Genomic DNA, 288358 nt, shown 5'->3' on the forward strand with positions numbered 1-288358 from the left:
TTGAATGTAAAAACACAATCGTACCGAGATTTTCAAATCAAGATTTGAAATAACTTCGGGTGGTTGGGGAATATTTTATTCTAAAAAGATTAAAACAAATAATTTCCGTTCTTATAAAATGTTATTATGAACCACTACTTGATATTACGCAGTAGAGTTGTACGCTGTAATTATATAAAGATCGCTTCTTATAAGTTATAAGTAGTCATCGAATTTTTGCATATTTCTGAAATTTCAACCAATTGTAACCACGTTATTATATAGAATTATATCGTTATATATATAAATTCGATGTCATATGGAAAATAATAGATACATAATAAGTACATAGCTCCAGCTTCTATTGTTTAATGAACGAATTATGTATTTGCATTATAATTTTCAAAAATATGCAAAAATCCGATGTCTGGTTATAACCCATCAATTTGAATGGTCTAATTTTAATTCTTTATAGACGAGTTGAAGGGGGTCTTAATGAGGGAGACTGAAGAGAATCCTTAAAGACGAGTTTGAAGAGTATTTATAGACGAGCTGAAAGAAGTTTTTTATGGGCAAGGCTCCGGGAATATTGGCATAAAACATAACTGACTCAAAAAAAAAAAAAAAAAAAAAACTCAAAATGACCCAACTAATATATGGGTAACAACAACACTAAATTGGGGTAACTTTTCACCGTTTTATATATTTTTGCATTATTTTAAGGCATAATTGCACTGTCGCAATACCTGAAAATGCAACATCGCACCAAATTCGAAGTTCCTTTTAGTTTGAGGTCAATGTTCTTAACTAAAATATCATAATAAGTATCCTTTTCTGTCCACGATTTTAGGTAGAGAATATTTCGATCACAGATATGCCAAATGCCTTAATTAGGCCATAAAATGTATTTAAAAATGCCTTCAATCGGGCGGTTCCTTTTATATGGGCACTATATCAAAGTGTGGACCTACAGTGCCCGCAATAAAGATAGGTTCACATGCAAATTTATAATTTTTTCATAATTCTGATGACTCTTATTGCAATGTATAATTTTGTATTATAGAGTTATACACTCTCAATATATAAATTGTAAAATTTTTACATTTTTTTTTTCTTATTTTGGATGCGAAATACTGATAGAATCAGTGAAATTTTGGGGGATTTACGCTAATAAATTTGGGGAAAACATTTTACAAATCGTCGTCTTTTTGTGTGTGTGTGTCCGTCCGTCCACTAAAAATTGTAATCAAACTCCAGGCCGCAATTATGAACCAATCGTAACAAAATGTTGTATGGAGGTCGGGTTCAGACCAGAATAGACCCCTATAGTTTTTGGTGATAATCGCAAAATATTAAGGGGATGAAATGGATCACAATTTTTATACGATTTTGTAGCGGCTCTGTAGGTCGCAATAATTGCCGTAAAAGGTAAGGTTTGAGTTTGCGACAAGGAAGGAGCTTGCAATTTACCACGAAGATCAGATAATGTTTAGCGGGTTAAATTAACTAACACTTTTGTGTGAAATTTGGTAAAATTGTTAATACGAGGGCAGTTCGGAAACTTCTTAGCCTAGCACAAAAAGCGCGGTATAAAAAGAAAAAAGTTAAGTGTTTTGGAAACTTCCATCTCTGTTATGAACACATGTTAAATTTTGTTTCGATCTGGCAACTCCTTCATATAGAAACAGGTGTTCAAAAAAGACGCATCCGCAATTTTTTTACAATAGAAAAATTAGAAATGCGTGCTGTCATTAAATATTTACATAAAAAAGGTTTATCGAAACAAGAAATTCATAATGATATGGTGAATGTGTTAGGTGAAAGTGTTCCTTCATATGCAACAGTAAAGAATTGGGTTGCTGAATTTAAACGTGGTCGTACAAGCATTGAAGATAAACCACGTAGTGGACGTCCAAAAACAGCAACAACAACAGAAATTGTAGCCAAAATGCATGATATGGTACTAATTGATCGACGAATAAAAGTGCGTGAAATTGCTAATATCATGGGCATCTCAAATGATCGAGTCCATTTAATTTTGCATGAAGAACTACAGATGAAAAAGCTTTCTGCAAGATGGGTGCCCCATTTGTTAACAGTCCATCAAAAACGCATAAGAATTAACATTTCTCAAGCTTGTTTGGATCGTTTTAAGCGAAACAAAACGGATTTTAAGCGTCGTTTCATAACTGTTGATGAGACATGGATCCACCACTATACTCCAGAGACAAAAGAACAATCGAAACAATGGACTGAAGCTGGAGGAAGTGCCCCAAAGAAGGCAAAAACAATTCAATCGGCTGGTAAGATTATGGCAACGGTTTTTTGGGACTCCAAAGGTATTTTATTGATTGCCTATCTGCAAAAGGGTAAAACAATAAATTCAGAGTACTATTGCAACCTTTTGGATCAATTAAATGTACAAATTCGAGAAAAACGTCCTGACTTACAACACAAAAAATAATTTTTCATCAAGACATCGCACCAGCGCACAAGAGTGTTTTAACAATGGCTAAAATCAACGAATTAAAGTACGAGTTGATTGACCACCCACCTTATTCTCCTGATTTAGCTCCCAGTGACTTTTACTTGTTCCCAAATCTAAAAAAAATTCCTTGCTGGCAAGCGTTTTACCTCAAATGAAGATGCAATTACAGTTGTAAACCACTATTTTGAAGACCTTGAGGAAAACTATTTTAATCAAGGGATAGAATTGCTAGAAAAGCGTTGGACTAAGTGTATTGAAGTTTCAGGAGATTATATTGAAAATAAAAATATTTTTGAAAAACTAACTATTCTCTTTCATTGATAGGCTAAGAAGTTTCCGAACCGCCCTCGTATAATGACTATATCCTTATTCCTGGAAGAAACATTTTACTCACGTAAATTATATTTGGAAAAGGGATTCTTAACCTTTCCATTGGTGTCCATCATATTGATGTACGTTGTCAGATAACAGAGTTACAGACTAATATTTATCACGAATATTGTCAATTATTTCATATTCCATTTCAGAAATAAAGGATAAATTTTTTTTGCGCTACATCAACGATTTTTGATATGTAGGTTAAGAAAAAAATTCCAAGTACGAATCTGGGAGCGAGCCAATTTTTGGTTGCTGCGGACAAAAGTTATGGCGCTTTTATTTCGCTTTCTAAGAAAGAAAATATTATAAAAACGCTTATTATTTTAATGAGCACAATTGTTACAAAAAAGTGCTCTCGAAGTGACTTCAGCGAGTAGATTGCATAATACCTGCAAAATGTTACACAGAATTCGCGGAATGTACATAAAATTGATAAATTATTGAATATAAGTCAACTTTTTTCAAAATTAAGGCCCATTTAGTGGTCATAAAATTACATCTAGACATTTTTTGTGGATCAAAACTTCACGGCGAATCAAATGAGACTACAATCATACAGATTGGTGTTACAGTTTCGATGTTACAGCCAAAATAAGCAAATATTTTGGTCAAAAAAAAGTTTTTGTTTGAAAAAATATTTTTTCACATGCATTATGTAGTAGAATATATTGTAAAAATCTATAGGAATACTTCCTTCATATTGCTTAAATCTCAAAATAAAATAGACGGATTTTGCTTTATTGACATTCGTCATTCGCGATAAAATACGCGATATTTTCAAAACCAATTTTAGGTGATTTTTCTACTTTGGAATTTCTCGTAATTCGCGTTTTAGTAGATGGATTTTCACGGGGAAAGATTTATTATATCCGGAACGTGAAAAACTAAAATGTGCAATAGCGTACGAGGCAATCGAATGACAGTTGCAAATATTAGACCCGAAAATATGATTTTTAGAAAAATGTTCGCACAAAATTTCCGCATTTGGATGCAGATTTCTATGAATCTGTGCAGACTACATTCACAATATACGTATCAAATACCTCAGAATCGCAAGTACTACAATCCTATATATGATTTTTCGAAAAACCTGTTTGCGGAATGAAATTAAAAGAAAATTTCAAAAAACACTGTAAATCTGGCTTCAAAATGTCAGCATCATTTAATGGTAGAAGCAGTTCAAATTTTGAAAAGTAATACATTAGTGAGATGATCCTTATTTAGTTTGCTTCTACTTTTACTTTGACAGGAAAATCGAGAGAAGTGTGGTTTACTCACAAATCGAGAGAAAACAAAAAAAGACATGTTGGCTTCAACCCATTTTTACCCATTTTTTAACATAAATATAGTCACAGCTTCCACGCAAATCTTTCTTTTAAGGCCAATATCTTTTGCCACGTCCAAAAACATTTAATTTTATCCAAAAATATTTAATTTGTATAATATACAATCACAAGTCGCGTGTTCTGAAAGGGTAAACCTTGGCTTCAGCTATGTTAAATTTTCAAAAATATTGGTGATATATATAGGGAGCCCATAATTTGAATTCTGTGTAATGTAACCATAATCACGTAAGAGATGACAGTTATAGTTCAATACAGACAAAATTTTGCACGAGGTAAGAGTTTTGGTTAAGGAAGATCCAAATAATTTTCGGTAATGATCGCATAGTATCTTACCATAACATTTGTGGAAGAAATTTATAAATTTAATTGTTGATCCATATTTTAAATTCTGTGAGACATATTCCGGCAAATTACGAAAACCAAACTTGAAAACCACCTCTTGACCTCTCTCTTAAAGAAAATTACATCAATGTAGAGGTAAGATAATGGAACATAAATCGTGAACATATCGACAATTAAGAGGTTCGGTTATATTGGCGTTGGGTGACGTAAGGGATGCAAGATACCAAGGAACGGTCCTGACCGGCTTTAACATGGAAAACCCAGGATTTATCTTTCATCTCAAGTGGACACTGACCTACCCGTGGTGTCACCTGGGGAACTGCCTTTAACACCTGTTAAAGGTAGTGAGCTAACATGCGCCGCGCGTTCACCCATAAGAACGTTAAAAACTTGGGTTTGGGCGTCGGGTTAGTAACCCTCCCCTAGAAAAAACAGCCTACTATGAAAAATCGAAAGAAAAGAAAAACAAACCCCTCTAAACTTGACGAACCCCGCAAGCGTTTTAAGGACCATGATCTGCGAATCTGCACCTGGAATGTTCGCACTCTTTATAGAGAAGGTGCAGTCTTCGCATTGGCAGACGTACTTGAAAAGTACAAGGCCGATATTACTGCCATACAGGAAATACGATGGATTGGGAAAGGCGTCACAACAACACCTAAAGGTGACGCACTGTATTATAGCTGCCATGACGTAAAGCATGAGTTTGGTTGCGGATTTGTAGTTAGTCGGAGACTAAAACATATGGTATCCAGCTTAACCCCAGTGAATGAAAGACTCGCTGCAATTCGATTAAAAGCAAAATTCTTTAACATCAGCTTTATTTACGCTCATGCTTATGACCGTTGCCCTGCCCATAACATTAAATTATTCTAGGCGATTTTAATGCCAAAATTGGATAGGAGAATATCCTTGGCCCAACAGTCGGGAAATTCAGTCTCCACACTGAAACATCTGACAATGGTATGAGGCTGATAGACTTTGCAGCTGCAAGAAACATGGTAGTTAGCAGTACCAGATTTAAGCATCTCGATATTCATAAGAACACCTGGCTGTCGCCAGATCAAAGAACAAGAAATCAAATTGATCACGTTGTGATAGATGGAAGACATCCATCAAGCGTGTTGGATGTACGATCATTCCGAAGTGCAAATATAGACTCGGACCACTACCTTGTTGCAGCAAAGGTACGTACCAGATTAAACGTAGCAAATAAAGTGCGAACAGACACAACACGGAAGTTGGACATCGGTAAGCTGCAATCACAACAGATAGCCACAGCATATTCCACTCATCTGGCCCAAATGCTTAATCAAAGCACTCCTCGTCCCGATAACATATCAGGACAATGGCAAAACATTGCCCACTTCAGGCAAACAGCCGCAAAATCTGTACTTGGATACCAGAGACCTCCACCAAGGAATCCATAATATGACCAGGAGTGTCGTGCTACTACCGAAGATAAAAATGCGGCATATAGGGCTAATTTACAATCATTAGCAAAGCGTAGCGCACGAGAGAGATACAGGGAGAAAAGGAGAGAGGAGAAACGTCTTTTCCGCAGGAAACAGGGAGATATGGAGAAGCGGGAGTGTGAATAAATCGAGATGTACAGGAGACAGAATGAATTCCGAAAATTCTACCAAAGACTGAAACATCAAACTGATGGCTTTGGAACTGGCACATCCTCCTGTAGAGACCAGCAAGGTAATCTGGTAACTGATACAGATAGTGTGCTAAGGATATGGAAAGAACATTTTTCCAAACCGTTGGTATCCAATAGTAGCGAAGTCGTCGAAGATACCACAGATCCAATCCCAGAAGATGGTATTGAATGTATACCACCTGGTCAAGATGAGGTAAAGACAGCAATAAACCGGCTGAAGAATAATAAGGCAGCGGGAGCTGATGGCCTACCAGCCGAGCTGTTTAAAACCGGAGGCGACACGCTGATAAGGTGTATGCATCGGCTAGTTAGCTCCATCTGGCAGGAAGAGCGCATACCCAGGGACGTAGCCAGGATTTCATTTCGGGGGGGCCCACCTGACCAAAATTTTGAAAGTTTATGTTAGCGAAAATGTCTTATTTATCATAGATATAAATCTTATTTTAAACTTATTTTACTGATGAAATAATTTTCATTCTTCTTCTTCTTTATTTGCATATCCGTTATCCGGATGTTAAGCGATCATACAATATTACATTTTATTACATTGTTCTTGCAAATATATAGTTTATGTGGAAAGCGATAATTGTCGGTTTTTAGCCGCTGTTAGAAGACTGAGTTCATCGCGGTATCCGGTCCAGTCTTGAATATTTTTTAGCCAGGACAATTCTCTTCGACCTCTACCACGTCTTCCTTCAACTTGGGATTTGAGAATGATCTGCAGGATCTTATATTTGTTGTTCCTCATCAAATGTCCCAAATAGGAAACTTTCCGGGTTTTGATGGTTTTAATTAGCTGCCGTTGTACATTCATTCTTCGCAGAAAATTCGGTCCATGGAATTTTGAGCACACGTCGGTATGCCCACATTTCAAATGCTTCCAATTTCTTCTCGTCTGCTGATTTTACAGTCCATGTTTCAGCCCCGTACAATAGAACAGACCATACATAGCACAATTTTCATTACTATTTTTTAATACAAATGGCGTAAGACCTCTTGGCAAATTTTATCTTGTTTTTAGAACTTTTTGACAATATGTAAGAGTTAATGTGGTCACAACAGTGAATATGTTAATAATCCCATATATTTTGGGCGTATCAATTATCAAATAATTCACAACTACAGTGAATGTTATGAAATTCAGTGATATCACTTCGGTAAGACCAAAAGAAAGAGAATACAATCGAAAAACCTTAGAAATATCATAACATTGAATTTTCAAATATCTTGTTATAATTTTCAAAAATATGCAAAAATCCGATGTCTACTTATCACAAAGAATTTCTGAAGGCCGAGAACTAATGATAGTTAGTCTATCCCTCAAGAAATTCTAGCACCTAATCACGGTTATGTAAATGACAAATTCTGTCGCCAAATCGTGCATCTGTCAATAGACAGCCTTTAGCCAAAATGTGCCTCATCGAAATAATGGTTTTAGGGCCAAAGTGTGTTTGGAAGAAATCTGTTTCAGTTGGAGTCGTCTTAGCTCTGTCCGTTCGTTTGGGTAGCTGCCTGGAGAGCACGATAATTCATTCTCAAACAGATCAACCGATTCGGTCCAAAATTTGGCATTCGTTATATTTTGTCCAAATTTTGATCAACTTCGAAGATGGGTCATATCGATCTACTCTTTCGGGAAGCTTCCGCAGAGTATTTCAAAAATTTTCAGCGAAGTGCAGTTTAAGACATCTCTGGATAAGCTGTGTAAGCTTAAGACCTCAATAATCATGGCTTATTTATGCTAATAATTTAGTTATAAGTAGACAGCGGAATTTTATGCAACCCCTATTTTTGGTCCGATTCATGTCAAATTTTGGGACTGGGCATATTTTTGGCTTCTGATTACATTGCAATCGAAACATATGACATATGCAAAATGCATACATTTTTGCATATGCAAAATTTATGCATTTTACATATTTTCTTATGCAACAAATATTTCAATAAAAGGTACAAAAATGTTTGTGTATACAATTTTTCTGTTTAAAATTCTCTTCAGACAAGTCAATAAAATAGAGAAATGTATAACCACAGCCACAACCTTCAAAATGCCGCAAATTGGGAGGTATCGTTCTATGGGGGCTATATGAAGGCCTGATCCTAAACCGACAAATTTTAGGTGTAAAGTTTTTTACCCACAACGAAGACAAAATGTCAAATTTCAGTCATTTCGGTTGGATATTGAGGCCATAACCTTCAAAATACCGAAAATCGGGAGGTACCAATCTATGGGGCTATATCGACACCTCCAAATAATAGTATGCTAAGTCTAAAAAATGAGTTTTGCAGGAGAAGCTCTCAAAGTTTGGAATTTTTTTTGAACTTCAGTACTATGCTAAGTCAATATTTGTTTATAACTTCTGTTCGGATTGACCGATCATTATCAAAATTAGACAGAATTTAAGTTAAAGGACGTTCGACACCTCCAAATAATAGTTTGCTAATTCTGAAAAGCGAGTTTTGCAGGACAAGCTCTTAAAGTTTGGAAATTTCTTTGACCTTCAGTACTATGCTATGGAAATATTTGTTTATAACTTCTGTTCGGATTGTCCGATCATTACCAAAATTTGACAGAATTTAAGTAAAAGGACGTTAAATATAAAAATGTAAAGAACTTGAAAACATGCTAAGTCGACTTAGAATACTATTGTTTGGAGGCGTCGATATGAAGACGTGGACCTAAACCGATAATTTCGGAGGGATATTGAGGGCACAACCTTCAAAATACCAGAAATCCGAAGGTACCAATCTATTGGGGCTATATGAAGACGTGGACCTATGCGGACAGATTTCAGTTGTAAAGTTGCATACCCCTAATGAAGACTTAATACCAAATTTCAGCCATTTCGGTTGGATATTTAGACCACAAATCCTTGAATATATGCATTTGCATAGGTTTTGCATATGCTCATTTTATGCATATATGTACAAATATGTCAAAATATGCACGATATGCAAAAATTTCTGGGCCTAATTCGAGTTTCTGTCTAATCAAATTTACTCTACGACCATCCTAACCATATATGCATTTGCATAGGATTCCGCTGTCTAGTTATAAGTAAAAATATGAAATAAATAAATTAATAAATAAAAAGAACTCTCTAGAAACCCTTTGCTGTTTTGCAACAAGTGATTTCGGGGCCCCTATTACTACAGTACAAGTTTTTCAGAGGCAAGTCTATACTTTCAGAGAAAATGGCCCGAAAGCTGTAAAGATCATATGTAGTGGCTAGTGCGCATGACAACTTTCGAACCGGATACTGCGTTGGTCCAAACTTTGTTTCTCGCAATATTTCAGCGAGCCTCAAATTTCAACAATTTTAGCTAAAGTGGTATCGGCGAATTTTCTTGAACGGAGCAACAGATTTGGTCCAAACTTTGGATTTAGTAATATTTTTTCCAAATTTAGTTTTTGCCCGAAAATGTGCCATACTGGGGTACCTCCCGCACAAACCTTCAAAATAGTTGTTTAAGTGCAGTATAAGGTATATTTAAGGATATTTAAAAAATTTTACTGAAGGTAATCCATATGTGTAGAGCGGTATTATGTCTTTCGTGTGCAAGTCCATATTTCCTGACATAAGGATCCAAAAGGTGATAATTATACTGTGGCGAACTGAAATGACTGGTGGGCGCAATATCTTTTAAAAGGAATGACTCCCAAAATAAGATCTACTCCCAAAATGAACTATGTCGGTACGGTCCATTTCTCCATACCTCCTCCCCAACATTTGTGATCAATGATACAAATCCATATTTTGTTTGCCATTTCATACGTCCGAAAATGGCTACAAATTTCTGAACATCTCCTAATACCTAGTTTTTGGGTTAAAGGATTTAGGCTGTGTAGCCGCTATTCGAACTGTCCACAGATGAAAGTTTCAATTCACACAGGCTCAGGGTATATTCCTGTTCGCAAAGCCGAGTGGTACTTGCTGAGATTTTGACGAAGAAGAACCTGTTTCCGATCAGTTTTTAGATTTCGTTTGTCTTCACAAAGTCCTTTACCGAAGGAGGAAAAATTAAAATTTCTAGAAATGTGCATCCATTGAAAGTACGTTTTCTTCTGGTTTTATTCAAAGAGTAATCGATAGAAAAATCCCTGAACATGAAATTCATTGTAATTTTGAAATATTGGAAATAATATGTGATAATTAAAATATAAACATTGACCTCAAGCTCAATAATCTTTATTTTATTAACATTCGAAAGGTCGAAGAAAACATAAAAATTCAACAGAAAAATCCTTTTGTCCAATAGACATTTACTAATTTGTAGCAAGATACCAGTTTCAAATAATTTCAACTGACGGCACTTCGGTGGAACAGAAATTATATCATAAAAAAGGGTTGATGTAGTTTTTATTGCAAATTTCAAACATAATAAAGAATTTGTAATTGTTATTAATTTCAAAATAGCTCATTATAAAAACGTGTTAGAGGAAATTTACAAACACTTAAAACCACAAAGATTAAGCAACGATTTTATCTTTTATTGTTGAATTTCTCTAATAAAAAATTTCAAAAACAAAATATCATATAATACTTCCAACTTCCAACTACTTTACATATTTCTTGAACAATTTAAAACAGTTTAAAATTTTACTCAAAAATTAAAAAATGTGTAACATAAGCTAATATCCTATCGGAACTAAAATCATTTCGGGGGGGGGGGGGGGCCGGGCCCCCCGGGCCCCCCCCTGGCTACGTCGGTGCGCATACCCGACGATTGGAACCTGAGCATACTGTGTCCCGTCCATTAGAAAGGAGATAAGACTTTATGCTCCAACTATAGGAGCATAAGTCTTCTCACTATCGCCTACAAGATAGTGTCAGGGATATTGTGCGAACGACTAAAGTCCATGGTCAACGAAATAATTGGACCATACCAATGCGGCTTTAGACCTGGCAAGTCCACCATTGACCAGATATTTACTCTGCGGCAAATCCTGGAGAAGACCCAAGAGATGCAGATCGACACCTACTACCTTTTTGTCGATTATAAAGCAGCCTTCGACAGCCCGCTACGTTCAAAGGTATTCCAAGCAATGTCTGAATTTGGTTTCCCCGCAAAGCTCATTCGGCTTTGTAAAATGACTCTAACTGGCAGAAGATCTTGAGTTAAAATAGGAAAGAATCCCTCCGAAGAGTTTTGTACCAAAAGAGCCTGAAACCTCAAGGAGACAGCCTTTCGTGTGATCTTTTCAACATCCTGCTAGAAAAGGTTATAGGAGAGGCAAACGTCAATAGAAGTGGCTCAATATACACCAATAGCCACATGTTACTTGCTTATGCTGATGATATAGACATCATGGGACGATCAGTAAAAGATGTAACCGATACCTTTATGAAGGTCGAAGGAGAATCTGCTAACGTGGGTCTGGCGGTAAACGGCGAGAAGACCAAGCTGATGGTGTCGACGCGCAATGCGTCCATTGAGATCGGACCAACTGTTGAAGTTGGTTCCTATAATTTTGAGGTAGTAAAATACTTCGTATACCTCGGCACCGCCGTAAACACAACAAACGACATCAGTTGTGAAATAAAAAGAAGAATTGTATTGGCCAACAGATGCTACTTTGGCTTAAGTAAGCACTTTAAAAACAAAGACACAACTCGTCAAACAAAAATAACGATTTACAAAACACTGATACTACCCGTGCTGGTGTATGGTTCCTTGGCGTGTTTGAGGGAAAAATTCTTCGAAAATTCTATTGACTGATCTGATAATTTGGCAAGGTTGTTTCTAGGCCAAATACCAAAATCGCCCGAAAACATGTAGGGGAGCTATTTCTAAATCTAAACCGATTTCAATATAACTTGACAAGCTTGTTTCTGGGCTAAATTACATCACACATCTTAAATTTCATCAAAATTTGACCCACATAGCGTGATTGATAAAAATCGCGCGAAAATATATGGGACCTATATCTAAATCTGAACCGATTGTTATCAAAATAAATAGCGTTCGTCCTTTGCCCGAAAGATAATCTTCCCCAATTTTGATTTGCATTGGATAATAAATGCGGCCTGTACTTTGATTTCCAAAATACAGAATGTGATGATATGTCGATCGTCAAAAGTAACCATGGGTCTATCTCGTTTCCTTTTGTATGTTACATACAGAGGCACAAAGACAATACCCCTTACCACAGTGTGGTGTAGGTTATAAACGCGTTAATATCGATTAAAATCGATTGTATGAAATGATCGATATCCGCAATATCGATTGTTTGTCATAAGACCTACTTACGAGCCCATATCAATGCCGTTTTAGCCGTAGTTATTCCAAAAATACGCAGATCTTTATCTTGCGTCAAATTTTGGAGATGGCTCAAAAGAAGCTATAAAGTATACATAGTCTTGATCCGCATAAAAAGCTAAGTCTAAGTATTTCGAAGTTTTTTATCACATCATCGGACGGAAATTGCGGTAATTTAATATTCCGGTTCTTAAGTCCACTTTGGAAAGCTGTAAAGATATATAGGCCCATGATTGATAGGCATGTGGCTGAGGAGCTTAGTAATATTATGATAAACGAAAAGAAACTAACTATTCAATTTTACTTCAATTACAATTTACAAATCGTGCTTATCGCCGTTTTTACTTGTTGTCGAATATAATGCCACCTTCAGACCGTGGTGCAATGGTTAGAATACCCACTTTGCACGTTATGGACTCGATTCCCTGGCTAAACAACTTTACAAATTTTTAACGTGCTACACAATAATTGAGATATAACACTAAATTTTTGCATTCGAATGTCTTTTTTCAATAGGAAGGTCAAGTTCAAAGATGGTCCAACTTTTGGTATAGCCCCCATATAACGGTACCACCCGATTTAACATATTTTGAGGAGCTTAATTTTTTACCAAACTAGCTGAAATTTTACATTTGAAATTCCCAATGGCCAAGAAATTTCTCCACTAAAAATTTTCAAGATAGGTCAAGATATAAGGGTACCTCCCGATTTAAGGTATTTATACCCTACACCACTATGTGGGGAGGGTACTATAAGTTGGTTTTGGGCAAAAAGTTTGTAACGCATCGAAATAATGGTCGTAGACCCATACTTATGTATACCAAAATGAATGTCTCGACGAGCTGAGTCGATCTGGCTATGTGTGTCCGTCCGTCCGTCCATCTAAACCTTGTAATCACGCTACAGGTAGCAATTTTGATCGGATCGTCACCAAATTTTGGGTTTTGATTAGGGTCCCGGAGGGCAAGAAGCCTATTGAGTTTTTCTTATGGTCGGATAATATTCATTATTTGGAGAAAAAGTCAACGTTTTATTTCAAAGGGAATATCTCCGCATCTATTAGGGGTATGCAAAAGCAAAACCTGCTAATGAAAGTAGAAAATATCACATTTACAAGTAGGTTGTCGTAGGTGGTCAAACAACGAAAATATCGCAATAGTCGCTAATACAACCCAACTTTTCATTTTTGCGATTTTAATTATAATGACGAATATCACAGCTTTGGTTGAGGAGCTTCCAAAAGCAAAGCGTGACTATGAAAGTAGAATATCCCACCTTTACAATGATGCAAAGTAGGTTGTCGAAATCGCGCTACAGGTCGCAATTTTGATCGGATCGTCACCAAATTTTGGGTTTTGATGAGGGTCCCAGAGGGCAGGAGGCCTATTGAGTTTTTCTTATGGTCGGATAATATTCATTATTTGGAGAAAAAGTAAACGTTTTATTTCAAAGGGAATATCTCCGCATCTATTAGAGGTATGCAAGAGCAAAACCTGCTAATGAAAGTAGAAAATATCACATTTACAACGATGTATAGTAGTAGGTTGTCGTAGGTGGTCAAACAACGAAAATATCGCAATAGTCGCTAATACAACCCAACTTTTCATTTTTGCGTTTTTAATTATAATGACGAATATCACAGCTTTGGTTGAGGAGCGTGACTATGAAAGTAGAATATCCCAGTAGTAAAACGTGACTATGAAAGTAGAATATCCCACCTTTACAATGATGCAAAGTAGGTTGTCGAAATCGCGCTACAGGTCGCAATTTAGATCGGATCGTCACGAAATTTTGGGGGTTAATGGGGGTCCCACAGAGAAAGAAGCCTATTGATTTTGATTATGTTCGGATATAATTCAGGGGTCGGAATGGGCAAGAACTTATGTGGAGAAAAGATCAACGTTTTATTTCAAAGCCAATATCTCTGTTTCTTTAAGAGTTATATAAAAACCAAAACCTGACAAGAAAAGTAGAAAATATCACCTTTACAAGGATATAAAGTAGGTTGTCGTTGGTGGTTAAACAACAAAGATATCGCAATAATCGGTAATGCATCCCATTTTCCTTTTTTTTTTTTTTGTAACTACAGGTCGCAATTTTGATCAGATCTTCACGAATTTTTTGGGAGTTGATGCGGGTCCCACAGTGGAAAAAGCCTATTAAGTTTGGTGATGGTCGGATAATATTCAGGAGTCGGAATAAGCAAAAAGCTAATATGGAGAAAAGTCTACGTTTTTTCTTCTGTGAAAGTCTCCGCTTCTGGTAGGAGCATTCCAAAAGGAAATTCCGTCAATGGAAGAAGAAAAGATCTTTATATTGATGCAAAGTATGTTGGCGTAAGTGGGCAAACAGCCGAGATATCGTAAAAGTGAGTAACATTTCCAATTTTTCCATTTTGAGTAATCACGCTACATATTGGAATTTCGATCGGATAGTCACGAAATTTTGATGGGGTCCCCACAGAAGAAGAAGCCTTCTGTTAATGGGGTCTCACAGAGGAAGAAGCCTATTGATTTTGGTGAAAGTCGGATAATATTTAGGTGTCGGAATGGGGAAAAACTCATGTGGAGACAAATATGTCGGCTTCTAGTAGGGGTATTCCAACGGCAAAGAAAATATAACCTTTACATTGGTGCAAATTAGGTTGGCGAAGGTGGTCGAACAAGGGAGATACCACAATAGTCGTTAATGCATCCAATTCTTCCTTTTTTTGCAATCACGCTACATGTCGCAATTTTGATCGGAAATTTTGGTTGCTTATGGTGGTCCCAGACATAAAGAGACATATTATTTTTGGTGGTAGTCGGATTATATTCCCTAAAAGAAATGTTTACCAGTGAAAAGCTTATGCACAGGGGTATTGGTGTAGGGTATACCATGGTCGGCCCGTCCCGACTATAGCCATTGCTCACTTGTTTCAAGTTTTTAGCTACATTTGCTGACCGAATTAGCTGAAATTTGACATTTGATTTCCCAATGACCAGAAAACCTCACTAATAAACGTTACCAATGTAGGTCCACATTTTGGTATAGCCCCAATATAAAGGTACTTCCCGATTTTCTGTATTTTGAGGATTTTAGCTAAAATTTTAAACCGAACTAGCTGTAATATGACATTTGAGGTTCCCAATGACCACAAAACTTCTCCACTAAAAATTACCAAGATAGGTCCACGTTTAGGTATAGCCCCCATATAACGGTTCCTACCGATTTAAGGTATTTTCAAGCTTTTAGCTACATTTTTTGACCGAATTAACTGAAACTTGTCATTTGATGTTACCACTGACCAGAAAATTTTTCCGCTGAATATTACTAAGAGTGGTCCACATGTTGGTATAGCCTCAATTTAACGGTACCTCCGGATTTTCGGTATTTTGAGGTTTTAAGCTACAATTTTTAACCCAACTAGCTGTAATTTGACACTTGAAGTTTTCAGTGGTCACGAAACTTCTACACCAAAAATCGTTGACATAGGTCCATGTTTTGGAATAGCCCATATATAACGGTACCCCCGATTTTCGATATTTTAAGGATTTTAAGTACAATTTTTAACCGAACTTGCTGCAATTTGGCACTTAAGGTTTTTAGTGGTCACGAAAGTTCTATATCAAAAATCTTTAACATAGATCCATGTTTTGGAATAGCCCCCATATAACGGTACCCCCGATTTTGAGTATTTTGAGGATTTTAGTTGCAATTTTTGACCGAACTAGCTTAAAATTGGCATTTAAGGTTCTCAACTTCTCCATAAAAATCGTCCACATAGGTTCATTTTTTGTATAGCCCCTATAAAACGGTACCACGCAAATTTCGGTATTTTGAGGATTCTAGATACATTTTTTAACCAAACTTGCTGTAATTTGACAGTTGAAGTTCTCAGAGGTCCTGAAACTCCTCCACCATATAAAGCTACCAACAGATCGAACAAATTTTAGATACATTTTTTGTCCCAATTTAGTCAATTTTTGAACCTAATAGAAAACTTATCATTCCATTTTAGTTCAGAATATTTTATGTTGCCGAACTTAATGTTTTTTATTTGTTATACACTACTCCACAATGTGGGAAGGGTATTATATGTTCGTCGTAGACCCTCAATATTATATACCATTTTTCATATATCGACAAGATAAAGCGATGTAGCGATATGTGTCCGTCCGTCCGTCTGTGTGTCTGTCACGAAATTTGTTATAGAGGTCGGTTTCACATCGGAATAGATTGCTATTGTTATTGGTGATGATCGTGAAATATTTAGGCGGTGAAATGGACCAAAAACAACATTTCTAACCGAATTTGTATCTGCTCTGTAGGTCGCAATCAATGTTCGATCAGCGCGAAATTGTAAATAAGGTGTGAGCTTATGACAGCAAAGAAGCTTGCAATTTTACATGATGATCAGATAGTATTTACCGGGTGAAATTGACCAAAACTTTTGTGTGAAAATTGAACAAAAATAATATATATCAAATATCTTTATTCCTGGTAGACATATTTCGCCCATAGATGCCATAGATACCTTTTCATAGATGCCAATAATGTTGATGTACGTGCTCAGATAACAGAGTTACAGCATAGTATATACTGCAATTCTACAGTTTTAATAGTGTGTATAGTAAGTTATAGTTTAATACTGACACATTTTTACACGAGTTAAGAATTTTGGTCAAGGAAGATGCCAACAATTTTGGATAAATTAAATTGTTGGTCTATATTTTTTTCTAGGAAACATTTTACGGCAATCTACGAAAATAATCTTGAAAACCAACATGAATATAGCGGTTAGATAACTGAACTACTGCCTAACATATACGTGTTTTTTTTATTATTGTGATCTTCTTGCATAGAACTACATTTACATTCCATGTTACAAAATGTCGCAATCATGATAGAAAAGTTTCAAAATCATGATAGAAAGATTCCCAGGTTTTTAAATTGTTACAAATTACAGTGCTGTACGGGGTCTTGCAGTTTTTGTGATACTTTTGGTAAAAAGTACTGTAATAGTTCCTCGAAATATTGGTATTTTTTCATTGATCGATTCGATAAAAATCACCGAAAACAATATCTAAAATTATTTTAAATAATGATTTAAGACCCCAAGTATGTTTCGACGAAATCCATTTCAGACAATTTGGAGTCGATTTACCCATGTCCGTCCGTCCGTCCGTCTCCCTGGCTGGCTGGTGCGCACGATAACTCTCGAAGAATCAACCTATTTGGTTCAAATTGTAGGTCTCGTGAATTTTGTCCAAACTTAGTTTAAGTTGCATGCATATTTCAGGTTCGAATGTGGTCTATAACGGCCCACAACTTTGGGAAAACTATAGTATAACACCTCTACTCGACGTGTTTTGAATTTGTTTGAAACATGTTCGCCTTGCGGCCCCATTTACGGCGGACAATTTTTTTTGTGGCAAGTCCATACTTCCTTAGACGATGCCAACTACACTGACTAGTGCCTAAGATAACCCTCGAAGGGAGAAGCCGGTTTGGTCTTAATTTTGTACATCGTATTATTTCTTAGAGACTTGGATTACGTCCGAATATGGACTACATCGAAACACTCCTTCAGGTGCCTCCTACACAAATTTTGGAAAGAGTGCCGTTTAAGGCCTTTTTGTCTTTGTGGTCCTTGTTGCGACAGTACAACATTTTTAGGGGTCAAAGTCCATTCTTCTTGGGAAATTGGCCCAAAATTAAAAAAATCATAGATATGTTATAAGCATTGAGTTTACTTATTTTATTCGTTACCGAGCTTGAGGGTATATCACCGTCGGCACAGCTGACTGATACTTTCGAACTTATTTTCATATATGCGGCGAAAAATCCCCGTTTAGTCATTATAAAATACGGAAAATAATACCTTACGTTTCCAGTAATGATGGCGTATAGGTAAGGTTAGGCTATGTTTATCAACTTATGTGTATAAACTTATGTATGTATGACCGGACGGCTAAAATATGCCGCAATCATATAAAATAAATTCCTTGGAAAATGGTGCCCAGGTGTAGTGGAGTAGGGTGTCACATGGTCGGCCCGTCCGACTATAGCCCACTCTTACTTGTTATACCCTATACCACAATGTGGAAAAGGGTATTATAAGTTTGTTTTGGTAAAAATTCATGTAACACCGCGAAATATTCGTCGGAGACCCCCAATGTGGTATACCAATCTTCATATCTCGACGAGATAAAGCGATTTTGAGATGTGTGTCCGTCCGTCCGTCCGTCCGTCCGTCTGTCCATTATAAATTGTAAACACGCTCCAGGCCGCAATTATGGACCGATCGTCACGAAATTTTGTATAGAGGTCGGGTTTAGATCAGCATAGATCCCTATTCTTATTGGTGATTATCGTGAAATATTTAGCGGGTGAAATGGACCAAAAACATAATATTTATCCAATTTTCTAGCGGCTCTGTAGGTCTCAATAATAGTCCGATCAACGCGTAATTTTAAATAAGGTAAGAGTATATCACAAAGGAGAAGCTTGCAATTTGAGATGGCGATCGGATAATATTTAGAGGGTTAAATGGACCAAAACTTTTGTGTGAAAAATGTGAAAATTTTTATTATACATCTTATATCTTAATTCCTGGAAGTGACATTCCGGACAAGTGAGATATACTTGAAAGTGGAACGCTTGACCTTTCAATTGATGCCAATTATGTTGGTGTGCATGATCAGATAACAGAGTTACAGCCTAATATATTCCGTTATTTGTTTGTAGTGTAATAATAAACTCGCTAGAAGTCGCAATTATACATCAATAGTCACGAAATTTTACACCGGGTAAGAGTATAGGTCGAAAAAGATGTCTACAATTTTGAATAATGATGGGATATTCTTTAGCGGGTGAAATGGACCATTACTTTTGTATGAAAAATATAAAAATTTTATTTTTGGTCGATAATTTAATTCCTTGAGGACATATATATTTCGCAAAGTAGCCTACATATGGAAAAAAACTACTGACCTTTCCTCTGATGTAAATTGCAATAAAGTGTTTGCTAGATAACGGGCCTACTACCTAATATATAATGGGTTCTGTGTAGAGCAGGGTCGAGCTTCTTTGCTTAGATCGTATAGTGAGGGCGCCCACTGAGTTGTTTTTGCATTTGCTTCTCTCTCTCACGTACAGTGTAAATTAATGAAAACAAACAAAAACATAATGTGGTTGTTGCTTTTTTCACTCATACGTTCATACATGTCTTCGCTTTGGTTGTATTTCTGTGGTCGTCGCTGGTGTAGAGAACCACATTTTTATCCCATGCTACATATTGTCTCTCCAAAAGTTTATGTAACACCACGAAATATTCGTCCTAGACCCCTTATTTGGTATGCCAAAATTCATATCTCGACGAGATAAATCGATTTAGCGATGTGTGTTCGTCCATTAAAATTTGTAAACAAGCTTAAGGCCGCAGTTATGGACCGATTGTAACGAATTTTTTAAGGAGGTTGAGTTCGGGCCAGAATAGAAATGATTAGTTTTTGGTGATGATCGTGAAATGTTCAGGAGATGAAATGGACCAAAAACAAAATTTTAACCAATTTTGTAGCGGCTCTGTAGGTCAAAATAATAACCCGCAAAATTTTAAACAAAGTTTGAGTTTATAATGAACAAGAAGAAGCGTACAAACCAACGTGAAGATCAGATAATACATAGCGGGTTAAATGGACTGAAACTTTTGTGTGAAATTGATAAAAATTTCAATAACGTAGCGGTTAAACAACGGAGGTAGTAGTACTACATAAGTGGGTTTCATTACATTTTAGTTTGTGTGAACTAAATTTTTCTTTCCTGCTACAAAAATGTCTTTGTCATCCTAGATAACTTTTTAGTTTTGGTCATAATTATTATACATTACATCTCTGATATTTGATAATTAAATGTTCACAATCATTGAAAAGAAGTTTCGTGGAGAGCTATTGTCCAGGGATAGTGGTATAGGGTATCCCATGGTCGGCTCCGTCCGACTATAGACTTTTCTTACTTGTTTTTATTATACCCTATACCACAATGTGGAAAAGGGTATTATAAGTTTGTTTTGGTAAAAATTCATGTAACACCGCGAAATATTCGTCGGAGACCCCCAATTTGGTATACCAATCTTCATATCTCGACGAGATAAAGCTATTTTGAGATGTGTGTCCGTCCGTCAGTCCGTCCGTCCGTCCGTCTGTCCTTTATAAATTGTAAACACGCTCCAGGCCGCAATTATGGACCGATCATCACGAAATGTTGTATGGAGGTCGGGTTCAGATCAGAATAGATCTCTATTCTTATTGGTGATGATCGTGAAATATTTAGCGGGTGAAATGGACCAAAAACATAATATTTATCCAATTTTCTAGCGGCTCTGTAGGTCTCAATAATAGTCCGATGAACGCGTAATTTTAAATAAGGTAAGAGTATATCACAAAGGAGAAGCTTGCAATTTGAGATGGCGACAGGATAATATTTAGAGGGTTAAATGGACCAAAACTTTTGTGTGAAAATTGTGAAAATTTTAAATATACAGCTTATATCTTAATTCCTGGAAGTGACATTCCGGACAAGTGACATATACTTGAAAGTGGAACTCTTGACCTTTCAATTGATGCCAATTATATTGGTGTGCATGATCAGATAACAGAGTTACAGCCTAATATATTCCGTTATTTGTTTGTAGTGTAATAATAAACTCGCTAGAAGTCGCAATTATACATCAATAGTCACGAAATTTTGCACCGGCTAATAGTATAGGTCGAAAAAGATGCCTACAATTTTGAATGATGATCTGATATTCTTTAGCGGGTGAAATGGACCATTACTTTTGTAAGAAATATAAAAATTTTATTTTTGGTCGATATTTTAATTCCTTGAGGACATATATATTTCGCAAAGTAGCCTACATATGGGAAAAAACTACTGACCTATCCTCTGATGTAAATTGCAATAAAGTGTTTGCTAGATAACGGGCCTACTGCCTAATATATAATGGGTTCTGTGTAGAGAACCACATTTTTATCCCATGCTACATATTGTCTCTCCAAAAGTTTATGTAACAACACGAAATATTCGTCCTAGACCCCATATTTGGTATGCCAAAATTCATACCTCGACGAGATAAAGCGATTTAGAGATGTGTGTCCGTCCATTAAAAATTGTAAACAAACTTAAGGCCGCAATTATGGACCGATTGTAACGAATTTTTTAAGGAGGTTGGGTTCGGGCCAGAATAGAAATGATTAGTTTTTGGTGATGATCGTGAAATGTTCAGGGGATGAAATGGACCAAAAACAAAATTTTAACCAATTTTGTAGCGGCTCTGTAGGTCAAAATAGTAACCCGCAAAATTTTGAACAAAGTTTGAGTCTATGATGAAGAAGAAGCGTACAAACAACGTGAAGATCAGAGAATACTTAGCGGGTTAAATGGACTGAAACTTTTGTGTGAAATTGGTAAAAATTTCAATAACGTAGCGGTTAAACAACGGAAGTAGTAGTACTACATAAGTGGGTTTCATTACATTTTAGTTTGTGTGAACTAAATTTTCCTTTCCTGCTACAAAAATGTCTTTGTCATGCTAGATAATTTTTTGGTTTTGGTCATAAGTATTATACATTACATCTCTGATATTTCATAATTAAATTTTCACAATCATTGAAAAGAAGTTCCGTGGAGAGCGATTGTCCAGGGATAGTGGTATAGGATATCCCATGGTCGGCTCCGTCCGACTATAGACTTTTCTTACTTGTTTGTATTTATATTAATTTATTAGTCCGCCTTTGGTGACACCCAGTACACGGTGCTCTTGAATAAAATTTAAATGGAAGGTGCTTACACCTGGGAAGTTTTTCCGGATTCTGAAACTACAATGTTCATAGAAGAGAAAAATCAAAAAACAAAAAAAATCGCCTGAGCGCTTTTTAAATAAATCGCGATTCAAGTTGACATTTTTAGGGGTTGTTTAGGTTTTTGCGTTTTTGCTTAGAAACCGCAAGTCCTATCAAAATGGGAATAAAGACAATTTTGTAGCTATCAAAATTCTCTACAAGATTGACCTTATTGATATTTTCGTAGGTTTTACAACTCTTAAGATATAGAAGTTGAAATTGGGACATTTTAAATTCAATTCAATTCTGTATCGTCTCCTTATAAAACAATGTCATGACTGCAATTTCCCAACTTAAACTTATATATCTAAAAAAAATGGTACAACCTAAGAAAAATTACATAAGCCAGTCTTGTAGAGAATTTTCACAGCTATAAGATTTTCTCAGGTCCCATGCCGATAAGACTTGCCGTATTCAAGCAAAATCGCGAAACCCTAACAAAAAAACCTAAAAATGTAAACTGAGCTTCTTTATCTCAAAAATGGTACAGCCTGAGAATAAATCGCAAACGTCAATCCTGTAGAGAATTTTCACAGCTACAACATTTTCTTAAGCTCCATTTTGATTGGACTTGCGGTTTCCAAGCAAAATCGTGAGAACCTAAAAAAAAAACCTAAAAATGTGAATTTTGACAGCGATTTATTTAAAAATCCCTACAGCGATTTTTTTCTTGTTTTTGGATTTTTCTCATCTATGAACATTGCTGTTTCAGAATTCACAATAACTTCCCCTGTGTAAGCGGTTTTCATTAAAAGTTAGTTAAGGCGATACAGTCAGTGCATTGTCCCAATTTGAACTTCAATATCTCCAAAATGGTAAAACCTACGAAAATACCGTAAAGGTCAATCTTGTAGAACATTTTCATAGCTATAACATTTTCTTCAGTCTCATTTTAATAAAACTTGCGGTTTCTAAGCAAAATCGTGAAAACCTAAACAACCCCTAAAAATATCAACTTGAATCGCGATTTATTTAAAAAGCGCTCCGCCGATTTTTTTTTGTTTTTTGATTTTTCTCATCTATGAACATTGTAGTTTCAGAATCCGTAAAAACTTCCCAGGTGTAAGCACCTTCCATTTAAATTTGATTCAAGAGCACCGTGAGTAAAGACCAATTTTCATGAAAGAAAACTACCGAACTTTTTGTTCGAGTTTTGTTTTTCATCTGAAAGAGCCCATCTTAAACTACTTTCTGAATTGTGTTGTTGGAAAATATTACTTAGTTAGGAAAATGACCGTCACCAAAACTCCGTTTTTAATAAAGCGTTTTGCGGTTGGAACTCAAAAACTAATGAACTGGTAGTTATATATTTTTGTGGGCTTATTTAGAACATAAAAATCTAGTCCTTCATTGAACGATTTAAAAACAAAAGTATTAGGGTTGACATAAAAATTAAACATTTCAATTTTTGCTGTAAACATATGGTCATAAAACGGTCAAAACTTTAAAAAATATAAAGGATTATATTACGATGTCCTTGATAAGTCCACAAATATATTCCAATCTGTTCATTAGTTTTCAAGCTAAAGTTGGCACCTATTTCAGAACGTCATTTCGAGAAAAACACGTTTTTATTGTCAATGCTACAACAAAACACAATGCATTTTTCCCTTCCAACGCTTATATCTCAGGAATCTTGTTATGATCGACTTGAAAATGTTACCACATATTCTACGCTATTAATACTTTAAATCAAGCTAACAAAAATTTTTCGATTTATTTGATATAATCGCTGTATACATCCAAATCTATTCCAAGGCATGCCTCAATTAAAATAAGAAAAAAAACCTATCCGAACATTTCTGTACCAAAGAAGTTCACATACAAATAGACAATCTTCCGTGTGATCTTCGAAAAACATTAGTCGACAATTTCTTTGTTACTACTTTTTTCCATCTTAAAAGATTTTAGGGTCATGCATATTAGCTTACAACTTCCGTAATATTTATCAGCCATCAAATTTGATGAAAATAATATTTATATATACATATATGCACTTATATTTTTGATATATTCATGTACTGTTTTTAAACTGTATTATTTACTTGGAAAATATCAAGTGTATGTTTTGTATTAAATAACTTGATTAACATTAAACAACAAATACAACAAAGTCAAGCTGAAGAAGCATAACAATGTGTATACAAATGCCACCCATCAAAGATTAAACAGATTGTAATCCATCAAGGGATGAGAATCCAAACAAAAGACTTAAGAAACGAACATGACATTCTAATATAACACTATGCAATGCTCTTTCGTTTCTAAACTCAGCTGTTCGTTTCAGTCATTCTCCGGCATTTGAAGTTAAGCTCTGAGCTGTGTAGAATACACAGAGAAGTTTTTACCCACAAAAAAGAGTCAATTAAATAATAACTTGCAGAGAGCAGGGAGAACTTATCTAAACAGGTGATTCAATCAAATTAAGAGTCGTTGGTGAAACTTCCACATTATATGTCGTGTTTCTCTTAAAACAAAAGCAACGGTACTTCTCAATCCCATGATTGGAAAGATTTAATATGAAAAAAAAACGAAAACAACAACTGAGATGTAAGAGAATATTTTTTGTGCAATTCCACTGGAAAGCTGTTTGTGTTAAACAGCCGCAGTTGTGTGTCTCTTGACTTGACTTGCTTGGCTAGGCTTTTCCAAACAAAACAAAGTGTTAACGAAACAGTTTAAAACTGATAAGGAAAGGCTTTAAAACGAAAATGAGTTTAACGCTTTAGATTAAAGTTTTTTCGGTACGGTTTGGAGTTTGTTTTTTTGTTTCGGTTAAATTTTTTGTTTTGTTTTTGTTGGATTTTTGGGCTACAAATTTGGTCAAGCAGTTATAACACAGAGATCGCAAAGTCGTTGTACCTTTTCGTTGTACGGTTAGGGGCCAACAAAATGCTCTTAAACTTTTTTTGGTAGTGGAGTGCTATGATGTTTTTGTGTCGATTTTCTTGGGGACCTAAGCCCGCTGTGAGTCTGCTGCTATTCGTGTTGAATGAGAGTTTCTGTGTGTGGCTGACTGGATGGTTGGTGGTTGGCTAGTGCTTTGTGGCTGCGATTGTGCCTCAGCTTCTTGGTGTTGTTTTGGCCAGCAACTTCTTGGACATGATTTGTGATTTAGTTTAATTTCAAGTGTTGTGCGTTACGTGCATGTTAGCGGCTTTTTTAACGGTTTTCCGTACGTGTGTTGCGTCGTATGTATCTCGTTGCTCTCTCGTCTTTACGAGTTTTACCGCCGCTAAAATTGAAAGATTTTTCAGCATATGAACGAACAAGCGGACGATCGTAGAATGAAATGAAAAGTGATTGATTTTCGCTTTCTGTAATGAGAAAATAAATGTTTATTGAATTTATAAATGAAATTATATAAAATTGAAAATTAAAACAAATAAGGAATTTTAAAGAAGTTCTTATAGTGTTAATTTGATTGCGATCTTAAGCGATAACAAGTGAAACAAAGTATTGCTCACATCAAAATAATTTTTTCTGCCCAGTCTGCATAAACGGAAACAATTAATTTTCTTAAATCTATGAAGAGAAGACGAAAGAAAAAACCTTAAAATTTCCAACGGAAGTCATCGTTTGAAATTGTGTATAAAATATGATAACTTACTTTTGGAGTTAAGGCCTCTAAAAGAAATTTGTGTACGCTGTATACATCTACCGCTGAATGTTATATTTTAAATGCCCCATGTTCGTCGGGTGATTTATAAAGTTGAAAATATTTGTGTGAAAATTAAAAAGCCAACAAACAACGGCGAAAAAATCTAAACAGGAAAATAACTTCAACCAACCAAAGACAATTTTCTTTCAGCTAATTAATTCAAAAGGAAAGAAACAGAAGAAAAACATAAAAAAGTCTTATTAATAAAGTTCATAATACAAGCTATAAAAATCTTAGTGCCAAAAACCCAATGGTGTTCAAGTGGATTTCTAAGCAAAAAAAAAAAATAATTTTCTTAAAGATTGAATAGATAACCTTCCTGTGTCGTTGCGTCCGTGCGTGCGTGTGTGTGTCTCACATCCCCCTTACAAACAAATGTTGAGAAAAAAACGCAGGAAAAGCCATTGCCATAGCTGTCAAAATAAAATTAATTTCATTATAGCCGAAGAAAGAAATATAAAAAATAACAAAATAAACACCGCCAAAAAATGAGCTCTCTCACATATAAAGTTTAATTTAGTGCTTGCTTGGTTATACTATTATCTTTAATAAGCGTGAGAATATAAAACGCTGTGGTGTGAAATTTTTTTTTATCAAGAAAAGAGGCTCTTCCCCTAGATGCTTATCCGTGTTACCACAAGAAAAAGGCAAACTAATTTTAATCATTAACAAAACCAAGGTGTGTCACAAATATTTATGAAATTGCTTTAAGAAACAAAAGTGTCGATGTAAATTAAATAAATTATAAAAATCAAAACTTAATTAAATTTGTCAAAACAAAGTTATCAAGACTAAACGAATGAAATTTCCCACAATTAACTTCATCAGATATTTAATGGATAACAGTTTTTATAAAAAGGTAGGTAAGCCCAGTTTTTAAGATATTAAAATATGTTTCAACTCATATAGCGTTGAAAATTATTTTTGCGAGAAAACTTAAAATTTTTAAATGAAGATGACATATTTGAGACGTTGAAGGGGTGACTACCACTTGTAAAGCCCAAGAAGCGCATTTTCAGGATTTTTTCCAAGAAAAATACCTAAATTTGTTGGTAGATTTTTTTCGTCTGAAAGTGCACATCTTAAACTAGTGTATGCATTTTTTGTTGAAAAATATTATGTTAATTTGTGGCAAACCATTTTTTTAAAAGCGTTTTGCGGTGCCAACGCTAGCTCGAAAACTAATTAACCGATAGTCATGTATTTTTGTGGGCTTATTTAGAACATAAAGATCTAGTCCTTCATCGATTGATTGTTCAAAAAATATTAGAGTTTGCTGAAATGGTGGACCAGAATAGCCCATATGAAATTTTATGGGGATGAACATTGGTCGCAAATGTGAATTCTTTGGACAAAAGTCAATGTTTTTACATTTTTCTTTTGAGTTTTTTTCTTCGCAATATTGAAGTAAACACTCCAAAACAACAAAAACAATGATTGTTTATTCCAAATTTGCATTTACCGTTAGACGAGAAGGAGTCAAAGTAGCGATTTGTTTACTGTGTTATTAATCGAGTTGAGTGCGCAGTATTTTGTGATAATTTGTGGGTTATAAAATCGCAATAAGTAAAAGTGTAAAGGTAAAACTCAAATATGGAGAAAAAAGAAGAATGTAAATAGAATCATTTTCCAAAAAGAACAGAAGAAAAATTCGGTCTAAGAACAAAGCTATCCACATATATCTGGAACACTCTTAAATTCTTACATTTTGTTTCAATGGTAAAATTGTTATGGACCGAAATAATTTTGATCGCTAGTGGTCGATGTTAGGAAAAAATCAATAATAATTTGATGTGTATACTTTAATAAAAAAAATCATTTCAAGGTGCGATTCGTTGCGATAAATGATGTACAATTTTTTTAGGCTACATCAAATTCCGAAATATTTCATATTCGGCTGGTACAAAATTAATTCTAAGAAACACAATTTTGAACCGATTTTCCTGAAAACTTGGTATTTTTATTTTGAGAGCCCAGAGAATATTTCAACCAAAAATTGTCGACATAGGTCCACGTTGGGGTATAGCCCCCATATAAGGGTACCCCCAATTTAAGGTAATTTGACAATTTTAGCCATATTTTTAAGCCGATTTAGCTGTAATTTTGCATTTTGATTTCTTAAAAGATATGAACCCTTCGCACCAAAAATGATAAACATAGGTCAAAGTTTTAGTTTAGACCTCATACAATGGGATCATCCTGTTTAATATATTTTAATGTTTTTTTGGAAATTCAGGGTGAAAATAATTCTGAATTAATATTTTGTGACAGTAATTATAAGTAAAACTAAATATTAATAAAAAGGAGCGTACAAATAGTTTTGGCCACAAAAATTGGATTTCGGACCAGTGTGGGATGGAATGAGAGATAACAGGCAATACTATAACAAAATAAAAAAAAAAAAACAAAAATTTGCCAAAATACCCGAGTTTTACGTCATTTTTATACCCTATACCACAATGTGGAAAAGGGTATTATAAGTTTGTTTTGGTAAAAATTCATGTAACACCGCGAAATATTCGTCGGAGACCCCCAATGTGGTATACCAATCTTCATATCTCGACGAGATAAAGCGATTTTGAGATGTGTGTCTGTCCGTCCGTTCGTCTGTCCATTATAAATTGTAAACACGCTCCAGGCCGCAATTATGGACCGATCGTCACGAAATTTTGTATGGAGGTCGGGTTCAGATCAGAATAGAACCCTATTCTTATTGGTGATAATCGTGAAATATTTATCGGGTGAAATGGACCGAAAACATAATATTTATCCAATTTTCTAGCGGCTCTGTAGGTCTCAATAATAGTCCGATCCACGCGTAATTTTAAATAAGGAGAAGCTAGCAATTTGAGATGGCGATCGGATAATATTTAGAGGGTTAAATGGACTAAAACTTTTGTGTGAAAATTGTGAAAATTTTTAATATACAGCTTATATCTTAATTCATGGAAGTGACATTCCGGACAAGTGAGATATACTTGAAAGTGGAACGCTTGTCATTTCAATTGATGCCAATTATGTTGGTGTACATGATCAGATAACAGAGTTACAGCCTAATACATTCCATTATTTGTTTGTAATGTAATAATAAACTCGCTAGAAGTCGCAATTATACATCAATAGCCACGAAATTTTGCACCGGGTAAGAGTATAAGTCGAAAAAGATGCCTACAATTTTGAATGATGATCTGATATTCTTTAGTGGGTGAAATGGACCATTACTTTTGTATGAAAAATATAAACATTTTATTTTTGGTCGATATTTTAATTCCTTGAGGACATATATATTTCGCAAAGTAGCCTACATATGGAAAAAATACTGACCTTTCCTCTGATGTAAATTGCAATAAAGTGTTTGCTAGATAACGGGCCTACTGCCTAATATATAATGGGTTCTGTGTAGAGAACCACATTTTTATCCCATGCTACATATTGTCTCTCCAAAAGTTCGTCCTAGACCCCTTATTTAGTATGCCAAAATTCATATCTCGACGATATAAAGCGATTTAGCGATGTGTCTCCGTCCATTAAAAATTGTAAACAAGCTTAAGGCCGCAATTATGGACCGATTGTAACGAATTTTTTAAGGAGGTTGGGTTCGGGCCAGAATAGAAATGATTAGTTTTTGGTGATGATCGTGAAATGTTCAGGGGATGAAATGGACCAAAAACAAAATTTTAACCAATTTTGTAGCGGCTCTGTAGGTCAAAATAATAAACCGCAAAATTTTAAACAAAGTTATGATGAAGAAGAAGCGTACAAACCAACGTGAAGATCAGATAATACTTAGCGGGTTAAATGGACTGAAACTTTTGTGTGAAATTGATAAAAATTTCAATAACGTAGCGGTTAAACAACGGAAGTAGTAGTACTACATAAGTGGGTTTCAATACATTTTAGTTTGTGTGAACAAAATATTCCTTTCCTGCTACAAAAATGTCTTTGTCATGCTAGATAACTTTTTGGTTTTGGTCATATTATACCTTACATCTCTGATATTTGATAATTCAATTTTCACAATCATTGAAAAGAAGCTCCGTGGAGAGCGATTGTCCATGGATAGTGGTATAGGGTATCCCATGATCGGCTCCGTCCGACTATAGACTTTTCTTACTTGTTAGTAACTACTTTTTGTGGCATTTAAAGGATTTTAAGTGGGTTAAAAAATAGCTCTTTTTTGTCAATGTGCCTCGTTTAAGAGACAAACATTCAAAGCATATTTTGAATTATGAGAAATATAGAAGTTAATTTTATAAAGTCCCTATAAAATTTCATTTTTCCCGAAATTCTGTGAATTTCATAGAACACAAATATTGTGTTTTTATTTTACTCAAAAAATTGGGAGCTTGGAAATGCTAATATGTTAAAGAATCAAAGAGAACTTTACAGATTAGTTTGGGAAACACTTTTTTTTGGTAAAAACATAGAATACCTACAGAAGCAAACAATTTATATCACGACAAAAGCTCAATTTAGAATTAGGGTGATTTAAATTTTTTAAATCGCGTTTAGATTTTCTCGTCGTATCTAAACATTCCTAAAAGTAGTTTTTTCTTTCTCAAGAAACCACATTTTCTAAATTTTGTTTCAATGGTGATGTGCAAAGTTGATGGTGTGGATTTTTTTATCCCATGGTTTCCAAAAGTAATTTCACAATTTAAATGTTGTAATATTCAATAGATCATTTGGATCTCGGCGTTTAGAAATGTTCTACCTATCTTTACCAATAGGAAAATGATTATTAGAAATTAGTTTGGCAGAATACATCCATTATTGTACGAAAGTTTAGTAAAAGGGGGGAGCAACATTTTAATACAAAACCATGAAACATGAAAATTGGGCAAACACTTTTTTTCACTAAAATATTTTTGAAATTTTGCCCTAATTTAAATAAACGACAAATTTCCTCCACTAATAAATTTAACCCATACCATTTTGGAAAAAAACTTACATATATTCCATTAAAAATCCACCAATATACTACCTACAGTATCTAGATTCTGATATATTGGTCGTATTTTTAGTTAAGAAATTTGCTCTAAAAAATAAAATCAGTTGATCAATCAATCAATAGTCTTTCTAAATCATATTGGGTTTGTTTTCTTCTACTGTCAGTCTATTGTTATTGTTTTGTTGTAGTTTACCATTCTGATATTTCAGTATATAAAAACGCATCGTAAAAAAATAGTCAACACTTCAAAAAATATTTCCCAAAACGAAAACACAATATTTGAACATTAAACAACTTATTGATACAAAATCGGACTTTGTAATATAATAATACTAATAATATTAGTAGTACCAAAACTCGATTGGAAAGATAAAAGGGCAGTTTCACTAAGACGATTCGAATTGAAATTCGTTCGATTTACTACCAAACTCCTGTTGTTGTTGAAAATGTTTGTTTGATTGAAAACAAAAATGAATCAAATATTTTTCAAAATCCGACTATATACTACCCTACACCACTGTGAATATGTAAAATATATACCCAGCGAAAAGTTTGCCTCCAAAGAGGCAGTTAAATGATATGTACAAGTGATTTGGAAGTGCATCAAATTATGCATTTTCACTCATGATTTTTACAAGGGAGTGACCCCGGAAAGAGGCACTCCATTGCATCGCATTTTAACTGACCCTTTGGCATTGCATTTTAACTGAACCTTTGGCACTGCATTTTAACTGAACCTTTGGCACTGCATTTTAACTGACCCTTTGGCATTGCATTTTAACTGACCCTTTGGGGTAGAATAGGAGGCAGTCCAGAGCACGTGTTTTGAATAACAAAATAAAATGCATTTATTATTTGTGTAAAACAAAAATTTTAATAACTTTATTAAATTAACATAAATTATAAAAATTCTGTATTGAATTCAATCGCAAACATGTGTGTTTCCTCCGCTCTTCATTTAATCCAAGATTAAGTGCTTTTGCTTCATCTGCTAAATGGGTTTGATATTGTCTTCCCATCGCCAGTTAAGATTTCGACATGTACTCCAACAGCACTCCATTGGGAAATTTTCTTCTCGTGAGTTACCGGAAAATGTTCACAAATTAAATACAATTTAGTTTGTATTAACAAATGTTTGGAAATGTTAACACGATTATCTCTTTTTGGAAATGTATTCCGCTGCCTGTAGAGATGTACAAACTGATTTATGTACATGTAGGGATCTCTAACAACTGCTAATAAAATGTAGTGAACGGAGTGCCTTTTTCACGACTCCGTTTGCACTGCCTCCGGATGTTGTTAAAATTTAACAAATGGATGTGATTCTTTGGATTGCATTCAAATGCGGTTAAAATGTGAGGAATGGAGTGCCTTTTTCACGACTCCGTTTGAACTGCATAAAAACATCCCGTAAAAGAACTAGTCTACATTGCACTACTTCCAATTTATTTGGCTGGGTATGGGAGCTAAATCCAAATCAGAACAGATTTCGATATAATTTTTCACATTTATTTGTTGACCAAATTCAGTCACAAAGTCCAAATTTCATCAAAATTGGACATATATAGCGTGTTTCGTGCGTCAAATACCTCCAATGTGCCTAAAATATATATGAGAGCTATATCCAAATCTGAAGCGATTTCGATATAATTTGGCACAGTTATATCTAGACCAAATACCGTCGCACATTCCAAATTTTATTGACATCGTACATATGTAGCGCGTTCCGTGCATCAAATACCTAAAATCGGCCGAGAATATATATGGGAGCTATATCCAAATTTGAACCGATTTCTATATAATATGGCACACTTATTTCTAGACTAAATACCGTCGCACATTCCACATTTAAATGAAATCGGACATACATAGCGTGTTTCATGCTCCAAATGTCTTAAATCGGGCGAAAATATATATGGGGGCCCCCCCAATTTTCATGCGAATCGGACAATAAATGCGACCTGTACATTGTTTACAAAAATACATGGACAGACAGACATGCGTAAATGGATTCAGAAAGTGATTCTATGTAAATCCCTAAAAGGAACTATGGGTCTATCTCGTTTCCTTTACGAACACAACATTAGTGATTTTTTGTGCATTGGTTTAGGAAAAAGCCTGGCTTAAAATTTTTTGTTGTAATCAGAATTTGACATCTATTCATAGATGCAACAGTATTTTTTAAATGCATTTTGATTTTCTCGGAAAATATATAAACAAATCTGGGAGTAAACTCAAATTAACCTAAATCGGAGCCCTTAAAAATGTCTAAGAAATAAATTAAAAATACGTACAGAATCTAGACAATGCGTAGAAAAACATGAAAACGAAATTATGGCGATTGCAAATTACCACGAAAATATATTTTTTTGTTTTTGATTTACCATCGTTATCTGTGATAACTTATGTGGTTAGGAAATAATGAGTTATATTGAAATTACAATCATTCAAAAAATATGAAAATTAAAATGCCGTATGTTAGCGAATTCGTTTCAATCAGTTTATGGATTTTCCCATTAAATAAGAATACCATTATTAAAAATACTTCATTTTACATATATTTTAAAAAGATTCGTCTAGAACCTGAGTTGTGTCATTAAATAAGAATTTTAAAGAAAATAGGTGGATAAATGTGGGTATTACCATTCTATTTCAGTTGGATACGACATACACTCACAACATATATTTGTTGTTTCCGTAATACAATAAAATATTTTATATTACTAAAATAACTATAACAACCCTATGTTCCAATCGGAATGAAAAAGAAAGTTTGTTGTCTAAGTCTATTGTTCTAAGTATGTAGTTGCAATGACATTTCTAACTCGTATTTGCTAAGCCAATATAATTATAGTCGCAATTTCGAAACCAATGTATTTTTATAAATGTACATCAATTGCTTCAAAACTATATTCATTTAAAGATGAAAGTCCTCTGAAAGTTCTTAATAAGCAATGTAAAGTTGCACAAATTTTAAGTCTAATTGCTCGATATTTAATATTTTCCCCGACGTTTCCAAATGAAATGAGCAACGTTTATACTCTTAAAATGGCCAATAAAAAGTCGATTATAATAAAACTCGAACAAATGGAATATGGGCATAGCTTGATGCCTTTCGCTACATGCTGTATATTTCTCCACAGTCGAAAATCTACTTTGTACTGATTTAAAGTTCTCGATAGAGGCATATATTTTTCATTAAAATAAAAAGAACTCAAAATATTAAAATTACGATAGTTGCAATATCTCTGATATTTGACCATCAACACTGACACATTTGATATAGAATTAAAGCAGATATGGCCTACTTTTAACTGGTTCAGAAGGTCTATTTATACCCTACACCGCACAGTGTTGCCGCTTCCATACAAAAGTGGACAAAAATAGAAGGAGTTGACCTAGGTTGATGAATTTTTGCACAAGTACTTGTAAGGGCATAGGAATGAAAAATTTCAACTTTGGTCCATATCGGTTCAGATTTGGATATAGCCCCCATATATATCTTTCTCCGATTTTGCTATAACTCGGTCAATTTTGATCGAATAGCCTTCAAATTTGATATGTGATGGTAGAGCTACTCTGGGGCCTAAGAAAATATTACATATTAAATTTGAAGGCTATTCGATCAAAATTGACCGAGTTATAGCAAAATCGGCGAAAGATATATATGGGGGCTATATCCAAATCTGAACTGATTTCTTTGAAAATCGGTAGAGCTACTCTGGGGCCTAAGAAAATATTACATATTAAATTTGAAAGTTATTCATCAAAAATTGAGCGAATTATTGCAAAATCGGGGAAAGATATATATAGGGGCTATATCCAAATCTGAACCGATTTTTGCTAAAATCGGTGAAACTACTCAGGAGCCTAAGAAAATAACACATACTAAATTTGAAGGCTATTCGATCAAAATTGAACGAGTTGTAGCAAAATTGGGAAAAGATATATATGGGGGCTATATAAAATCTGAACCGATATATCTCAGAAGGTTGCAAGGATGGGCAGAATGTTTTTACACATTTTGATTTGGAAGATATGTCCAATTAACGGAAAACAGGAGCCAAGGTGGCAATAGGTGGCAATCAAAAGATCTGCTCTACTAAATATTAAGAATTTTGAATTTTTTTATCAAATTTAAATTTTGATTTCTTGATAACGGTACATTGCCCATGTGCAGTTAATGTCAACTTTTTGTACTAAAACGTTATATCTATAGCCCACTCATCAAATCCCCATCCAAAACTTTTAGTATTATCAACAAATTTTTCAGAAAATGTTATTTTAAATGTCGCCTTATTTTCATATGATTATCGCCTTAGATTACCTGGGAAATATTTTTCATATTTAAAGAGCTATAACTTCATTATGGATGCACATATCGACAAAATTCTTTCAGATACCTTGTATCGGATGTGTTTACTGTAAGAAAGAAACATAAACATATGTAAAAGTTAACATCACATTTTTTGATTTTTGTCCACGAGGCAACACTGTGCACAGCACTGTGGTAAGGGGTTTTATGCATTTGCGTATTTGTAACATGCAAAAGGTAACGAGATATACCCGTGGTAACTTTTGACGATCTACATTGCATCACTTTCCATGTATTTTTGTAATCAAAGTTCAGATCGCATTTCTTGTTCGATTTAAATAAAATTTGGGGAAGATCAGTTTTTTGGCCAAAAGGCGAACGCTGTTTATTTTGTAAAGATCAGTACAGATGTGGATGTAGCTTCCATATATATTTTCGTCCGATTTTAGGTATGGTAACATGGGGCGCCTTCGCCACGTTTTTGTTCAAAATGTTCTCATATCGACACCGTTACAGTTTTTTCAAATATTATTTTTGGTAACAATATAAGCATATCTTGGCGAAGGCGCCCCATGTTACCATACCTATTTGGTACACACGGAATTTTTTTACGGAATTTTATCCAAAAATAAATTTGCCAAATTATATTGAATTATGTATTTAGTGGAACAAACGCACGTTCTCTGTCCAATTTTGAGGAACAATTGGTATACGTAACGAAATTTTGTTGATTCACCAAAACACTATGTGTGTTCAGTTTTGGTGAAATTTTGAATCTTTGACGACTTTTTTATTAAATACAGCATATACGCTATGTATGTTTAATATTGATGAAATTTTAAGATGCGTCGTATGTTTTGGAATTTTGGAAAATCTATTGAAATAGATTCAGATTTGGATATAGCTCCCATATACATATATTCTTGCCCGTGTGAATGCGTTAAATATAGCTCCCATTTATATTTTTGCCTGATTTAATGTTATTGATGTGCCAAACACTCTATGTATGACCAATTATTATGAAATTCGGGCAGATATCGGACAAAACCAATACTGACCTTTTAAAATTAGTTATGATTATTAAGATATAAATCAGTTCGATTTCAAGTGTATGTACATTAGGGTGACCCAAAAAAGAAAAAGAAAAACATTGAAGGGCCTACCCCCTATTTTTCCATTTGACCCAAGACCTTTTATATGAAATTTTACGGCGATCTGTTAACGTTAACCCGTGCCACCTGAGCTATCTCTGTTTCAACAGAAATTTGTTTGATTGTTTTTTTTTTGCCACTTACTTAGGCGGCATGCTCTGGGAATCACTGAATAAGGATTATTTTCTTCTTATGCCCTACTCCACAATGTGGGAAGGGTATTTAAGTTTGTTTTGCTAAAAAATCATGTAGCACCACGAAATATTCGTCGTAGACCCCCAATGTTATATACCATTTTTAATATCTCGACAAGATAAAGCGACAAGCGATGTGTGTCCGTCGATCCATTATAAATTGTAATCAAACTACAAGCCGCAATTATGAACCGATCATCATGAAATTTGGTATGAAGGTCGGTTTCACATCAGAATAGATCTTGGGTCAAAATGGAAAAATGTGGTATGAAGGTCGGTTTCACATCAGAATAGATCGCTATTGTTATTGGTGATGATCGTGAAATATTTAGGGGTTGAAATGGACCAAAATTAGCGGGTGAAATTGAACTTTTGGTCAAGGACGATGCCAACAATTTTGGATAATGAGCGGATTGTTCTTAGCGGGTGAACTTTTGTTGGAAAAATATCCATATTCAATTTCTGGTCTATATTTTATTTCTAGGAGACATATTTCGGCAATCTACGAAAACTAAACTAAACAAGTGCCTAACATAAAAGTGGATTTTTATTGTTGTGATCTTCTTGCATAGAACTACATTTACATTCCAAGTTACAATATGTCGTAATCATGATAGAAAAGTTTTTTAATTTTTATAAGTTACAATTCTGTACCGGGTCTTGAAGTTTTTGCGATACCTTTTGGTAAAAAGTAATTTAATAGAACCTCGAAATATTGGTCTTTATTCGTTGATCGATTCGATAAAAATCACCGAAAACTATTTCGAAAATTCTTTTAATATTTGTTTATACCCTCAATACTTAGGCTAACGAGATTATCGATATAATGATTTTAGACCCCAAGTACGTTTGACCGAAAACCATTTCAGACAATTTGGAGTCGATTTAACCATGTCCGTCCATCCGTCTGTCTGTCTAGCTGGTGCGCATTATAACTCTCGAAGAATCAACATATTTCCTTGAACTTTTAGGTCTCGTACATTTTGACCAAATTTAGCTTAAGTACGAAGATTGGCCATATCGGTTTACCCCTTCCGTTACTTACCCCCACAAAAGTTCAAATTTTTTTCGCTAAGATTATTCGCACGATAGCTCCAGAAGGGACTAACCGAATTGTTCGAACAAGGGATGTGGAAATATTACTTCCATGCATATATCAGGTTCAAATATGCACTAAAGCGGCCCACTCTTTGGGAAAAGTATAGCTCAACAGTTCTTCGCGAACTGTTTTGAATTTGTTTGAAACATACTCGTCTTGCGGCCCCTTTTACGATGGGGCAGTTTTTGTTTTTGGGGCAAGTCCATACTTCCTTATACAACGCTAACTAAACTGACTAGTGCCTAAGATAAACCTCGAAGGGACAAACAGGTTTTGTTTTAATTTTGTACATCGTATTATTTCTTGGAGACGTGGATTATGTGCGAATATGGACTACATCGGAACACTCCTTCGGGTGCCTCCCACACAAATTTTGGAAATACTGTTGTTTAAGGACTCCCCTCGGATTGTTTAATTTTTTTGCATTTTTTGTCTTTGTGGCCCATGTTACGATTATACAATTTTTTTGGGGCACAAAGTCCTTTCTTCTTGGGAAATTGGCCCAACATTAAACAAGTAAAAAAGCATTAAGTTCGGCCGGGCCGAACTTTTCATACCCTCCACCATAAAATATTCATTCCTGTCCCCTACTTTAAGTGAGTACGTTAAAATGTCAGATAATGTACATAAAATGCTTCATTCGGGAGGCCCTTTTTTATGGTGCCTATATCTAACTGTTGACAATTTTTGGTGGGCTAGAAATTGGGAGGTACTGTTATATAGGGGTTATAATAAAACATGGGCCTATGTTGACAGTTTTTGATGGGAGCCTTTAATGTCAAATAACTCCTAATTCGGTTAAAAAATTTAGCTAGAATCCATAAAATATCGAAAATCGGTACATAACGTGGGAACTTCAAATGTCATTAACAGCTAGTTCGGAGGTATCTGGGCTATACGAAAATATGAACTTAAATGAACAATTTTTGTTGCAGAATTTTTGTTGACTTTTAAATTTCAAATTACAGAAAGTTCGTCCAAAAAATAAGCTAAGGTACGGAAAATCGGGAGGTTTGTTTTGGGGCTATACAAAAACATGGACCTACGTTCGGTTAAACATTTTAAGTAAAATCCTCAAAGTACCGAAAATAGGGAAGTATCGTTATATTGGGGCTATGTTGAAAATTGTTGATGCAGATGTGTGGTGACCACTACAACCTTCAAATGTCAAATTACAGTTAGTTCTGTTAAAAATTGTAGCTAAAATTGCCAAATTACTGAAAATTGGGAGGTACCGTTACATGGAACTATATCCGAACATGGACCTATGTTGACAATTTTGGTGGAGAAGTGTTGTGACCACTAAGAACTTCAAATGTCAAATTACTGCTTGTTCGGTTTAATATTGTAGCTAAAATCATCAAATTACTGAAAATCGGGAGGTACCGTTATATGGGGGCTTTCTTGACAATTTTTGGTGGAGAGGTGTGGTGACCACTAAGAATTTCAAATGTCAAATGTTCAAATTACAGATAATTCGGTTAAAACTTGTTGGTAAAATTCTCAAAATACCTGAAATCGGGCGGTAACGTTATATGGGGGCTATTCCAAAACATGGACCTATGTCCACTAGTTATATAAGTTTATTGACATTTAAGAACCCTAAATGTCAATTGATAGCTAAATCGGTCTGAAAATGTAGATAAAAACTTCAAAATGCCGTAAATCGGGGGTACCGTTATATGGGGGCTATACCAAAACTTGGACCTATGTCCACAACTTTTGTTATATAAGTTTAGTTACACTTAAGAACCCTAAATGTCAAATTATAGCTATATCGGTCTGAAAATGTAGCTAAAAACGTCAAAATACCGTAAATCGGGGGGTACCGTTATATGGGGGCTATACCAAAACATGGACCTATGTCCACAAGTTTTGTCACATAAGTTTATTGACATTTAAGAACTTCAAATGTCAAATTATAGCTAAATCGGTCTGAAAATGTAGCTAAACCCGTCAAAATACCGTAAATCGGGGGGTACCGTTATATGGGGGCTATACCAAAACGTGGACCTATGTCCACAACTTCTAATTTATAAGTTTATTAACACTTAAGAACCCTAAATGTCAAATTATAGCTACATCGGTCTGATAATGTAGCTAAAAACGTCAAAATACCGTATATCGGGGGGTACCGTTATATGGGGGCTATACCAAAACGTGGACCTATGTCCACAACTTTTGTTATATAAGTTTATTGATACTTAAGAACCCTAAATTTCAAATTATAGCTAAATCGGTCTAAAAATGTAGCTAAAAATGTCAAAATACCGCAAATCGGGGGGTACCGTTATATGGGGGCTATACCAAAACGTGGACCTATGTCCACAAGTTTTGCTATATATGTTTGTTGACACTTAAGAACCCTAAATGTCAAATTATAGCCAAATCGGTCTGAAAATGTAGCTAAAAACGTCAAAATACCGTAAATCGGGGGGTACCGTTATATGGGGGCTATACCAAAACGTGGACCGATATAGCCCATCATCGAACTTGACCTGCCTGCAAACAAAAGACGCATTTTCCCAAAATTTCAGCGTCCTATCTCTATTTTTGTGGATGCTAGAGTGATTACCACAGACGGACGGACGGACGGACGGACGGACGTGCTCAGATCGACTTAGAATTTTATCCTGATCAAGAATATATATACTTTATAGGGTCGCAAATGAGTATTTCAATGCGTTACAAACGGAAAAACAAACTTAATATACCCTCCATACTATGGTGGAGGGTATAAAAAAACATAGAGACGTTATAAGTATTGAGTTTACTTATTTTCTTTGTGTCCGAGGCTGAGGGTATATCTCCGCCGGCACAGTTGCCTGTGACTTTCTAACTTGTTTTATTAATATATAGCGAAAAAGCGCCGATTGGTCATTATAAAATACGGAAAATAATACCTTACGTTTCCAGTAATGACGGCGTATATATGTATATATGTTCTATATCTCTGGTATGTTACCATGTATTTCAACTTATGTATGTATGACCGGACGGCTAAAATATGCAATCATATAAAAGTAATTCCTTGGAATATAGTGCCCAGGTATAGTGAAGTAGGGTATCACATGGTCGGTAGACATTTGTGACATAGACATTTATGTGTGTTGCGCTTTCACATCCCCTGAATTAATTAATTTGTAGCTTCTAAACCGCCTTGCTTACTTATACATCATATGTATAGACTAACTCATCTGAATATAGGCTTAGCATACTTCTTCCAATATTTATTGGTAATTCTTCTACTCCAACAAAAGTATTTCTCACTCAACTACCCCGGAAATTACAACTCAACAAATGCTCCAAATATTTTTTTGCCAAAAAAAACAACTATTGTCCTCATTAGAGCACAAAGTACTTGTGAACATCTTCAAATAATAAAGCGTGTAAATGATTTAACTATAAAATATAAATAAATAAAAAATAAATAAAATAGTCAACATTTTTTTCTTGTTGTTGTTTTTATTCGTTGTTTCTTGGCTTTGCGTGGGAGATTTGTTTCTTCATCAAACTACACTTGACTCTTGTTTATTTTTTTTTTTTTTATCTCAAAATCTGTTTTGTTATGCTTGTTATACTTAAAGATATTTCTATTTAATCTATTTCAATTTATTATTATTATTATCATTGTTGTTGTTGCTGGTGTATTTTTTGTGATTTTATTTTGTGTATGTACGTACCACACGGTGCTATGTATGTAGAATTTGCTGTTGGTGGTGTTGTTGTGTGAATATTTTATAACACTTTATCTTAAGTGTCTCTGATTTTTGGGTCAAACTTAAGCGTACAACATGTCATGCTGGGTGTCTATCGGGCTGTCTGTACATGTGTTTGTGTGTGTGAGTGTTACATTTTTCAAACATCAAAATTTCTCCTTAAATAATTGTTTATTATTTTTTGTTGTATTTTTTGTGTTGCCCTCCTCCTCCAATGTTTGTTATTGCATGATGATTTATCACAAATTTATATTTTTTGGTGAAAAAACATAATAATTTTGTTACATTTTTTATTCGTTCGTCGTCTGTTTCTTCCTCTTTAAAGTTTAGAGTATGGAATGTGTCTATCAAAAGATAGCTTTTGTTGTTTTCTGCTTTTGTTGGGTGTTTGTGCAGTTGACAATTTTTGCTGAGCTATTATTAAAGGGGAGTTTTCTTTTCTACTTTTGTTAAGTCATCTTTGTGGCTGTTGAAGTTGCTTTTTTGTGCTTGATTTTTTTTTGTCACTCTGTTACAGTTATGCTTTATTAAAGAAATTATAAAATCAAATTTATGTCTTTTGTGGTGGTCTGTGATGTCTGCTGTTATATTTTGTTTGTTTTTTGTTTTGCACAAATCAAATTGCCATAATTTTGTTACCAAGAAAGTTTGTTTCTTAAGTCTTTTGTTTTAAAGGTGTGATCTTTCTTCGGCGCTATTGTGAAGATAGTAAATGTGATGATTTTATCTTTTTTATTGAGACAAGAAAGGGTTAAACCCTGTGTTTTGATCGTTGCTTCAAGTGTGAGAAAATAATTATATGAGAATGTGGAATATTTTTTCCAGCAAAATGGAATTTGCGTTTTAAGCAAAAGTAATGAAATTAGATTGGCTTCATAATTATTGAAGAAACTATGTTGTTATATCAATGCCAAAATGAAGTGAAGAAATGGGGAAAACATGAAGAAAAAAATAAAAAATCCAAATACGATTATATTAAGGAAATAATGTTACAAGTAAAGTTAGCTATTAGGCGGAAAGGCATTCTTAGGACTCATTTTGCTTAGCTGATAATCGAATAAGTAAGGCAGCAAAGAAGACAAAAACACTATATAAAATACAAGTTGGTGTACGCATTTCATAGTTGGTCCCATATGAAATGCGTACACCACTACCCACCTTCCAAAGCTTTTCACGAGTAAACATTTATTTATTTTAATGAATACTAAAATTCTTCCCGGGCTTTTAATACCACAGGAACCAAAATAATTAGAGTCACACTATCCAAATCGACAATATCAACACAATCTGTATTAATTTAAACTTGCAATTCCTTAGGAAACTATGACTAATGAGTATAAAGTTTCACGAAATTTAAAGTCCAGTTGTGTAAAGTCTCATTTTCTTTAAATTCGTCAAATAAAGTGTAATTATATTAAGAACCATTAAATAAGCAGGGAATATTAAATCTTTTAAATCTGAAATTCTCATGAAATCCAAGAAAGCATTATTATTCTGTATAGAGATTGAACGGCAGACCACGGTCGCTATAATAAAAACTATTCATATGCCCTTTTTATACCCTCAACCCTTTATAAAGTGTGTATATGGTAAAAATCAAATTTCTTTTACAATTCAATTTGAAAAAAAAAATAAAAAAAAATTTGCGATACGATTTTTGGTATCGAGATAAAGGAAAAAATTTTGGTTTCAAATCTGTTCACGTTCACAAAATTGGCCGATGCGCGCAAAAGTTATAGCGGTTTTTATTATCTTACAAAGAAAAAAATATTTCAAAATTTCTTATTTGTTGTATTGAGAAAATGCATGCAGTAACAGCATTTGATATCCCAAAAAAAATATTTGGGAGTTCTCCAACTATTTCGCTAAAATCCCATACAATTATTAATGAATACTGCTAAAACGTCATCAAGAAATATGGTTTATCATCGCAAAAGCTTAACTGCTTACTGTGATAACTTATAAGGATAGAAAATTAAGAGTAATATTGAAATTACAATCATTCAAAAAATATGAAAATTAAAAAGGCTATTATTCGCGAATTAGTTAAAGTCGGTTGATGCGCATCCGATTTTGGATTCAGTGAATCAATCTCTTTCAATATTTATGCATATTTCGATATTTCATTCAGCGGCCACTGTGTGCCGTCAGTTGCATCTCATAATGGCAAAAACCTTAAAGTGGGTAAAAGTCGCGCAATGTGCATACGATTTTGATGCGCAACACCTATTTCAAATAGATATATGGGATCCCTCCTAAAACACTTCATTTTAAAGAATTTCAGTCATACTATATAGAATATGTTAACAGTTAGCGAATTCTGAATGGGTGATACTCGGATTCATCGATTGTAAAACATTTTTGGTTATTACCATATAAGGTTATGACTTTTCGATATTTTTTCTCAAAAATGATTTCCTGTAGCACGGATGAATGAACTTTGGCCTATCGCTAAAATAACTTTTATTTTATTTTTGAAAAAAAAAATGAAATGTAAAAAATTCTCCAAATTTATTTCCTATTACACGAAAGAGAAAATTTTGATTTTTTTTGAAAAAAATTTATTTTTTTTTGTTTTTTGATAAAAAAGCATATCATTGAAAAGAGCGTTTATGACATTTAAATGATTCTCAGAATTAAAGAAAATTAGTGAGAATCAGTTTGGATGTCTCATGCGGCTCTAAAGTTTTTTTTTTAATTATATCTGCTTACAATGACTTCAAAAAATTGCCCATAGTTCTGATAAATTTAAAATTTAAAATCATTTTGTGCGTGAGGTTTTTTTTACCGAATTACCTTATAACTAAGTTTTATGTAATCTTATATTGAAACTCATCACGCTATGATACAGGGATATGATTTGTGAAAGAGTTATAACCCTAGTGTATATATACACTTTGATACGACCAAAAATGTGCCTAATCGAAAATATGTTTGGACGAAATTCGTTTCAGACAATTTGTAGTCCGTCCGTCTGTCTGTCTGGCTGGCTAGTGGGCATGATAACTCTCGAACGGATCAACCAAGGCGTTCCAAAACTTGATATTGGTAACATTTTTTTTCAAACATAGTTTAAGTTCGAAGATGGGCCATATCGGTCAACACTTCGGCTACCTCCCCCACAAAATTTTAACATTTTTCTGTAAAATGGTGTGAAAGATAACTCTCGAAGGGAGCAATCGATTGGCTCCATACTTTGCACATCGTATTATTCCTTTCAGATAGATAGATCGGGTTCAAATATGGACTATATCGGTCCACTCCTTCGGGAAACTCCCGCACAAAATTCGGAAAAAGTGAAGTTTAAGAGCTCCTCTTGGAATTTTAAGCAGTTTGTCCTTGCGGTCCCCTTTAAGACGGTACAATTTTTTTCGCGGGCTAGTCCATACTTCCGTGATAATGGCGTAAAACCTCTAAGAAACCCTGATGACACCAGTGCCAAATCCGCAAGATAACTCTTGCTCATCGTATTATTTCATCCATCACGTATCAGGTTGGAATGTAAGGTATATCAGTCTAGTCCTTCGGCAACTCCCGAATCTATTTGAAATTTTTACAGAACCTTGTTTTCACAGTCCCTATTAAAACACAATTTTTTTCCACAGTAAGTCCATACTTCCTGAGATAATGGCTCAAAAGCTCCAAAACCCAGCCGGCACCTACGTTTTTTTAAAAATTTCATCCAAATGTAGTTGAACATAATATAATATTTCGAGTAATGTAATATTTTAAACTTTGCTTACTAAAAATGTTTACACTATATGTCAATGATTTGATATAGCCCCACATTACGGCAGATTCCACGTATTTGGAAGCAAACTCGTGATAAAAAAATTAATATACTTTATACACGCCATAATTCTGTGGTTTTCGTATATAACGACATAAGTCTAAAAACCAAAAATCAAAGGAGACCGAAATCAATATTTTTTTGAGTTATTTGCTACATGTCCATGTTTTTGTTTTGTTTTTTTTTTTTACATATTCATATCAAAAACAATAATTATGAATAAAATTTTTTAATTTTTTTTTATAAATGTATTTTTTATTAAATATTTTTAAGAAAATATCTTTGCGCGTGAGTTTTATTTTATTTATTTTGTTTTCCTTGAAAAAGAGCGGAGAACAAAGGAAAACACATGTACAGTTGTGTTGTTTTTCAGTGAAATTCATTTTACAAATTATAATCAAATCTTCATAAAAATATAACTTTGAACAAAATAAAAAACAAACAAAACAAAAATTAAAATTATTTTTTTTTCAAAAATGTTATCAGTTTTCGCAGTTGAAGTTGTCCTACGGACACATTTCACGGTGCTCTTGAATCAAATTTAAATGGAAGGTGCTTACACCTGGGAAGTTTTTGCGGATTCTGAAACTACAATGTTCATAGATGAGAAAAATCAAAAAACAAAAAAAAATCGCCGGAGCGCTTTTTAAATAAATCGCGATTTAAGTTAAAATTTTTAGGGGTTGTTTAGGTTTTTGCGATTTTGCTTGGAAACCTCAAGTCCTATCAAAATGGGAATAAAGAAAATGTTGTAGCTATCAAAATTCTCTACAAGATTGGCCTTAATGATATTTTCGTAGGTTTTACAACTTTTGAGATATAGAAGTTGAAATTGGGACAATTCAAATTCAATTCAATTCTGTATCGTCTCCTTATAAAACAAAGTCATGACAGCAATTTCCCAAATTAAACTTATATATCTAAAAAAAATGGTACAACCTAGGAAAAATTACATGACCCAGTCTTGTGGAGAATTTTCACAGCTATAATATTTTCTCAGGTCCCATGCCGATAAGACTTGTCGTATTTAAGCAAAATCGCGAAACCCTAACAAAAAAACCTAAAAATGTAAACTGAACTTCTTTATCTCAAAAATGGTACAGCCTGAAAACAAATCATAAACGTCCATCCTGTAGAGAATTTTCACAGCTACAACATTTTCTTAAGCTCCATTTCGATTGGACTTGCGGTTTCCAAGCAAAATCGTGAAAACCTAAAAAACACCTAAAAATGTGAATTTTGACCGCGATTTATTTAAAAATCCCTACAGCGATTTTTTCTTGTTTTTGGATTTTTCTCATCAAGGAACATTGCTGTTTCAGAATTCACAAAAACTTCGCCTGTGTAAGCGGTTTTCATTAAAAGTTAGTTAAGGCGCACCCTTCATGACATTATTTTATAAGGGGGCGATACAGTCAGTGCATTGTCCCAATTTGAACTTCAATATCTCAAAAATGGTAAAACCTACGAAAATACCGTGAAGGTCAATCTTATAGGAAATTTTCATAGCTACAACATTTTCTTCAGTCTCATTTTAATAGAACTTGCGGTTTCCAAGCAAAATCGTGAAAACCTAAACAACCCCTAAAAATGTCAACTTGAATCGCGATTTATTTAAAAAGCGCTCCAGCGATTTTTTTTTTTTTGATTTTTCTCATCTATGAACATTGTAGTTTCAGAATCCGCAAAAACTTCCCAGGTGTAAGCACCTTCCATTTAAATTTGACTCAAGAGCACCGTGAAATGTGTCCGTAGGACAACTTCAACTGCGAAAACTGATAACATTTTTGAAAAAAAAAAAAATAATTTTAATTTTTGTTTTGTTTGTTTTTTATTTTGTTCAAAGTTATATTTTTATGAAGATTTGATTATAATTATATCAAAATTTCTAACATAATAATTGTTTCGCTTTATTGCAATTTTCATCAGGGGGAAGATCAGTAGTTCTATATATGCCCTCCAGGATATAAAATATAGACCAAAAATATTTTTTTTTTTGTATTTTTCATACAAAAGTAATGGTCCATTTCACCCGCTAAATAATATCAGATCATCATCCAAAATTATAGGCATCTTCCTCTACCTAACTCCCAACCTTCGTGATTATTGGGGTATAATTGCGACCTCTAGCGTGTTTATCATTACACTACAAACAAATAACAGGGTATATTAGGCTGTAACTCTGTTATCTTATCATGTATACCAACACAATTGACATCAATAGAAAGGTCAAGCGTTCCTCTTCCAAGTATAGCTTACATGCCCGGAATGTCTCTTCCAAGAATAAAGATATAAGCTGCATACTAAAATTTTTCACAATTTTCACACATAAGTTTTGGTCCATTTAACCCTCTAAATATTATCTGATCGCCATCTCAAATTGCAAGCTACTTTTTCGTCATATACTCTTACCTTACTTAAAATTTCGAGGCGACCTGACTATTATTGCGACCTACAGAGCATCTACAAAATCGGATAAACATTATGTTTTTGGTCCATTTCACCCGCTAAATATTTCACGATCATCACCAATTAAAATAGCGATCTATTCTGATGTGAAACCGACCTCCATACCAAATTTCGTGACAATCGGTCCATAATTGCGGCCTGGAGTTTGATTACAATTTATAATGGACAGACGGACACACGGACGGACGGACGGACGGACACACATCTCAAAATCGCTTTATTTCGCCGAGATATGAAGATTGGTATACCACATTGGGGGTCTCCGACGAATATTTCGCGGTGTTACATGAATTTTTACCAAAACAAACTTATAATACCCTTTCCACATAGTGGTGTAGGGTATAAATACAGCACGGTGTATACCAACCATAGTGCAATCAAACCTGCCTATCACAAAATGGTGTAAAACTAACAATTATTTTTAATATAGGAGAGATTGATTGTATACAAATTTAATAACCTAAGGAACTCAAAATATTACTTGGTCGAGGAATAAATGACTTAGTGATACGCTCTTTTGGTCGATCCTTACATAAAGGACTAGTGTAAATTGGCTTAACCTGAGCTCACATCATGTGACAGTCAGAGTGGTAAACAACTCTAATCACTAAAGGTTTTATCTATAAAATCCATTGAATTGCACAATAATTGCTTAATTTATGGAAAAAATCGACATAAGGGCAATAGCCTGTTTTTGGTTACCACCAAAGGATGTTTGTTTTCAAACTAACTTCAAATCTGAATTAATTCTCTATCTATTGAATTTAATACTATCAACTAATATACTACTTCGCTAGAATTAATTTTTCAATACAAATTCCTTAGGCCATGTTAGCTCGATTAATTCAAATAATTAATTTAAAATCTTTCATAAATAATGGCCTTCGTCCTAAAAAGACAATAATAAATACAAAATATTTACAGTTTTGGTCGTAAACTCAACTAAAAAATTTTCCTTTTTCTTCCACACTTCTATTATTTTGAACAAAAAATTTGAAGACGATTTATAGTGTTGGTGTAAACAGTAAATAATTTAAAACATATTACCACATTTCTGTTAATGAATTAACAGTTGGGATGTCAACAATGTTAAACAAATATAAAATAGGTCAAAATGTAGGAGTTTATCCATGATTTTTAAACCATTCCCTATTGTGTATGTGCACTTCTATTATTTTGAACGAAGCTGTATGTTTGTATTTTTTGCTCTAATAAATTCTAACTTCTAAGAAGTCAAAATGTCGAATTACAGCCCAGTCGGTTTAACAGTGTGACTAAAGCCTTTAAAATACTTTAAATTGGCGTGTGAATGTTATTATTTTGCGGGTTTTAAGTTAAATTATTCCGACAACAAATTTGGGTTGAGAAGTTTTCTGGTCATACAAATAGCAAATTTCGCCTGCTAACAGAGAAAAAAAAACAATGGAAAATGGATTTTAATTTTTGTATGTTGATTTTTTCTCCATTTTGTTCACTTGTCTAACATGCTTGATTACAAATAAACTAACAAATGTTATTATCACCAAATATTGCATATTAAAAAATTTATAGGGTAAACAATATTTTAAACAACAAAAACACATGCTTATTGTTGTTTTGAGGGGCTTCACTGATGTCTTAAAAATAACTTTTGGCTAAAGAATTCCCAGTTGTAATCATATCGCTGTTGTGCGATTCAAATCCTTGTTCATTAGTGAATTGGAAGAATAAAGCATTTTCGGCGAAGCATAGAAGCTTCTGGAATTGTCAAACGTTATCTTTTCAAAAATGATCTAAGTCAAAAATTAATATGTGGGACTCCTGAAAATCTCTTAAGTGCAGCTAAAGAATTCCGAGAAAATTATGTATTTAAACTACACTGAACAGTTAGTTAAAAACTGTTGGAGGATGCTGAAAACCATCGACAAGTTTGGTTACTCATTTTTATTAAATCTAACTCTTTAAGAGAAAAAAAATTTCAACATATTTTTATTTAAATATGTCCGATATGTGTTTCCAAATTTAATGCAATCAATCGATCTGTAAATAAGGACAACATATATTTATTTCTCTTTCTTACAGAAAGGAAATAACTCACTTTTCATTATATTAAGTATACGTATACATGTATATAGAACAGTGAAAACTGTGCAAACATACATATATGTAATTAAGATTATTATTATTATTATGGGCATTCATTTACCACTGCAAAAGTAAAAAAAAATTACAACTTCCGTTCTATGGTTAATAAGCAGCCCAAAACCTACTGTGTGGCATAGAAAATAAATTTGATTTCTTCAAGTAATGGAGAAAAAGTGAAATTGTTTATACCGAAGTTCTGGCTGACACCACTATACTTGCTAATGCTTGACCATTTATTAGTCTTGTGTTATTCTTATTCTTGTTCCTAAGCGTTTAAGACTTTGACACAGAAGTTGGTGGTAGCGCATGGTGTTTACAGCCTCAGCGTAATTTGAAGAAAAGTTCATTATGGTTAATAGTTATTTTTGTTGGCAGAAAAAAACGACTATTAAAACTCATTATAAAACTATTTTGCCTAAAAAAAAACACACACACAAGCCAGAAAAAAGGGTTTAACAACTCAAAACAAACACTTCACGCGGTTATGCTGCCAAAATGATGGAAGAGTTTACAACAATTTAACTCTTCTTTAAACATTAATGTTTTCAACAAAACAAAAAATGCTTAATTAAATTAAAGTAAATTTACTTTTTGTTATTTCAGAGATAAAATGGCCAAACGGAAAACATTAACAAAATTAAACAATTGCAACTAACTCCCTTTTTATAACTTTTTTCTTAAAAAAAAAAAAACATTGGGTTTGGCAAATATGTATCAACACCTTTGTATTTTTGGCTTTTTTGGGTTGGCAAATTAAATACTTTTCTGCACATAAATATAAATGCTATTCGGTCAAATGATCTATTAAAGAAGTTTTTATTACACTGGTTTCTTTTGAGAGATTTATAGCTTTCGACAATAGTGACACTCCTTGTGTGTACCGTCATCGTCGTCAGTTTGTCATTAAACAGGCGAATCTAGCTTAAGGCAATTCACCGGTTTTGTATTCGTTTTGTGTTATTTTAGGGAAATACATGGCTCTGCTGTCTTGTCGTGCTACAAAAATCAAATCAATGCAATTTCGAATTTATTGAATGAACAATTAACAAAATTAAATATTTTTATAATTAACCCCAATTTTATACAATGTATGCAATTTATTTTTTTGATGGATATTTTTAACAGTATTTTCTGAAATGTCGACTTAGAAGTCGTGGCCATATGTGACGTCTACAAATATTTCGATTTCAGTTGCTTTAATACCTATGATTTTGTTTTACAAATATTTCATTGACGCATAGAAAAGTTAATGATTTCTATATTTTTATTAATATAATATATTTATTTATATTTGTTGGAAGACATTGACCGTCAAAAGAGGGATGAACGAACCCTAATAATATATAATTAAAATACAAAACTCATTATTTATACACGAAGTGTAATAAAACCTACAATAAGTGAATTTAAGTCACATATTTTTTAGAGCTTTGAACCAAATTAAATCAAATTGCTAATGAGAATTTGCATGTTTTTTAAATTAATATTCAACCGGTTGACAAATAATTTTTGATTAAAAAAAGACAATTAAATGTTTTTTTTACTAAAATCATTGCCAGAAATAACAAATAAGAAGGGGTATAGCGGTATAAGATAGTTGGGGATGGTCCAACTATCTTGACTTCCAATGGGCACACATTTCTTGCAAAATTTCTTTAAAATTTTAAATTTAATAATTCTAGACATAGATAGACTTTTCGGAATATCTCATTAGCATAACAATTTTGAAGATTTTATCTTTATTTGTTCGCATAATACCAAATGGTACACTTTAAGCACATGTAGTAAACTTATGGTTCTATTTTCCAAAACGCTTGAATACAACCATCTTGCACTCGTCGGTGTCCCAATTTTCCGCTCAGAATTCTAGCTCTACTCGTTCGCCTAATACTAAAGGTACAACTTTTTGCGCATTTTAGTACTTTTCGAACACACCTACACTTCAATAGGAACCCTCACTCAGAATTTGATGATTATATATTTTGCCTTTTCGCCTCGACGTTGATTAGCAGTAAGTTACACAAATGGTACAAATTTTAGTACATTTATGTATTTTTCGTAACCCTTCTCCTACAAAGTTTCAAAAACCCAGTTAAATCGACAAACAAAGCCCCAAGACTAACCCTCATCCAAATTATCAAGATCCTGCTTCCACCGTTTTGCCTGGGAAATGATTTTCCGTCAGACATCATTGCTCAGGTATTAAGATACGTGTTTCGAGGCAGTTATGAAAATAGGAGCGAATGAGATACGAGAATATATATTTTATTAATATTTAAGAACCGCGACAACATATTGAAATAATAAGTGGTTACAGTAATAAAATACAAAAATAGCAATCGTATGATATAAAAAAATCAAAATCGCATTTTTAAGATACGAGATTAAGGAAGTAAGGCATCGATATTAAATTTCATGGGAACATTTTATGGTTTATTTCCAATGTTTACCTAGATAGATAAATTTTTTTTGTACTTTTATCTACTTTGATTTGTTGATCTTAGTAGTCAACACAATTTGATTCGCAAGGATTTAAAGGGTCATCCGCACATGTAAAATCGAAAAAAATTGATTGGCTTATTTTAAAATATACGTAGCATAGAATATGTGGTACAAGTTTCAAATCGATCGGCACAATATTCCCTGAGATATGAGCGTTTCTGAAAATGACACTTTGTCGGTGCCAACTCTAGCTCGAAAACTAATGTAGCGATTGTTATTTATATTTGTCGGCTTTTCAAGGACATCAAAATGTAGCCATTTATCGACCGATTTTATTTTTAAAATGTGTTGTGTCCAATTTATGGCCAAAAAGCGTCAGTTTTTTTAAACAAAAAAAAATGAATTGAACATTAGTGGCGTTTTTATTGGGATAGCCGGTCAAAAGCGTCAGTTTTTTTAAACAAAAAATGAATTGAACATTAGTGGCGTTTTTATTGGATAGCTGTTACAATTTTGATTTTTCAAAATAGTCTGGCTTAATCCCACAGTTCGAGCTGACGTATGATGTTAGGAATAAAAAGATTTTGTTGGAGAAGTTATTGAAAAACTCGGTGGACAATATCCACAAAAAAGAAACAAAAGAACTGAAGAGATCCTGTGGCGAGGATCAAAACTAGTCTGCACTGCCTTACCCCTTAGCTACAAAGTCAAACCTTCTCCACTAATAAATTAGTTGTTTTAAAATATTTAAACAACAATAATGAGATTAAGCCAAACTATTTTGAAAATCAAAATTGTAACAGCTATCCCAATAAAACACCACCAATGTTCAATTTGAGAAACACTGGCACGGTTTGATTGGTTGGAATAAGCTACCAACAACATTTGTTATTTTGTTGTAACTCAACGACACATAACAGTGGAAGAAGGTTTGTTTTGTTTTGCAAACACTTTCGTCGGGGTTATGTGAGTTTGCCAAAGAAAAACTTCTCACTGAAGTTTTTTCTTGGTTCACCTTTATATTTGAGCTGACGACTGATGTTTGGGTTAAAAAGTTATTTTTTGAAGAAGTTATTAAAAATAAAAATAATATTCTTATTTGAAAATTTTGCCTATTAGGCGAAGGTCATTTTTTATTAGTTTTTTTTTTAAATTAATTCTCGTTAGAGACGAGCTTACTGACCAAGATGCATTTTGAAAAAGGAAAGCCGACGATACGAACCCACACAATCACCACTGTGTGACATGCATGTTTCGCCTTTGGTTTAGGAAGGCTCCTCAGACACATCGACTGTGGGGCGGCTTCGCTATCCTCTACCTTATTTCCTCTTTCAAATGCAAGTTGTTTTTTTACAAAGTTGAATTTTTTGTTCAAATCTTTGTATGGCTTTCATGACAAACGCTTAGCGTAGCCTTTGAAAGTTATGAGTTCGGTTCTGAACACTAACACGCCGTGACAACACTTTTTTTCCATGTGTTTTTCAAGGACGTGGGTTCGAACCCCAGCCTGGCTCAAGCTGATTTTTATTTTTATTTGAAAATTTGCCTATTAGACGAAGGCCATTTTTTATTAATTTTTTAATTAATTTCTCGTTAGAGACGAGCTTACTGACCAAGATGCATTTTGAAAAAGGAAAGCCGACGATACGAACCCACACAATCACCACTGTGTGACATGCATGTTTCGCCTTTGGTTTAGGAAGGCTCCTCAGACACATCGACTGTGGGGCGGCTTCGCTATCCTCTACCTTATTTCCTCTTTCAAATGCAAGTTGTTTTTTTACAAAGTTGAATTTTTGTTCAAATCTTTGTAAAAAAACAACTTGCATTTGAAAGAGGAAATAAGGTAGAGGATAGCGAAGCCGCCCCACAGTCGATGTGTCTGAGGAGCCTTCCTAAACCAAAGGCGAAACATGCATGTCACACAGTGGTGATTGTGTGGGTTCGTATCGTCGGCTTTCCTTTTTCAAAATGCATCTTGGTCAGTAAGCTCGTCTCTAACGAGAAATTAATTAAAAAAATAATATTCACCAACAAGAAACAAGGGAAGTGATGAGATCCTGTGGCGAGGATCGCAACTAGTCTTCCCTGCCTTACCCTTTGGCGAACAATGCCAAACCTCTCCACTAATAAATTAGTTGTTTTAAAATATTAAAACAACAACAATGGGATTAAGCCAGACTAATTTGAAAAATAAAAAAAATAAATTTTGACCGATGAAGGACAAGATCTTTATGTTCTAAATAAGCCCACAAAAAAACGATAACATTGTTAGTTTTCGAGCTAGGGTTAGCACCGCAATATCCTTTAACAAAAACAATGTTTCGTATACAGTCATTTGCCACAAAACTAAGTAATAATTTTCAACAAAAAAATCAGAAAGTAGATTAAGTTGTGCTATTTTAGATGAAAACAAATCTACCAAAAAATTGTTAAAGTTTTCTTGAAAATTGAGACGTACACGTATGAATATCCAATCTTTAAAAAATTTAAATAATTTTCTCCACGTAATATAGGAATTTTGAAATAACAAAATATATTTAAAGAAACTATATTTATATTAGGTTATTTATATTATGAATCATATTTAAAATACCTCACCCCAGATACCCTTTATAAAAATAAAAATTCGCAATGCATTTTTTTATTAAAAGAAACAGAAACCTTCCAACAAGTTTCCTTTTTTCTGAGGCAAGTTAAAACTGACAGAGTTCCGAAATGCCAACAGCGAGAATAACAACAAATAAAACCCCATTGACCGACGATAACCAATCCAATGTTTTCAATATTGTTACCGCTTTGGTTTGCTTTGCTTTTGTGCGTCGGTTTCTGTACTTGACCGCTAGTGTCATTGCCAAATAAATATAATAAACAGTAAAAATGCAATTTTCAAGAATGCCAATTAAAACTGTATATAAAAGTCGATAATTTCGTTGTTTTTGAGCAAAAAACAAAAACAATCACAGTAACAAAAAGGCCCAACACCGAACAGCAACAACAACAACATGACAATATTGCCGAAAAATGAATTAACAAAACGTAAAAGAGCTGCATTACAAAGAAAACATACAACAGCGTGAAGTATATAACTGTGTGAGAGGCAATTTTACTAAGGCTCTGCGTCACTTTTAAATGTTTACAAAATGATATCGTCGGGTTGTTGCAAAAAAAAAAAAAAAAATTTGCCGAAAAATGCCAAATTTTTTTGTTGGCCAGTCACAGAAACACCAACAAATCGAAATACTCACTTTCAGCAGCATAAGTATCCCAACAGTTCCAACTTCCATGGCAATTATTTAAACAACTTGAAAAGAGTCAATATTGTGGTGGCTATGTAAGACGTTTTCTATATGTATGTACGTATGTAGGTAGGTAGTAAGGTTTGTTTTATGCCGAGCCTGCCTTTACAGTAGTAATGTAGCTGTGTTAACATTTATTTAAAAAAATATTTTTTTGTTTTCGCAAAATTTCTTATGTTTCACACAAGAAAAAAATAAAATTGAAATCCATTACCAAATGTGAATTTCAGAATACAATTTCAATGCATTTCGTTACACTTTTGTGTTTGGTTGGATGGTTGGTCGGCGGTTAAGACGACAGTGTAACACATTTCCTACAAACTGGTAATACACAGATAGCTGTTGTTTTATGCAGCGATTTTTTATTTTTTTTCTTTTTTCGTTTTTTGGCGAAATTGGCGCAGATGTGTCTCAGGTTCCAGCTAGCTCAAACGAAAATGACACATGATAAGCTTGAATAATTATTTTAAAATCAAAATGCATTTTACTTATAATTTGTTATTTTGTTAAGAGACGGAGAGATATTGTTTTAAATGACCCGCAAAATGCGGTTTTAAGTTTTACAAAGAAATTTCAATTCGTTGTGGTGTAATTCACCGAATCACATTGAAATCAAAAATATTTTGTCCTTTAAGTCCATCCAGTTGTGAAAATTTGGTTCTGGGGTATTTTCATCAACGTCCAAATGCCAAAGAATTTGCGAATCTTATCCGCTCCACTTATATTTAATTTGCCACTCCAACATCTTCAGTATGGATGCTATAACTTTTGATTTCCGATATAACCTCCCATTAGCAAATGACTCAAAAGTGTGACGTCTGCCAAAGAAACGTCGTGATAACCCATTCAGTTCAACCGGCCATACAAGTTTAACTCATTAAATTATTATATTTTTTATTATTTCCTAAAAATCAGTTTTTTTTAATTAATTGCATCGGCATGTGGACGCCATATAAATAATATCATTAAAATATTTAGCAATTTAAATTAGGTGAAACAATTCATTAATGCGTTTTATTTTATTAAACTTCATTAAACACCCTTTGTGTAATTATAAATCGAATTGCCATGGTCCAGGTATTCGATGCTGATGTGGTTTAAATTCACTTGCCACAAGAGAATATAACATTTGTGTCAGAGAATAGATAGAGAAAAAAAGGAATCTAATCCTTAAAAATCTATGATAGATTTCATTTTTTAATAATTTCTTATTTGGCTACAAATTCTCAAATAATTTTAAAAACAAAAAACCGAATCTAAGCACTCACAAATCTTTAATATTTTCTTTTCTAGACGATTTTATTTATGTCAACTGTGTGATTTATGGAAAGCCTTGAAGAATTTTGTTGTTATTTTTTGGGGATTATGTTTATAAGCTGTTTATGTTTAAATAACAAAAACAAAAAAAGATTAAGATATTAAGCATCCGTTCCATATACCGAAGGTAAAATATGTGACAACACTATTTTGATAGAATTAAAATATATTATTCAAATCTTGCTTAGAATATTTGGGATGCCAACGTTCAGCACTTTCCTCTTGACATTATATGAAAAGCCGCAAAGAGATTTCTAAGCTTCTGTTGGGTATTGGTTTGTTAAACAGTGTCGAAAGAATTAATTTTAATTTATTAATATACCTGCAGTGAAATAAGTCAAAGGTGGGGGTGTCTCATCGAAATATTGGTTTTATACCAGCACCAGACAAAATGAGTTACATTCGTAATTCGATGTATAAAAAATTCTCAGGAACAACTATAGCCCCCTCTTACTTGTTTTATTTAGGAGGATTTTAGCTACATTTTCTGACCGAATTACCTGTAGTTCTACATTTGATATTCCCAATGACCACAAAACATCTCCACCAAAAATTGTCAACATAGTTCCAGGTTCACGTATATCCCCCATATAACGGTACCTCTCGATTTTCGGCATTTTGAATATCTTAGCTACATTTTTGTAATGACTTACCTGTAATCTAACATCTGATATTTCCACACACAGAAAATATATGTTAGAAATATGTTTGGATCCAAACAAATATTTGTTTGGGGACTGATTGCAAACAAATATATGTTTGGATCCAAACATAATTTGTTTGTGTCCAAACAAATATATATTTGCAACATTTTGTAACATAACTCAATTTGATATGTTTGGGTACCAACATATTTTTTATGTAAGAACATATTTTTTACGGGTGGAGAGGTTTTTTGTCAAAGAGAGTAACAACAGGGCTCTCGCAGCTGCGGAATGCTGGTTTAAAATAAAGAGCTATGTGCATGGTGTAATGCGTAAATACGTGTGTTTCGTGCTTTGTTGTTAACCAACGTAGCAAGCGAAGAGGAAAAGAAAAGAATTGTATTAATTATGTTGGTCTTTTTTCATCAGTGTTCTAGAGAACATCGTTGAGTGAAGACGGTAAAGTGAGTAAATAAATCAGTGTTTTGTCTTTTCTTAAAAAACTTGTGCTTTTTAGTAAATTAAATGTCAAATACATTTTATAATTGAATCAAAAAGGTGAACTGAAATATTTTATTGGACAAGGAAGAAGTCGCATTTAACATTGGTAATTACATCAATACATTTTTTCTTATACATACATATGTATATTTGAAATATGGATGTTCCTATTTATTACATTATATAATCATTTGATTCCAGATGCCGATTTCCCGCTGATGATTTCAACTTTTATGAAAATGTGTTTTATTTGACAACTAAGAAGAAACGTTCAACGATGTTTCTATATATTTTTTTCTTTTTAAAAGTGCGACTTTTTATGATTTATTTCATTCAGTTTTTCTTTTAATAAAATGTGTTATGTATTTCCTTGGAATTTTGTATGTATCTATGTTTCTTTGTTGCTTTGCTTTTTTTCTATGCCCTTCAATAAAAACACCATTTTTAAATGTGTTTACATGTTAGAAATAGCAAGTGAGCGCTTGCTGAGAGCAAGTGAGCATACATTTCAATGTGTTTCACATTGACATTTTCGCTCCCTGGCTCCCAAAAAGCGGCCACTGGTGCATGTGCTTGCTTTTTTGTGTCTTTGGTTTGGTTTGTATTTGTTTGCACCCAAACATATATTTGTTTGCAGGACACAAACATATGTTATGTTTGGGACTGCTTACAAACAAATATATGTTTGCTGCAAAATATGTTTGGGACATATGTTTGAGAGGTCATTTTTTTCTGTGTGCAGTGGTCAAAAAACATCCCCACCAAAAATTATCAACTTAGGTCCAAATTTTGGTATAGCCCCGATATAACGGTAACTCCCGATTTTGGGTATTTTGAGAATTTTAGCTACACTTTTTGACAGATTTACCTGTAATTTAACATTTGATGTTCTCAATGGCTGAAAAACATATCCACCAAAAATTTTCAGAATAGGTCCGGGTTTAGGTATAGCCCCCATATGACGGTACCTCCCGATTTTTGGTATTTTGAGGATTTTAGCTAAATTTTTTAGCCGAACTATCTATAATTTGACATTTGAGGTTGCCAGTGGTGACAAGACGTCCCCACTAAAAATGGTCGCGATAGGTCCCTGTTTTGTCATAGCCCCATATATCACGGCTCCTCCCAATTTTTGGCGTTTTGGGGATTTTAGTTTGAATTTTTAAACGAACTAGCGGTAATTTGCCGTTTAAGGTTCCCAGCGGTCATAACACCTCTCCACTGAAAATTGTCAATACAGTTCTATGTTTTTGGTATAAGCCCTCATATAAGGGTACCTCCCAATATTATGTGTTTTGGGGATTCTATCCACATTTTTTGGCATTTGACCCAAAATTGTCAACATAGATCCATGCTTGTGTATAGCTCTCTATTACGGCACCTTCAGATTTTAGGTATTTTGTCAATTTCAATTATATGTTTTCACCGAACTATTTGTAATTTGAAGTTTGAGTTTCCCAATGGTAAGAGAACTTCTCCAACAAAAATTATCAACATTAGTCCATGTTTTGATATAGACCTATATAAAGTTTCTACCCGATTTTAGGTGTTTTGAGGTGTATAGCTACATTTGTTAACCGAACTATCTGTGATTCGACATTTGAGGTTCTCAGTGGCCACATCACTTCTCCACTAAAAATGTTCAACATAGGTCTACACTTTGATATAGCCCCAAATAAAGGTGCCGCCCGATTTAAGACATTTTTAGATGCATGTTTTAACTTAGTTAGGTATCCGTGGTCACAAAATATTTCCACCTAAAATTGTGGACAGGAAAATAAATAATATGGAATAGAATTTAGTATCAGAATATTTTTTCGGCCTGGCCGAACTTAACTTTTTTACTTATTTTAATGTTATCCCTTATCCAAATCAGTTCGGCCTACAAACATTTAAGTTTAAATTTTTCCATTTTACTATTTAATTAAGTTTAAGTTCCTTACTTGACATGCTTCTATGCACCCGTCATATTTCCAAACTCTTTACTTGATTGTTAAAGTTCGTGTCTTAAGTCTTTTGTTTCACAATAAGCTGTCTGCCACATAAAAACATATTCGCAATTTTATTATTATTTTAAATTACTAAACCCATAGGTTTTTGCAAACATACTTTCCTCCCCTATGTCATATTTAACCACCACCAAAAATATTTGGCTTTTAAAATATTTCCATTTTCTTTCTAATTACCATGCAAATGTAAACACCAAATATCGAGTCAATGCCGCCACAAACAAATACTAGGGAACAAAAATGATTGATTGATTGTGCAAAAAAAAAAAAAAAATAAGCACAACAAAAAATTATTTGCAAACTCTTTGATTACCGCTGTTAAAACTGCTAGTGGTAACGCGGTTGTTTTTTTGCAAACTACCACCGAAAAAAGAGGTGTTGCCGGAAGATTATTGACCACGTAATGGTGGAAATAATTTGTTTTACTGGGAGTTTTCAAAACAGTACAGAAATGTGTGTGTGTTTTTTTGCAAACCATAATAATAAATATGAAATCCATTCATGTTTGCCAAAAATTTGCTTTAGTTTAGTTTTGACCAACCACAATCCACTTCCAAAGAGGTCTGCCCCCTTAATTACATGCTTAATTATTTTGCAATTAATCTAAATGTTCTTCGGGTGGCATATACACAACCAAATAGAGAACCTAATCGACTCAATTATCTCATGCCTGGGATGGACTAGAAAAATATACATATTATTATAAATTTAAATAAAGTTGTTTTTGTTGCATTTTGAAAATGTGTTTGTTTATGGGAAATTTGTAGACGGAAATTAGTCGTTTTTTAAGGAAATTTAAATGCTAAGCGTTTACTGAAACAGTAGTGATCTACAATATGCAAATTACACATCTCATTTTGTGGTTCTTTGGCTGGTTGACTGTTCTGCCGCCGCCACAACCACCACCACCACCTTCTCGAACATGGCCTTCCCTAATGTGGCCAGTTTTTTTATTTTTCAGTTTGTTTGTCGGTTTTCATTTAACTTGGTTAACTGCTTTGATTTTGTTGTTTTGTTTGATGTTAAAGTTAATTGGGGTTAATATATTCCATTAGTAGTCATTTGTTGGTATTGTTAACGTAAATCGCTGGCATCCAGTCACAGCAGCAGTAGTGGGGGTTTGAGGTAATGTGTTATTTTTGTTGTTTTTGTTTAAAGTTTAGGTGGTTGTTTGTTACCACTGATGATGACGATGATGAGAATGCTGGTGTTGCTGATGATGACGATGATAATGATTGTAAGGTTGTTTGACTATTGTTGTTGTTTTTCTTTATGCATATTTGAGATTAGTGTTACCTTTAAGTTTGCTTGTTTCAAATGAGCACGGGTCACATACAGTTTGACAAGGAAATGTTTTCAAACTGAGAAAACGAACACTTTTCATGCATTAATTAGTAAACAATGACAAATAGTTGTGATAAAAATTTCGGGTTTTTTGCAAAAATTAGTTGTTCGACTTATATAAGACCAAATTGAATGGATAAATAAAATATTAACCCACTTAGTTCAACAATAATAACAAAAAGAATAATTAACATGTAATGCAAGGTGCCCAGAAAATGTTTTTAAAATGTAATTAAGGTTCCAAAATACCCCATGTTTTCGTCAAATGCTTAAAAATCATGACATTTTATGAATTTTATTCTTAACAAGGATTAGTTGTCATCACGTATTAACAATATTAGGCTGGGAATATTCCCACTAAGAGGTTTACCATATGGACCAAGGGGGTACCAGATTATATTGCATGTAAGCAATGTCCTATAGGTCTCAAGCCGAGAATATCTAAAAACTAAGACGTTTTATGAGTGTCTTGGTTTACCAAGATGGACTGGCATCAATTACAATGAATATTACCTACAGCAGAACTCGATCAGGAGGGTTGCCAGATCGACTAAAAAAGTACCAGGTCTATAATAACAGTAAACTGGACCTCCTAGGCCCACAATTAGAGATTAAAAGTGGTTTATTTAACTGAAATCGAATTAAGGGATAAGAATATTCACTAAAACAAACCAAAATATAACAAAGAAGTACAAAAATCGTTTAGAAATACATATGGAAGATATTGCTAGATTATACTGAGCTAACAATAGACATCCGATGTTATCTATTAACAGCCAGATTGGGGAATTCTCGTAAGTTTTTTGGTTTTGATTGTATACCATGGTAACACTGTAACATTATTTCCCCGTCACCTAGGAAATTATGCCACAGTATTAACTAAACAAAATGTCTCCAGTAGGTCATAGTAAGCATTTGCGAAAACAGTAGAAATCTGTACCCTACAAATTTCTAAGGAATATTAGTCTCCAAATGTGCTATTTTCGACTGTTTCATGAAATGTTCTTATCTTTTAATTAATTTAGAGTTAAATAAACCACCTGTCGGTCCTGGTTGTGGGCCTAGGTGGCCCCGTTTACTGTTAATAAGACCTGGTACTTTTTAAGTCGATCTGGCAACCCTCCTGATCAAGTTCTGCTGTTGGTAATATTCATTGTAATCTTGATAAACCAAAAAAAAACTCATAAAACGTCTTAGTTTTTACATATTCTCGGGTTGAGACCTATAGGACATTACTTACATGCAATGTGATCTGGTACCCCCTTGGTCCATATGGTAACCCTCTTAGTGGGGATATTCCATGCCTAATGTTGTTGATACTTCTTAGCAACTAGTCCTTGTTAAGAACAAAATCTCATGATTTTTTAACATTTACCGAAAACTGGGGTATTTTGGATCCTTAATTACATTTTGAAGACATTTTCTTGGCACCTTGCATTTTACATGTTGATTATTCTTTTTGTTATTATTGCTGAACTGAGTGGGTTGTTTTTTATTTATCTATTCAATTTGGTTTTAAATAAGTCAGCCAACTAATTTTTGCAAAAAACCCGACATTTTTATCACAACTATTTGTCATTTTTTGCTAATTAATGCATGAAAAGTGTTCGTTTTCTGAGTTTGAAAACATTTCCTTGGCAAACTGTAAATAACTTTACGAAAAAAAACACCAAATAAGAAATTGAGTTAAAACAAAATAAGGCAATTAATTACATATTGACATTAATGTTAATAGGTTTAAAATGATGGTATTTTGGCGCTATGCATGTAAACTTCCAGTAGAAGAAATATGTATCTTTGTTCGTCTAGCCACAGAGGCCATTTTAAAAAGGTAAAATTGGAATTTTTCTGAATATTATGATAAAAACTTCAAAATATCTGAAATCGGTCACAAAATACAGGTAAAAACTTTAAAATAGCTTGAATCGGTCGATTCCTTTATATGGGCGCTTTTCCAAAACGTGGACCTAAGTCCACGATTTTTGTTGAGAAGTCTTTTGACCACCAAGAGCTTTATATGCCAAATTATAACTAATTGGGCAGAACATGAAAATGTCGGTACCGGTATATGGAGGCTATTCAAGTCCACGATTTTTGGTGGAAAGGTTTTTAACCACTGTACACTAAAAATGCAAAATTTCAGCCAATTTATTCCGAAAATGTAGATAAAAACTATGGTACCTAAAATGCTTATTTCGTGGATTTACAAACTGAATATACCCTGCAGGTGGAGGGTTTTAAGGGTTAGCACCCAAAATGTTCCAGATCGCAGAAGACATTCTAAAAACATATATTTCAGCTAGTTAGGACAATCTAGCAACAAGAATGCTTAAGCGATCATTGAAGGCTGAGTGTTCTACGCAATCACAATTGAGACCACTCCTAGTTCCGCGCAGTGGTAAAGTATTGACAACTCCATGTAAACAGCCGCAAAATTCATACTTGGATACCAGATACCAGTTACCCATGGTATGACCAGAAGTGTCGTGCTGCTACCGAAGAGAAAACTGCTGCATGTAAGCTACCCCATAATCAGTAGCAAAGCGTCGTGCGCGATCGAGAAATTGGGTGAAAAGGAGAGAAAACGTCTTTTCTGCAAAGGGAAGAGAGGAATTAAAAATATGTACAAGAGCCAGACTGAAGTCCACAAATTCTGCCAGAGTGAAACATGAAACTGATGGGACAGACACATTCTCCTGCAGGTAAATCTGGTACAGGTAGTGCGTTCAGGAAAGAGCATTTTGACAAACTGTTGGTATCCAATATTAGAGAAGACGATGAAGACATAACAAATGAAGAATAATAAGACACGAAACAATTGACTTCTGAACCAATGATCAGCCAATAACGTAGACATGAATGAACAGATTTTACGCAACCTGTTCCGGGTTTCAGGCATCAGAATAAAGGTACACAATACAATCATCACAATTGATCCCCTGATGACATCTGTGAAAAACTGAACTCCTATTTCCTTATCCCCGCTAGGAATATGCAAATACCCACCACTAAATCTAAGGTCACTCTGTTAACCACATGGACGGCACAGGTGAGAAGAGAGTTGAATGTCATGGTCGATGATAGCACAATTCCGACCACAAACTACCCTAAAATTCTAGAGGACATATGCGTTCTCGTCGTCCACGCATGCCGCAGCGGTCTGCGACAAACTGAAATTTAGGAACTAGGTCTGCAAGCCCCTAACGGCAGCACTTGGAGTGCAGATAAAGAAACCTTGTTGACCACATATAACGCGATAGTTGCAGATGCCATAAGCAGCTATCGTTTGAATATGTTCCTCGGAGCACATCCCCTATCTATCGCAGCCGAGGAGCGTCATCTGACACGACAAACCAGAGGTGTTTTGGCTCAACTACGCTCGGGATGGTGCAGTCGTCTAAATGTTGTGTAGCGTTACGTAAAGCTACTTTAAAGGTTTTTTGTTGATTATATATTTAATATTACCACAAAGTACATAAATTCAATTTTACATACAATTCTGAAATTTAGAACAGAGTATAATATATATTGTACTAGTCCTTGTATAGTTAGAATTGAAAATTAACCATATCAGAGTTTTTAACCAAATTCCCAACAGAATTGACACAATAACTAACAAAACGTTCAAATGAATATTACCCATGTACATAAGTTCACGTTTTGGTGTATCCCAAAATTTTCTACCACATTAGATCTTATTTAGCATCTTGGGTTCTAATTCACGAAGAGAATTGCTAATATAGGACCACGTTTTCGCTATCGAAAGATTTTCAGTGTTTCGAAACTATTAGCCTAATGTTTAAAAATGTCGGCTACAATATGGACTTTGGAAATCATTTTTGTAAGAGAACCTCCATGCAGAAATTGGTCAAAATAGATCAACGTTTGAATACAAGAATTGTATTTGCGAATATACCGTGAGATATACAGGATTTTAATGCGGTGAGAATATAAACAGTTCGCCCCGAACATAACGCCTTTTCATTTTCCTTTACGTATATATCCAGATATCACACACTAACTTCTGTCTCATAAAAAAAGTTTTATATTATTTTTGCCTTATAAAGTTTTCAATTGAACACATTTTTGCCTCGTGGTCAAAATTCTGATAAGAAGATTTATCTCAGAAACCTTTTAATGTTAATTGTATACCATTAATTAATTAAAAAAATACCTACCTATCCAGCTATTGTAAGAAAAACAATATTCGTCTATGTCGTAAAAACACAAACAATTTACTATTTTGCCAGAAGTGGCAGAGACAGTCTAATACAACTAAGCAATTCAGATAATTACATTAAGAAGAAGTAAAACATTTGTAACAGGAGTCGGGCCATACATTCTCCGAATCCTACTGGCAGAACTGTTTGAGACTAGCAAACTCATATTTGGGCTTTGCAAAATCATGGTCGAAAAATGTCTCTGAAAAAAAATCTCGCCAAAGTCCTTACAAGGTAGGTTAAGTTGTAAAAACTCCATCTGATACCCCATTTGTTCCGGCTTACTTCTATCTACGAGTAGTTGTTTATAGTCTCGATGGCACTAAAAACATTCAAGGACTATGCCCAAAGATGAATCACTTCTTTCGGAAATAGTTTTACATTGATCATAGCTTGAAAACGATTGGAGGCAAACTTATAGTACGTTTATATATAACCGGATTTAACAAACCCACTGGGGTTTAAATGTCAATTCCATTGCTTATGTTTCAAATAGATCCTCCAAAAGAAGGTTGAACCTGCAAAAGGCTATAATATAAACATGGCCTTATTCACAACATTTAAATTGAGACATATCTAATAGGGACTACATAACCAAAATCTTTTCCTAAAAATTATGTAGTCGGGGAGTTTCAGAATTTCATGGCCTTTTTTTGGACGTATAAACTTTCAGACAAAAATATCGAAACATTTGGGGCATATAAAATCACGATTATGGGCGATTTGAATGAATGGTATGTTATGCTCATAAATTTGACTTCAGTAAAATCGCAAAAGTGTTGTACTTTTTTGGAGAAGATATTTTAAAGAATGGTGCGATATAGTCCATTAGTCCAAAGTGGACCTAATTTTGAAGGAATTCCTTTCGATATTTATCGTGTCAAGCCGTAATTTTAGTTGGTCACTGTAAGATTTAGAGCTTTTGGACCATTATGTCAGGAAGCATGGAATTACCCAGGAAAAATAGAATATCACTGTAAAGAAGACCGCAAAATGTCCAATGGATCCTCAAATAGCCCTTAAACTGCACTTTTGTTGAACTTTAATGAGGGAGGTATCCAAAGATGTCGTCCCATATAGACTCTGTTGGTATTTTATATGCATCTGGAAGTAATTTTTTGATGTTCAAAGTTTCGGTGAAATCGGATATTTGTAGACCGATTGAATCCATATTAAAACCTCATCTAAGTATAATAGAAATTTCACGATGAGCAAAGTATGGACCAAATCGGTTACTCCTTTCAAGAGTTATCGTGCGCACAAATTTTCCGAAAATTTCCGAACTTTTGTGGGGGAGGTACCGGAAGGAGTGGACCGATATAACCCGTCTTCGAACTTCCCACCTTTCAATTTGAGCGCAGTCAACCTAACTTCTTTTGATTCATTCTTGAGAACAACGGCCTGATGTTCAAATCGGTTACTCCTTTCAAGAGTTATCGTGCGCACAAATTTTCCGAAAATTTCCGAACTTTTGTGGGGGAGGTACCGGAAGGAGTGGACCGATATAACCCGTCTTCGAACTTCCCACCTTTCAATTTGAGCGCAGTCAACCTAACTTCTTTTGATTCATTCTTGAGAACAACGGCCTGATGTTCACTTCTCGATATAAAGTGTGCTTACCCGTAAACCGAGCAACTTCCTAGTAAATAGCCTTCTAACAATGCGTCTTGCAATGCCAGTTGGGTTATGTTTCATTTTACTCATTGATGCTGCATTTTCATCCTGCCAAGGACTATCTGTACTGCTGTCGCAAAAATCCTAGTCACTTTCGAAACAATCAAATAATTTTTGAGAAAAAACGTCAACAAGTCATAACCCTAGTATACATACCGGGGAAAGAAATTATTCCTAAGGCTAATAGTATGACGTGTTGGAAACCTTTACTCCTTAAATAATACAATAACCACTGACCTTAATAAATCCAACCTTAGAGAAAAATAAAAAATAGTTATACTCACATTGTTTTCATTTCATATCAACAAATTGTTTATATTTTATTTACATTACAAAAAAAAAACAATTAAATATATAATTAAATTTCATTTAAAAAAGTACGTCTTTCATATGTCTTGACGTAAGTATTTGGCTTACGATTTCGTCTGATATTTAAAAATCGATACAGAATTAATACATATATTTATAAAAAGGGTAGTGAAATAATTACGGAAACAAAAAAAAAATATTAATGAATTATCATAAATCACTGAAAGACACTTCTTATAATTATACCTATTAATTTAGGCAATGAAACGGGTCAACTCATAAAACAGTGTCTTGTTTAATTACAAAATTTTCGCATTGAAAATTTTACATTTTATAATGGATTTAATTCATGTTTACTGTGCTATGTTTTGATCTCATTTGTTGTTCCATACACTTAACTTTATTCTTTCAAATATTTGTCCATAATAACCAATTTTCTTAATGGAAATATTACCAAATTTCTGTGCTCTTTTTAAATATAGTTATAAATTTTGCAAAGAAAAAACTCTTAGTTTAGCTAATTAATATTTATAGCAGTTCATAAATTTGTTCATTCATAAATGTTTAAACCAATCAAGTCATTTCTTTCAATTTAAATTCAAATCTTGCCTCATTATTTAATCAAATTGAGAAGGAGGAGAAGAAACTTGATGTGTTTTATGTCGGTAACGCTGATCATCATCAGCTGTTGTTGTTAAGTTTCAAATCAGATTTTTGACACAATTTCACCTACAACATAGTCGCTGGCTGAGTGACTTTGTTTGACTCATCATCAAACTCCAGTTAATGACATGGTGTTAAAAAATTCAATGTTTTCTGTAAACATAGGATTTTATAGCGTTATTAATTTTTTTGTTTCTAGTTTTAAAATATTTTTATGATCAAAAATTTCTTAAGGTTTTATTAAGACCAATGACCGTCAACGAGGAAGGAAAGATATTTTTATTTTAGCTAAAATAAATTTCAGCTAAACATGATAACGACTGATATGCAAACATTTGAGATAAGAAGAGAAATTGGGAATCTAGAACAACATTTATTACTAATTTAGTGACGTGGCAATAATAGAATGTTTGGGTTTGAAATCGAATTTTGAGATAGACTTCTGAAAGTCATCCTTTTCTGTCCAACTGATATCAATGTTTAAGGTGGTCCTCCCTACTTTCCTTTTTTGGCCTCTCCAGCATATAGGTGTTAAGTTTCAAATCAGATTTTTGACACAATTTCACCTATAACATAGTCGCTGGCTGAGTGACTTTGTTTGACTCATCATCAAACTTACGTTAATGACATGGTGTTAAAAAATTCAATGTTTTCTGTAAACATAGGATTTTTATAGCGTTGTTAATTTTTTTTGTTTCTAGTTTTAAAGTATTTTTATGATCAAAAATTTCTTCAGGTTTTAACAAGACCAATGACCGCCTACGAGGAAGGAAAGATATTTTTATTTTAATTTTTCAAAATAGTCTGGCTTTATCCCATTGTTGTTGTTTTAATATTTAAAACAACTAATTTATTAGTGGAGAAGGTTTGGCATTGTTCGCCAAGGGGTAAGGCAGGGAAGACTAGTTTCGATCCTCGCCACAGGATCTCATCAGTTCCCTTGTTTTTTGCTTGTGGGTATTCTCCACCGAAGTTATTATTAACTAACTTCTTCAACAAAAAACGTTTTATACCCAAACATCAATCGTCAGTTCGAAGTATAAAGGTGAACCAAGAAAAACTTCAATGGTTCACCTTTATACTTCGAGCTGACGATTGATGTTTGGGTATAAAAAGTTTTTTGTTGAAGAAGTTATTGAATAATAACTTCGGTGGAGAAGAACGCCACCAATGTTCTATTTTTATTTTAGCTAAAATAAATTTCAGCTAAACATGTTAACGACTGATATGCAAACATTTGAGATGAGAAGTGAAATTGGGAATCTAGAACAACATCTACTAGTAATTTAGTGACGTAGCAATAATAAAATGTTTGGGTTTGAAATCGAATTTTGAGATAGACTTCTGAGAGCCATCGGATTCTGTCCAACTGATATCAATGCTTAAGGTGGTCCCCTCTACTTTCCGTTTTTGGCCTCTCCAGCATAAAAGGTGTACTCAGGTGTTCATTGTTTCTTGGCATAAGTACATTTGCCAACGCATAAACTACAGTGATCGTCTAAGCCAATAATATATACGAAAAACTCAAAATCGTTAGTGACATATTTGAGAAGAAACAAATGATTAAAGATAATTTCCAATAATACTAGTGTCAGGTGTATTTTATATACAAAGCTTTACAAAGAAATGAATAAAATTCAAATTTATACCTTCGTTTTTCAATAGAAAATACCAAAATGCCCACAATAAGCAAAGACTTCCATCACTTTTATAATGAAATATTTCAGATGTCATTTTAATTCATTTCAAACAAAACCTAATATTTGCGAAAATTAGCAATAAAATCTATTAACAACATTTTTTATAATTTGTGATTGAAAATTTGCATATTTAATCTACGGAAATTATTCTTCTCTGTTATTTATTGCTCTACGAAGATATGTGTCCTTAAATAAGATTTAAAATACACATAAAAAACTAAATCGTTTGTTTACTGCTTTTAAATAAAAGCTTGCCCCGATGCTCACAGAAGAAAAAACAGCACACACACATTTTTGCAAATAATGCAAATTTTATTTCATCTAAATTTAACTGAATTCATAGTGTATGACATTTTGAGGCTAAAATTTGTTAATCGAATGAACGATGCCAAACCAACTTTGACAAATGTATCGAAAAATATGCAAAATTAAACGAAACACAGTAGTTCGGTTTAAGTTAATTTAAAATGAATTTATTAATCCTTATATAGCACGTGGATGATAAATTATGTGATTTAACAAATTGATATTGCTTTTAGATGATTTCATCGGTATCTTTATCACTTGACCTCAGATATTTCGTTAAGTGGCCAAACGTTTTTTTTCTTATGGCTATATTAACATTTTTTTAAGTCATTGTGTGCTTAACTTTTTTTCTGCATGCACACAAGGATAAGAAGTGGATCACATATCACTGAGCTATAAATAGAATCTGAGCGCAATTTTTGGAAATAATTATTTTATTTTTCATTGCCGCTCTATGTACAAAATATGTAAAAATCTATTAATGACTTCAATAAAATTACTTGTCATTCTTAAAAAATAAATTACCAAAGGAAATGTTTTCAAAACCAAATATCACAGTTTGCCATTTGTCTTCATTTAAATATGAATTCTTTTTATATTTTCTGATGACAATACATTTGAATGTGATTAAGTATTTGTTTTCATATTTAATCAAATAAACATTGAATTCATTATCAATTTGGCAAGCAAATTTGAATTTAACAAAAACTAATTAGTTATAATGAACATCTGGAATGAAAACTGTATTTTAATTTTTTTCGAACATCTGCATAAAACTTTGCAACCCAGCAAAAAAACTCATTACAAATCCATATACTACCTATTATTTTTAAAAGGACATGTCACCAGAAATTTGTTGCTATTTTTTGGCCAATACTGATAAAGACTCTTAACTGATCCTTTAAAAAGGATTTTCAACTTAATGACTCAACCAAACTTGATAACAAGTAATTCACAGATAAATCTACACCAGTATGGAGAGGTAATGTTAGTGTCTGGTTCGATATATTTTCATGGATATCTGGGATTTTAAAAATGTGGTATAGGATACAAAAGACTGAAATAATCAATGTCGTGAAACCTTAATCGAAAATATTGCTTAAAGCACATTATTAGGGACAAGACACGTGTCTTCTTATTTCAGGTCTTCTATCACGCTGCGGTGTCAGAATGTGGTTAATAAACCATGTCTCAAAAAATGACACACAGTGTTATCATTTGAAAGAACATTCTTTGGGATTTTCTTTTTTAAGTTTATGTCTATCAAATGTTGACCGCGTCTACGTCTTAGACGGTATGTCCGTAGAGTCCAAATTTCGATAATTCGTTCAAACATTTCGACTGGTAACTGACGATTGACACGCGTGATGTTTTCCACAAACACATTAGACTTTACATATCCCCACAGAAAAAGTCTAACGGTGTGATATCATACGATCTTGGTGGCCAATCGACAGTCCCAAAACGTAAAATTGTCTGTTCATCGAAGTGTTCTCTAAATAAATCAATTGATTGATGCCATGTTGGTACAGATGGGCAGTCTTATTGAAACCATAATGTCGCCGAGATCACGAGCTTCATTTTCAGACATCAAATAATCAGCTATCATGGTCGCAATTGAAGGTTATGTTTTCACCGACATAATTTTTGAAGAAATATGGACCGATGATTCCACCAGCGGACAAACCATATGAAACAGTTGTTTTTTCTGGATGAAGTGACACCTCTTGAACCTCTTTAGGTTTCTCTTAAGCCAAATGCGGCTACTTTCGTTGTTTACATACCCATTCAGTCAGAAATGGCCTCCTCACTAAATAAAAATTGCCTTGAAACACATCCCCCAATAAACGTGAATTTTCGTAATAAAGTTGAACGATTTGTAATCGTTGTTCAGGTGTAAGTCATTCCATGATCAAATGCCAAACAATACTAAACAAAAATAACATGACAGCGTGACACGACTCACACGTGATCTGTCAAAAAAAGGCTATTGAAAAAAGTACCTCTAGTTGGATCAGCCGTTATATGGATAGTTTTTGCGAGTAAGTTTTCTACCTTCCGGGAACAAAAAATTCCCATTAACAACCAATTTGCATTATCCTGTGATAAAAATATTCAAAAACAAGTAAGAAAAGTCTATAGTCGGACGGCGCCGACCATGGGATACCCTATACCACTATCCCTGGACAATCGCTCTCCACGGAACTTCTTTTCAATGATTGTGAAAATTTAATTATCAAATATCAGAGAAGTAATGTATAATACTTATGACCAAAACCAAAAAGTTATCTAGCATGACAAAGACATTTTTGTAGCAGGAAAGGAAAATTTAGTTCACGACAAACTAAAATGTAATGAAACACACTTATGTAGTACTACTACTTCCGTTGTTTAACCGCAACGTTATTGAAATTTTTACCAATTTCACACAAAAGTTTCAGTCCATTTAACCCGCTAAGTATTATCTGAACTTCACGTTGGTTTGTACGCTTCTTCTTCATCATAAACTCAAACTTTGTTTAAAATTTTGCGGGTTATTATTTTGACCTACAGAGTCGCTACAAAATTGGTTAAAATTTTGTTTGTGGTCCATTTCATTCCCTGAACATTTCACGATCTCCAGCATCATTTCTATTCTGGCCCGAACCAAACCTCCTTAAAAAATTCGTTAAAATCGGTCCATAATTGCGGCCTTAAGCTTGTTTGCAATTTTTAATGGACGGACACACATCGCTAAATCGCTTTATCTCGTCGAGATATGAATTTTGGCATACCAAATAAGGGGTCTAGGGCGAATATTTCGTGGTGTTACATAAACTTTTGTAGAGACAATATGTAGCATGGGATAAAAATGTGGTTCTCTACACAGAACCCATTATATATTAGGCATTAGGTCCGTTATCTAGCAAACACTTTATTGCAATTTACATCAGAGGAAAGGTCAGTAGTTTTTTTCCATATGTAGGCTACTTTGCGAAATATATATGTCCTCAAGGAATTAAAATATCGACCAAAAATAAAATTTTTATATTTTTCATACAAAAGTAATGGTCCATTTCACCCGCTAAAGAATATCAGATCATCATTCAAAATTGTAGGCATCTTTTTCGACCTATACTCTTACCCGGTGCAAAATTTCGTGACTATTGATGTATAATTGCGACTTCTAGCGAGTTTGTTATTACACTACAAACAAATAACGGAATATATTAGGCTGTAACTCTGTTATCTGATCATGCATACCAACATAATTGGCATCAATTGAAAGGTCAAGCGTTCCACTTTCAAGTATATCTCACTTGTCCGGAATGTCACTTCCAGGAATTAAGATATAAGCTGTATATTAAAAATTTTCACAATTTTCACACAAAAGTTTTGGTCCATTTAACCCTCTAAATATTATCCGATCGCCATCTCAAATTGCAAGCTTCTCCTTTGTGATAACCTCTTACCTTATTAAAAATTACGCGTTGATCGGGCTATTATTGAGACCTACAGAGCCGCCAGAAAATTGGATAAAAATTTTGTTTTTGGTCCATTTCACCCGCTAAATATTTCTCGATCATCACCAATAAGAATAGGGATCTATTCTGGCCTGAACCCGACCTCCATACAAAATTTCGTGACGATCGGTCCATAATTGCGGCCTGGAGCGTGTTTACAATTTATAATGGGCAGACGGACGGACGGACAGACCCACATCTCAAAATCGCTTTATCTCGTCGAGATATGAAGATTGGTATACCACATTGGGGGTCTCCGACGAATATTTCGCGGTGTTACATGAATTTTTCCCAAAACAAACTTATAATACCCTTTCCACAAAGTGGTGTAGGGTATAATAACATGACAGCGTGACACGACTCACACGTGATCTGTCAAAAAAGGCTATTGAAAAAAGTACCTCTAGTTGGATCAGCCGTTATATGGATAGTTTTTGCGAGTAAGTTTTCTACCTTCCGGGAACAAAAAATTCCAATTAACAACCAATTTACATTATCCTGTGATTAAAATATTCAAAAAATATTAAATTGGGTTGTACCCTTACATTGGTGCCTTTGCATGACCAAAACTTTCAAAATATTGGAAATCCGTGGGAGCTATATAAAGACTTATATGGACAAATTTCTGGTGGAACGTCTTATACACCCAACGAAGACTAAATACTAAATTACAGCCATTTCAGACGTATATTGAGGCCACAACCTTGAAAATACGAAACATCGGGAGGGTCCGTTCTATGGGGGCTATATGAAGACGTGGACCTATACCTACAAGTTTCAGGTGCAAAGATTTATACCCCTAGCGAAGATTAAATACAACATTTCAGCCATTTCGGGGGAATATTGAGGTCACAACTTTTAAAATACCGAAAATCGGGAGGTATTGTTCTATGGGGGGCTATATCAAATGTGGACCGATATGGCCCATTTTTATAACCACCCATCCTAAGAGTAATAAAAACATCTAAACCATATTATAAAGCTCTATCTTAAAAATTGCTATCTATACATCGATATCAACAGGCGGAGGGACCGTCTGTCGGTCCGTCATGTCGGACATGGCTATTTCGACTTAGAATTTTATGCTGATCAAGAATATATATACTTGGAGACTAGTATTTCGACGTAATGGCAAATTTAATTCTACCCTACATACGAGGGCGGTTCGGAAACTTCTTAGCCTATCAATGAAAGAGAATAGTTAGTTTTTCAAAAATATTTTTATTTTTCAATATAATCTCCTGAAACTTCAGTACACTTAGTCCACCGCTTTTCTAGCAATTCTATCCCTTGATTAAAATAGTTTTCCTCAAGGTCTTCAAAATAGTGGTTTACAACTGTAATTGCATCTTCATTTGAGGTAAAACGTTTGCCAGCAAGGATTTTTTTAGATTTGGGAACAAGTAAAAGTCACTGGGAGCTAAATCAGGAGAATAAGGTGGGTGGTCAAGCAACTCGTACTTTAATTCGTTGATTTTAGCCATTGTTAAAACACTCTTGTGCGCTGTTGCGTTGTCTTGATGAAAAATTAATTTTTTTTGTGTTGTAAGCCAGGACGTTTTTCTCGAATTTGTAAATTTAATTGATCCAAAAGGTTGCAATAGTACTCTGAATTTATTGTTTTACCCTTTTGCAGATAGCCAATCAATAAAATACCTTTGAAGTCCCAAAAAACCGTTGCCATTACCTTGCCAGCCGATTGAATTATTTTTGCCTTCTTTGGGGCACTTCCTCCAGCTTCAGTCCATTGTTTGGATTGTTCTTTTGTCTCTGGAGTATAGTGGTGGATCCATGTCTCATCAACAGTTATAAAATGACGCTTAAAATCCATTTTATTTCGCTTAAAACGATCCCAACAAGCTTGGGAAATGTTCATTCTTATGCGTTTTCGATCGACTGTTAACAAATGCGGCACCCATCTTGCAGAAAGCTTTTTCATCTGTAGTTCTTCATGCTAAATTAAATGGAGTCGAACATTTGAGATGCCCATGATATAAACAATTTCACGCACTTTTATTCGTTGATCATTTAATACCATATCATGCACTTTGGCTACAATTTCTGTTGTTGTTGCTGTTTTTGGACGTCCACTACGTGGTTCATCTTCAATGCTTTAAATTTCAGCAACCCAATTTTTTACTGTTGCATATGAAGGAGCACTTTCACCTAACACATTCACCATATCATTATGAATTTCTAGTCCCGATAAACCTTTTTTATGTAAATATTTAATGACAGCACGCATTTCTAATTTTTCTATTGTAAAAAAATTGCGAATGCGTCTTTTTTGAACACCTGTTTCTATATGAAGGAGTTGCCAGATCGAAACAAAATTTAACATGTGTTCATAACAGAGATGGAAGTTTCCAAAACTTTTAATTTTTGTTTATACCGCGCTTTTTGTGCTAGGCTAAGAAGTTTCCGAACTGTCCTCGTATTATGATGGAGGGCATAAAAACCTTAAAAAACGATTAGAGAAATATGTCTATCTTCCACCCTATCAAAGATGAGAAGAATTTTCCACCCCACCAACTACTAATCATTCCGAGACATATGCTTGATGCGGATTCTTCTGGTCCGTACTGGAGGTGAAAGAGCAACGTCAGACCATTGTTTTGCTCCGGTTATCACAGTCTCATTCACGATAGGTCAGTGTCGATAAAATGCAAGAGATGCCATGAATGGGTACATTTGAGCAATTGTTCAGACAATTCTATTCAGCCAGTTCCGGTAACTTCTTTCATCTTGCAGCCGTCTACATGGAAGACCAGAACGTCCAGAGGAAAGTTGCTTCAGTTACAGTCATCCATCGAACTCAACATCTTCAAATCTCTGGACGGGTGACATATAGCCGCTAAATTTAACACAAGGGTCCACTTTAAAGTTGGCTCCTAATTCACTTAAGATAAATTCATGCTGAAAAGTACCGTTGAACCAAAAATGCAGTTCATGCGCTATGCACTGCCTGCCATTTATTGTTGAGCCCCAAAGGCAGGAGGTTCAGCATCGCATTAAGAGCTGCCTGTGGAAGGAAGTTTCCTATTCTGGAAGGCCTTGCCACAGTGGTATGCGTCCATTGCACAGTGGATCCACTTGTATGGAGAAAGTGGCCAAAAATATTTAGAGTGTAAAAATCAAGCCAATGCGCCGGTTACAGGTTTGTGCTGCTGCGAAGAGTGTTTTAAGAAGCCACGAGCGTGACATTCTCCACCCTTTCCCCTCTGAAGAGCGTATACGGTAAAAATTGTTTTATGCTGTTAATACAAAATGACATGAACAAAGGTCCCGATTATCTTATGATGCTAAAATAGGCTTGGGGAATCAAAACAATCTCCAAAACAACATAAAATCCAATCAATGTAGCGGATTAAAAAAACCAATATTTTTTTCTGAAAATTGGTAAACTTTTTAATATAGATTTTATAGCGTTCTTCCTGGAAGACACGTACCGCCATCGTAGGACTAATTTGGAAGAAGATTTCTTCATTTTGCCACTGATGCCAATTATATTAATGTAACTTTATTCTAGGGCAGCTTTAGTCAGCGACCCACCATTTATAGTCTGGCACTAGATGGCAGCTGATTTTAATACTGAATAATCTTAAACCCCTGACCTACTTTGGAAAATTATTCCCGATGTGGACACTGGTGGGCATCATTACTAAAACCTTAGGTCAAATTTAAGTATATGATCGAATTGATATTACAAAATACACTAAGCTAACTAGAATTCCACAACACGTTAAGACAATTTTTTAATGAAAATTAAGCTATTACCTCCTCCTTCAAAATCCACTATAATATTTTGCTATACGTACTAGTTTCGCGATATTTTGAATATATTTACTTGCACTTAAAATATAGGTTGTACTCACAACAAAAAATATTAGTCAAATGTTCCGACTTTTGAAGCTATTCTTAAGAAGATCGCGTGCGAATGAAATAAAAACTAATATATTTTTAAAAAGGTCCATGTCATAGCTGTCAGAGTTGCCAGATGCTGTACCAAAATTTTGACATTCATTTTTTTATTTTTGGCCAATGGGTGGATCCACTGTGCATTGTTTAAACGATTGGTTCAGTCCCCACCTCTTACCAATCGAATTCTAACATGAATAAAGCGCTATTATTGCTCTCTTCCTCCACTCTTCAACGTTTTTTTCAGTAGCAGTTGACAATCCAGAACTGGAACATCACCCTATCTTTGTCACCATTAATAGACCACCCGACTTCATAACCTTTGGAACGCCTTACTTCTCTGAACCATTGGAAAGCCAATTCGCAAGGATTCAGAGAATGTACCAACAAGGCCTTAGAAAACTATCCAATGCCTCTGATGTTCGGGCAGCAGAGCAGAAAATTCCAAAACGGCATCACTGCTGCATCCGCTCGTCATTTTGCTGCTGGTAATAACTGAAATAATACCTAATTTCCTAGCAGAGACGACGGAATTAGTTGTAAATTATGGGTAACGGCTAAGGCACAACGTGATGGAGGCATTTTACAACAACGAAATGTACTGACGAGTTGTGTATTATATTCCAGCAATTGTTTTCCTTAACAAAACACTGCGAAAAATGCACGTGTTTGCAAAAAACACACAAATTGAGGAATTTTTAGATATAGTATACATTTTGAGGCAATAAATGCAAATTATCGATATGATTATTTCTCCAAATATTTTCTTTATGATATTATCTACAAGTTTGCTACAGTGGTTAAAACAAGATTCAATTTGGTTTCAGAGAGATTTCCCCGATATGCTTTAAAAAATAAAAAATATTCATCTTAGGATGCGGCCATAAAATCCAAACTCAATCAAATTTATGTTTCTTAAAGCCTTACTCCTCCCCAGTCTCAGAGTTTGCTATTCGTTTCATCTTCCGGGAGCATCATAGTATCACAACAGCACTACATACCATTTCCTCATCTTGGTTGCATTGGTCCATGCTAATCTGTTTGAGGATGTCGCATTAGGTTTGTGTAGCAACTCAACATCATTTTAGTGTAAGATATGTTAGAAACTTTAAACAATCATTACAGCTCTTCCGAAGGGAAGAATTGAAGGTAATTGCACTGTCAATATTTTTTTTTAGCAATTTTAAATGTAGTGAAAATAGCCAGGACGTTTTTCTCGAATTTGTACATTTAATGATCCAAAAGGTTGCAATAGTACTCTGAATTTATTGTTTTACCCTTTTGCAGATAGTCAATCAATAAAATACCTTTGAAGCCCCAAAAAACCGTTGCCATAACCTTGCCAGCCGATTGAATGGTTTTTGCCTTCTTTGGGGCACTTCTTCCACTTCTTTGTTTGGATTTGGCTATCCCTGCGCCTTTTTGATACCCTCCCCCAATAGAGAAGGGTACATCAAGTTTGTCACTCCATTTGTAACTCCTCAAAAAGCATTTATATTCCTGATCGACCGGCAAGTTCATGATTCCAATTGTACGTTTCGACTTACAAATTCCACTGTATTTCAAATATCAATTCCATGGAGTAAATGTCAAATAAATGCCACTGGCTTTATGACGCGGATATTTTGACGTATTCGCAATGGAATTGACATTTGAGAACCAGTCAATTTTGTAAATCTAATAGTACTACTGGAGCTATAACTCCAACTAAAAGTTTTGGAAAACTTTTCAACTAAAAGTTTTGGAAAAAAATCTTTTTGGTTGCGATACCAGCTTCTTCAAATCCGACGTTTTTACTTGTTTTGCATTAGACAGATCTTCGCTGCATTTCCTTCAATAATAAACGCCACATTATCATCCTGTTATGTACAAACCTCTTATTATCCTTAATATTATCGCTTCATATATGAATTTCACCTCCAATAGTTACTACTAGAAGTAATTTTCTACACACCTAAAAATTTGAGTTTTTATTAAGTCAATTTAATCTTCTTTCGCACCGATAAATTATCACATGCAGAGAGAAATATCATCATCATAATCAAAAAGCTGTAGTGGTGATAGTACATGAAACAATGATGCTAAGAAAGGCGATGCAAAGAACAAATACCGCATTAAAAGATTATTGGAAAGACGCATATTTGACATGTCTTAAGGCAAAAGCTATGTTTACGTTCTAATTTTTAAAACTCCAGCCTTTTCTTTGTCCATGTCATGGACTAGAGAAGCTACTTGAATCTGTTTTTTTCTTTTTTAAACTCACACAAACATGTTTGTTGCAATGTTATGTGCTGCTACATTCTCAAGTACTCCATATATTAAGAGTTTGCAAATATGTACATATGTATGTATGTACGTATGTATGTATGTATGCATGTATGTACGTATGTATGTATGTATGTATGAAAGTCTAGGTACGTGCGTATGTAATGTATGTTTCATTATCTTTGTATGAAAATATACATCACAAGTCACACGAATATATTTATTGACCCCATTCTGTCTAAATGGTTGTTCTTGTTGTTGCTTAAGTAAACATTTTGTAGGCATCTCATACTACATACGGAACGATGACGTTAAATGAGTAAGTTTTGTTGCTGTTCTTGTGTTTGATGGTGGTATGTTGGCGGCTTTATTAATGCCTGTCAAATAATGCGAAAGCGAACACAAAATAAGATGCTATTTGTCGGGAAAAATCAATGGTGTTGCAAGGCAGCAGTTAGTTAACCCAACCATGATTGGTGTTCTTGCTGCTTGCTTGCTGCTTCGATTGCCAGTAACAGCAATTTACCACTTCATGGGGTGCATGAGTGTAAAAAATAAATAATATTATTTCTTTTTCACTATAATTATATTACACAAATGTGAAAAGTTGTTGTAAATCTTGGGCTTATGTTGTTGGAGAGTAATGCTTCTGGGAGTTTTGTTGAAATCATTATCAGTCAAGTGTGTATGTGTCTTAAGTCTTTTGTTTTACAAAGCCATACATTACAGATAACAATAAATAGGATAATATGTTTAAGAGGGTGTAATAAATATTAGAAAATAGAACAAAAGAAAAGAAAATTACCAATATTAATAGCTCTGTTCCCGGACTGTAAGAATCTACTAATTATACCCTACCGAACAATGTGGAAAGGGTATAATAAGTTTGTTTTTTCCGAAAAATGTGGTCTACCAAACTTCATATCTCGACGAGATAAAGCCATTTTGAGAAACTAAAGCAATCTACAAGCAGAAATTATGCAATCATGTTAAATAGATTCAGTAGAAAACTGGTGATGCCCAATGGTAGTGGAGTAGGGTTTCACATGGTCGGCCCCGTCCGACTATAGCCCCTTCTTACTTGTTTTTACTATTTTTGTCGATAACGTAAAGGAAATACTATTGTTTCGTAGTAAAAATTTGTTTATTCTTGCAGGTTCTGGAACAGAGCAACTGTTTAGTGTCTATGAATAATTGGAACAAATATTGTTGTATTTATATATTTTTATTAAATACTAGCAGACCCCGGTCCGCGTTGCTGGCCCGTCGTAATGAGTTTTAATTCAAAAGTAGGTATTTTCTATCTCACTTCTTCGGTCCATTGTCAAACCGAGAAGGATTTTAAATTTATCAACAGATTTTGTCTGTAACCTTTCTTTTCTCTTACGGACTTTGTCGGATTTTTCGCCAATTTGTGCCTTTTAGGATTTATTATCGTCCATGTCACTGTCTTTATCCTAAAGCGATCTAATAATAAAAGTTAAAAAAATTATTAAATCGAATTCTCCCGCTTATTTAGGCCTATATGTTTTAGCTTTTCATGGCTGATGGACCGTTGAACCTCACCATTTAAGTACATTTGTAAATATATAGTTTTTCTTGATCGGGGGACAACCACCGTTGTCTAGAAAACTAATTTGCAACCTGATGCACTCATAAGTTTAACAAATACACCGATTATAAAATAATAGGCCCCGAAATTCGTCTACAAATATATTGCATTTTGGACCACGGGACATTCCTGAATATTTTCTGAAAATTTTGAAATTTTGGAAAAATAATCTTTTGAAAATAGTGGGCGTGGTCATCAGTTTTCAAGATATAACATATTAAAAAAAGTGGGCCTGGTCCGGTCCTAGGGTGCACACAACTTCATTGCCTACCAAAATGTATGCTGAAACCGATATAATCATAAGTTTGGCTTATACATACATATAGCGTTTAACAGAAAGGCATGGGGAAGGTACCCCACATAACAACGGCAAACATTGAGCTTTTGCTGCAAATTTTATAGAAATCCCTTCAGTAGTATTGGAGTTATGACATACTAAAAAAAACAGTTAATCCGTAAATTTTTATTCCGATACATACATAATTTTTGCAAATATAAAGTTTTTTTTAAATATCGCATAGGGGAGGTACCCCGCCCCCTCTGGAATTCAATAAAATATGTAACCTGTTTTCGGGGGCGTGGTAAACTTTTCTTTCCAAAAACCCTAAGTTGGGTTATGACAGCATTTAATTTTTATTCATAAAGGTAAGGCGTTTTTTAAATATGCCCTCTTCAAAATTCAAGAAAATATGCCTGTACATTCCCTGACATTTTCACGAATATCGGTTCAGTAGTTTTGTAGATGTAACATATTTTAAAAAGTGGGTATGGTCAAGCCTGTGGTTCCTAAAAAAATAGGTAAGGTCGGAGACGCAACCACAATTGTCTCGCAAATTAACTTCCAAATAGATACATTCGTAATTATTGTAAATATAACATTTTTAAAAAAGTAGGGTATAGGGGAAGTTCCCCGCCCATTCCGAAATTCAACTGAATTTGTAGCCTATTTTAAGCGGGGATCATCTCTATACATTCCCTGGCAATTTCAGGAAAATCGGTTCAGTAGTTTTTGTAGAAATGATAAAAATAGAAAATTGAAAAAGTGGGCGTAAAAGTGGGCATGGTCAAATTTTCTTTGCATAAAAACCCAAGTCGAAAATCGGTCCAGCCGTTCTCAACTGATACCATTACCAACGAACGATATTTGATTTTTATTTATAAAGATTTAAAAGTTTAGAGAAATCGCGATTTTCTTGAAAATCCCCTGTAGATATAACCTAATTAGAAAGTGAGCGTGGTCGGATCTTAAGTCACAAAATAGGTACGTAAGGTTGGAGAAACATTCGCCATTGACTCGCAAATAAATTCCCAAACCGATACATTCGTATTTGTTGCAAATATTGCATTTTTACAAAAATAGGGCATAGGGGAGGTACCCGCCCGATCCGAAAGTCAAAAAATATGTACCCTATTTTTATCGGGGACCAACCCTGTACATTCGCTGAAAGTTTAAGGAAAATCGATTTAGTAGTTTCGTAGATATAACATATTTAAAAAATTGGGCGTTGTCCAGTCTTAATGCCCCAAATAAGCACGTAAGGTCGGAGACACAATCGCCATTGACTCGGAAATTAATTTTCGAGGCGATACATTTGTAATTGTTGCAAATATTGCATTTTTACAAAAATAGGGCATAGGGGAGGTACCCCGCCCGATCCGAAATTCAACCAAATATGTAGCCTATTTCAACCGGGGGCCATCACTCTACGTTCCCTGCAAATTTCAGGAAAATCTATTGAGTAGTTCCGTAGATATAACATATTTATAAAAGTGGGCGGAAAATTGGGCGTGGCCAATTTTTCTTTGCATAAAAACCTAAACTGGACTATGACTAACATTTCCACAAAAAATTATCCAAATCGCTCTAGCCGTTTTCAACTGATTCAATTACCAACAAACGACAATTGAGTTTTATATATAAAGATTTATTATTTATTATTCTATAATACGTTATTTTCTGTTTTCGTGTAAGTCAGTCTTAGTTCCAGTCCAGTTATTTCAATAACTTACAAAAACTGAAATTTTTGAAATAAATCTTATAATTTGATTTTTTTATTTTTTCCAGCCCCAATTATGCAGATAAAGCGAAACTTTAAGCAAGTTTAAATACAAAGTAAGTATTTTAAACTTATTTCACTTCAGACTAGTCAGAATAAGTTATTAACAGAAATAATGATGCAGTTTGAGAGATGCAGTTTGTAGCCTCAATAAAGTATCGAAAACAAACTCTATTAAAATTTTCAACAATTATCCCATTCTTGCCGCCTCTAAATATTCATCCAAAAACATTTTAATAAAAACAACAAAAATTGATTAATTGCTTAACATTATATTGGTTTTGCTGTTTTTTGTTTTCAATCTAAGATGAATATCCAATAGTTGTTTTATATTTAATTCATTCATTAAATTCACACAATACAACACAAATAAACAATAAACCAGCTGGAAATGGTTTCACAATTCTGGTATAAATAACATTTGACTTGTTTGCCAGACCCTTAGTCTGGTCACCTCATATTAGAATGACAAACATTTATGTAGAAATATTAACTCGAAAACACATTAAAACATGTTCTCTTCCATTAAATTCATAACGAACAGCAATTTTTTATACGATTTTAAATTAACGGCAACAAGTTGCGATTTAAGAAGAAAATTTATGCAAAATAAATTCAAAATCGAATTTAAACAAACTTCTAAAAATAATTAATAATATTGTGTTCAAAGAATATATCGATATATGTCACAAACTCGTAATAAAATCACAAAACATTTGAAAACAATTAATTTGTTTGAAATATAAACATGTGAATATGTTTTGGGGTTTATTTGGTGTGTATGGTTGTTTTTATGTGTGATGCAAATACTATATTCATTAAGTTTTTATTGCGACTGATAATTGCTTTAGAATTGGGTTCTAGTATGATACCTTTATATTTCTTTTATATGTGGCCTGTTCTTGATGCTAAAACTTAAAATTTATATTTTTTATATGTGGCCTGTTCTTGATGCTAAAACTTAAACTTAGAACAGACATCTAGTCACCTCTTTGAAAAATCGATGATGATTTTGAACATTCCGTTTATGATTTAAAATACCTCAGCTGCCCAGCTGTTCTTAAGTGTGGTTATTGCCGATTAAATGACAACCGCCGCATGTTATACATGATTAAAAATGTTGCGAAATTAAAAGCTTCTCGAAATAAATCAACATATTCAACCATAGACATTAGAAGCAACCGCTGCACAAATAGCTTTCCATTGCCATAAAAAGCCTGTTGTTATTAACTATGCACACGTAATCAGTAGTATATGATTATTTTTTATTCTCGATTTAAAAAATCTTTTCTTTATCTAAGAAGTTATTGTTTTCAATGCCTTCTTTTGTTTGGTTGGCTATGCAATTTATTTTATGCCATTTTTAAGGAAGTAAGTTTATTAGTGCGGCAGGTTTATTAAATAATCAAATAAACAAAAAACAAAAACTAAAACTCTTAACTCCAAGGAAAAAAGGCTTGGTGGTATTTCTGTAAAACAAAACAATGGAAAAATAAATAAAAATATTCAACCAAAAGCTCCAACAACAAAAAATCAGAAATAAATAAAGTTGGCAATAATTCCCTCCCAAAAAATTCAAAGAAACACCAACAACAACTACAACACTATTAATGTGTCAACAAATTTGAAATGAACAAAGATACAAAATAAAATTAATTTAGTAATAAAAATAAATTTTGCAAATAAAATAACAACTCAACAATCATGAGGCTAGACAACAATGCTCAAGCGGTCGTTTGCCGCAATAATAAACAAACTACAAATTTGCCACACTAACCAACAAATACAAGCATACATGTCTTAAAACACCAACCTTCTTCTTCTTTACAAACTTACCACCACCATCTTCCCAACTCACTTAAATTCCAGTGCATTTTTGTTAGCCGCCATAGTACCTCACATCACATGACAACAATTTTTCTCAAATCTTGACGAATTTTATTTTCTGATAGTTATTGCAATATGGCCTAACACAGCGGAATGAACACCTAGTGAAAAAGAAAGAAATGAAAATACAAATTTGCGAAAAGGCATGTGGAATGTTTGTATACCCTATATTACTATGTGAGAAGGGTACCTTAAGTGTCTTTACTCAAAATGTCTGTAACAGCGCCAAAAATTTATATCGATATTCATATCGTCGGTGTCATGCTTAAGTGTTCCATATGCCATTTTTGAAATTTTGAGATAAAGGTACCTTACAAGGTTTTGAACCATGCTCTTTCAGATTTTTTGGTCGGATTTTCTATATCTCTTATATTTTCTGAGATATTCAGATGCCAGTATGTTCCATATCCGCTTTGTGACCCAAAAAATCTTGTCGTTTTGTTCCATATGCATAAAGCCTGGCGTATGGAACAAAACAACTTTAAACTTTTTAGTTCCATATCCATGTCGTTTGGCGTATGGAACAAAAAGAGACAAAAACGAATTGTTCCGCACCAAAAATGATGGCGTTTGGAACAAAAAATTGCCCATTTTTGCCAAGTTACGGAAAAGTGTGGCGTATGGAACAAATTGTTTTAAAGGACTTGGTTTAAAAACTGAAGAATAATAGTTTCTAAGTCCGAATATTTTGGAATATTGTATTGTTATATGACAACGAAAATTTATCAATGGTTTTAACAACAAATCCCTTGTTTAAAGACAAAATTTTGATGTAAGTCCACAAAAATATACGCAAAAACGTCCATTCGACTTGAAGCTAACCGACTACAAAAATCGTATTATAAGAAAACCGCGTTTAAATGTTTTATGTTACCTTAGAAATGCAAAATATCAATCTGTTTTGTCCGATCGAAATTTTTATCACAAAAAAATAGTGACAAGTGGAGGAAATTCCTTAAATAAATGTTTAGGAAACCTATAATAATGGTCCTTATTGTATTTATATGAGAAAAATAAATGTTTCATTTAAAGTCCTGATTTTTAAACTCCACAGTAGCACTTCATATAAGGGAGGTGGAACACGATTGATAAAAAGTGTTTTAGTTGAAATGTGACAAAACGTGTTCCATGTGACACAAACTGCCAAAAACATGAAAAAAAGATTCCATGGAACAATTCAGCAACTTTTTGCAATTATAAAAATTTGCCATAACTTCTAGACTATCACAGATATCTGACTAAAATAAACTACTGATATATTCTATGAGTTTAGTTAAGTAGAGCTGAGCTCTTAAAGTATTGGATTATTGCACCATTTTTATCCTGTATGGCCTTAAACATTAACTTGAGTTTTTCTCGAATCAGGCAAATGGCGTATGGAACACTTAAGCATGACACCGACGATATCTCTGAGAGATTTTCGATATATCTACGTTACACAGGATACACTTCTAAACCTCGAAATTTTGAATAGGGTAGTTGTGATCGAAAAGTATTTAGCAGATGAAAGCTCCCAGCGTTTAACATGCTTCAATCACGCTCTTAGCCAGGTCGTCGCTCATAGTCAGGCACATTAACAACCCAACTGCCACCGCGCTAAGATCATTCGAATGCTTCATTTAAAATACCTTAGAACCGAGATAAACATACGATTACCACTGAGCTGACAGTATCCGAATACTTCAGAGCCGAAACACATACAAATGCCTTAGATATCAACAATATGATTACCATCGAACGGACCATATCAACTCCATCACCAACGAGCCGACAACAATCAACCCGATTGTCATCGATCCGATATCAAAAACCCTATTGACATCGAGCAAAAGACAACAACAACAACAACAACAACTTTCGATTATCATATTCACACTCAATGAATTTATGAAAACCTCTTTATTTCGGTATATAATTATTTTAAATCTGTTAGCTATTTATCCTCTGGCCATGGCGAAAAACTTTAGTATCTCCCCAAAAGAAAAGAAACTTAGAACCGTGAAAAGCTTACACACAGGGTTAACGGTGTAGGGTATCATATGATAATTTGTGTGGACAGGTTCACGTTTTGATATAACCCCCATAGAACGGTACCGCCTGATTTTCGGCATTTTAAAAAGTTCTGTATATAGTCTTCATTGGGAATATAAAACATTCCGGCAGAGAACTGTCTGTATAGGTCTAGGTTTTGATGTAGCTCCCGTAGAACCTATCTCTCGATTTTCTTTATTTTGAAGGTTTAACTCGCATTATTCAATCGAAATGGCTAACATTTTGTGTTTACTTTTTTAGGTCGAAATGTAGATAAAAACTTTAAAATGCCTGAAATCGTGTGGTACCGTTATATAGGGGCTATACCAAAACCAGGACTTATGTCCATAATTTTTGGTGGGGAAGTTTCTGTACCATTGGGAACTTCAAATGCCAAGTTTCAGCCAATTCGGGCTGAAGATTAATCCTTAAAATACTTGAAATTTCTTTAAATGTTTTCTTATTTTGAATATTGTTTTGGAGTAGTCAAAACCCAATGATATAGTTTTTACAGTGTTTTATTTGATTAATTAGTTTTTTTTTTAACCCTTACTATTTATATACCCTCCACCATAGGATTAATATACCCCCATTAAGTTTGTCATTCCGTTTATAACTACTCGAAATAATCATTGTAGACCCCACAAACTATAGCTCTGTTCCAGAACTAAAAAGTTTTTACAATTTTACCACTTTTACACATATTGGGTTCCCGTACTCCAAATTTATATGAAAATCGTTTACGACTTTTACATCTTTTACGACTTTTACTACTTTATAAAGTACGGGAACAGGCCATATATATTTTCTTCACCAGCGTGCAATTCTACATCGATATAGTCATGTTCGTCCGTCTGGCCGTCTGTGGAAATCACTCTAGCGTCCGAACGGATTGAAGTAGGTGGATAAAATTATGGTAAAATCTATTATTTGTATGTAGGACTTTTGGTATTGAAAGCGGGCTATGTAGGTCCACGTTTTCGTATAGCCCCCATACAAAGTGACACGTGAGCGTCGTCCTTTTAAGGAAATTTTAGGATATTTGTCCCATTTGACCACCGAATTGGTTGTAATTTGGTATTTTGTGTCTCCAGAAGCTAAAAAATATTTCTACCAAATTTTGTTTATATAGGTCCAGGTTTTGATATAGACACCCCATAGGACGATATCTCCCGATTTTCAGTATTTTGAAGGTTTTAGCCTCATTGTCGCAGCGAAATTTGGTTTTAGTCTTCGTTTAGGGTATTAAACTTTCCCCCGGAAATTTGTAGGTATAGCTCTACGCCTTCATATAGCCTCCATAGGAAGGATTTGAAGGATGTGGCCTCAATATTCCACCGAAATGGCTGAAATTTGGTGGTAAGTCTTCATTTGGGGTATAAAACATTCTATGAAATTTGTCGGTATAGGTCTACGTCTTCATATAGCCCCCATAGAACGGCACCTGCCGATTTTCGGTATTTTGAAGGTTGTGGCCTCAATATTCCACCGAAATGGCTGAAATTTGGTGGTAAGTCTTCATTTGGGGTATAAAACATTCCATATGAAATTTGTCGGTATAGGTCACACGCTCTCATATAGTCCCCATAGGACGATATCTCCCAATTTCCGGTATTTTTGAAGGTTTTAGCTATACTGTACTACCAAAATGCCTGAAATTTGATATTTCGTCTTCTTTTGGGATGCAAAACGTTCTCACAGAAATATATCTGTATCGGTCCACGCTTTAATGTACACCCCATGGAACGGTACATCCCAATTTTCGGTGTCTTGAAGGGTTTAGCCTCATTATAACACAGAAATGGCTAAAATTTGGTACATAGTCTTCGTTGCGGGTATAAAACTTTCCACCTGAAATTAGTCGGTATAGGTCAACGTCTTAATATATGTAGCTCCCATAGAACGGCACCGCCCGATTTTCGGTATGTTGAAGGTTTTAGCCTCATTATTCCACCGAAGTGGCTGAAACTGGGTATTTAGTCTTTTTCCGGGCTACAAAAATTTCTCTCAGAAATTTGTCGGAACAGGTCAACGTTTTGAAAGAACGGTACCTCCCGATTATCGGTATTTTGGATTTTGTAGCCTCATTATTTCAGAGAAGTAGCTGTAATTTGGTATTTAGTCTTTTTCTGGGCTACAAAAATTTCCCTCAGAAATTTGTCAGTATCGGTGCATGTTTTGGGGGGTACCTCCATAGAACGGTATATCCCAATTTTCGGTATATTGAAGGTTTTAGCCTCATTATATCACGGAAATGGCTACAAGATGGTACTTAGTGTTCGTTGCGGGTATAAAACTTTCCACCTGAAATTTGTCGGTAAAGATCCATGTCTTCATATAGCCCGCATAGAACGGTACCTCCCGATTTTCTACATATAGCTCGTTCTCCACCAAAATAGCTGATATTTGGTATTAAGTTTTTGATAGAGGTATGAAACATTCCAGCCAAAATGTGCCGGTATAGGTTGACGTCCACAAATACCCCCTTAGGACCGTACCTTTCGATTTACGGTATTTTGAAAGTTGTGGCCTCAATATACCACCGACATGGTATTTAGTCTTCGCTGGAGTTATGAAACTTTCTTCCAGAAATTTATCGGTACATGTTACCGTTTTATACAGCATCCATAGAACGGTGCTCCCGATGTTGTTAACTATCCAAATCCAGAATATCCAGGTTTAGGTCTAGTCGGTTTTGCCCAATTTTATTTATTTCGTTCAATTCGGAAAATTGTAAATATTGGTCCATGTTGTGGAAAGAACAAAAATGTCGCCCCATATTAACTGTTTTGAAGGGAGTGTTATCAGTTGAGATGTATGTACTACTCCTGCAATAAAAGGAAGAGTTTAGTACTTTATAAACGAAATAAAACTAATTGTTTCTATTCACTTCAATACAGTTCGTGGTGGAGGGTATAAAAAGTTCGGCCCGGCCGAACTAAACGCTTTTCTTACTTGTTATTATTAATATATATCTTACTTATCTTACTATTTAGTATTCATAAACATAGTAAGTTTTGTTTGGAGTAGTTTAATATCCCTCGCACTCACTCCTTCTTTGAGTAGTTTTAATTCACTCATTTTAAATTAAAAAAAAGTTTCTGTAAGGAGGAGTACAATTTAAAAGTTTTTTACTCTTTATTATGCACAGTACTTTGTTTGCTTTGGAGTAGGTTGGCATCCCGTCCTTAATATTTTTAAGCTACTATTTTTAAGTCATAAATTTGTTATTTTATGATAAAATGTTGTATACAGCCCTAAGATCGAAAGACTGGGCATTCAAAATTGAAATAAATTGAGAGTTGAAATCGGGTGGTACCCCTATATGAAGGCTATACCAAAATCTTGGTCTATGTCCAACATTTTTGATGAGGAAGTTTCTGTACCATTGGAAGCTCCAATTGCCAAGTTCCATCCAATGATAAAAATGAAGATAAAATCCTCAAAATACCTGAAATCGGGTGGTACCGCTATATGGGGGCTGCAAGAAAAAATGGACCCATAGTGGTTTTGGTTTCATATTCATGTATTGTCATCCAAATCTGAAAAAATGTGCAAAGTTTTCGTTCGATTGGTTAACTGCAACTGTGTGGAAAATAAGTTACTAGAATTGAATTAAACCGACACCAAAGCAAGTTAAATAAAACATTGTAAAAATAATCGATACTAGCGGTAGTGCCATTGATTTTTTGCCAGCTCTAATTAGGATTATTAGCACATGTAAGGGTCAATTTATTCGTCTCTAACCTGTACTCCAAATTCTCCACATTTAATCGCCCTCTTTTACTCCTAGTGCGACTCCTCCAACTTTCCTATCTCAAAAACATACATACATATATGGCAAATTTATATGGGAGTGGTGGTGGAGCTGTTGACTGACGATAGTTGTATTTTTTTCGGCAAAGTTAGACTACCATTTGATTTCCTCTTTATTATTAGAGCCTGTGGTTGTTGTTCCCAGTGGGTTGGGTGGAAATTATCTGTGTGGCGTCTTTCAACGTCAACATTCAATGGAAAACGAAATGTGGGTGTTGCTTGTTTACGTTGTCATGTCAGTCGGGATTTATGAAGATGCATTTCGCTAAAGACCATTTCCCATTTCATGCCATCCATCCATGCTTATGGTATATAGTGGTGTGTGATGGAATGTTGAAGTTGAGTTTTAATTGAAAATTTCGTCAGTTTCGTTCAAGTCGAAAATTTTGCTTAAGTGCATATTGGTGTATCTTAGTGATCGTTCAAAAGAGTGGGGTTAATGTTTATATAAACAACAAAGATGATATTTTTTGTTACTTTTAAAAAATGATAGACGTTGATGCGGGAATTTTTTGAGAAGTCTGAATAATTTTTGTTGACTTTTATTAATTTGTTTTATGTATAATGCCGGTCAATATTTTTGGTGTGGTAAATTGTAAAAATATAACTTTAAATTGAACACTGTGTGGAGAAAGATTGTGGAAACCCGCCGCATAGAATTTAACTAAACATCAAGTATATTTAAATGGAAGATGTTTCAGAAATAATGTATATATATTATACAGAGGATATATTTATAAATAAGTATATAACAAACTTGTTTAACAGAAACATCACGTCAAAAGTGAACAACCTTTTTCATATCGAAGAGTGTGGTCTTATTATATTTTAAGCTCGCTATTAAATTAGGTTCTTTGTAAATAGATGATCCCTTGCACAGCTCCACCGCTTGTGAATAAGTTATGTACGCTCGAAACACTCAGAAAAGTCTAAACGAGGGCTTAAACACAGCATGGTATGCGCAACCGCTCTTCATTAGTATATGTAGTTTAAGTAGTATTCGAAAATTTGAAGCTTTTTCTAATTTACCTACTCGTGTAAAATATATTTTTTCTTTATTCAAATTTCACAGTTGGCTAATATTTTCCTAGCACAACTAATCATTAACTTAATTCAATGGCCATCATAACTTCTGACCACCAATTTTTTATATGGTCTATGTTTTCTGAAAATTCCTACAATAAATATAAAATAAATAGTAAATCGTAATGCTTCAATAAAAAATAGAAAAATACATATAATTTTATGGCAATTCAATCGCCCACAAGGCAAATATACTCCCATAACAAAAAAAAACGTTGCTATAAAACTACAACACAAATGAAGATATATAAACATAATTTTTTGTTCAAACATCCTAATAGCGGTGAAAAAGCACATTTAAAGTTATGTTCACTTAACTAATAGACCGTAGTCGTTGTTATTGCATTGCAGCAGCTAAAGGAATTTCTAGCCTTGGGATAAGAAATTTGAAACGTTTAGCTAATATGATCACGAAATATCCATAAACATATTTGATGAACAAATACCAAATGCCTGGCATTCTGATGGTCAACTAGTGACAGAACGGAAATGACACTGCACAAACATTTTGCAAGAAAAAAAGTTAAATAAATCTTTAATTTGTCCCAACAATAATTCCACCACAAGGAATATATAACTCGTTAATTGTGTGTCAAGCTTCTTGGTATTGTTGCACAAAGACCGAGCTTAACTTTGGGAATTATAATTTTTGGCTGTAACGTATGAAATTATCTGTTCTTCCAAAAAGCCACATTCGAAAACCCACATTGAAAATGTTATTAAGCACTTCATATTTTAGGGCAAAGTCGGCATTAAGATTTTTTTACAATATTTTACACATCTATAACAGAAATCGCCAAATTATATTCTATTCGACTGGAAATTTTTGGTATCTTCTAAGCAGCCCAGAGCACGAGGAAAAGCATTTGCCAGTTATTTGTGCGTTTTTTTACACTTCAACCACTAACCGATTTGAAAAAAATAATAGCTTGTTCCAAAGATATTATTCACACCTTTAAAAGGGTCAATGGAAATCCTTTGTGAAAAAAATAAGTTATGCGATGTACTAGAGTGTTCTTAATTATTGTCTTGGCTACAATTTTGGTCTTAGTGTTGGATCGAAAATCTCAATGGTTTAGCTGTTTTATTCCAAGATATCCAAAAAAACGTGGATAAAAACTTCAAGTCAAAATCGGGAGGCTGGTAGACTTTTTCTCTTAGTACAATCCCAGCAAACAGAAACGCGGCGCGCCCATTAAGGCTTTCAAATCGCCGCGGCCTACTCTACATCATTATTTTTCATGATTGCGAGGTGTCCTATAAGGATTCCTGTCAGTCCACTGTTGTCTACCTTACTCATTATCATTCGCCGAACAAGTTTGTCAGCGGCGGCGACTTATTTTGAAAAATGTCGTGTTAATGTTTTAAAATCACCCCTGCCTACTCTGCACCATTCTTTTGCATGATTACGAGGTTTTCTATAAGGATGTCATTTACTCCACTGTTGTCTACCTTACTCATTATCAGCGACCTGCGCCGAACAAATTTGTCAGCGGCGGCGACTTATTTTGAAAATTTTCGGCGGTGCTTTATGTGTGAGCCGATGTTTACCCATTGTGGTAAGGGGTATTATGTTTTTGTGCATTTGTATGTAACATACAAAAGGAAACGTGATAGACTCATAGTTCCTTTTAGAATCACTTTCTAAGTCGATTGATGATGATGATGATTCCGTCCATCTGTTGAGTTGAAAATTGTTGACGATAAATTTTCAGCCGTAAGAAGTCCTCTATTGCTTTTGATGAGAATCGGTCCATACTTGAATATAGCTCCCATACATATACTTGCGCCCGAATTTTCGTGCACAAGTCACACTATGTAAGATTGGGTCATATCGGTCCAATCCTTCAATTACCTCCCCCACAAAAATTCAAAATTTTTCTATAAAATGGTGTGAACGATAACTCTCGAAGAGAGCAAACGATTTGGTTCCAAATTAGCACATCATATTATTCCTCGGGTTCGAATATGGACTATATCGATCCACTCCTTCGAGTACCTTCCACACAAAATTTGTAGAAGGCGAACTTTAAGAGCTCTTCTCGGATCGTTTTTAATTTTTTCAGCAGAAGTTTGAATCAGAACTTTGATTTTTCAAAATTGTTGGTATATGTCAGTGATTTGGTATAATCCCACATTACGGTACCTACAGATTCCATGAATTTTGAAGCAAACTTCTGATACAAAATCAATATATTTTATATACAGCATAATTATTATTCGGTAAAAATCACCTAAGGCTATTTATACCCTACACCACTATGTGGAAAGGGTATTATAAGTTTGTTTTGGGAAAAATTCATGTAACACCGCGAAATATTCGTCGGAGACCCCCAATGTGGTATACCAATCTTCATATCTCGGCGAAATAAAGCGATTTTGAGATGTGTGTCCGTCCGTCCGTCCGTGTGTCCATCTGTCCATTATAAATTGTAATCAAACTCCAGGCCGCAGTTATGGACCGATCGTCAGGAAATTTGGTATGGAGGTCGGTTTCACATCAGAATAGATCGCTATTTTAATTGGTGATGATCGTGAAATATTTAGCGGGTGAAATGGACCAGAAACATAATTTTTATTCGATTTTGTACCTGCTCTGTAGGTCGCAATAATAGTCCGATCGCCTCGAAATTTTAAATAAGGTAAAAGTATATGACAAAGAAGAAGTTTGCAATTTGAGATGGCGATCAGATGACATTTAGAGGGTTAAATGGACCACAACTTTTGTGTGAAAATTGTGAAAATTTTTAATAAACAGATTATATCTTTGCTCCTGAAAGACACATTCCCCACTCGTGAGTTCTATTTGGAAGACGATCTCTTAACCTTTCAATTGATGTCAATTATGTTGATGTACATGATCCGATAACAGAGTTACAGCCTAATATATCCAGTTGTTTGTTTTTAGTGTAATCATAAACCCGCTAGAGGTCGCAATTATAGCTCAATAGTCACGAAATTTTGCACGAGTTAAGAGTTTAGGTTGAAGAAAATGGCTATAATTTTGCATGATGATCTGATATAGTGTAGCGGTTGACATGCACCATTACTTTTGTATGAAAAATATACAAATTTTATTTTTGGTCCATATTTTCATTCCTGGTGGGCATATACCGGCAAAGTAGCCTACATATGGAATAATAACTACTGACCTTTCCCTTGATGCAAATTGCAATAATGTGTCTGCTAGATAACGCACCTACTGCCTGATATATAATGTGTTTTGTGTAGAGAACCACAATTTCCTCCCGTGCTACAAATTGTCTCTATCATGACAGAGAAATTTTCAGTTCAGTTGTCAAATTGGATTTTTTATACAAACATTGCAACATGGGTTCGCCTCGCCACCTATTTTATACCTCAGGATTTAGGGTAAAGGGGATACAAACAAAATACGACCAAAGATGTGTCTCATCGAAATATTGATTTTATACCCAAGTATATTTGGACGAAATTCGTTTCAGACAGTTTGGAGTATATTAAGCGCTGTCCGTTCATCTGTCTCTCTTAATGTCTAACTGGCTGGTTCGCACGATAACTCTCGAACGGATCTACCGATTAGAACCAAATTTTATACATCGTAATATTTTGCCCAAACTTTGTTTAAGTTCGAATGTCGGCTTTGTCGGTCCACACCTCCCCCCAAAAAAGTTCAAAATTGTTTTCGAAAAATTGTGGGAACGATAACTGGCGAAGTGAGCAATCGATTTGCTCCAAACTTTTCATATATTATTATTCCTTCCAGATATAGATCGGATAAGACTATATCGGCCCTTAGAGTGCCTCCCACACAAAATTCGGAAAAGGGAAATTTAATAGTCGTCTCGAAACGTTTTGATTTTTTTCAGCAGATTGTACTTGAGCTGCAAATCCGCAAGTTAACTCCCAAGGGGATTTTCTGATTGGTCGAAACTTTACACATCGTATTATTTCATCCAGTCATGTGTTAGGTCGGAATATGGACTATATTCCTTCGAGTACCTCCCACACAAAATTTGGGAAAAGTACAGTTTGAGGACCCGTATCGGATCTATTTGATAATTATTTTCTTTTTTGAAGAAGGTTTTTTTTACGGTCCCTATTCTGGTCCCTTTCCCGAAGTAAGTCATACTTCCTGAGATACTAGTTAAGAAGTTCCAAAAACCCCTGCCGGCTCCAACTAAAATTACAAATCAGAAAAAATAATTCTCAAATATTTCCAAAACTCAGAATTTAGCTTACTAAAATTGATTTGGTATAGCCCCATACCTACAGATTCCACGTATTCTGAAGCAAACTCGTGTTACAAAATAAATATATTTTTAGAGGCAGAAGGTATATCACCGTTAGCGCAGCTGACTTATACTATTTTTATTGCTGTATAATTGAATATGAATAATTTTGGGATTTATAAATTTGTTTGCATGCAACATTTTTGAATTTCTATTCATTGTTAGTTATTTCTACCGGTATAAAATATATTTTTGATATCACAATATATGCCCACAATGAACTATTTTCGAAGCATATGTGAGGTACAATTGCACAATTTTTGGACAATAGATCTTCAATAAACTCGCAATTTTATTGCATGGTATATATGTATTTATTTTAGGTGTATTCTAAAAAGGAACCTGATATTCAAAGACATTTTAAAGATGTAGCAGGAGGGGCTAATCAATGTGAATTTTCCAATTTTCGAATATTATTTAGAAATGTATAATTTATATATTTTTCCACAAACATCCCAGTAAAGACAAGGGAGGCTTCTCTTATATCAATGAATTCATATTAATATATTAATATGTGACCTAGTTTTTATCGCCGAGTCCGAACGGTGTGTCCTAAGTTGCCACTTGTAGAGACGTTTTTCATGGCTGAAATACTGAGGAAATATCGCCAACATTACTAAGGGGTATTTTGACCCCGTAGACAATTTGATGGGAATCGAACCCGGACATTCAACGTGCAAGGCGGTTGCACATACCTAATTCCTACAGGTTGCGGTGTAGGGTATCACATGCTCGACCCCGTCCGACTATAGCCTTGGCTTACTTGTTTTAAATTATTTTGGTTTTTTTTCATACAAATTTTAAAATAACAATTAATGTGTTGCAATAATATAAAATAAATTCCGTGGAAAACTAATGCCCAGGGCAAGTGGTGAAGGGTACCGCATGGTCGGCCCCGTCCGACTATAGACTTCTCTTACTTGTTTTGTTTTATTTTAGTACTCTCTGGTGGATTTGACGTTTAGTGATTTTATACAAATTTGGCCGGGTCGAACTTTTTATACACCAAAAGTGGTATTGAAGTAAAATGGAACAATTAATTTAATTTCGTTTATAAAAGTTCAAAGCTCTTTCGCCATTCTAACTGAAGAATATAGCTTTCTTTTAAACAAGGTTTAATACTTGAGAGACATTTATATTTTCTAACCATTCATAATCTGGAATACAATGTTAAAGTCATTCCATTTGGACGATGCGTGTACAATAGACTGACCCAAAACAAAAAACAATTTTTTTTATTGGAACTCCCAACCCCTATATTTTTTCCATTCGACCCAAAAACTGTACGTTAACTCATACCACCCGGGGGATCTTTTCCATAGTAATTTGTATGGTGTCAAAGTGCATTTTCACGAAAATTGTCTAAAGGCCACAATTATGATCCAATCTATGAAAAAATTTTACCAGATCATTGTTGTGACTAAAACACGAGTCATACATTTTTTGAAAATCGGATCGGATTTTGGTATAGCTCTAATACGAAAATTTTATCGATTTTGGTTTTCACAAATTTTTAGGATTCTTTTATAGTCACAACAATGAACTGGAAAATTTTTTCATCGATTGGATCATAATTGTGGCATTTAAAGAATTTTCGTGAAAATTCACCTTTGGCTCCATACAAATTACTAAGGACACAAAGATCGCTCGGATGGCACGGATAGCTGATAGCCATAAAATATAAACTTCTGTACCATATTCTATAGCTATATCTTAAATATTGTGTATCTTGATTTCAAGATACGGACGGACGTACGTGACTATATAGACCATATTATGGTGGAGGGTATAATGAACAATTATAATTCCACAAGTCCTCCAACAATTATTCTAGGAAATCAAAATATAAAACGATTCTTTTGCATTTTACATCCTCGAAAAGATTACCATTATACATTATAAAAAAATCCAAAAACCAAATTTTAATTGACCTACACCTTTGTGTGTCAGACGGCACACAACCCTCACTCAATGCTTTATGGAGTCAGCCTAAATGTTATCATATTCCAATTTTATGCTTCTATTCCCATTATATGTATGTCGACAATTGGCAAAATTTCCAACATATCTTAATGGGCCACATACCTTTACCAAAAATAAACAAGAAAAACATACAACGAGTTTAAGAGAGCCGCTGCTTAACTCCCTAAGGCCATCACGTTACAGATAGGATAGTTATAGTCAAAAAAATGTTTCCACTCATTTTCGATTTAAGTTAAAATGGCACTTTGTTAACAGAAAAAAACAAATTAACAACGTGGACGGACAAACAGACCTCCTCCCGACTTAATACAAAGATCGGAACCGTCGAAAAAAAACGAATCATAATTTATATTTTCATTCATTGTGTTAATAATTTCAATGAGACTATTATTAGCCAAACACACAGGAGGGCGAAGAAAAAAATCACGATTTTATGTTAACAACCAAGAGAGAAGCACAAAAAAAGAAGAAAAAATTGTGAAGAAAAAACTTATTTTCCTAAACAAATAACGAATGAGGGAGGCAGTCCGTTAAAAAAATTATTTCAGTATCGTTACATTATTTAGTGGGTGTTTTTTTCTGAAACCAAAGCAACAAAAACAAATCTGACTGACTTACTGCCTGCCTGAACTGCGTACTTTTTGCGGAAAACAATAAAAAACAAAACAAAACTCCATACCACCCATAGTGTTGGCAAGAGTAATGGGTCTTGGTGGTAATCAGGAAATTTTCGCCTAGACTACAACACCAACAACAACAAGCCATGAAACCATGAATTTCTATAGAATTTGCATAAAGCGTAAAACGAGATGCTAAAATTAATGTAAAATTTGATTATTTTAAATGACTTGTTGAAAATGCTATGATAGCTTATGATATGCCTCAAAAACAACACCAACAGTCATATTCAAACTGCCAGCCTGCCAATACCACCAACTTGGCCCGGCTTGGCTGTCTGCCATTCTGACTGACTAGCTGGCTGTCTGTCATATACAACAGTCTATAATTACAACATTTCTTGTTATTGGAATTTGATCTTGTCTTAGTTGTGGTGTTGGTGGTGGGACAATGAAATCAATACCAATATCAAACATAGTGTTTAAAATAATTTCGGGTAATATATTTGGTTCGAAAACTATTGGTAGTGTGTAATTTGTATAAGGAGGAAAATGGACGATATGATGTAGAATAAGGCGTTATATTTACAAGTGGCCATTTGTATATGTGACCTTCAGGTATAGAAGCTGGGTTTTAATGGCAGATTGTTGGCTTAAAATTTGGGATTTTCCTAGATTTAGCAGTTATTTTCAATGTTTTACAGTGAAATGTAAAAAATCATTTCTCCGTATTATCTTTGTGTTCAGATTTCATTCTATATTCCCCAAATCAAAGTTACTAATTCATGTAATTGATAAATATAAACATATTTTCCAATATATTTAACACGTTTTTACTAAAACTACCAAACATAACACGTCTTCAACACTTTAGTATTCCCAAGAAGATTAATAACCCATCTTCGTTGAAAAATGTAGACATAAAATGTAAAGCTCAGGCTAGGTTCATAAAATAGATTTTTTGTTATTTCATAATTTAAAGTGTTTAACGCTCATGACGGACGAAAACTTTCATGGAGACTCCTAACAACAGCAAACCAACTGAACGAACTAAGTAATAAAAATACCAAGAAAGAATGTCATTATGTCAAATGTTGCACGCAAATCTTGTTGGCACAATTTGGGATTTGTGGTGTTTGGTTGTTTCTATTTTTGTTTTTTCGTTGTGGTAACACCAAATGCTTATGATGTATTTTTGGTTGTTGCTGTACATAGTTAGTTGCAACAACCAACCAAACCAAAACATACATTGACAGCAAATAATTCAGTTAAACAAAATACAAATAACAATGTAACAACCGTAGAAAAAACAGATATTTGCATTTTAACAAGTTAATTTTTGCCCAGTTAGTTAGAGGCTATTTAAATTCGGGCATTCGAATTGTGTTACACAACAGTAGCTCACGTTTAATTCTAAAAAAAATTGTGGCTTTATCTCGTTTATGACTGCTAGTGGCAGGCAGCATGCAACAAGTTGCTCGATATGTTGTTACAATTTTTAGCCTTAAACTGGACATGACATAAAAATTGGGGAAAAATTGTTATATGTCGTTTGGGGGCAATCGGGTTTGTAGCGAAGAGGTCAACATTTTTGACAAGTATTTATGTGGGCGATGAAGTCAAATGTCCTCAAAGAAAAGAAAATAAGTCATAATATTTCTAAGATCTAACATTACATAAGAAATTTTTTATGCAATATTTCCAATACTTCATCAAGCTGGAATGGAGCAAATTCTTATTGTTTAATATGAGTAGAAAATATAGCTTAGATTTACAAACAACTAGGAAAATGCCCGCTACGTTGTACGCGGAAAGGGAATTTAAAGCAAATAAACAATATTTAATGTGGTGCCCGGACATAACTCCCAATAATTTTTTTCAATTTCAAAATTATTATTTTTTTTTGCTTTCCAAATTTACAATTTTTTATCAATATAGCAAAGAACCGTTATAAATATTAGAGAAGAAATTTGAATTGATGTTGAATTATACATTTGAGTAAATATATTTTTTTCTTAATTTTCTCGTTTAGAGTTAAGCTTGATGAACGGGAATTGACAAGTGAAAAAGGAAAGCCAAGGACTCGAACCCACACAGTCACCAAATTACGTTACCTGGTTTCGCTGTTGGTTAAGCAGCTCTTCAGACGTATCGACTGTCAAATGGCTTCTCTGTACTAGAACATTTCGTTTTTCAAATGCAAATGTGTTTTTATACATTAACGAATATTTGGCCGTTGAAATGTATTTCTTCATGACAAACGCTATTTTGCGCTGCCTTTGAAGTTATGAGTTTGACTTTGAACGCTAACACGCCGTGACAACATTTTTTTGACGTGGGTTCAAATCCCAGCCGCGCTCAGCCTTTTTTTTATTTATTGAAATTTTGCCTGCTAGGGCGAAGAGTTAATGATCGGAAATTTTTTGCAAATTCTTTTCGTTAATTTGGGGAAGCAAAAAAAAAATTCATATTTGTTTTTAAATCAAGAGATTTAAAAAGAAGAATGATGTCTTTCTTATCTCCTTTCTGCAGACCAACAGTGATCCTAATACTAATATTCAGAATTTCAGTTTTATATCACTGTGCAACACTGGAAATGCAAACAAATTCTAATGGACATTTTCTGAAAGTACATATTGAGACTACAAAAACCTTAATTGGGTTTTGTGTTGTTAGATCGGATTTGGATTTTATGGCCTCGTCTAAACCGAGCCAAAATGAGTCTTTTTCCACTGATCGGACCTTTATCTCAGAAACTAATTTTGCTTTGCAGTCTTCATCAATATTGTAGCCCTAAAGCAGATGAACTAGGAAAAACTGAAGCTAGCGCATCAAACTCGTTAGAAATAATACGATAGAGGCATTTTACAACAACATAATGTTCTGAAGAGTTGTGTATTACATTCCAGCGAATATTTTCCCATAAGGTAATATTAAGAAAAATTGTGGAGTTTTTCGAATTCATTATTCCTCCAAATATTTTCTTCTTGCTCTTATATACAAGCTTGCTGCATAGATCAAAACAAGATTCGTATTGGCATCAGAGATACAGCCCCGAATTGTTTCAGAAATTCGATATATAACCATGTTAAGATGAGGCCATAAAATGCGAACACGATCTAAGAAAACAAAACCCAAATATGGTTTTCCCTATTGGTCCTGTATTTTCATAAAATTCTGGAAAGAAGTTTTTTGCACGCGATTGGCTCAAAAATGTCGCACAGTTTATTTTAGAAAATACCAAAAGGTTCAAAAATTTGTTTAATTTAGCACGAATAAATAAGTACGAATCTCTAAAACTGCATCCGAATCTCAATCTCACACTCTAACAGTAATCTTAATTCCAAATTTCAGGAGTCCAGCTCTATCCGTTCACCCAAATCCGAATTGTAACAAATTTAGTACAATTTAGTAATTTACGTACCCATAAGCACGAATTTCCAAAACTAACTCCATCAGTAATCTTAATTCCAAATTTCAAAATTCCAGCTCTACCCGTTCATCCAAACCCAAATAGTACTAAATAAGCAACATTTAGTACTTTTCGTGTCCATAACTATACATTTCCAAAACTACCTTAATCCTACACCCCATCAGTAATCTTATTTCAAAACTACCTCTATATCTTAATCCTACACTCCAAAAAATGTCACGATCCCAGCAGCTCTATCCGTCCACCGAAATCCAAATTATACCAAATATAGTACCATTTAGTACATTTCGTACACATAAGTATGAATTCCCAAATCTACCTTATTCATACACTCGAATAGTAATCTTAGTTCAAGATTTTAGGATTCCAGCTCTATCCGTTCACCAAAATCCAAATTGTACCAAATTTAGTACCATTAAGTACTCTTCGTACACATAAGTACGAATCTTAATTCTAAATTTCAGCTCTATCCGTTCTCCAAAATCCAAATTGCAGCAAATTTAGTACTATCCAAATCTAGCTCAATCCTATACTCCTACTGTAATCACAATTCTAAATTTCATGATTCTATATCTATCCATCAAACCAAATCCAAATAGTAACAAATTTAGTACCATTTAGTACGTTCGTACGCATATGCATGAATTTCCAAAACTACCTCATTCCCACATTCCAACAGTAATCATTGTTCCAATCTGTATTCGTTTAACCAAATCCAAACTGTACCAAATTTATTACAATTTAGTACACATAAGTACGAATTTCCAAAAAAACAACTTCATACCTATTCCTAGACTCCAACAGAAAGCTTAATTCGAAATTTCAGGTATCCAACTCTATCCATTCAACAAAATCAAATGTGTACTAAATTTGGTACCATTTAGTACTTTTAGTACACATAAATACGAATTTCTAAACCTTTTCCTTATATGAACACCACTTCCCGAACTTGATTCCCATACCAAATTTCAAGATTCTAGCTATATCCGTTTAAAATATACAATTGGTACCAAATTTAGTAACTTTTAGAACTTTTCATACAGTTATAGGTCGAATTTCCAAAAACCCTTTGTACATCTTTCTAACTCTCCATCAGCGACCCTCATTCCAAGTTTTAGAATTCTAGCTCTTCCCGCTTGCCTAATACAAAGCGTACTATATTTAGTACCTTTTAGTACTTTTCGTACCCTTTGTTATGTTGCAATATTGATAACTTCAGCGGCTTCACAAATACCCGATTCGAATCGCGGTACCGGCAAGTCTCACGTCCAAACGCACCTGGACACCAATGAATGAACTAATTTGATAGCCTCAATGGGGAAGAAAGAAAGTGGAAAACTACATATTTAAGCAAGCTCTCGCCAGGCCGGGACACTTTAAAACAATATTATTATGTTATTGCAAAAAAGACACAATTGTGTACCCAACTGGGGGTAATCAAAAATTAATACCTTTGTTTTAATGATTTTACCGTGTTTCTTTCACCAAATTAAAATGCACTGGTTGCTTGGGTTTATGTTTACAGAAGGGGGTGGATTTATTGAATTCACTATTTTAACAATTTGTTTGACTTATTTCTATAATATTCTAAAAGTTAACTCTAGGTTTTACTCGATAAAGAAGAGGAACTTTGCTCGTCCCAACTGGTCGCACCCATCTCGTTAACACAATAGGCCTGTTCGATAACTTCGCAAGTAAAAAGTATATGCAAGTTCTTGCAACTACTTCTTATTTCTCTTTCATTGAACAAGTTTGTTATCGAACTGCATTTTGTAAAAGTTTGTACAAATAATAGAAAAAAGTTGACAAGAAGCAAAGGAAAGATAATGTAAATAGAGAGAGACGGTCTGTTCCTTTACTTTTGAAAATGGTAAAACCGGCAAAAGTAGTAAAAGTTGTAGACTGTTCCCATATGCATTGTATGGTGTCTGAAGTAAAGGAACGCTTTTCTAGTAAAAAGTGGTAAAACTTGAAGATTCTTGGACGTAAAGGAACAGAGCTAGAGAGTGATTGTTTACATTAGCGACCAGTGTTGGAAAGTATCGTTTATGTGCACAGGGATGGGAAGTTTCACAACGATAATATAACAGGGCGTGCTTACATAGTAATTCAGGTTTAGATTTTTAATAAATTATTGTAATTCTAAATAATTTAAAGAAGACCCTATGCACATAAATACTCTTCTAGTTCGAATTTATAAGATGCGAAGTGCACCAAAGTAATAAAGAAATTTAGGAATCACATTTAAATTAAGTCTTGCTTACGAGAATGCTATGCTGTTATGTATCTCTCTCTTTACACCCAACGTACATAGTGTCGATTATCCCATGTCAACTTATCACACATCATCAAACATATCCACTTTGTTTTACTCATTGCTTATGTCAATCTTCTTTGCCATACAATATCATTTAATTCCAACCTACAGATTCCACTTTGGAAGAAGAAATTTCCATTTCAAACAAATCACCGAACATTAGTGTTGACAGCTTGTCATGTTGATGTGATTGTGTGTGTGTGTGTGTTGACTTTTTTTGCTTCTTTTTTATTTTCTGCACAAACATACAAATTAATTTAACATTAATTAAAATACAATGATGAAAAATTAAAAGTAAATCATGAAATTGTTTTTGTAGTTGTTAATGTTATGAAAATTAAAGCGCGAGTAGTGATGTGACATGTATAAAAGGGAACAATGTGTGCACATTGCTTGGCAAAGGCATTACCGGTAGTTATATTTTGGGTGATGGGAAATTAGTCATACATCCCAGCAAAGATTTGGGAGCCACATGGGCACTGCCAGTGGTCTATAAAATAATGGGTAATTTCTTTGAAATTTTACAAGCCAAAAGTAATATAAGTACATATTATTAAATAATGAATAGGTCGGCACTGAGAGTTGGTGGGAGTTCAAAGCTTATCGTAGGCTAAAAGTTGTTAATTTTCATTAGACTGACCCAAAAAAAAAAAAATAATTGAACTCCTACCCCATAAACATTTTCCATTTGATTCAAACCTTATGTATGAAGTTTTAGGGCGATCAGATAACGCCCTAGCGAACTTTGTTTCCATAGTAATTTGTATGGGGCCAAAGGTGCATTTTCACGAAAATTCTGTAAAGGCCGCAATTATGGTCTAATCGATGAGAAACCTTTACCAGTTTATTGTTGTGACTAAAAAACGAATTCCACAAAAAATTTTCGAAAATTGGACTTTTATTTCAGGAAGTATGAACATTCCAATCGATGTAATCAGAACTATAAGAATTAACATCGAAAAAATTTCCAAAACGATTCTCGAACAGGCCTTAAATTGAAATTAATCGAAAATTGAATTAATTTTAACATTTTGTGGGGAAGTTCCCTTACAATTTGATCTTAGTTTGGAGAAGATTTTTTCCTTCTAGAGTTATCGTGTTAACTAGCATGACTAGAACGAAGAACGAGGAATACCAAAGGTTGCGGTGATTTCACCTGTAGCCTCCTTGTTATTAATGAAATGGCTCCTTCTTATTAATGAAATCCTAATCAATCTTGAACACATGGGGATTAGTGTATTTATATGTTGACCATGTGGAGATACTTTTGGCTATTTTGTTTCCGTCTGTGCTGAGTGATATCATGAAGTGGGTTCTGAAATCAAGATATACTTGGGTCAGTGGCTGAGAAGTGAGCTCAGGGAAAACTGGGATGAGATCTTTAATCTACCACGATTACGAGGTCTGTTGATGGCGCCCTTGTAAACTTCTGCCTTGCCCAGGCCAATATTCCTTTGGTCCAAGTTGTCAGAAGTTATGACCTTCCTCAAACGTCTTTTTACTAACAACCAATGGTCTTCTGGCTGCTACCAGAAAGTCATCTGGAAAGATCATCCTTGCGCGCTCCCACAAGCTTTTGGCCAAGTCTTTCCTGCTGTCTGGCAAGCAGCCACCTTCGCGTAAGAAGCCGGGTGATTTGCCGACTGACTTGCCACCATTCTCTTGGCATCTGGATTCTGAGAAGAGCTTTCTGTGTTCACAAAAGCTTGCTGCGAAGAGGTCTTTGAATTTCTCCTAGCCTGTCTTCAGGCACTTGACCTCTTGCCTCACCATCCTTATTTACTTACTTAGATGGCTTTTATATTAAACAGAACGTCTTGTTCCATAAGCCGAACTAAGATAGATTTCCAAACGCATCTTTTGCTTTACTTCTCCTATTTTGGATGCCATGTTTTGTGATATCTTCTTCAACTTGGTCTCACCATCCACTCTTCTCCTTCACAATTCCAACCTTACCAGAAGGGCTAAAACTGTTAGCAGCTGCATTGGTCTGTGAGTCAGTCCTCTGTAAGTTCGAGGTTCCTGAAAATTTATCGGTCTTCTTTCCCTTCAGCTTTAGGGGCAGTTGTCGGTGGTGTTAGCAGTGGTCTTCATTGGGTTTACTTTAATTTGCTTTGGGGTGTTTTTTGTTTTTTATTAGTAAAAGGGTGGACTTGAGGAAGGTCATGGTATAGTTCTCCACTACCATAATTAGGACTACCAAGCCCACTACTCGCTGAGGCGCCCAGGTATCAACAATGCTCCGTTTATTTACTGTCGATATCCTAACTGCAAACCTGAAAACCCGATGGGCGTTTGGTTTAACATCTCGGAGTTAGTAGATCACTACTTGGTATGTATGTCGCTTGTCCCAAAGGTGCTCTGTGTAGTAGTCAGTCCACCTCATTGGTTTATGACAAATTCCTCATCCTTTTGCAACAGGACTTGGATCGATCCCAACAAAAAAGAACGCAACTGACTGGATACGACAACAAAGTGTATACGGACGGTTCTAAACTGAATTGTGGAGTAGACAAACATATTGATATACATAAAGCTACCTGAAGTTTGCAATAATGTTCAGGCTGATTGGCCATAAAGATAACACGAAAAGATTTTTGCTCGGCAGTCGAACGGAGCTCCTAGCCAGGGCTGCCAGATGATTTTTAGGGAAAATCTTCAAAATGACGACAAATAAAATAAAAATCGCCAAATCTATTTTACAAAATCGTCAACAATTAAAATTGTATAAAGTATTCCTTCCATTGAATCCTTATGAAGAGAATTTGGATATTTCATTATACCTTCAGCATTTATCCTAACGAGGGTATATACACTTTCATACGGGCAAAATGTGCCTAATCGAAATAATGGTTTTAGACCCCAAGTTAGTTTGGACGAAATCCGTTTCAGACAATTTGGAGTCGATTTAGCAATGTCCGTCCGTCCGTCTGTCTGGCTGGCTGGTGCGCACGATAACTCTCGAACGAATGAACCGTTTCGGTCCAAAATTAGGCTTTCGTAATATTTTGTCTAAACTTAGTTTAAGTTCGAAGATGCGTTGTACCGGTCCACTTCTTCCGGTACCAACCCAACAAAAGTTCGAAAATGTTCCGAAAATTTGTGCGCACGATAACTCTTGAAGGGAGTAACCGATTTGGTCCATACTTTGCACATCGTGAAATTTCTGCCAGACATAGTTAAAGTTCCAATACGAATTATATCGATTCACTCCTTCGGAAACCTCCCACACAAAATTTCGGATAAGTTCACTTTAAGACCTGCTATCGGATCACTTTGATTTTTGGTGAAGCCACTTGCATTCGCTGGCCCCAAACGATGGCACAAGTTTCATCAGGGGCAAGTCCATACTTCCTGAGAATATAGACTGAAAGGTGCAAAAAAACCCCTATGACACCGTGTGTAGTGGTTGGAGCGCAAGATAACTCTAGAACGGATCTGCTGATTCGGTCTAAAATTTGGCTTTCGTAATATTTTGTTCAAATTAAGTTTAAGTTCGAAGATAAAGCATATCGGTCCACTCCTTCAGGTACCTCCCTCACAAAAGTTCAAAAAAATTCGGAAAACTTGTGCGCACGATAACTCTTGAAGGGATACATCCCACACAAAATTTCGGATAAGTTCACTTTAAGACCTGCTATCGGATCACTTTGATTTTTGTTGAAGCAACTTGCGACGGTAGAACTTTTTTCAGGAGAAAGTCCATACTTCTTGAAAAAACAGCACGATAACTCTAAAACTGATCAACCGATTTGGTCCATAATTTGGCCTTCGTCATAATTTGTCCAAACTTAAGGTGTGTTTGTTTACTTAACAGTTTGTACAAATTTGTACAAGTCCAGTAACTTCTTGTAATCGACGAAGGTCTTTTGCATTGTACTGTAGAGTAAACGAACAACATCAAGTAATAATTTGTACAAATTGTGAGTAAACGAACACACATTTAGTTTCAGTTGGAAGATGGGCAATACCGCTACACAACTTCCGGTACTTCTCCCCTCCCCCTCATTTAAAAATGTCACTAAAATGGTATGTACGTTATCTCTTGAACGGGCAACCACTTTGGTCCAAACTGGCATACTGGTCAAAAACTTTTACGACGACCCACTGAAATGACTAGTGGGCGCGATATCTATCGAAAAGAAATGACTCCCAAAAAAGATCCCTTTCTTAAAGGACTATGTCGGTCCATTCCTTCAAGTACCTTCTCTGCAACACTTTTGAACTTTAATCCCAATCCACATATTTGTCGGCAAGTTGAAATTTCCAAAAAGGGCAACAAAATTCTGAAAAGACCCTAAATACATTCGATTTGTCCGTAGAGGAAAGTTTCAATTTACATAGGCTAAGGGTATATCTCTGTCGGAAAAGCCGACTTATACTTTTTACTTGTTTTATTAAAATTTAGTTGGCTTAAAACACGATCAATATTTGCTGACGAATGAGGTAATACCAGTAACTTCTTGCATGATGAATGACATAAAATAAATGGCCCCACTACCATGCAACAACAGAGCTACCTTTCAAAACTGATAATGCCTACCCAGCTTTAGTTCACAAAATTCTGAATTCAATTTTTGCTTTTCCTCCATGTTCACAAAATGTGAAAATACTGTAAGGATATCGAAAATCTAATAAATGTTCTCTTCTACCAATATTTGCTATACCCTCAGCTAAAAGGGTATATAAACTTTGATAAGGCCAGAAATGTGCCACATCAATATACCAGGTTTAGACCCCAAGTATGATTGGTCGAAATTCGTTTCAGAAAATTTGGAGTCAATATAGCCATGTCCGTCCGTCCGTCTGGCTGGCTGATGCGCACGATAACTCTCGAACAGATCAACCGATTCGAACCAACTTATGGGTATCGTAATATTTTGTCCAAACTTAGTTTAAGTTCGATTATGGGCCTTATCGGCCCACTCCTTCGGGTACTTTCCCCACAAAAGTTCAAAATTTGTCTGTAAAATGGTGTGAACAATAACTCTCGAAGGGAGCAATCGATTTGGTGCAAACTTTGCACATCGTATTATTCCTTCCAAATATAGATTGGGTTTGGTCCACTCCTTCGGGTACCTCCCACACAAAATTCGGATAAAGTGAAGTTTAACAGCTCTCTCGGATCGTTTTGAAATTTGTTTCAGTAAGTTGTCCATGCGGCTCCCTTTACAATGCACAGTGGATCCACTTGTATGGAGAAAGTGGCCAAAAATATTTAGAGTGTAAAAATCAAGCCAATGCGCCGGTTACAGCTTTGTGCTGCTGCGAAGAGTGTTTCAAGAAACCATGAGCGTAACATTCACCCCCTTTCCCCTCTAGAGGGGGCATACGGTAAGAAGTGTTTTAGGCTGTTAATACAAAATTACATGAACAAAGGTCGGGATTATCTTATGATGCAAAAATAGGCTTGGGGAAACAAAACAATCTTCAAAACACCAATTTAGCGGATTAAAAAAACCAACATATTTGTCTGAAAATTGGTAAAATTTTTAAAAAGATCTTATAGCGTTTTTCCACGAAGATACATACCCGCTCACGTAAGTCATATATGGAAGAAGAATTCTTGACCTTTACATTGATGCCAATTATGTTCTTCTACGAGGTCAGATAACAGAGTTATACCCTAATATATCCATAGAAACAATATTCTAGGGCAGCCTCGTTCTGCGACCCACCATTTGTAGTCTGGCACTAGATGGCAGCTGATTTTAATACTGAATAATCTTAAACCTATGACCTACTTTGGAAAATTATTCCCGAGGAGTGCACTGGTGGGCATCATGACTAAAACCTTAGGTCAAATTTAAATATAGGATCGAATTGGAATTACAAAATACACTAAGAAAATATGCAGCTAACTAGAATTCCACAACGCGCTAAAACATTATTTTTTAATGAAATCTAAGCTATTACCTCATCCTTCAAAACCCACTATAATATTTTGCTATACCTATTAGTTTCGCGATATTTTGAATATATTTAATTGCACTTAAAATTTAGGTTGTACTCACAACAAAAAATATTAGTCAAATGTTCCGACTTTTGAAGCTATTCTTAAAAAGATCGCGTTCAAATGAAACAAAAACTAATATATTTTTAAAAAGGTCCATGTCATAGCTGTCAGAGTTGCCAGATGTTGTACCAAAATTTTGACATTCATTTTTTTATTTTTGGCCAATGGGTGGATCCACTGTGCAATGGTACAATTTTTTTTCTTGCGCAAGTCCATACTAACTGAGATATTGGGCATAATGTTCCAAGAAACAAAATGGCAAATCCGCAATATAATTCTTGCAGGGAGTTTCTGATTGATGCAGACTTTGCACATCATATTATTTCATCCAGTCGTGTATCGGGTTGGAATATGGACTACATCGGTCCATTCCTTCGGGTACCTCCCACACAAAATTCGAAAAAAAATGAAGTTTAAGAGCTCCTCTCGCATCGTTTAGATTCTTTTTTCAGTAGGTTGTTCTAGCGGCATCATTTAAAAAACTTTTTCCAAATTTCTTCCAAACTTAGTATAATGTAATTTAATATTTCGAGTCCATTATGAAGAAGTTTGGTTACTAAAAATGTTTAGTATATGTGTATATGTCAATGATTTGGTATAGCCCCACATTACAGTATATGGCGAAAAACAAAAATTTTTTACAATCGATGAATCCGAGTTTCACCCTTTCAGAATTCGCGAACTGTTAACATATTCTATATAGTATGATATACATTCTTTAAACTGAAGTGTTTTAGGAGGAATCCCATAAGGTCGACCATTAAAATTAATTTACGTGGAAGCTGTGTTGGCATCAATGTAGAAAAATAGGTAAAAATGGGTTGAAGCCAACAAGTTTTTTTATGCTCCCTTCCGATTTTAGGCTTAACCTTACATTTTATAGACATATGCCCAAAGAAAGACTCAAAGAATGCTTCATGGCAATATGATACTAGTGTATCATTTTTCGATATATCCACTGCATCCACCTAAAATTGATGCTGACATTTTGAAGCCGGAATTTCGGGGTTTTTTGAATTGTTTTAATAATTCGGACGCGCAACAAGATAATATTCAAAACTCACATTAGGATTATAAAACTCGTGATTCTACGTCGTTTAATGCATATCTCATGAGTGTGCTCCTTACAGCATCCTAGTAATTGGAGTCTAAAGGCCAATATTTGATGCGTGATTTTTTTTAAAAAACCTATTTTTTGCGTTTAAAATTTACAAGTGCCATTCAATTTCCTTTGTACCCCGCGTGAATTTAGTTTTTTTACGCGACGGATCTAATGAGACCTTCCGCGATCGAATCCATCCACTAAAACCGCGGATATAGATACCCTGAAAATAGGAAAAGCAGCAAAAAATTATTTCGACAAATCCGCGTACTAAACCGCGATTTTCTTGAAATTTTTTTACGTAAATGGAATCCTTTACACGCGATTATAATATTTGCGAAAACGCGTGTCATAAATTACAGAGATTCGCGTGTAATATGGGTTTTTCACCAAAAATAGAATGTGGAGGCACATCCGCGGTTCTTGAAGAATCTAATTAAAATTGGTATATTTGGACGTATTTTTGATAGGCGCTGACGAAACCGGATGCGCATCAAAATCGTATGCACATTGCGCGACTTTTACCAACTTTAAGGTTTTTTGCAGTGTATGATGCAACTGGTGGCACACAATGGCCCCTGAGTGAAACATCGAAATATGCATAAATTTTGACAGAGATTGATTCGCTGTATCCAAAAACGGATGCGCATCAACCGACTTTAACTAATTCGCGAATAACAGGCTTTTTAATTATAATATTAATTGAATGACTGTAATTTCAATATTACTCTTAATTTCCTACCCTTATAAGTTATCACAGTAATCAGTTAAACTCTCGCGATGGTAAACCATATGTTTTGATGAAGTTTTAACTGTATACATTCATTATTCTATGGGATTTTAGCAAAATAGTTGGCGAACTCCCAAATATTTTTTTCTAATTTTTAGAATCAAACCAAAAAAATATTTGCAACAATATTTTCCAACAATAAGTTTTTCTCTTTTGTTGTTTCTATAATATGCAATTTGTGTACCCAATCTCTATAAATTTGGTATCATATTTTTCTACGGATTGTCTAGATTCCGCATATATTCTTTAATTTATTTTTTGACGGTTTGTACGGATTCTGGGACAGGATAATTTGGATTTACTTCAAAATTTTTTTATTATTTGTTGACTTTCCGCGAAAATAATAATAAATTTAATAACTATTTAAACATCTACGAATAGATATGGACTGCTGTTAACGATTTATGCATACATTTTCTCATAACAACAAAAAAGATATTTTTAAATATTTTTTCTTTATATGAGAATAAAAACCGCTATAACTTTTGCGCGCATTGGCCAATTTTGTGAACGCGAGCAGATTTGAAACCGGATTTTTTTTCTTTACCTCTGTACCAAAAATCGTAGATGTGCTCGTAAAAAAAAATTTAATTTTTTTCAAATGGAATTGTAAAGGAATTTTGTTATTCGCCATATACAGATTTTAAAGCAAACTCATGATACAAAATCAATTTTTTTACATACGGCATAATTATTGTGTGTGTGTTTTTTTTTTTTTTTTTGGGTCAGTTTCTTACTTGTTTTGATTTTATAATGGGAAAAATTGTTATCGTAGAAAAAGTTGTAGATTGTTGCAGGTTATGGAACAGAAAATATTTAAATTTTTAAAATTTGTTTACAAAGCTCAAGATAAAATTTTACGCAATTTATTGTTCTAGTCCAGAACTGGCAAGAGTCAACCATTATTGAAATTTTAACAAAGTTTTCCTTTGTAAATTTTCCAAAAAAAAAAAAAAAAAAAAAAATAATAGATTTTTGCAGATTCTGAAGCGGAGCAATTATGTACATATGTTGCTCGTTTCACTTGAATTCAATTTTGTTTTTGTAAACAGTTCCTAAGAATTAAAGTCAACTAAGAATATTTCAACAGTTATTTTAAAAAATTATGGTTTACAAAATTAAATACGAATCTATTAGCAAAGTAACAGAAAATCCTATTTTTTGGGTAAAAATCGTCAAATCGTCGTTTATTACAAAGACCCCAGGCCATAACGCAGGACCATCTTCTAACGACAACAGTCGAAACACCAAAGGGAGTATTTAAATTATGCATTAAAAACACGTTTAGTACCACTTTTGGAGTCGTTTTGAATTTTTACAAGATGTGGTCTCTGTGGTCCTGGGTATATTTTTTTCTTGGGGAAGCCCATGTATCCCAAAGCATTGGCCCTGAATATACCAAAAACGTTACGTTTGCCAACCAAAATTACGTTTTCGAAAGAACACCCTTTTAATTATAATTTTCCTGCCTCCTTTTATTTCTTCACTTGCACTGCATCTTGACAAACCAAAACAACAATACCCTCTCTAACAGCATTTCGTGCTATGTGTATTAACAACTTGGTGACATCACAGACAAAAGCGTTGAAACAACATTAGCTTTAGATCATGTTGCCATCATTTGAAATGTTGTTGTTGTTATTTTTGTTCCCCGTTTGCTGTTGCTACTGTTCGTTCATTCATTACAAATGCTAATTTTCTGTACCGCTCAACGGCAACAACTTTCAATAAAGGATGTATTCTCAAGATTTTTTTTTGCTGTTTCGTACTTGTAGTCCCCTTCTGGTGCACCAGCTTAGTGTTTCGTGTTATGAAAAGAAAAAGAAAAAAACAACAACAACAAGAAAATGTAAACGAAACACTGACTGGAGTAGACTCCAGCTGTAGTCAAAAGGAAGAGATGTTGAAAAAAAATGCTTAACATAAGAAGCAAATTGTTTTTTACCATAAAATGAAAAGTGAAACTCACGTTTTTCTATTTCACAGCTATAAGAAGGCTAAGTCTTGATCAGCTGCACTGTATAAAAAATATTGTATGCATGTTTCTATGATTCCAGCTAGAGAGCTCAGCTGAGTTGATCATAATGATCCTTGGCCGGCAATAATGATGATGTGTAACTGTTGACTATGACAACAGATGCCGAGCGACAATGTTGGTGGCGACAATGTTGTTACCGGTGAAGAAGTGGCTAATAATACTGACTGGTGATGAAAACCAACCTCAGTTTGCTATCAACAATGAAGTTGACGAAAACAAAACAACAACAAAAAAACTCTAACAAACTTACATTAAATTAGCATAATAATGATACAAATGATAGCGAGAGTAAATAGACAATGGCAAAGCGGAGGGGGGTTAGCAGAGGAAAAGAGTTACATTAAATGCAAACCCAACAAACAAGAGGTGACTGTCAGTTGCATTTAATGCAAAACATAAATTTTTCAACCAGTTTTTTTGTTGAACTATTCCAGGGAAATTTTTTTCCTTTGCTGCTATGACGTACATACATACATTGAGTGTCAGCCTTTTGTCAAACTAAACGAAGCCAACCACAATCTTTGGTGGCGACGTTGTGTTGATGACTTTAGAACCCTTTTGGTTGATAGTAAATCTTAAACTTCAACACAAAAAATAACCTTTTTTGAATAAAATATATTATGTACAAAATGCATTGTATGTACCGTTTATGGCTTCAATGTTTTTTGGTGTTGCTACAGAAAAAAAACTTAAATTTATTGTCTGACTCTATAAAACCTAAAAAACCGTGTTTCCTAAGTCTTTGGTTGTTGTTTTTTATTGTTATTTTGCTTGTATGCAAATTATCACCTAAATGTAATATTACATAAAAGTGATGGGCATATTTAGACAATAACAATCATTTAGATTTTAATAATGTAATTTTTCTTTATAAACAACAATTTATTTTGGCAGCAATTTTAAATGAAGCTATTTGGTCTAATGAAACCATTAACGGGGAAATATGCAACTTTAAATGAAGCTATTTGGTCTAATGAAACCATTGACGGGGAAATATGGGTTACATCTAAATAGATGTTATTTTTCAAAAATTGTCTTAAACATAACACACTCTACAGAGTAATGTATTTTTCATAAAAATATTTTTTTTTTTATTTTTTTGTTAATTTGAATTTGAAAAATCACTGAAATGCAATTGATGAATAAATAATCCGTCCATAAACTGTACCACACCAAATACCACACATAAAAAGAAAGCCAGAGCAACCGAAAAAAGCGCAAATAATTTTATATATGTATATCGATACAAATATTTTTTTTTCTGACAAGAATCGTGATTTTGCTTATTATACAATTTGTTTTATTTTTGTTCCACAAAAAATTTGCATTTTCATTTTTTATTTTGGCATTTCGTTTGAAATGAGCGCAACGATTTTATGGAGGTTACACCCATAATTATGGCTAATATTGATTACATACTCTATTCAATACAATTTTTCGTGAATATTTATATTGAATTAATTGTGGGTATAGCATGAAACAAAACAACAACTACAGCAATAAAAACATTCCCAGTGTATAACAAAACTGTTGAGTACTGAACATGATTTAACACTAAGTAATTGTTATCTATCTTTAGCTCCGAAAAATTAGTTACTTAAACATTAGTCTTTGTAGACATTTTGTGATATCAGCTTTTTATGAAATTCGCATGCATACTTTTGTGGAAAAAACAAAAGACTTAAGTAACAAACTGTCATAGAATATAACACCTACATAGTCGTATCTATAGGTTTTGAGTTTTACAAAAACCAATGGCGCTGCATAATTCCTTAATATATTTAATGATTCTGAAGCAATAGTTTAATACTTATTAAAAAATATTTTTTTAAATATTTGATTGTTTGGTGGACACTATTGTGATAATAAGTAGTATGGGGAGGTAAAAGCTGAAAAGGGTCAATTAGATGGTGAGATGAAATGATACCAAATTTTAGCCATTTCGGTGTGATAATGAGCATAAAAGCTTAAAAATACCGAAAATCGGAAGGTACCGTTCTATGGGGTCCATATCAAAACGTGGACGGCTATAGCCAATTTTTCATACCAAACACCCTAGCAGTAATAGAATCTTCTATAACAAATTACAAAGCTCTATCTTAACGAAGCCTAAACACCAGATTTCAGCCATTTCGTGTGGTAATAGTCTAAAAGCTTCAAAATATTGAAAATCGAAAGGTACTGTTCTATGGGGTTTATATCAAAACGTGGACAGCTATAGCCAATTTTCCATATCAAACAGCCTAGGAGTTATAGAATCTTCTATGCCAAATTACAAAGCTCTATCTTAAAAACTGCGAGCTGTATCTTGATTTCAGCAGACGGACATTGTTATATCGACTTATAATTATCTACTGATCAAGAATATGTGTACCTTATAGGGTCTCCGACAAATATTTCGATGTGTTACAAACGGAATGGCAAATTTAGTTATACCCTCTATGTTATGGTGGAGGGTACAAAATTCAGCAGTGGCGAACTCCAGTAGCCAAAAACTCACGCACTAGCATGGATGTGTTTGCTAGTGCTTTATCATGGTGCAAGTTTATATTCCGTTATGACCGTACGATCTTGTTGTAAGAATTCATGATGCGGCACTCCATTGTAGTCGAAGAAAACAGTAACCAAAACTTTCACATTTGACCGAACTTAAGGTGCTTTTTCGATCCTGGCTCTTACGGACGTTTCCATTATGGTTAGGCATTGGTTTCAATGTCATTGCCATACACTCATGATTCGCCACCAGTTATGACCTTTTTGAGGTACTCTGGATCATAGTTGACGATGTTCAACAGCTGCTGAGCGATGTTCATGCGACGTTGTATTTGCTCCAAACTTAGAGATTTTAGAACACTCTTCGCTTGAGCACTTTCCATGCCTAAAATATCCGTAAAAAATGCTTGAGATATGCCATATGCCAATTTGATCAGCAACCTCTCTGCTACTGATTCGATGATTAACCAAAATCATGTTCCTTCACAGCTTCAATGTTTTCATCGGTTGTTGTTGACGAGCATGGTTATTGTCATCTTCTCGGTCTTCCTTAAACCGGTTGAACTTGAACAATTGAACTTGTGTTCTGTTCTTAGTAGCTCTTTTTATCCGTCAAAAACCAACTGACAATCCGAAATGATTAATGATACCAACATATATAACAGAAATGTGTAGATAACAGAAACAAGTGAGCCAAGGCTATAGTCGGGTCGGGGCCGACTATGTGATACCCTACACCATAAGCATTTGACTGGTAAAATTCAAAATATTAAAATTTGGGATAGCTTAGCACCTTTGCTTTCCCATCAACCCCCCTCTGTGCCAACCCCATTAACGCCCAAAATGTCGTGACGATCCAATCAAAATTGCGACGTGTAGCGTGATTACAAAAAAAAAAAAAACAAATGGAAAAAGGAATGCATTGCCGGCTATCTCTGTTGTTTGACCACCTATGACAACCTACTTCACGTCGTTGTAAAGGTGATATGTTTTACTTTCATTAGCAGGTTTTGCGTTTGATATACCCCTTATACAAGCGGAGATATTTGCTTTGAAATAAAACGTTGACTTTTTCTCCAAATATGTTTTTTGCCCATTCTGACGCTTGATTATTATCCGACCGGGACCTTCATCAACACCCAAAATTTGGTGACGATCGGATTAAAATTGCAACCTGTAGCGTGATTACAAGGTTTAGATGGACAGACGGACGGACACACATAGCCAAATCGACTCAGCTCGTCGAGACATTCATTTTGGTTTATATATAAGGCAGTTTAAGGGCTCCTCTCGGATGGTTTTGCAATTTTTTTCCGTAAATTTTCCTTGCGGCTCCCTTTATGGCGGTACAATTTTTTTCTTGCGGAAGTCCATACTTCCTAATATATTGGCCTAAAAGCTCCAAGAAACCCTGACGGCACCAACCAAATGACAAATCCGCAAGATAATCCTCGCAGGGAATTTCTGATTGGTGCAGGCTTTGCACATCGTATTATTTTATCCAGTCATGTATCAGGTTGGAATATGGATTGTATCGGTCCACTCCTTCGAGTACCTCCCACACAAAATTCGGATAAAGTGAAGTTTAAGAGCTCCTCACGGATCGTTTTGAAATTTTTTTCAGTAAGTTTTTTTTTGTGGTTCGCTTTACGACGGTAAAATTTTTTGCCGGAGTAAGTCAATAATTCCTGAGATATTGGCCTACAATCTCCAAGAAACCCTGACGAAAATCGAAAATTACTATTTTTATTTGTTAATTTTTGATCAGACCTCGTATGTTATTCCCTGGTGACACCACGGATAGGTATGTATACACTTATGTTGTGACGAAAAAATGCTAAAGTAGATGCTGGACTTTGTAATCGTTATAATAATTGTCAAAAATAATTTATGTGGGATCCTCCTGGTCCTGCATAGTACAGGACCATTTTATTAAAGAAAGTGCCATTGCAAGTCCTCATATCGCTGACATTGCCCTCACAACTATACCGCATTTTTATACCCTACACCACATTGTGGTAAGAGGTATTATGTCTTTGTGCATTTGTGTGTAACATACAAGAGGTAACGAGATAGAGCCACAGTTCCTTCTAGGCATATATGGCAAATAACAAAATTCCTTTGCAATTCCATTTGAAAAAAATTAAAAAAATGTTTCGCGAGCACATCTACGATTTTTGGTATAGAGTTAAAGGAAAAAAATCTGGTTTCAAATCCGCTCGCGTTCACGAAATTGACCGATGCGCGCAAAAGTTATAGCGGTTTTTATCCTCTTATAAAGAAAAAATATTTTAAAATTTCTTACTTTTTGTATTGAGAAAATGTAAGCATATATCAGTAACAGCATTTGATATCCATCCGTAGATGCACCAAAATTTCCAAAATGTGTTTTTATTTTCGCGGAAAATCAAAAAATTAAAAAAATCTGGCAATAAATTTAAATTATACTAACTCAGAGTCCGTATAAACCTCTAAAAAACTGAATTAAAAATATGTACAAAAACTAGACAACGCGTAAAAAAATGTGAAAACAAAATTATAAACATTGGCTTTATAAATTGCATATTATAACAACAACAAAAGAGAAACAACTCATTGTTGGAAAATATTGTTACAAATATATTTTTTGGTTTGTTTCGAAAAATTAGAAAAAAATATTTGAGACTTATCCAACTATTTCGCTAAAATCTAATACATAAATTAAAGTATTCTGCTAAAAAATTATCAAAATATATGGTTTACCATCGTAAAAGCTTAACTGCTTACAGTGATAACTTATAAGGATAGGAAATTAAGAGTAATATTGAAATTACAATCATTTAAAAGATATGAAAAGCCTATTATTCGCGAATTAGTTAAAGTCGGTTGATGCGCATCCGATTTTGGATAAAGCGAATCAATCTCTTTCAATATTTATGCATATTTCAATGTTTCACTCAGCGGCCATTGTGTGCCGCCAGTTGCATCGTGCACTGCAAAAAACCTTAAAGTTGGTAAAAGTCGCGCAATGTGCATACGATTTTGATGCGCATCCGGTTTCATCAGCGCCCATCAAAAATACGTCAATATACACCTATTTCAAATAGATTCTTCAAGAACCGCGGATGTGCCTCCACATTCAATTTTAGGTAAAAAATCCATATTACTCGCGAATCTCTGTAATTTATGAAACGCCTTTTCGCACATATTATAATCGCGTATAAAGGTTTAGTACGCGAAATTGTCAAAATATATTTTTGCTGATTTTTCGATTTTCAAGGTATCTATATCCGCGGTTTTAGTAGATGAATTCGATAGCGGAAGGCTTCATTAGAACCGTCGCGTAAAAAACTAAATTCACGCAGGTTCCAAAGGAAATTGAATGACAGTTGTAAATTTTACACGCAAAAAATATGTTTTGTAAGAAAATTCACGCATGAAATTTTGGCCTTTCGACTCCAATTACTAGGATGCTGTAAGGAGCACACTCATGAGATATGCACCAAACGACGTAAAATCACGAGTTCTATAATCGTGTTATGAGTTTGGAATATTATCTTCTTGCGCGTCCGGATTATTAAAAAAATTCAAAAAACCCCGAAATTCCGGCTTCAAAATGTCAGCATCAATTTTAGATGGATGCAGTGGATATATCGAAAAATCATACACTGCAATCTTATTGCCCATGGAGTATTCTGTGATTCATTCTTTGGGAATAGGTCTATAAAATATAAGGTTAAGCCATAAATCGCATGGGAACATAAAAAAACTTGTTGGCTTCAATCCATTTTTACCCATTCTTCTACATTGATGCCAACACATCTTCCACGAAAATTAATTTTAATGGTCGACATTATGGGATCCCTCCTAAAACACTTCATTTTAAAGAATTGTAGTCATACTTTATAGAGTATGTTAACAGTTCGCGAATTCTGAAAGGGTGAAACTCGGATTCATCGATTGCAAAACATTTTTGGTTTTCACCATATATAGAATCACTTTCTGAGTCGTTTTATGCATGTCCGTCCGTTTGTACCATACAGGTCGCATTTATTGTCCGATTCTGCTGAAAATTGGACAATATCACTTTTTAGCAATAGGAAGAACGATATTGCTTTTGGTGAAAGTCGGCTCAGAATTGGATATATCTTCCATATATATTTTCGGCCGATTTCACGTATTTGCTGCACCAAACACGCTATATATATATCTGTATTCAATGAAATTCGGAATGTGTGACTGTCTTGGGTCTAAAAATAAATGCGCTAAATTATATAGAAATCGGTTCATATTTGGATATAGCTCCCATATATATTTTCGGTCGATTTCGCGTATTTCCTGTACCAAACACGCTATATGTGTCCGATTTTAATGAAATTTGGAATGTGTGACTGAATTCGGTATATAAATAAATGGACCAAATTTGATCGGTTCAGATTTGGATATTACTCCCATATATATTTTCGCCCAATTTACGTATTTGCTGCACCAAAAACGCTATACATATCTGATTGCAATGAAATTTGCAATGTGTGACTGACTTGGGTATAAAAATAAATGTGCTAAATTGTATCGAAATCGGTTCATATTTGGATATATCTCGCATATATGTTTTCGGCCGATTTCATGCATTTGCTGTACCAAACACGTTATATGTGTCCGATATCAATGAAATTTGGAATGTGTGACTGACTTGGGTATAAAAATAAATGTGCTAAATTATATCGAAATCGGTTCATATTTGGATATAGCTCCCATATATATTTTCGGCCGATTTCATGTATTTGATGTACCAAACTCGTTATATGTGTCCGATTTCAATGAAATTTGGATTGTTCGACCTAGAAATAAATGTGCCAATTAATATCGAAATCGGTTCAGATTTGGATATAGCTTCCATATATATTTTCGGCCGACTTCACGTATTTGCTGCACCGAACACGCTATATGTGTCCGATTTCAATGAAATTTGGAATGTGTGACTGACATCGATCTAGAAATAAATGGGCCAAATTTGATCTTTCAGATTTGGATATAGCTCCCATATATATTTTCGCCCAATTTACATATTTGCTGCATCAAACACCCTATACACCTATGTCCAATTTTGATGAAATTTGGAATGTGTGACGGAATTTGGTCTAGTAATAAGTGTACCTTATTATATTGAAATCAGTCAGATTTATATATATCTCCCATATATATTTTACATATTCACAGTGATGTTGGGTATCATATAGTCTTCCCCGCTGGACTTTGATCCATTCCTTACTGGTTATTTTATATATTTATTTTATTTTAGTTTTATTTTCTAATTGCTATATATAATGGAATAAAAATACTCTTGTCAGATAATTTAATTGTTATTGTCTTCCATGTCTAGAGTACTGTAAATTATTATTAACAATAACATTAAATCATTGGCCATTCATTGTCTGTGTAGCTTATTTGCATTTAATTATTTATTTTGTTGATTTTTGTAATAAATTTCAATTTTTTACACACATTCGCAAGCGTTGGTGTTATTGTTTTTTTAACGTTCATTGTTGTCAATCTTGGCGTTTGGGAAATTGGTGCAAATAAATTTTGTTTTGTTTTAAAACAAGCAAACACGTCTTGTATATAAAAGTTCAAATATCCAATAAAATATAAGTAACATAAGGAGGTGTTTAGAAAATTTATTACTCATTATCAGTTTTAAGTTATAGGAAATGGAAAAAAGGAAAACGAAATCTTTGTTATGGGAATTTGTCACGGAATACGACAATTGAAATAGGTTTTTATTTTCAGAGGAGATACGGTATTATAGAGCTATTTGGTTGTTAAATAATTACGGGATTTAGAAAATATTTTTTATTAAGATAAAATAAAATATTTAATATACCAATTTGTCAATGATTTGCACAAACTGATTTAAACAAACCGGAAATTACACTCAAATAATTTTGCTTTTTATATTCGACAATTAACCCAATATTATCTATAAAAAACAAATAGATAAACAAAAACTTAACTACCAACCAAATCAATTACTTAAAACTTCTCATCTCATTATAATTTGTATACGTTTTCTTCTAAACTATTTTCTCCACAAATTTCAATACAATTACTCCCCAGGGAGTCTAGACAGTCTAAAATAATTTAATTAAAATTCAATAATTATTTAACGGAGAAATCATAATTTAATTACCCAACCCCTTCTGAATGCGGCAAATGCAAGTTTTCACTTAAAACTCTAACTCCATGAATACCGGAAAATGATTATTACTCTGCATTTATTACAAGAGAAGATAACAAGAAACAATAACAACAAGAAAAAAAATTATTAACAAAGAAAGCCATTTCAAATGCAATGAAACAAAAATGAAATTGTCTTAAGTCGACGATTATTTAAAACTGTATGCCTGCCGGCCTGGCCTGCTGCATGCCATGCCATGACAATTAGCATTTCTGAGATTTCTTTCAACACCGGTAACAACGACAACAGAAATTACATCCGTTTTGTTATGATATTGTGCTGATTTGAAGTTGGCTAGAAATATAGTTCTTGTTATAATAAATTTATTTGTATTATTGTCGTGAATTATTAAAGTTGTTTCCAGCTAAAGACATGATGTTTTTACAGCCTTTTCATAACACCAGCAAGCGGTCGGCATTAACACCAATCTGTCTGTTGGCTAGAGTCACTGGAATATATACAATGTGTATTTGTGTGTGTTGGTGTTTGTTGTTTAAATGCAATAAATCATAATTGCCAATAGATTTGCCTATATTAGTTCATAACAACAACATCTGACATGAACGAGCCATGGCTGGTTTAAATTGTCCAACAATGTAAGCCAACAACTAATTGAGACGATGAGCTGAACTAAAACGAAACTTGTAAACACCCTTCCAAGTAAATAAAAGTTCATCAGCCATTATGTCGCGATTCAAAGATTGTGTCAAAATAATAATTTATAATTGTTTCACAAACATCCCAGACGGGACAAGGGAGACTTCTCTCATATCAAAGAGTGCACCCCGCTTTATATTAGCGTACTGTTTATCGGCGAGTCCGAACGGCGGGTCGTAAGACACCACTTGTAGAGAAGTTTTACATGACAAAAATACTCAGGAAATGTCACCAAGATTACTGAGGGGTATTTTGCCACCTTTGAAAATTTGATGTTGGGAATCGAACCCACAACGTTCTACGTGCAAGACGGTTGTTCATACCATTGCAACACGGTGGCACCGTGGGATCAAAATATCGTCATAACATAACGGTGCGCCTTAACTAATTTTAAATAAAAGGAGCTTACACCTGGGAAGTTTTTGCGGATTCTGAAACTACAATGTTCATAGATAAGAAAAATCGAAAAACAAAAAAAATCGACGGTGGTATTTTGAAATAAATCGCGGTCAAGGTTCAAATTTTTAGGGCTTATTTAGGTTTCACGATTTTGCTTGGAAACCGCATGCCCTTTCGAAATGGGATTAGAGATAATATTGTATCAGTAAAAGTTCTCTACAAGATTGACCTTAATGGTATTTTCGTAGGTTTAACCATTTTTGAGATATAGAAGTTCAAAATGGGACAAGGTACTGACTGTATCGCCTCCTTATAAACCAATGTCATGCACGGTGCACCTTAACTAACTTTAAGTGAAAACAGCTTAAACCTGAACATTTTTTTGCGGATTCTGAAACAGCAATTTCCATAAATGAGAAAAATCCAAAAACAAGAAAAAATCGCTGGAGGGATTTTAAATAAATCGCGGTCAAAGTTCACATTTAAAAAAAAAAAATACTCATATAGCTCGTCGTCGTTGATCGTTCCAAAAGATGGACCAATATCTAAAATTTCCCGAATGGAGCGTTATTATCCTCTGAAACAAGCAATCTTAAATTACGCAAAATTCGACTAAAAATCCTCGAAATACATAAATTTCGGCAATAACAGTTCATGGATATTTTTATTTGCGAGTAAGTTTTTTATCTTCTGGGAACACAAAATTCCAAAATGTGACTAAAATCTTCAAAAAAAAAAACATCTTAAATTTGGTGGTACGCTTATATGTGGACCATACCAAAACATGGTCAATACTGTGTAATTTTTTGCATGGCATTTTTGTACCTGTTATAATGTTTTATACCCCTAGCGAAGACTACCCAGCAAAAATTTGGATCCGGTAGTCATTACGTAACCCTTTACAAAGTAATATAAACAAGCTTCTTTTCGCATTACAAGTAATCTGAAAAGTAATGGGTTACTTCTTAAAAAATTTACAAGGTAAACCTACTTACTTTACTCCTCACTAAGTAATGACGACGGTGGCACAGTGAGTGTGTGTCCGAATATAAATCCTAGGGTTGTGTGTTCAACGCTCACCGTCGGCACTCGAGTTTTTTTTAATTAAAAAATAACAGTTCGTGGTGCACATGTGCACTGCATATTTAAGTTCTTAAGCAACCCTTAATATTCGTGTGCGTGGCATAGTGTGTAGTGTCTTTGGCTAGAAATCAGAGGGTTCGTGGGTTCAATTCGGGCAGACAGCGAAATAAAATAAAGTAAAATAAAAGTAAGATGTGTGATGAAATTAAAAACAAATTCTCTACATCAACTGTCTAAAAATAAAATTTTTTTCACTTTACTTTTAACTTCTAGTGGCCACAGAATAACTAGTTATTCTAGTGGTCATATGATAACTACAAACTGAGTGCGAAATTCCCTTGTAAAAATAATGGGGAAGAAAGGGGGTTTGAGAGTAGTTACGGCTGCCAAAAATCCTTTACGAAACCCATGATTTTGGGTAAATACCAAATGTCAGTATTTTCCGTTAAACAAAACCTAAAAAATAAATCTTTCAAAATACCACAAAACCGGGATCGAAATTTTATGGGGGCTTTAAAAACACGTGGACCTTTATCAACAAATTTCTGGTGAAAAGTTGTATGCTCTAAATAACCAATTTCAGTCATTTCCGTATGACGCTGAGTCATTTAAAAGATCGAAATCGTGAGGAACCGTTCAGTAGGGGCGATATGAAGACTTGGACTTATCCCGGAGGGACCGTTCTGTGGAAGCTATATGAAGACGTAGACTTATCCCGACAAATACCTGGTTAAAAATTGTATACCCCTACAAAGTTGCAGCCATTTTTGTGCGATATTGAGGCCACAACCTTCAAAATACTGAAAATCGGGAGGTAACTTCTATACCGACAAGTTTCAGGTGGAAAGTTTTATACCCCCATCGAAGACTACATACATAATTCAGTCATTTCGGTAGGGTAATGGCGTTGAAACCTTCAAAATACCGAAAATCGGGAGGTACCGTCTATAGGGGCTATATCAAAACGTGAACCTATTCCGACAAATTTCTGGTGGAAAGTGTTGTATACCCTACGAAGTCTAAATACCAAATGCCAGCCATTTTGGTGCGATTTTGAAGCCACAACCTTGAAAATACCGAAAATCAGGTGGTACCGTTTATAGGAGCTATTTGAAAACATGGACTTTTGGACAATTTCTGGCGGAAAGATTTACATCGTGGATCGATATCGCCAATTTGCAATCTCAAACATCCCAGGAGTAATATAAACTTCTATACCAAATTATAAAGCTCTCTTTGAAATATTGCAATCTTTATCTTGGTTTCAACAGATAGACGAACGGACCTGGTTATATCGACTTAGAATTGTATGTTAATCAAGAATATATATAAATACCTTTTAGGGTACTCGCCGAATATTTCGATGTTGTTGTGGAATGACAAACTAAATTATATTATCCATATATATCATGGTGGATGGTGTAAAAGAATAATTTTGAATCGAATAAACAATACACTGATAACACTCTCCTTGGTATGTTTGGATAGGGTACGAGGGTACTCGCGCTAGTTGATTAGGTAATTCTCGGCTTACAACGCGTTACAACGCGTTACAACGATTGCATCGTTCCTGCAATTCAATTGCAACGGTTTCCGTAACAAAGTCAGTGAAATCAAAGACTTTATGAGTCGAAGGAATATCACGGTCACCGCGATCCAGGAAACTAAGTTCACTATTACCTGTAGTTTGCAACCTTGCGATGGTTACAACGTTTTGCCAAACAGCCGTACAAGAAATGGAATAGGAGGACTTGACTTTCTTATACAGTAATATGTCCTGTACAGACCTATCTCGCATGAGCTTGACGCTTGTGACATTTCTATTGAATGTATGGAGATAGGAGTAAAGTGTCCTTATTTATACGAATATATATTTTCTTCTTCCTTCCTACGAGACTATTTTATTTTCCCTTTAAATTACTTCTTCCTCAGGATGAACACAATGCACCACAAGGTCTCCGAGTGGTGAAGTGGCTACTTAATACGACAGCTGCGCTTCCATTAACCTAACCTACACGCAGAGAAAAAAATTATTGATCCAACAATATTTGAAGAGCAAAATATGTATTGTTAAAATATTGCCAGATTCCGTATGTAGTATTGTGAGTTCAACAGTCGTTTTTGTCCATTACAACAATTGCTTTTGTCATATGCAACAATAGCTGTTGTCATATCCGACAATAGTTTTTGTCTGCTGGACAATATTATTCTCTTTTCTTCCACAATTTTATTCTCTTCTCTCGGCAATCAATACCGTGGTGAAAAAACAATTTTGGTGAGTTTTGTTTGTGTGAGTTCCCCTTATCTTTGTTTTTTATTTTATCTTTGTTCTTTTTTTTTTTTGTATGTACACCATGAGATTTTTGTTTTTATTTGTTTCTTCTTTCTCATTCATCTTTGTGTTTTGATAGTTGAGTTAGACCACAATCTGAGATGTTTTCTTTCTTTTCATATTTGTTATGGTTCTTTATTCCTTATGTTGGGGTAGGCGCTTTGCGGATGAGCGCAACGGAGTAGTTATGTTTCTTCATTCAATTTGTTGTCCTTTTAGTTAGGCTTGACAAAACCTGGTCATGTGTAGTGTTTGTTAATGCTCATAAGATTATACGTGACATTTATACCAAATTTATGTGGAAAGTGTATACGAGAATTATATACGATTAACTCAAACATTTCAGTAACAGGTTTTCTGGGCTGACAATAGTTTCTGTAAAAATTCTAGATTATGATAGTTCCCACCATAGGTATTGTCAATGATTTTTACGATATTGAGGAATTTCGCAAGTCGTTTTTGTATGTTTTTTGAATTTGCAATTGCAATGCTTGAACGAAACAAATGAATTGTTGGACCAAAAATATATATTGTTGATCCATCAAAAGCGAAAAATATTTTTTCTCTGCGCGTAGGAGTAAAGTGTTGGACTGTCGAGTTAGAGCTACTTAATGCATAAATACCGCCGATCAATAGTTGTGCCATGGGTTATATGTCCGACTTTAGTTTGCTTTTGGAAGGCAATGACCGTCTAGGGCTGGAGGACTGCAATGCTCAACATGAATTTTGGCATTCCCTCCTAGTCAATACCGGCAAATTGTTAGTTCAACATTTTGCACGGTGGAGTATCTCGCCAGACATCACCATTGTCATGGCAATATGTTATTTCCCTTTGCTCTGACTCTCTTCCGATCATCGTCCCGCTAACAGACTACCCAACTTCATAACGTCCGACCACCGTAATTTTCTGAACCATAGGAAAGCTGATTAACAGGGGTTCAGAGAATTTTCCAATCACCTCTTCAGAGATTTGCCCATTCCCCCAGATCCTCAGAGAGCTGAGAAATTGTTCCGGCATATTAATACAGCTGTAATAGCTTGCTAAACACCTGCTGGTCGAATATCCGAAATTAGACTTAATTTCCCAGTAGAGGTGACGGGTCTGGCAAATGAGCATGATGAGCCTCGTCGCACGAACTCAGAATACCCAAGAATTAGTTAACTAGATCTTGAAGTCCACATCCTAGTAAGCGAGCATAAGTGGAAATTATGGCTGTGGCTAGACCACCTGAAGCAATTCAACAATGGTACAGAATTAAGTAAATTGTGGACAAAGGTTAAATCGCTCTCAAATCCGCCGCATTAATCCAAAGTCGTGGGCCCACACGGAATTTCAATGGTAATGCTTAATTGACTGTATGAACCCGGGGTGGAATATTTAACAAGTGTCGTTAGCCACCCATATTGTTTAAGAAGCTTGAAAAGTTGTCAGGATTGTCCAGCTACTGAAGCCAGGCAAGGGTGTCATCAGATGTGAATCGTACAGGCCGATCTCCCTCCTGTCGACGTTAACACAGATTCTAGAAGCAGACTATTTTCCATGATGAGAAGAAGTTTCCCAGAAGCCCAACATCAGCATTGATTTCACAAAAATTCAGAGCACAACGGCAACATTACAAACCATATCAAGACATATCAGTCGAGGACTAAATGAGAGCAGGCAGTTATTTTGGTTCGTAAGCTATCGAAGGAAGGCCTTCGATACCGTTAACAATGCCAACATGATCGAGCATATAGAGAATAATTCCTTTAAGTAGTGTTTGACACGTTGAAGAATCAACTGTGTGTGTGGCAACCAGTGGCTTGTGGAATTCAGAAATATGAAGCCAAAGACCCTCAGAGTGAAACAGAGAGTTCCCCAAAGCTGGGTGATATCTTCAGAACTGTTTAGCCACCATCTTTCTAAAATTCTACATTCTTTAGGCGTCACAGAGATCTAATGTAAGCGGATAATTGTACGATCTTGGAGAGGGGTCCTATCGGTGATGATATACATATGTATGGGATTGGTTAAATGTCTACCTAACTGACTTAGTGCAGTTCTTCCTTCTGAGAAATATAGAAATGTCCGGCGCTAAATCCATTGCCACACTGTTCATCACCTGGACGGTTGATATGAGGCTCTTTCTAAACATATTGGTGGATGGTGTCCTGATTCCAACCAGTCACTACATCATGATATTGGGTGTAAAGTTCGACAGCCTGTTTAAGTTAGATCAGATGTAGCAGCACTTGGGGGTGCTGAAAAACCCTTGTTGATACGCAGTAGAAGAATATTCCAACCTGGCAAGAATGCCGCCCTAAAGACTGCAGCAGCTGCAAGAGGATGCTTGTGCATTACCCCAGTGGACCTTCTTCATGAAGAGTCGAAGATTTACCGGTACAGCGACACAAGAAAACTGTCGATGCAGTACCTGCTTGGGTGTTACTGCCGGTAGCCGGTAGCCGGTAGCCGGTAACCATGATCTGGAGCAATGCCGTTCTTTGGTATTGTTGAAGTTACGAAGTTTTTCGGCACTTCACACACACACACGACCCGATGGCAACGAAAGAGCACACAAAAGAGAGCAAATGTTTTGATTTGTTTTTGTTTTGCAGCATGCGTGCATACAACCTTACCAACACACTGTCAAAAGATGCCAATATTCAGAATTTTGTGTGCCCTCTTCTTGGTCGGTAGTGATCTGGAGAGAGGTCAAAAGATACAAACGAGAAGAAGAAGAACTGCAAAAATATGAGAGTACTTTAGAAAAAGCTAGTATTGCAAATATATAAGAATATTGGTAGGCCAACAAGCTGTTGAACAACAACAAATCAACTTCGGCACCACCGTGTGTTGTCTGGGCACGTCCGCTCTAGATCAACGAGCCTATCAAGCGGGCATGAATAGCATTCACACTGATGCAGTACAAGGTACAGTGTGAATGCCGTACTCGAAGAACACAAACCAAACATCGCAGCAAAATATCGCCAGATGTTAGGGCAAACGCGAGTGGTTTTAGCCCAGTTATGATCCGAACGATGCAGCCGCCTCAATTAGTATTGCGCCCGAATTGTTAGCACATTACCCAACACATGCCCTGCACGTAGATTAGGCCGCACGACATCATGCATTTGTTTAATTTCGCAGATAAGCCGACTTACCTGTCTCCTGATTCTTTATTAAGGCAGCCAGGGCGGTCGCAGAATTTTTGATTCTGAACACCGAAGAGCCAGAACCAGATAACTGAAAAGGATATTCGAACGAACATATTTGCCATGCTACAACAACAACAATTGCGTTGGCAATATCATGTCATGAGAATGATGAAAATAAGCCTCTTGGCGGTATATGAAAATAAGGATCTGTAAATCGGTAAAGTAAGCGCTCAAAACATCTGGTCAGTTAGATCGACATACGAGTATTACACAGTTGTTTTAAAATTTGAATAAACCTAACCTCTCCTAAGTGTTACATATCTTTCAATACATCCAAAATACATTCCGACCTTTAGGGTGGGGTCTATTCAACACACAAAAAAGAAGGCGAGTTCAAAATATCAACGATAATGGCAACAAAAAGAACAACTACAACAAAACAATGGAAAAATGCGCCACAAACATTTTCACTTTAATAACAATTCAATGCATGATTTTTTTCTCTCTCCACGAAACACTCGGCAGCAGCAATATGCCGTATGATTTGCAGTCGGTTAGTTTGTACAAAAACAAGAACAACAAAAGCTAAAGAAAAAATCGTTGCACTACAATGTTATTAATATGGAATCCGTTAGATACATTTTATATTTTCAATCTATAAATACTCGACTATAAACTTAGCAAAGATATATCGATCGACGACGACACAAGACGACCATCGAATATGTGCGCGTGTGTGTGAGTGTGTTGACTGAAGTTTAGTGTTTGTTAGTCTAGTCTGATTTAACCTGGCCTGGACTGCGTGGCCCGGTACCCAATGTATTGTTATGTGGTGTGGCGTGGCTTGACCGTGGTGCTTTCGGCGAGGAGTGTGTTTCATTCAAACGGCCTTTAAAAGAATTTAAACATTTACATTGTGGTTTGCTGATGACGGTGGCGGTGACGACGACTACGACGATAATGGTGGCGGTGGTGGTGGAAGTCGTCGTCATTTGTATCTTTAATCTACATTTTTTTCTTTATGCAAAAGGCAATGAAATTGAAAATCACGATAAAATAACAAAAAAACTAGCCAGCCAAGATCCCAGCAACAGCTAAGCTACAACAATAACCACCAGTCAGCAACCATCACAATTATACGTTTTGCTAATAGCACCGACAACAACAACTATAACAATTGTATGGAGTGTCCGTTTTTCGTTGGTGGTGTTGTTGTTGCTGTTAGTTTTCATTTAAATGTAGTTTATTATAGACATCAGAGACACCAGATAAAACACACCTTAAATACGGACAAAAAAAATCGAAATAAAAACAAATGATTTCCTATAAAAATAATAACAGCAACAACAACAATTGAAATATATGTGGCCTTATAAGTAAATTTTAATAAAATACTAGATCAAATTAGTAGCACTAGAATTGTTTTTGCACAGAAAATAAAAATACTTTAAGAGATGATTATGGGTTTGTGCTTAACAATATTTTAATGAAACTTGGAAAAAAATGGGGTTACACCCAGAATTTACTTATTATTTATGTGATGTTGAAAATTATTAATATCGATATGCATAATTATAATATTCATAAATATTGGGATGGATTAATTGTCCAATAAAATATACGAACCGGAATTATGATATCGATATTATAAAGAGAAAACATAGAATATGCCAATAATCTATAATTGTAAACTAAATATAATCCGATTACAACTAAATTTGAACTAGTTTAAGCTAAAGGAACACACCACGCAAATATTCGTTGCAGTAGGATACATACTGCAGTAAATATGAAACAGCATACAAAATATATAGATTGTTGGATCAGTACTATCTCAAGTTTGAAGGTCTGTAAAAATGGCATCATCCCTTTGGAACGTTAGTAAGCCAAAATATTCGTGAAATTTTATTCTTCAAATAGGTATAATTTGAGGCCATTATGCAGACGACTTTCCAGCCACTAACAGCTTAACAAAATCTGTCAACATAAAACAGCTTAACAAAATCTGTCGACATGAGTCAACGTTTCGGTATAACCCTATATAACGGCCCCAGAAGATTTCAAGTACTTATTTTTAACAAAATTAAATCAATATATTTTAACTCACTAAACGCCGAGAATTTTTTTGCGAGAAAACTTAAAACTTTTTATGGAAATAATATTGTTGAGGCTTTTTAAGCATTTTTAATAAATAAAATTTTTCTGTAAATCGTAAGTCGTAATCGTAATTTTCATCAAAAGTCGAAAATTACAAAAAAAAATCTATTTATTTGAAATGCTTGCGTTTTAGGTAAAATGCGTGAAAATGCAGAAGCCAAGTGAAACTTTATAAGCGTGGAATGATAGATAATAGACAATGGAGTGGCTTCTCAAATGCAATGTTGTCCAAATAGACATGCGTATAAGGGGGAAATAGCAAAAATTTCCACAAAGCTGAATTTTGGTAATGAGCTAGGGTTCACCATTAGAAGTAGAATGTCTATTTTGACTGGGCTAATATTTCTTCCACGACAAACGCTTTTAGCACGGCCTTTGGAAGTTATGAGTTTAGTTATGGACGAGAAATTAATTAAAATTAATATTAAAATGATCTTGGCTCTAATAGGCTCAAAAGTTTTGCGGGGGTGGTACCTAAAGGAATGGACCGACATAGTCCATTTGGAAAGTAGGTCTTATTTTGGGAGACATTCCTCTCGATAGATATCGCACCTACAAGTCATTTTAGTTGGTCACCATATAATTTAGACCTTTGGACAATTATATCAGGAAACATGGACTTGCCCACGAAAAACATATAATAGCTGTAAACAGGGACACTTGGAGTACCTTCTGTAAAAATTTCCAAAGTATCCTCGAACAGACCCCTAACCGCATTTAAACAAAAATGTTGAAATGTTTTGTGGGTGATACCACATTTGTTCGGTCTATGGAACAAATGTTCTGTAACGGGCCAGCTAAGTAAATACCACAAGCAGTGGACCGATAGGGCCCACTTTTGAATATAAACTAAGTTTGGACACAATTCGCGATCCAAATTTGTACCAAATCGGTTGCTCCGTTTATGTCATATCGCACGTACCATTTTAGGAAGTATTTTCGAACTTTTATGTGGGAGGTACCGAAAGAAGAGGACCTTCGAATTGTATATAATATTCGAAGAAATATGTATTAAGATATGCAAAGTGTGGACTAACGCAGTATTCTGTTAGGTTATGCCAAAACTTGATATCTTGCCTATATCCGGAACAATATTACCTATAGATACACACTACTTAATTTTAAAAAATATCAGCAAAATATATCCATTAGTTTCGAAATTATTAATTTATAGCCGCATTTTAGCTCCCTACCTTGAATCTTTGACCTCGCAGTTATAAGTAATAATTGCTAATATTAATAGCTATATCAAAAATCTAACTTGATCATTCTATAACTCTGGGCTGTTTTTCTTTTTCTTTTCAGTGCTTGAAAAAATGAAAATACTAAATATAAAGTGCTGCCTTTGTTTTTAACACACATAATTCGGTAAGTTTGGATGTCACATTTTCTAAAAGAGTCTCTTCACTTTAAGCAACTCTGCATATCTGATACATTGGCATTTGACTTTAATTATATTTTAAGCAGATATATTATTACAAATCTAAACAGTTATTGACGATAAACGTCATCAATATTTCATGCGAAACGAACAAAAATCCGATTTCCTAGCATTAACGCTTCTATTAAAATTCTTCAGTGTAAATTCTTTGGACAAAAAAGAACTTCTTAAAACACAAAATGCTGAACATATTTAAAAAATCCCATATCACGAATTCTAGAAGCGGTTTCGGCTCATCCACTTAAGTGGCGTATGAAAACTACTTTTTGGTAGAGTAGAGTTTATTACGAGTTACAGATCAAAAACTAACACACATTGAACACATGACTTGATTTAAGCTAAAGTGGATCCACACACACACACACCGTACAACAACAACACAAATTGCTAAATGAACAAACATCAACACCTGATAGCCAAAAACATTTAACGTTACGTTACATTGTAATGAGAAACACTCTATATTTTGTTTTTGTAAAAAATAGAAACAACTTTGAAGTAAAGAAAAGTATGTTTTTTCAGCTTCTTCTTCGCTTCAAAGAAAAAAACAAAGCCAACAGACAGCTGCTGGACGTATAGGCGGCGGACAGTTAAAACTTAAATCCACTAAATCGACATGTAAAGCAAAGAGGTATTAGACGCCAACAAGTGCTTTAACTGAAAAAAAATCTTAAATCCACAGCGACTAGCTTCTCTTCTCTAGCTGCTTTTTCTGTTGTCTTCCACTTGGACATCTTGCGGATTAAGTGTTGAATGAAATTGAGGAAATCGAAAGACTCAAAAAAATATAAACAAATATCCAAACACTGCAACTATATCTTGCAAGATCTATGCTGTCTTAGAGCTAACGCATTTTTGTTGTTGTTGCTGTTGTTATTTGTTTTCTTTGTAAAGCCTAGGTAAATACTTAGGAAAAACTTCAATCGAAACATTACTGTGATGGTATATGCAAAACACTAAGATATTGATAAAAGGGTAGTAGTGTTTGGGGATGATGAAAACTAAGTAAATGCTGTATGGGGGAAATTCTGAAAATGATTGGCCTTGAAAAGAAACCCGTTCGGCAAGGTTGTTATTGGAACTACATATCTGGCTGAATCTCCCCACGACTAAACAGGTTTCCAAAAGTTACCGGAGTCACTATATTCAGATTCGCAAGCCAACAAGTCAATAGCAACGCAATCGTGATTTTTATGAGTCTTATTGTGGTAAATGCGATACAGTAGCACTATGTGTTAGGTTTAAGGATGTGCAACCTCTAAAAATAGTGACCACTTACTTAGTGCTACTTGGATTCTTTGTGTTCATTCGGGATATATTTTAAAAATGATGAGGAGAACCATGGATTATTGTAGCTCTGTTCCTTTACGTGCAATAATCTTCAAGTTTTACCACATTTTACTCGAAAAGCGTTCCTTTACTTCAGAGACCATACAATTCATATGGGTGCAGTTTACTACTTTTACTACTTTTGCCGGTTTAACCATTTTCAAAAGTAAAGGAACAGACCATGTGTTTCTTGTGTTCAGAAAGGGTCACCGAAAAAGTACATGCTCAACCGTTTCAATATATTCGGCATCTCTACATAATCTACAGTAATCGACTGCCACTGCGATTTTATCTCGAAGCTATTGATCTAACCTCACATTTAAACATAATAAGTGATCTCCATTCTTGAGTTATCGACTGAGAGAAAGTAAATTCTTCTACCATGGGAGATCACAGGCCAGATTGTACATGATTCCATAAGTAGTCTGAGTTGGCCTTCTCAAGGTAGATATCATGAAGTTTTCCCATGTAGCTGATTCATTATACCCTCAGCCTTTAGGCTAAAGAGGGTATTTACACTTTGATACGACCAAAAATGTGCCTCATCGAAATAATGGTTTTAGACCCCAAGTATGTTTGTACGATATCCGTTTCAGACAATTTTGAGTAGATCTAGCAATGTCCGTCCGTCTGTCTGTCTGTCTGGCTGGCTGGTGCGCACCATAACTCTCGAACCGATCAATCGATTCGGTTCGAATTTTGGGTATCGAAATATTTTGTCCAGATTCGATTTAAGTTCGAAGATGGGCCATATAGGTCCACTCCTTCAGGTACCTCCCCCACAAATGTTCAAAAAATTTCGCAAAACTTGTGCGCACGATAACTCTTGTAGGGAAAAACCGATTTGATCCTTACTTTGCATATCGTGTAACTTCTACCAAACTTAGATGAGGTTCCAATATGGACTCAATCGGTCCACTCCTTCGGGTACCTCCCACACAAAATTTCGGAAAAGTTCAGTTTAGGACCTGGTCTCGAATCGCTTTGATTTTGGTTTACGCAAGTTGAATTCGCTGTCCTCTATACGACGCTGTAAGTTTCATTAGGGGCAAGTCCATACTTCCTGAGAAAATAGCCTGCAAGTTACAAAAACCCTATGACACCGTGTGTAGTGGTTGGAGCGCAAGAAAACTCTCGAACGGATCTGCCGATACGGTTTAAAATTTGACTTTCGTAATATTTTGTCCAAACTTAGTTCAAGTTCAAAGATGGATTATATCGGTCCACTCCCTCCGGTACCTCCCGCACAAGGGGCAAGTCCATACTTCCTGAAAAAATAGCCTGAAAATTGAAAAACAAACCCTATGACACCATGTTTATGGGTGGAAGCGCGGATAATTCTCGAACGGAAATGCCGATTCCGGCCAAAATTTGGCCTTCGTAATATTGTTTCCAAACTTAGTTTAAGTTCGTAGATAAGCCATGTCGGTCCACTCCTTCAGGTACCTACCCCTCAAAATTTCAAAAATGTTGGGAAAATTGTGCGCACCATAACTCTTGATGGGAGTGACCGATTTGGTCCATACTTTACACATTCTCATAATATCTACCAGATATAGATCAGGTTCGAATATGGACTATATTTGTCCAATCCATCCCGTACCTCCCACACTAAATTTTATAAGTTCACTTTAAGACCTGCTATTCAATCACTTTGATTTTTGTTGAAGCAACGTACATTCGCTGCCTCAATTACGATGGTAAAAGTTGTTTCAGGAGCAAGTCCATACTTCTTGAGAAAACAGCCCGAAGTGTGTAAAAACCCCCTATGGCACCCCCATGGTCTATGTCGGTCCAATCCTTTAAGTACCTTTTCCGCAAAATTTTTGAACTTTTATCCTAATCAACATTTTTGTCATAAGTCATAATACATAAGTTTTTTGTGAAAATGGTGTTTCAATTTGCACAGGCTGAGGGTATATCTCTGTCGGCAAAGCCGACTGATACTTTTTTACTTGTTAATTGGTAAATTGATATTATTAGAGCCACGCTACCTATCTGATATATTGGAACGTTATTGCGAATACCACAAAGAGACCTTCTGCAATCAAGGATATCTTGAATATTTACGGTCCATGACCTAAGAGCCGTCAGGGCCGCCTGCTTATCGCCATATATAGTCACGTGTCCTTTGAGACGGTGTGGAAATCTCTAACCAGCACTCTTGCTTTCCTGATAACAAGAATCTTAGCTTGGAAAAAGCTGCAGGCAACGTTAAGCTTATATGAGTATTTGATGAGTGGATTTTTCGCAGTATACACCGGAGCCGTTCATCTTGTATTGATCTTGTATTGTCAAACAGACCAGAAGAGAAATGCCTTCAGCCCAAATTGCAGAGTGTGAAGCAAACCTGAAAGAGGTCGGCATATAATCGATTGTGCTATTACTACGAGGGCTGAACGACAACTATCTGGCCTAACAATGAAAACGCGAATATTTATCATTAAAAACGATTTTACTGTTTTCTTTATACACTTTTTTATTGATTTATACACTTTTTCGTGCGCTTAAACCTGTTGGAGAAGCCCTTTTACCACCCGGATTGAGACACCTCCAAAAAAACATGGTTTTAAACGCTTCTACAGCATCCTCAGGCAACAAAAATCGTTGATCACGTCTTTTTTCTTGATGTGCTGGAATCAAATGAAGTCATTGGATCCCCAGTCAGGTCTGTACGACGGATGACCCATCAATTCCACGTTTTGTCCGGTCAAACAGGCGCTGGTTTAGATCTATGTGTGAGATCCCACATTGTCATGATGCAGAATGATTTGTCTTCTCTTGTTCGTTTTTCGAACTTCTCAGGAGACTTTAGGGAAACAAATTATAGTGTACCACTCAGAAGTTACCGTTCTATATTTCTCAAGCCGTATAGTCGCCACACGGTCAGTTTTTCTGAAGAAACAGGCAACCTTTTGCTTCGAAGTGCTTCGTCCATGAACAACTTTCGTTTAATTTGGCTCGCTTTCGAAGACCCAAACGGCCGAGTCCTGCTTTGTTTCAGGCTCCTGAGCATAGATCCTAGATTCGTCGTCTGTGACGATCTTATAAACGTCGTCGAAGTATAATCAAGTTGTGCCGGAATTTCAAGGCCTATTAACCATTGTCTTGAATAAAAAGGAATAAGGAGTAATTGGTCTATAGTCTTAAGGTTATGTGTGACTATATTTTTCCGCTTCGGGGAAGTTTGCATCCTTTGCCTTTTTCCAAATGACCAGCTATGTACAAGAAAGCACACGGCTCTTAAAAATCTCCATCGGGATATTAAGGACCTGTTCCGCTGTGTTTGAAGCCTTTTACAATCCGGTTCCGGCGATTTGTGAAACTAAAAACAGTTAATCGAAAATTGAGTGAATCAACTGTTATTCCTCCCCAGAGCAGAATTGATTATGGTGTGCTGATTGCAGGTCACCGTCAAGATCCATGCAATCGGCGAAGTCAACCCTGATTGTAGATCTAGAGTCTTTTATTCAGATCCTTAGATAGTATCTTGCGATGTCTGGCAGCTTTGTTTACTCCCTCTAAACTAAAGCTGTCCCAAGGCTTTCGCTTAGTTTTCTTAATTTCATTCATGTACTTTTACATTACAGGCTTCCAATCAGTACTGAGTTTCGACTTACTGATTTTGTTATATGATCTCCTAGTGGCTTTGTGCAGAGTAGGAAACTGTTTGGTCCCCCAAACCGGTTGGGATTCCCTCTTTAGGTAGGTAATTAGACAGGAGTCTTAATCACGTAAGGACATTCGCATCTCCTTCGATTTCTTCAGCTGTGTGTAGGCCAAGATTTTCACAAAGTTTTAAAGCCGCCAAGGCACTTACTTACTGTTCTCCTGGGATTCCTATGGGAACTCCATTTGATGCCAAGTATGAAAATTTGGAAAAGTAATATCCTGTGATCCGAGAAAGAACACTTTTCAGATACCCATCATTTCTTAGTGGTGAACATTCGCGCCGCTTCCAAGTATTACTGGACCTTGCTCATCCAATAGCTCTTCGTGACCTTGCTTGGTGCGTCGGTGTAATCTGCACAAAGACTGGTGCTTGGGAAGCATATCGACTTCTTAGATATTCTTCCCAAGTTTATTTGGTGGCAAATTTTATGACAATTCCGCCATTTTTCGGAAAGGAATTTTATAATTCACCAACTTCACATTCAATTGTGCTTTTCGACTAACACCAGTATCCTGTCCAGCTCCATAGAAGAAGAAGGGATACCCACTCAAAGGTACCATTCAACACGGGTTTGTAGCAACGGCCGTACGCTAAATTACTGTCTTCCAAGTGACAACAATGAACCAGCGGACAAGTAAAATGTCTAAAAAATTACAACTTTTTCGTAGATGGGAATTACCCTGAGATCGGAATCAACCTTGTCAATGATTGCTACGTTCGGGTCAGTCAAGATCAACCGTCATATGGCTTTGCAATTATGCTACCGGTTAGGCGAGAAAGGTTCCGGCCGAGATCTGGGTTTCCACTGACCTTGCTCACCTGCGGAGACGTACAAATTTGCTGCGAAGATGTACTGACTGGAGTTTTCTCCAGAATTTGCCACAACGTAAAGATAAAGGAGGTTGACTGGCTAATCCACAAAGTTGTACTGAGAGTCTGAATGACCGGCAAGTGCATAAATAGGTCCAGCTCCCAGGACGGGAGTACCCAATCAGTAGCCTTGTCTGCGCAAGACGTCACTAAGTATGATGGTCCATCCCCTTGCGGCACACTCATGGGATGTACACATCGACACAAATGCATTTAAAACAAATTCTTCGGTTGTTATCTGGCAATTCCTCCGGGGAGAGCACATAGTCTCCTGTCAGGAGCTGGTTTCCAACCGATTAGGTGTAGTTAGCACTGGAAACAATTCTGACACACTTCATTAGAAAAATGCGAAAAAGTAAAGCCTATGTCCGTTCTGAAAGATGGACAATCCATAAATGCCAAACAAAAAAGAAAATTCCGTCCGACGTTCGAAAGGCACTGTAGCAAAAAGCAAAATTAATTTTGCGAAAGATTTCCAACAATTCTACTAAGAGCACAGTGCAATAGCGCGATGAGGCGGACAAGCTCACCAAAATTGTTAAGGATTAAGAGAAAGCAAAAATCGACGATCGTCCATCTACTTCTAAGCGAGAATGTTCCCTGACGGAGCATACGAAGACCGCAAAGCCAAGACACATCTACAAAAAATCCCCCTTCATTGAAGTTCTTACGAACAACCTGATGCTCTCCGCGATCAACGGCAATAAGAGTAAGTTGTCCACTCTCTCAACAACGAATGGGGTTAATTGGAATACAAGTTGTCTGAACTTGTAACGGAATACTTTTTTACAAACGAAAATTATTCTGTGTCTCAGTGCGATTTAGCGGGTAGCATCGTGGTTTCAAGGTTATCAAATGCATGGATGAGTACTTAAAGGGTTTCATGCTAAAATATATAGCTAAACTTAGATGCTTGGGACGATATGGCCTGTGGCTCACCTCGGCCCAGGAAATCCTGATGAGACTTCGGGCAACAGTTTTATTGACCAAGATAGAGTGCGACGGTCCCGAACAGCTGGCAAAACTGAATAAAGATGCTCCAATGAACGAGTGGACCGTAATCGCTACTAACAATAATATCTTAGTTCTCTCAATAAGTGAGACCGGATTATAGACATTCGGAGATTCGAGAATAATATGTCCTTTGGCAATATGGAAGTCAAAGTCAAGATCCAAGAGGATGCGCCAATACCAAAGCCATCATTTCGTATTTTCATTACTTGGCAGAATTTTCTGACTTAATTCAGGCTACTGTTTACTTCGATTCATTTTTCTGCGAAAAATACGTTTATCTTCACTCCTGCCGTGTGGTACGCCTCACTGCTGACTGGCCCTTTATGACGATTTCTCTGTATAGCAGCACCATACTCTGGTAGAGGTCCTATTAGAGGTCTCTGGAACTAAAGTACGAATTTTGCAGTTGTTTGCATGGAGTTTTGTCCACTACGTTGACATTGCTCTAGTATGTTATCTGGAAAATGAGAAAGAAATTGGGTAAGGTGAGTAGATTATTCTGACGATGTCCATTGGGTTTAGTTTTCCGATGTCCAGCTTTATTCTTTTTCGCGACATTCAATCCGGTGATAATATTTGCTGCAAGAATGTAATGACCCCAAAGGAATATCTTCTAAAAAATGCTCAACCCTCTAAAATCTCATCACACCAAAATAAAAAGACACCATACAGTATCTTTCCCATACTTCGAACTATACATTGAACGACAAAATATTGCATGGATGAAATTTTACATGATTTTGAAGCTGTTGTTGCGTTAACAGCTTAACATAGTGGTCGTCGATGTTAACACCACTTATTGCTACCATCTCTCTTTCAAGCAACTGGTTAGCTGGCTGGCTGGCCGGTTGGTAGCTTGGCTGCTTGGTTTACCGGTAAGTTGACCAACCAACGACGCTGCTACGTCTCCAAATTCACATTAACATTAAGACGACTATTTTGATTGGTAGGCCTATTGCTGATGATTGCAGTGGCATGGGAGAGTAAACTAAGAAGAAAAATAACTAAACACAAACGCCACATTTGTAATCAAATCAATGATAACTACTAACATTGTGGTCAATGTGACAGCTGCTGCAGCCGCAATAACCGCATGGAAAAATATTTAAAAAATTGCTATAATCATTGATTTCATTTATTTTGTGGGTTAAGTGTTATAGAATATGCGTAACGATTTGTAATTGCAGCTGTTAAGTATTACACAGCTAACGCAACAAAATGGTGACGACAACATAGACAACAACTCCGCACCGGTTAGAAGGATCGATCCGTCAAACGGCAATGTGTCAACATCAGTATAACAAAGTGGTTCATATGGTATATGCTGATGATGTTGGATTGTTTATAGGGTTGCCAAATTTATATTTGATTGCTGATACAAGGTAGACATATGTATTTCAGAAAAAATATATATAATTTGATCCACGTTTGTGTCACCGCGGTGCAATGAACTCAGAAGGTCTGTGGTTCGATTCCCACGTCGGACAATATCAAGGTTTCAATGATGGCAAAATACCCGTCAGTGTAATGTTGGCGACATTTCCTGAGTGTTATGGTCATTTACAACTTCTCTGCAAGGGGGGTCGTAAGGCACGCCGTTCGGGCACAGCGATAAACAAAAGGTCCCACATCATTAAGCTAATGTAAATCTCTATTACTTTAGCGGATCTAAAGAACTTCTCTTGGATATGCATCAAATCAAAGAAATCTCACATAAATTTTGAACACAAGCGTCCAAATAACAATCTGGTGTTGATCATTGTCTGACAAACACATTTATGTTTTTCGTTAAAAACTTTTTTTCAAATACGCTTTTGTTGCTGTCGTAATTGTACAATTTTCTTCTGAAACGATGTAATAGTCCATTCAGAAAAACAACAAACGTAAACATAACTGAAAACAAAATGACAACGAAATGAAAAATAAAACGCAAGCTAGCCACTTAAAAAGTAGCAACGCCATAGAGAGTAAAACATTTACTCCGGCTATGTAGTAATCATCAGGCTGGCATATTTGGGCTGGCTTTACGGTACACAAAATCGTGTTTAATTTAAAAATGATTAACAAATGTTTAAAACGAAAATTAAACATAATTTGCTTAGTAATTTGTTATAAATTGTCTTTGCTTTTTGCTGCCGCATTGCCACCATAATTCTCCTCCATTGACTGAATGACCATTGCCGGTAGTTTTGAAATGAAGAAAAAAAGAGAAAAACAAAACCATAAAAACAACAAACATTAATTGATTATGGTTTCCAAAAATACTTTTAAGTTGTATTCGTACGTCGTGTTGCTGGTGATGGCGTTTTGGTGAATTTTCTCATAGTATTCCGCTATGCACAGCGTTTCATGTGAACGCTATATACACAGCCAGCGTCAAACCAGCAAATTAAGCCATTCCGGATTTTGAAATATAAATTCAATAATATTTTAATAAAGTGCAACCAATTGATTGGCGCAGATTTAACAATCAAATATAATAAATAATAATCGTTAAATAATTTATCCTTGTGTTAAATGAAAAAATAATATAAAAAGTTGATAATGATTAACGGTTTGTTATATTGTGTTATAGCCAAGTGATAGCAAAAATGAGATTGTTTATTAGTTGGGGCTTTATTTATAGATGTGGGTATGGATTATTATGACAATTTTTTTTCATTACTTTCAAATCGATATAGATCTATTTGCTGGAGTTTATTTATCTTTTATGATCATTAAGTTACAGAAAGGGGGAAAAATTCGTCCGTATCCTGGAAGACAAAAACATTTTTGTACACAATGTCTTTTAATAGGGAAGAAAGCCCTAATAATTTTGAACATATGGAGCAGTGTCGCACCGTATGCCTTATTTAAAAGATCAACATTTTCCTCAAGGTGGAGGATATTGAAGGCTTAGCCATCCACTTACTCACACCCTTTTTATCTTATTTCAGACATACCTTTGTTATCGTGCTGGTCCGTCTGTTGTCATCACTCTAGCATCCAAACGTATTAACCCAACAAACCCAATGTCAGATGTCCGACACATCTGAACAATTTCGGAAGCAAAATCGTTACGATTTCGTTCCGATTTCTATACGAATGTCAGAACTAAATTTCCCCTCGAATATTCCAATGTTTTTCTTCCTATTTCGGTACGAATTCGGAGCAAAATGCCGGAAACAAATTTCCCTTCGCACAAAAACCACCTTTGTATGTATCTAACAGCAAGGGTTGGTTTCATTTTAGTTTGTTGTCGAAAAACAAATTCCCATATGTAATTTTTAAATTTGTTAAATATATACCTCCGATTTTCATACGACATTATTCCGAAATCGTTCGGAAATCTGTACGTAGATTCAAAGGAAAAATTGCATTCCCAAATATTTTCTTTCGCTTCGAAATAGGACATTTCGTTCCGAAATTATATCCACCACTTCATGCAACTTTTAATGTATCGTTAAGATATCGGTACGATTTCGGAACCGACATTGGACGTAGCGTCCCAATTTTGTACCGATTTCGATACGATGTTGGTACGATTGGTTTGCTGGGGAGATACAAAAGAGTACATATATACATATATCCCTCTTTTTTGCAAGCAGGTCAAGTTGGAAAATGGGCTGCATTGGTTCCCTTATAACGGTACCGCCGCACTTAAGCTATGGACTTTTCTAACGTTTTCTTTTCGAAAAGAAATGAGTGGGTGCCAGCAGACCATTTCCGGACAGCTCATCCATTATCGCAGTCGCATCGAGGTAGGAGGAGAGAGAAGGAGTTGGTGGGGCGCTCATACAAACTTAGCAATAAATGCAGTGTTTTTCAGGCGTAAGCTTTGGCAGTGTCCAGTGGTCACCCGTGATGTCAGGACTTAAAACAGCGTCCCCACTCTCACTTGATAAGATAGAGATCAGGATTGCTGTAGAGGTTGTCACTGGTCGCATGAGAACTAAAACCAGCATGTGGGAGTATATCATTATTGAGTACTACCGGCTCTGTGAAACCAGGAGGGGTGAGACCGTGGTTCAATGGTATGCACACGCGGCATTTCAATGGTGTCAAAATACGCCATAGTGTAATGTTGGCAACATTTCCTGATTATTTCAGCCATGTAAAACTTCTCTACAAGTGGTGTATAAAGACACTCCATTCAGACTCGGCGATAAACAGAAGGTCCCAAGTCATTGAGCTAATATGAATTGGGATGCACTAATTGGTATGAGAGAAGTATCCCTCGTCCCTTCTGGGATGTTTTTGGAACAATTATATACAGGCTCTGTAAAGATGATACCAAATCTACAGGGCACCTTTTCTGTCGTCATTTCTTCCGTTATTTCTTCTCTAGCCTTACTTGTCCTTTGGTTTAATCTGTCTCCTCCTTGCTTTCCATCAATTTCCCCTTTATATCTCTTTTTTAAGATGAACACAATGGACCGTTGGTCACCAAGTGAAGTAGGTGTCTACAATAATAGTAGCTGCCCATTCTATAAACTAACCTACACAGATCGGTTCTGTGCATCGGATTAACACGAAGAACTCTTCGACTTGGGACCGTCAATACATTAATTATGTGCTGCACCGGAATATCACCCTGCGTGTCTCCAACTTCGTCGTCGGATTCATCGTCGCCGTCGGGACAGAAAAAAAAACAACCACAACATACGCAGAATCTTACATCCCATGTTGTTGTTCGGCGACCCGGAAATTCATCGTTCCTGAAATTCAATTGCAACGATCTCCGCAACAAAGTCAGCGAAATATTAACTTTATAAATCCAATAAACATATTTTAACCAGCGATTTATAGAGCATCCCGAAGTTTCCAGAGGCACAACTCATTTCCATGATGAGAAGCTGTTTCCCCGTTGTCCCACATCAGCATAGAATTCGGAAAATCAGCAGTACCCCAACGGCATTACATGCCCTATCCACACATATAAGTCGAAGTCTGAACCAAAACATGAAGTGGGACCGAACTGTCATGGTGGCTCATGATTTATCGAAGGCCTTTGATTCTGTTAACCATGTCAAGCTGTTCGAGAATATAAAGACTTCTCTCCAGCCGTGTGTGAAACGTTTAATTATCAACTATACGTGAGGAAGCCAGACGTTTGTGGAGTTTCGAAAGAGGAAGTCGTAAGGCCTCGGAACATAAGAAGCATGGCATTCCTACCTAAATAATTTTTGATAAAAAAAAAACTAAAACACGGTGTGCCTTAACCAAATTTAAATGGAAGTTTTTGCAGAATCTGAAGCTACAATGCTCATAGATGAGAAATATCAAGAAACAAAAAAATCGCCGGAGGTATTTTCAAATAAATCGCGATTTAAGTTCACATTTTTAGGGGTTCTTTAGGTTTTCACGATTTTGTTTGGAAAACGCGATCCCTATGTAAATAGGCCTAAAGAAAATATTGTAGCTGTGAAAATTCTCCACAAGATGGATTTTTATGATATTTTCGTAGGTTTTACCGTTTTTGAGATATAGAAGTTCAAATTGAAGTTCAATGTCATGCTCAGTACGCCTAAACTAACTTTTGATGAAAACCGCTTACACATAGGAAGATTTCGCGGATTCTGATTTATTCATAGATTCATAGATAAAAAAAATTTAAAAAACAGAAAAAATTGCCGGAGGGATTTTTAAATAAATCGCGATCAAAATTCACAATTTTAGGTTTTTTTAGGGTTTCACGATTTTGCTTGGAAACCGCAATTCGTATCGAAATGAGTCTAAAGAAAATGTTGTAGCTGTGAAAATTCTCTACAAGACCGACCTTTAGGTTTTTTCGTAGGTTTTACCATTTTTGAGATATAGAGGTTCAGTTTAAATTTTTAGGTTTTTATCTTAAGTCTTCAAGATATTTCTTGGAAACCGCAAGTCATATCAAAATGGGACTAAAGAAAATGTTGAAGCTGTGAAAATTCTCTACAAGATTGGATGATTTAGTTTTTCCTAGGTTGTTCCATTTTCAAGATATATAAGTTTAATTTGGGAAATTGCAGTAATGACACTGTTTTATAAGGAGGCGATACAGTCAGTGCACTGTCTCAATTTGAACTTCTATACCTCAAAAACGGTAAAACCTACGAAAATATCATAAATGTCAATCTTGTGAAGAATTTTCACAGCTACGACATTTTTTTTCAGGCCCATTTATATAGGACTCGCGGTTTGCAAGCAAAATCGTGAAAACCTAAAAACCCCTAGAAATGTGAACTTAAATCGCGATTTATTTGAAAATCTCTTCGGCGATTTTTTTTTTTTTTGTTTCTTGATATTTCTCATCTATGAGCATTGTAGTTTCAGAATCTGCAAAAACTTCCCAGGTGTAAGCACCTTCCATTTAAAATTAGTTAGGGCGCACCGTGAAAAAACAACCGAGTCAAATTCGAACTAGGTTTCTCCTTGCATTGTACTCTTTTGCCATAAATGCCTTAAGCAAGTAAGCCACAGCTTATATACCGAGGTCTTAAGTTCCGCAGAATGGAACAGGGAGTTCCCCAAGGCGGGGGTGATATTTTCGGAACTCTTTAAACTCTACCTTTCTCAAATTCCACAAACTCCAGACTGCAGAGATCGTAATATATGCAGATGATTGTACGATCTTGGCGTCGGGTCCTATTGTCAATGGCATATGCGATAGGTTTAGTGTCTATATAGCTGACTTAGTGCAGTTCTTCCATATTAGAAATATGAAAATGTTTCCTGCTAAACTCACTGCCACACTGTTTACTATTGGTCGTGGGTGTCCTGATTCTGGGCACTAACTACCCTAAGATATTGGGTGTAACTTTCGATAAATTCCCAGCAAACCAATAGTGTCGACATAGGAATAACATTCGGACGCGGATCCGAAATCTTAACGAAAGTTGTATGAAGTGGTTGACATAATTTCGGAACGAAATGTCGGGGCACAATCGGATCGACTTCGTTCAGAATTCGGAACGAAATCGGAAGAAAATCCTTGGGAAGTTCGGAATTCGATTTTTTTCCTCCGAATTTTCGTACAGATTTCTGAACGATTTCGGAATAATGTCGTATGAAAATCTGAGGTACCTTCCGAATCTTCGTAAAGATTTCTGAACGATTTTGGAATAATGTTGTATGTATATCGAAGGAAAATTTTTTTCTCTGTAGTGGAATTCTGTAACTCATTTTTCGAGTTACCGACAAATATCGGTAAAATTAAAATGCTTATAATTTCGGTAATTAACGAAAATTTTCGGTAAGTTAACAACCAAACTAAAGCTGTTGATAAATCCTACCGATATCAACAGTGTAGCAATGTTTTATTTATACTTTTCATTCATTATTTTGAGTTTTAATTTAACCGATTTTTTTCGGTAACTCAAAAAATGGGTTACAGAATTCCACTACTGATGTCTCTTTTTTATTGATAATTTTTTCTTTGTTATGTTTTTTATTGGAAGATTGTAATTTCAAACGTATTCACCCAGCAAACCAATCGTACCGACATCGTAACGAAATCGGAACAAAATTCGGAAGCTACGACCGACGTCGGATCCAAAATCGTAACGATATCTTAACGAAAGTTGTATGAAGTGGTTGACATCATTTCGGAACGAAATGTCGGAGCGAAATCGGATCGATTTCGTTTGGAATTCGGAACTAAGTCGGAACGAAATCGGAAGAAAATCCTTGGGAAATTCGGAACGCGAATTTTTTCCTACGAATTTTCGTACAGATTTCTAAAGGATTTCGGAATAATGTCGTATGAAAATCTGAGGTACCTTCAAAATCTTCGTAAAGATTTCTGAACGATTTTGGAATAATGTCGTATGAATATCCAAGGAAAAATTTTTTCTCTGACGTTTCTCTTTTATTGATCAATTCTTCTTTGATATGTTTTCTTTTTTTTTTTTGGAAAATTGTAATTTTAAACGTATCTTATATCTGCACTAGCTCGAATTATTAAATGTTGCTTTTATATTTAAAATATTTAAAAAATGTATATGCGAATTTTATAACCAAACATTTTGTTTTTCGACAACAAACTAAACTGTTGCTTGTTAGATATATACAAAAGGTGGTTGTTGTGCAAAGAGAAATTTGTTTCCGACATATCGATCCGAATTCGTACAGAAATCGGAAGAAAAACATTAGCATATTCGAAGGGAAATTTACGACATTCTCTCCGAAATCGGAACGAAATCTGAACGAATTCCCCTACGAAAAATCGTATAGAAATCGGAAAAAATCTGAACGATTTTGCTTCCGAAATTGTTCTGATGTGTCGGACATCCGACATTTGGTTTGCTGGGTTGTTTCAGTGTTGTCCGTACCAGGCACTGCTATTTGAGACAAGATCAGAAGTAGGAAGAAGGTCCTTAAATCGCTGGCCTTTTAAAAAACAATAGGCCGAGGTGTGGTATTCAGATATTAGCGCTACGCAATGGAAGAATATTCAAACCTCGAATACCACCCCCATTCATTGCAGCAGAAGAACGCCTGCTGCCTAGACAAACAATAGTGATTTTAGATCAACTATGATCTGGGCATCTCTACAACGAACGTCTGATACCCAGCACACGCCCTGCATGTGGACTGGAACAGCATGATATGTTCAATCTGTTGTTCAGAATGAAGAACAAGTTCAAATCAAATTCAAAATATCGTTGCTATAAACCTTTTTAAAAATAGCACTCTAGTTTCTGGTTATGAACAGAAAGCATTCCAATTCTACCAACTTTTTAAAGGCCTCCTTTTATTTACACCCTCAGCAATGGAGGCTATATACACTTTGATACGATCAGATATGTAACTCATTGAAGTACGTGCTCAGTTCCAGAACCTACGAGCCTACTATTTTTGGAAAGCAGTCAACTTTTTCCTTCAAAAATTCTGCTACAAATAATTTTAGACCACTACCTTGCTACTTACACTACTCTTGGTATTCGTTGTCTGTCTGTTTACAGTATTTTCACAGGCCCATTTAGACCATTTAACGTTATTTTTGTTGCAAACATTTTTTTCATTCCAAACAATACGACTGACAAGCAAAAACATATAATCTCTATTAAACCAATTCAAAGTGTACAATATTTATTACTGCCCGTCAAACAATGGTATTTAGATTAAATCATAAACGTCATCTCTGGATTTATACACCTGACAAATTTTATAAATATTTGGAATTCGAATCTGTGATATTAACACTTTTGTTCAAACAGAAAACAAAGCTTTGAGATATAGCTTACTTTCGTTCAAAGAAAAAAAGATGCTGGCATAAATTGTTTGCCAATATTTAACTGTTGTTATTGCTGCCGCTACTGCTAAGGCAAACAAAAGAATGAAGTGTGCTGATCTTTTTTCTGCTCTTTATCACATTTGACAAGTTAGACAAAATATGAAAAAGGAACAAAACTCAATCTTCTTAACACCAGACATAATGGCAATTTGATTATCTTGACAGAAAACTAACGGTGGTGGTGGTTGTGGCAGACGACGCTGACTGACTTAGAGCATTAAGGCAAAACCCCTCAAAAACGATGAAGAAAAAAACCAAAAATGTACCGCACGTTCAATGAGTTGCGTGCCAGAAGAAATCACCGAGAACAGCAACAACAGTTAAAGAACAAAAATCGGCTATGAAAACGCCAAAAGCTATTGGTGCTTCAGCATTAAACTACCTCCGCCTCTTGAGCCAAACCAGAAAACAACAAAAAATGACAAAAACAACGACAAAACAAATGTTATGAATATTTTAAACATTTATAATGAATGAACAGAAGTCGTTTTATTATTCCATCGTTTCTTTGAGTTTTAGATGGTAATCATAATGGAAATCATATATAGAGTTTTGTCAGATGCAACATGCCATGCCATAGGCATATGGCACGGCAACATAAATATCTGTTGAATGGCAAGCAGGCAGGCACACACTATGCCACTGATTTGTAAGATAGCGGAAGAGTGTGCGAGTGCCAGTGTGTGTTTGAAGCAGTTGCCATACATGGCCGCATGACATGGGAAGACGACACATCAGGTTTGTGTCTTAAGTCTTTCGTTTGTTTGGCTCGGTTATCACACAAGCAACCCAGCTAAACACACAAAAATATTAAATGAATTCATTTCTTTTTGTAAAACGTTTATTGCTTTAAATGATTTTCAATTTAATATTTTTAATTTTTTTTAGAAAAAAAAATCTAACAAAAAACACCGTTACTTGGGCACCAACAAACAACAGCCAGCATTAAATTGACAACAATCACTGTGGCTTGATTTTGATCTCTCATTTATTCATTATTTGTGTATGTGATATTAACAAATGAAAAATCTTTCAAAGCACCCTAGTCCACCAATAATATGCCACAAAAATTGCCACAATCATCAAACATTGGCCACAAACCAATGAAGCAAAAGGAATAGCACAAAAAAAAAACAACATGACCACAAACACCAAACAACATTGGATCACGTACTGCTTATGACGGCTGCAGATTTTTTCATTGATTCACGAAAAAATGCAGCCACTTGTCGTTTATTGTTATGTTACATACATACAGATGGACGGACGGACGGACGTACAAAAATACCTAGCTGTATATGACATGAGAATACAATTAAATATACGTTTGGCTACTTGATTTTTTTTTTCACATTTTGTCAGCCTTTTGGGTGTATGTATGTGTCTTTCTAGCTGGGCTCATTTTCTCAAATAGAAATGTTTATTTTCCTTTTGGCTTAAAGAAATCTCTGGGGATTTTGAAAAAAAAAAAACATTTCATGCATTTAGACCAAGTGTGAGTGTGTGTTTCTCTTTGAAAAGATTTGGGTAACTAGATAACGTTAAGTAGCTATTTCTTTCCTTAGCGTAATGTGACAACAATCAATTATCCATATCGTTTACAAAAAATGTTAATGTGTTTTCGTAGTGGCTTATCGTGTAAGGTGATAGTTATATAAATAGCTTTTGGGTCATATCATCAGCTCAGATTAACAGAGAATTTTAAATGTAATCAATAATGATGGTATTTGACTTTCATAGGCAATAGATTTTGATTCCATTAATCCATACAAAAAAATTGTTCTTGAGGCTGTGTTCGATCTTTATTGCTACACCAATTTTTCTCATCGAAGCTTTCTATTAAGCTTTGCCTTCACTACACATTGTATGAGCTATAAGAAGTGTCGTTCGCTGATAATGAAGTATGCATTCGCTTATTAACAATATTGGTCTGGAGGGGTTATATTGGAACCTCCCCTAACTACGAGTATATCCCGAAAAGAGGAAAAAAGTCAAGATGAGATCTGTCAACTACTTAGGTACAAAATCAGCTGAAAAATAATATTGGTTAAATAAACGTATGGAAATATGCATAAAATCCTGTTTCCACAATGGGTAACATTTTATTTTTAAACTCTCAGCTTTATAACTAAAGACGTTATAATCACTTCGATACGATAAAACAAGTAAAAGAGAGCTATCGTCGGACGCGGCCGACCATCTGATACCCTACGTGGGCATTAGGTTTCCTCCGATTAATTTATATGATTGAGAGTCTCACTTGTTCCTTCGGGATGTTGTGGGAATACATGTTTGTATGTATGTACGTTACATATTATTTTCATTAATTCGTAATGGACAGATGGACCATTTTGGCTACATATACATACATATTTCTTCAAAAAAATAATAATTTGTATTAAGAAAGAAAAAATCCTTAAAACTTAAAAAACTCCACAAATGTTAACTTTGACCGCGATTTATTTAAAAATCCCTTCGTCGATTTTTTTATAATGCGGTGATACAGTCAGTGCATTGTCCCAATTTGAACTTTTATATCTTAAAAATGGTAAAACCTACGAAAATATCATAAAAGTCAATCTTGTAGAGAATTTTCACAGCTACAACATTTGCTGTAATACATTTCAATAGGACTTGCGGTTTCTAAGCAAAGTCGTGAAAACCTAAAAAACCCTAAAAATATGAACTTTGATCGCGATTAATTTAAAAAGCGCTCCGTCGATTTTTTTTATTTTTCTCATCTATGGACATTGTATTTTCAAAAACCGCAAAAAATTCCCAGGTGTAAGCACCTTCCATTTAAAGTATGTTCAGGCTACAAAAGTTATAGTCAATTTTACACGCTAAATACTATCCGACCATTATCAACAATTATCCTTGACCAAAATTATTACCTCGTTCAAACATTTGTCAGTATTGATCTATAAATCTAGCGTGATTGATCTATAAATCTAGCGTGTATGTAGTAGGCTGTAACTCTATGATCTAACCACGTACATCAACATAATTAGCATCAATAAAAAGGTTAAGCGTTCTTCTTCTAAATATAACTTACATGGGTTTAACATCGTTTCCAGGAATAAAGATACAGTCATTTCACTAAAAAATTTACCAATTTTCACACAAAAGCTCTGGTCCATTTAACCCGCTAAATATTACCTGATCATCATGTCAATTTACAAGCTTCTTCTCTGTCGTAAACCCAAAGCTTCCATAAAATTTCACGCCTATCAGACTACCATTACGACCTACAGAGCCGTTACAAAATAAAATAAAAATTTAGTTTTTGGTCCATTTCATATTCTAGTCTGGACCCGACCACCATACAAAATTTCGTGAAGATTGGTCCATAATTGCGGCCTGTAGCGTGATTACAATTTTTAATAGACGGACGGACATACATCTCAAAATCGCTGTATCTCGTCGAGATATGAATCTTGGTATACCACATGGAGGGTCTACGACGAATATTTCGCTGTGTTACTCGTACATGAATATTCAAAAAAAAAGAAACTTACCACATAGTGGTGTATTGTTCATCGATTTGCTGTTTTAAGAATCTACATATATAAGCAAGACTTCCTGGCTTGCAGACTGATACGAAATGGCCTATATAACAGTTTTCTAGGTTTTCGACCGTCATGACGTAAGTATTGCTACTTGTTACCAAAATACTAAGGATACCTTTTGGCAGGTATATATTTCAGTTTTTTTAATATATAGTAGAGATACTGTTCGGTGTAGTTTTAAAGAGGTTATGTCTAAATGTGGTCCTCAATGTAAAATTTCGAAAATTCAGCCATTTTGATTAAATATTATGGATAGAACGCTAAAAACACCGAATATTGGGTGGTACCAACCTAGGGAGACAAGATTAAAGTGTGAACCTACGTATATCGAAAACTTTCTGGAGGTTGCCTACCTCCAGGTAATACCAAATGTCATTTCGAATAAATAATGGACATAAAACCTTAAAAATTCGAAAAATCGGGCGGCACCGTTCTGTGAGGACCATATCAAAACGTGTATCCCATCCGAAATATTTTTGCTAGAAGGTTTCCTAACACTAGGGAATACCGAATGCCAAATTTAAACCAATGTCAATGGAAGATGTGGCCAAGCTCCCAAAAATACCAGAAATCCGGTGGTACCGTTGAATTTTTTTTATTCGAGTTATGAAACCAGCCTTTACTGAAATGTTCGTATTGATATCTGCACAGGAAGTGTTTTGGTCCGATCACAGTGGAATGGCTCGACGGAGTTGTTTGCCCATATGAAAAATATATGAACCAACAAATTGCTGCGCCATTGATTTTCTAGGGCATGAGCTTCTGGGAAGTTTTAAAATAGCAGAGCACCCAGAGTTCCTTCTCTATCGTCTACAACGGACTCTTGCCGATTGCAAGAAGCCGACGCTACTTAAAACTCTTTTATGTTGATCGTTGCCCGAGTCTTTTCATTTTGTCTGTCAGTGGTGGGGGTGAGTCATTTAGTCTATCCAGTTCCTCATCCTTCGAGTCCCTCGGTGGTGATGTTCTCTAGGCGTCCATGTCTTCAAAAGTTTTTTTTTTCGTTCGTCTAAAACCACCTAATCTTCTATCATTTAACTTTTAGCAAAAAATCGAGTTGTTTTAGATAGGTATACAAAGTTGTGGGCGTATGTATTATATGTCGAAAAAGTTTCTGTGACTGGTGCTCAAGATAACTCTCGTAGTGTGTAACCAATTTGGTCCAAAATCTATACATCATAATATTTCTTACAAACGTCGATTAAGTTCGGAGATGAGCCACAGTGATTCACTCCTACAAGTATCCCCTCCTCAAAAATTTAAAATTTTCGCTAAGCCCGTTCGAGAATAGTTCTTTTTATTTGTTAATTCCTATGGTCCTGATTATAAATATATAATTTTTTGAGGACAAGTTTATACTTCCTGACAACGACGTGAAATCCCAAAACAATCCAACGGCGAGCAACCACAGCCGCTTGTGAGCAGTCGATAACTATCGAAAGAAGGGACAGACATTTCAATGTCGTCATGCTTGCAACGATATATCTTCTTCGTGGCCATGCCCATTATTGCAAGAATAAAGGCTCGAAAGCCTAAAAATCCTAACTTAAATAAAGATCGAAAATTTACTATATCAACAACCCCAACCTTATGCATAAATACGTTAAAATTTTTCGATATAGTGCAGTTTCTGAGCTTTCCGAAGAAAGGTTTTTTTATTATTTTATTGCGGTTGGCACTTTCCAATGTTTGACTTAGGCAGTTGGTAATGCCTAACAGTACAATAACCTGAAAAGAAATGCACATCAAGTCTGGTGAAATAGGTCTAAAAGTTAACGCTGATAAGGTAGATAAAGAAACCATCGCGATACGGGAGGAAAATTGACAACATCCATATACATATAAAGGATACACTTTATTTATAAAAAAATTAATAATTACGTTAGAACAGGAAATTCTGCAATTCAGTGTTATTGTTGTTGTACCAGCTTTGGGTCTATCTCCAGTTCTAGAAATATGTCTGCTTAGAGGGTTGTAACCACAAAACTGATGGAGCTAGTTGAATTGGCTTGGCACAGTAGCTGAAGAAGTGCAGTGTATTGGTCACGTTGCCATCAGTCCCAGCCCTATAGGAATTTGGACTACTCTGGTTTGTCGTGACTCCTGTAATATCATATAGACTAACGTGTGATATTACGTATACGCGATATTACCATACAAACGACCCGTGACCATTGAACTAGATAGTGAACTAGGTCGTTCAATATAGTTCAATTGACAAAACTCTTATGAGGAGACACTCTGTTGCAGTTTTCAGGGCGGAATACTGCCAGGTTTGAATATGTTTCCATCATCACACAGGCTCCGCATAGTTTATCACAGTCCGACCTATGGCTTTTTATTTGGTAATCAAGATTTCTTTACCTGCACCCCAAGTGTTGCCAACTTGGGATTTGTGGAACTAGTCACTACATCTAAGCATCATGTCGAATATGACCCCTAGGATCTTGAGGTAATTAGTGGTCGGAATTCTACTACCATCGACCATGGCATTCAGCTCAGTGCTCACCTGCAATCCGTTTGGTGATATTTGCATGTTCGTAACGCAGAACATGGCAGTACAAAAAAAGGCAGAGGTTAAACACTTCCTTGAATATAACTCCACCTTGGGGAACTCAATGTTTCTCTCTAAGTCCACACATATATTTGATAATCCAACGTTTCAAACTTGGCCGAAGAGTGCTCTACCAAACGTGACTTAGGCCATATCTTCTTTCTTTCCAGGACTCGAGAGTGCCTTATCCTACAATTCTCAAATTCTGTCTCCAATGTTTCAATTCTGCGAATGATCTAGCCATCTATTCCGTTTGTGCTCACCGAACAAGCTATTAATTTTTGTGTCAGTTACCTGAATCTGGGCTCGAGAAACTCATTTGCCAGTCCCGCCATCTCTGATCCGCCCAATTGGGTGATCAGAGGCGATGAAGTCGGACGATTTGCTAATGGAGACGATTTTGGGGATATGGTATGACCCAAGAAAAAGGACGGGTCGCTAGGTGACGTCATTGGTCAGATCAAATGACACGACGGTTATGTCTTGCGAACTATGATACTCTCCGCTCATTCTGGTAGGGGGGATTATGATGATGCCCTGAGAAACGCCCCCTCGGGTCATTTTCTATGACCATATGCCACATTCATCATGAGCATTAAAGTTCCCTAAGATCTGTCGGTAATAACCTTCCAAAAGTGGGCTAATGTTAGACCTATGACTTGGAGTGGATATTAAATAAATTTCATTAGCTGTACGAATTTCGCTTGGATCGATCCACTGTATATGTTAAGCAACTCTACCTCGGCATTTCCACTCGTGACTGCATCTCATATATCCATGTAAGGGTCATTCGAGCTAGCCTCAAGAGATATAGGCAGGTATTGAACAGAATAGTGTGGTTTCACAATATGAACCTTTGCACATCCAGAATAGATGCTCTCGAAAGGAGAAGACTAAGATATTTTCAGAAGATATATTGGTATTTTAAGAGAAGAACTTTTTGTGGATTATTGAAGAAGAAAAACTGGCCTTCTATGACAATTCCACGAAGGCCGATTCTATGTATTGCATGGATCCGACAATGCCAATACTTTGCCGATAGTCGTGGATAATATATGAGCGTACCGTCCACGGAGATTACCCGCCCTACGGTGCAGCTGCGTCGACATATTATAGTTGTTTTGGGACAATCAAACTCCGGTTGTTGCTGCCGCCTCAATTCATATTAGTTCAGAAGTGAGGCGTAACAAAAAAACCTGTGCCCAACATGCCATAATTATATTATATGATATATATGATACGCCTGCTCAATTGCAAAGTCAAACCAACTAACCTATCTCTTAAAATCATACATATAATGTGATTCGATTAAAAAACCTTGGGCACAAATCATTTGAAAAATAACATAAATCATTTCAAAGTGGGTTGTGCCTGAGGTTTTTTGTGTCGAATCACCTTATATGTAAGAATTTATGTAATCTTATCAAAATATGATAAAGCCAAACGAGGTTTTTCATACAGTCTGCTAGGAATGCAATGTTGTTTTAACTGATATGCTTATATGAAAGTTATTTTCCGAACCAATTTAGGACTTTTTTCTAATTCTCTTCTTCATTACATATAACTCAGCTAACATCAATGTATTATTTATTGAGTACAAATCTAAGAATTAAACCCAAAACTTCTCGTCATTCCATTTAAAATTCGCCTGTTAATACAAACGGCCTTGCTAGAGGTTACCATCGTGGTCGCATCAAAATTTAAAAGGGGTTTACAGCATTCACACTGTTATTACTTGATGAAGACTAAGCGGCGTCATTGCCGCCGGCATGTTAATGATGATCAACCGGCAGCAAAGCAATTCTTTTTTTTCTATTTCCACATTGCGGGTGCTGCTGGTCACGGCGACACTTAACATTAACAGGCTTTTGTTTTGACCAAAAACAAAATTGTTAGATTGAGCAAAGACAGTAAGATGTTTGATTACACGTTTGATGTCGATGTCGAAGTTGTGATTCTTCTATACAACATGGTGTTTGGTTGGCTATCTGAGAACATGCATACATACACATGTAAACATTTTGACTTTATGTCGGGATGTATGTGCGCATGAACATTTGTCAGCTGAAAAAAATATTGCCTTGTGTTTAAAAATCATGATAATCAGCTGGGATGTTGTCGTTGAGTAAACCATCAACATGTTTGGGGATATTTGTCCAAAAATAAATTTCAAATTAGCCTTTATTTTCCGAAGAGATGTCCTCATCATTTTGGCTTAAGTATTTGTCGTGTTGAAGTTGCACGTTAGTTTTGGGATTTTCTTAGCAGCTAAAGCTTTTGTATTTCATGTCATAGTAAACAATATAAAAAAACAAACTTCATTAATGATGAAGATGGCGAGAGAGAGCGAGTCAAGTTATAACAACGATAAATATACTCTTTGGTGTGCATGACAGTTTTGATACCACCCACAAACACGTTTTGTAGGTGGCACCTAAATGGACAAATATAAGATGTAATTATGATAAAAGAAAGTCATGACTTGAATAATTACTTTGGACGTGTGTGTGTGTGAGTAGATGAAGATGCATGCATGTAACAAGCATGATTGGGGTCAATTTCAGATGACTTCTGTGAAATTTGCATAGCTCTTTGATATTTGAATGTGTCTAAGAATTTCAAAAAAAATCCATGAGTATTCATTAGTATCTTCTGTTCCTTCTTCATTTCCTTTGCATTTTGTAGTCCTTCTATCATACGGCAGACTTAAAATCTATGGAAAATATTTAAGTCCATGAAAATTTGCTGCAATTAGATAATTGTCACAATTTTACAATGTTATTAAATATTTTGGATTTTCACACGAATTTATTTCGCAGTTAAATACGTACCCACGGTGATAAATAACTTTAAAATTTATTTACTTTTAATTTCAAAGAAATTTAATTGTGGCTCTACTTTAAAGTTCATGACCAAATTTAACGGTGTCATAATTAGAAAAGTCACGGCATTGGGAGCAAGTAAATTATCTCACCCTTTAGACACAACTAGACGAACTCATACATACATACGTCGCACGGTGGTCAAGAAATTGATTTTCCTGGCCAAAAATGAAATGTTTGTTTTGTCAAAGATATTTAATTTATATATGGGATTCGATAGTAAACATATTAAGACTAAGGACACCAAAAAATTGGGTCAAACTATTGGAAGGTGTAGGCGTGGGGTGCCCCTAAAGACGAAAATTTTTAACATTTTTGGGAAATATGTAATTTTTGCAAATTTCTGGAGAAAGGAGTAGCTATTTCTCGGAAACTTTAACAGATATTGTCTTCATTGTTTTTGTTTGTAGGTAGAATTGTGGCATTTACAAATCGTTTTAATAAATTACCGTAGCGTTTACACTACATGAGCTATTTTATTTTTCCTCAGCTACTAAATTTTTGAAATTGCAAGTTTAGTGAACTAGAACTTTTGTGGAACAACATGGAATAATGTTCTGTTTTCACACAAAGATGCCCGAGAGTCTCCTCTTTCAGTTCATATACACTTTTGTACCCGTACCGTTCCGTCCGTTTAACACTTTTTTAAATTAATTGAAATTATAAGAGAAAAAATGTGTGTTTTTTCCATACCGTTTCCAATATGAATTACAGCCTTTTTACACAAATGGACTTTTTTAAGTATTATTTCAGATAATATACCTAATTTTAGTAAGCGTGACTTCAAAATCGCTAAAACACTGGCTTCAATATGTGGGATAACGCGGTCAACGCCATATTTTGGAATACAGTAAAATCCCGATGACTTGAGATGTCACTATATAAAAATTCCGAAAAATCGATTGGGAAATCTTATGAAATTTTGTATGTGGAGTTTTTAGGTCTGAGAATAGGTCCTAATCTATTTTTTTATCCCGCTAAGTGTAGTGACCGGTGGTCCTCCCCACATTTTTTTGAAGAAAACCGCGAAATTTAACATACGTTTTAATATATTGTTTACAAATTGTTTGCAATGCTATATGGTAATTACAGTCTTGACCCTGAATGGTCGTCGCGGAAGTGAAAATCGCGGTCATCCCAAAATTTTCAAAAATGTATTATTTCAATTAATTAGAACTGTCGTAAGCTGATTTTATAGTGACCGGTGGTCCTCCCCCACAATGTTTTTAAGAAAATCTGAAATCTTTGATATTTTTGAACGTATTATTTACAGATTGTTTTCCCTGAATGATCGCGGTCATCACAAAGTTTTCAAAAATGTATTATTTCAATTAATATACATAATTTTAGTAAGCGTGACACAAAAATGATATAAACACTAGCTTGAACAAGTGGGATAGCGCGGTCGTGAGCTATTTTAATACGGCTAAGTGTAGTGACCGGAGGTTCTCCTCCAAAATTTTTTTTTTAAATCTGAAGTCCATGATATTTTTGAACGTGTTGTTTACAGATTGTTTGCAATACTACTGTAATTACTGTCTTGACCCTGAATGGTCTTCGCGGAAGTGAAATATCGCGAAAAGTGAAATATCGCGGTCATCACAAAATTTGCAAACATTTATTATTTCAGATAATATACATAATTTTGTAAGCATGCCTAAAAAACGCTATAAACGCTGAACACTAAACAATAAGTGGGACAGCGCGATCAACTCCACATTTTGGAATACAGTAAAATCCGGATAACTTGAGATGTCACAAGATCGAAATTCCAGAAAGATCCATTGGAAATCAGACAAAGTTATTGATATACAATACAATATCATCATTGGAATCAGAATACCGCGATCGTGTTCGATTTTTGAAAATATTATAATTACGGATAAAATCTCAAAATGTGGGAAGTGAAACTTCATGAGCATTGATTTCAGTCCTTGGAATAGCTAGGTAAAAATACATTTTTTAAATACAGAAAAATCTCGATAATAACAACTACAATTTATAGAAGTAATTTTTTTTATGAATTATATAAATGTTGCCATACATATCCCGAAAAATAGCGAAAATCAGGCGCCACCGTTCTATGGGAGCTATATCAAAACGAGGACGTATACTGAACAGTGGCTATATCTCTGAACTATCGAAAATCGGGAGGTACTGTTTTATGGGAGCTATATCAAAACGTGAACCTATTACTGTTACATACCGAGCGCAAATAAAAAGGCGTGTCTTTCGGTCGATACGAATATTTATGCCCTCCTCTTTAAAATATATTAAAACCAGATTTCAGCCATTTCGGTGTGATAATGATGTTAAATCCTCAAAAATAGCGAAAATCAGCCGGTACCGTTCTATGGGAGCTATATCAAAACGTGGACCTATACCAACAATTCTTTGCAGTAATAATTACGACCCCAACCGAGACCAACAATCCAATATATAGCAATGTCAATTGACGTGCACCGACCATTATATGTGGGTCACAAAGTGCTTTAAACTGTCAATTTATGGTGAAGGGTATAATAAAAGAGATTTAATATCTTAAATTTGGGGGATACCATTATATGGAATTTATGTCAAAACATTGATTTATATTATGAAGTTTCTAGAGGGATGCCTAATTATGGGTGTATCAATACTGGATAGATAACTAAAGTTTACACGGAGAACCCAAACAACGGGCCAGCAACGCGGACCGGGTCAGCTAGTCTTTAATATATAAGAAGATATGAAAACACAAAAACACTGATAGTTCGATGAAAAATAGTAAAAAACTCAAAAGTTTAACTTTGACCTTGAGTTTCTCTGCAAATACCAGACCGAATTTGACCGCTTATAATTTATCTCAAAGCTGATTGTGTTATCTGTTTAACAAAACAGAATTATGAAAATATCGCTATCCGTGCAAAAGTTACAGAATTTTGACCAGGAAAAACGATTCTGAACGACTGTGCGTCGGTGCACATGTAAAGTGGAGCTTTTATTTATTTTCTTATCATTTAATTGGAGAAGCCGAACATATCGTAAAACGCCGCAATTAATTTATAATCAGCTTAAGGCAAACTCTTGGTTATTTCAAAATTTCAGTAAAAAACCATCAACGTTTGAAATACGGGCTTGCGAGCCAAATATGTGTGTGAGTTTTTTTCTAACTTTTTACTTTTTCATTCATTAAGTTCATTCAAGCTTTTTTTAGCATAGTGGATCATCATCGTAATCTACAGCTGTTAGTTTCATCTTCTATGTCCAACAACAAAACGTGTTGATCATGATGGTGGTGATGCGGAGTGTTGCAAATTGTCATTAATCAAATGGAATTGGCTAAAACAAAACAAAAAACAACTTAAATACAGAGACACAACAAATAATAAAACTATTATGTCTTTCCTATACATAGTTTGTTGTTGTTGTTGCTAATGTTTCATGATTTTCCAAAAGAAAGATGCTGCTAACCACGAATGCCACAACATCACAACAAAAGAAAACAACAACATAATTGTATAGTTTTTCTACAATTTCATTCATTGCTTGATTTCTGTTTGGTCTTTCTTCCTACCAGCTCACTTCGTCTTGGCCTCATCTTCGTCAAGATATTGCAACCAATACCAACAACAATGTAATAATTTTGTCCACCTGTTGTGTTGGACATCATCAAGACACTTGGACAAGTGATAGCATCAAATCAGAGACAGAGAGAAAATCATTAAATGCTATTGCCCAGGTGATAGTTAGTTTGCCTTGTTTCTATTTCCAATCATTTATAATTAAGGGGGAGGAGACATTGCCTCAATTGTATATCACAAATGACTGATGGTTAAAGAAATTCATCTGAGCGGCTTTGTTTTTTTAATCATCTTTGATGAATGTCAGAATGATGGAATTTGATACAAAGTATGATCTTTCTTAAGCTATGATAATTTTATAATTTTGCAAAAAATGGGGGTATTAAGCATATCTGAATGTCGCCCAGAGTTCACTTTGGAGTTTTAGCCGTTTCTGCAACGGGGCCGGTATTCACAGTAAACTCATATTTGTTCATTAATCCTTGGAAGAAAAAACATTCATTTCAGCGTCCACATCAAAAATGTGTTTTCAACGTCCACATTTGGTTCGAGTCTAGTAACGTTTCATGTTATATCAGGAAAGTGAATTTTAATTGATGTGTATTTTTCCGTTGACTACATGTAAGGGGCATAAGTCTACTCCCTATTGTCTACAAGATCGTGTCAGGGATATTGTGCGAACGACTAAAGCCTATGGTCAACGAGATAATTGGACCAATGCCAATACCAATGCTGCTTTAGACCTGGCAAGTCTACCATTGACCAGATATTTACCCTGCCGCAAATCCTGGAGAAGACTCAAAAGATGCAGATCGACGCCTACCACCTTTTTGTCGAATATAAAGCAGCCTTCGACATGCCGCTGCGTTCAAAGGTATTCCAAGTCATGTCTGAATTTGGTATCCCCGCAAAGCTCATCCGGCTTTGTAAAATGACTTTAACTGACACGAGGTCCTCAGTTAAAATAGGAACGAACCTCTCCGAAGAGTTTTGTACCAAAAGAGGTTTCAGACAAGGAGACAGCCTTTCGTGTGATCTCTTCATAATCCTGCTGGAAAAGGTTATACGAGAGGCAAACGTCAAAAGAAGTGGCACAATCTACACCAATAGTCACATGTTACTTGCTTATGCTGATGATATAGACATCATAGGCCGATCAGTAAAAGAAGTAACTGATACCTTTATGAAGGTCGAAGGAGAATCTGCTAAAGTGGGTCTGGCGGTAAACGGTGAGAAGACCAAGTTGATGGTGTCGACGCGCAATGCGTCCATTGAGCTCGGACCGACTGTGGAAGTTGGTTCCTATAATATTGAGGTAGTAAAAGACTTCGTCTACCTCGGCACCTCCGTAAACACAACAAACGACATCAGTTGTGAAATAAAAAGAAGAATTGTATTGGCCAACAGATGCTACTTTGGTTTAAGTAAGCAGTTTAAAAACAAAGCCACATCTCGTCAAACAAAAATAACGCTCTACAAAACACTGATACTACCCGTGCTGATGTATGGCTCCGAAGCCTGGCAGTGCTTGGTGTGTTTGAGAGAAAAATTCTTCGAAAGATCTACGGACCAATTTGCGTTGACGGTGAATATCGACGTCGCATGAACCACGAGCAGTATCTGCTGTACAACGACATCAATATTGTTTAACGTATCGAGATGCAGCGATTGCGTTGGCTAGGCCATATCATAAGAATGAGCGATGATGACCCCGCTAAAAAGGTGTATAAACACGGACCGCTTGGCGGTGCATGCAGAATTGGCAGGCCAAGGAATAGATGGCGAAAACAAGTGGATGATGAGATGAAAAGGCGCGGTATTCCAGAAAGCGAAGCAACAAATAGAGAGAATTGGAGATCTTTTCTTAGTTCGGCCTATAGAACAAATGTTCTGTAATGGGTCAGCTAAGTAAGTAAGTAAGTACATGTAAGGGACGATTTTTACGGAAACCATATTTATGAGCGGTCATTATTTACAGTCCTATTTATAGCTTCAAGCCGTATGGAGAAAAACATTGAACTTCCCGCATATATCTGATCAACCAATTTGTCTAAAACTAACAACATTTCTAGAAAAGTACGGGCGGGGTAGCAGAAGTCAAAAAGTTCCTTCATTGAAGGAACCATTTGACATCACCAAGGTAAAGGAAGGGATGTTGAAAGAGGACAAAACCCTCTAAAAACTGGTGCACATACCATTCAGACTTACAGACACCATTGTCATCCTTCCAAGGACTCCTGCTCCTCCTCCACTGTACTCCCTGAGAGGATGACAATGCAGCATCAACAAGCAATAGGAAGCATAACCCAACAGGCATTGCAAGGCGCTTTCTTATAAACAAAAACCAACAACACGGTGTACCACCAGGTCCTCAAGTCAGGAATCCTCAAGTTTTACTACAATGAATCTGATCGGTTGAAGTAGAGAATGCATTTTAATGGAAAACACTTTGATGTCTTTGAATATGAATATTTAGTCCCTAAGAATTAATCTAAATAAATTAAGTTGTCTGCGCTCAAATTGAAAGGTGAGAAAGCTCAAGAAATCGTAAAAGGGTCAAACAACACATTGTAAATACCATTCCATTCTAGCCCAAAAGTTTTCAAATACTCGATGACACGCTGGAAAAAAGATGATTTTCCAATCAGCATTTTCCGAAGCAGCCAGTATTGTGAGGATGCGATTAAAGTTATGCAAGCCGCAAAAGGGACAATATCTCATTGAAATTAATTCTCTTCAATGACAACGTCACTCAAACTCATAAAAATATGTATGATACAGGGAAATGAGGTGAAGAAAAATCATCACCCTACTTTTCATACATGAAAGTTGCTATATACACACAGGCCAGGTTTGGTGATGGTTTAATTCCTCAGACTAATATTGGTTAAACTTTCCAGTACATTAGCCGCTTAAGGTTTCTCAACAAGTGGTATATCACGAATCGGAAAGTTTTATCCCCTTGACCTTTTCTGAATCTTCTTTGTGGATTTTGTAGCAGCTACTACATGTGTACACGTTATAAGTTTATTAATCTGGTTCTGCTTCTAATTCCAAGTTCTAAAATTTACCAAAGTGGGGTTTAGGTGATTTAGTTTGGCCGGGCAGTTCAACAGTTGCAGAGTATCATTCTGTCCGTTTTTGCAGATGTGCTGCGTTGATCTAGGGCCAATAGGAATTGAGTCGGCTGTAACATGCGGATAATAATCGTTTGTCAAGGCATACTACCTAATATGCCTGTTGGTTTAAACGTTATATTTTATAACTTTTGTCCTATATTTTCTAGATCATAAAAATCTCTCCTGACATGCCAAAACACTATGTGGGAGCTTCACATCCGTAGTCCATGTGTTATATACAATGTAGCTGTTAATTTTGTGGCGGATATTTCGATATTCCTAGTGGAAGAACTCAAAAAGATTAATGAGATAGACATTTAGCGTGACACAGATGTTATTAGTGGTGGAATCTGAGACCATGATAGTAGAATAGTAAAAGTTAAACAGTTTCGGAGATATCATTCCTCATTGGGGAACTCCCTGCTTCACTGTACAGGTCGTGGACCTCTGAATTCCACGTATACGAGGTCTGAAAATCGTTATTTTCAAATTTCATGAGTTACGTATGTTCGATTTTCGCATTTTTATACCATCGATCTACGCACGTCCGTCCGTCCGTTCGTCTGTGGTAATCACTCTAGCATCCACAAAAATGGATATAGGACGCTGAAATTTTGGAAAGATGGGTTTTTTGTCAAGTCTTGGTATAGCCGATTTCAGGTATTTTGACGTTTTTAGTCACATTTTCAAACCGAATTAGCTATAATTTGACGTTTGGAGTTCCTCGTGATCAACAAACTTAAATTCCAAAAATTATGGGCATAGGTCCATATTTTTGTATAGCTCCCATTTAACGGCACCTCTCGATTTTCGGTATTTTGAGGATTCTAGCTATAATTTTTAACCGAAATAGCTGTAATTTCACATTTAAGGTTCTAAGCGGTCACAAAACATCTTCACTGAAAATAGTCAGCATAGGTTCTTGTTTTAGTATAGTCCCCATATAACGGTACCTCCCGATTTTTGGTACATTTCTTTACAAGCTGTAGTTTGCAATTTGGGGTTCTCAGTGGTCACGAAACAACTTCACAAAAAATCGTCAACATTGGTCCATGTTTTGGTATAGACCCATATAACGGTACCTCCTGATTTTCGGTACATTGAGGGATTTAGCTGTAATTTTAAATTTGAGGTTCTCAGTGGTCACGAAACTTCTTCACAAAAAATCGTCAACATTGGTCCATGTTTTGGTATAGCCCCATATAACGGTACCTCCTGATTTTCGGTATTTTAATAATTTGACTTTTGAGGTCCCCTGCGGTTATAAAACTTTTCCACAAAAAATGTGACGATAGGTCAACACTTTGATATAGCCCCGTAGGTCGTACCTTTCACCTGGATGAACAAATTTTTTAGATTAGATTATAGAATTTAGGCATTTAGAGTATCCGTGATCGAACAATTTTTCCACCTAAAATTGCGAAAGGAAGCTAATTATTCCATTTTATCCAATCCCCTGTTTTTCTAACTTATTTTTGTTCGTTCGTCTACATTCGTAATAATTTAGAATAATGTAATCCACAGCTCAGCCCCCAGACGACATACAGACCTAATTGTTAGTCGATGCGTTTCATAGATACTTAAGAATTCCTCATTTAAAAGTCAGCGCTCTACATTAGCGTGAAGGCGAGTAAATCGATATACAAAATTTGACAATTCGTGTGAATCTAATAAACATTTTAACAAAAACAGGGTGTAAGACTATTTTTTGGTGGATGGTATAAAAAGTTCGGCTCGGCCGAACTTAACGACTTTTTACTTATTTCTGTTATATTGGTACACGTGTCTGTTATATACAGTGGATCCAAGAGAAAGTCGTACAGCTAATGATATGTATTTATTTAATTGACTTATATCTCCTTACACACATAAGGTCGTGGGTTCGATACCCCGGCCAGGCAACATCAAAACACTTTTCAACGGTGGCAAAATACCCCTCAGTAATGTTGGCGACATTTGAATAATATGAATCGGGGTGCACTCATTGATATGGGAGAAGTCTCCCTTGTCCCTTATGGGATGTTTGTGGAACGATTATAATCCTTCAGCACATTCCTTTTTTACTTGAATTCTGCAATCGATATAGAAAATTTTTCACAAGTTTTATACAACTGTAGTATAAAATATGTCGCCGCTTGTTTTGAAAATCTCTCCTATAAGGATGTTTGGAAGTATAAGTCGTCGGGAGATATTTTCTAGCTATACAACTACTATAGACGATTTATTGTTCCACTTGGACTACAGTCTAGCGAGCCCATGTTATTAAAATAATTATTTAATACCAGTGACCGCAAATATTAATCTTTTATGGTTGAAGTAAGAGTTTTGCCTGGACCAATACATCTTTTGCCAGGTAGTAAGAACTCCTTTAAGCTGTAAAATCAAATAGTTGGATTAGAATTATTAAACTATTCACAAGGAAATATTGTTCATTAAATTTTTGAATTATTATAAATTTTACTAGTAGACATCAAATACTGTCAGTTGGGAATACACATCCCGATTCATATTAGCTCAATGATATGGGGACTACTGTTTATCGCCGAGTCCGAACGGCGTGTCTTAAGACACCAGTTGTAGAGAAGTTTTACATGGCTGAAATACTTAGGACCTTCTCCGTGCAAGACAGTTGTGCATACCCACTTTGAGACCCAGATAAGTTTTACATAACTGAAATACACAGGAAAAGTCGCCTACATTACGGTAAGAGGGAACTCAATATTCACTGGGATTCCCATCTTATTACAGAATATGTACTATTTGAGATTTATTTTGCACTCTTGAGATTGTGAATTTAGTTCAATATGAAATCAGAACCTGACATAGCTAAGGTTATAATTATTACAATATTAACGACGAGGCACATAAGCAGCATGGCATTCTCAATTCACTTCTGGTAAATGAGCAAAAGAATGCCAGATCCACATTTGAATTATGTCGAACTTTTTTTGTGCTTATAGTCGATAACTTCAGCGAGAATGCCATGCTGTTTATGTATGTAACTTGGCATTTTTTGATGAACTTTTGACCACATCTTTTAGTCAGTTGCAATCTAGCATCTGGGGCTTACACACGAGTATCTGATTGCTCTATACATAAAAATGCCCCGGGAAGGTCTGAGATGTCAAAAGTTCATCAAAAAATGCAAAGTTGTGTGGTGTTTGAACTTTAATATTTTCCAGCAGGAAACTTGTAAGAGGCGAAAGTACAAGAAATACTGTTTATGTATCTTCACCCGCACTTAGTCAGCCTCCATGATACGAATATCTATAAGAACTCCAAACTAAAGCCTATGTTATGACATAAGTGTACCACCATGTGTTTTTTTAATTTTTTATTTATTAAGACATTTTTTGTTATAGTCACAATTAATGTATCCCTCTGGATTAGTAACTGACATAAATCAAAATTCCGCATTGTCTAAAGAAAATAAAACGCTGAATATATATTCCAATCATCATTGCATTGAATTGAACAGAAATCTTTGTTTGTTGCCGCATAACAATTCCTGGCTATGTAACGAATATTTCTTGATTGTTTCGTTTTTTTAGTTACATATTTTTCTCTCTCTCATTTCATCGACATTTATTTGGTTTAACTCCCTTGTTCGGCATTGTAGTGTATTAAAGTAGCGAGAGGGGAAAAACTTATAACCGACACATTTTAACAACAAATCCAATTACAATTGAATTGAAAATGAAAATCGCCAAATAATTGAAATGACTTACAGACATAGCCCGAGTTACAAACATAACTTGCAGGCAGGCAGTAAAGACAGACAGACAGATAGCCCAGCACGCAGACTAGAAAACCAAACAAAAATTGCCGACAACAAGACCTGTTGGAATCATTGATGAGTAGCAGTACTCCTCTGGTGGGGGATAACTACTTAACTACGCTGTTTGCTGTGATGAGGAAAAAATTGACGTTGTTGTTGATACTACTATGCTGCAACCTACAAGACAATGTTTGTTGGTAACTAGTATTTTGTCATTGGTGTTGCCATCGAGGACGATGATGATGGTGGTGGTGGCGGTGTTGGTGTTGGTGGCATGCCACCACATTGCCCCATAACCATAAAAAGTGTGAGCACTTTTTTCCTTTAGCTTTAGTTTTATGTTTTTTTTCGAATGAGTTTCTGTATCATTTAGTTTAACTTGTCGCACCGTTGCTTTGCGGTTTTGAGGTTTGAATATGACCAAACAACAAAACCATGAAACTGTAACAAAATTGGCATGTGTCTCAATGGATGTCGATCGATGTGTTGCGTATCAATTCTTGAAAATGTAGTAGCCATGTTATGAGGATTTAAAATACCGTATAATGATTTTTAAATTCAAATACAAAAATTATTAAGTTAATTAAAGAAATGTAAAAGAACTGAATTTCTTTCATAAGTCAAAAAATGCAAAATTCCACAATAAATTTTTTCGTTTAGAACAATAATTCTTTTACCACCACAAAGAACTCGCATTTTTACTCTATCTATCCAACTGTCATTTGATCAATCCGTCTCTCATTCATCTCTAGATTAAACTTTTTAGTTTACATTGGCTTTTTGCAGCATTTTTTTTTGTTTTTGTTTTTTTTTTTTTCTTTTTTCTCACTCTGTCTTTGGACATGTCTTGTGGCACTCCATTCATCCATCCAAAATAAAAACTATAAATCTTATTGACAGAAAAAGGGTGACAAAGTGTTAACACAATTTTGTAATACTAACAGCAACAAAGCCATAAAATATTGCACAGAAAGAAGTAAAAAAACGGTCGCAAGAGACATGACTCCAAGTGTCACCGTGTGCCGGCAACACAACAACAAAAAAGGAAAGAGCAGCAAAAAATCACTACCAAACATTTGCATAGAATGCAAAACATTTAGTTAAACTGTGCCACCAGTCAGACAATTTTGAAACTCTGGCCTCAATATTTTGTTGTTTTTTTATTTCTTCATTCATTCATTCTGCAGTTACTTTACTTACACACATTGCACATTGTGAGACATTACCAAATCTTTTGATGTTTGACTGACACTTTGGTGGTTTGTTGGTAGTGACCAATCGTCCAAGTCCAGTTTGTCACCGTTGAGCACCGTGGCCAAAGAGTTAAAAAATAGCATTAATCAAAATAAAAAATAAACTATTTGTGAAGATTTTGCAATCATTTTACAAGAAGAAAGCAACAAGATATTCCAATAACCTTATTAGACCCATTCGCTGTGGACGAATTATTCAATACTCCCACATGCTAAATACAATATTTTCGGAGGTGATACAATTCAAGCCACATTTTCTGAGTATCTCGGTTATGATTAAAATCTCCTCTTGGTGCTTAAATTATGATTATCATGTGTATATTATAGCGATATGGTGTTTTTTATTCTTATATTTGTTGTTTATTCGTCTCAGCAGAGTGGATTCTTACTGTGGGCTCGCATGCAATCGTCTTCGGGTGGAGGTGTTTGCTTGGCAAGGACACTAGAACGTGTCATGCTGGTAAAGTTGTAGCAGACGTCTCGTAGGGCAGGAGTAGGCTCGATATGCAGTAGTAGTAGTAATTGGGTTGGTGATACGCGGCTTGTAGTAGTCGGTTTGAAGCGAGCTGACGATACACAGAAAAAAATTACTGTATTTTAGGAATAGTGTTCATAAAGTCTTACCAATGTTCAAATTTCTGTATTTCAAGAATACCTTTTATAAAGAAAAAAATACTGGTTTCTTCTGAGAGATTGAAAAACTAACAAAAACTACCACACACCACCAACCAAACCAGAGACAAATTTTGCTGATTTTTATTAATTATTATTATTTATTTTGTATTGTTGTAATTTTCCGTTTCTTCTAATGATTTTCACTGTGGTTGTTATCGTCTTGTGAGCATAGCAGAACAATGCGAACCATATGTACATACATGTTGAGTCTATCGGCACTAGGTCGAGATATTAGATGTTGCCTTTATATTAAAGAAATTAAAAAATTGTAGATGCGAACTATATCGTACAGCCAATCACTTTTTTTTCGACACCAAACGCACTCTCGTTTTTCATAAAATACTTCTTGCGGCTCTGGTGTTGCAACAGTATTTCCTCTTATGCTCCCCGACTAACCGATTGACTTCTATCATTATTTTCCTGACCCTGCCTTATTAGTTTTGCTTCGATGAATATCGTAACACTTACTTACGTCATGCTCTTAAATATGTTCTTACTTCAAGTATTGGATCAGCAGGCTGTAGTTGAGATGATGTCCCCTTAAGTCCGTTTTGCTACCCGAATATCAGGACGCTGGACAAATCAATCCTATGAGTTTTTACCAATTAGCATCCTTGTGGTTGGTGAAAGTGCGGCGTTCAGAGGTGGTGAAGTCGGGTGTTGCCAGATGCTGTAATTTGTGAGGCCAGGTGACGCAATGTTTATATTTGGCGAACTGTGGCGATCTTCGCTAATTCTGATGGGGCGACTTCATTCACCATACAAAAAGTAGAGCCATCTCAGCCTCTGGTATGGGTTAGGGTAGAAAATCGACAGGTATCGGCAGTATGACTGGAATGGCTTATCATGAAGTTCATGCCTGAGTATATTGAGGCCGTTTTTAGCGGTTGCATTCGTCAGGGTTACTTCCTGTGTGCTTGGTAACGCACTCCAATTGAAGGATAAAACTTCTGCCGGTGCCGGTGCCATAGAAAAGTGCTGGAGGTGATGAAGTCGGCTGTATGCTGCTAGTGATGATCTAACAAAAGTAAAGTGACGTGTTGCCAGGTGATAATATTTGTCAGAACAGATGACACGAAAATTATATCTGGCTCACTGTGCACTTCTCGCTTATTCTGGTAGGGTTAGGAGTAGAAATTTGCCAGGTATCCACGGTATAGATGGAATGATGTATAAAGCCATCTGGATAGTTATGCCTGAATATATTAATGTTGCTTAAGTTCCCTGACCCGTGAGGAGTGATATTTGTTTGTATCAGGGCATACGCATTGTGCCAGTGCTTGCAAAAGTGCTGGAGAGGATACTGACGTGCTACAGCGAGAGTTTGTCTCAGCATCACGCGTATGTGCAGGATGGTATGAGACACACTTGAACTTGCAAATATGTCCTTGGCATATTTGTTGGTGATTATGGTGACGAGTTGTAAGACGTTCGTATGAGTTCGGTTTTACCGAGAGTAACACTCATACCTCTTTATACGGCCCCTCTTTTTACGGCATTTCTCTATAACGGCCTGTTTAAATTATGGAACACCTTCGCTTTACGGCGCGTTGTGCCTCGTTATACGGCCAGAAGAAATCGTTAATTTAAGAAAAACATCAGAGAAATGTTAAACAACAGACACTGGACAATTTTTTTAAAGCTGTTCCATGAAAAACTTGATTTAAATTAAACTTATTACATATTTAAGATATTTTTATATACACTATATGAATTGTTTTGGTTTTTGTTATTACATACATACCTACTTAATGTTCATGCTTTACTTGTTTTTATTGCTTTACATATATATTTATTTTTATTAAAACCACGATGTAAAAGGCATATTTTTACTTCCACTGTAAATTCATACCTTATCTTTAAAATAAATCGGAACCGATCTCTTACTGTTAATATGAATTTGTATGAAATGTATTGCCTCGCTTTACGGCCGACATTTTGGGAACGTATCTATGCCGTATAAAGAGGTATGAGGTAAAAGTACTGTAGATATGCAAAGGATGGACTGGTCTATGCCATTGGCGTATTTGTTGACTTTTAGGGCGTATTTGACTTCGTGCTCTCGTAGTTGCCAGAGATCAGGTGTCTGAAATTTGCTCTCTGCTCTAGTTATTTTAGTCCAACAAGGGCTTGCGTCTTAAAAGCCAGTGAGATGGTCTGGACAGATGTAAAGCGAGGATGCCCGCAGTGATTTATCAGTCGTCTATTCTCGGGAGCTGCCACTTCCACGATTTGTACGTATGCGAATGACCTGCTTGTCATGGTTGGTGATCTCGCAGGGGTCTGGAATGACCGGGTGGGTGCTGAGGAGGCGGTTGATACAACGGTGCTGAATTTACTGAAAGGCAGGTGGGTTAATAGCCGTCCACATTCGAGCTGGTGTACATGACATAGGGTAAGTTAGTCAAGTCATGCACCTCAGAGGATGAACCTCCGGAAACAATTTAATCGCCTAAAGGATAAGTTGACAACGGTTGCCGGTACGGTCAGAAGGGTTACGCGGACAGATTGGGGCTTTAACAGTCGCTCTGTGAATACCATACATGGTGCCTGCATGATATTCCACAGCTGAGTCTTTTCTGGGTCGCAGCGTGTAATTTTGTTAAAATGTTTGGTGGGGTGTTAACTGTGTCCAAAAACATTTTGCAGGTGTAACTTGACGCCCTTTGATCTGGAAGCGAGGTGTATAAGTTAGAGCGTGGTTTACAGTTTGCTGAGCATGATCGGCTCGGGCTTTCGATATGGTGGATGGAGATGGTAGGCGGTGCAGGGCTATTCTTTGGGGCGTACAAATTCATGTGTGAGGCTACGATCGTCACTGCACCTGCTTTAGCATGAGTTTTGGACTCTTACTGACTGGGCATGGCTTTCTGAATGTATTTGTGTCTGTCCGAGACAGATGTATTTGACTGGAGAAATGTATTGACGGAATGTCACTGCTATGATAATATTACACATACTTGCATATATTCCCACAAACAACCCAGACCCATTAGGACGATTTGGGATTTCTGCAGTACTTTAACAGGACCGCGGGAGAAGCAAATATTGCCTACATTACGCTGAAGGGTATTTTTGGCACCACCTAAAATATGATGTTGTGTGGCCTGGGAACAGAACCAGGGCATCATGTATGCAGTTGTGTGAAGGGGAGTTGGTGTGACATGGTCTACTAAAAGCCTTACAGCTTTCAAATAATACTTGACCTGATAGTTATTTAAATTTCTATTCAATATTGTGGAGTTTATGACTACTTTCTTATCTCTTTTTTGTCCCAATTTTAGTTAAATTTTTCCTAAAATATATTAATAACAACTTTTATATCTCTTCCATTTCAGCTTTCTGCTAAAATCCTCAAATTTCACGAAATTTCCCCCGACACACTGAAACAACCCACAAATATAATCTAACCCGGTGCCAAACGTGTTGAAATTGTGGCTGAAATTACATATTTCGAATAAAGCTTGCCTAAATGATTGGCACCGATGAAATGTCATCCACTGGCATGGATATCAGTGAATCCTTTCGTCCGGAGGATATATCGAAAACAGATTTTTTCGATTTTGTTACTGCACCCGATATGGGTTTAGGTTTGGGTGTTAATGTTAATCTACATCACAGTAGTCATCATCATCATCAGCAGCAGCAGCATACAATAACATCACCGCAGCAACAACATCATCCGCAGCATCATTCTCATCATACACATCATCATCAGTCACATCATCACCATCAACACCACCATCATCACACAACAACCCATCACAGTGCCACGGCGACAGATAGCAGTAGTCCAATGACACATGATGGGGGTGGAGGCGGCGGTGGTGGTGTTAATGCCAGTAGCGGGAACCTTACAGTTGCTGGAGGCGGCGGTAGTAATAGTACGGCCAGTATTAGTGCCAATGGAGGCGATAGCCATGGTGATACAAGCGGTTTAAGTGATGGCAGTTCGACAAGTACAACAGATCCAGCGCTGCATGGTTATGAGGTGAGTTTTATTTCAAATTTTTAAATTATTATATACTAGTGGACCCGGCGAACTTTGTCTCGCAGCCTGTTAGGCACTGAAATTGGTGGCTTTGGTTCAAACCTATAATACGATTATTGCTATCACCTTGTAGAGTTCAATTGCAAATAGGTCTTTGTTTTGAACTGTGTAGGACGATCTTTGAAGCAGATGCACATTATATAATTGTATTTTCGGCAAATGTCAGTTTGTAGAAGAGAGAGGATGCTGAGAGGTAAAGTGTTTTTATTTTTCTAGACTCTCTCTCTCTCCTATAAACTGGCTATTGCCGCGAGAAAATCATGCAACTCTAAATCGGGACCAAGATATGTAATTTTTTTTTACGCAAATAACACATTTTGCGATGAACATAAACATATTCGGTAACACAGTCAAAGCAATGTAATATCATAACGCCCCTATTGGTTCATATTCAATCGATGGTTTTCTGAAGTCCTTGTTTTCACCACTGAACGTGATAGGGATTTTAATGGTAGGGATTTTAATTTAATGCCGAATATTTGATTTCCAATGGCGCATAAGCGAATTAGATAAATTCAAAAAGCATGGTCTTATATTGTGCTATTTAAAATTTATTATTCAAAGATTTTCTATAATCGGAAGAAGACGAAAAACTGAATTGATGTTGTTTAACTTAAATTTCGGATTGAGTCAATGATAATTTCTAATACTTTCTTAAATTTAAGTCATTTGATGACTTCTTACCATTTAATAATTTATTATTGTGATAGAAAATTTTAGTGCTTCTTTACTAATGGCTACTTTACACGATCTGCTTTTTACATATGTGTTGTCACTTTGTGTATATGTGTAACAGTGACGTAAAAAACATATCATGTAAGAAGCAACGTGTTATGTTTTTTTTTTGCTGGGGGGAGTTGTTAATAGTGCCCATAACCTATTTTGAGCAGAGGGATCGGATCGTTATCAAGTAACCACCTTCGTTTGCTTTTCTTTTTGAAATCTCGGTTTTAAGCGATCTCCCGAATTTTACTTGCATTGCAAGTTCGGAATTAGATGCTATGGCTCTGGTAACACGGTAATTGTTTATTCACTTAGACTGCACAATCCAGCTGAGCTATTTTATCAGTTATTGTTCTATGTGTGTTTCGGAAGCTTGAAGTCTTGTCAAACTAACACGTGACTATTCTCATGCGATTACGTGGTCAGCCTGTACTTAATTTCGAGGTCATGTTTAATTACGGATTTGTTGCCAAAGATAAAAACTTTTGACTCGCAGCATTGCCACATAATTCGAGCAAAAAATCTCCAGTACCTCTTTTCTGTTTTCTTTTCAATTTTGAATATCATAATTTTTCGATATACATACATATGTAGCCATTTAAAATTGCCTTCAAGTTCTATGGAAACTAATCTGATTGAACTCATATTCCTTTTCAGTGGGGACATAATTTTTTGGTATCATAACAGGACCTAGACAGTATCAATATATATCTGGTACTGCTCATCTGAAATCCAACAGATTTTCTTAATATTTATTAGGATTACTTGTTCAGCCACAGAAATGAATTGGTAAAATTTTCTTTTCGATTGGACATTTTTTGGCGCCATACAAATTATTATCGAAACCTTGAGGCCCCAGTAGCACGTGTTAACATATCCCAATTGTCCTAAAACTTTGGCGATCTTAAAATCTAACAAAACTAAACACTTTAGGGGGGTTGTAGCATAGATTTTTCACTTTGAGTTAAAACCACTCTAGTATACATATCCACCTCACTTCCAATGAAATTACCTTCGAGTCTCTGAGAAATAATACGATGCACAAAACAAGTAATAAAGTATCAGTCGGCTTTGCCGACAGAGATATACCCTCATCCTGTGTGAATTAAAATACTTTTTTCTCATAAAAACGTATGTATTTACGGGGGTTTCAAAATTTTGGGCGTATGAACTTCCCAAAAAATATGGACTAGGATAAAAGCTCAAAGCTTCGAGAGTTGCCATGCGCTCCAGCCACTACACAGGTGCCATACGGATTTTTTACACTTTTCGGGCTGTTTTCTCAAGAAGTATGGACTTGCCCCTGATAAAGATTTTACCGTCGTAATGGAGACAGCGAATGCAAGTGGCTTCAACAAAAATCAAAGTGATTCGAGAGCAGGTATTAAAGTGAATTTATCCGAACTTTTGTGGGGAAGGTACCCGAATGAGTGGGTTAATACAGTCCATATTCGGACATGATTTATATCTGGTAGATATATTACGATGTGTAAAGTATGGACCAAATCGGTCACTCCCTTCAAGATTTATAGTGCGCACAATTTTTCCGAACATTTTTGAACTTTTGTGGGGGAGGTACCTAAAGGAGTGGACCGGTATGTCTTATCTTTGAACTTAAATTATATTTTCACAAAATATTACGAAGTCCAAATTATGGACCGATTCGGCAGATCCTTTCGAGAGTTATCTTTTAGCTTCAATAACTACACACGGTGTCACAGGGGTTTTTTGTATCTTTCAGGCTATTTTCTCAGGAAGAATGGACCTGCCCCTGATGAAATTTGTACCGTGGTATGCGGGGAAGTGAATACAAGTTGCTACAACAAAAAACGAAGCGATTCAAGAACAGGTCCTAAACTGAACTTCTCCGAAATTTTGTGTGGGAGGTACCCGAAGGAGTGAACCGATTGAGTCCATATTGGAACCTCATCTAAGTCTAGAATAAATATCACGATGTGCAAAGTATGTACTAAGTCGGATATTCCCTTCAAGAGTAATCGGGCGCACAAATTTTCCGAACATTTTCAAACGTTTGTGGGGGAGGTACCGGAAGGAGTGGACCGATATAACCCATCTTCGAAGTTAAACTAAGTTTGGACGAAATATTGCGAAAGCCAAATTTTGGACCGAGAGTTATCGTGCGCTCCAGCCAGACAGACGGACGGACATTGCTCAATCGACTCCAAATTGTCTAAAACACATTTCGTCCAAACATACTTGGGGTCTAAAGCCATTATTTCGATGAGGCACATTTTGCCCGTATACAAGTGTATATACCCTCGTTAGCATAAATGCTGAGGGTATCATTAAGACCAACCCGGTTTCTCTCTTCGAGGGTTATCTTAGGCACTAGTCAGTTTAGTTGGCGTCGTATAAGGCAGAATGAACTTCTTTCAAACAAATTTAAAACGGTTTGAGAAGAGCTGTTAAACTATACGTTTCCTAAAGGAGTGGGCCGATGTAGTGCATATTTGAACCTGATATATGCATGGAATTAATTTCTCCACATCCGTAGTTTGGAGCAATTCGGTTAGTCCCTTCGTAATCCCATAAAATGGTCCTTTATCGATATAAAAATATTTAATTTGAAAGTTGTAAAATATGATCGGATGAAAATGTTCCATTTTTTTTGAAAGTGATTTTTTCAAGTCACTAAAAACAACACATAAAATGTTCATACGACAAACTGTCCTGAGTAAGTCTAGGCTAAAAACTGTCAACAAAAAAATCAAATGGCGCCTGGCAATACGCGGTTATGCCAAGGCCAGGTAGTTTTCATGCAGTCCTCGTAATAGGCTGTAACTCTGTTATCTGAGCACGTACACCAACATAATTGGCTTCTAAATATAACTTACGTGGGTAAAATGTGTATTTCAGGAATAAACAATTTTACCAAATTTCACACAAAAGTGTTGGTCCATTTAACCCGCTAAAAACTATCTGATCATCATTTAAAATTGCAAGCTTCTTTTCTGTCATAAGCTCACACCTGATTTAAAATTTCCCGCTGATCCGACTATGATTGCGACCTACAGATCAGATACAAATTCGGATAAAAATTCTGTTTTTGATCGATTTCACATCCTAAATATTTCATGATCACTAATAAAAATAGCGATATATTCTGATGTGAAACCGACTTCCGTACCAAATTTCGTGACGATTGGTCCATAATTGCGGCCTGGAGTTTGATTACAATGGACAGACGGACATTTAAATACTAAATACCAAATTTGAGTTATTTCGGTGAGATAATGAGGCTTAAACGTTAATACTGAAATCGGGAGATACCGTTCCATGGTGGCTATATCAACGTGGACAGATATAGTCCATTTTCGATACCAAACATCCTATGGTAATAAAAATTTCTACACCAAATTTCAACATACAGACATACGGAGAGACTTACGGCTATTTCGACTTAAAATTTTATGCTGATCAAGAATATATGGGGATTTCTAAGTGAAATCGGACACTTTTTCAAGATGAGGTTTTTGATTTCCTTTATTTTTTGCTGCGGTGATGCTGCTCATTAGCAAAACATTTTAGTATATTTTCAGATTTTTTTGGGCTAACGGTTCCAGAGATATCGCGCCTTGAAAAAGTCAAATTCTGTAAAAACTACATGCAAAGAAATACTCATAACTTCTTTAATATTGGTCCAGTTTGAAAAAATCTTGTTTTGTATCTTTTGTTGTTCTATCAGCTGTTAAATAAAAAATAGCAAAAAAATGTGCACAGTGGGCTTGGATGCTATTTTCGCGATTTAATATTTAAAATCAATTTTAAAAAATGTTCGACCCCTTCGATTTTCTTTAAATTTTTTTGTATTAAACTACGTTCAAATACAAAAATTTTAAGTCCTATGTGGTAATGGGATTCGGACGATTACTATTTTTTCTGAATTTTTTAAAATAGGGTAACCAACGAATATTTTGATGTGTTACAAACGGAATGACAAATTTAATTATAGCTTCCATATTATGGTGCAGGGTATAACAAAATCAACATAGATCCAATTTTAGGTATATTTATTTTAATGTAAATGGCTATTAAATGTAGATGGCTGAAAAATTTGGCAGTCGGTCTTCTCTAGAGTTTGAAAACCGAGATGGGTTCACATTTTGATAGGGTCCCCATGAAACATTACCTCCCGATATTCGGTATTTTGAAGGTTTAATACACATTGCCCCTTCCAAATGGTCAAATTGGGTATTTGCTTTTATTTGTGAGTATACAAATTTGTGACATTATTCTACGTTGGATATTATCACAATAGAATGGTACCGGCCGAACTTAACTATTTCGTACTTGTCGTTTTTTTTTTTTTTTTGAAGATCGTTTCTAATGATTTTCACTGTTGTTATTATTTTGTAGTTATAGTAGAACAATGTAAACTTTTTGTACGAATATGTTGAGTCTATCAGCACTAGCTTGGATTATTATATGTTGCATATATATTTAAAATATTTAAAAATTGTATATGCGAATTTTTTTAAACAACCACTTTCTTTTTTGACAACAAACTAAAATGAAACCAACCCCATGCTGTTAGATACATACAAAAGGTGATTGTTGTGAGAAATTTGTTTCCAACATTTCGCTCCGAATTCGTACCGAAATGGGAAGAAAAAACATTGGTATACTCGGAGGGAAATTTACTTCGGACATTCTCTTCGAAATCGAAACGAAATCTGAACGAATTGCCCTACGAAAAATCATATACAAATCGGAACGAAATCTGAACGATTTTGCTTCCGAAATTATTCAGAAGTAACGGCCATCCGACATTTGTATTGCTGGGATGTTGCCCATGGAATATTCTTTAATTCTCTTTTTGGACATAGGTCTTTAAAATGCAACGTTAAGCCAGAAATCGGTATGGAATATAAAAAACTTATTGGATTCAGCCCATTTTTCCACATTGATGTCAACACAGCTTCCACGTAAATTATTGTTGTCTCATAATACCCCTCATAAAACACTTCATTTTAAAGAAATTCCGTCATATTAATATAGAATACTAAATTCTGAAAGGGTGAAACTCGGATTCATCGATTGTAAAAGTATTTTGAATGTTACCACATATATTTTTTTCAAGGAATCCGTACAAAATCACAAGCTTTGAATTTGTTAAATTATTATGAAATCATGTTTATATGGTGAGGTGTTCATGGGAAATAGTTTCTGCTATATGTTGTGGGAATACAATACAAAATTTATTTTTATTTCCCCATGAAAACGCTGGATATAAAATTTCATTACAATTTAAAAATATATTTCTTTTATTGTGAAACAATTTTATGTTTTATAACATCATGAGCTGGAATTATTTTCCTCTTTTCAAATAAATGAATACAATCAAAAGACTTAAGTTACAAACTTTATTATTGTTTAATGAAATGAATTACAAACGCATTTCCATTGATTGCAATCAATAGTTTTTATGACTATCATAAATGTTTAAATTGTTTATAGAATAAACATTTGCCATAAAAATTATAATTGTTATTCTTATTATTACTACATAGATTTGTTTAAAAATTTCATAGGAAATGTAATTTTTTTGTTGTTATTATTGTTGTTGCAGATTTGCTGTTTATTATAAACTTTATGGCGATAATATATCATGTGGTTTGTTTTTGGGCGTAGAGTTTATGTTTGATTTATGTTGTGGTCTTGCAATTGTTTGGGGATTTTGTTTCGGTATGTTTAGCAAATGCTTATTATTACTTTTGTTGTTGTTGATGCTATTATGGTGATGCGATAGCATTTGTGGTATTAAGAAACCCGTAAGACACTTGACAGTAAAAGCGTGTAATTTTGTATTATTTACACATTTGATGCTATTAAAAAACCCATGTTTCCATATACAACGTGACACATACATGAGATTTGTGGTTTGTCGGATTTTCATCAAAGGGGCAAACAAATAAAAAAATAAAATAAAATATTTTTGTTTTGATTGCATTTCATCAATGCATAAAATATTTCTGGTTTCTCTGTTCCATCGGCAGGAAACTCATGTGCTATTTACATTTATAATTATTTGTTAGCGTTACGTGCCTAGATAATATTTTTATGATTTTAATATATGAAAAAAAAAAACCATAAAACTAGAATAATTTTTATTTTATTAATTTTTTTTGAAAATATAACAAAAACAGATAATTTCATATTTAAATGTCGTTCACATTTGTTTTATGGTCACATTAAAATAAAATAGTAACACAGTAGCTACATATTTCAACAAATTATTAATTATTTTCAAAATGCATTTTGTCACACTTTCCATGAATTTTAAAATATGTTGAAGAAATGTGCAACAACGTCCTCATTAAAAATGTTGGTCGGACACAAAGTTTTATTGGTTTATGAGGGTATAAAACTGAAATTTGTCGGTATTGGTTAACTTCTTCATATAGCCCCTATAGAATGGTACCTCCCAATTTTCGGTATTTTGCAGGTTGTGGCCTCAATATTCCACTGAAATGCCTGAACTTTGATATTTAGTCTTCCTTGGGGGTATAAAACTTTCCACCTGAAACTTGTCGATAAAGGTCTTCATATAGCCCCTATATAACAGAAGCTCTGGTTTTCGGTATTCTGAAAGTTTTAGCCACACTGTTCAAACGGAATAACTGAAATTTGGAATTTAGTCTACGCTAAAGGTACAAGACATTTGTACAGGTATAAAACAACCCTTGCAAAAATCAGACAGTATAGGTTCAGGTTTTGGTATAGCTCCCATTTAAGCATAGCCATCATTTATTTAATCAGATTTTTATACCCTCAGCCTTAAGGCTAAAGAGTGTATTTACACTTTGATACGACCAAAAATGTGCCTCATCGAAATAATGATTTTAGACCCAAGTATGTTTGTTCGATATCCGTTTCAGACAATTTTGAGTAGATCTAGCAATGTCCGTCCGTCTGTCTGTCTGTCGGTCTGTCTGGCTGGTGAGCACGATAACTCTCGAACGGATCAATCGATTCGGTTCAAATGTTGGGTATCGAAATATTTTGTCCATATTCGATTTAAGTTCGAAGATGGGCCATATAGGTCCACTCCTTCAGGTATCTCCCCCGCAAATGTTCGAAAATTGTCGCAAAACTTGTGCGCACGATAACTTTTGCAGGGAATAACCGATTTGGTCCATACTTTGCACATCGTGTAATTTCTACCGAACTTAGATGAGGTTCCAATATGGACTCAATCGGTCAACTCCTTCGGGTACCTCCCACACAAAATTTCGGAAAAGTTCAGTTTAGGACATGGTCTCGAATCGCTTTGATTTTTGTTTACGCAAGTTGTATTCGCTGTCCTCTATACGACGCTATAAGTTTCATTAGGGGCAAGTCCATACTTCCTGAGAAAATAGTCTGAAAGTTACAAAAAACCCTATGACACCGTGTGTAGTGGTTGGAGCGCACGATAACTCTCGAACGGATCAATCGATTCGATCCAAAATTTGGCTTTCGTAATATTTAGTCCAAACTTAGTTCAAGTTCGAAGATGGTTATATCGGTCCACTCCTTCAGGTACCTCCCCCACAAAAGTTCGAAAATGTTCGGAAAATTTGTACGTACGATAATTCCTGAAGGAAGCAACCGATTTGGTCCATAATTTGCAACTCCTGAAATGTCTACCAGACTTAGATGAGGTTCCAATATGGACTCAATCAGTAAACTCCTTCGAGTACCACCCACACAAAATGTCGGAAAAGTTCAGTTTAGGATCTGCTCTCGAATCGTTCAAAAATATTCGGAAAAATTGTGCCACGATAACACTTGATGGGAGTGACCGATTTGGTCCATACTTTACACATTCTCATAATGTCTACCAGATATAGATCAGGTTCGAATATGGACTATATTTGTCCACTCCATCCCGTACCTCCCACACAAGATTTTTGATAAGTTCACTTTAAGCCCTGCTATTGAATCACTTTGATTTTTGTTGAAGCAACTTACATTCGCTGCCTCAATCACGGTGGTAAAAGTTGTTTCAGGGGCAAGTCCATACTTCTTGAGAAAACAGCCCGTAGGGTGTAAAAACTCCCTATGGCACCCCCATGGTCTATGTCGGTCCATTCCTTTAAGTACCTTTTCCTCAAAATTTTTGATCTTTAATCCTAATCAACATTTTTGTCATTTGGACGAATGAAGCACGTCCAAACTCTTGTGTGTTTTTCAATTTTTTTGTTTTGAAGCAAAAGCAAAGTTAAAATTATTTCGAAAACTAAATTTTGGGCGTGTTTCATTCGCACACATTCTTCTTTCGACATACAGAAACAGACTGTTATTCTGAGTCTGGACTTAGTATATGCTCTTAAGTATATATGTTGAATTCCAACGTGTTCTTATATCTTGTTTTAACATTTTCGACAATTTGTTGTTTAGATCGGAGTGTTTAAATTGTTTCACAACGTTAGAGGATGTTTTTCAACAACATCATCCATAACAAATAATACAGTCGGATAAACATCTGATTTGCAAAGAGAGTATATTGCGTTAACCCTCATAGTAGTTTTTGTATTTGCTTCTCTCATGAACAAAACAAATGGCAAACAAACATCATCTTTTTTCACTCATACTTTGGCCTCTCCATAACAAAACGGCAATAAGTACCACACTGCAGAAACGAAGCAAATAATTTTAGGAATATTTTGGTCGGTTTCTTGTTCGATGTTCGTGTTTAGTAAGGTATCTTGCACGACTTCTAAAGGGAGACCAAAAATAAGGCACGATCGTGTCACATAGTGCAGATCGTGTTTAGTCGTGTCGTGCAAAACCGTGCCGAACAAAAAAACACGATCACGCACGGCCAAAAATTCATTCCGGCACGACACGCACAAACACGGCGTTTTTCGAGAAGGCACGAACACGCACTACTCACGGCACGACACGCGCCCACCTCTAGTTGGGATATACTACTCCTGCAATAAGAGGAAGAGCTTAGTACTTTCATAAACAAAAGGAAACTAATTATTATTATTCATTTCAATACAGTTCGTGGTGGAGGGTATTCTTACTTGTATACTATTTTTTTTTTTAATTTACCAATAATATTTATTGGATGATCTGCAGAACACGAGCCTCCCACAGCAATTTTTGGGATATAAATTTTATGTTTTATAAAAACCCTAAATTAGAAATAATATTCAAAATACCTGAATGTTGTATAAGTTGCACTGTTCCAAAACTTACTAGTTTTGATTAGCTGACAGAAATAAAAAGAAAATAAAATTTTTCAATATGGACCAATATTAAAGATGTTATGAGCATTTCCTAGATAATTCGACAATTTCAACGTGCGATATATCTGCAACCGTTAGCTACGAAAATCTGGAAATGTACTGAATTATTTTGCTGAGGAGCAGCATCAACACAGCAAAAAATAAGGAAATCAACAACTACTTTTCTCCACAGTGTCCGATTTCACTCAGAATTCCTCGTATGTATTTTTTTTCTATGGAAGACATTAAATTCCTGATATTACCACATTTCCACATGTGACACCTTTAGCTTAACAACACAAAATAACTTCATTCATTACAAACTATTTTGCTTGAAATTCCTTAATAAAATTCTCAGCTGTTTAAAACTAGCACCTAAAAACGAAACAACAACAACAAGACATTTTATAGTTTTTAAATTGAAACTTTTTCCCTCACAAATTGGAGCAAAATATAAAATTGTTCATAAAATGCGGCAATTGATAGCAACAAAATTATACAAAAATGATTCGTTATAAATCCCCAGCACGTTTAATGTATAACACCTTGTTAATAAAACGTACAGTAGAAACAACAACAAAAAATTAATAAAAATCCAAACATACGAAAAAATAGTTCCTAGTCTTTGGTCTTTTTGGCTGGCCCATAGTTTGTATTTGTATTGTTGTCAAATAAAATGTGATTTTAGTATTTATGTCACATGATCGAAATAGTAAAACAAGTGTTAAGACCACAAACAGAAATTAAATAAAATATCTAAATGCACAATAAACTCAGATTGTAAACGAACCGAGGCTAGTAGACACATTTTTATTTCGAATAGAAGCTACAAGAGTCGATATACCTAATACCTCTTCCACTGACGTTTTTTTTTTAGTTTTAATGATTGGATATTGCAAATACAATTGACAAGGGGACTGGAATGCCAGAAATTTTTGTCATTTTTTTGTTATTTTGTCTTTGGGCTTTATGCGGAAATGTGTATTGTTAAAATTTTTCGTTGAATTGTATGTAAGCGTTTTAACTACATTTGAAAACAATGTTATAAGCTTCGATAAAAGGGAGAATCGATACTAAGTTCCATAGAATATATAAGTGTTAAATTCCTGCAAGAGATTTGTCGGCATCTCCTTTATTAAATCCCTTCAGGTTTTGCGTCCAATACATTCGACATTCTCCAATTGTTTGTATATGGACCAGAATAATTTTTGGCACCGAATGTGTTAATAAAATATGTTTTATTTCCAAACATATCTTATCTCGAAACCAAAAACACCTGTACCCTTTTATAGTGGACAACTTTGTTGCTTTGCTTGGTTTTAGTGTGCATTCAATAATGTTGAAAATATTTAAATTATTTCTTTAAAGTTTTAATGGTGTGACTAAACCAAACAAACATTCCTCATTGTCTATTTTGCGAAATACAAGGTTCACTTAAAATAACTCTTGAAAAAAATTCCATTAAATGTTTTAATTAAAAAATCATTAAAATGAATATTTGTTAATAAAACGGAATAGTTCATAAACGCGTTCACAATTAAACATAGCAAGATTTTTTGTTGTTGTTTGTGTTTCAAGTTTCCTGTTAGATTAAGATTTAGCTTTGACGATATGATGATTAGTTGCTTGGCGTAGAGAAATCAATGCAAAGTGTGTGTGTGTGTTTTTTTCTGAATGAATTGTGAAAAACAAGTTTGTATGTTAAGTCTTTTGTTTGATCTTGGTAAACTTATCAATACAAAAAAGACATTAAACATTGTTAGAATAATTCAACTCATCTATAATGTGGCTAATTTTTTCAAAAAGTTTCATATATATATTTAAATGTTAAGCAATTTTCTATTTTTATAGTTCCATGAATGAACATAGATGCCACCCTGACGCATTGGATTACGCACACAAAACTATAAACTCGGCCAATTTATATATTTTTATTCAAATTGAACTAAATGGTGAAACCATCGTTATGTGTATAAAGCAAATCCATTGTGACAGTTATAGTCCAAGTTGTTGTATTTGTAGCATAATAAATAATAATAAATAAAAATTTCAATATTAAGAGGTTTTAATTATAACGGTAAAATTCTTGACCCTAATACCTCGGCAGACGGTATGAGCAAAAAATGAATGATGTTTTTTTTTATTTTTCAACAAATTGATAAAAAGTTCTGAAAATGTATCTCGCTACATAAAAATGTAGCTAGATGTTGGCAACAGCGGAAGCGGATTTCGTCAAAACATATGAGAAGTCTAAGACAATTTTTTCGATGAGGCACATTACTATCACCTAAAGACTGAGAGTACAACCAATACACAATACAAATTACAGCAGTTTTTAATACCATTTAACGCTGTTTGAGCATTAATTTCGTTTACGGTTGTTTTCAGCTACAACTTTGTTAATGGTAGAAAAACATTCAATTTTCTCAGACAGTTTAGCAATAAATTTGCCTAAAACAAGATTAAAAATTTTTGACTAAGGCAGTGAAACAATTTTCTAATTAGTTTTTGATGTATGTATGTCGTAAATTTTGCCCAACAGACATGTATTTTAATGCACTTCCAATTCGCACAATACAGAGCACGTATTTTTTTAATACAAAATGAGTGTTAAACGCCCCACTAAATATTGTACAGTAATCTCCAAAAATTGATCGTATATATTCTGATCGAGTATTTCGTGACGATTGGTCCTGATATTTGATTACAATTTCTAATGGACGAACGAACACACATTTCAAAATCGCTTTATCTCGTCAAGATATGAATTTTGGTATACCACAAGGGGGTCTAAGACGAATATTTCGCGGTGTTACATGAATTTTCGAAAAAAAACAAACCCATAATACCCTTTCCGCATTGTGGTGTAGGATATGACGAACCTTCCTAATGTTCACGACTCCCTTTCATATCGACAAAAAATGAAGGAACCAGACTGGAATTCGCCAATACCCATCTGAACTGGGGTATCCAAAAATAGAGGACTGCGATGTTTTCTGATGAATCTAAGATGATTTTAAAGGATTCGGATGGCATAAGGCATAGATCAAATGGGGAACGGTTAAATCCTAAATATTGTAAGGGCACTGTATAACATGGAGGCGGAACACAATGGTCTGGTATTTTTGTCGGGGCAAGGGATTGGACCAATTCATAAAATTAATGGAATTATGAATCTTTTCAAGTATCGTAACGTATTAAAAGGCGTGATGTTGCCTTATGCTGAAGCAGAGATGCCACTTAGATGGATATTCCAGGAAGATATCGAGCCAAAACATGTATCGAATGTGGTTAAAGAGTGATTCCAATTAGACAGAATCCCCTGATCTCAGCTCTCGATTGGGGCTTGTGGGAGATCGTTAACTCAAAAATCAACTGAAAACAAATTGGAAAACCAAAGAAAATTTATTTGAACCCGCAAAAATAGCGTGGGATGCTATATCGCCTACAATAATTAATAATTTAATACCCTCTATGTCTAAAGGATGTGCTTGCGTCATCCAAAATAAAGTATACGCAACGAAAAATTGATTTTAATAGTTCAGTTATACCTCGAATTGGGGGTTGCTTTAGTTTTGTCCGCTTATATTTGCGACCTAAATTTTTTTTTTGAATTTTAACTTTTGTTTATTAAATTCTGAATTTCTTATGTTTGTATTTTCCAATAATAAAGATATAAATAAACAAGTAAGAAAAGTCTATAGTCGGACGGAGCCGACCAAGGGATACCCTATACCACTATCCCTGGGCAATCGCTCTCCACGGAACTTATTTTCAATGATTGTGAAAATTTAATTATCAAATATCAGAGATGTAATGTATAATACTTATGACCAAAACCAAAAAGTTATCTAGCATGACAAAGACATTTTTGTAGCAGGAAAGGAAAATTTAGTTCACACAAACTAAAATGTAATGAAACCCACTTATGTAGTACTACTACTTCCGTTGTTTAACCGCTACGTTATTGAAATTTTTACCAATTTCACACAAAAGTTTCAGTCCATTATCTGATCTTCACGTTGGTTTGTACGCTTCTTCTTCATAATAAACTCAAACTTTGTTTAAAATTTTGCGGGTTTGACCTACAGAGCCGCTACAAAATTGGTTAAAATGTTGTTTTTGGTCCATTTCATCCCCTGAACATTTCACGATCATCACCAAAAACTAATCATTTAAATTCTGGCCCGAACACAACCTCCTTAAAAAATCCGTTACAATCGGTCCATAATTGCGGCCTTAAGCTTGTTTACAATTTTTAATGGACGGACACACATCGCTAAATCGCTTTATCTCGTCGAGATATGAATTTTGGCATACCAAATAAGGGATCTAGGACGAATATTTCGTGGTGTTACATAAACTTTTGGAGAGACAATATGTAGCATGGGATAAAAATGTGGTTCTCTACACAGAACCCATTATATATTAGTCAGTTGGCCCGTTATCTAGCAAATACTTTATTGCAATTTACATCAGAGTTTTTTTCCATATGTAGGCTACTTTGCGAAATATATATGTCCTCAAGGAATTAAAATATCGACCAAAAATAAAATTTTTATATTTTTCATACAAAAGTAATGGTCCATTTCACCCGCTAAGGAATATCAGATCATCATTCAAAATTGTAGTCATCTTTTTCGACCTATACTCTTAGCCGGTGCAAAATTTCGTGACTATTGATGTATAATTGCGACTTCTAGCGAGTTTATTATTACACTACAAACAAATAACGGAATATATTAGGCTGTAACTCTGTTATCTGATCATGCACACCAACATAATTGGCATCAATTGAAAGGTCAAGCGTTCCACTTTCAAGTATATCTCACTTGTCCGGAATGTCACTTCCAGGAATTAAGATATAAACTGTATATTAAAAATTTTCACAATTTTCACACTAAAGTTTTGGTCCATTTAACCCTCTAAATATTATCCGATCGCCATCTCAAATTGCAAGCTTCTCCTTTGTGATATACTCTTACCTTATTTAAAATTACGCGTTGATCGGACTATTATTGAGACCTACAGAGCCGCTAGAAAATTGGATAAATATTATGTTTTTGGTCCATTTCACCGGCTAAATATTTCACGATCATCACCAATAAGAATAGGGATCTATTCTGATCTGAACCCGACCTCTATACAAAATTTCGTGACGATCGGTCCATAATTGCGGCCTGGAGCGTGTTTACAATTTATAATGGACAGTCGGACGGACGGACACACATCCCAAAATCGCTTTATGTGTATGCTTCATTATACCCTCCATCATAATATTGAGGGTATAAATAAATTTGTCTTCCTCCCGACTTTCGGTATTTTGAAGGTTGCGGCCTCAATATCCAACAGAAATGGCTGAATTTTCATATTTAGTCTTCGTTGGGGGTATAATACTTTTGACTTGAACTTTTTCGGTGTAGGTCTACGCCTTCACATAGCCCCCATAGAACGGTACCTCCCGACTTTCGGGTATAATACTTTTTACCTGAACTTTTTCGGTATAGGTTCACGCGTTCACATAGCCCACATAGAACGGTATCTCCCGATTTGGCCTTTTGAAGGTTTTGGTCTCTATATTCCATTGAAATGGCTCAAATTAGGTAGTCGGTATAGGTCTTCATATAGAGCCCATAGAACGGCACTCTAGGATTTTCGATGTTTTGAAAGTTTTAGCCATTATAATAGGTACAAAAAAAATCAGACACGTTTTTCTATAGTCGCATTTTCCTACCAAATTGGTTCTTAATTAGAATTACTTACTCGCAAAAACTACAATTATCCATACATATGTGGGCTTTAGCCTAGCCCCCCATGAACTTGTATTACCCAATTTTAGGTTTTTGTGAAATCGAGATTTCTGTTATTTGGTATTGTGTGTAGTCAGAGGATACAAAGAACCACGATGACGCAACATGTGAGCTTTTTTAAAGAGTGTTGCCATATTCTCCTTCTAAAGTGGATGTAACTTAGTATTTTGGAATCTCAATGGGTAGAAAACCTCCTCACAGAAAATTATTGGTATAAAGTGATTATCAATCGTTTAAGGATTAGACTTAAGGCAGAGAAAGAGCTTATTAGTTAATAATTGTTCATATTTACTTCAATACAGTTTGTGGTGGAGGGTATAACAAGTTCGGCCAGGCCGAAATTAACGCCTTTCATGCTTGTTTTTTTTTCGACAAAAAATGTCATAGCCATCAAAAATCTTAAAAATCACTTTCTTTGATGGATTACAACACGAATTAAAACAAACATTATCTGTGATCTAAAACGAGTTGTCTTATGACAATTGAAGCATTTTATTTTCCAAACTAGATTGGCCTCGGGTAATCCATCTCCCTTTATAAATGACAAATGTCAAAAAAGGAAAAAAAAACTACGAACTTAGTTTACGACCTTTTCCTCGTCAGGTTTTCGCGTACCGTAGTTACTTGGCTATGGCACGTGCCCGTGTATCTTTTTCTTACAACATGTCTCATTTTATGTTGTAGCTTTTTTTTCGGGGGGATTTTCTTTCGTCATCTCTTTTATTGTTGTTGAACAAAACTTAAGCTCATATGTTTGGATTTGCTCCAGTTTCCCAGCATGCTAGATTTTTTTTTCTATCTTTTTGTAAGCTAGATGGTTAGTTATGAGCATTGACGATGAAGGGGTGAGGGACTAACACTACCTATGAATGGTGGTGATAGCCAGCGACACAACAACAAAACAGCATAAAAAGTCATGTCGTCTTGGAATCTTTTTGTTTTTGTCATTTGTTTGTGTTGCTGTTGTTGTTGCGGTGTTCAAGAAATGTTTACAGATAACATGCCTCAGGTTACGTGTATGATTTTTATTGACATGATCAAAACAGCAGCCAACAACAGCGACAACATCGATAAACAGGCAACAGGCAATACTAAACCATGACAACCGCATTTTCTAGTGGCAATCTGGCTTTTGAAAGATCAAGACTCAGATGTGGCCTGTTGTTGTCCATTTGGTGGTTTTTAGAAATGCATTTCTATGACATGTTTTAAAGCCATGTTTCATAGCCTTTCTTTTCACTGTTGTTGTTTCATAGAAACGTTTTTTTTTTTCTACAAAAACTTATCAAGCTTCAATAGAAATAACAACAACATCAGCTTGTGTTATTATTTGCCCCCCACTCCATGGTGAGCCTTTAGTGAACAGTTAGTTGGTTGGTTGCCTGACTGACTGACTGGCTGGCTGACAATTCGTTACCGATTTCAAACATATGTCAATTGGTAGCGATTAAGTTAAAATTGTTATTTGGCGTTTGTTGTTGTTTTTGTTTTATTTTGCTTGTCTTTAAGATGACATCCAACATGACAGGTACATTTGTTGTATTAGGGTGGAAAGGGTACCAGGGAAGAGGGGAAATGTCAACAAAATAACTTAGTTTTAAGGAGTTTGTCCATAAATCAAACTTTGGGGGTTGACCTCTGACATGAATATTATCACATTTTATGCTACGTAAGTTTCTAGTCACGTAAAGTGGTATGACTTCCCTCTCCTAATATCATCACTTGGATTTTTTTCCATATTTTTTATGAAATCATTGTCCTAATAAAAAATGCTATTCTTTTCAATTGCAGTTCTGGGCCTCTGACAAGGAACACACATCAACAATTTTCGAAGATTTGGATCGTTATTGTTGGCAACAGCAACAAACAAATTCGGCGACAGCAACTGCAGCATCAGCATCATTAGTTGCTGTGCCCAATGCCAGTACTCCCAATAACACAAATAGCAGCAGCAACAACAACACCAACAACTCCTCTAACCAAATGCATCACACATCCTCCACATCACCTGCCACCACATTAAACCCCCTACACACCAGTCTTGTCAATCCTTCGTCACCGCACAATCATCATTCACCCATGACGCCAGTTAGTACTACAACAGCAGCTTCAACGTCCTTGCCCACAACACCAGTGTCACAGACTCAACTAAATAGCGATGGTACCATATCGAACATTATCAGTACGGATGGTCAAATATATACGTTAACAGTATTAAATGGCAATGAGCCATGGTTAAAACGTGAAGCCGACACCAGCCATTTACAAAATAGTTTGGATTTTGATAGCCTATTGGGAAGTTTTCCAGGTTATATCAAATCCGAATATCCCTATGACGATAGTGGTTTCAGTACAGACGGTTGTAAAGATTTGAATGGTGATTCGGCAACAATGATGTCGGCAAATAATCAACGTTTGCCATCACTAATCAATACCATATCGTCGGTGACAAGTACGGCTGGTGTTGATGGTTCGGTGGCACCGTTAAGTGTTGGTCAACAGCTGGATCAGTTTCATAACAACAACAATGATTGGCATATGACTGATCATAATAATGAACAGGTAAGTAATTTGTATAATTTCTTAAATTTATGTTTTATGCTTTAAGTCCATTTGTTATTTTATATATTTCCACTTCCTACCATCCCCAACTTTTCTTCATTATAGTGTTGGTTTGTTTTATTTTTCTTTTACGTTTCCTGTAGAACTCTGCCGAATCTCTGCTTCGTAGTGCCCTCCAAGGTAAAGGTTATACCAAAGGTATGCATATGCACAATGGCATTGCATTGATGCCCTCATCGCCAACCGTTAAAGATGAAGATATGCGGAGAATATTATTTCCTGTCGATACGGTAAGTTTCATAAGAAATATGTACATAATTAATTTTGGATGTTTGGCGCATAACACTGTACACCACAAATATTTTGAAAGCACATATAGGGACCATGAAAACCCTAGTTAGATTTTGCCTTTTTCTCATCTCGTTCAGTCGAAACCAAACTAAACTACCCTTTTGGAGTTAAGCCATTTTTATTTTTTAAACTTTTGCTTTTTTTCACAATTTTGTATTTCTGAACATTGCAACCCAGTGCGTATGGTTGTCACAAATCAGAAAGAAAATAATAACAATCATACCCATCTTACCCTCGGTTTCAGATGTTAAGAAATATAATATTGTAATACAATACCAAAAAGGGATAACACAGAACATTGTATAGCTCATCTATATTTAGCCTTTTTTTGCCATATTCGAAAGCTAACATAATTTTCTTTTTTCGTAATAATAAATTCTTTCAATGTTTGGTAACTTCTAAACAGCTTAGTTGTCCAAAGAAAAATTATCTTTCTTTAAAGAGAATATTCTACCCTTCTAAAGAAAAACAAATAAAAAGGGCGTTAAGTTAGGCCGGGCCGCACTTTAATACCCTCTATCACGAACAGGAGGAGCAGAGGATCTCAACTGATGATAATTACTTTATATTGATAATTTTCCGCGTGGTAGTTTTCTACCCTTTGAGATTTTAAAATACCAAGTTTTATCCACTTCAGAACAAATGTAATAAAACCCTTTAAGGGGTTATGACCACTTATTGTGCACGAAGAATTATATTTTTCATGAATTTTTTACAACAAATCTACCAATTTTTTCAGAAGATTTTGTTTTCATCCGATAGATCACACCTTAAGCTACTTCCGGATTTTTTTTTTTTGTTAAAAAATATTGCACAGTGTTCTGACAAATTGCCGCCTACGAAACACTGTTTTTACTAAAGCAGTTTGCGGTGCCCACTCTCACTTAAGTGCAAGCTTTTTATATGTATAATAATCCCACAAAAAACATATGAAGATAGGATCATCCGTTTTCGAGCTGCAGTAGGCACCGCATTCCAAAATGACATTTTGAGAAAACCGCGTTTCAAACTTCGATGTTACATGCAAATCACAATGAATTTTCTCTTTCTAACGCTCATATCTCAGCTAATTTTTGTCCGATCGAAATTTTTGCAATAAATTATATTCAAAATCACAAAAGGAGCGGTTGCATTTGTATTTGTTGGTGAGCTCTGAATTACAAATGTATGTTTCACAAATGTAGCTTAACTCCTCAAAACACTTTTTTAAAATAATAATTTGAGCGGAAGCTGTGGTCGTATTAATGTAAAAAAATTAAGAAAAGCGTTAAGTTCGACCGGGACGTACTTTTTATACCCTCCACAACGAGCTGTATTGAAGTGAATAGGAACAATTAGTTTAATTTCAGCCATTTCTGAAGATTATCGAGGCCACAACCTTCAAACCTTTAGGTGCTATATAAAGGTGTGGACCTATACCAAGTAGTTTCATATGGAACGTTTAGTATCCTAAATTAAGACCAAATACCAAATTTCAGCCATTTCGGTGGACTAATATGACCACAACCTTCAAAATACCGAAAATCGGGTGGAATGGGAGCTATATGAAGGCGTGGACCTATACCTACAAATTCCTGGTGGAAGTTTTATACCCCCAACGAAGACCAAATACCAAATTTCAGCCATTTCGGTGTGATAATGAGGCTAAAACCTTCAAAATACCGAAACCGTAAGATATCGTCGTATGGGAACTATATCAAAAGGTGAACATTTTATGGTAGAAATGTTTCTTCGCCTCTGGAAAAACAAAATACAAAGTTACAACCGATTCTGTGGTCCAATGGGACTCATACATTCAGAATATATTAAAGTGACGCGTACTATACATGGGGCGTTATATGGGGGCTACACCAAAGCGTGGACCTATATAAACAAACTTTGATAGAAATGTTTTTTAGCCTCTGGAGAAACAAAATGCAAAATTACAACCAATTCGGTGATAAAATGGAACATGCTTAAAACAAGGACGCGCCACGCGTCACTTTGTATGGGGGCTATACGAAAACGTGGACCTACATAGTCCGCTTTCAATACCAAAAGTTCTACGTACATATACTAGATTTCACCAAAATTTCATCCACCTACTTCAATCCGTTCGGATGCTCCTGTGATTTCCACAGACGGACGGACATGGCTATATCGATGTAGAATTGCACGCTGATCAAAAATATATATAGTTTTGGGGTCTACAATGATTATTTGGAGTAGTTACAAACGGAATGACAAACTTAAGATGGGGTGTAGGGTATAAAAATAGGAAAAAAACGTTGAAGGAAACCAGTTTTTTGTGTCAATTTCCAATTAGTGGCTTTACGAGACAATGCAGAACTTAATGCTCAAAGAAGAAGTTAAAGAATACATTTCAGAGATGAGGTTTTTAATGTATGATTTTTTAATATATCCACTTTATATACCTCAAATCGATGCTGACATTTTGAAGACTTAAAATGGGGTTTTTTGAATTTTTGCTCTAATCGCGACGCACAGCCGGATTTATCTAAATGCTTATTATGTGGTTGTAGTACTCGCAATTTCGAATTTTTTAATGTATAACTTGGGCGTGTAACCTTCAAATGATCACGGCAATCTGCGCCTAAAGTCGAAATTTTAAAGCGTACATTTTTCTAAAAACCCTGTTTTTGGACTCAAAATTTACAAATGCCATTCGATTTCAGTGGAAAGCCGCGTAAATTTAGTTTTTTACGTTCTGAATCTAATAAGCCACGGCGCATCTTAATCCATCCACTATATCGGCGGATATGATACCCCTCAAAAAATGCTTTTGAAAATATCGCGTATTAAAACGCGTTCTGGTTATGTCAGTTCTATATAGATAAATAAAGCGATACACCTTCTTAAAATGTGCGAAAACAGATATTTAAAAATATTCGCGAATCCGAAGATATAATAGATTTTTTTTTCTAAAACTCAAGTGAGATGTTACATCCACAGTCCTTGACGGATAGCACTGAAACTACACAGAATGATGAATTTTTTTATGAAGATCATTAAAATCGGGTGCGCATAAAATGTAAGTGTACTTCGTGGAAATTATGTGCATTTTACTGTTTTTGCACCCTAATATGCAACTGGAATTTCACAAAATCGGATGCGCACCATATCATTTCCACCATAACGCGGTTTACATTGGTTTCAAGTGTTGTAATATTCAACATAACTTTATTTTATTTTTATGTCCCAATTGGAACTCCGTTCGATTTTCGATTTTAGGGAAAATATAAGCCAACACTTGGTTGCAACGGAATATCTTCACTATTGAGCGAAATTTAAACGAAGAACTCAAACATTTTTTTCCTATAAAACTATAAAAAAATAAAATTAGAATAATATGATTTTTATTTTTTCATCATATTTTCATGGTATTTTTGCAAATAACATGAATATTATAGCTGCAACCTTCACGACTTAGGCATCATTTTATTTCTCACAGTGTATGGATGCTGTTGTAATTTTTTAATATATTTTTTGTAAGTACAAGCTCCATTATTTTAAAAAATATGTTTGTAAATACGTAACATTTTGTAAGAAATTCGATTTTCGCGAATCCGTTGAGACTTTTCATAATAATTTTACCATCATCGTAAAGATTACATATTTTGTAAACGGCAACAGGATATAAAAGCTTATTCTATTGAGTAGCAATTTCTTTTAGAATTTTTTCTAATTATTAAAATTAAAACGCCTATATCATTTACGTGCAACGGTCAAAATTAGTTACAAAAACAGATTTGGAATGACGATTTTTTTTAGTCTATGTACCAAAAATCATTGATGTAGCACAACATGTTTTTTTTTTTTAATTTAACAGACAATTTTAGAAATTTTTCGTGATATACTTTATATGGTTACAAATGATTATTTCAATGCGGCCAAAGTGTACCGTATGCCGGGCATAACTAATTTTGTCATTCCGTTTGTAACACATCGAAATATTCGTCGGAGACCTTATAAAGTACTGTATATACTATATAAGGTCTCCGACTTCTCCTTGTAACGAATACTTCTCTATAAAGAAGTGGTTTTAAAGCACAAGTGGAAATTCTCACACCAATCTCTATTTTCTCTATAACGTATTAATCACACCAAATAATCTCTATTTTCTCTATAACGTTATAATCAGTCGGTCCCCAAGTGCTACGTTATAGAGATCTTCAACTGCATTTTCTCGATCAGCTTAAAATTCTAAGTCGATATAACCATGTCCGTCCTTCAGTCCATCTATGGAAATCAAGTTGGCAATATTTAATATAGGATGTTTGATATTGTACATGGGCTATATAGGTCCACGTTTTGATATAGCCCCCATAGAACAGTACCCTTCTATTTTCGGCATTTTTGAAGATTAGTCACATTATTTATAAACTTTCCCGCAGAAATTTGTCAATACAGGCCCACGTTTTGATATAAAACGGCCCAAAGAACGGTACCTCCTGATTTTCAGTATTTTCAAAATTTGTGGCCGCATTATCTTACCGAAATGCCTTAAAATTTGTATTTGGTCTTCTTTGGGGCTACAAAATTTTGCCCAAAAAAATTTGTCAGTATAGGTCCACGTGTTGATATAGCGCACATAGGATTGTACTTCACGATTTTCAATACTTCGAGGGTTTTAGTAGCCACATTATTTTACCGAAATTCTGATTATATTTTTGTCGACCTTTAATCTTTTTATATTGTTGTAGTTTGTTCGGCTGTAGGTCATCATCAGGGATTTTTTGGTATTATTCAACTAGCAAACAACTTTCATCCTTTGTCACTGGTGGTGTTGAACTCCAACACCACCAGTGACAAAGGATGAAAGTTGTTTGCTAGTTGAATAATACCAAAAAATCCCTGATGATGACCGTCGAAGACGGCCGAAATATTGGAAACAAAATAAAACAAATGTAACGCTGTTTTATTAAATAGAGACCTTTTACCGAAATGTTTTAAATTTCCTATTTGGCCAGTTTTAGGGCTACAAATCTTTTCCGCAGAAATTTGTCCACGTTTTGATATAAAGCGCTCCATAGAACGGTAATTCCCGATTTTCGGTATATTCAAAGTTTTAGCCACAGTATCCTAATGCAAATTGTAAAATTCGATATATAGCCTTTGTTGGGGTATAAATCATTCCTGAATTGTTGATATAGGTCCACGTTTCGATATATCTCGGTACTCGGTACCTCCCGATTGTCGCTATTCTGTGGATAAAACCTACAAAATAGTGACAATAGGGGATTCTTTCGAAATTACAAAAATTTTTAATATAGTACTCCATATTGGTATAAAACATGCTTACAGAGAATTTTGGTTAGATATGCACCTTTTAATACAGCCCTCCGATACCGTCTCATTAGTTTTAAACCTTGTCGAAATGAAAGTAATATTGTTCAGTTATCGTGGCGTAAGGACGTAGTACTTTTATGGACAAAAGGAAATCAACTGTTCCATTTTACTCCAATACAATTCATGGTGGTGGCTATAAATAGTTTGGCCCGGCCGAACTTTACGCCGTTCTTACTTGTTTCCAATTGAAAGCCTACTAAACCACATATGTACCTATGCATCTATTTCAACTAAGAATAAAATATTTAAGAAATAATGAACATAACCTCCTATTTTATTGGAATATCCAATTTACTATTATTTTTTCTTATTTTCTTTCTTTTCATATAGGATGGTTTAAATTTCTCCGATACCTCATTGAGTGCGGCACAAATTTTCGATGATACTCAAACTGCCAACGGCCACAATCCACATATGATAGTGCCACATTCACCGGTCACCAATGGTCCACTCACGCCAGTCACAAATGCTAATGGCAATAACAATAACAACGCCAACAACAACAACAGCGCCAACAGTAATAGCAATAACAATAATAGCGGCAACAGCAATAACAATAATCAAACAAGCAATATGATGGTCGACGATATGTTCCTAACGTTGGAGAATGCATTCAGCGATGATTTTGAGAAAATCAAGCAATTCTGTACCACAGCATCGGCAAATGATTATCATGCAAATGAGGTGATGATGCAACTTTCGCCCAGTGTCACAGGTGGTGGCGGTGGTGTGACGCCAGCAACAGGTCCATCGGGAATTGCAACAATGTCAGTGACAACGCCGCAGCAACAACTGCAGGCGTTGCATGGTGGCGTTGCGTCAACAACACCAAACAATGGATTAACAACACAAATGTCACTGCAACAACCCCAGCCACCACCACCTCAGCCATTGAAACCGGAAGTGACAACTTCAAGTCCGCGAATGGTATCCACGGCGAAAGTTACCAAGAAATATAAACGAACATTATCGACACACAGTAACAACAACAATAACCCCAATGTCATTAATCATAATAACAATAACATAATTAACAACATCAACAACAACAATGGTTCAAGTAATTTAAACACATCCAACAAAGGTTCGAGTAATTTAACACTAACTAATGGCAACCGTAATGGTTCAGCCTCAAGTGGCAGTAGTACAACCAGCAGTAATAGCCCCACACATTGTAATGGTGGTCTAGGCGGTGTGGGTGGTGGTAATTCATCGTCGTCAGGAACTAATGTTGGCACTTCCACCTCCTCGTCCTCATCAAGTGGTGGTGGTGGGGGTGGCGGACAACGCAAAGAACGTTCTTTACATTACTGTTCGATATGTTCAAAAGGTTTTAAAGATAAATATTCTGTGAATGTTCACATACGCACTCACACAGGTGAGAAACCGTTCGCCTGTACACTGTGCGGTAAAAGTTTTCGTCAGAAAGCCCATTTAGCCAAACACTATCAAACACATATGGCTCAAAAGAATAATGGTAATTTAGTTAAGGGTAATTCGAATAAACATCATCGTTCATCGGCATCTGCAGCTGCAGCGGCGGCGGCAGCAGCTGCAGCTCAACAACAACAGCAGCAGCATCAGCAAAGTTTAAATTCTTCCAATGTAATGCAAAATCATGTACGTTCACTAAATTCTGCCTCCTCAGCACCAACAACTCCCACATTGACCCATCATGGCATGGGTTTAGTCAATGGCCTTTTAACCACATCAACGGCATTGGCTTTGGGTGTAGGCCCACCACCACCACCTTCCTCTGTACCCACTACACCCACCACACCCAATACAATATTACCGCCAGCCAATGGTTTACTGGCCAACAGGTAGAATAAGAAACTGCCCAAATAAAGCCTTATTAAAGCTAACTTGTATGTTTATATGTATTTCTAATTAATTTGTTAATTTTAACCTAATCTTCATTTGTTCCTAATTCTTATTTACGCTCCTCTTTTTATAAAAACAAAACTGCTATTTTTACTTATTTTACTTGCTATTTACATTTAGTTATAAAAATGAATGCAAAAAAACAAAATCGCAACCACAAAATGTCCTCAAAGGATAGTTTTGTAACTACTACCTGTACTCGGAAATACTCAACAAAAAATGCTGTCCATATTGAAGTAGTTTCTTAACGAATTTATTATACTTTTACTCCTATCTTTAGTGTCTATTTATTTATTATTACATTTTTTATTATTTGTTCCATGTGTGTATATTTTTTGAGTTTGTTGTTTTTTTGTTTTTATTATATTAGAAAAATCTAATTTTCTACTATTTAAAAAAATACAACCTGTTTCTTTACATCTTAATTAATGTTAATTGGAAATTGAGAAGCGACAACTTCCACATGTCTAGAAGGCATGCCACAACTTTCTTTAAAGATGATTTGAGTGAATTGATTTGGTTCAAATTACAATTAAAAATTAATTCCACGAACTTTCTACGAATGTGGTTCTTTGGATCAGTAATTTTGCAGTGAAACTTCTACCTTAATAATAATAAACTAACAAATAATATTAAATTAAATGGTTAATTTTTAATTTGTTTTAAACATTTCTCATTGGGTTCAATTAATTAATTACAATTGATAAAAGTACAAGTATTTATTCCTTTGAGCAAATATTCATTACAGTTTTCTAGCTTCCGGGTTGTGTTAGATCGAGTAGTTAATTTGGCCCTCCTACAAAAATAATACATAGAAATTGATTTTCCATTTCGGGAGAAGGTACTTCGAAAACACTATATTTGTGTTCCCAAGCATGTTATACCCTTCACTATAGCATGGATATTAGGGCGGCCCAAGAAACAACAAAGTTTTTTTTTAAACGCCTTCCCCTAAATTTTTTCCATTTGATCCAAAAACTTTATATATGAAATGTTATGGCAATTGGCTAACGTTAACCCCTGCCAGCCGAGGTATCTTTGGTATAGCTTCGATAGACCGATTTAAGGTATTTTGGGCCCTATATTTTTCACAATTTTTTGTAGGATTCGTTTTTTAGCTACAACAATGAACTGGTAAAAATGTTTCATCATAAAGGCGGATTTTAGAAAATTTTCGTGAAAATGCACCTTTAGCCCCATACAAATTACTATGGAAAGAGAGATGCCTCTGGCGGCACGGGTTAACGTTAAAAGATTGCCATAAAATTTCATATATAAGGTTCTTGAACCAACTAGAAAAAATTTAGGTGGTAGGCGTTTCAAGAAAAACTTTGTCGTTCTTTGGGCCGCCCTAATGAATATATTGTTAATTTGGTTTTCCGTTTGTAATTCATAGAAATAACCAAATTACACTGCTCAACAAAATTAAAAAAGTTGACTGTTTCATACAATGTGTATACCAAGCCTTTACTAGGCCGGGGCGATTTGTATGGAAGGAAAAGCACCTTAATGGGTCCTTTACGTTTCTGATTCCTGGGATTTTACTGAGCAAAAACGTCCACTAGACCATATGTCTACGGCGAAAATCGAGCCTCCCGATTTTGAAGTTTTTTATCCACGTCTTTTGGATATTTTGGCATATAACTTCCAAACCATTGAAATTTTCGATCCAACATAAAAAACAAAACATTGTTCCACAACATCCCATACGGGACAAGGGAGACTTCTCTCATATCAATGAGTGCACCCCGATTCATATTTAGCTCAATGATATGGGACCTACTGTTTATCGCCGAGTCCGAACGGCGTGTCTGAAGACACCACTTGTGGAGAAGTTTTTCAAGGCGGAAATACTCAGGAAATGTCGCCAACATTACTCAGGGGTATTTTGCCACAGTTTAAAAATGTTTGATGTTGCCTGGCCGGTGAATCGAACCTCCGACCTTCTGCGTGCAAGGCGGGCGTGCATACCATTGCACCACGGTGGATCCAACACTAAGACAAAAATTATGGGCAAGAAAATAATTAATAACTCTCTAGCACATTGCAAAAGCATTGGAACGCTCCTTCAGGCAGTTTTGGCCTTGTGGATAAAAAATTTCAAGTCAAAATCAGGAGGCTCGATTTTCACCGTAGACATATGGTCTAGTAAACGTTTTTGCTCATTAAAATCCCAGGAATCAGAAACGTGAAGGGCCCTTTAAGGTATTTAAATTAAACCACTTTCATACTTCCTGAGATAATGGCCAAAAAGCTCAAAAACACCCTGATGGCACCAACAAAAATTACAAATCCGCAAGATAACTATTGCACGAGGTTTCTGATTGGCCCAAACTTTGCACATCATATTATTTCATCGAATCATGTATCAGGTTGAAATGTGGAGAATATCGCTCCCGTCCTTCGGGTACCTCCTGCACAAAATTTTGGAAAGAGTGCAGTATGAGGGCTAGTCTCGGATCTATTTGAAATTTTTTGCAGAAGGTACAATATTTTTATGTGGTAAGTCCATACATTCAGAGATAATGGCCCACAGGCTAGTGTGCAAGATAACTCTCATTTTTTTCAAAATTTATTCCAAACTTTGTTTTATACTCGCGATACAAAATCAGATGTCAAGGGTATACCTCCGTCAGCACAGCTGATTGATACCTTCTTACTTGTTTTCTGCCTTATCTGGATCAGGGTCTAATAATAATCATCCTTACCCCATAAGAATTTAGACTGTTGCACCATCCCGAGCGTAGTATAGCCGAAACTACTCTGGTTTGTCGAGGACCAATGACCAAACTTGCTTGATAGGCTTGCTGATCCAGGGGTTCTCTCTTGTAACGTTGGACCTTCCTTTCTATATCATGATGAGACATGCCTGGATTGGGGGGGTCCTATCCACCATATGGTAATTAGAATGACTCTCACTGTAATACCCGAGTAAATGTAGATGGCCACTGAAGATATGAGGATGTTGCAGTTCTCAGGGCGGCATTCTACTAGGTGTAAATATTTTTCCATAGCGTTGCACTTATATTCGCACAGATCGGCCTATCACGTTATATGTGGTCAACAAGGTTTTTTTATCTGCACCCCGGCTAGGCTCTTGGGAACATTGTTCCTACATCTCAGCTTTTCGCAGTTGACTGTGGCATGTGCGGATGACTTGAAAATGCTGTGGAATATGATCCCAAGGATGTTGTGGTAGTTAGTGGTCGGTATTCTGCTACCATCGACCATGAGATTCAACTCAGTGTTCAACTCTGCAGTCCATGTGGTGAATAGAGTGACCGTAGATTTAGTGGCGGATATTTCTGGCGTGGCCAAAGGTGATATGAGCAGTCAAATAGGAGTTCAGCCATTCAAAAATGACATTAGGGTAGATACCAAGATAGTACATTCATCCGCATACTGTACAGCGTCCTCTGGAGGGGGTGGAGGTAGAGGTTAAACAGTTCCGATGATGTCACCCACATTCGGAAACTCCTTGTTCCACTTTACGCTTCAAACTTGGCCGGAGGGTAGTCTGTCCTCAAACAGCGTGGAGTGCTTGACCGTATCAAAGGCTTTTGAGAAATCGAGAGCCACCAACACTGACCTATCGCACGGTTTGTTCTCAGGGTGTGTCATCGACTAATATGTGTCGATATGGTGTACAGAGCTGCTGCTGTGCTATGCTGTATACGGAGCCCATGTTGATGTTCGGCAACTGAGTAGCTATTTCTGAAGCTGGGGAGGAGTAAAGCCTCAAGAGCCTTTGGCTTTGATTCACCTTTGTTGGCATCTTGGTTGGCTTCAGTAGTGTGACCACCCAGCCCACTTTCCAGAATTTATGGACGATATGGGTGGCTAGTGACAGTTCGAGAACTTTGATAGGATACTTGACACCCAGCATTACCATGGAGTTTCCATCAGGGTCCAACGCTTTGGATGATTTAGCGTTCCTGATCACATTCTCAATATAATCCATTGTGAATTGTGTGTGTAGTACTCTTCTCTTCGCCCTTCGCACATCTTCGGATCAGTCAGCGTAACGTCGCCAAACGTAACTGAGGTCGTATCTTCTTAGCCGTTGCCCAGAATTCACCTAACTCTTCCGATGTTTTAGCCACTTTTCCGCTTATGCTCACCGAGTTACCAGAAGAGGTGAACTGATATATCCCATATTATGTTTGGGAAAAATATTACGAAGCGAGCTTAACTGCACGTTTGCAAAAAAAATTTTAAATTTTTTATATGAGTCACCAGAAGGAGTGAACTTATAATCCCATATTATGTCTGGTGCCGAAGGAGTAGACCGAATAAACAAAATACTACGAGGTGCAAAGTTTGGACCAAATCGGTTGATTCGTTGTAGGTATATTCTTGAGTAATCCGAATAATTTCCTTTTGAATTCGAAACATTTCATTGGTAACTTGAGAATTCTAATTGAATTTCGAATTATCTAATTATTAATTTTATTTGAAATATTTATGGTCTGTTTCTCTAAGACGATTCGAACTCAAATTCAAATTACTACCATACTCCTGTTATTGTAAAAAATTATTGTTGATTAAAACTAAAATTGAATAAAATATTTCGCTAAAACAAAATTTTGGTAGTAGTTCGAAAGTAATTGAATTCAAATCTTTTTAGTGAATGCCAATTACTTGTGTTCGAATTACATTTGTTTAATTTTTGACTTTTTGTATTTGTAATTAGAAGCTTCGAAATATTACACTTGTAATTCGAAAACTCCGATTTGATATTCCAAATATTACATTTGATAATCCAAGTTCCCAATTTGTAATTCAAAATGTGTTTAATTACAAATATGAAAATTCGAATTTCAATTAGAAACACTTACAAATGTACTAATAGGAATTCCAAATAAATTTAATTCGAATTTCAAATGGAATATTTCAAATTACAAATGAAAGAAATTAAAATTTTAAATTATAAAATAAATGATTGTAATAATTACAAATATAATAGTTACAACTGAAATAAATAATTAAAATAATAATATTTGAAAAAATCGAGTTTCACTGCAAATGTTTTTGTAGGGCCACCATGTATCGGAATGTTGCAGTTGTTAGTAACACTTCAGTTAAAACATATCCGGAAAGTAGTATAATATCCATATATATTTTTTAATTTCTTTAATATAAATACAACATATCCCATTTTTCCATTTTTATAACCTTCACCTTAAGATGTTGCATATATTAACTTTTTCATTCCGGAACACATAGGAGTATAAATATTCTTGATCAGATTCAGTGATATAGCGATGTCCGCCTGTTGAAATTAATTTTCAATTCACTCAATTTATCTCAAATACATTAAAACTACTCAATCCTCTTAAACTATAAACAAAACTCTCAAAGTCTAATTTTAAACTCTCAAAGTCTAATTTAATTTAAGTGTATAGGTTTTAAACAACACATACAAAACATTTAAGCCACTATAATAAATAAAATGTGCCAAATGACAAAAACAATTAGAAAAAAATCGAAAAACATAAAATACTAAGAAAAAATTAATGCAAGTGATAATAAAGCCTTTAAATCAAATTTTGTAAAAATAAAACTAATTCTAAAAAGAAACAATTAAAATAAAAACGAAAACACTCACACAAGTATTGTAAAATAGAAAATAGAACTCAATTGTAACTGTAAAGAACCATCTAAATCTAAATATTTAAATGTATAAAAAAATCTCTTGAAATATATTTTTGTAAATGTAGAAAAAAACCGAAACTCTAGAAATAACTTGCCATTTTTTTACATATTACTATCATATCACAAAATGTGTTCGTTTACAACGAAGCAATGTTAGTTAAAATCTCTTTCGTAAATACCATTCTTTTACTAATTGTTAGACATAGTCGTCGTTCATCTGCCCGTATATATCTTAGACTTACATATGAATGTGGCCAGTTTCATGGGAAAACAATGCCAAGTATTTTTTGTTCTTTTTCAGTTTTGTAATTTAACTGCCAGTTATCGCTCGTTGTTCATTGTATTTTTTGTAAAGAGAACATTTCGATGAGAATGAAAAATAGCGAACCATGTGTGATCTTGCTTTTTTATTTTATTTTTCGTTTAATACAACAGATGTGCACAAAAATATTTCACTCATTTATCTCTCGAATGCATAGTAATTAGACCAATGTCGTCGTTTCTTTTGATTCTTAAGATAATCGCATAAAGGAAATTATTTAAATTTATTTTGTAATTTGTATAAGCTTTTGTAAGTTTGAAAATCATAGACATTACTTGTAAATTAGGCAAAAATAATTTAAATTAATGTTTAGTTATTAACATTATTCTCAAAAATTTTTTTTACATTACAAAATAGTTAAATATATATTTAATTAAATCCATGAATTGTTAAAAATGATTTCAAATAAAGCAATTATTTTTTATAAATTTTAGTGATGGCTTTTATTTAATTAAAATAATCCAAAGGACAAAGTTTTTATTACATAAAATATATAATGACAATTTCAAAATTTATTTTTGGGAATTGGTTCCTAATCCTTTTCTCTCGATACGTATACTGTGTAGCTCACACCCAGAGAAGTCTGAAATATCTTCTATTTGGTGGCAGCACGACACTCTATGATGATAACACATATATGATGTCCATTACGATCGATGATCACCTTTCACAAAATCTGAAAAATTTGCTTTCCTTTGACTAGATCTTTTGACGGCAACGTGACCACTAGGGTTATGAATTTGTTACAACCTTTTATCCCTGTATAATAGTGTGATGAGTTTCTACATAAGTTTACATAAAAACTTAATTATAAGGTGATTCGGTGAAAAAACCTCAAAATGATTTTAATATTTAAATTTATCAGAGCTATGGGCAATTTTTTGAAGTCACTGTAAGCAGATATACATATAACTAAAAATAAACTTTCGAGCAACATGGGATAACTAAACTGACATAACATTTGTTTCTCACTAATTTTCTTTAATTCTGAGAATTATAAAAATGTTTTCAAAGATATAACAAAAAAGAAAAAAACAAAAAAATCATAATTTTTTCATAGTGAATGGAATAAACGTTATTTTAGTTAGTTCATATTTATATTATGCAATTTTCCTTGCGGCAATTGTCAGTATGAAAGAGAGAGAGGTGAGGCATATTGTAACCATTTGCCTCTCAACACCCTCTCTCACCAACAAACTGACAATTGTCGCAAGGAAAATTGCCTAATATAAATATGGACAAAGGCTTAAGTTATTCATTCGTGCAAACGAACCAACGTATTGGCCATCAAATACTGAACTTATACCAGATCTAATAGACTTTTTCATAGTAAAAAACTTACCAGACTTATACCTTAATATTGAAAACTATGTAGGTCTGTCCTCTGATCACTCGCCACTTATAGTAACTGTAGGAGACTACGTTATTGAAAAACCTGCACTTGCTACATTAACATCATATAAAACTAAATGGGACTTGTTTAGATTGTTACTCAATGAAAAAATAACTCTGAACACACGTCTAAAAAATGAAAATGATATTGATGACGAGCTAGAAAAATTCGTTCAGGATATTCAGCACGCCTGTTGGCAAAGCACTCCGGGAAACACGTAAGAGACCTAATTTTGACTAAACGCAAAGCCAGGAAAATTTGGCAACAAGACCGAACTGTAGAAAACAAAAGAAGACTTAATCAATTAACAACAGATCTCAAGAGATTAATGAAAAATGAAGATAATAAGAATATGTCTGATTATCTCAAGAATCTCTCTGCATCAAAAGAAACTAATTATAGTTTATGGAGAGCAACTAAACATATAAATCAAGTGAAGCCAAAAATACCTCCAATCAGAAACCTTCAGGGAAATTGGATCAGAACAGATCAAGACAAAGCTGAACTTTTTGGTACGTACTTTGAAAACATATTCAGTCCATTGCCTATGCAAACATCAGAAGAAAACGCCACAATTGTCAATAAAATAGATCCATATCCATTGAAAATAGTAACATTCAATGAACTGAAATCGATAATACAAAAAGATCTTCCGACTAAAAAGGCTCCTGGATACGACCTAATTACAACGAAGGTAGTTAAGAAATTTACAGAAAAGGCTATGAGGAAATTTCTTTACATTATAAATGCATGTTTCAGGCTGAGATATGTGCCATTGCAATGGAAAGTTGCAGAAATAATAGTTGTAGAAAAACCTGGCAAACCATCTAATGAATTGAAATCTTACAAGCCAATTTCATTGCTACCAATAATGTCCAAAATATTTGAGAAACTTCTTGCTTCCAGACTGAAGAAAATAGCTGAGATTAGAACCTTAATTCCATCACATCAATTTGGTTTTCGAGAAAAACATTCAACAATCGAACAAATGCACAGAATTATCAATACTGCACAAAAGGCTATAGAGAAAAAAGAAATAGCATCTGCTGTTTTTCTGGATGTAAGTCAAGCATTTGATAAGGTATGGCATAAAGGGCTGCTATTCAAGCTGCACAAATATTTACCAACTGAAATGTTTGAAATTCTAAAATCATACTTGAAAGATCGATTTTTTCGAGTTAAAGTGGAACAAGAGTACTCTTCATTGAAACCAATAAATGCAGGGGTTCCTCAAGGAAGTGCCCTTGGACCACTTTTGTATCTTATATTCACTTGCGATATGCCAACATCACCAGAATCGACCATCGGAACATTTGCAGATGATACTGCAATAGTGGCTAGCGGAAAAACAGAGGAAATTGCCACAGATAAACTTATATCTTCGCTCCTTAACGTAGTAACATGGACTAAAAAGTGGAGGTTAAAACTAAATGAATGTAAATCAGTACATATGTTTTTTACCAATAAAAATAACCCACGTACACCACCTCTATTTATCAATAACATAAAAATTCCGTATGCTAATACAGCAAAATTTCTAGGAATGACCCTTGATTCAAAAATCAAGTGGAAAGAGCACGTGAAGAAAAAAGTGGATGAAGTAAAACTGAAATTAAACCAACTAAAATGTCTTTTCTCAGCAAATTCAGAAGTTACCATAACAAATAAACTGCTTGTATACAACCAAGTAATAAAACCCATATGGACATATGGTATTCAATTATGGGGATGTGCAAGTCAACCCGAAATCGAAAAGATTCAAAAACTACAAAATAAAATTATACGTTATATAGTAAAAGCCCCATGGTACGTACGAAACTCTGATATTCACAGAGATCTTCGTATGAACTTAGTCAAAGATGAGATAAGACTACAAGCACAGGCGTATGCTATCAAACTTCGTCAACATACAAATACTGATATGTCAAACATATATCACGATCACATCAACATAAACGGCAGAAGACTTAGAAGAACATCTCCTATGGATTTAGTCATTTAAGTTTTTTTCTGCTATATTCTTTAGAGTGTAATTACTGAATTACTAACTCACAACATTCCTAACAATTATTCTAACCAAGAATTGTAAAATAAAGACATATTGCTTGATGAGTTTATGAACTCAGTCGTAATAATAAATAAATAATAAAAAAAAATCGTGCAACAGGAAGCAATTTTTGAAATTTTGATCATTTTATACATTTAAAAAATATACACTCAGTTTCATTTCAATAGCACATTTCAAAATTTTATTTGTTACTTCATTTTAGTTGACATTAGTCGAATATCCTGCGATATGTTTGTATATCTTGTTTTGAACACTTATGAAGTATCTTTCAACAATGGCTTTTATTTGGCTTTACAATTGGGGGTCTCCTTTTAAGACTAATGGCTTATATCCAGTTTAAAACTTGGCTATGAATTGCTTATAATTTTTATCGCATTTAGTACTTATGATTTGTATTACCCCTTCATTTTCATATTTCCATATTCCGTCCAGAATATACTCGTGCAAAAAACCCGTAAAACCGGCAAAAACTTTCTTCCTTTTTTCAATATAGATACGAATTTTACTTAATATTTATGTTCTCTAGTTGAGTATTATATTCAAACGAATACCATTTCTAAAGAATATGTAAGGAAAACCCAACTGATTAGCCTATATAGGCCAAAATATAGTAAAAAGTTAAAAATTTGTGCACATTTTATTAATTTTAGTGTTACAGGAATTCACTCTCGGAATCGACACGGAGTCGGAGTCGTGAAAAAAACTGTTGTCGGAGTCGTTCCAAGAATACCTCGACTCCGAAACCCTGATACAAGCATATCCCCAGATATTGTACTAATGGCAACTAAAATAAAGCAACAAATAAAATTTTGAAATGTGCTATTGAAATGAAACGGAGTGTATATATTTATACCATACACCACAATATGGAGGGTATAATAAAATTTGTCATTCCTTTTGTAACACATCGAAATATTCTTCGGAGACCCTATAAAGTATATATATATTCTTGATCAGGGTAAAATTCTAAGTCGATATAACCATGTCCGTCTGTCCGTACGTCTGTTGAAATCAAGATAAAGCTCGCAATTTTTAAGATAGAGCTTTGTAATTTCGCACAGAAGTTTCTATTACTCCTAGGATGTTTGGTATTGCAAATGGGGTATATAGGTCTACGTTTTGATATAGCCCCCATAGAATGGTACCACCCGATTTTCGGTATTTTGAAGGTTTTAGCCTCATTATCACACCAAAATGGCTGAAATTTGGTACTTAGTCTTCGTTGGGGGTACAAAACTTTCCCCAGAAATTTGTCAGTATAGGTGCACGCCTTCATATAGCCCTCATAGAACAGTACCTCCCATTTTTTGGTATTTTGAAGGTTGTGGCCAAAATAACACTATGCAACACTAAAAATGCAAACAACTTCTAGTATGCATTTTTGGAAAGTACATATCGCTCATTTACTCAAAGAGTGGCATAACTCAAAAAATGCGTTTTCCGAGTTAGCAGTTTCTATTTTTTGTACGACTTCTACTTTATCTTATGTCAAATTTTCATGCTGATATCTCTAAAACTCAACGGGTTACAGCCCATTTACTACCAGTTTCGAATAATTGAACACAAAATTTTTTGGGTTTATGAAGCACTAAAACGCTTCAAATCATGCTTGATCTTGCACAGAAATTTAGCACTAATATCTGGTTAGCTGTTTGCAAAATATGGTCCAAGTAGTTATTTTAGTTTTTGTATAATAATCTTTTTAAGTTAGGAAGTCAAATTTCAATCGCAAACTTAAAACGCGTTTTTCTCGAAACTGGATTTTTCGAGATGTGTCACTCTTTGAGTAAACGAGCGATATTTAGACCACAAAAACCTTAGTAGGGTTTGTAATGAGCATCAAAATTACATAAGCTTAAAAAAAACAACAACAAAAATTATGACGGTTAATTTTTCACTAATCGAACTGTATGCTGGGTAAGGTCTCTACCAGCCCACCCATACCACCTCCTAATTCACATTTTGTTTTATTCTTCCCTCTTTTGACTTTACTCTTTATTTTAGATTCGTGTCTTTTTTTTAGACCACACTGACCATGTGATATTGGCCCCTAATACTTTCCCCTAGTGTGTTACAATACATTGCCAAGGTGTGTGTGAGCGCTAGTTACTTTGTAATAATATGTTTCACGAACCAGACTCGCTGTAGCCCAGAGGGTAGCAACGTGGCTTCATACACCCGAAGGCCCAGGTTCAAGCCCAAGTCCGGGCATAAAAAGTTTTTATTTTTTTTCTCACATTTTGTTTTTTCTTGTTATGTTTTAACGTTTTCTATTCAATCTGTTGTGCATAATCAGAAATCTTAATTTCGTATTAGCCCAAAGTTGTTTCAAATAACCGTAAACAGTCCAATTTTGCGATGTTCCTCTGATAATGTTGGGGTGAATTTTATCTCTGCTTTCAAGATTGGTTTCAAGAGAGGTTCACTGATTTCTCTGTACCAATCATCGATCTTTCTGTTCGTGTTTCTTGATCAGTACACATTAATTGCAGTAACCAAATCAGAATTTCCTAAGTTACTCCGCAAATAAAGTGAATTCAATAATTAAGGTTATTGTCAACCTTTTTATAACCAATTAATAAACTACAATAGCCAGAGTAAAATTGTAATAGTAATAAATCTTAAAAAAAAAACCCAAAACTTGGTGAGGTAATTTAAACATACATTTGGAGATTATGGAAACTCGATTTAATTCATTGATTTTAATAGAAATATTACTTTGGCCATTGTAATCATCAAGTGAAGAAAGCAAACACGTTACGGAAGAAAATTAAATACCTTAAAGAAATCCTGTGCAGGTAAAATCAGATTATTCAAGAAAAAAGTGGGGTTGTTAATAAATTTGATTTTTTTTTGTGTTCACAGCCCTCTGGCTCTTGGTTTTTGCCAAAGCCGGTGTTTGTGGCCAATCACATGGCGAAAGAAGGGCTGCACAAATAGTTCAAAGGAAATCTTTATTTATTCAAGAGCTACATTTAAATTAATCCTGCTAATTCATCAGCATTATGCCAATCCACGAATGAAAGGAACCCAGCAATTGAATTAGTTATTCTCACTACCTTCAATGAAGCAGATATCGACAAAAAAAATCAAAACTTCAATTTGTATTTTGTCGAAAGATCGCCATTACGTCATACTGATTTTTTGGACAACTTAAAAGCCACCACCTTCAATGAAACAACCTCAATTACCCTGGAGCACTCAATTACATCATAAAATTTTACTAAACTAGCTTAAGTTTGATCATGGATATAAGAACGAGATCTCTTGTCCCCAAGCAAAGATTTTAAATTGCAATTGCATATTTGAAGCATAACCTTTTCATACATTTTATACAGCCACGACTGTCTGCAAAAGTTCAACGAGGCCTCGGAGTTCTACAAAAAGCAACAAAACGTGGTAAGTGAAACTCATCATCTGTAGTGCTATTGCAAAACTAAATGTTTTAAATATGTATTTTTTTTTTTGAAATCTTTGCTGAAATAGAAAAAATAGAAGTTTTAAAAAAAGCTTATTCGTTTTTTAAGAAACACAAATTCAATTCATACTGGTGTTTTTTTTTAACCAAAGTATACTATTCTTTAAATCAGTTTACACCCTACATAATAAAATCCTAAGTCGCAAGAGATCCAAATTCTAAAGATATTTAAGAGATTTAATCTAAGATTTCATTTTTTCCTTGAATTACTAAACCTCAATGTTTTATTTTGTGATTGGTAAATATTTGAAATGAACCTGATCCAAATCTGTTTATAAAATGCAAGAACAATTGTGGAATTGATTTTGCTCCATAAAAAGTAACTTTTAAAACGTGAATTAATAACTATCATAGACTAAGTTTTCAACATTTTCAATTTCAAATTGTTTCTTGAAGTACTTAGTATGCAATTTCAATTTTATGATTGATAAGTTTATTTGAATTTCATCTACTACCTGCCTACCTAATTATGCAATAAGCAATCTGGAATTGATTCTGTTCTATACCCTATCTCCATTAACTTCGTTTAATTCAAAGCGTATTTAACTTCAAACCTATCCACATTGTTGTAGTAAACCTAAGCAATCGGCAAAATGCCAGTTTATCTCTTCATACATGTTCGAGTGTGAAGCGAACATAAATAATTTACAATTACTCTAAGTTAGAGATAAAAGTGTTATTGATCATTATTATGAATAAATGAATTTCTTGTTAAATTAAATTTAACCATGCATCTATAAATAGAGATAATGTTACGGCGGTGATGTGTAAGTAGAGTAAGTATTGTCCGAGTTAGGGGTCTTGTTTAAAATGATCAGGCCAATAAGACCAAGGATGGGTAGGGTTATGAGGCAGATGTTCCATACCATCAGGAACTAAATTGTTTTCAGTTAAGAATATGATCGATATACTACCTAACTAAATGGGGTTTACTGTTTACTGTTACGCACATTCAATCCATCTTCTTTTATTTTTTTCTTTTGTCAATTGATAGATACAGATATATGGGAGTCTTAAAATTTTTTTTGTTTATGTAGAGAGTAGGTGTTGTGTGATTACAAGGGGACACGAACCCCCCAATCGGCTGAAGCTGGCATATCATGGCTCCCAGTCCTCTTGTAGTTCATTGAACTTCAGAAATTAAATTTTATTAGTAATTACCCTACTACTCATACAGAGAGTTAGTTAGGAAACTCCTAGCTGCTCGTTTGTACATTACATAAATGAATGGCGCCTGGCGTGGGGCAAAGAGAACCTAAATTTTGGCCACAAAAAAATTTAGGTATATATTCTACAGTGAAAATGTATTTATGAGCCAATTTTTAAGTCTTTAATGAGCCCTTTTTCAATAGACCAATAATAAGATATAGATTTCAAATAAGTAAACGGTTGCCAGAAGTAGGTTGTTAAAATGGATCTGCGGATTGAATAAATATTAGACTTCTGTGGAAATTTCAATGCTCTGATTGTTTCGGATCTTGAACCCGGAATTAATCTTATATTTCTTTCAATGTGAGTTACATTTCAACAGGCTCCTTCCTGCAATCGGTTGGTGACTATTTTCCGGAACTCTGCTAGATTTTTCTGACTTAGTTATTAGCCTCCTGCTTTCTACCGGATTCACTTTATTTTAGCTTGTTGCACTATAAAGTCCGTAGGAAACAGTTCAAAGGGATAAAGTGAATTGAAGGCTGGTTTGTCAAAATTTAATCAGTTTTTATAGAGAGTAGTCACTCCATAGCCAGGTTTTGTTTTTTGTTTATCAGTCATATTCTTATATAACATGCTACTTACTTATACATCACCGATAGCCGTAAAAATTTATGTTTGATTTTTCTTCTGTGACAAAACAAACCCGTTTTTATACCAGGAAAACTTGGTCATAAAATAAATGTAAATACTCTCGCATCTTTGAAAAATAGGTTGTAAAATCTTGATTTTGAACCACCATTTTTTTTATACCCTCCACCATAGGATGGGGGTATATTAAGTTTGTCACTACGTTTGTAACTACTCGAAATAATCATTGTAGACCCCACAAAGTATATATATTCTTGATCAGCGTGCAATTCTACATCGATATAGCCATGTCCGTCCGTCTGTCCGTCTGTCCGTCTGTCTGTCTGTCCGTCTGTCCGTCTGTGGAAATCACTCTAGCGTCCGAACGGATTGACGTAGGTTGATGAAATTTTGGGAAAATATGTTATATTTACGTAGGACTTTTGGTATTGAAAGCGGGCTATGTAGGTCCACGCTTTCGTATAGCCCCCATACAAAATGACGCGTGACGCGTCGTCGTTTTAAGGAATTTTTAAGATATTTGGCCCATTTTACCACCGAATTGGTTGTAATTTGGTACTTTGTGTCTCCAGAGGCCAAACAATATTCCTACCAAAGTTGGGTTATATAGGTCCACGTTTTGATATAGCCCCCATATAAGGCCCCATATAAAGTACGCGTCGTTTTAAGGAATTTTTAAGATATTTGGCCCATTTCACCACCGAATTGGTTGTAATTTGGTACTTTGTGTCTCCAGAGGCCAAAAAATATTTCTACCAAAGTTGGGTTATATAGGTCCACGTTTTGGTATAGCCCCCATATAAGGCCCCATATAAAGTACGCGTCATTTTAACATATTTTGAATGTATTAGACCCATTTGACCACAGAATTGGTTGTAATTTGGTAGTTTGTGTCTTCAGAGGCCAGAAAACATTCTTACCAAAGTTGGGTAATATAGGTCCACGTTTTGGTATAGTCTCCACATAAGACCCCTTATAAAGTACGCGTCATTTTAATATATTTTGAATGTATTAGACCCATTTGACCAAAGAATCGGTTGCAACTTTGTATTTTGTGTTTCCAGAGGCTAAGAAACATTTCTACCATAAAATGTTTATATAGGTCCACGTTTTCATATAGCCCCCATAATACAAATCTCCCGATTTTCGATATTTTGAACGTTTTAGCCTCATTATCACACCGATATGGCTGAAATTTGGTATTTAGTCTTCTTTAGGCGTATAAAACTTTACCCCAGAAATTTGTAGGTATAGGTCCACGCCATCATATAGCCCCCATAGAACGGTACCTTCCGAATTTCGGTATTTTGAAGGTAGTGGCCACATTAATCCACCGAAACGGCTGTAATTTGTGGTGGAGGGTATAAAAAGTTCGGCCCGACCGAACTTAACGCTTTTCTTACTTGTTTTAATTTAAACTTCGTTGCTTAAGACCTTTAAGCAAACTTTAAATTATTGTTCAAAAATGACCCAACGCAGTCCTCCACCGCCGTCCTTAGGGGCACATTCACTTGCGTCAATTCAAATCGATGAAAATTGTAGTATTTGTGAAGCAGCTATGCTTTTCGACTCAGAAGAATGTTATACAATTACCACTTGTTGTCACATCTTCCATCGCGCATGCGTGGAACAAGCATTGTCCACTTCGGGCGAATGTCCCCACTGCAAGCTACCATGCAATTTAAGCGATTTGAGAAAATACACTGGTAAGGTAATCACAAATATCAATACTTCAGAAATATCAACTCAAACCATCCCTGACGCAAAGTCTCGACCAGCTACTCGAGGTAAAGGTAGAGGGGCCATGGCCAACCGACCAATTACCCGTAACCTTAGTAAAGCTCTCTTTGCTGACAATTGTGACCAAGAAGGAACTCCAAAACAAAGTTCCGAGAGTCTTATAGATATGAATGAACCATTTTCGCCATTGGGAAATAATGCTTTGATTTCCAATCAAACTCAAAAGACTTTAAATAATCATAATTCGAAACCTTCGTCTCAAAAAGTAGAGATTAATTATACGAAAATAAATCAAATGATCGAACGCAATATCTCGAAGTATTTCCGAAATTTAAATTTGCACAATAACCCTCCATTGGAACTTCCCACAAGCGTAGGTTCACAACAGAACCAACCGAATCAACCCCCAAACGTAGGTTCACAACAGAATCAACATCTACATGAAAATTCGCCACAGCCTAACCTTAACGGTGGTCGGCCAAGTTACAGTCAATTTGATCAAATGATCACCTCACGGCCAGAGAAGCTGACCGCGATAATCCAAAACTGGAACGTTAAATTTGACGGATCTAGTACAGGGCTATCGGTCGAAGAATTCCTGTATAGGATCAAATCCTTGACCAAAGAACACTTTGAAGACAATTTTTCCATAATTTGCAAAAACCTTCCAGTACTACTAACTGGAAAGGCTAGAGAGTGGTATTGGAGGTACCACAAACAAGCAGACTCCATTGAGTGGACCTCCTTTTGTGCTGCTTTAAAGTGTCAATTTAAGGATATGCGGTCAAGTTTTGAAATCAAAGAGGAGATTAGAAATCGTAAAATGAAACCAGGCGAAAACTTTGAGGCATTTTACGATTCCATATGTTCCATTGTTGACCGCTTAGAGCAACCAATGCCAGAAGAGGAACTGGTCGAGATATTAATGAGGAATTTAAGACCAGAAATTAGACATGAGCTTGTGTATGTGCCTGTATTTACAGTTGCTCACCTCCGCAATCTGGTACAACGAAGGGAAAAATTATTCGCGGATGATTCCTATCGCAAAAATGTCCCAACTAAACCCCAATTTAACACCAATTCAAATATTAGACGTAATATAGCAGAATTGAATCAATCCGAATTAGAAGTAGTTTCAGTTCCAACTTCCGAAGTTTGTGTTGACGCCGTCAATTACAATTCCAGCCCACCTAAGTGTTGGAATTGTGGCCAAAGTGGTCACTTCTGGGATGATTGTGTGCAACAACGCACAATATTTTGTTATGGTTGTGGCACGAAAAACGTGTATAAACCACAATGTGTGCGGTGTTCTGAGAAGAAATTGGGGCTATCAAAAAACTTCTCACGCCAGAACCTGCAACAGAAGCAACCCTAACTGAAGCTAACTTCTCAAACTCAGATACTAGCCCTGATGTTTCCTCTCCTAAATCCATTCTAAAACGCAATAGTTCAAATGCCATTGACACAGCTAAAATACTGTGGCCCATTCGTCCCTATCACGAGCGTTATAAGGACTATATAACCAAACGTGACAAAATCTTTAACATAAACTGTGTTTACAATACAACCCCAAAACTGCCAAAACGTTCCACTGTTCGGTTAAGATCGTATTTTAAACGACGAAAACTTACCAGCAAGTTGGTCATTTCTTCCATAATTAATAATACCAATGACAAAAGGTATTATGCAAAAATACAATTTTTGAATTTTCATGAATGTGGACTTTTGGATACAGGAGCAAACGTCTCTTGTATCGGGTCCAACCTTGCCCTGGAAGACTTTTCCAATTATAGCCAGTTTACCGCCATCAAATCAGGGGTCAAAACTGCTGATGGCACCATCCAAAAAACACTAGGGTTATTAGATATAGATGTCACATTTCGTAATGAGAAAAAACGTTTGAAAATGTTAATCGTTCCATCAATAACTCAAAGAGTTATTTTGGGCCTGGACTTCTTCCGAGCATTTAACCTCGCTTCGGATATTTTTGAACCAGCAATTGTCACAGAACCCTCGTTCTATCAAAAATTTGACCAAGACCCTACTCATATCGCAAAACCGGAAGTAAGCAATCTCGCTTCCGCAAAAGCTACAACTGACAATCAAAAATACCCCTTGACTAGCAGTCAACAGAACCAACTCAACTGTATAGTTGAGTTATTTCCCAATTTTTCCAAGCAAGGCTTAGGTCGAACCAAGCTTATAGAGCACGAGATAGACGTCGGGGACGCGAAACCCATAAAGCAGCGTTTTTATCCGGTTTCCCCCGCCGTGGAGAACTTAATGTTCCAAGAACTCGATAGGATGCTCGCTTTAGGGGTAATCGAACCCTCGTCATCTCCGTGGAGTTCTCCAATGCGTTTGGTTTTAAAGCCAAACAAAGTCAGGCTGTGCCTAGACTCAAGGAGACTCAACCAGGTCACCTCCAAGGATGCATACCCCCTTCCCAGCATCGAGGGCATATTCGCTCGCTTGCCTAAAGCCAACATAATCACCAAACTCGACCTCAAGGACGCGTACTGGCAAGTTGGGTTAAGTGAGAAATCAAAAGCTTTAACTGCGTTTACGGTACCAGGTCGTCCGCTGTACCAGTTCACCGTAATGCCTTTTGGTCTGTGCACAGCACCACAGACTATGTGCCGTCTGATGGACCAGATAATTCCGCCAGACCTTAAGCATTGCGTGTTCGGGTACCTTGACGACCTGGTTATCATAACCGAAGATTTCCCCACTCATGTATCCATACTTGCCAGAATCGCCCAAGAGTTCAGAACCGCCAATTTAACCTTAAATATTGAAAAATGTCAGTTCTGTGTGACCCAGGTCAAATACTTGGGTTATGTCATAGGGCATGGTGGCATTGAGACAGACCCGGAAAAGGTGGAATCGATTGCACAATGGCCTGTACCCAAAACCATAAAACAGGTTCGAGGATTCTTGGGTTTGGCTGGTTGGTACAGACGTTTCATCGAGAATTTCTCTTCACTCACATTTCCCATCACGGAAACCTTGTCCACAAAAAAAAGATTTAAGTGGACTCCCGAAGCTCAGAAGGCTTTTGAAGAAGTGAAGAAACGTCTGACCACCGCCCCCGTTTTGGCTAATCCCGACTTCCAAAAAAAGTTTTATTTGCACTGTGATGCATCTGATTATGGGATTGGTGCAGTCCTTGTGCAATTTGATGAGACTGGGGAAGAAAGACCGATAGCCTTTATGTCAAAAAAATTGAACACCTCCCAACGCAACTACAGCGTAACCGAAAGGGAATGCTTAGCTGCCATAGAGGCTATCAAGCGCTTTCGGTGTTACTTGGAGCTCCAAGACTTCGAGGTTATTACAGATCATTCCTCCTTAAAGTGGCTTATGAGTCAACCGGACCTCACCGGCAGGCTGGCCAGGTGGGTGTTTAAGCTCCAGCCATACAGGTTTACCATAAGCCACCGTAAGGGGAAGGATCATGTAGTGCCCGATGCGCTATCTCGAATCCCTTCTGAGGATCTATCAGCCCTAGAACTCGCCGAACCAGAAGTGGATCTTAATTCACCATCTTTCGAAGACCACGATTATCTTTCACTGAAATCCAAAATTTCCGAAAATGGCTCTAAATATCCAGATTTGAAAATTGTGAATAAATTTGTTTACATCCGTACAGAGCACTACTCTGGTGACCCCCAGGAGGAAGAAAGTACGTGGAAACTTTGGATTCCCAAAAGTCTACGCCAAAGTATTATATCCCGTTTCCATTCTTCACCTATAGCCGCTCATGGAGGCATGCATAAAACGGTTGAATTGATACGCCGGAATTTTTATTGGCCAGGACTTTTGACAGATGTAAGGAATTTCGTTAGGGATTGTGATATATGCAAGACCACAAAACCGACAAATGTAATTCTTAAACCTGAAATGGGAAAACAAGTTTTCACTACGCGGCCGTTTCAACGATTATATGTCGACTTTCTTGGTCCTTACCCAAGGTCCAAGAACGGCAATATCGGACTCTTTATTGTATTAGATCACCTGACCAAATTTCATTGGTTGCATCCTCTTCGCAAATTTTCCTCGGCTAGCGTACAGAAATTCTTGTTGGAAAACATTTTTCATGTGTATGGAGTTCCCGAGTTCTTGGTCAGCGACAATGGCTCGCAATTTAAAGCCAATGAGTTCAATGCTTTCTTGACTAAGCTCGGAATTAAACACATCTATACTGCGTTATATTCCCCCCAAGCTAACGCATCGGAGAGGGTCAACAGGTCCATTATTTCGGGAATTCGGTCCTACTTAAAACAAGACCACAAATTGTGGGATGAACACATTTCCTCTATTAGTTGTGCCCTCAGAAATTCAGTCCACCAGGCAATAAAGCATTCTCCCTATTTTGCCACTTTTGGCTTTAATATGATCACCCACGGCGAAACCTATCAGCTCCTTCGGAATCTCCAGCTTTTGAATGAACCAATAGCTCAAATCAGTCGTGAAGATCATCTTACCCTGTTAAGAAAGGAACTGAAAAAAAATATCGCACACGCATATGAGACAAGTAAACATCAGTACAACTTGCGTACCCGACCTGTATCTTATACAGTAGGTCAAGTCGTATTTCGTAGGAATTTCTCCCAGAGCGATGCGTCAAAAAATTTTAATGCCAAACTATCTCCACTCTTTCTCAAGTCGGTGGTTCAATCTAAAGTCGGCAACAACTATTATATATTAAGAGATGCCCTTAATAATTCGACGGGCACTTATCATGCTAAAGACATCCGTCCCGCATAACACATTTTGGCTCCGGTTAATATTGTTATCCAGCGGATCAATATTACCCGGTTTGTAATGAGCATCAAAATTACATAAGCTTAAAAAAAAACAACAACAAAAATTATGACGGTTAATTTTTCACTAATCGAACTGTATGCTGGGTAAGGTCTCTACCAGCCCACCCATACCACCTCCTAATTCACATTTTGTTTTATTCTTCCCTCTTTTGACTTTACTCTTTATTTTAGATTCGTGTCTTTTTTTTAGACCACACTGACCATGTGATATTGGCCCCTAATACTTTCCCCTAGTGTGTTACAATACATTGCCAAGGTGTGTGTGAGCGCTAGTTACTTTGTAATAATATGTTTCACGAACCAGACTCGCTGTAGCCCAGAGGGTAGCAACGTGGCTTCATACACCCGAAGGCCCAGGTTCAAGCCCAAGTCCGGGCATAAAAAGTTTTTATTTTTTTTCTCACATTTTGTTTTTTCTTGTTATGTTTTAACGTTTTCTATTCAATCTGTTGTGCATAATCAGAAATCTTAATTTCGTATTAGCCCAAAGTTGTTTCAAATAACCGTAAACAGTCCAATTTTGCGATGTTCCTCTGATAATGTTGGGGTGAATTTTATCTCTGCTTTCAAGATTGGTTTCAAGAGAGTTTCACTGATTTCTCTGTACCAATCATCGATCTTTCTGTTCGTGTTTCTTGATCAGTACACATTAATTGCAGTAACCAAATCAGAATTTCCTAAGTTACTCCGCAAATAAAGTGAATTCAATAATTAAGGTTATTGTCAACCTTTTTATAACCAATTAATAAACTACAATAGCCAGAGTAAAATTGTAATAGTAATAAATCTTAAAAAAAAAAACCCAAAACTTGGTGAGGTAATTTAAACATACATTTGGAGATTATGGAAACTCGATTTAATTCATTGATTTTAATAGAAATATTACTTTGGCCATTGTAATCATCAAGTGAAGAAAGCAAACACGTTACGGAAGAAAATTAAATACCTTAAAGAAATCCTGTGCAGGTAAAATCAGATTATTCAAGAAAAAAGTGGGGTTGTTAATAAATTTGATTTTTTTTTGTGTTCACAGCCCTCTGGCTCTTGGTTTTTGCCAAAGCCGGTGTTTGTGGCCAATCACATGGCGAAAGAAGGGCTGCACAAATAGTTCAAAGGAAATCTTTATTTATTCAAGAGCTACATTTAAATTAATCCTGCTAATTCATCAGCATTATGCCAATCCACGAATGAAAGGAACCCAGCAATTGAATTAGTTATTCTCACTACCTTCAATGAAGCAGATATCGACAAAAAAATCAAAACTTCAATTTGTATTTTGTCGAAAGATCGCCATTACGTCATACTGATTTTTTGGACAACTTAAAAGCCACCACCTTCAATGAAACAACCTCAATTACCCTGGAGCACTCAATTACATCATAAAATTTTACTAAACTAGCTTAAGTTTGATCATGGATATAAGAACGAGATCTCTTGTCCCCAAGCAAAGATTTTAAATTGCAATTGCATATTTGAAGCATAACCTTTTCATACATTTTATACAGCCACGACTGTCTGCAAAAGTTCAACGAGGCCTCGGAGTTCTACAAAAAGCAACAAAACGTGGTAAGTGAAACTCATCATCTGTAGTGCTATTGCAAAACTAAATGTTTTAAATATGTATTTTTTTTTTTGAAATCTTTGCTGAAATAGAAAAAATAGAAGTTTTAAAAAAAAGCTTATTCGTTTTTTAAGAAACACAAATTCAATTCATACTGGTGTTTTTTTTTAACCAAAGTATACTATTCTTTAAATCAGTTTACACCCTACATAATAAAATCCTAAGTCGCAAGAGATCCAAATTCTAAAGATATTTAAGAGATTTAATCTAAGATTTCATTTTTTCCTTGAATTACTAAACCTCAATGTTTTATTTTGTGATTGGTAAATATTTGAAATGAACCTGATCCAAATCTGTTTATAAAATGCAAGAACAATTGTGGAATTGATTTTGCTCCATAAAAAGTAACTTTTAAAACGTGAATTAATAACTATCATAGACTAAGTTTTCAACATTTTCAATTTCAAATTGTTTCTTGAAGTACTTAGTATGCAATTTCAATTTTATGATTGATAAGTTTATTTGAATTTCATCTACTACCTGCCTACCTAATTATGCAATAAGCAATCTGGAATTGATTCTGTTCTATACCCTATCTCCATTAACTTCGTTTAATTCAAAGCGTATTTAACTTCAAACCTATCCACATTGTTGTAGTAAACCTAAGCAATCGGCAAAATGCCAGTTTATCTCTTCATACATGTTCGAGTGTGAAGCGAACATAAATAATTTACAATTACTCTAAGTTAGAGATAAAAGTGTTATTGATCATTATTATGAATAAATGAATTTCTTGTTAAATTAAATTTAACCATGCATCTATAAATAGAGATAATGTTACGGCGGTGATGTGTAAGTAGAGTAAGTATTGTCCGAGTTAGGGGTCTTGTTTAAAATGATCAGGCCAATAAGACCAAGGATGGGTAGGGTTATGTGGCAGATGTTCCATACCATCAGGAACTAAATTGTTTTCAGTTAAGAATATGATCGATATACTACCTAACTAAATGGGGTTTACTGTTTACTGTTACGCACATTCAATCCATCTTCTTTTATTTTTTTCTTTTGTCAATTGATAGATACAGATATATGGGAGTCTTAAAATTTTTTTTGTTTATGTAGAGAGTAGGTGTTGTGTGATTACAAGGGGACACGAACCCCCCAATCGGCTGAAGCTGGCATATCATGGCTCCCAGTCCTCTTGTAGTTCATTGAACTTCAGAAATTAAATTTTATTAGTAATTACCCTACTACTCATACAGAGAGTTAGTTAGGAAACTCCTAGCTGCTCGTTTGTACATTACAGGTTTTGTCCTGTCAGATCCAGTTCGGATTTTATGGCCTCATCTAAACTGGGCTAAATCTACACTTTTTTGCATTTATCAGGCCTTTATCTCAGAAACGAATAGGAATTTGGCCTTGCTGTCTTTAGCAATATTGTAGCCCTAAACTAGTAGAACTTATCTTTTGAAGAAACCACATAAGAAAAACTCCATCTAGGGCATCAAAATATATAAAATATAGCAAATTTTAGATAATTGCGGAAATTCTGGTCAGTATCGGTTAAACTGTTTGGAGTTGAACCAAGTATCCTTTTGCAAAAATCTTCCAAATCAACAATTCTGAAACTCTAAAATGCTTACATCATGTTGTTTCAGCGGTATTTTGCATCATATCTTTTACAACACGTATTTCAAACACAGTTCACACCAACAGTTAAATCCCGCATTTCGGATTTCTCTACATTTTTGACATTTTTATTAAATCGTCGTTGAAAAATGTATTGAAAACAACGGTATAGAGGCATTTTACAACAATGACATGTTCTGAAGAGTTGTGTATTACATTCCAGGGAATATTTTTCCAAATGAAAAATTAACGGTTTTGGAGATACGGTGCGAAATGTATAAAAAATGTGGAATTTTTGCATATATTTTGAAATTTGAGGCAATAAATGTAGTTTTTCGAGTTCATTATTTCTCCAAATATTTTATTCTTGTCCTTATCTACAAATTTGCTTCAGAGGTCAGAAGAAGATTCGCATTGGTTTCTGAGATATAACCCCGAATTTATTTAAAAACTTAATATTTAACCATATTTAGATGGGGTCATAAAATCCGAGCTGGATCTGACACAACAAAACCCAACTAGGGTTTTTTGTCGTATGGGTCTGTAGTTTCAAAAAATCCTCAGTTCGAATTGTTTGCACAAGATCACCTTAAAAATGTTGAACAGTGTAATGCACCGAAATGGCTGATTTGGTATTTGGTCTTCATTTTGGGAACTAAACGTTCCATTAGAAATTTGTCGGTATAGGCCCACGCCTTCATATAGCCCCCATAGAACGTAACTCCTGATTTTCGGGGTTTTGAAGGTTGTGGCCTTAATATTCCTCCGAAATTGCTGACATTTGGTATTTAGTCTTCGTTGGTGCTATTAAACTTTTCCCCGGAAACTAGTCCGTACAAATCCACGCCTTCATATAGCCTCTATAGAACGGTACCTCCCTATTTCCGGTATTTTTAAAGTTGTGGCTTCAGAGGTCAGAAGAAGATTCGCATTGGTTTCTGAGATATAACCCCGAATTTATTTAAAAACTTAATATTTAACCATATTTAGATGGGGTCATAAAATCCGAGCTGGATCTGACACAACTAAACCCAACTAGGATTTCTTGTCGTTTGGGTCTGTAGTTTCAAAAAATACTCAGTTCGAATTGTTTGCACAAGATCACCTTAAAAATGTTGCACAGTGTAATGCACCGAAATGGCTGATTTGGTATTTGGTCTTCATTTGGGGTACTAAACGTTCCATTAGAAATTTGTCGGTATAGGTCCACGCCTTCATATAGCCCCCATAGAACGTAACTCCTGATTTTCGGAGTTTTGAAGGTTGTGGCCTCAATATTCCTCCGAAATTGCTGACATTTGGTATTTAGTCTTCGTTGGTGCTGTTAAACTTTTCCCCGGAAACTAGTCAGTACAAATCCACGCCTTCATATAGCCTCTATAGAACGGTATCTCCCTATTTCCGGTATTTTAAAGGTTGTGGCCTCAGTATTCCAGCGAAATGGATGAAATTTGGCATTTGGTCTTCATTTTGGGTATTAAATGTTCCATATGAAATTTGTCGGTATAGGTCCACGCCTTAGTATAGCCCTCATAGAACGGTACCTCCCTATATCCGGTATTTTTAAAGTTATGGCCTCAATATTCCACCCAAATGGCTGCAATTTGGTATTTGGTCTTAATTTGTTGTATTAAACGTTTCATATGAAATATGTCGGTATAGGTCCATGCCTTCATATAGTCCCCATAGAACGGTAGCTCCCGATTTTCGGTGTTGTGGCTGAAATTTTGTACTTAGTCTTCGTTGGGGATATAAAACTTTCTCCCAGAAATTTGTCGGTATAGGTGTACGCCTTCATATAGCCCCCATAGAACGGTACCTCGCGATTTTCTGTATTTTGAAGGTTGTGGCCACAGCAACCCATCGAAATGGCTGAAATTTGGTATTTAGTCTTTGTTGGAGATAAAAGCCTTTCTGACTGAAATTCGTCGGTATAGGTCCACATTTCGATATAGCCTTAGTTCGATACCTCCCGATTTTCGGATTCTTGAGGTTGTGACGTCAATATCCCACCGAAAAACTCAAATTTGTTATTTATTCTTCCATGTGGTTACAAAATATTCCAGGAGAGAATTATCAGTGTATAGGTCCGCGGGTTCCTTTATCCCTCATAGAAGCGTACATCTTGATTTTCCGTATTATGAAGATTGTACCGAAATATCGGAAATTTGGTATTTACAGCCTGTTTATGTATATCGACAGAAGGGTTTCTTGCGCTTCCGAAATGGAACAAATCATTATCTATCAGCCATACGAAATAACACGTAAACGTACACTTTTCCTTGTAAATTTGGGTTTATGTATTTCGAAAGGACTGTCTTCTGTAGAAAGAGAATGTCAAAATCACTCACTTGCTTTGTAGTTGTCGAATAGAACGTAAACTTGCGAACAACACCGAAATCTTAAATCAAACACGTTGCAAAAGCGGTTTCATTCATTATTTTTGAGAAATCAATTAAATGAAGTAATTCAAAATACCGACACATTTTATGTTCTCAAACAAAAAAATCACACATATTCCAATGTTTGAATGTATATGTAAATTTTGTTTTTATACCCTCAGCATTTATGCTAACGAGGGTATATACACTTTCATACGGGCAAAATGTGCCTCATCGAAATAGTGGTTTTAGGCCCCAAGTATGTTTGGACAAAATGTGTTTCAGACAATTTGGAATCGATTGAGCAATGTCCGTCCGTCTGTCTGTCTGGCTTGAGCGCACGATAACTCTCGAACGGATCAACCGATTTGGTCCAAAATTTGGCTTTCGTAATATTTTATCCAAACTTACTTTAAGTTCGAAGATGGGTTATATCGGTCCACTCCTTCCGGTACCTCCCCACAAAAGTTCTAAAATGTTCGGAAAATTTAAACGTACAATAACTCTTGAAGGAAGTAACCGATTTGGTCCATACTTTGCAAATCGTAAAATGTCTACCAGATTTAGATGAGGTTCCAATATATATACTCAATCGGTCCACTCCTTCGGGTACCTCCCACACAAAATTTCAGATAAGTTCAGTTTAGGACCTGCTCTCGAATTGCTTTGATTTTTGTGTTAGCAACTTGTATTCACTGCCCCCCATACGACAGTACAAGTTTCATCAGGCGCAAGTCCATACTTCCTGAGAAAATAGCCTGAAAGTTGCACAAAACCTCTATGACACCGTGTGACGTGGTTGGAGTGCAAGATAACTCTCGAACGGATCTGCCGATTGAGTCCAAAATTTGGCCTTAGTAATATTTTGTCCAAACATAAATTAAGTTCGAAAATAAGCCATATCTGTCCTCCCCCAGGTACCTCCCCCACAAAAGTTTAAAAATGTTCGGAAAAATTCGTACGTTAACTCTTGAAGGGAGTAGCCGAATTGGTCCATACTTTACACATCCTAATATATCTACCAGATATAGATCAGGTTTAAATATGGACTATATTTGTCCTCTCCATCCGGTACCTCCCACTCAAAATTTCGGATAAATTCACTTTATGACCTGTTATCGAATCACTTTGATTTTTGTTGAACAACTTCCATTCGCTGCCTCAATTACGATGGTAAAAGTTTTATCAGGGACAAGTCCACACTTCATGAGTAAACAGCCCAAAGGCTGTAAAAACCCCCTAGAGCACCCTATGTAGTGCCTGGAGATCCACTTACATAATGGCCAATGTCGATCCATTCCTTTAATTATCTCCTCCGCAAAATTTTTGCTCTTTAATCCTAATCAACTTTTTTGTTTATACGCCGAAAATTTTTAAAACCTCTATATATGGTAACATGGGGCGCCTTCGCCACGTTTTTGTTCAAATGTTCTCCATATCGACACCATTAAAGTTTTTCCAAATATTATTTTTGGTAAAAATATTAACATATATTGACTATAAGTTTTTGATATTTAAATGATCATAATTTTATTTTTAAAATATTATTTATGAGAATTTACCAAATGTCTAAAAAGTGGCGAAGCCTCCCCACCCATGGGGTAGCTTCGCCATCGACATAGGACATACATCAACGGACTCTAAAACTGGCATTTACCATACTTCCTAATCACATATCAACGTTATGCATAAAAGGAACATGTTTTCTAATTAATAATCAAAAATGATTCTAAAATTTACCAAAAGAAACATATTCTAGGTATCTCGAATTTAGGCATAAAAATGAAAATATTGCCAAATTAGGTAGGTTTATCACAATATTTGATTTCCACTACACATTATGGTGTGGTATATCAGTAGCATAAACAATTTAAGTTAAACCTGACATATTTCTCACATTAACCCACTACACCCCTATCATGGCGTAGCCGCCCCAGCCCCTACATAGTTCATAGTATGAATATATTGGCATTTATAATTACTTTTATCATGCAAATTATTTGGATTTATATTCTTCAGTAGTTGTCTATTAGCGGTATAAAATATAATTATACCCTCAGCCTTTAGGCTAAGAAGGGTATATACACTTTGATACGATGAAAATGTGCCTCATCGAAATAATGGTTTTAGACCCCAAGTATGTTTGGACGAAATGTGTTTCAGACAATTTGGAGTCGATCTAGCCATGTCCGTCCGTCTGTCTGTCCTGCTGGCTGGAGCGCACGATAACTCTCGAACGGATGAACCGATTCAGTTCAAATTTTGGCTTTCGTAATATTTTGCCCAAACTTAGTTTAAGTTCGAAGATGAGCTACATCGGTCCACCCCTTCCTGTACCTGCCGCACAAAAGTTCGAAAATGTTCGGAAAGTTTGTGCGCACGATAACTCTTGAAGGGAGTGACCGATTTGGTCCATACTTTGTATAGTGTAAACTTTCTACCAGAGTAATATGAGGTTCCAATATGGTCTCAAAAGGTCCACTCCTTCGGGTACCTCCCACACAAAATTTCGGAAAAATTCAGTTTAGGGCCATCTCTCGAATCGCTTTGATTTTTGTTTTAGCAACTTGTATTCACTGCCCTCCATACAACGGTACAAGTTTCACCAGGGGCAAGTCCATACTTCCTGAGAAAATAGCACGATAGTTGCAAAAAACCCCTATGACACCGTGTAAGGTGGTTGGAGCGCACGATAACTCTCGAACGGATCTGCCGATTCGGTCCAAAATATGGTCTTAGTAATATTTTGTCCAAACATAGTTTAAGTTTGAAGATAAGCCATATCGGTACACTCCTTCAGGTACCTCCCCCACAAAAGTTCAAAAATGTTCGGAAAAATTGTTCGTACGGTAACTCTTGAAGGGAGTGGCCGAATTGGTCTATACTTTACACATCCTAATATATCTACCAGATATAGATCAGGTTCAAATATGGACTATATTTGTCCACTTTATCCAGTACCTCCCATACAAAATTTCGGATAAGAAGAGTGTAAAAACCCCCTGTGGCACCATATGTTGCGGCTGGAGATCCACTTCCATAACGGTCAATGTCGATCCATTCCTTTTAGTATCTCCTCCGCAAAACTTTTGATCTTTAATCCTAATCAACATTTTCATCGGTTCAAACGCCCAAAATTTTTAAAACCCCCTAAATATATACGTATTTTTGGAAAAATTGTTTCAATATACACATGCTGAGGGTATATCTATGTCGGCAAAGCCGACTGATACTTTTTTACTTGTTTTTATATCACAAAAGGTATACAAGTTATCGCAAAATATACCTACCATGAATATTTTTCGCAATACCTCAAAAAATGAAACCGAGTGCATTAGCAATCATATATTTGATAGAAATTCCAGCCTTTGGGAGATAAAAGATCTTCGTTAAACTTACAATTTTCCCTTTAACGGCATTTCTCTAGCAGTTATAGTTTTCAAGAAAATCGGCACTGGCGAAGGCGCCTCAGTGGCGAAGCCGCCCCTGTTACCATGCATACGTTTTTTGGGAAAAAAATTGTTTCAATATACACAGGCTGAGGGTATATCTCTGTCGGCCAAGCCGACTGATACTTTTTTACTTGTTAATTCTCAATTCGCTTTCATTTATAGAACACTAGCTGAACCCGGCGCGCTTTGCTGCCCCGACTACGATAAAATATAATGGAATGCCATAATTATATTAACGTTTTTAATATTTTAACGAATAAATATAGGAGATATGAAGGAGTTATATACCTATTCAGGGTTGTTATGGAGCTACTATGGTATTTTTTTAAGTTTCAGGAGGTAACACTCCTCCGAAAGCCTTTCCGCCTATAAGTATTACTAATGATTTAGATATATCATAATAAAACATAAATCTTAAGAAGTCTCTCAAAGATATGATACTTAACAGCCTTGGTCAATTCCTTCCCAACTATAAGTACTTCTTGTAAATAATGATGACTTTTACTGACTGCTAAGTCTTCAAAATTTCATTGAAATTGAACATACGTAACAAAAACATTAAATCGACCGAAAATATATATGGGTAGCTATATTCCTATATGAACCGTTCTCGATATAATTTGTCATATTTATTTTTAGACCAAATCCAGTCTTACATTCACATTTTGTGCATAAAATACGGAAAATCAGCCGAAAATATATATGGGAGCTATATTCTAATCTGAACCGATTTCGGTATAATTTCTAAAACGAATTGCGTCACACTTTCCAAATTTCAGTGAAATTGGACATATGTAGTGTGTCCAAATCTGAACCGGTCTCGATAGAATTTGGCACATTTATATTTAGAACAAATTCCGTCAGACATCCCAAATTTCAGCGACATTGGACACATATAGCGTGTTTAGAGCATCAAATACAGAAAATCGGCCTAAAATATAGATAGGAGCAATATCCAAATCTGAACCGATTTCGATATGATTTGGCACATTTATGTCTAGACCAAATCCCGTTACACATTCCAAATTTCACAGAAATTGGACATAAATAGCGAGTTTGGTTCATAAAATACAGGAAATCGGCCGAAAACATATACAGGAGCTATATCCAAATCTGAACCGATTTCGATATAATTTGGCACATTTATTTCTAGACCAAGTTCTGTAACACATTCCAAATTTCAGCGAAATTGGACATATATAGCGTGCTTGGTGCATAAACTACAGAAAATCGGCCGAAAATATATATGGGAGCTATATCCAAATCTGAAGCGATTTCAATAAAATTCGGCACATTTATGTCTAGACCAAATTCCGTTACACATTTCAAATTTCAGCGAAATTGGACATATATAGCGTGCTTGGTGCATAAAATACAGGAAATCGGCGAAAATATATATGGGAGCTATATTCAAATCTGAACCGATATCTATATAATTTAGCACGTTTATTTCTAGAACAAATTTCGTCAGACCCCTCCAAATTTCAGCAAAATTGGACATATATAGCGTGTTTGGTGCATAAAATAAGGAAATCGGCCGAACATATATGTGTATGGGAGCTATATCCAAGTCTGAATCAATCTCAATATAATCTGGCACATTTATTTCTAGAACAAATTCCGTGAGAAATTCAAAATTTCAGCGTAATTGGACATATATAGCGTGTTTGGTGCATAAAATAAGGAAGTCGGCCGAAAATATATGTGTATGGGATCTATTTCCAAATCTGAACCGATTTTGTGATAAATAGGCACGTTTATACATACATACATTCCAAATTTCATCGAAAATGGACATAAATAGCATGTTTGGTACATAAAATAAGGAAATCCGCCGAAAATATATGTATGTGGGAGCTATATCCAAATCTGAACCGATTTGAATATAATTTGGTAAATTTACATCAAACTCCGTCACGCATACAAAATTTGGAGATTGTACCTGTAACAGTTCTAAAGATATTTGCATACAAAATCTAAATTTTTTGGAGGTACCTCCGGTTTTGATGATATATCTCCAGCTCAACGCGAAATTTCAAAAAATGATATAGCCTATTTTCATTCCAGACCATAGAGCAATGTACCCTAAACATTTCAGTAAGATCTGTTCAGCGGTTTTCGAGTCTATAAGGCACAAACAAACAAACAAACAGACAAACAAATTTCAATTTTATATATCGACACCTCCAAATAATAGTTTGCTAATTCTGAAAAGTGAGTTTTGCAGGACAAGCTCTAAAAGTTTGGAAATTTCTTTGACCTTCAGTACTATGCTTAGTAAATATTTGTTTATAACTTCTGTTCGGATTGTCCGATCATTACCAAAATTTGACAGAATTTAAATTAAAGGACTTTAAATATAAAAATGTAAAGAACTTGAAAACATGCTTAGTCGGCTTAGCATACTATTGTTTGGAGGCGTCGATATATAGATAGTTGTACAAATGTACATTGAACTTAGTAGTATTTCACAGCCACAAATTGTCTTTAGTCCCATTTCGATAGAACTTGCGGTTTCCAAGCAAAATCGCGAAAATAAACCTAAAAATGTGAAACTTTGACCGCGATTTATTTAAAAATCCCTCCAGCGATTTTTTATTGCTGTTTCAGAAATCCGTAAAACTTCCCAGGTTTAAGCGGTTTTCATTCAAAGTTAGTTAAGGTGCACCCCGCATGACATTGTTTTATAGGGGGCCATACAGTTAGTACATTGCCCCAATTTGAACGTCTATATCTTAAAAATCGTAAAACCTACAAAAAAACCATTGAGGGCATTCTTGTAGAGAATTTTCACATCTACAACATTTTCTTTAATCCCATTTTTTTAAGCTTGCGGTCTCCAAGCAAAATCGTGAAAACCTAAAAAAAAGCTCTAAAAATGTGAATTTTGACCGCGATTTATTTGATAATCGGTCCGGTGATTTTTTTGTTTTTGTTTTTTTTTTTTCCTCATCTACGAACATTGTAGTTTCAGAAACAGCAAAAACTTTTCAGGTGTAAGCACCTTTCATTTAAATTTAGTTAAGGTGCGCCTTGCGCCATTCTTACTCGTTTTAAAATCAATTTGTGTGTGAACTTTTTTTATTTTTCAGTGAATTATAGACAAAATTTCATTCATCCGTGCTACAGAAAATCATTTTTGAGGAAACATTTTGGAAAATCATAACCCTAGTGACCATACCATGTTCCATGCGGCTTTAAAGTCTCTCAGCTTCATTCCCATGTCGACTGTGTTTTTCACCGTTCTTAAGGTGGAACGTGTTACGCGTGGCTGATTGCGGTAGCTCATACGATGCTAGCATTGGGAAGCAAGCGACCTCTTCAGATGAATGAGAGAATAAATTGAGTCGTGAAAGGAAATTTCAATTAGCGGCACGCATGTAATTAAGTTCAACTTTATGTCTAAAATGCGTTTCACCAATTATTTGGGCAACCACTTATCTCTTCATATTTTATAGTAGTATACTCGTAGGTTAGGTTTAGTAATGCACAGCCATCTAATAATAAAGTGACATTTTCACTTGGACACCTTTGGTCCATTGTGTTCATCCCGAATACCTTTGAAGATAATGATGAGAGATTCCATGGTTATTGCTTGTCGAGTTGAGGGTTGCCTTACCCCTTGGCGAAGAATGCCAAATCCACTAATAAATTAGTTGTTTAATTAACTATTAAAAGAACAACATTTGCATGAAGCTTGACTATTTGGAATCAAGTAAAAAAGATAAGTTCGGCTGGACCTAACCTTTTATACCATCCACCATGAAATATTTTGAAACAACATATAATACTCCGTTTTCTTTCTGTTACAAAAGTACCTATCTATGTTCATTATTTGTGGTGGCGAAGTTTTCTGACCACTGGGAACCCTAAATGTCAAATAACAGCAACTATAGACCGCAAATGTAGATTAAACCTTCATAATACATACCTAAAACCGGCTGGACTCGTTATATGAGGGCCATATAAAAACGTGAAATAATGTTCGCATTTTTTATTGGCAAAATTTTCTAGGCACTAAACCCAATTTCAGCCGAAAGTTTTGATAAAAAACTTCAAAACCTGAAATCGTTCGTACCGATCTCCTTTACTTCTTTCCAAACTACTAGCTATGTACGAGAAATGCGGACAAGTACTTATTGAAACATACCTGGCTTTGATAAATAATCTCCCTGGTTCTTTGTTCCCAAAAGCTGTTGGAATTTCATCTCCGAGTAGGTAATTTGACATTAGGAAAGGACATCCACAGCTCTCTTGACTTGTATGTAAACAATTGTTTTCACACCGTTCTGAATTTGTCCCAATCTGTTTTCTTAGAATTCCTTTGGGCCTCTTTTTGACTCCAAGCATAGAAATTTAGAAAAGTTTCATACTGTGGTCGAAAAAAACACTTTTCAATTCTTAACATCAGAGTTGTTGTTGTTATAGTTGTAACAGTGTTTATTACTGTGTGTTTGCTTGTTCGTCTTTCTGCTCAATCTGGCTTTGTATCTATCTCCAGTTCCAGGAAAGTGGCTGCTTCGATAAGATGTAACAACAAATCCACTGGAGTTAGATGAGCAGGTTTGGCAGGTCAGTTGAAAAGGTGCAGTTGTGCGGGACCTTGCCTGGCAGATGTTTTGCACGGTGCTATCGATCTTTGCCCTATAAGAATTTAGGCGACTGCAATATCCCGAGCCAAAACTACTCTGGTTTGTCGTGGCAGCTGACGCTCCTCCGCTGCCATAAAGCATGAATATCCTTCCTGTTATGCCCGGGTGTGTCGGGCCTAGCCATCAATTTGTGATTGGGATTACTCTCACGGTAACACCCGAGCAAGTACTGCAACGAAAGAATCTCATTGTGTTGCTGTACTGGAAGAATCCTTGCCTCCTCATGTAGATGATCAACTGAAGACTTAAGGAAACATCCTGTTGCTGTTCTCAGGGCGGCATTCTGACAAGTTTGAATCTCTTGCCAATGCGTACCAACTAAATTCGGGGACCACACCGGCGCCACATAGCTTACCACAGACTGACCTATCGCGTTATATGTGGTCAACAAGGTTTCTTTATCTGCACCCCAAGTGCTGCCGGCTAAGGACTTGAGGACTTTGTTTGTCGCATATAACTGCGGCATGCGCGGATGACGTGAACGTAGTGTCGACTGTGACCCCTAGAATTTTGGGGCAGTTTGTGGTCGTAATTCTGCTACCATCGACCACGACATATACTGCGCCGTCCATGTGGTGAACAGAGTGGCAGTAGATTTAGTCGCGGATATCTGCATATTCCTCTCGTGGAAAAAGGTGGTAAGATTGGCTAAATAGAAGTTCAGTCTCTCGCAGATGTCCTCAGGGTAGGTACCGTTACGACCTCAATGCCGTCTGGAGAGGGCGGAATACAGGAAAGGTAGAGGCTTAACAGTTCCGGAGATATCACCTCAACTTGGGGAACTCCCTGTTTCACTCTACAGGATTTGGACTTCTTGTTCTTGAATTCCACATACGAATGGCATTCACACATACAATTGATTACCCAACGTTTCAGACTTGACCGGAGGGTTGTCAAACAGCGTGGGGTGCCTGACAGTATCAAAGGCTTGATAAGTCAAGCACCACCACCACCATATATGCGGAGATGACTTGCAGCGCTGTGGTCTTGCTGTGCTGCAGCATGGATTCCATAGCTGATTATAGATAGCTATTTCTGACGCTGGGGAGGACTAAGGCCTCAAGAGCCTTTGCTACAGGCGACAAAAGTAAAATCGGCCTGTACGATTCACTTTTTTTGGCATCCTTGCCTGGCTTCAGTAGCCGGACCATCCTGCCCATTTTCCAGACTTCGGGAACGATGAGGGTGGCTAGCGACAGGTTAAGAACTTTAGTGAGATACTCCACTCCCGGCTCATCCAGCTGTTTTAGCACTACCATGAAGATTCCATCAGAGCCCACCGCTTTGGATGATTTAGCGTTCCTGATGGCATTCGCAACATCATCCATTGTAAACTGTGGTGTTTCATCTTCGGCAGGAAGATATCTAATGCAACGTAGTACTGTTTTATTCGCCCTGTCACTCCCGTGGTGCTCGACAAACAGTCGATTAAAACAACTTGCGTACCTCTTCGAGTCAGTCATCGTAACGTCGCCAAACGTGGCTTAGGTCCTATCTTCCCTCCGTTCGGGGTTCGAGAGTGACTTAACCGTTGTCCACAATTCACTTAAACCGGCACCAATGTTGCAACTCTTCAGATGATTTAAGCACTTGTTACGCTTTTGATCGCCGACCAGCCTGTTATCTTCCAGTGACAGCTCCCTGACCCTGGGGTCATTGGGGTTGGCTCGACGAAGCTCATCACGCTCATTAGCTTATCCCATCGCCTCTGCTGGGAAGTTTAGCCTTACTTCGGGTATTCGAGCAGCAGGTATATGGCGATCGGCTGCAGCAGTAATGATGTCTCGGAACGTCTTTTCCACTACCCGAACATTAGAGGGAGTGATTGGTGAACTCTCATAATCCTGGCCATTCAGCTTTAATGATAAGTGGTCTGCTTATGGAGACAATTATGGGGAGATGGTCTGGTCCAAGGGAACTGACGGACGCGTCGCTATTATACGCTTTATGGCTCAGTCAAAAGGGTCCGTCGTCAAAAGGGTCGTCGCGTCTCGAAGCAGTATCAACAACGTCCATATCAAGTGATGAAAGCTGCAAGAAGAGACAAAATAAAGTTCCTAGAAAATCTGACAAAAAACGGCTGAAGAAGCAGCAAGCCAGAACAATATGAGAAAGCTACACCAGACAATAGCTAGTCTCAAAAATCGAAGGTATACCAGGAACAAAGCAGTAAAATATCGTAATCCTAGACTACTAACGAACATCGATGAACAAATTCAAAAATGAAGAGAACATATCGAAGAAGTTAGTAACGTCAGAAACACCACTGAAAATAACGAAATGAACAATGCCAGTCCAAGAGAAAATACGTTGAATATACACTATAACCCTCCCAGATTGAACGAAATAAAAGATGAATTAGAACAACTAAAATAACAAATCAGCAGGAAATTATGGTTTACCGACAGAAGCTCTGTTACTCTGCATGCGAGTGATACAACCGATGTACGAGGATGCAGAACTCTCAATTCTTAACAACGGTAACATACGCCAACGGTTTCATACAAACGCGGGAGTAAAGAAAGGATACCCTTTGTCACCCCTTCTGTTCCCAATTGTACTAGATAAAATAATGAATGAAGTCTGCTCTCAGAGAAGAGGAGTCTCTAAAGCAGGGACGAGCTTCTTTGCTTAGATCGTATAGTGAGGGCGCCCACTGAGTTGTTTTTGCATTTGCTTCTCTCTCTCACGTACAGTGTAAATGAATGAAAACAAACAAAAACATAATGGGGTTGTTGCTTTTTTTCACTCATACGTTCATACAAGTCTTCGCTTTGGTTGTATTTCTGTGGTCGTCGCTGCTCTAAAGACAACTCGAAGACTTAGACTATGCGGATGATATATCTCTTTTCTCACACAAGAAATCCAACATGCAGTCAAAATTATAAGTCCTGAGAATAAACAACAACAGTACAGAAACATCCTGTTAAAAGGGCAGGGAGTTGAATATGTCGATAGCTTCTGATATCTACGAAACACTGTAAAGACTAATGGTGGTGCAGAAATGACTGTAATCAATAGGTTACATAAAGTGAGAACAGCATTTGGACGACCGCGAGTTATATGGAGAAAACGCAAATATCCAAGGAAAACAAGCTTAAAACATTCGAAGCATGTATAAACTTGATTCTGCTATACAGGCAGTGATACCTGGCTTGTGTCTAACGCCATCACGTAAAAGCTACAGGTGTTTATAAACACATGTCTCAACACCATATTGTTACGGAATTGGGTTTAACTAATATCCGTCTAGACGTTGGTTTACTCCCCGATACGATTTGTACCAAATAAAACAGGCTTCGTTTTAGATTATGTTTCTACAATACTTTATTTACTTTATTACACTTATTCACGACCGACCTTATTTACTGAGCACATAGCTTGACTCTAGTAAGCACACAGCTTCTTCTTGAACCGACTGTTCAGTTTGACGTCTAAAACTGCCTAAAAATGCCCTTGTATTTATAGTCCCATCGCTTCTTGTTCCAGACTTCTCCAGATGATCTGGCAACGCCTCGAAACCATCTATGCAACAAACACCTAGACGCACACTCGCATTAGGCGAACAACAACACCTACATACACGTGCGACAAGAGAAACGAAAGACAGCAATGATGTAATTGAACTATCAAAACAAACATAAAATAAAGTACAACAGCAACAACAATAATACACTAAGCGATAGTTGCATTATGGATAGATGTACAACAATAACAAATTAAACATGGAAACTAAGAATTAGAAAGATTAAGAAAACTCTATATGTCAGTTATTGTTTAAGTAGAGTAACTGCGGAATAAAAATTTACGTTAACAATTTAAATTTTTAAATTAACGGAAATTCAACTAAATTAACTTAAACCTATCAGTTACATTCGTAATAATATGTATGCTGGATATTCTGGCCCAACACCATAAGTAACATAAAGCTGTGGAGCCTAACGCACCAGGAACCCATACAAAAGCAGATGAAACGTAGGAAATGGAGATGGATTGGCCACAACTTAAGAAAAAATGTTCATAACATAACCAGAATGACGCTTGACTGGAATCCCCAAGGATCACGAAATCGGGGTCGGTCCAGAAACACCTGGCGACGAACACTAAACCAATAACTAAGACTAAATAATCTTACATGGGATGATGCAAAATCAACTTTAAAAAAAACCCAGAAAGATGTCCATTAGGGTGGGGCGATTTGTGTGGAAGCAAAAAAACCTTAATGAGCCCTTCGCGTTTCTGATTCCTGGGATTGAACTGAGCAAAAAAGTCCACTGGACCATATATCTACCGTGAAAATCGAGCCTCCCGATTTTGACTTTAAGTTTTTTATTGACGTTTTTTGGATATTTTGGCATATAACAGCCAAACCATTGAGATTTTCGATCCAACACAAAGACAAACATTGTAGCCAAGACAGTAATTGAAAACTCTCTAATACATCGCAAAAACATTGGAACGCTCCTTCAGGCAGTTTTGGCCTTAAGAATGTGCAAACTTTTCGGAAAATGTCGATAAATGACATTGTGCTACAAAATTTGACCCGAAAAATATTCAAGTGCTCTGATGCAAAATTATATCGTGTTGGGATCCATGGACAACGACAATGACTTTATTTCGTTTGGGTCACTTCGTTTTATTTTTTTATAACGGTAAAAGTAGTGAAAATCTGGGTTTCTTACAATTTCAAATTTAAACAGGCATATCTTATTTTTTCCACAACGGATTTCTTTTGATCCTTCTTCCTTTTAAAGGGGTGAATAATGTCTTTTGAATAAGCTATTATTGTTTTAAATCGGTTAACAAATAGCTAAGTTATAGTGGTTTATGTCTGAAAAACCCCACAAAAACCTATAAAGGAATTTCTCATAATTTTCAAAAATATAATGTTTTTTTGTTTTGTTCAATATTTATTTTGAAAATTATGAGAAATTCCTTTATAGGTTTTTGTGGGGTTTTTCAGACATAAACCACTATAACTTAGCTATTTGTTAACCGATTTAAAACAATAATAGCTTATTCAAAAGACATTATTCACCCCTTTAAAAGGAAGAAGGATCAAAAGAAATCCGTTGTGGAAAAAATAAGATATGCCTGTTTAAATTTGAAAATGTAAGAAACCCAGATTTTCACTACTTTTACCGTTATAAAAAAATAAAACGAAGTGACCCAAACGAAATAAAGTCATTGTCGTTGTCCATGGATCCCAACACGATATAATTTTGCATCAGAGCACTTGAATATTTTTCGGGTCAAATTTTGTAGCACAATGTCATTTATCGACATTTTCCGAAAAGTTTGCACATTCTTAAGGCCAAAACTGCCTGAAGGAGCGTTCCAATGCTTTTGCGATGTATCAGAGAGTTTTCAATTACTGTCTTGGCTACAATGTTTGTCTTTGTGTTGGATCGAAAATCTCAATGGTTTGGCTGTTATATGCCAAAATATCCAAAAAACGTCAATAAAAAACTTAAAGTAAAAATCGGGAGGCTCGATTTTCACGGTAGATATATGGTCCAGTGGACTTTTTTGCTCAGTTCAATCCCAGGAATCAGAAACGCGAAGGGCTCATTAAGGTTTTCAAATCGCCCCGGCCTAATGTCCATGCTTTGTGGAAGCCCCATCTATATATATAAAATAGAAAAATGTTTGTATGTTTGCTGAAATTTTCAGGGTATATTACTACATCGCCTGAAAGTAACATAGGCTATAAAAAGTTTCGAACTTCCGCTCTGATCCAGAGATATAGCTTCAGAATCGGAGGTACCTCCAAAAAATTTAAACTTTGTATGCAAATATCTATAGAACGGTTACAGATACAGACTCCAAATTTGAAATGTGTGATGTATTTTAGCCTAAAAATAAATGTGCCAAAATATATCAAAATCGGTCCAGATTTGGATATAGCTCCCATATATATTTTCGTCCGATTTCAAGTATTTGATGTACCAAACACGCTATATATGTCCGATTTCCATGAAATGTGGAATGTGTGACTAAATTTGTTGTAGAAATGAGTATACCAAATTATATTGAAATCGGTTCAGATTTGGATATAGCTCCTATATATATTTTCGGCCGATTTCATGTATTTGATGCACCCAACCCACTATGTATGTCCAATTTCAATGAAATTTAAAATGTGCGACTAAATTTGTTGTAGAAATGAGTATGCCAAATTATATTGAAATCGGTTCAGATTTGGATATAGCTCCTATATATATTTTCGGCGAATTTCATGTATTTGATGCACCCAACCCACTATGTATGTCCAATTTCAATGAAATTTAGAATGTGTGACTAAATTTGTCGTAGAAATGAGTATGCCAAATTATGTTGAAATCGGTTCAGATTTGGATATAGCTCCTATATATATATATGTATTTTCGGCCGATTTCATGTATTTGATGCACCCAACCCACTATGTATGTCCAATTTCAATGAAATTTGGAATGTGTGACAAAATTTGTTGTAGAAATGAGTATGCAAAATTATATTGAAATCGGTTCAGATTTGGATATAGCTCCTATATATATTTTCTTCCGATTTCATGTATTTGGTGCCGCATAGACGCTATGTATGTCCAATGTGTAACTAAATTTGGTGTAGAAATAAGTATTGAAATCGGTGTTGATTTGGCTATAGCTCCCATATTTATTTCAATGAATTTTGTGCGGTATCTATATTTATAAAAGAGGAAAATGTTTGTACGTTTGTTTGTTTGAAGTTTATGGACTCAAAAACCGCTGAACCGATCTTCCTGAAACTTTCAGAGTATATTACCACATGGCCTGAAAGTGTCACAGGCTATATAATTCTTAAAAATTCCGCCCCGATCTGGAGATATAGCCTCAGGATCGAAAGGTACCTCCAAAAAATTTAGACTCTGTATGCTGATATCTAACGAACGATTATCGATACAGTCTTCAAATTTGGAATGCGATGTGTGTCTAAAAATAAATTTGCCACAGTAATTTGAAATCGGCTCAGATTTAGATATATATTTTCGGCCGATTTAATGCATTTGATGCATAAAACACGTTTTGTATGCCGAATTCCAATGAAATTTGGAATGTGTGACGGAATTTATTGCAGAAATAAATGTTCCAAACTATTTTGAAATCGGTTCAGATTGTGATATAGCTCCCATATACATATATTTTCGGCCGATTTCATGTATTTTCTAAACCGAACAAGTCATGTATGTTCAATATTGACGAAATTTGGAATCTTTGACGAATTGATCCTAGAAATTAGTTTGCCAAGTTATAATGAAATCGGATCAGATTTGGATATATGTACCTCCAATATATATTTTTTGGCCGATTTCATGTATTTTATGCAATAAACACCTTATGTACGTCCAATTTCAATGAAATTTCAAATATGTGGCGGAAATTGATCTACAAAAAAAATTGTCAAATTATATTGAAATCGGTTTAGATTTACATGTAGCTCCCATATATATTTTCGACCGAGTTCATGTATTTGATGCACCAAACACGCTATGTAAGACCACTTTCAATGAAATTTGGAATATGTGGCGGAAATTGGTCTACAAAACAAATTGGTAAATTATATTGAAAGAATTTCAGTCAATAGAATTTCAGGAAATGCACGAACGTACAAATCCATTGATACTGTGGCAACTGAAGACCACGCGGTTACCTATCCAGTTGAATTCCTAAATTCGTTGGATCTTCCAGGCTTTCCACCACATAATTTAGGGCTAAAAGTTGGTGTTCCTATTATTTTATTAAGAAACATAGACCTACCTCGCCTTTGCAATGGTACAAGGTTAACAGTAAAAAAACTACATAACTATTTAATTGAGGCAACGATTATTACTGGGAAGTATATAGGTTCAGATGAACTGCTGTTGCTAATAGCAAAAGAAACGCCCTTCAATTTTAAAAGATTGCAGTTTCCTGTACGTTTGGCATTTGCAATGACTATAAATAAATCCCAAGGACAGACTCTTCGTGTATGCGGCCTAAATTTAGCATCTTCTTGCTTTTCTCATGGTTAGCTCTACGTTGCATGTTCACGTGTTGGTAGACCGGCCGATTTGTTTGTTTACGCTCCTGAAGGAAAAACAAAAAACATTGTATATCCTAAAGCATTACAATAAATACTTTACTTTAAATTTTTGAATTTGATTTCTTTCTGATTTCAAAAAATCCGTAAAATTTCAAATGCATATCAATCTAAAGGGGTTGCGAAGCGCACCGGGTTCAGCTAGTTTTTTATAAATGCAAAGTAGAATTTGTCTGCGGTAAATAATTTATGAGTAACTAGATTTTGTTATATTCCTATATTTGATATTTCTTTCAATGAAAACCATACCTTAATTAAAATTACCTTCCTTTGAGCGGTCAAAACCTTTATACCACCATATATATTTTCAAAAGATAATTATGCCAATCAATTGTCATTGGAATATCCCCATATATACGTAAACCTTCTAAATATTACCTTATTCAGGTGTTTTCAGTTGGTGTGGTAAACGCAAAACGTATGTAATTGTTATTTTGTTATGTTCCCAAAGGATAACTTGTCGATTGTTGGTCACTTGTAAAAAATTGACATGTAACATATTTCACCCAGTATTGGTTTTGACGTCTTAGTCTTGCATTATTGATTGTCATTTCATTCATAGTCGTGTGATAATGTCCGATTTAATGGAAGATTTAATAAACGCTTTCACCAGTCTACTGTTGAGCGTTCAAGTAATCGAATGGTTTGTGAATAGCTACAGCTACAAAAACGGCACAATCGAAGCGAACAGGACAGCAGAATATTGGAAAGTGTGAAAAACTAATAACACAGTAATATTGTTTATTGTTTTTTTAATAAATTATTTTGAAGAAAATGAAAAATAAATAAATTAATTTCTTTTATGTGCTGTTTTATTTATATGCAACTAAAGGCAAGTAAAAAGTGTATATGGGAAAATTGAAAAAATTATGAATTGATTGAAAATGGAAAATCTGTCAAGTCCGTACATGACTGCAAATTGAAATAAGACATGATAGGCAATATGAAGAAACTTTTAATTTGTGTCTTGGCGCAGTATCTGTTGCATTCTTATACTATACTGATAAAATCTTTTTCAAGAAGTTTTAGTTTCAATGCACAGGGGATGCGCCTAACGACAAAAATCAAAAAATTCATGTCGTCATTTTAAAAATTTAAAGATGTAAATCACTTAAAATGTTCCAAATTTTTCGAAACTCAACTTTTTCCATTTTTCGTGGTTCTTATAGAGAAAAAGCCTCACAAACATGACTTATTTTGAAGAAAAAATGTATTTAAAAAATGAGAAAAAATGGTTATATTCGAAGCTAATTTATGAAATAAAGGACTATTTTTAACCCCTTAACTTAAGTTGAATCATTGCCTAAGCTTCATTTTTCTAGTTATGAAAATTCCTCTAAATTGCAAGAGTTGCCAAATATTTTGGTTATAAAATTGGTAAAAATTAAATTATTTAATATAAATATAAGGATTTCCTAGCGAATGTAGATTTCAAAACTGTATACGAGGGCTGTTCGGAAACTTCCTAGCCTATCAATGAAGGAGAATAGTTAGTTTTTCAAAAATATTTTTTATTTTTCAATATAACCTCCTGAAACTTCAATACACTTAGTCCAACGCTTTTCTAGCAATTCTATCCCTTGATTAAAATAGTTTTTCTCAAGGTCTTCAAAATAGTGGTTTACAACTGTAATTGCATCTTCATTTGAGGTAAAACGCCATTTGGAAAAATTATTTAAAAGAGTTGTGGTAACTTTTAATTAATATTTATGGTCTGTTTCTCTAGGACGATTTGAATTAAAATTCGTTCAAATTACTACCAAACTATTGTTTTTGTACAACATTTTTGTTTGAAAAAAAAACGTAGTTTGATAATAGTTCGATCGTCTTAATGAAACTGAAATATAATTAATATAAAACAATGGAATATCTCAAATAAATCATTATAAATCAAATACGTTTATTCTAGAAAGTTAGCTTTTATTACTCAAAAATACCCAACAACATCTTGAAATGCTTCTTGCATAGAGTCATCTAAAATTAATTGCATTCTTGCTGCACCATGTCCTTGTAAAAATCATGACTTCTTTCACGTAAAAAGACATAGTCACTTCCACTCATGATTCAACTATTTTTTGGCTACAAACAAAGATGCAGTCTGACATGTCTTGCACCCATGATTACACTGTGCAACATTTTTAAGGTGAACTTGTGCAAACACTTTGAACTGAGGATTTTTTGAAAGTACAGACCCAAACGACAAGAAACCCTAGTTGGGTTTTGTTGTGTCAGATCCAGCTCGGATTTTATGGCCCAATCTAAACATGGCTAAATATTGAGTTTTTAAAGAAATTCGGGGCTATATCTCTGAAACCAATGCGAATCTTCTTCTGACCTCTGAAGCAAATTTCTAGATAAGGAAAAGAATAAAATATTTGGAGAAATAATGAACTCGAAAAACTACATTTATTGCCTCAAATTTCAAAATATATGCAAAAATTTCACAATTTTTATACATTTCGCACCGTATCTCCAAAACCGTTAGTTTTTTCTGAATATTTTCTTTTGGATAGGCAATATGAAGAAACTTTTAATTTGTGTCTTGGCGCAGTATCTGTTGCATTCTTATACTATACTGATAAAATCTTTTTCAAGAAGTTTTAGTTTCAATGCACAGGGGATGCGCCTAACGACAAAAATCAAAAAATTCATGTCGTCATTTTAAAAATTTAAAGATGTAAATCACTTAAAATGTTCCAAATTTTTCGAAACTCAACTTTTTCCATTTTTCGTGGTTCTTATAGAGAAAAAGCCTCACAAACATGACTTATTTTGAAGAAAAAATGTATTTAAAAAATGAGAAAAAATGGTTATATTCGAAGCTAATTTATGAAATAAAGGACTATTTTTAACCCCTTAACTTAAGTTGAATCATTGCCTAAGCTTCATTTTTCTAGTTATGAAAATTCCTCTAAATTGCAAGAGTTGCCAAATATTTTGGTTATAAAATTGGTAAAAATTAAATTATTTAATATAAATATAAGGATTTCCTAGCGAATGTAGATTTCAAAACTGTATACGAGGGCTGTTCGGAAACTTCCTAGCCTATCAATGAAGGAGAATAGTTAGTTTTTCAAAAATATTTTTTATTTTTCAATATAACCTCCTGAAACTTCAATACACTTAGTCCAACGCTTTTCTAGCAATTCTATCCCTTGATTAAAATAGTTTTTCTCAAGGTCTTCAAAATAGTGGTTTACAACTGTAATTGCATCTTCATTTGAGGTAAAACGCCATTTGGAAAAATTATTTAAAAGAGTTGTGGTAACTTTTAATTAATATTTATGGTCTGTTTCTCTAGGACGATTTGAATTAAAATTCGTTCAAATTACTACCAAACTATTGTTTTTGTACAACATTTTTGTTTGAAAAAAAAACGTAGTTTGATAATAGTTCGATCGTCTTAATGAAACTGAAATATAATTAATATAAAACAATGGAATATCTCAAATAAATCATTATAAATCAAATACGTTTATTCTAGAAAGTTAGCTTTTATTACTCAAAAATACCCAACAACATCTTGAAATGCTTCTTGCATAGAGTCATCTAAAATTAATTGCATTCTTGCTGCACCATGTCCTTGTAAAAATCATGACTTCTTTCACGTAAAAAGACATAGTCACTTCCACTCATGATTCAACTATTTTTTGGCTACAAACAAAGATGCAGTCTGACATGTCTTGCACCCATGATTACACTGTGCAACATTTTTAAGGTGAACTTGTGCAAACACTTTGAACTGAGGATTTTTTGAAAGTACAGACCCAAACGACAAGAAACCCTAGTTGGGTTTTGTTGTGTCAGATCCAGCTCGGATTTTATGGCCCAATCTAAACATGGCTAAATATTGAGTTTTTAAAGAAATTCGGGGCTATATCTCTGAAACCAATGCGAATCTTCTTCTGACCTCTGAAGCAAATTTCTAGATAAGGAAAAGAATAAAATATTTGGAGAAATAATGAACTCGAAAAACTACATTTATTGCCTCAAATTTCAAAATATATGCAAAAATTTCACAATTTTTATACATTTCGCACCGTATCTCCAAAACCGTTAGTTTTTTCTGAATATTTTCTTTTGGAAAAATATTCCCTGGAATGTAATACACAACTCTTCGGAACATGTCATTGTTGTAAAATGCCTCTACGCCGTTGTTTTCAGTACATTTTTCAACGACGATTTAATAAAAATGTCAATAATGTAGTGAAATCCGAAATGCGAGAATAAACTGTTGGTGTGAACTGTGTTTGAAATACGTGTTGTAAAAGATATGATGCAAAATACCGCTGAAACAACATGAAGTAAGCATTTTTGAGTTTCAGAATGTTCTAAAGAATTGTTGAGAACTTTATTTGGAAGGTTTTTGCAAAAGGTTTCTTGGTTCAACTCCCAATAGTTTAGCCGATATTGACCAGAATTTCAGCAATTATGTAAAATTTTCTATATTTTATAGATTTTGATGCCCTATATGGAGTTTTTCTTATGTGGTTTCTTCAAGAGATAAGTTCTACTAGTTTAGGGCTACAATATTGCTAAAGACAGCAAGGCCAAATTCCTATTCGTTTCTGAGATAAAGGCCTGATAAATGCAAAAAAGTGAAGATTTAGCCCGGTTTAGATGAGGCCATAAAATCCGAACTGGATCTGACAGGACAAAACCCAACTAGGGTTTTTGTAGTCTAAATATGTACTTTCAAAAAATCCATGCTAGAAGTTGTTTGCATTTTCAGTGTTGCATAGTGTTATTATACCCTACACCACTATGTGGGGAGGTCGATCTGGCTATGTGTGTCCGTCCATCAGTCCGTCCGTCCGTCCGTATGTCCGTCTGTCCATCTAAACCTTGTAATCACGCTACAGGTCGCAATTTTGATCGGATCGTCACGAAATTTTGGATGTTGATGGGGGTCCCAGAGGGGAAGAAGCCTATTGATTTTAGTGATGGTCGAATAATATTTAGGGGTCGGAATGGGCAAAAAGCTTATGTGGGTAAAAAGACAACGTTTTTTCCAAAGCGAATATCTCAGCTTCTGTATGGGGTATACCAAAAGCAAAACCTGATAATAAAAGTAGAAAATATCACCTTTCTAATGATATCACAGCTTTGGTTGGGGACTTTCCAAAAACAAAGCCTATGGCTATGAAAGTAGAAGATCCCATCTTTACAATGATGCAAAGTAGGTTGGCGTATGTGGCCAAATAACGGAGATATCGCAATAGTCGGTAATACAACCAATTTTTCCACTTTTTTGGAAATCACGCTACAGGTCGCAATTTTGAGCGGATCGTCACGAAATTTTGAGGGTTAATGGGGGTCACACAGATGAAGAACCCTATTGGTTTTGGTGATGGTCGGCTAATATTTAGGGGTCGTAATGGGAAAAAAACTTATTTGAATAAAAAGACAACGTTTTTTTCCTAAGCGAATATCTCAGCTTCAATATGGGGTATACCAAAAGCAGAACCTGGCCATGAAGGTAGAAAATATCGCCTTTCTAATGATGTAAAGTAGGTTCTCGTAGGTGATCAAACAACGAATATATCGCAAAAGCCGCTAATAGAACCCAACTTTTTATTTTTGCGATTTTAATAATAATGGCGAATATCACAGCTTCGGTTGGGGATCTTCCAAAAACAAAGTCTGACTATGAATGTAGAAAATCCCATGCAAAGTAGGTTGGCGTAGGTGGCCACATAACGGAGATATCACAATAGTCGGCAATACATCCCATTTTTTCATTTTTTTGTAATCACGCTACAGGTCGCAATTTTGATCGGATCGTCACGAAATTTTGGGGGGTAATGGGGATCCTACACGCTACAGGTCGCAATTTTGATCGGATCGTCACGAAATTTTGAGGGTTAATTGGGGTCACACAGATGAAGAACCCTATTGATTTTTGTGATGGTCGGATAATATTCAGGGGTCGGAATGGGCAAAAAACTTATTTGGAGAAAAAGTCAACGTTTTATTTCAAAGCGAATATCTCCGCTTCTAAAAGCGGTGTATCAAAAGCAAACCCTGCTAATGAAAGTAAAAAATATCACCTTTGCAACGATGTTACGTAGATTGTCGCAGGTGGTCAAACAACGAAGATATCGCAAAAGCGGCTAATAGAACACGACTTTTCATTTTTGCGATTTTAATAATAATGACGAATATCACAGCTTTGGTTCGGGACCTTCCAAAAGCAAAGTCTGACAATGAAAGTAAAAAATCCCATCAGTCGCAATTTTAATTGGATCGTCACGAAATTTTGGGTGTTATTGGGGGTCCCACAGAGGAAAAAACCTTTTGATTTTTGATAATGGTCGGATATTATTCAGGGGTCGGAATGTGAAAAAAATATTTGGAAAAAAGATCAACGTTTTATTTCAAAGTTAATGTATCGAAAGCAAAACCTGGCAAGGAAAGTAGAAAATATCACCTTTACAACGATGTGAAGTAGGTTGTCATAGGTGGTCAAACAACAGAGATATCGCAATAGTCGGTAATGCATCCCTTTTTCCATTTTTGTGCAATCACACTACGAAATTTTGATCGGATCCTCACGAAATTTTGGGGTCTAACAGAGAAAGAAGCCTATTGATGGTTGGCATACATCCCACTTTTCCATTTTTTATTTGGGTTGTACAGTTGATGCACTTAAATGCGTTTCAAAAAAATTGACCTGTGTTAATGAAGACATTCAGAGCAAAGGCGCTAAGCTATCCCAATTTTAATATTTTGAATTTTATTAGTCAAAAGCTTATGAACAGGGGTAGTGGTGTAGGGTATCACATAGTCGGCCCCGACCCGACTATAGCCTTGGCTCACTTGTCTTTTTGGATACAAACATTTTGCTGAGTAATTAAAATATTATAAAATAAATTGTTTATTGTTGTTAAGAATTTTATTTGCAAAAAGTTATTATAAATGTCAACATTGCTAAAATGTGAAAATTTTATGAAATGGATTCAAAACGGACATTATCAAAATGTGAAGAACGGACGGCATTTTTCATGACTATGCGTGGACTGCTTCTAAAAAAAGCTATTCAATCACTGCTTCACATAGAACAATTTCAAAAAAATTTTGCTGGGTAGTTATTTGTTTGTAGTGTAATCATAAACACGATAGAGCTCGCAATTATAGCACAAAAGTCACGAAATTTTGCACGAGGTAAGAGTTTAGGTAGAAGAAGATGCCTACAATTTTGGATGATGATCTGATATTATTTAGCAGGTGAAGAGGACCATTACTTTTGAATGAAAAATAAAAATATATATCTTTGGTCTATATTTTATTTTCTGGATGGCATATACCGACATAGTAGCCTACATATGGAAAAATAAGGACTGACCTTTCCCCCCTGATGCAAATTGCAATAACGTGTGTGCCAAATAAAGGGCATACTGCCTAATATATAATGGGGTCTGTGTAAAGAACCACATTTTCCGGCGTACAGAAATAAGGCCCCAGGAAATAACACCCCAAATTGAAAATGAAAATAGGCCCCAAACAGGTATATGAAAAACAACAACAAAACTTTTGGGGTCTAATTTCGTCTTTTTGGGACCTTTTTCCATTTAACTGTTGGGGCCAAATTGTCTTCATAACAAGTAAATCGAAAATTTGAAAATCAAATTGGGGTCTAAATAATATTGGGGCCTAATTGAATTTTTCATTAGGGCCTTTTTGCACATGTTTGGGGCCTAAATATATTTTAGTGTTTAACAAAAACAAGAAATTGGGGTGCATTTTCTAAAGTTTTTATAAAGATATGATCAAAAAATGGGGTGCAATTTCGAAAACTTTATTAAGAAAAAAGCGAAAAAAATTAAAGGACTCAAAATAACAATAATTTTTAGTAATAATAAGCAAAAGTAAACACTTATTTCATAGAATTCAAAAAATTATATGATAAGTAATAATAATTGGTAATAATTATTACTAATGTTGCAGATTTTGACAGTTGTGTAAAGGAAAAGCTGCTGAAAAATGTTTCAGCAACATTAAGAAAGTAAAAAAGATACACCTATTAACAATGTTTAATTTATATACCTCATCTTCCATTGGAAGCATATTTGTGCATATAGCGTATTCTTCAAACACCATCCTATTTAAAAATGCTAAGGCATTTATTTTTCCTTTTTTACAGAGGAAGGAAGGAAAATATATTTAAAAAAAATCGCTCGATTTTTTAAATATATTTTTCTTCAGCTACTCTCCTAATTATGTTTGACTTGACTTGAAGAGAAAAAATATACTAAAGAAAAATCGCACGATTTTTTTAATATATTTTTCTCTCCATTTCTTTCTAATTCTGTTTGACTTGATTTGGAGATTTGGAGAGAGAAAATATATTTAAAAAATCGCGCGATTTTTTAGATATATTTTTCCTCTCCAAATCAAGTCAAAAAGAATTAGAAAGAAATGGAGAGTAGCTGAAGAAACATATATTTAAAAAATCAAACAGATTTAGAAAAAAAGGGAGAGTAGCTGAAGAAAAATATATTTAAAAAATCGCGCGATTTTTTTTAAATATATTTTTCTTCAGCTACTCTCCCTTTTTTTCTAAATCTGTTTGAATGGATTTGGAATGAAAAAATATATTAAAAAATCGCGCGACTTTTTTTTGTATATTTTTTCTCTCCAAATCAAGTCAAACAGAATTAGGAGAGCAGCTGAAGAAAAATATATTTAAAAAATCGTGCGATTTTTTAAATATATTTTTCTCTCCAAATCAATTCAATTGTTTATTGTTGTTAAGAATTTTATTTGCAAAAAGTTATTATAAATGTCAACATTGCTAAAATGTGAAAATTTTATGAAATGGATTCAAAACGGACATTATCAAAATGTGAAGAACGGACGGCATTTTTCATGACTATGCGTGGACTGCTTCTAAAAAAAGCTATTCAATCACTGCTTCACATAGAACAATTTCAAAAAAATTTTGCTGGGTAGTTATTTGTTTGTAGTGTAATCATAAACACGATAGAGCTCGCAATTATAGCACAAAAGTCACGAAATTTTGCACGAGGTAAGAGTTTAGGTAGAAGAAGATGCCTACAATTTTGGATGATGATCTGATATTATTTAGCAGGTGAAGAGGACCATTACTTTTGAATGAAAAATAAAAATATATATCTTTGGTCTATATTTTATTTTCTGGATGGCATATACCGACATAGTAGCCTACATATGGAAAAATAAGGACTGACCTTTCCCCCCTGATGCAAATTGCAATAACGTGTGTGCCAAATAAAGGGCATACTGCCTAATATATAATGGGGTCTGTGTAAAGAACCACATTTTCCGGCGTACAGAAATAAGGCCCCAGGAAATAACACCCCAAATTGAAAATGAAAATAGGCCCCAAACAGGTATATGAAAAACAACAACAAAACTTTTGGGGTCTAATTTCGTCTTTTTGGGACCTTTTTCCATTTAACTGTTGGGGCCAAATTGTCTTCATAACAAGTAAATCGAAAATTTGAAAATCAAATTGGGGTCTAAATAATATTGGGGCCTAATTGAATTTTTCATTAGGGCCTTTTTGCACATGTTTGGGGCCTAAATATATTTTAGTGTTTAACAAAAACAAGAAATTGGGGTGCATTTTCTAAAGTTTTTATAAAGATATGATCAAAAAATGGGGTGCAATTTCGAAAACTTTATTAAGAAAAAAGCGAAAAAAATTAAAGGACTCAAAATAACAATAATTTTTAGTAATAATAAGCAAAAGTAAACACTTATTTCATAGAATTCAAAAAATTATATGATAAGTAATAATAATTGGTAATAATTATTACTAATGTTGCAGATTTTGACAGTTGTGTAAAGGAAAAGCTGCTGAAAAATGTTTCAGCAACATTAAGAAAGTAAAAAAGATACACCTATTAACAATGTTTAATTTATATACCTCATCTTCCATTGGAAGCATATTTGTGCATATAGCGTATTCTTCAAACACCATCCTATTTAAAAATGCTAAGGCATTTATTTTTCCTTTTTTACAGAGGAAGGAAGGAAAATATATTTAAAAAAAATCGCTCGATTTTTTAAATATATTTTTCTTCAGCTACTCTCCTAATTATGTTTGACTTGACTTGAAGAGAAAAAATATACTAAAGAAAAATCGCACGATTTTTTTAATATATTTTTCTCTCCATTTCTTTCTAATTCTGTTTGACTTGATTTGGAGATTTGGAGAGAGAAAATATATTTAAAAAATCGCGCGATTTTTTAGATATATTTTTCCTCTCCAAATCAAGTCAAAAAGAATTAGAAAGAAATGGAGAGTAGCTGAAGAAACATATATTTAAAAAATCAAACAGATTTAGAAAAAAAGGGAGAGTAGCTGAAGAAAAATATATTTAAAAAATCGCGCGATTTTTTTTAAATATATTTTTCTTCAGCTACTCTCCCTTTTTTTCTAAATCTGTTTGAATGGATTTGGAATGAAAAAATATATTAAAAAATCGCGCGACTTTTTTTTGTATATTTTTTCTCTCCAAATCAAGTCAAACAGAATTAGGAGAGCAGCTGAAGAAAAATATATTTAAAAAATCGTGCGATTTTTTAAATATATTTTTCTCTCCAAATCAATTCAAACAGAATTACAAAAAATGGAGAGTAGCTGAAGAAAAATATATTTAAAAAATCGCGCGATTTTTTTAAATATATTTTTCTTCAGCTACTCTCAACATTTTCTAATTCTGTTTGATTTTTTAAATTATTTTTTTAAAATATTTTTCTTCAGCTACTTTCCATTTCTTTCTAATTCTGTTTGACTTGATTTGGAGATATGGAGTAGTTAAAGTCTGTCTCGGGTTTGTTTGGTTTTTGGTCAGACCGAAATTTGTCCACACCTTTTCGAGCATGAATGCTTCAACTATTTGATGGGGAGTTTTTGGAGCCGGCACAAATTTTTTGCTAACGATGTGATGCAAACTTCTTTGTATTTTGTTAAAATATATACTTTGTGATTCTTGCTGAAAACTATAAAAATATATACATACATATATGTATATAGAAATTGGTACAGAAATACTCACTTATCACAATCTTTCTGAAAAACATTATGAACGGTACTTGATACCGACGATCCACTTCCCAAAGATTTTGCGATTCCTACGCAATCGTCTTTAAAATTATAATTTTTATCACATTCATAGACGCCTGCTAGTACACTTGAAAATAAGAGCTTGTTTCTAGGTGGCTTTAACATATTACAATCATAAAAAGTACAGTCATCAATTAGTAAAATATTACAAACTATTGAATGAATATCTTGAAAATAAGAGCTTGTTTCTAGGTGGCTTTAACATATTTCAATCATAAAAAGTACAGCCATCAATTAGTTAAATATTACAAACTATTGAATGAATATCTTTAAAAATCTTTTTTGAAATTACACCCCAAATTTAGGGCTTCATTTACACCCCAAATTTAAGTGAATAAATAGTTTGGGGCGTAAATGCATACTTTGGGGCCTAATTGCATTTTCGTTGTTTGGGGTGATAATGCATTTTGCAAATGCACCCCAATTTCAAAAATGCATTTTGGCCCCAATGAAATTTTGGGGCATAATTGCAATATTTTTTTGGGGCCAAATTTCCTAGTTTGGGGCCTTTTTGTATTGGGGCAATTTTTCAAATTGTAAAAACCCCCCAAAAATTGGGGTCCATTTTCATTCCCGTTTGGGGCGTTATTTCTTGGGGCTTTATTTCTGTACGCCCATTTTCCCATTCCCAGTTTTTGCGTCATTGCAAATTACATGGTGCCCTATAGGGATACGTATTACCAAGCAAAAGTCGACTTTTCGATCTTTTGATTCTTGGTTAAAACTTAAAAATCGATCTTCCGATCTTTTGATTTTTACTTAGAAGTCAAAAATCGATATTTCGATCTTTTGATTTTTACTTAGAAGTAAAAATCGATATTTCGATCTTTTGATTCGTTTGATCAAATTCCTTTGTTGAATAAATCCGACACGATCAATGTCAATTCGATTTTTTTCAGATATTTGAGTGCAATTTAATTATGTTTCTCGTATTCACATACAACGAAATTAGTTAAAATTATCTAATTACTGTGAAAAACAATAAACCTTTGATTGGCTTACTTTAAAAAGAAATGATGTGTTCATAGTACTCAACTCCATTGCTTAAACGTCAAATGAAATCCAATGGATTCATTTATCGTATACACAAAGCAATTGACAGTTGAAATCGAGCGGATTTCGTAAATGTAAACCAAGCTTTAGGTTAACTTTTTCCAACAGTACAACCATTAATATAATATTGTTGTCTTGCTCTTATCAATGTAATCTGTATATTTAATTTTCGTAGTACATCAAAAAGTCAAAACAGAATTGATCTCTCGATTACCACTGCAAAATCTAAAAATCATAATAGAAAATCGATTTTTCGATATTCTACGAAGTCAAAAGTCAAAAGTCGATTTCGATTTTTAGATTCTTCAAATCAGAAATCGAGGAATCGAGTACTCGAAATTAATTGTCCAATTGCATTTTTATACCCTACACCACTATGTGGGGAGGGTATTATAAGTTGGTTTTGGCCAAAAAGTTTGTAACGCATGGAAATAATGGTCGTAGACCCATACTTATATATACCAAAACAAGTAAGAAAAGTCTATAGTCGGACGGAGCCGACCATGGGATACCCTATACCACTATCCCTGGACAATCGCTCTCCACGGAACTTCTTTTCAATGATTGTGAAAATTTAATTATCAAATATCACAGATGTAATGTATAATACTTATGACCAAAACCAAAAAGTTATCTAGCATGAAAAAGACATTTTTGTAGCAGGAAAGGAAAATTTAGTTCACACAAACTAAAATGTAATGAAACCCACTTATGTAGTACTACTACTTCCGTTGTTTAACCGCTACGTTATTGAAATTTTTACAAATTTCACACAAAAGTTTCAGTCCATTTAACCCGCTAAGTATTCTCTGATCTTCACGTTGGTTTGTACGCTTCTTCTTCATCATAAACTCAAACTTTGTTCAAAATTTTGCGGGTTATTATTTTGACCTACAGAGCCGCTACAAAATTGGTTAAAATTTTGTTTTTGGTCCATTTCATCCCCTGAACTTTTCACGATCATCACCTAATCAACTAATCATTTCTATTCTAGCCCGAAACCAACCTTCTTAAAAAATTCGTTACCATCGGTCCATAATTGCGGCCTTAAGCTTGTTTACAATTTTCAATGGACGGACACACATCGCTAAATCGCTTTATCTCGTCGATATATGAATTTTGGCATACCAAATAAGGGGATGGAATAAAAATGTGGTTCTCTACACAGAACCCATTATATATTAGGCAGTAGGCCCGTTATCTAGCAAACACTTTATTGCAATTTACATCAGAGGAAAGGTCAGTAGTTTTTTCCCATATGTAGGCTACTTTGCGAAATATATATGTCCTCAAGGAATTAAAATATCGACCAAAAATAAAATTTTTATATTTTTCATACAAAAGTAATGGTCCATTTCACCCGCTAAAGAATATCAGATCATCATTCAAAATTGTAGGCATCTTTTTCGACCTATACTCTTACCCGGTGCAAAATTTCGTGACTATTGCTGTATAATTGCGACCTCTAGCGAGTTTATTATTACACTAAAAACAAATAACGGAATATATTAGGCTGTAACTCTGTTATCTGATCATTCACACCGACTAAATTGGCATCAATTGAAAGGTCAAGCGTTCCACTTTCAAGTATATCTCACTTGTCCGGAATGTCACTTCCAGGAATTAAGATATAAGCTGTATATTAAAAATTTTCACAATTTCCACAGAAAAGTTTTGGTCCATTTAACCCTCTAAATATTATCCGATCGCCATCTCAAATTGCAAGCTTCTCCTTTGTGATATACTCTTACCTTATTTAAAATTACGCGTTGATCGGACTATTATTGAGACCTACAAAGCCCCTAGAAAATTGGATAAATATTATGTTTTTGGTCCATTTCACCCGCTAAATATTTCACGATCATCACCAATAAGAATAGGGATCTATTCTGATCTGAACCCGACCTCCATACAAAATTTCGTGATGATCGGTCCATAATTGCGGCCTGGAGCGTGTTTACAATTTATAATGGACAGACGGACTGACGGACGGACACACATCTCAAAATCGCTTTATCTCGTCGAGATATGAAGGTTGGTATACCACATTGGGGGTCTCCGACGAATATTTCGCGGTGTTACATGAATTTTTACCAAAACAAACTTATAATACCCTTTTCCACATTGTGGTATAGGGTATAATGAATTTCTCGACGAGCTGAGTCGATCTGGCTATGTGTGTCCGTCCGTCCGTCTGTCCATCTAAACCTTGTAATCACGCTACAGGTCGCAATTTTGATCGGATCGTCACGAAATTTTGCACGTTGATGGGGGTCCCGGAGGGGAAGAAGCCTATTGATTTTGGTGATGGTCGGATAATATTTAGGGGTCGGTAAGTGCAAAAAACTAAGGTGGATAAAAAGACAACGTTTTTTTCCAAAGCGAATATCTCAGCTTCTACATGGGATATACCAAATGACAATTAAAGTAGAAAATATCGCCTTTCTAATGATGTAAAGTAGGTGCTCGTAGGTGATCAAACAACGAAGATATCACAATAGTAGCAAATAAAACCCCAATTTTAATTTTTGCGATTTTAACTATATTGACGAATATTACAGCATTAGTTATAAACTTTCCAAAAGCAAAGCCTGACTATGAAAGTAGAAGATCCCGTCTTTACAATGATGCAAACATGGTCGGCGTAGGTAACCAAATGACGGAGATATCGCAATAGTCGGTAATACATCCCATTTTTCTATTTTTTTGGAAATCACGCTACAGGTCGCAATTTTGATCGGATCGTCACGAAAATTTGAGGGTTAATGGGGGTCTCACAGATGAAGAAGCCTATTGATTTTGGTGATGGTCCGATAATATTTAGGGGTCGGAATGGGCAAACACTTATTTGGAGAAAAGTCAACATTTTATTTCAAAGCCGATATCTCTGTTTCTTTAAGATGTATATCAAAAGCAAAACTGGGCAAGGAAAGTAGAAAATATCACCTTTACAACGATGTAAAGTAGGTTGTCGTAGATGGTCAAATAGCAGAGATATGGCAATAGTCGATAATGCATCCCATTTTCCGATTTTTTTGTAATCACGCTACAGGTCGCAATTTTGATCGGATCGTCACGAAATTTTGGGGGTTAATGGGGATCCCACAGAGGAAGAAGCCTACTGATTTTAATGATGGTCGGATAATATTCAGGGGTCGGACTGGGCAAAAACTTATTTGGAGAAAGGGTCTACGTTTTATTTCAATGTCAATATCTCTGTTTCTTTAAGAGGTATATCAAAAGCAAATCCTGGCAAGGAAAGGAGAAAATATCACCTTTACAACGATGTAAAGTAGGTTGTCGTAGCTGCTCAAACAACATAGATATCGCAATAGTCGGTAATGCATTCCATTTTCTGATTTGTTTGTAATCACGCTACAGGTCGCAATTTTGATCGGATCGTCACGAATTTTTTGGGAGTGGATGCGGGTCCCACAGAGGAAGAAGCCTTAGTTTGGTGATGGTCGGATAATATTCAGAAGTCGGAATAAGCGAAAAACTTATGTGGAGGAAAGTCAACGTTTGTTCTTATGCGAATATCTCCGCTTCTGGTTGGAGTATTCCAAAAGGAATACCCGTCAATGGAAGAAGAAAAGATCTCGTTTATATTGATGCCAAGTATGTTGGCGTAAGTGAGCAAACCGAGATATTGCAAAATTCAGTAATAAACCCAATTTTTGCAATTTTTGTAATCACGCTACAAGTTGGAATTTTGATCGGATAGTGACGAAATTTTGGGGGTAGATGGGGGCCCCACAGAGGAAGAAGCCTATTGATTTTGGTGATAGTCGGATAATATTTAGGGTGCGGAATGGGGACAAACTCATTTAGAGACAAATTCAAAATTTTATTCTTTGTGAATATATCGGCTTCTATTAGTGGTATTCCAACGGCAAAACCTGTCAATGGAAGAAGAAAATATTACCTTTACATTGGTGTAAAGCAGGTTGGCGAAGGTGGTCAAACAAGGGAGATACCACAATAGTCGGTAATGCATCCAATTCTTCCATTTTTTGCAATCAAGCTACAGGTCGTAATTTTGATCGGATGGTCACGAAATTTTAGTTGCTTATGGGGGTCCCAGAGAGAAAGAGGCATATTATTTTTGGTGGTAGTCGAATTATATTCCCTAAAAGAAATGTTTACCAGTGAAAAGCTTATGCACAGGGGTAGTGGTGTAGGGTATCACATGGTCGGCCCCATCCCGACTATAGCCTTTGCTCACTTGTTATACATACATTGCAGCATGGGTCGCTTTGCCACATTTTTTCAAAACGATTCCCCTGCAAGGCAACATCAAATTTTCAACGGCGGCAAAATACCCTTCACTAATTTTGCCGACATTTTCTAAGTATTTCAGCCATGTAAAACATTTCTACAAGTGGTGTCATAGAACACGCAGTTCGGACTCGGAGATAAGCTGTGGGTCCCATATCATTGAGCGAATATGAGCGAATTCCCTTCTGGAATGTTTGTGAAACAATTATACACTAGCGATCATCTGAATAGATTTGAATTTTTTCTTTTTATATGTTAAGGTATCTTCTGATGTGTTCGTATTACAGATCCATACTACTTAGTTTTTGAGAGTCCTATACTATGCCAACATTCCCAAGAAAAAACTTGACGGTGTTTCCATATTTTCGGACAATATCCCAATTACAATAAAAATTGTACAAAAAGGTGTTCAATTTTTGCAATCATCAGAAAAGGTTTGAATTCAAAAGCAGCAACACGAATAACAATTTCTTCAAAAATAAGCTAAAGCAACAGTGAACAAAGATATAACGCTAATTCGTGATGGCTTACAGGGTGTCTAGCAAAAACTTCATCACGCCATAACGCCCAAGTTCGACTCACGGCGGATCTGTCCTTCGGGGTTCTTAATATACTCACCAAGGCCTTTCTTCCCCAAGAGGAATTTTCCGTGCCCCAGACTTTCAACTCCATTTTGTTGCACAGTATTATCTGATCTAATCTAAAAAATGTGTTCAGCTAGGTGAAAGGTACCACTAACGGGCCTATATCAAAGAGTCAACCTATCTTTAAATTTTTTGGCGGAAAAGTTTTATAGCTGCAGGGAACTTCAAGAGCCAAATTGAGGGTAGTTTCATCAAAACAATGTAGACCCTCCAAAATGGATCAATGTTGACGAATTATAGTGAAGAAATTTCGTGACCACTGAAAATTCCCGAAAATCGGGAGGGATATACCAAAGCATGGACCTATATTGACGATTATTTTTGAATAGACAAAATTGTAGCTAAAATTCTCAAAATACCGATCATTACAGCTAGTTCGGTTAAAAATTGCAGCTTAAATTCTCAAAATACCGAAAATCGGGAGGTACCGATATATGGGGGCTATACCAAAACATGGACCTATGTTTAAGATGTTTCGTGGAGATGCTTCATGGCCACTGAGAACCTCAAATGTCAAATTACAGCTAGTTCGGTAAAAAATTGTAACTAAAATGGTCAAAATACCGAAAATCGGGAGGTACGGTTATAAGGGGGCCATACCGAAACATGGACCTATGTTGACGATGTTTCGTGGAGATGTTTCATGACCACTGAGAACCTCAAATGTCAAATTGCAGATAGTTCGGTTAAAAATTGTGGCTACAATTCTCAAAATACCGAAAATTGGGAGGTACCGTTATATGGGGGCTATACCAAAACATGGACCTATGTTGACGATGTTTGGTGGAGATATTTCATGGCCACTGAGAACCTCAAATGGCAAATTACAGCTAGTTCGGTTAAAATTTGTAGCTAAAATTCTCAAAATACCGAAAATCGGGAGGTACCGATATATGGGGCTATACCAAAACATTGACCTATGTTGACGATGTTTCATGGAGATGTTTCGTGACCACTGAGAACATCACATGTCCAATTGCAGATAGTTCGGTTAAAAATTGTGGCTAAAATTCTCAAAATACCGAAAATCGGGAGGTACCGTTATATGGGGACTATACCAAAACATGGACCTATGCCCATATCCTTAGGGATATAAGTTTGTTGATCACTAGGAACCCTAAGTGCCAAATTATAGCTAATTCGGTCTGCAAATGTGGCGAAGAACGTCAAAATACCTCAAATCCGGAGATACCGTTATATGGGGGCTATACCAATGAAAAAAAAACCTATGAAAAAAACCCTCGGATGCAAAATTTCAGCACTCTATATCAATTATTGCGGACGCTAGAGTGATTACAACAGACGGACAGACGGACGGACGGACATGGCTAGATCGTCTTAGAATTTTATCCTGATCAAGAATATATATACTTTATAGGGTCGCAAATGATTACTTCGATGTGTTACAAACTGAATGACAAACTTAATATACCCTCCATACTATGGTGGAGGGTATAAAAAGAAAAAAATTCAAACCTATTCAGATGATCGCTAGTGTATTTCGTCATTCTACGAAAATAAACATGAAAACCAACATGACCATAGCACCGACGTAGCCAGGGGGGGGGGGGGCCCGAAATGATTTTAGTTCCCATAGGATATCAGCTTATGTTAAACATTTTTTTAATTTTTGAGTAAAATTTTAAACTGTTTTAAATTGTTCAACAAATATGTTAAGTAGTTGGAAGCATTACAGAGAATTATTTAACTACATTGGTATATTTATTGTCCAACATATTTGAAAATATAAAAATAATGAAGGTGTTGTTTAAGCGTTTAATCGGAATTTTAGGCTGACTGTAAGTGTTACTGAGTTCAGAACAATACGTTTATTTGTATTTATTGAAAGTTTGTAACATATTAAGCCCAATACTTTGGCTTATAAACAGCATCCAGAAAAAAACATTTTTGCGATATTTTGTTTTTGAAATTTTTTATAAGAGCAATTCAACAATAAAAGGTAAAACCATTGCTTAATCTTTGTGGTTTTATGTGTTTGTATATTTTCTCTAATACGTTTCTATAATGAACTATTTTGAAATTCATAACAATTACAAATTCTTTATTATGTTTGGAATTCGCAATAAAAAAACTATGTACATCAACAATTTTTTTGATATAATTTCTGTTCCACCGCAGTGTCGTAAATGTCTATTGAACAAAAGGATTTTTCTGCCGAATTTTTATGTTTTGTTCGACCTTTCGAATGTTAATAAAATCAAGATTTTTGAGCTTGAGGTCAATGTTTATATTTTACTAGCTGAACCCGGTGCGCTTCGCTACCCCAAATTCCTGCACACATCCAAAATTTGGAGACATTATCTGTTACCATTCTATAGATATTTGCATAAAAAATCTAAACCGGATCAACGCGAAATTTCAGAAATTTTTATAGCCTATGTTACTCTTAGGCCATGTAGTGATATACTCTGAAAATTTCAGGAAGATCGGTTCAGCGGTTTTTGAGTCCACAAACTTCAAACAAACAAACGTACAAACATTTTTCTACTTTATATATTGATTTATTACATATTATTTCCAATATTTCAAAATTACAATGAATTTCATCTTCATGGATTTTTCTGTCGATTAAAACCAGAAGAAAACGCCATAGAAACCCACAACAATTGTATTTTGGGAAGTACTTTCAATGGATGCACATTTCTAGAAATGTTAATTTTTCCTCCTTCTGTAAAGGACCTTGTGACGACAAACGAAATCTAAAAACTTCTACTCAGCCAAAATTCTTAAACCCAAAAACTATGCATTACGAGATTTTCAGAAATTTGTAGCCATTTTCGGACGTATGAACTTGCAAACAAAATATGGATTTGTATCATTGGTCACAAATGTTGCGGGGGAGGTATGGAGTTATGGAGAAATGGACCGGACTTTCATAGTTCATTTTGGCAATAGATCTTATTTTGGGAGTCATTCCTTTTAAAAGATATTGCGCCCACCAGTCATTTCAGTTCGTCACAGTATAACTATCACCTTTTGACTCTTTCGTCAGGAAATATGGACTTGCCCACGAAAAACATAATACCGCTCAAAACACAAGGAATACCTTCAGTAAAAATTTCTAAAGATCCTCAAATAGACCTTAAACTGCACTTAAACAACTATTTCGAAGGTTTGTGAGGGAGGTACCCCAGTATGGCCCATTTTCGAGCAAAACTAAGTTTGGAAAAAATATTACTAATTCCAAAGTTTGGACCAATTCTGTTGCTCCGTTCAAGAAAACCACTTAAGCTAAAACTCTTGAAATTTGGGGGGGAAATATCAGAAGAAGTAGACCGAAAAGCACCATCTTCGAATTTTGTATATATAAGGCTCGCTGAAATATTGCGATAAACAAAGTTTGGACCAACGCAGTATCCGGTTCGAAAGATGTCGTCCGCAGCAGCCACTACACATGATTGCCTTAGGTGTTCTTTACAGCTTTCGTGCCATTTTCTCTGGAAGTATAGACTTGCCTCTGAAAAACTTGTACGGTAGTAATAGGGGCCCCGAGAACACTTTTTGCAAAAAAGCAAAGCGTTTCCAGAGAGTTCTTTTTATTTATTAATTTCATATTTTTACTTATAACTAAATTATTAGCATAAAGGAAGTGAAGTCATGATCATTGATGTCTTAAGCTAACACAGCTTATCCAGAGAGGTCTTTAACTGCACTTCGCTGATAATTTTTGAAATACTCTGCGGAAGTTTGCCGAAAGAGTAGATCGATATGGCCCATCTTCGAAGTTGATCAAAATATCACGAAGGCCAACTTTTGGACCGAATTGCTTGATCTGTTTGAGAATTATCGTGCTCTCCAGGCGGCTGCCCAGACGAACGGACAGAGCTAAGTCGACTCCAAGTTTTCTGGCCCTAAAGCCATTATTTCGATGAGACACATTTTGGCTAAAGGCTGAGAATATAAAAAATGTAGATTGGGAAAAATTGTGTTTATGGATTTTTGCTAAAAGAATGTATACATGTATAGACCTTGGATTGGGCGACATAATTTCATTTTAAAAGAAGTTAAGACTGGATTCCAGAGTTTCCCTTGTTCCTGATCAATTTATGAGAAGATCCAGAATTTCTATAAGTGAAGTCCGACGATTGGACGCCTAAGTTAGCTATTGTCAGATGCACGTTATGGCGACAGAATTTGTCATTTACATAACCGCGATTAGGTGCTAGAATTTCTTGATGGATAGACTAACTATTGCTCAGCATTAGGTCTCGGCATTAAAACATTCTTTGTGATAAGTAGACATCGGATTTTTGCATATTTTTGAAAATTATAATGTTAAGATATTTGAAAATTAAATGTTATGATATTTCTAAGGTATTTGCTTTCTTTTGGTCTTATCGAAGTGATATCACTGAATTTCATAACATTTACTGTAGTTGTGAATTATTTGATAAATGATACGCCCAAAAATATATGGGATTATTAATATATTCATTGTTTTGACCATATAATAACTGACATATTGTCAAAAAAGTTCTAAAAATAAGATAAAATTGGCCCAGAAGTCTTTTTAAAAATAGCATTTGAATTAAAAATAGTAATGAAAATTATTTCATCAGTAGAATAAGTCTAAAATAAGGTTTACATCTTTGCTAAATAAGACATTTTCGCTAATATGAACTTTCAAAATTTTGGTCAGGTGGGCCCCCCCCCCCGAAATGAACTCCTGGCTACGTCCCTGGACCATAGATTTCATTCAATTATTGTTTATACACTCAACATTTAGGCCATCGAGATTATCGAAATAATGATTTTAGACCCGAAGTATGTTTGGACGAAATTCATTTCAGACAATTTTGAGTTGATTTACCCATGTCCGTCCGTCTATCTGGCTGGCTGGTACGCACGATAACTCTCGAAGAATCAACCTATTTGGTTAAAATTTTAGGTCTCGTACATTTTGTCCCAACTTAGTTTAACTTCAAAGATGGACCATATCGGTCTACCCTTTCCTTTAATTACCCCCATAAAAGTTCAAAATGTTTCGCTAAGATTATTCACACGATAGTTCCAGAAGGGACTTGCCGAATTGTTCCAAACTAGGGATGTAGAAATATTACTTCCATGTATATATCAGGTTCTAATATAGACTATATCAGACCACTCCTTTGGAAAAAGTACAGTTTAACAGCTCTTCCCGAACCCTTTTTGAACTCGTTTGAAACATGTTCGCCTTGCGGGCCCTTTTACGTTGGTGCAATTTTTTTTGGAGCAAGTCCATACATCCTAAGACGGCGCCAACAAAACTGACTAGTGCCTAAGATAACTTTCGAAAGGAGAAACCGGAACATTCTTTCGCGTGCCTCCCACACAAATTTTGGAAAGAGTGCCGTTTAAGGACTCGTCTCGGATTGTTTCAAATTTTTTTGCAGTTTTTTGTCTTTGTTGCCCTTCTTACGACGGTACAATTTGTTAAGGGTCAAATTCCATTCTGTTTTGGAAATTGGCACAAAATTAAAAAAAAAAAAAAAAAACACATAGAGACGTTATAAGTATTGAGTTTACTTATTTTCTTTGTGTCCGAGTCTGAGGGTACATCTCCGTCGGCACAGCTGACTGATATTTTCTAATTTGTTTTAATAATATGTAGCGAAAAAGTTCCGATTGGTCACTATGAAATACGGAAAATAGTACCTTACGTTTTCAGTAATTACGGCGTACGTATGTATATATGTCCTATATCTCTGGTATGTTACCATGTATGAATGATGTATGACCAGACGGCTAAAATACGTCGCAATAATATAAAAGAAATTCCTTCGAAAATAGTGACCAGGTGTAGTGGAGTAGGGTATCAGATAGTCGGCCCTGTCCGACTATAACCCTATCTTACCTGTTCAAATTTACTTATAGATGACAACGCCCAATGGTATTGTTAATTTCGTTAAAACTGAGGAATTCAATTATTATTAAATTACGTGTTTTACTCAATGTCAAAACTGATTGCAACAAAATTAATTAAACATATTATCTGAGTATGAGGAAAATTGTTTAGCGCATTTAATGAAATAAGTTACATGAATGAAATTTGTCATTGATTTTGATCCAACATAGGACTTCATTACATTAATAAACAAGTTTAATTACATCAATGAAAAAGTTTCATTACATTAATGAAAAAGTTTCATTACATAAGTTTCATTGCATTAATGAAAAAATTAGTAATTTTACTTTAATGAAACTTTTTTTAATTTATTCAATGAGCTCTACGTTAGCTCAAAATCATATGACAAATTTCATTGATATAACGTAGGGTTTCATTCATATTACGTAGCTTTAGCTTTCAGTGTATGCGACCAAGTTCAATCAGTACACTGGTTACAGTGCAGTGTAATAATTTGGCAAAATCTTCAAAATGTTTGAAGTCGAGAGATACTCCCATATAGTGAGTGGCTCTAACACAACAGGGAACTAATTGAGTAAAGAATTATGTAACTCCATCGGAATTTGTAGCTAAAACCTATTAAATAATTACATTACATTACAATGGTCAGTTTGTTAGCGGAACTGATATGCCGAACTGTCACATGGGTATTCGACGAAGGCTGTACTACCGCTGCAAACAGGGTTTAAAAGTCAGCATCTAAAAACATTAGCATTAGCTGTACACTTCAACTGCTACACAATATTGACACGGCTAAATAAGCAACCGAACGCATATTTATTTTTGTAAATTTTTGCTTATTTCGTTTTTTAGGTCTAATCTTTTTTTCGTTAGGCATAATCGACAACCACGCTTCATATTTAGCAGTCGGCTGACCATTCGTTGCAGCGAATTAACAACCGAGGGTGTTTTTGTGATTAGAATTGCCAACGCAGTAATAAAAGAGGTGTCATTTGATGTCAAAATGCATCTATCATATGATAGAATCTAAAGAATACTAATTATTATTGTTTAAAAATAAAAAATATATATTGAAAGGCTTCACCAAAAATTCATATGTCCTTTGAACGAAAAAGTGAAATTAATTATATCGTGATTTTTAACGCATTACACTGGTAACCCTGATCTGAAAACCTGGCTAAGCCGTTGAAACTTTGTTGCTTATTGTTTTTCTGATATGTGTTGATCATGTGTGCTACAAAATATGAGTATGCGTGTCCGATGCTGTTTTATTATAGCAACAATATCAAATAGCATCAGCATCGCTAGCAATATTTTTGTGAAATTTGTTGCTACATGTTGCCGTTGTCATTGTTGCTAAACATATTTCGAAGAAATTTTATCAGGCAAAGCTGCAAATATTCGGTGCTTTTGCTAATATGGCGTTAGCATTTTAAACATGCTGCAAATTATCTAGAAATCCATCAACGAACATAATTTTAAGGAACAATTTTATATAAAAAATGATTTATAATTAAGGGATGGCCACTTAGGAATAGTGCGGCGAATTATGCTGATTTATACCATTATATACAAATCTCGCCATAAAATCTGTGCAACTCTTTCACCCCTTTTTCCTAAGTAAGGAAAGTGTAAATATTGAGACAAATAATTGAACATTTGTCTTCAATGTGACAAAATATATCTCCCAAACATTCAATATTTCCACTGACAATGAAATTATGATAGGCTACAAAATGCAGCAAACATAAATTCACCCGGTTTGCTTCCCATACATTTCTGTAAACATTTAGCCTATTTTGACACTGAACACAGACATTTGGTCGCAATGGATGACTTCACATGATCTATGATTTGACCACAACAACTATAAAAACAAACACAAGACGTTAGCAAAACACATTGCTGGTCACTGCAAAAACTAGTACTGAGCTAAATTATGGAATAAAAAAACAGCCACGATCTAATATAAGCTGCTGCTTCATTACACTTCGCACAATAATGGTGTGTAGCAGCTAATGTGGCACGTATATTTGCCCAAAGCAACAACGACGAGACGCACGTTAGAGAAGCCAAGCCGTAGTTAATGTTGTTGATAATGGTGCTGAGGCAATTGGCTAAAGCAGCTGTAGCTATGCCATTTTTTTAACCTTAAAGTTCAACATTAAAAGCAATTAAGACGCGTGCTTGTAAGCGCCTCATTGACTCGGACCAAATGATTTTTTAGCTCAATTGTCTTCTACACCCATATAAAAATGCGGTAAATAGAATTAGTTTAAGAAACGTGCATAAAAGTGTTTTATAATCGATAATTTCTTTTAAACACATATGAGAAGGGGATATTTGCATTGACCCAAACGATGGAGATCAAGCACATTTTCTAATTAGGCCAAGTTTTTTGTGATCACTTTTGGGGAATCTCGTATACTTCATGGATCAAAAGTGCCTACAGGAAAGCATCCACTCAAACATGCGATGAAAGTTTATAAATATGACAAATTCCGATGCAGGGCTTAAAAAACGTAGTACTTAGTTCTGTTTGGGTTGCTCTGCCTAAGAGTAACACCAGCGATCGCGAGTAAAATTTTCCCTTGACATCTGTGTTCGCCCGGGCTGTGGGAATATACAGGATGAGTAGCAGACTAAACAGATCTGGTGAAATTCAATCTTGACCGAAGCAGCTACTCAGATTCCGGACCCAACAACACCAGCAATACAAAACCAAATAAGGAAGAAATCCAACAATTTCTAGATGTAATCAAGAACATTGAAAAGTTCATAAGAAGCAAAACACAACTGATTAAGACACAACGGCCCAGATTTAGGTGACATCATTCTTGGATGATCATGTACACCATAATCACCTCCTTGGAATGAACAAAGGTAACCTTTTCGAGAATTCGATGAAAGTGGATGAGAAAGTTGTGCGTGACAGATACGGTCTTTCAAACTTACTCCAGGGTTGGAAACGGAGTTGACACAGCTGTTGGTTCCAGTATCCCTTCTTATATTGCAATTTTCCTATTTTAAAGCCACTGGAAAATTTTAAAGCAATGGTCATTTGAAAATCTTAGCTTTTTTAATTGAGTGGAAATTTTTCTTTGAGTGTCGCTTAAGTGGTCGTGAACCGTTTGTTCGTTCATTGTTGACATAAACACTGAACACCAAAACATCTTTAAATCGCTTTAAAGATGTAGTAGCGGAAAAAACGGGAAAGTAAATATATTATAAGGAAAGCTGTAGAAATGTTATGTTTTGAGACCAGAGGGAAATGGCACCTGTATCATAGAAACCGCTAAAGAAAATACGAATATCAAACGATGACTCGATCATGGCGGATTTATATGTTGATAAATAGTTTCACAAATTAAAAACAAAACGTTTTACATATTTCATATAAGATACTACAATATTTAATCATAAGTTGTAGTTACAGTACAATTAACATCAATCTTCAAATAATACAAACGAATCTTCCAATTTATAAATGCTTTTGCAATTAATGCTTTTATTTCCAGTGAGCATAAATAATTTGTTAGTTGCATTATTAAACCGACATAAGGAAATTATACGTATCAGAGGTAAATGTAACTTTTTGATGTATTTAGTGGGAAATTAAAATCCAGAAAATATTAGGCCCTTCCAGGGTTTCGGAGTCGGAGTCTACGAGTCGGAGTCGAGCAATTTTGTTGGAGTCGGAGTCTGAGTCGGAAAAAATAACTCGACTCCGACTCCGGGCAAAATTTTTTCCACGTTATAGAAACATAAGATTAAATTTGGAACAAGAACATTTTTTTAAATCATTATTTATTTTAAAAGAAAATTATAAGAAAACATATATGCAAACGGTATTTTATACTAATTTAAAGGACCATTCACAGGATATTAACTATCCTCTGAAGTGTAGTCAATTCATCCCTATTTTGTTGATCCAAATGTACATTTTTGCAAACAAAAGTAAAGTTCTATAACAATAAAATTAAGATTGGACTTTTAACCTCTTTCGTCAGAAGTCTTACTGGTCTTCTCACAAAGGTCTATTGGTATTCTCATCCTCTTTTTTATAAGAAATCATCCTTGTCCTCTATTAAATACATTGTGGTCTCTACGTATTTCGGTAAATTTCGCATAATCTATTAACTATATATGAAATTCAGATTAAATTCGTTGTTTGTCAACGACAGATTCATTCCGCCATAACTCAGAAGTCTGACAAACGGCGAATCTTTCTTCTAGGATTCTTTATGTACTCAATGAAGGCATTAGATGTAGACATTCAAATAACCGGATCTGTCTGTCAGGAACAGACATAGTTCATGTGGATCCGAGTTTTCTACACAATCAAGAGCATATACGAAATTCAATGAAATACATAACCATAGAGTTTTCATGAGAAAGGATCGGGTAAAAGTGATAAAGGACAATGGAAACATGACAATATCGATTTCTTGTCTTATTGGACCGACCCTACATAACATTTTCCTAGCAACATTTTTGTAGAATATTTTCATGCTAATTTTTTCGTGTGCTAATTTTTCAGTTCCAGAAAACATCTGTCTGCCTACGTGATGGGTTGTTTACACAATATATCTCAACTATTTCAATAAAATTATCCACTCCACACCAAAGTTCAAAATGTGAGCGTTGAATTTTAGTATAATTTTTAAGTCGATCGGAACAATATTGCCATAGTATAAGCGTTGGATGGGAACAATTTATTTTATTTTGTATGCAGCAAATAAACTGTGTTTTTCTCGAAATCGGCCACCAATATATGACAATTGGCTTATCAGTTTTCGAGGTAGAGTTGGTTGGCACCGCAAAATGCTTTAATAAAACCAGTAAGGAAAGGATCAAAGTCGGGCGGGGCCGACTATATGATACCCTACACCACTGTGAATATGTAAAATATAAATCGGAGCTATATCCAGATCTAAACCGATTTTGATATAATTTGGCACATTTATTTCCAGACCGAATTCAGTCACACATTCCAAATATCATTGAAATACGACTTATATAGCGTGTTTGGAGCAGCAAATACGCGAAATCGGCCGAAAATATATATGGGTGCTATATCCAAATCTGAACCGATTTCGATATAATTTGGCACATTTATTTCTAGACTGAATTCAGTCACACATTCCAAATTTCATCGAAATCGGAAATATATAGCGTGTTTGGTACAGAAAATACGTGAAATCGGCCGAAAATATATATGGGAGCTATACCCAAATCTGAACCGATTTCTATATAATTTGGCACACTTATTTCTATACCAAATTCAGTCAAACATTCCAAATTTCATTAAAATCGGACGTATATAGCGTGATTGGTACATCGCATACGTGAAATCGGGCGAACATATATATGGGAGCTATATCCAAATCTGAACCGATTTCGATATAATTTGGCACGTTTATTTTTACACCAACTTCAGTCACACATTCCAAATTTCATCGAAATCGGACATATATAGCGTGTGTGTTACAGAAAATACGTAAAATCGGCCGAAAATATATATGGGGGCTATACCAAAACTTGGACCGATATAGCCCATCTTCGAACTTGATCTTCCGACGGCTAAAAAAATGGTATTCCCCAATTTTCAGCGAAATCGGTCAACAAATGCGACCTGTATGTTGCGAACGGACGGACGGACGGACGGACATGCATAAATCGACTCAGAAAGTGATTCTATGCATATCCCTAGAAGGAACTATGGGTCTATCTCGCTTCCTTTTGTATGTTACATACAAATGCACTAACACATAATACCCCTTACCACATAGTGGTGTAGGGTATAAAAAACAAGGTTTCGTAGACGGTCTCAAAACTTCGTAAAATTTTTCGCTTTCAGATGAAGAAAAAAATCACGCAAAAATTTACGTAGTTTTCTGGGAAAAAATCATAAAAAATGGTTTTTATTGAGCTTTACAACTGGGGGTCTCCTTTTAAGGCTAAGCGCACTAAAATGTTGGGTTATACCAGTTTGAATTGCTTATAATTTTTATTGCATGTAGTCCTCTGGACGGAATTCTTCCGCGTGAGAAAATCTTTAAGCTTTCAAAATATGTGAAAATGAAGGGGCAATACAAATCCCCTTCATTTTCACATATTTTGAAAGCATAAAGATTTTCTCACGCGGAAGAATTCCGTCCAGAATATACTCGTACAAAAAAGGAAAAGCGACAAAAACTTTCGAGTCGTCGGCATTCCTTTTTCAGATGCATTATTGATCGTTAAGCTCGATTTCCAACGAGAAATTAATTAAAAATTAATACTAAAAATGATCTTCGCCTAAAAAGGCAACATTTTCAAAACAAAACAAAAAAAAACTTTCTAAATTTGCTATTTTCAATGTAAGATTCGGCAGAAACAATATTGATATGTTCGAATGTATTCGAACGAATGCCCTTTCTAATCAATATGTAAGGAAAAACTAACACATTAGCCTATATAGGCCAAAATATAGGAAAAAGTTAAAAATGTGTGCACATTTTATTCATTTTTAGTGGTATAGGAATTCACTCTCGGAGTCGACCCGGTGTCGGAGTCGTAGCCGGAGTCGTGAAAAAAACTCGTCTGGAGTCGGAGTCGGAGTCGAGCCAAAAAAAAACCTCGACTCCGAAACCCTGGGTTCTTCCAAAGTTTCATTAGGGAATAAATGAAGATTACCAAAATAACCCAAAAATTGTTGCGTCAAAATAAAGTTTACACTTTTGCCAAACGGATGATTTTTTTTATTTCTTTTACAAAATAAAGGTATATTTTATCTCTTGAACTTTTTTCCATCATATAGGAGCCTTCAAACATTAAATCAACGAGTGTTTTGGTGTAATCCAGTGATATTTTCCCTATTGGACCCGTGGTACCGCTTTCGTGTAAATTTGTCGACTTTTTTGTGTACGTACTCAATGGATTTGAGTCTTACAACACCTCTTGTAGATAATATAAAATTTGATGTTTGCTCACCTGGAAATCGAAACAGGAAAGTGTGCAAGGCGGGAGTGCTTACATTCCCACACATCACACTTATTCAACAAAAGAAAGGCTTACACCTTATTGACAATACAATTAAATGATTCCGATGATGTCAATAGGGAAAGATGCATTTAAGTCTGTTCTTAAAATAGTCAAAATCTAAGCATACGGTATATTTTTCAAATTATATATTGGAATTTCTGAGTGAAATTGTACACTTTTTTCCAAAAAGTGGTTTTTGATTTCCTTTATTTTTGCTGCGTTGATGCTGCTCATCAGCAAAATCGAAATCAGCAACCACTGCAGCTGGTTCTCTCGTACCGCATTGACCCGGAACCACACAACGTCAGCGTTCCGGTCAGCGGCTGCCACCTCAGTGTATATTTGTTGGTATTTGTTTCGTTTTTCTGTGACGGGAGGAGCACAGAAAACAAATACCAACATATATACACTGAGGGGCTCCGTATTATTTTGGTCTGAGACGGGACGGAAGAAAATCCAGGACCAATATATTTGTGCTCGGTTTGTCACATCCGCATCTTCAGTGAAGATTCTTCACCCACATCCAACCTTCGGTGAAATGCAATTGAGGAGTCAGGAGTGGGCGTATCTAAGGGGTTGCTCTGGACTTGTCCACGTGAGGGACTACGACAGGAACTATGTAGCTGTATGCTGCGTGAATACAGCGCCCAGTGAGTCGTCATCAGGTTACGAAAGTTCCTCGTCGTCAGATTACGAAGCTCCTCCACAGCAACCGCACACGCAGCACTTAACACCACCCGTTGTTGTTCAAATCGCAGAAAATGCAACCTTTTTGCATTTTAATTGCAATGGACTCCGAGGTAAGATCGAGGAATAGTGGATTTCATAAGTCGGAAGAATATCAGGTTCGCGGCGGTGCAAGAAATCAAGCTCAACAACAACTGCAGCTTACAGCGTTGTGATGGTTACAACGTACTAAGAGGATCGTACCAGAAGTGAAGGTGGGGGATTAGCTTTCTTATTGCATTAGTCTGTTCAATACAGACCTATATAGCTTGAACCTGTCTCTAATGACCCATACATGGAATGTATGGGGGAAGCAGTTAGGTATGGAACTGCCGAGATAGAGTTGCTGAACGTATACATGAGTTGTGGCATTCGGTCCTCGGAAACGATCAGTGGGGTATAGTGCTGGCTGAGCAGAATGATAGATCTACGTTTTGTATAGTCAATAAGGATGCGCCTACCAGAATTTGCTGATAGTGTCACAGTTCGCTAGACATAACCATTATGGCACCTGGTCTGAGACGTCACCTGGTAACCCAACGATTCTCTTGGGTCAGACCATATCCCCATAATTGTCTCCATTAGCAGACCACCCATTTTCATCTTCTCTGAAAGCCGCACATTCGTCAATCATAGGAAAGCTGATTGTCCGAGTTTCATATACCTGCTGGTTGACTGCCGGAAGTAATACCAAACTTCCCAGCAGGGCGACGAAATTAGCAAACGAGCGTAACGAGCTTCGCCGAAACAACACCAATGACCCAAAAGTCAGGGAGCCGACACTGAAAATTAACAGGCTGGTCGACAAGCATAAGCGGTACAAGTGGTTAAATCATCAGAAGAGTTGCAACATTGGAGCCGGTTTAAGAGAATTGTGGGCAACGGTTAAGACAATCTCGAACCCTGGAAGGACGAAAGATAGGAAGGACCTCAGTCAAGTTTGACTACGTTACGTTGACTGACCCTAAGAGGTGCTCAAGTTATTTCAATCGACAGATTGTCGAGCACCCCGGTAGTGACAGCTCGAAGAGAATAGTACTACGTCGCATTAGATCTCTTCCTGCCGAGGATGAACCACCACAGTATGCAATGGATGATGTTGCGAATGTAATCAGGAACGCTAAATCATCCAAAACGTTGGGCCCTGATGGAACCTCCATGGTAATGCTGAAACAGCAGGATGAGCCGGGAGTGAAGTATCTCTCTCAGGTTCTCAACCTGTCGCTAGCCACCCTCATTGTTCCCCAAATCTTGAAAATTGGCAGGGTGGTCCAGTTACTGAAGCCAGGCAAGGATGCCAGCAAAGGTGAATCGTACAGGCCGATTTCGCTTTTGTCGCCTGTAGTAAAGACCCTTGAGCCCTTAGTCCTCCCCAGCATCAGAAATAGTTATCTAGTTGCCGATCATCAGCATGACATCCTTTAACAGCACAGTATGACAACAGCGCTGCACGCCATCTCCACACATATTTGTCGAGGACTCAACCAGGATAAGCCGTGTGATAGAACAGTGATGGTTGCGCTTGACTTATCGAAAGCCTTCATCAGGCACTCCACGCTGTGTGAGGACATTAAGCGGATGATCATCCGGCCAAGTCTGAAACGTTGGATAATCAATTATATGTGTGGACGCCAGTCGTACGTTGAATTCAGCAACAAGAAATCCCAACCCCGTAGAGTGAAACAGGGAATTCCCCAAGACGGGGTGATATCTTCGGAACTGTTTAACATCTACCTCTCCTGTGTTCCGCTCCCTCCAGACGGCATAGAGGTCGTAACGTATGCGATCGTACGAACCTGGCGTCAGGTACCTACCCTGATGACATCTATGAGAGACTGAACTCCTATTTAACCGATTTTAACATATTTTTCCACGCAAGAATTATGAAGATATCCGCCACTAAATCTACGACCACTCTGTTCACCACATGAGTGTCGTAGTATAGAAGAGAGTTGAATGTCGCGGTCGATGGTAGCAGAGTTCCTACCACAAACTGTCCCAAAATTCTTAGGGTCAAATTCGACAATACGTTCACGTCGTCTGCGACAAACTGAAAAGTAGGTACAAGGTCCTCAAGTCCCTAGCCGACAGCACTTGGGTGCTGATCAGGAAACCTTGTTGACTACATATGTATAACGCGATGGGTCGGTCTGTGGTAAGCTACATGGCTCCAATTTGGTCCCCGGGATTATATGTCACGCAATTGGGAATGATTCAAACTTGTCAGAATGCCGCCCTGAAAACAGTAACAGGATGCCTCCTCATGTCTTCAGTGGACCATCTGCATGAGGAAGCAAAGATTCTTCCAGTACACAACACAAAGAGATGGTTTCGTTGCAGTACTTGCTCGGGTGTTGCCGTGAGAGCCATCGTAATCACCACGTGGTGGGTAGGCCCGACCCACCTAGGCACATCAAAAAGGATATCCACGCTCTAGATGAATATTCCAATTATACGGGAGAGAACCCCAAGAAACCCTAACAGGTTTAAAACGCATTCACACGGATGCAGTTGCTAAAGCCATAAGTGTGAATGAAGTCCTCGGAGTACACTGAAAGAAAAATGCTTTGTTGTTTCAGTGAACGGGTTCCATTGATTATTTTCCCTTGATGCTTGATTATTCAATGAAATAAATGAGATCAATTAAATAAATGAAACAGTTTCATTAGATAAATGTTTGTATTTGTATTGTTTAGTATTCTTTGTAAATCTGTGAATATATGTATGCAATTTTTCTTCTAATTATTTTGTATTTATTAAACAAATGTTTTAAAATTTCCACAATCATAAAAATAACATATTTATATATTGGCCACATACATATGAACGTATGGAAACACATACATACATGTAGGCATGAATATTTGCAAAAAAATTGCAGAAGCGTCACCTACAGATATACACTCCACGTCTAAATCTGGAGCATATTTCCAAACCGTTGAACGGCAGACTTGTTCGCGGAAAACCCATTTTATTGAACAAAACATCAAGATTTTTATAAAAAATTTTGACGTTTTTTTATAGTTGTTTTTTTTTTTTTTTTTTTTTTTGAAAATGTTTCATCATATCAGCATCCGAAGCACTCGATTATATCCGTCGATGTTGTCTGTGTCATATTCTATCATATTGTGAAGAAATATGACATAACTGAGCGACTTCTACCGATGTTCTGAGATGATTCAATTATCTGTCAATTTAAGACATTTTACGCTGTTATTTCGGTGTACGCGGAATTATTTATATGGTTTCGTTGGTGAAAATGATTAGAAAGCCCCGCTTTATCGACTTGAAGACAACTTGACGTTATTATCTCCACAATTCCCAAAAGTAAAACAAGTAAGAAAAGTCTATAGTCGGACGGAGCCGACCATGGGATACCCTATACCATTATCCCTGGACAATCGCTCTCCACGGAACTTATTTTCAATGATTGTGAAAATTTAATTATCAAATATCACAGATGTAATGCATAATAATAATAAAGTTTCAGTCCATTTAACCCGCTAAGTATTCTCTGATCTTCACGTTGGTTTGTACGCTTCTTCTTCATCATAAACTCAAACTTTGTTCAAAATTTTGCGGGTTATTATTTTGACCTACAGAGCCGCTACAAAATTGGTTAAAATTTTGTTTTTGGTTCATTTCATCCCCTGAACATTTCACGATCATCACCAAAAACTAATCATTTCCATTCTGGCCCGAACCCAACCTCCTTAAAAAATTCGTTACAATCGGTCCATAATTGCGGCCTTAAGTTTGTTTACAATTTTTAATGGACGGACACACATCGCTAAATCGCTTTATCTCGTCGAGATATGAATTTTGGCATATCAAATATGGGGTCTAGGACTAATATTTCGTGTTGTTACATAAACTTTTGGAGAGACAATATGTAGCATTGGATAAAAATGTGGTTCTCTACACAGAACCCATTATATATTAGGCAGTAGGCCCGTTATCTAGCAAACACTTTATTGCAATTTACATCAGAGGATAGGTCAGTAGTTTTTTCCCATATGTAGGCTACTTTGCGAAATATATATGTATGTCCTCAAGGAATTAAAATATCGACCAAAAATAAAATTTTTATATTTCTTACAAAAGTAATGGTCCATTTCACCCGCTAAAGAATATCAGATCATCATTCAAAATTGTAGGCATCTAGCGACTTCTAGCGAGTTTATTATTACACTACAAACAAATAACAGAATATATTAGGATGTAACTCTGTTATCTGATCATGCACACCAATATAATTGGCATCAATTGAAAGGTCAAGCGTTCCACTTTCAAATATATCTCATTTGTCCGGAATGTCACTTCCAGGAATTAAGATATAAGCTGTATATTTAAAATTTTCACAATTTTCACACAAAAGTTTTGGTCCATTTAACCCTCTAAATATTATCCTATTGCCATCTCAAATTGCAAGCTTCTCCTTTGTGATATACTCTTACCTTATTTAAAATTACGCGTTGATCGGACTATTATTGAGACCCACAAAGCCCCTAGAAAATTGGATAAATATTATGTTTTTGGTCCATTTCACCCGCTAAATATTTCACGATCATCACCAATAAGAATAGGGATCTATTCTGATCTGAACCCGACCTCCATACAAAATTTCGTGATGATCGGTCCATAATTGCGGCCTGGAGCGTGTTTACAATTTATAATGGACAGACGGACGGACGGACTGACGGACGGACACACATCTCAAAATCGCTTTATCTCGTCGAGATATGAAGGTTGGTATACCACATTTGGGGTCTCCGACGAATATTTCGCGGTGTTACATGAATTTTTACCAAAACAAACTTATAATACCCTTTTCCACATTGTGGTATAGGGTATAATGACTGTTCTATCCTGACGACCGAAAATAAATGCCTATTTTTCATCGTACTATCGGAAAAAAGATCAGAAAATCATTTCGTGAAAAGCTAGAAACATAATTCTTTCTGTGATTGATACGGATCATCATAGACTTTAAATCCCCACGAGATTAAAAACGCAGATTCATTCGTTTTGGAATAAATAAGCTAACATTAACAAACATTTAGGTGTTCTATTCTACTGACGTGGAGTGTACATACATACATATTCATTCTCATTAAAATAGATTTGTCTCATTTTTTCTACTCGTATATCAAGACTGATTCTTTCTGTAGAGGATTGTTATTCTCACTTGTTCTTTGTTATTTATTACATTGTTTTTATGCAGTAAATTCCGTTTAACAAGTAGAAAACATGATTAGGCAAAACGACCCTTCTCTTGTTGATCAGCAAATTTTCAACAACATTGTTTTAGTTGGCTTTATAACACCACCAACAACGCTCAGGATATTACAGCCGCCTAAATTCTTATTGAGCAAAGAACGATCGCACCGTGCAAAACATCCGCCCAGCATACGGCATGGGCCCACACGACACACTGCACCTTTTCGACTGTCCTGCCAAACGTACTCATCTAACTCCAGTGGACCTGTGATTACCTCCCTTTGAAACAGCCACATTCTTGGAAGTGGAGATAGATCTAGAGCCAGATTGAGCAGAAGGACGAACACACAAACATACAATAATAAAAACTCTTACAACAACATCAGCAAAACATTGCAGTATATTTTCAGATTTTTTTTAAACAAACGGTTCCACGGATATTTTTTGATAATTTATGCATGTAATTTATATATAAATTCGTTTATGTCAAATGAGCTATTTTTATTGAAAAAATTATAAATAAAACAAGTAAGCAACGGTTATAGTCGTGTAGTACCACTACCCCTGGGAATTAGCTTTCAGCAAATCAAAGTTCCTTTATGGAAGAAATATGTATATTGTAAGAAATAACTTTGTCGATTCTGCCACCTTATCACATTAAGCTTGGGACCTACAGTTTATCGCCAAGTCCAAACGGCGTGTCGTAAAGTTATTGAAGTTTTATATGGCCGAAATACTCAGAAAATGCCGCCAACATTAATGAGGTGTATTTTGCCACCGTTGAAAATTTGATGTTACCTCTCCGGGGAATCGAACCCACGACATTATGCGTACAAGGCGGATGTGAAGTTGAAATATAGCTCCACTCTGTGGAATAATATTAGAAACGACGATACGTTATGATTTTTTTTTTTTTTTTGCTTTGAGCATATTAAATGTCTCCGAAGTCTATTCTTCAAAATGAAAAAATGCACAATTTACATGTTTTGACATATCTAATAGGGTGCCACAATTGTGCAGTTCTATGCACACCCGCCTTTTATGCTTAATGTCCGGGTTCGGTTCCTAGGCCAAGCCACATGAAATAAAGTATATATATTATTAATCAGCATCAAATTCGATGTCGATTTAACCATGTCCGTCTTTCCGTCCGTCCGGCTGTCTGTTGAAATCAAGATACAGCTCGCAATTTTAAAGATAGAGACTCAATATTTGGTACGGAAATTTTTATTACTTGCAGGATGGTTGTTATTGAAAATGGGACATATCGGTCCACGTTTTGATATAGCCCCCATAGAACGGTACCTCCCGATTTTCGGTATTTTTAAGGTTTTAGCTTCAATATCCTACCATAATTACTGAAATTTGGTACGTAGTTTTCTTTAGGGGTATAAAACTTTCCCCCAGAATTTTTTTGGTATCGGTCTACGCCTTCATATTTTTAAGGTTTTAGCTTCATTATCACACCGAAATGGCTGAAATTTGGTACTTAGTCTACGTTGGTGGTATAAAACTTTCCCCCAGAACTTTGTCGGTATCGGTCCATGCCTTCATATGGCCCCTTTAGAATGGTACCTCCCGATTTTCGATATTTTGAACGTTGTGGCCTCAAAATTCCACAGAAATGGCTGAAATTTGGTATTTAGACTTCGTTGGTGGTACTCAAACTTCCCCTTTAAATTTGTCGGTATAGGTCCACGCCTTCATATAGCCCCCATGTAAAGGTATCTCCCGATTTTCCGTATTTTGAAGGTTGTGGCTTCAATATTCGACCAAAATGGCTGAAACTTGGTATTTAGTCTTCAATGTCATATAAAACTGTTCGCCAGAAATTTGTCTGTACAGGTCCACGCCTGTCTGTACATTGCCCCATTTCCGACTAAAATTCGTCGGTATACAATATCGGCCAAAACTAAAGCACCCCCTCAGTAAATTTTTTTGAAATGATAATTTTTTTATGAAAACTAAATAATAAATTTATTTTTTATTTTTCTTTTTATTTATTTATATCTTTATAATTGAAAAATACAAAAATAAGGAAATCAGAATTTAATAAACAAAAGTTAAAATTCAAAAAACATTTTAGGTCGCAAATATAAGCGGGCAAAACTAAAGCACCCCCCCATTTGAGGTACAGCAAAAACTATTGAAATCAATATTTCGTTGCTTATCCTCTATTCTGGATGACACAATCACATCTTTTAGGCATAAAGGATACTAAATTATTAATTATTGCAGGCGAAATAATCAGTTTTCGCAAAATTTAGCTTAAATCCTCAAAATACTGAAAATCGGAAGTTACCGTTATATGGAGGCTATACCCAAACGTGGACCCAGGTCCACGATTTTTGGTGGATATGTTTTGTGACCACTAAGAACCCTAAGTACGAAATTACAGCTAATTTAGTAGGAAAAATGTGGCTTAAATATCCGAAATACCGAAGATCGGAAGGTACCGCTATAAGGGGGCTATACCAAAACATTAGCCGAAATTGTTCATATTCATCCAAAAATGATGCTACAGCATCCACTAGTCAAATACAATACGCTAACGTTTAAAAATTAGCAAAAGAACGAATTGCAGAAGAACGATAGACGCCGGCTTATTCAGTCGACGACCAGCAAAAAACAAACCTTTCATATCGACTAAAAATGAAGGAGCCAGACTGGCATTCGCCAAGACCCATTTGAACTGTTTTCCGATGAATCTATGTTTACTTTAAAGTATTCAGATGGTTAAAGGCTTGGACCAAATGGGCAACCGTTAAATCCTAAATATTGCAAAGACGCTGTAAAACATGGAGGCGGAAGGTTTTTTGCTGGTCGTCGACTGAATAAGCCGGCGTCTACCGTTCTTTTGCACTTCGTTCTTTTGCTAATTTTTAAACCTAAGGGATTTAGTATTTGACCAGAGAATGCTGTAGCAGTATTTTTGGATGAATATGAACAATATCGGCTAATGTTTTGGTATAGCCCCCTTATAGCGGTACCTTCCGATTTTCGGTATTTCGGATATTTAAGCCGCATTTTCCTACTAAATTAGCTGTAATTTGGCACTTTGGGTTCTTAGTGGTCACAAAACATATCCACAAAAAATCGTGGACCTGGGTTCACGTTTGGGTTTAGCCCCCATATAACGGTAACTTCCGATTTTCAGTATTTTGAGGATTTAAGCTAAATTTTGCGAAAACCGATTATTTCGCTTGCAATAATTAATAATTTAGTATCCTTTATGCCTAAAAGATGTGATTGTGTCATCCAGAATAGAGGATAAGCAACGAAATATTGATTTCAATAGTTTTTGCTGTACCTCAAATGGGGGGGGGGGGGTGCTTTAGTTTTGTCCGCTTATATTTGCGACCTAAAATGTTTTTTGAATTTTAACTTTTGTTTATTAAATTCTGATCTCCTTATTTTTGTATTTTTCAATTATAAAGATATAAATAAATATAAAGAAAAATAAAAAATAAATTTATAATTTAGTTCTCATAAAAAAATTATCATTTCAAAAAAATTTACTGAGGGGGTGCTTTAGTTTTGGCCGATACTGTAGGTCCACGTTTCAATATAGCCCCCTTAGAACTGTACCTCCAGATTTTCGTAATACTGAAGATTTGACGTGAATATCCCACCGAAATGGCTGAAATTCGTTATTTAGTCTTAAAAGAGTTATAAAATATTCCAGAAGAGTGTTATCAGTATAGGTCCACGTCTCCTTTATATCCCCATAGAAGCGTACTTCTTGATTTTCAGTATTTTTGAAGTTTTAGCCACATTCTCTTACCGAAATATAGGAAATTGGTATTTAGTCTTCTTTGAGTCTAAAAACTTTCCTTCAGAAATTTGTCGGTATAGATCGACGTTTTGAAATAGCCCCCATAGAACGGTGCCTCACATTGTTTTACCGAAATTGCTGAAATTTAGTATTAAGTCTTCTTCATACCCGAAAGGAAACTTATTATTCCATTTTACTTCAATACAACTTGTGGTGGAGGGTATAACAAGTTCGGCCCGGCCGAACTAAACGCCGTTCTTACCTGTTCCTACTGCGATGTTTGTGGAACAAAATGTATATCATTATACATTTCTAATAAAATTTCCGAAATTGGAAAAATGACAGCCCCTTCTGATACATCATAAATTTTCTTTGAATATCAGGATCCTTTTTGGAATACATGTAATATAAATAAATATATAAGCCGCTGCAAATATACCCAATTACAATGCAATTTGCCATATCTGACCGTACAATTTTCGACAGACGGAAACTGCTCCAATTTCATTGAACACTACAAACGCTATATACAAATACTCGTATTGGTCGATTCGGTAAAAATCACCGAAAGCTATTTCTAAAAGGCTTTCGATATTTTTTTCTTAATACAAAAATTGTAAACACGCTCCAGACCGCAATTATGGACCGATCGTCACGAAATTTTGTATGGAGGTCGGGTTCAGATCAGAATAGATCCCTATTCTTATTGGTGATGATCGTGAAATATTTAGCAGGTGAAATGGACCAAAAGCATAATATTTATCCAATTTTCTAGCGGCTCTGTAGGTCTCAATAATAGTCCGATCAACGCGTAATTTTAAATAAGGTAAGAGTATATCACAAAGGAGAAGCTTGCAATTTGAGATGGCGATCGGATAATATTTAGAGTGTTAAATGAACCAAAACTTTTGTGTGAAAATTGTGAAAATTTTTAATATACAGCTTATATCTTAATTCCTTGAAGTGACATTCCGGACAAGTGAGATATACTTGAAAGTGGAACGCTTGACCTTTCAATTGATGCCAATTATGTTGGTGTGCATGATCAGATAACAGAGTTACAGCCTAATATATTCCGTTATTTGTTTGTAGCGTAATAATAAACTCGCTAGAAGTCGCAATTATACATCAATAGTCACGAAATTTTTCACCGGGTAAGAGTATAGGTCGAAAAAGATGCCTACAATTTTGAATGATGATCTGATATTCTTTAGCGGGTGAAATGGATCATTACTTTTGTATGAAAAATCCAAAAATTTTATTTTTTGTCGATATATATATATATATACTAGCGGACCCGGCGAACTTCGTCTCGCTATTAAGGAATAAAATTTCATACAAAAACTCAATTTTCGATTTTTCAAATTTTCCGACTTTTTCATAGAGATTTTCCAAAATTTTCTTCGTAAAGACCTTCTCCTCGAAAATACGAATAACTGACAAAAAATTTTACAGAAATCGGCCTAGCCGTTCTCATTTTATGAATTACTATACATTTTTTACACCATTTATATATATATAGATATATATATATATATATATATATATATATATATATATATATATATATATATATATATATATATATATATATATATATATATATATATATATATATATATATATATATATATATTCGCAAAGTAGCCTACATATGGAAAAAAAACTACTGATCTTTCCTCTGATGTAAATTGCAATAAAGTGTTTGCTAGATAACGGGCCTACTGCCTAATACATATATAATGGGTTCTGTGTGGAGAACCACATTTTTATCCCATGCTACATATTGTCTCTCCTAAAGTTTATGTAACACCACGAAATATTCGTCCTAGACCCCTTATTTGGTATGCCAAAATTCATATCTCGACGAGATAAAGCGATTTAGCGATGTGTGTCCGTCCATTAAAAATTGTTAACAAGCTTAAGGCCGCAATTATGGACCGATTGTAACGAATTTTTTAAGGAGGTTGGGTTCGGGCCAGAATAGAAATGATTAGTTTTTGGTGATGATCGTGAAATGTTCAGGGGATGAAATGGACCAAAAACTAAATTTTAACCAATTTTGTAGCGGACATTTTGAACAAAGTTTGAGTTTATGATGAAGAAGAAGGGTACAAGCCAACGTGAAGATCAGATAATACTTAGCGGGTTAAATGGACTGAAACTTTTGTGTGAAATTGGTAAAAATTTCAAAAACGTAGCGGTTAAACAACGGAAGTAGTAGTACTACATAAGTGAGTTTCATTACATTTTAGATTGTGTGAACTAAATTTTCTTTTCCTGCTACAAAAATGTCTTTGTCATGCTAGATTACTTTTTGGTTTTGGTCATAAGTATTATACATTACATCTCTGATATTTGATAATTAAATTTTCACAATCATTGAAAAGAAGTTCCGTGGAGAGCGATTGTCCAGGGATAGTGGTATAGGGTATCCCATGGTCGGCTCCGTCCGTATAGACTTTTCTTACTTGTTTTATTTTAAAGTAGGGAAAACAACATCTTACGTTTCCAGTACGAGTGTCAACATATGTGTGTATGATCGAAGTGCTGGAATATGTCGCAATCGCACAACATAAATTGCGGGAAAAAACTAGTGCCCAGGAATAATGGTGTCGGGTATCACATGGTCGGCCCGTCTGACTATAGCCCTCACGTACTTGTTTTAATTTAAAAGTAATGCTAACTCCTTAAGCATTTTTGAGTAATACTAATTCAGGTTATACCACACCGGAAGTTCTAGAAGCTTCTAATACACTCAGTTGTTTCGCCGCTAGGGGAAGACGAGATTGGTATCTATACTGAAGAAGCGCAGCGAGCATGTAGATTTGGAGATATCAACAAGTTGGATCACTTTCTCTGTCGATGCCCTTATTTTGCAAATATCTTGAAATGTTTAATTTCTATTAAACTTGCATTTTATTTGGAGATCATATGACCGTAAAGTTGATCGATCTCATTGTATTAATGGTACGTTGTTGTTAGCTACAAAATCGACAAATGCCCGAGAGCATAACACACATATCTTTATCAAATAACTCTTATTTAACAAAAGTTTAGTAACTAGGGTAATTTTCTCACATTGCCAAACTGGTTTAATTAAATATGTCAATTTGTGGGTTTACCTTTCCCATACCCATCCAATTGGAGCAATATATTTAATAAGAGACCCTTAAGCAGATGGTTTTATTTCTAACGGCA

At 35.3% G+C, this 288358-nt stretch overlaps 1 protein-coding gene across 2 annotated transcripts; it reads left to right on the forward strand.

The window, feature by feature from the left end:
- Window positions 1-25016: 25016 nt before the first annotated feature.
- LOC141403595 (uncharacterized) lies at window positions 25017-202547 on the forward strand. 2 transcript variants are annotated; one of them, XM_073986271.1, is made up of 8 exons: window positions 25017-25085; window positions 26621-26861; window positions 83606-83653; window positions 134763-134825; window positions 175769-176421; window positions 194045-194815; window positions 194959-195105; window positions 200846-202547. In XM_073986271.1, the coding sequence occupies exons 5-8, from the start codon at window positions 175903-175905 to the stop codon at window positions 202340-202342; spliced, it is 2934 nt and encodes a 977-aa protein (XP_073842372.1). In that variant the 5' UTR covers window positions 25017-25085; window positions 26621-26861; window positions 83606-83653; window positions 134763-134825; window positions 175769-175902; the 3' UTR covers window positions 202343-202547. The 2 variants fall into 2 exon arrangements, with proteins under 2 accessions (XP_073842372.1, XP_073842363.1); XM_073986262.1 differs by having other exon boundaries at window positions 25017-26861.
- Window positions 202548-288358: the final 85811 nt, after the last annotated feature.

This window comes from Musca autumnalis, unplaced genomic scaffold, assembly GCF_047663935.1.
Source record: "Musca autumnalis isolate F117 unplaced genomic scaffold, ASM4766393v1 scaffold_1, whole genome shotgun sequence".
Taxonomy (NCBI): Eukaryota; Metazoa; Arthropoda; class Insecta; order Diptera; family Muscidae; genus Musca; species Musca autumnalis.

Excerpts from the sequence above, each read along its gene's own strand:
- LOC141403595 (XM_073986262.1), top strand. The coding sequence starts at position 175,903 with ATGATTGGCACCGATGAAATGTCATCCACTGGCATGGATATCAGTGAA. Across the intron at positions 176,422-194,044 it reads CAGCGCTGCATGGTTATGAG|TTCTGGGCCTCTGACAAGGA; the intron begins GTGAGTTTTATT and ends TTTCAATTGCAG. Across the intron at positions 194,816-194,958 it reads CTGATCATAATAATGAACAG|AACTCTGCCGAATCTCTGCT; the intron begins GTAAGTAATTTG and ends CGTTTCCTGTAG.